Here is a 288,358-nt window from a genome sequence, read left to right as displayed (position 1 = left end):
TGCCTGTGTCTCGTGTCTGGGGATAGATAAGGGCTGATTTAGGAGCTCAGATGTAATCCGAGGAGCAGGGATAGCTAGTTTTTAGGGATAGAGAAGGAGCTTCCAGCCCTGGCTAACCCCTTAACATCCACTGACGGATATATCTGACATTGGACACCTCCCCCTGTTTGGTGCGGGTTCTGATGATGAGCCTGCACCTTTTCCAGAACATGCCAGCTGATCTGATCAGCTGTCATGCTCCCCTAACAGAAGCGGGTGGAATCGAAATCTACCCGCGGCTTTTAAGATGTTAAATGCAGCTGTCAAACTCTGACAGCGGCATTTAGCATCCACGCGCAGAAACCTCTTCTTCCCATTGGCGCCCGTGTCACATGGCCGTGGGTCGCCGATGGGTTGGCATGACAACCCGAGGTCAGCAGGATACCGCTGAGGTATTCATAGCTGGATAGCTATTAGCGCCGCCCGTCGGACGGCGCTCATAGCAAGTGAGCATTTCTGCTACATAGAGCAGGGCTGCAGCTTCTAGTCTCCCATGGAGACAAGTGAAGCAAGTAAAAAGTAAAAAAAAATGTTTTTAAATTATTGAAAAAATAAAAAATATACAAAAGTTTAAATCACCTGCCATTCGCCCCATTCAAAATAAAACAATAAAAAAATGAAATATACACATATTTGGTATTGCTATGTTCAATCAATATATAGAAAGAATTAGTCCAATCAGTAAACGACGTAGCGAGAAAAAAAATAGAAATGCCAGATTTACGTTTTTTTGGTCGCCGCAACATTGCAATTAAGGCTGGAGTCACACACAGCGAATAAAAAATTGGTCCCATTTTAACGGTACAAAATCGCACAAAGAATTCTTGTCCAGGGATCTGTCTGTCATCCCATTTTCCGGCGTGGAACCGATTTTATTCGCATCTGTGCATCAAATTGACATCCAATGCCAATGCCTGATGCTCTTTGCTGTTAACCTAGAGAAGTCTTGCGATTTAATCGCAAGTCACACATGTGGTGCGTTTTCAATGCGATTTTTAATCGCATCCATACACTTGCATTGTCAAATCCGTTCCGAAAATCGGTGACAATCGCAGCATGCTGCGATTGTCTCGATCAGACGATCGGATGCGATAAAAAAATCGCATGATGTGAGCTGCCCCATAGAATAACATGGGTTCGAATGCAATGCGATTTTTTTTGTCGCATTGCATTCGTCCGTTTTAATCGCCAGTGTGACTCCGGCCTAAATGCAATAACGAGTGATTAAAAGATCGTATACACACCAAAATAGTATCAATAAAAACACCAGATCAGCGCTCAAAAAATAAGACCTCTCCCGTTTCCAGATCCCGAAAATTGGAGACACTACAGGACCAGTTTGGTGTTTGTGAACTCATAATGACATGGAGAATCATATTGGCTGGTCAGTTTTGGCATTTAGTGAACATGATAAACAAAAATCTAAAAAACAATTGTGGAATTGCACTTTTTTTTTTTTCAATTTCACCGCATTTGGATTTTTCTTTCCTGTTTTCCAGTACACTATATGGTAAAATTAATGGTGCTATTCAAAAGTACAACTCGTCCCACAAAATCAAGCCCTCCCATGGACATATTGATGGAAAAATAAAAAAGTTATGGCCATGGGAAAAAGGGGAGCAAAAAATGGAAACGCAAAAACAGAAATACCCCTGGTCCTTAAGGGGTTAAGTTCCCCAGATTGGCCATTGGATTTGTATGAGTTTTATAAAAAATCTCACTGCTTTTATTTACGATGTGTATAATGACATACGGTGTGATTTTGAAATCTGCAACATGTAAATTACTTCTACCATAATATTGTATTTAAGGATTTTACCCATAGACTTGAATGAGATGAGGAAAATCTGCAGATAAAAAAAATGCTATTTTTCAGCAGTAGAAGCGCAATAAAAGCACATGTCACCTGCACATGACTTTATCAAAGAACTATTATCAAAGCTAAGCAACAGGAAGATGCTAAAATAAAGTAGTTTATTTAAAGAATAACGTAAAATGGATGTTTTCACACATCTACTAAAACCATTGATCTGATTGTGAGAATCGTGACACTGAGAGCCAGAGGTGTATTGGGGGGGGGCAGCTGATCAGATGTTGCACCATCAGCAGTAATGTTATATCTAATAAGAGAGGACACTGTAGTAAAGAAAAAAGTGCTGTGATTAACAAAAATAACAAGAAGGCAGTATGTACGGGATGATTCTATAAAGAAGTGTCAGGAACACCGCACTGAACTTGCTCACTGAGCCAGTGCGCGTGTCCTGAGTAAAGCGAACTGCGCTCAAAGATACCTGTGGAGCGGGCAGCAGCTGAGTAGGTGCGTACTTCAGAACAGCAGGACCTGAAGCACGTGACTGCTGGGGGAGTGGCCTAAGCTCCAGAGAGCTAGGAGCTGCAAGAGAACTCCTAGCAGGGAAAGTGCGAGACAAAGTTACCAAGGGGCATAGACAGGGAGGATAGTCAGGACGTAGCCAATGAGTCATACACAGAAATAGCTGCGAGGTATAAGAGGGGCGAGCAGAGAGTAGTCAGATAACAGGCAACGAGTCATACACAGAGAGGATAGCGCAGTACCAAATCAACAGGCAAACTCACAACGGGGAACAGAACCGGGTCAGAACCATATAAATAAGCTATAACAACAAACAGACACAGGCACACGGAGGTCACCACACTCGGCCAAAGGCAAAAGTATAACTGACAGGGATTGGAGCTTTCCAGGGATTTAAGAAGCTCTCCCAGAACCAAAAAGAGGCCACAATCATTAACCCGAGGTGTGCAGGTCAAAACCTGCACTGAGCTCCAGACATTAACCCCTGATGTGCAGCTCAAAATCCTGCACTGGGATCATGACAATTAGAAGACATAATACTTTGTGATAATGGGAAAAAACTGTTCATAAAAAGAGGACGCTACATCATAAGGGGCCGCCCCATGCATAAATAGAGACGATGGCACTTAATAAGGGATGCCCCTTCCTGGGATATTGTCCCCCATACTGGGACCATTCCTGGTATAATGTGCTCCTTCCTGGGATAATGTTTTCTGCTCACCAGTACATAAAAAAAATATACTACCCGTCTTCCCAAGCGCTGCATGGTGTTCACTTCTACAGCCGGTGCAGCTGACTTCAGCATCACCGCCGTGGTGCATGATGTCACTGCCACGTGTCCCTAGTCACGGGCACGCCGACGTCAGTTGCCAGCCTCTGATAGGCCACTGGCATGTATTGCAGCTCAGGAAGCCAGCAGGTCCCCTGTGCCACAAAACATTTCAGTAGAATTTGGCTCCAAGGACTTGCATCCAGCACTTCCATCCAGCTGATATAGTCGTTGGTGTTGGCATGCCCCCTCCACCTTTGGGCCCCTGGTGCAGTGAGTAGCTGGGATCGCTGACATCACAGTTGAGCCACGAGCACATACTATGTATATTACTAATGTGAGCAGTTAGGTGAGCAGTCCTTAATTATAACACAAGTTTTATCACATTATCTTTATCCAGCAATCAAGGTTTTTAATATTATATGCACAATACATGTGAACTGGCACAGAATAAAAATGAATTATTGCTATATGCATAATGACACATGAGGAGAATAATATTATTGCACTGTATACATGTGCAGGGCAAGTGTCAGGGCCCTGAGCAGGCTGGGGGGCCCACTCGCCATCAGGGACACCAGAACGCTATGGGAACTGGTGCCAATGCCTGCAAGTGGGCCCCCCACTTGCTCAGGGCCCCGGTACTTGCAATACTTACCTCTTCCTGTTCATCTGCTGTAGCGTCTTCCACGTCTTAGCACTCTGTGATGTTTCAGGTCAATGGTGCGATGACGTGACTAGTTTGCGCCCTCTGCTCTGAACAGTCACAGTGCAAAAACTCAAACGAATGCAATGCTGAGGATTCTTGAGCAGAGCAGCGGCCAGCGAGGAGAGGTGAGGATTTCAGGTTTTAAATGTTTTGAGCAATATATGTGGCCCATCATATAATGGAGTATCATATGGGGTCCATCATACACTGGAACATTATATGGGGAACATTATGTATGGAGCATCATATGGGGACCATTATACTGAAGCATAATATGGGACCATTATATACTGGCGCATCATATGGTTCCCATTATATATGGAGCATCATATGGGTGACATCATATAATGTAGCATCATGTGGGGTCCATTATATATGGAGCATCATATGGGGCCCATTATATATGGAGCATTATATGGGGCCCATTATATATGGAGCATCATATGGGACCCATTATATATGGAGCATCATATGGGGCCCATCATTTAATGGAGCATCATGTGGGGCCCATTACATACGGAGCATCATATGGGGCCCATCATTTAATGGAGCATCATGTGGGGCCCATTACATACGGAGCATCATATGGTGCCCATTATATATGGAGCATTATATGGGGCATATTATGTAAGGCGCAAAGTATGGGGTTCATTTTGTATAGATCAAGTTATGGGGCTCATTATACTGTATGGAGTATTATATGGGGCTCATTATACTGTATGGAGCACTATATGGTATTCATAATACTGTATGGAGTATTATATGGGGCTCATTATTCTGTATAGAGCAATATATGGGTCTCGTTATTCTGTCTGCAGCAATATATGGAGCACATTATACTGTATGGAGCACTATATGGTACCCATAATACTGTATGGAGCATTATATGGGGCTCATTATTCTTCATGGAGCATTATATGACTCTCATTATGTTTGGAGCATTATATGGGGTCCATCTTATTCAGTATAGAGCAATATACTGTCTGGTTTCTGACCTATTGTACAATAGTTATCACTCATGTAATTTTAGAAGTGAAATCTTTGGCATTGTATACCTGTATTTCTCTGCTGTATCTATGCATTACGAATTGTGGTACGTTTTAAAGGGGCCACTGAGACTCTTTCACCTGGGGCCCACAAAAACTTGGAGCCAGCTCTGTATTACTTGCACAGTACCACTTCTCCTGTCTTTTTGTCGAAGAGACGACATTGGACTTTGGGAGGGTCAATATTGGTTTAGTATTTTCAATAATACTATGGCCAAATAAAAATAAAATATTGGAAAAGCTGTTGAAATGGATTATCCCAAGTAATCCCCTCTCCTCTGAATAAGGGATAACTTTCCCATTGCTGGAGATCCGACTGTTGGGACCCCTAAGATCCTGAAAATCATAGCTCTGTAAAGCATCATGTAAATGCAGCTGTGGTCGATCATATACACTGTGGTGGCATTCACATGTGACTCTTCAAATATCTACTTTTAGGAGAGTGAGGGACACGACAAAGTAAAGTAAAATTCACTGATCGGGTTGAGGAGTGTTCTAGTTTGTGGGCTGGTGGGGTTTGTGTGGCAGGGCTACTTTATTATCCCAGTCCGGCCCTGCAAGAGTGTACTATTTCTTGACTAAATAATAATAATAATAATCTTTATTTTTATATAGCGCTAACATATTCCGCAGCGCTTTACAGTTTGCACATATTTTCAACACTGTCCCTGATGGGGCTCACAATCTAAATTCCCTATTAGTATGTCTTTGGAGTGTGGGAGGAAACCGGAGTGCCCGGAGGAAACCCACGCAAACACGGGGAGAACATACAAACTCCTTGCAGATGTTGTCCTTGGTGGGATTCGAACCCAGGACTCCAGCGCTGCAAGGCCACCGTGCTGCCCTATATGTGTAACTTTGCATGACCCTAATTGGATTCCCAGGGAGTCCTGCAAATCTTTTTATTCGCCTTTACAGTACACTGTATTAAATATTGATTCTGAGTTACACAATGACTATGGCCATGGCACAGGTTGTGCGGCATGAAATCATTGTAAGCTGCTGCTACATGACATAGCAGCAGAAATAAAGTGATTAGGATCACATTACAACCCCTGGGTACTGCGACAAGCAGATTAAAAAAAAAAAAAATCAGAACTTGTTACACCACTGCAGGGGTCGCAGTGTAACTCTCCTCACCTGTAACAGCTGCATGAACAGAAGTTTGGCAGCTTGATCTGTGTTGTGAACAAACATGATGTTGCCTCTCTATGATTAGCAGTATGTATTGCAGTGCAGGGACCCGGTCCGTCTCCGCACTGCAACACACTTTAGTTATTTATGCATCCTTGGACGCACATACAGCTGAAGTGGGGATCCCCCTCCAGTATGGACCCGATTGAACCCTCTGTGATTGCAATCATTACGCCCATGGGTAACAGAGGACATGTGACAGCTTGATCACCATTGTGGTGTGAGGTGTAGTGATCGGAGCTGCACTGCCACAGATGGAAGCACAGGATCACTGCTCAGTCAGTTCCAATGCTGGAATGAATTATAATATCTGCCCCAGCACTGATTTCTAATAGCCAATGATTGCGCAGTGGGTGGGCAGATGGCAGTGCTAGACACTTAGGCCAGGCAGTGCTAGCTCTGGTTGAGAATTTAGAAGAAAAAGCAGAAAAAGTTGCCTAGTGTGGAGAGCGGCATGTAATCAAACTCTGTGCAGGCAATGAAGAGAAATTCAGGGTGTCATAAATTCAATAGAGCACTAACTAGCTTTATTAAAACTTCATCATATTTATCTCAGGTGGTGGTATCAGCAACTCAGGTGGTGGTGGTATCAGCAGCTCTGGTGGTGTTGGTATCAGCAGCTCATGTGGTGGTGGTAGAATCAGGAGCTCAAGTAGTGGTGGTATCAGCAGCTCAGGTGGTGGTGGTATCAGCAGCTCTGAGGGTGGTGGTATCAGCAGCTCAGGTGGTGATGGTATCAGCAGCTCAGTTGGTGGTGATATCAGCAGCTCAGGTGGTGGTATCAGCAGCTCAGGTGTTGGTATCAGCAGCTCAGGTGGTGGTATCAGCAGCTGTGGTGGTGGTATCAGTAGCTGTGGTGGTGGTATCAGCAGCTGTGGTATTGGTATCAACATCTGTGGGGGTGGTATCAGCAGCTGTGGAGGTGGTATCAGCAGCTGAGGTGGTGGTGGTAGAATGAGCAGCTCAATTGGTTGTGGTATCAGCAGCTCAGGTGGTGGTATCAGCAGCTCAGGTGGTGGTAATAGCAGCTCACGTGGTGGTGGTATCAGCAGCTCACATGGTGGTGGTATCAGTACCAGCTGCTTAGGTAATGGTGGTATTAGCAGCTCAGGTGGTGGTGGTATGAGCAGTTCAGGTGGTGGTATTAGCAGCTGTGGTGGTGGTATCAGCAACTGTGGTGGTGGTATCAGCAACTGTGGTGGTGGTATCAGCAGCTCAGATGCTGGTGGAATCAGCAACTGTGGTGGTATCAGCAGCTCAGATGGTGGTGATATCAGTATCAGCAGCTCAGTTGGTGGTGGTATCAGCAGCTGTTGTGATGGTATCAACAGCTCAGGTGTTGGTATCAGCAGCTCATGTGGTGGTGGTAGAATCAGCAGCTCAAGTGGTGGTGGTATCAGCTGCTCAGGTGGTGGTATCAGCAGCTCAGGTGGTGGTGGTATCTGCAGCTCTGATGGTGGTGGTATCAGCAGCTCAGGTGGTGGTGGTATCAGCAGCTCTGGTGGCGGTGGTATCAGCAGCTCAGGTGGTGATGGTATCAGCAGCTCATTTGGTGTTGATATCAGCAGCTCACGTGGTGGTATGAGCAACTCAGGTGTTGGTATCAGCAACTCAGGTGGTGGCATCAGCAGCTGTGGTGGTGGTATCAGCAGCTGTGGTGGTGGTATCAGCAGCTGTTGTGTTGGTATCAACAGCTGAGGTGGTGGTGGTAGAATCAGCAGCTGAAGTGGTTGTGGTATCAGCAGCTCAGGTGGTGGTAAGAGCAGCTCAGGTGGTCGTGGTATCAGCAGCTCAGGTGGTGGTGGTATCAGTACCAGCTGCTCAGGTGATGGTGGTATTAGCAGCTCAGGTAGTGGTGGTGTCAGCAGCTCAGGTGCTGGTATCAGCAGCACAGGTGGTGGTATGAGCAGTTCAGGTCGTGGTATTAGCAGCTGTGGTGGTGGTATCAGCAACTGTGGTGGTGGAATCAGCAACTGTGGTGGTATCAGCAGCTCAGGTGTTGGTATCAGCAGCTCATGTGGTGGTGGAAGAATCAGCAGCTCAGGTGGTGGTATCAGCAGCTCAGGTGGTGGTGGCATCAGCAGCTCAGGTGATGGTGGTATCAGCAGCTCTGATGGTGGTGGTATCAGCAGCTCAGGTGGTGGTGGTATCAGCAACTCAGGTGGTGGTGATATCAGCAGCTCAGGTGGTGGTATCAGCAGCTGTGGTGGTATCAGCAGCTGTGGTTTTGGTATCAACAGCTGTGGTGGTGGTATCAGCAGCTCAGGTGGTGGTGGTATCAGTACCAGCTGCTCAGGTGATGTTGGTATTAGCAGCTCAGGTGGTGGTGGTATCAGCAGCTCAGGTGCTGGTATCAGCAGCTCAGGTTGTAGTATGAGCCGTTCAGGTGATGGTATTAGCAGCTGTGGTGGTGGTATCAACAACTGTGGGGGTGGTATCAGCAGCTCAGATGATGGTGGTATCAGCAACTGTGGTGGTATCAGCAGCTCAGTTGGTGGTGGTATCAGCTGCTCAGGTGGTGGTGGTATCAGCAGCTGAGATGGTGGTGGTGGTATCGGCAACTCAGGTGGTGGTGGTATCAGCAAATCAGGTTTTGGTATCAGCAAATCATTTGGTGATATCAGCAGCTGTGGTGGTGGCATCAGCAGCTCAGGTGGTGGTGGTATCAGCTGCTCAGGTGGTGATTTCACCAGCTCAGGTGGTGGTATCAGCAGCTCAGGTGGTGGTATCAGCAGCTCAGGTGGTGCTGGTGGTGGCATCAGCATCTCAGGTGGTGGTGGCATCAGCAGCTCAGGTGCTGATGGCCTCAGCAGCTCAGGTGGTGGTGGTCTCAGGAGCTCAGGTGGTGGCGGCCTCAGCAGCCCGGGTGGTGGCGGCCTCAGCAGCTCAGGTGGTGGCGGCTTTAGCAGCTCAGGTAGTTGCGACCTCAGCAGCTCAGGTGGTGGCGGCCTCAGCAGCTCAGGTGGTGGCGGCCTCAGCAGCTCAGGTGGTGGTGGCCTCAGCAGCTTAGGTGGTGGTGGTGACCTCAACAGCTCAGGTGATGGTGGCCTCAGCAGCTCAGGTGGTGGTGGCCTCAGCAGTTCAGGTGGTGGTGGCCTCAGCAGCTCAGGTGGTGGTGGCCTCAGCAGCTCAGGTGGTGGTGGCCTCAGCAGCTCAGATGGTGGTGGCCTCAGCAGCTCTGGTGGTGGCGGCCTCAGCATCTCAGGTGGTAGAGGCCTCAGCATCTCAGGTGGTGGAGGCCTCAGCAGCTCAGGTGGTGGTGGCCTCAGCAGCTCAGGTGGTGGTGGCCTCAGAAGCTCAGGTGATGGCAGCCTCATCCGCTCAGGTGGTGGCGGTCTCAGCAGCTCAGGTGGTGGTGGCCTCAGCAGCTCAGGTGGTGGAGGCTTCAGCAGCTCAGGTGGTGGTGGCTTCAGCAGCTCAGGTGGTGGAGGCCTCAGCAGCTCAGGTGGTGGCGGCCTCAGCAGCTCAGGTGGTGGCGGCCTCAGCATCCAAGGTGGTGGCGGCCTCAGTAGCCCAGGTGGTGGCGGCCTCAGCAGCTCAGGTGGTGGCGGCCTCCGCAGCTCAGGTGGTGGCGGCCTCAGCAGCTCATGTGATGGTGGTCTCAGCAGCTCAATGTCGCATTTGGAGAGCCCCTGAAAATAAAAAAAATCTAATTTTTCCCACAAATGTTATTTTATTTCCTATTTTTTTATTTTCACAAGGGTAACATGAAAAAACAGAACACAAAATGTGCAATTTCTCCTGAGAACACCAATACCCCATATGTGGTGGAGAAATACTTTTGAGGAATAGTGCACCACTCAGAGGAGACGAATTGCCATATGGGAGTTCAGGTTTTGCAAGACTGGTTTGAGGGTGCCATTTCACATTGGCAGAGTCCAGGAGGTGTCAGAACATCAGAACCCTCCATAAGGGACCTCATTTTACAGACTACACCTCTCATTGAATTCATCTAGGGGTGCAGTGATCATATTGACACCACAGGTGTGTCAAAGAATTTTATACCATTGGGTTGTGAGGAAAAAAATAATTACATTTTTACCATCAATATTTTGTTTTGGCCCCAGATTTTACATTTTCACACTGGGAAATGGGTAAAAGTGGCACCAAAATTTGTAATACAATTTCCACTGAAAGTAGATATACCCTACATATGGCTGTACAGTACTTGTTAGCCACATGGCGAGACTCAGGAGGAACGGATGGCTATTTGCCTCCAGGAGCACAGATTTTTCTAGAATAGTCTATGGACGCCATATACATAGCCCCTAGGTGCTAGACAAGCAGAATCCCCCCTCAAGTAACCTCGTTTCGGAAATTATAGCCCTTTGTCACTACATCTCTAGATAAATTGCCAATTTTGACTCCATGGGTGCTTTCCAGAAACAAGCAGCAGTGGATGTTGCTGAGTGAAAATTGTAAACTGCCATTGTAGTGCCCAGTACAATGTAGTACCCAGTACATTATGCTTTTGAAGATATACCAGTAAATTTGGCGGGCTCTCATCGCTACAGGAATGCTAAACAGGTGGACGGGAAATGTGGTTTAGGCACACTGGGCTCAGAAGGGAGGGGGGTGTTTGGATTTGGGAGCGTAGAATGTTCTGTATTTCTTTTGTGGGGGGGGCAGGAGCCATTTCCCTTTTCCAGAGCCTTTGTGCTACCAGTAACGTGGAAGCCCCCTATATTTCCATTGACAGATGACGGACCTGAGTGAGGACTTTTTTGGTGGATTGAGTTGTAGCTTTTCATGGGAACATTTTACACAACATTTGGGATCACAGTTCTCCTCTTCTCTACGCTGAGAACTTACTTTGGGGTTTCCATCTAAATCTCCAAGTGACATAATTCAGATAAAACCCCTGAGGGATCCATTCACTGTAATGAGGCAGCAGAGTTACCTGTGTTCAGCGATATCTTTTTTTCAGAAGTGCACAAGACTGTGGCGGACAGTGTTTTTATGCACGCCTAAAAAGACATACACCACCGGATCATAGGCCAGACAGAGTCCACAGTGCCTCCATCTGCCTCATTATAGGGAATCTTCCATCAGAGGTTCCATCTGAATCACATATTTCAGAGATTTACATGGAAACAACGGTGTAAGCGCTTAGCTTAGACTGCAGGATAAATGTGTGCCGAGCCTTACTGCGATCTTTGGGAGGCAGAATGAAAAAAATCAACAGCATGTGAAGGATTGGTTCAATGTATTTTTTACACCATTCCTCATGCGGTATAAATGATTAGGCGACTTTATTCTTCGAGTCGGTGCGATTACAACGATACCAGATTTATATCAGATTTTCATGTTTGGCTGCTGTCACACACACTAAAAGACGCTTTTTTAAAAAAAAATTAATTTTTGCATCACCAAATTTTGACGGCTATACTTTTTCGATATTTCAGCCGACAGAGTCACATGAAGGCTTGTTTTTTGCGGGACAAGTTGAAGACTTTATTGGTGCCATTTTTAGCCACATGACATTTTTTGATCGCTTTCTATTCCGATTTTTGGAAAGAAGAATGAACAAAAACCAGCAATTCATGAGTTGTTTTTTTTTAATGTCATTCCGCGTGTGGTAAAATTAAAGCAGCTTTTTTCTTTGGGTCAGTACCATTACAGCAATACCATATTTTTATTTTTTTTTAAGTTTGGCACTTTTACACAATAAAATCTATTTTCTAGAAAAAATAATTACATTTGCAATGCTTTATTCTGAGAACTAACTTTTTTATTTGTCTGCTGATGGTGCTGTATGGTGGCTTTTTTTGCGGGACAAGATGATGTTTTCAGCGGTACCATTTTATATACATTCATCTTTTTAGTCGTGTTTTATTCCACTTTTTGTTCTCAGGTATGATGATAACGCATTGTTCTTTTTTTTTGCAGTGCTCACTAAAGGGGTTACGTAGTGGGACAGGTTTATATGGTATATATACTATGGGACTTTCACTCTTTGCAGTCTGATCACTTGTAAAGTATAGAAATGCAAGAGCTTTGCCATGCTTTGCAGACTGTCAGCACTGCACTGGCAGACCAACTTGCTGCACCATGCTTGAAGTAGCTAGTTTGCTAGCTCTGATGACCTGATGTCGCCATGATGACATCAGATCACCATGGCAATGGGGCGCCGATCGAAGAGCAGATGAGGCTCCCTCCCTCTGCTTGCCTGCTACATACTGCGATCGATATAGGGTATAGTGGGATAAAGTGCTGGGAGGGGTGCGATCACCGCTCCTGCACTGAGTCCTGGGTGTCAGCTGTCAGAATCAGCTATCGCGCACTCACAGCCGCTGTGCTAAGGAGACTGCCATGATGTATCTGTACTTCAAATATCAGTAAGTACCAGCCGTCCACGGCATATGGATACTGCCAATGTTGGGAAGGAGTTAAGTAAATGCTTTAAAAAACCATTTATAACCTCGGCTTTTACTATACTAATGAGGGCTTTGACTTGTCTATAGGGCGTTAGTTTCCCAGACTATTCAGCCATCTTTCCATGTTATTATACCCTTGTGGGCGTGATAACATAATTTGCTTGAGCCAGCCACATTGCCGGTCTTCTGGTCATGCACAGTGGGCGTCTCTGAAGCCAGGAAGCGTACACACTGCCGGTGATGTGACCGACTTGTGCACATTATGCCATATTAGGGCGCAATCGCAGGGAGCCGCTCATTATGGCGCATGCGCAAGTCCATGATCGACACTGCATAAGCGCTGTCCTACGATAAACTGCGCAAGCATGGGATTTTTCAAAGTGGATTTGAATGACATCAGCAAAACTTCGGGAACATCATTCAAATTGCGTGGGCAGCGACAACCGTGACTGAATAAAATGAAGCACACCCCTGACTAAATGAGCTGGAGCGATCTAACTATATAAAGTGCTTTTTGGATATCATTACAGCGCCGTTTTTAATGAAAAAAGTGTTATTGATGCACACTGCATCACTAACAATGCACTGGGACAGTTTACATGCGAAAAAGACCATGACAGGTTCCCTTTAAGCGTGATGTGATCACAGGGAGCCGATTGGCTGCTATGACAGCCGGGGGGCCGGCTAAATGTCCCGCTGCCTGTTATGTGATCCCTCCTCTAAAGTCCAGCCTGTGGTTGGGAGTCATGAAAGACAGTCGTTGTTACTATATACCTCAATGCTTCTATATTGCTGTATACAGAACAAGCGATTGGATGACCTCAGATTCAAGTTCCATAAGAGAGATAACAAATAAAGTGAAAAATAAAGAAAAAGGTGTTTTAAAAAGGAAAAAAAATTAAAAATTCAAATCAATCCCCTTTCCTCCAGTCAGTTAATATTAAAGGAAGAAAAAAAAATACATATTTGGTATCAGAAAAGTCTAATCTATAAATATATAAAATTAATTGACCAAATCTATAGAAACTGTAAATCATTAAAAAATCAAAATGCCAAAATTGCAGGTTTTTTATTAGGTACAACTCCACCAAAAAAAAATATACATAACAACAATCAAAGCATCATAACTGCCCCAAAATAGTATCAATACAAACATCAGGTCACCAGGCAAAGAACGAGCCCTCGCACAGCTCCATCAACCAAAAAATAAAAATGTAACGGCTAAAAAATAACAACTCAGGTGAATTTTTGTTCTATTACGAATTTCTGAATTTGTTTTCACCACTTAAATAAAAAAAAAATGTGATTTTGCTATTGTTGTAATCATACCGATCTGATTGGTCCAGTCATTGCCTGTACATAAAGAACGGACATCAGGCAACAGAAATTCATTATTATATACACGTATAGAGACAGCATTACAGTCACTATTCTGAATTACATGACTTTTCTTATTCGGAACTTACATAGAGTGGTCTCTCGCTTTTGCTCGACATTTTTCTGGCATAAATAATCGCAGAATCCTGAAGAAGACAAATAGAGAGGTTTCCTTATAACTAGTCTAATCTCAAATGGCAATTTTATTAATAGTAAATATTGCTGTAACTAATTAACAAATATAAGGTTTTCTATTTAAAAATGTGTGGGACAACATGAGAATTAGGAAATAGGGGAAGCTTATCACAAGAAATCAGAAACTTATATGGCTAGGAAATGGGAAATAATAAGGACATTTACATGACTTTTCTTATTCGGAACTTACATAGAGTGGTCTCTCGCTTTTGCTCAACGTTTTTCTGGCATAAATAATCGCAGAATCCTGAAGAGGACAAATAGAGAGGTTTCCTTATAACTAGTCTAATCTTAAATGGCAATTTTATCAATGGTAAATATTGCTGTAACTAATTAACAAATATAAGGTTTTCTATTTAAAAATGTGTGGGACAACATGAGAATTAGGAAATAGGGGAAGCTTATCACAAGAAATCAGAAACTTATATAGCTAGGAAATGGGAAATAATAAGGACAGGACAGGAGCATAAGACACGCATACTCACTCTCATCGCCTACTATAACCCTCAAAGGAGTTCCGGTAGAGCGGCAGAGGTGACAATGCGCGGCTGTGATGTCACAACATTGTGGCTGTGATGTCACATTCTAGAATGTTCCCTGCAGCCAATGAGATCCAATATAATCATGTATAATAAAGTATAGGATGCTTAATAAATGTATGTAAATAATGTGATACAGCAAATAATAGAAAACAACACCACCGCGCCCCCCCCACACACACCCACATGAACACATATGCGAAAAAGTCTTATAATCCAATCTTTTTTTGATTGATATTATACATATACACCATATGGACATAAGTGTAGGGATACAGAATTTTATAACATCTCATTTTAAATTCATAGGCATTTTTGCCCCTTTATTCAGGATAGCATTTGTGACATCAGACACTGATGCTGGATGGGTGGTCCTGGCTAGCAATCCCCATCTCGTTCATCCCAAATGTCTTGGATGGGGTTGCAGTCAGGGCTCTGTCCGGCCTTAGTGGCTGCAGGTTCCTCACTGCTCCTTTACATAATGCTGCTCCTCTGTCCTGGAATTATTCATTGCACACTCAATTCAGTTCAAGCAAAAGTGATGATTTGTATTTATTTACATAGTTATAGGTCATCATGTATTCAAAAGGAAGAAATTGCTTCTTGATTGAGACAAGGGATTGATGTTTCGATTCAATGAATCTTTCTCAAATATGGTGCAGGGTATTCCAGAAGTCACAGTTATATAAGTTGTCCTGTAAGGACGCTATGCATCGTCATGGGTCATGACACACCACATACTATATAAATAAGCCACATACTATATACACACACCACATACTATATACACAAGCCACATGCTATATACACAAGCCACATGCTATATAAACACATCACATACTATATACACAAGCCACATACTATATACACACACAAGACACATACTACCTACACACACCATATACTATATACACATACACACACCACATGCTATATGCACGCTATACACATACACACCACATAGTATATACACATACACACATCGCATACTATATACATACACACAAAACATACTATACACACCGGGCCGTATTTGGTGTTCATGCTGCCTGAGGCAATGTAAGTTGTCATGCCCCTTACTGGTAAATTAGATTAAGGATGTGTGCACACTACACTTTTTTCAGGTGGATCCGATCCGTAACCCGCTTGAAAAAGTGTTAAATAAAATCTAAAAAGACTGAATACAGTTAAGTCCATATATATTTGGACAGAGACCACATTTTTCTTATTTTGGTTCTAGACATTACCACAATGAATTTTAAACAAAACAATTCAGATGCAGTTGAAATTCAGACTTTCAGCTTTCATTTGAGGGTATCCACATTAAAATTGGATGAAGGGTTTAGGAGTTTCAGCTCCTTAACATGTGCCACCCTGTTTTTAAAGGGACCAAAAGTAATTGGACAGATTAAATAATTGTAAATAAAATGTTCATTTCAAGTACTTGGTTGATAACCCTTTGTTGGCAATGACTGCCTAAAGTCTTGAACTCATGGACATCACCAGACGCTGTGTTTCCTCCTTTTTGATCCTCTGCCAGGCCTTCACTGCGGTAATTTTCAGTTGCTGTTTGTTTGTGGGCCTTTCTGTCTGAAGTTTAGTCATAAACAAGTGAAATGCATGCTCAATTGGGTTGAGATCAGGTGACTGACTTGGCCATTCACGAATATTCCACTTCTTTGCTTTAATAAACTCCTGGGTTGCTTTGGCTTTATGTTTTGGGTCATTGTCCATCTCTAGTATGAAATGATGACCAATCAGTTTGGCTGCATTTGGCTGGATCTGAGCACACAGTATGGCTCTGAGTACCTCAGAATTAATTCGGCTGCTTCTGTCCTGTGTCAGATCATCAATAAACACTAGTGACCCAGTGCCACTGGCAGCCATGCATGCCCAAGCCATTACACTGCCTCCGCCGTGTTTTACAGATGATGTGGTATGCTTTGGATCATGAGCTGTACCACGCTTTCGCCATACTTTTCTCTTTCCATCATTCTGGTAGAGGTTGATCTTGGTTTCATCTGTCCAAAGAATGTTCTTCAAGAACTGTGCTGGCTTTTTTAGATGTATTTTTAGCAAAGTCCAGTCTAGCCTTTTTATTCTTGATGCTTATGAGTGGCTTGCACCGTGCAGTGAACCCTCTGTATTTACTTTCATGCAGTTTTCTCTTTATGGTAGATTTGGATATTGATACGCCTACCTCCTGGAGAGTGTTGTTCAGTTGTTCACTTGGTTGGCTGTTGTGATGCCCAGGTCTTTTGGCATTGATGAAGTTCACCAGTGCTTTCTTTCTTCCTCAGGATGTACCAAACTGTAGATTTTGCCACTCCTAATGTTGTAGCAATTTCTCAGATGGGTTTTTTTCTGTTTTTTCAGCATAAGGATGGCTTATTTCACCTGGAGGCTATATGGGGCTAAAACTGTGTATAGACAGCTATGTGGAGCTAATACTGTATATAAGGAGCTATACAGTTGGGAAAATAAGTATTTGATACACTGTCAATTTTGCAAGTTTTCCCACCTATAAAGAATGCAGAGGTCTGTAATTTTTATTGCAGGTACAATTCAACTGTGAGAGACAGAATTTTTTTTTAAAAATCCAGAAAATCACATTTCTATGAATTTTACACAAATTAATTTGCACTTTATTGCATGAAAAGAGTATTTGATACAATTGGAAAACAGAATTTAATATTTAGTACAGAAATCTTTGTTTGCTTTTACAGAGGTCAGACGTTTCCTCTAGATCTTGACCAAGTTTGCACACACTGCAGCAGGGATTTTGGCCCACTCCTCCATACAGATCTTCTCCAGATCTTGCAGGTTTCAGGGCTGTCACTGGGCAACATTGAGTTTAAGCTCACTCCAATGATTTTTTTATTGGGTTCAGATCTGGAGACTGGCTAGGTCACTACAGGACCTTGAAATGCTTCTTACAGAGCCACTCACTAGTTGCTCTGGTTGTGTTTTCCGGGTCATCGTCATGGTGGATAACCCAGCCATGACCCACCTTCAATGCTCTTCTAAGGGAAAGATGTTGTTGGCCAAAATCTTGCGATACATCACTCCAACTTCAATACTGTGTAGTCGTCGGTATCCCCATGACAGACAGTGATAGCATAGCATGCCGTGCACATTTTTCCCTTATGTACGGCATTATACATAACATAGCGCTATACAAAATAGAGCAGGGGTGTGACGACTCCTGGAGTGCACCCTCTGGGTCGTGACACCAACCCTCTCAGGGCGAGCTGACCTAGTGAAGACCACCCCCTATACAGGGAGTGTCAGGGGCAAGCCCCAGGGGGTGAGGCACCACGACTGCTGGCACCAGGTGGCCGGCTCACAGGAGACACGAGTGGGTGAATGTGTCTGCAGGAACGTGTAAAGCGTGGACACGGCAACACGTGGTATACAGAGACTACGTTCGTCCGGGTGTGAGTGAAGCAGGATTTCTGCAAGGCGCACGACAGAGCACTGAGTCAGGCAGCAGGTGTGCCAGGAGGTGTAACAGAGTACAGGAGCAGGGTGTGTGCCAGAGGGCACAACAGAGCATAAGACAGAGTGCAGGCTTGGTACATGTGCCAGGAGGCACAACAGAGTAAGAGACTGAGTACAGGATCAGGGCATGTGCCCGGAGGCACAACTGAGTATAAGACAGAGAACGGAATCAGAGTGTGTGCCAGGAGGCACAACTGAGTATAAGACAGAGCACGGAATCAGATTGTGTGCCAGGAGGCACAACTGAGGATGAGACAGAGTACAGGGTAAGAGCGTGTGCCAGGAGGCACAACCGAGTATGAGACAGAGTACAGGGTCAGAGCATGTGCCAGGAGGCACAACCAAGTTCGAGACAGAGCACAGGGTCAGAGCGTGTGCCAGGAGGCACAACCAAGTACAAAGCAGAGGACCTGAATACAGCGCACAGCCAGGCAGGGACACGACAGACCAAGCCAGGAAGTACAACAATAATCAGGCACCTCCCCTAGGGGGAGGTCGTCTGATATAGCACATGACTACTACTGGTTCCGGGTCAGGACCTAGCCAGAAAGCACATGACCACTACAGGTTCCGGGTCAGGTCCTCCATTACCATAGAGAGGACCGAGCCCTATACAGCACTGACAGGAGCGCGCAAGCGCAAACGTGACATGTAGGAGGAGACCCGGGGACGAGAGCTGCGCGTGCGCACCCGACGGGACCCCCGGAGTGACCGCGGCTCCGGAAGAGATGACGTCGGGACCGTGGTCCCGCCCCCAGGTGAGCATGGCGTGACAAGGGGTGGGATATTAATTTTCCCAAGAGACCACATGAGAGACTGTGACAGTTGAAGAGGCATAACCAATAGTGTTGTGAATTCTTTGGATCTGAATTCTGAGTCGGGGATCGCTCTGGTGGTTACTGTGGGTAGTGGAGCTGGTTGGGTTGACAGAAGTCTGCCACCTGACGATGATTGGAAATCAGGGGTTACTGACTGTAAGGATATAAGTGAGCAAGCTTCCCTCAGTTGTTGCCGGTGATTAGTTTCTTCCTGTGCATTTTGAGGTCTGCTGTCTCCTGCCTGATCCTGCATTTGTCAGTTAAGTTGTTCTTTTGCTAATCCTTTGCATCTGATCTGGTTTTGCCTCTTTCTGCTTTTCTGTGAGGGTTCAGCGTGCTCCCTGCTGGGGCCATGCTGGACCCCGCTCCATGTTACAGCTTGTGTCAGTTTGTTCAGTCCCCTGTTATATACTCTTTTGCTTTGCTGCCAGTTCACACCAGAATGCTGATATAGCGGGGGAGAGTTTGTGTGACCTCATTGTTTTTGTACATCAGACGTGTTGGATTTTTTTTTAGAGTTTTTGCATGATTGCAGACATTGTCTTTCCTTTCCTATCCTATCTAGACAGTTTCGGCCCCACCATTTGCTCATTCTATTTTCTGGCTGTGTTTGTGCCTCATCTTGTCTCACTGACAGTATATGTTTGGGGGCTATCTATTAGTTTGGGGTTCTTCTCCGAGGCAGTTTAGATTTCACTTTTCTTGCTTTAGGCTTAATTAGTTCTCCGGCTGTGCCGAGGCGTCTAGGGCAACGTAGATGCGCTCCACAGCTACTGTTGTGTTGTTAGGATTAGGGGTCTGCAATCCGCCAAGTGACCAACCTTTCTGGTTTCCTGGCAGCTTGGTCTATTTTTGCCATCCTCCTCGGTGACCCTTTCATAACAGAATCACCGGCCCAAACTGTAGTTTCTAGGGTACTCAAAAGAAGGAAAGAATTGTAAAAAAAAAAAGAAAAAAAAAAAAAAGAAAAGAGTGTCAGAATTTTTTTTATATATTTTTTCCTCTTTTTCTTTGGGGCCGTAGTAGGAATTTTTTTTGTCTTTTTGTCTAATGGAGACTAAGCAATTGTCCGATCGTGTTGAGCAACTTGCTGTGGAAGTGCGGAGAATTTCTGCCTATCTCGCTCAATCATCTGCTGTAGAACCAAAGATCCCTACTCCTGATGTGTTTTCTGGGGATCGGTCTAATTTTTGAATTTTAAGAATAATTGTAAATTATTTTTCGCTTTGAAACCTAACTCATCGAGAAGCTCGGTGCAGCAGGTTAAAATTGTCATCTCCCTGCAACTCAGCAATCACCAGGACTGGGCTTTTTTCTGACATCTGGAGATCCTATTCTGTCTAATGTGGATGTGTTTTTTTTGTGTGGATGCCTCTTATACTATTTCTGTCTGTCCTAAACGAGGAAAACATTTTGCTCACTCATTTGCGGTAGGCAGTGTACAACCTAAGTTCCTTTTGGCGGTTACCTTGATCTGCTCCCCTTCTATATTTTCTGATAAGGCTTTTGTTGATTCAGGAGCAGCTTTGAATCTGATGGATTTTGACTTTGCCAAACATTGTGGTTTTCCTATGGTGCCCCTGCGGACCCCTATTCTTTTGAGGGGTATTGGTGCTACCCCTTTGGCAAAGAATAAACCCCACTTTTGGACCCAGGTGATAATGCGGGTCGCCCCAGACCACCAAGAGAATTGTAAATTTTTGGTGTTGCACAATTTACATGATATTATTGTACTGGGTTTTCCTTGGTTGCAAACCCATAATCCTGTTTTGAATTGGAAAACTGTGTCTGTGGTGAGTTGGGGTTGTCAATGTGTTCTTAGTGACACTCCTGTTTTCTCCACCTCTCCCCATTTTTATGATGTTCCTGACTATTTGGCTTATTTTTCCAATGTATTTAGTGAGAGTATGTCCACGTCTTTTCCCCCTCATAGGAGTTATGACTGCGCAATTGAGTTAATGCCCGGTTGTAAATTTGCCAAGGGTCGGTGTTTCAATTTATCGGTACCTGAGCATGATGCTATGCGATCTTATATCAAGGAGTCATTGGAGACGGGTCATATCAGACCATCCTCTTCACCGTTAGGTGCTGGGTTTTTTTTATGGCCAAGAATGATGGCTCATTAAGGCCATGTATTGACTATCGTTCCCTTAACAAAATCACTGCTAAATATCAGTACCCATCACCCCTGATTTCTGATTTATTTTCCAGAGTTAAAAGTGCTTGTTGGTTTACCAAACTTGACCTCATGGGGTCATATAATCTTATTCGCATCAAGCATGGGGATGAATGGAAGATGGCGTTTAATACTCCGGAGGGACATTTTGAGTACCTGGTGATACCTTTTGGGCTCACTAATGCCCCTTCCCTCTTCCAATCTTTTATGAATGATATTTTTGGGGACTTTGTGGATAAGTTTTTGATCATTTATCTGGATGATATTTTGATCTTTTCCAGTGATTGGGATTCTCATGTGGAACATGTCCGGACTCTGTTTTGAATTTTGAAGGAAAATACTCTGTATGTTAAGGAATTGAAATGTTTCTCTGGTGTACAGAGAATTTCATTTTTGGGATTCATTTTGTCCCCGCCTGCTATTGAAATGGACCCCGCCAAGGTGCAGGCCATTTATGATTGGGTTCAGCCCACTTCTCTGAAGGCTCTCCAGAAGTTTTTGGGTTTTGCTAATTTCTACCGTAAATTTCTAAGTAATTTTTCTGGTATTGTTAAACCACTGACTAATTTGACCAAAAAGGGTGTTGATGTGGTGAATTGGCCTCCAGAGGCTGTCTCAGCATTTCAGAAGCTTAAGCGGAGATTCAGTTCTGCTCCAGTTCTACGGCAACCTGATGTTTCACTTCCATTTCAGGTGGAGATAGATGCTTCTGAGATTGGTACACGAGCTGTTTTGTCTCAAAGAGATCCGGTAACCTCTAAGATGAATCCCTGTGCCTTCTTTTCTCGAAAATTTTCTCCATCTGAGCGTAACTGACAATCGGGAATTGTTGGCCATGAAGTGGGCATTTGAAGAGTGGACACATTGGTTGGAGGGAGCTAGACATCAAGTTGTGGTCCTCACCGACCACAAGAATTTGATTTATCTTGAATCAGCCAAACGCTTGTACCCTATACAGGCTAGGTGGGCCTTGTTTTTCACACGTTTTAATTTTGTGGTCTCCTTTCTTCCGGGCACTAAGAATGTTATGGCGGACGCTCTTTCTAGGAGTTTCTTTACTGATTCTCTTGATGTGACCGAGCCTACTACCATTCTAAATGAGGGTGTAGTTCATTCCGCCATCTCACCCGATTTGAGACGTGCCCTGGAGGAATTTCAGGAGGACAAACCTGAACGATGCCCTATGGGAAAATTGTATGTACCTGACCAGTGGAGGAGAAGAGTAATGTCTGAAATTCATTGCTCAGCGTTAGCTGGTCATCCAGGTATTTTTGGTACTAGAGATTTGGTGAGTCGGTCTTTTTGGTGGCCTGCCTTATCTCGTGATGTCAGGAATTTTGTGCAGTCCTGTGGAACTTGTTCTCGGTCCAAGCCCTGTTCTCGTTCTTGTGGTTTGTTGATGCCCCTGCCGGTACCCCGCAGGCCATGTACCCATATCTCAATGGATTTTATTTCTGATCTCCCTGTCTCTCAGAGAATGACTGTTATCTGGGTGATCTGTGATAGATTTTCTAAAATGGTCCATCTTGTACCACTCCCAAAGTTGCCATCTTCTTCTGAGTTGGTGCCCTTGTTTTTACAACAGGTGGTTCGTTTGCATGGGATTCCTGAGAACATTGTGTCTGACAGAGGAGTCCAGTTTGTTTCCAGATTGTGGAGAGCTTTTTGCTCCAAACTGGGAATTCAGTTATCTATCTCCTCTGCATTTCATCCTCAGACCAATGGGCAGACTGAGAGGACAAACCAGACTTTGGAATCCTATTTGAGATGCTTCATATCTGCTGATCAAGATGACTGAGTCTCATTTTTGCCCTTGGCCGAATTCGCGCTAAACAATAGGGCTAGTTCTGCCATTTTGATGTCTCCTTTTTTCTGTAATTTTGGGTTCCATCCTCGATTTTCTTCAGGACAGGTGGAAGCTTTGGCCTGCCCAAGTGTGGATTCTGTGGTAGAGAGAATGCAGCAGATTTGGGGCCAAATAGTGGATAAGTTGACCCACTCTCAGGAAAAGGCCCAACAGTTTTCCAACCGGCATAGGACCATTGGTCCCTGGTTTAAATTGGGTGATATGGTTTGGTTGTCCTCAAAAAATATTCCTATGAAGGTTGCCTCTCCAAAATTAAGGCCAAGGTTCATTGGACCTCATAAGATTTTGGAAATCCTTAACCCCGTTTCTTTCCGTTTGGCTCTTCCAGTTACGTTTAAGATTCATAACGTTTTCATAAATCTTTGTTGAAAAGGTTTGTGGAGCCAGAAGTTCCCATGGCGGCGCACCCTGACCCTGTATTAGTTAAGGGTAGTTTGGAGTATGAGGTAGAGAAGGTTTTGGATTCTCGTCTGGATAGACGGAGACTCCAGTACTTGGTCAAGTGGAAGGGTTATGGCCAGGAGGATAATTCTTGGGTCTCTGCTTCTGACATTCATGCCGAGAGATTGTTTTGTGTTTTTCACCTGGCCCATCCTGATTGGCCTGGTGGCGTGGATGAGGGTTCAGTGACCCCTCCTCAAGGTGGGGTGCTGTTGTGAATTCTCTGGATCTGACTTCTGAGTCGGGGCTCCCTCTGGTGGTTACTGTGGGTAATGGAGCTGGCCGGGTTGACAAAAGTCTGCCACCTGACGACTATGATTGGAAATCAGGGGTTACTGACTGGGAGGATATAAGTGAGCAAGCTTCCCTCAGTTGTTGCTGGTGATTAGTTTCTTCCTGTGCATTTTGAGGTCTGCTGTCTCCTGCCTGATCCTGCATTTTTCAGTTAAGTTGTTCTTTTACTAATCCTTTGCATCTGATCTGGTTTTGCCTCTTTCTGCTTTTCTGTGAGGGTTCAGCATGCTTCCTGCTGGGGCCATGCTGGACCCCGCTCCATATGTTACAGCTTGTGTCAGTTTGTTCAGTCCCCTGTTATATTAGTCTCTTTTGCTTTGCTTCCAATTCACACCAGAATGCTGATATAGCGGGGGAGAGGTCGTGTGACCTCATTATTTTTGTACATCAGAGGTGTTGGATTTTTTTAGGGTTTTTGCATGATTGCAGACAATGTCTTTCCTTTCCTATCCTATCTAGACAGTTTGGACCCCACCATTTGCTCAGTCTATTTTCTGCCTGTGTTTGTGCCTCATCTTGTCTCACTGACAATATATGTTTGGGGTCTATCTATTTCTTTGGGGTTCTACTCCGGGGCAGTTTAGATTTCACCTTTCTTGCTTTAGGCTTAATTAGTTCTCTGGCTGTGCCGAGGCGTCTAGGGCACAGCAGGTACGCTCCACGGCTACTGTTAGCTGTGCTGTTAGGATTAGGGGTCTGCAATCCGCTAAGTGACCAACCTTTCTGGTTTCCTGGCGGCTTGGTCTATTTTTCCCATCTTCCTCGGTGACCCTTTCAAAACACAGTAGTCTGAAATTAATTCTGCTCAATATTAATATTAACATATTAATTAGAATTTTTTTATTAATTGTATGACTTACTATTGAACAGAATTAATTATGCGGACATACCCCTTATATGCAGTATGAGCCCTACAGAACCGCCAACCTAAGACGCCCCCATTACTAATCCCAAAATCAAATTGAAAATAAAACAAACACCCTGAAAAAAGTCCTTTAATTGAAATAAAGACACAGATTCCTTTAATATTCTAAATTAAACCATACTTATGACCTAACCTAATTCCCCAAAGCCCTCGATCTCCTGTAATAAAAGTAAAATAATTAACCACCAATATACCATACCTGTCCATCGTTGTGTCCCACGCTGTAATCCATATCTGGTGTATATACAGTTTTCAACCAGGGCGGTGCGCCAAGATACAACCGCCCGGGCTGAAAACCCACTGGTGAAAGAGGAGATGCTGGAACCAGAGCTTCAGAGACTAGCGGTGACGTCACTGAAGCTGTGCTCCCTCACAGCTTGAACTGTGGTGACCTCTGGACCATGGGAAAATGCATTTCCCATGGTACAGAGGGCACCGCAGTTCAGGCTGTGAGGGAGTACAGCTTCAGTGACGGATGTCACCGCTAGTCTCTGAAATTCCCTATCCATCCCTCACTACACTATCTAACTACATATTTTTTTTTCCTTTTTTATGACGCTTTGTTTGCATGCTGGAATACTCAAATGAAACGTCATCAGGAGGCAGAGGCTGCGGTCACTGCCACAGCCTCTGCCCTCTCCCTGAAATGAAGCGTCATCAGAGACATCCATTATAGGGCTGGTCCCTGCTCTACTGGGATGATCGGTAGATTCCTGTCACTGTTCACTGTTTTTCTCACTGCACAATGACAGTGAAGCTTTGTCACCGACTCTGATAAGAAGAGACAAGCCAGCAGCAAAGTGCACAATGTAAGTAAAGAACGAGTGAGCAGAAACCAACCCTGCCCTTGCAAGTAATGATATTAATATTGATAACTAACGCATGCTCAGTACAGCAGGTACTATTTCTCTCCTACCCCCACCTTCAATTTGTTATAATGTTGTTTCTCCTACCTCCTACCCTCAATTCATTATTATAAAATGTACTCAATTAATTGTCATTTCTTATCTCTCTGCTAAACCCTCTATTCATTATATGTTCTTCTCTCCCACCCCCCATGTCATCCATTTTATAAAAAAAAATGTATTACTTACCTCTCCATACAATCTCCTGTGACTCCACTCCTTTTGGCTCTGGCTAAGACACATCACAGAAAAGGTGAACAAAGCGTTATAATGAGAGCAAGCTGGCCATGGGTCCCCCCTGAGTCTCGGGTCCTGGGCTGTAGCCCAGTTTGCCCTTATTATAATATGCCTATGAGTTCTACTGCCTGTGTCTCGGGACAGATAAGGGCTGATTTAGGAGCTCAGATGTAATTCGAGGAGCAGGGATAGCTAGTTTTTAGGGATAGAGAAGGAGCTTCCAGCCCTGGCTAACCCCTTAACATCCACTGATGGATATATCTGATATTGGACACCTCCCCCTGTTTGGTGCGGGCTCTGATGATGAGCCTGCACCTTTTCCAGAACATGCCAGCTGATCTGATCAGCTGTCATGTGCCCCTAACAGAAGCAGGTGGAATCGCGATCTACCCGCGGCTTTTAAGATGTTAAATGCAGCAGTCAAACTCTGACAGCGGCATTTAGCATCCACGCGCAGAAACCTCTTCTTCCCATTGGCGCCCGTGTCACATGGCCGTGGGTCGCCGATGGGTTGGCATGACAACCCGAGGTCAGCAGGATACCGCTGAGGTATTCATAGCTGGATAGCTATTAGCGCCGCCCATCGGACGGCGCTCATAGCAAGTGAGCATTTCTGCTACATAGAGCAGGGCTGCAGCTTCTAGTCTCCCATGGAGACAATTGAAGCAAGTAAAAAGTAAAAAGAAATGTTTTTAAAATATTGAAAAAATAAAAAATATACAAAAGTTTAAATCACCCGCCATTCGCCCCATTCAAAATAAAACAATAAAAAAATGAAATATACACATATTTGTTATTGCTATGTTCAGAATCGCCAGATCTATCAATATATAGAAAGAATTAGTCCAATCAGTAAACGATGTACCTAGAAAAAAAATAGAAATGCCAGATTTACGTTTTTTTGTTCGCCGCAACATAGCAATTAAGGCTGGAGTCACACACAGCGAATAAAAAATTGGTCCCATTTTAACGGTACGAAATCGCACAAAGAATTCTTGTCCAGGGATCCCTCTGTCATCCCATTTTCCGGCGTGTAACCGATTTTATTCGCATCTATGCATCAAATTGATATCCAATGCCAATGCCTGATGCTCTTTGCTGTTAACCTAGAGAAGTCTTGCGATTTAATCGCAAGTCACACATGTGGTGCGTTTTCAATGCGATTTTTAATTGCATCCATACACTTGCATTGTCGAATCCGATCCGAAAATCTGTGACAATCGCAGCATGCTGCGATTGTCTCGGTCCGACGATCGGATGCCATAAAAAAATCGCATGATGTGAGCTGCCCCATAGAATAACATGGGTTCGAATGCAATGCGATTTTTTATCGCATTGCATTCGTCCGTTTTAATCGCCAGTGTGACTCCGGCCTAAATGCAATAACGGGTGATTAAAAGATCGTATACACACCAAAATGGTATCAATAAAAACACCAGATCAGCGCTCAAAAAATAAGACCTCTCCCGTTTCCAGATCCCGAAAATTGGAGACACTACAGGACCTGTTTGGTGTTTGTGAACTCATAATGACATGGAGAATCATATTGGCTGGTCAGTTTTGGCATTTAGTGAACATGATAAACAAAAATCTAAAAAACAATTGTGGAATTGCACTTTTTTTTTGCAATTTCACCGCATTTGGATTTTTCTTTCCTGTTTTCCAGTACACTATATGGTAAAATTAATGGTGCTATTCAAAAGTACAACTCGTCCCACAAAATCAAGCCCTCCCATGGACATATTGATGGAAAAATAACAAAGTTATGGCCATGGGAAAAAGGGGAGCAAAAAATGGAAACGCAAAAACAGAAATACCCCTGGTCCTTAAGGGGTTAAGTTCCCCTGATTGGCCATTGGATTTGTATGAGTTTTATAAAAAATCTCACTGCTTTTATTTACGATGTGTATAATGACATACGGTGTGATTTTGAAATCTGCAACATGTAAATTTCTTCTACCATAATATTGTATTTAAGGATTTTACCCATAGACTTGAATGAGATGAGGAAAATCTGCAGATAAAAAAATGCTATTTTTCAGCAGTAGAAGCGCAATAAAAGCACATGTCACCTGCACATGACTTTATCAAAGAACTATTATGAAAGCTAAGCAACAGGAAGATGCTAAAATAAAGTAGTTTATTTAAAGAATAACGTAAAATGGATGTTTTCACACATCTACTAAAACCATTGATCTGATTGTGAGAATCGTGACACTCAGAGCCAGAGGTGTATCGGGGGGGGGGGGGGGGGGGGGGCAGCTGATCAGATGTTGCACCATCAGCAGTGATGTTATATCTAATGAGAGAGGACACTGTAGTAAAGAAAAAAGTGCTGTGATTAACAAAAATAACAAGAAGGCAGTATGTAAGGGATGATTCTATATAGAAGTGTCAGGAACACCGCACTGAACTTGCTCACTGAGCCAGTGCGCGTGTCCTGAGTAAAGCAAACTGCGCTCAAAGATACCTGTGGAGCGGGCAGCAGCTGAGTAGGTGCGTACTTCAGAACAGCAGGACCTGAAGCACGTGACTGCTGGGGGCGTGGCCTAAGCTCCAGAGAGCTAGGAGCTGCAAGAGAACTCCTAGCAGGGAAAGTGCGAGACAAAGTTACCAAGGGGCATAGACAGGGAGGATAGTCAGGACGTAGCCAATGAGTCATACACAGAGATAGCTGCGAGGTACAAGAGGGGCGAGCAGAGAGTAGTCAGATAACAGGCAACGAATCATACACAGAGAGGATAGCGCAGTACCAAGTCAACAGGCAAACTCACAACGGGGAACAGAACCGGGTCAGAACCATATAAACAAGCTATAACAACGAACAGGCACAGGCACACGGAGGTCACCACACTCGGCCAAAGGCAAAAGTATAACCGACAGGGATTGGAGCTTTCCAGGGATTTAAGAAGCTCTCCCAGAACCAAAAAGAGGCCACAATCATTAACCCGAGGTGTGCAGGTCAAAACCTGCACTGAGCTCCAGACATTAACCCCTGATGTGCAGCTCAAAATCCTGCACTGGGATCATGACAATTAGAAGACATAATACTTTGTGATAATGGGAAAAAACTGTTCATAAAAAGAGGACGCTACATCTTAAGGGGCCGCCCCATGCATAAATAGAGACGATGGCACTTAATAAGGGATACCCCTTCCTGGGATATTGTCCCCCATACTGGGACCATTCCTGGTATAATGTGCTCCTTCCTGGGATAATGTTTTCTGCTCACCAGTACATAAAAAAAATATACTACCCGTCTTCCCAAGCGCTGCATGGTGTTCACTTCTACAGCCGGTGCAGCTGACTTCAGCGTCACCGCCGTGGTGCATGATGTCACTGCCACGTGTTCCTAGTCACGGGCACGCCGACGTCAGTTGCCAGCCTCTGATAGGCCACTGGCATGTATTGCAGCTCAGGAAGCCAGCAGGTCCCCTGTGCCACAAAACATTTCAGTAGAATTTGGCTCCAAGGACTTGCATCCAGCACTTCCATCCAGCTGATGTAGTCGTTGGTGTTGGCATGCCCCCTCCACCTTTGGGCCCCTGGTGCAGTGAGTAGCTGGGATCGCTGACATCACAGTTGAGCCACGAGCACATACTATGTATATTACTAATGTGAGCAGTTAGGTGAGCAGTCCTTAATTATAACACAAGTTTTATCACATTATCTTTATCCAGCAATCAAGGTTTTTAATATTATATGCACAATACATGTGAGCTGGCACAGAATAAAAATGAATTATTGCTATATGCATAATGACACATGAGGAGAATAATATTATTGCACTGTATACATGTGCAGGGCAAGTGTCAGGGCCCTGAGCAGGCTGGGGGGCCCACTCGCCATCAGGGACACCAGAACGCTATGGGAACTGGTGCCAATGCCTGCAAGTGGGCCCCCCACTTGCTCAGGGCCCCGGTACTTGCAATACTTACCTCTTCCTGTTCATATGCTGTAGCGTCTTCCACGTCTTAGCACTCTGTGATGTTTCAGGTCAGATGGTGCGATGACGTGACTAGTTTGCGCCCTCTGCTCTGAACAGTCACAGTGCAAAAACTCAAACGAATGCAATGCTGAGGATTCTTGAGCAGAGCAGCGGCCAGCGAGGAGAGGTGAGGATTTCAGGTTTTAAATGTTTTGAGCAATATATGTGGCCCATCATATAATGGAGTATCATATGGGGTCCATTATACACTGGAACATTATATGGGGAACATTATGTATGGAGCATCATATGGGGACCATTATACTGAAGCATAATATGGGACCATTATATACTGCAGCATCATATGGTTCCCATTATATATGGAGCATCATATGGGTGACATATAATGGATCATTACATGGGGTCCATCATATAATGTAGCATCATGTGGGGTCCATTATATATGGAGCATCATATGGGGCCCATTATGTATGGAGCATCATATGGGGCCCATTTTGTATGGAAAACCATATGGGGCCCATTACATATGGAGTGTCATATGGAGCTTATTTTACATGGAGAATTATACGGGGTCCATTATATATGGAGCATCATATGGGACCCATTATATATGGAGCATCATATGGGGCCCATTATATATGGAGCATTATATGGGGCCCATTATATATGGAGCATCATATGGGACCCAATATATATGGAGCATCATATGGGGCCCATCATTTAATGGAGCATCATGTGGGGCCCATTACATACGGAGCATCATATGGGGCCCATCATTTAATGGAGCATCATGTGGGGCCCATTACATACGGAGCATCATATGGTGCCCATTATATATGGAGCATTATGTGGGGCATATTATGTAAGGAGCAAAGTATGGGGTTCATTTTGTATAGATCAAGTTATGGGGCTCATTATACTGTATGGATCACTATATGGTATTCATAATACTGTATGGAGTATTATATGGGGCTCATTATTCTGTATAGAGCAATATATGGGTCTCGTTATTCTGTCTGCAGCAATATATGGAGCACATTATACTGTATGGAGCACTATATGGTACCCATAATACTGTATGGAGCATTATATGGGGCTCGCTCATTATTCTTCATGGAGCATTATATGACTCTCATTATGTTTGGAGCATTATATGGGGTCCATCTTATTCAGTATGGAGCAATATACTGTCTGGTTTCTGACCTATTGTACAATAGTTATCACTCATGTAATTTTAGAAGTGAAATCTTTGGCATTGTATACCTGTATTTCTCTGCTGTATCTATGCATTACGAATTGTGGTACGTTTTAAAGGGGCCACTGAGACTCTTTCACCTGGGGCCCACAAAAACTTGGAGCCAGCCCTGTATTACTTGCACAGTACCACTTCTCCTGTCTTTTTGTCGAAGAGACGACATTGGACTTTGGGAGGGTCAATATTGGTTTAGTATTTTCAATAATACTATGGCCAAATAAAAATAAAATATTGGAAAAGCTGTTGAAATGGATTATCCCATGTAATCCCCTGTCCTCTGGATAGGGGATAACTTTCCCATTGCTGGAGATCCGACTGTTGGGACCCCTAAGATCCTGAAAATCATAGCTCTGTAAAGCACCATGTAAATGCAGCTGTGGTCGATCATATACACTGTGGTGGCATTCACATGTGGCTCTTCAAATATCTACTTTTAGGAGAGTGAGGGACACGACAAAGTAAAGTAAAATTCACTGATCGGGTTGAGGAGTGTTCTAGTTTGTGGGCTGGTGGGGTTTGTGTGGCAGGGCTACTTTATTATCCCAGTCCGGCCCTGCAAGAGTGTACTATTTCTTGACTAAATGTGTAACTTTGCATGACCCTAATTGGATTCCCAGGGAGTCCTGCAAATCTTTTTATTCGGCTTTACAGTACACTGTATTAAATATTGATTCTGAGTTACACAATGACTATGGCCATGGCACAGGTTGTGCGGCATGAAATCATTGTAAGCTGCTGCTACATGACATAGCAGCAGAAATAAAGTGATTAGGATCACATTACAACCCCTGGGTACTGCGACAAGCAGATTAAAAAAAAAAAAAATCAGAACTTGTCACACCACTGCAGGGGTCGCAGTGTAACTCTCCTCACCTGTAACAGCTGCATGAACAGAAATTTGGCAGCTTGATCTGTGTTGTGAACAAACATGATGTTGCCTCTCTATGATTAGCAGTATGTATTGCAGTGCAGGGACCCGGTCCGTCTCCGCACTGCAACACACTTTAGTTAATTATGCAGCCTTGGACGCACAGTATGGACCCGATTGCACCCTCTGTGATTGCAATCATTACGCCCATGGGTAACAGAGGACATGTGACAGCTTGATCACCATTGTGGTGTGAGGTGTAGTGATCGGAGCTGCATGCCACAGATGGAAGCACAGGATCACTGCTCAGTCAGTTCCAATGCTGGAATGAATGATAATATCTGCCCCAGCACTGATTTCTAATAGCCAATGATTGCGCAGTGGGTGGGCAGATGGCAGTGCTAGACACTTAGGCCAGGCAGTGCTAGCTCTGGTTGAGAATTTAGAAGAAAAAGCAGAAAAAGTTGCCTAGTGTGTAGAGCGGCATGTAATCAAACTCTGTGCAGGCAATGAAGAGAAATTCAGGGTGTCATAAATTCAATAGAGCACTAACTAGCTTTATTAAAACTTCATCATATTTATCTCAGGTGGTGGTATCAGCAGCTCAGGTGGTGGTGGTATCAGCAGCTCTGGTGGTGTTGGTATCAGCAGCTCATGTGGTGGTGGTAGAATCAGGAGCTGAAGTAGTGGTGGTATCAGCAGCTCAGGTGGTGGTGGTATCAGCAGCTCTGAGGGTGGTGGTATCAGCAGCTCAGGTGGTGATGGTATCAGCAGCTCAGTTGGTGGTGATATCAGCAGCTCAGGTGGTGGTATCAGCAGCTCAGGTGTTGGTATCAGCAGCTCAGGTGGTGGTATCAGCAGCTGTGGTGGTGGTATCAGTAGCTGTGGTGGTGGTATCAGCAGCTGTGGTATTGGTATCAACAGCTGTGAAGGTGGTATCAGCAGCTGTGGAGGTGGTATCAGCAGCTGAGGTGGTGGTGGTAGAATGAGCAGCTCAATTGGTTGTGGTATCAGCAGCTCAGGTGGTGGTATCAGCAGCTCAGGTGGTGGTGGTATCAGCAGCTCAGGTGGTGGTATGAGCAGTTCAGGTGGTCGTATTAGCAGCTGTGGTGGTGGTATCAGCAACTGTGGTGGTGGTATCAGCAACTGTGGTGGTGGTATCAGCAGCTCAGATGCTGGTGGAATCAGCAACTGTGGTGGTATCAGCAGCTCAGATGGTGGTGATATCAGTACCAGCTGCTTAGGTAATGGTGGTATTAGCAGCTCAGGTGGTGGTGGTATCAGCAGCTCAGGTGGTGGTATGAGCAGTTCAGGTGGTGGTATTAGCAGCTGTGGTGGTGGTATCAGCAACTGTGGTGGTGGTATCAGCAACTGTGGTGTTGGTATCAGCAGCTCAGATGCTGGTGGAATCAGCAACTGTGGTGGTATCAGCAGCTCAGATGGTGGTGATATCAGTATCAGCAGCTCAGTTGGTGGTGGTATCAGCAGCTGTTGTGGTGGTATCAACAGCTCAGGTGTTGGTATCAGCAGCTCACGTGGTGGTGATAGAATCAGCAGCTCAAGTGGTGGTGGTATCAGCTGCTCAGGTGGTGGTATCAGCAGCTCAGGTGGTGGTGGTACCAGCAGCTCTGATGGTGGTGGTATCAGCAGCTCAGGTGGTGGTGGTATCAGCAGCTCTGATGGTGGTGGTATCAGCAGCTCAGGTGGTGATGGTATCAGCAGCTCATTTGGTGGTGATATCAGCAGCTCACGTGGTGGTATATGCAACTCAGGTGTTGGTATCAGCAACTCAGGTGGTGGCATCAGCAGCTGTGGTGGTGGTATCAGCAGCTGTGGTGGTGGTATCAGCAGCTGTTGTGTTGGTATCAACAGCTGAGGTGGTGGTGGTAGAATCAGCAGCTGAAGTGGTTGTGGTATCAGCAGCTCAGATGGTGGTATCAGCAGCTCAGGTGGTGGTGGTATCAGTACCAGCTGCTCAGGTGATGGTGGTTTTAGCAGCTCAGGTAGTGGTGGTCTCAGCAGCTCAGGTGCTGGTATCAGCAGCACAGGTGGTGGTATGAGCAGTTCAGGTCGTGGTATTAGCAGCTGTGGTGGTGGTATCAGCAACTGTGGTGGTGGAATCAGCAACTGTGGTGGTATCAGCAGCTCAGGTGTTGGTATCAGCAGCTCATGTGGTGGTGGTAGAATCAGCAGCTCAGGTGGTGGTATCAGCAGCTCAGGTGGTGGTGGCATCAGCAGCTCAGGTGACGGTGGTATCAGCAGCTCTGATGGTGGTGGTATCAGCAGCTCAGGTGGTGGTGGTATCAGCAACTCAGGTGGTGGTGATATCAGCAGCTCAGGTGGTGGTATCAGCAGGTGTGGTGGTATCAGCAGCTGTGGTTTTGGTATCAACAGCTGTGGTGGTGGTATCAGCAGCTCAGGTGGTGGTGGTATCAGTACCAGCTGCTCAGGTGATGTTGGTATTAGCAGCTCAGGTGGTGGTGGTATCAGCAGCTCAGGTGCTGGTATCAGCAGCTCAGGTTGTAGTATGAGCCGTTCAGGTGATGGTATTAGCAGTTGTGGTGGTGGTGTCAACAACTGTGGTGGTGGTATCAGCAGCTCAGATGATGGTGGTATCAGCAACTGTGGTGGTATCAGCAGCTCAGTTGGTGGTGGTATCAGCTGCTCAGGTGGTGGTGGTATCAGCAGCTGAGATGATAGTGGTGGTATCGGCAACTCAGGTGGTGGTGGTATCAGCAAATCAGGTTTTGGTATCAGCTAATCATTTGGTGATATCAGCAGCTGTGGTGGTGGCATCAGCAGCTCAGGTGGTGGTGGTATCAGCTGCTCAGGTGGTGATTTCACCAGCTCAGGTGGTGGTATCAGCAGCTCAGGTGGTGGTATCAGCTGCTGTGGTGGTGGTATCAACAGCTGTGGTGGTGGCATTAGCAGTTCAGGTGGTGGTGGTGGTGGTATCAGCAGCTCAGGTTGTGGTGGTATCAGCAGCTCAGGTGGTGCTGGTGGTGGCATCAGCATCTCAGGTGGTGGTGGCATCAGCAGCTCAGGTGCTGATGGCCTCAGCAGCTCAGGTGGTGGCGGCGGCCTCAGCAGCTCAGGTGGTGGCGGCCTCAGCAGCTCAGGTGGTGGCGGCTTTAGCAGCTCAGGTGGTGGCGGCTTTAGCAGCTCAGGTGGTGGCGACCTCAGCAGCTCAGGTGGTGGTGGCCTCAGCAGCTCAGGTGGTGGCGGCCTCAGCAGCTCAGGTGGTGGTGGCCTCAGCAGCTTAGGTGGTGGTGGTCTGAGCAGATCAGGTGGTGGTGACCTCAACAGCTCAGGTGATGGTGGCCTCAGCAGCTCAGGTGGTGGTGGCCTCAGCAGCTCAGGTGGTGGTGGCCTCAGCAGCTCAGGTGGTGGTGGCCTCAGCAGCTCAGGTGGTGGTGGCCTCAGCAGCTCAGATGGTGGTGGCCTCAGCAGCTCTGGTGGTGGCGGCCTCAGCATCTCAGGTGGTGGAGGCCTCAGCATCTCAGGTGGTGGAGGCCTCAGCAGCTCAGGTGGTGGTGGCCTCAGCAGCTCAGGTGGTGGTGGCCTCAGAAGCTCAGGTGATGGCAGCCTCATCCGCTCAGGTGGTGGCGGTCTCAGCAGCTCAGGTGGTGGTGGCCTCAGCAGCTCAGGTGGTGGAGGCTTTAGCAGCTCAGGTGGTGGTGGCTTCAGCAGCTCAGGTGGTGGAGGCCTCAGCAGCTCAGGTGGTGGCGGCCTCAGCAGCCAAGGTGGTGACGGCCTCAGTAGCCCAGGTGGTGGCAGCCTCAGCAGCTCAGGTGGTGGCGGCCTCCGCAGCTCAGGTGGTGGCGGCCTCAGCAGCTCATGTGATGGTGGTCTCAGCAGCTCAATGTCGCATTTGGAGAGCCCCTGAAAATAAAAAAATCTAATTTTTCCCACAAATGTTATTTTATTTCCTATTTTTTTATTTTCACAAGGGTAACAGGAAAAAACAGAACACAAAATGTGCAATTTCTCCTGAGAACACCAATACCCCATATGTGGTGGAGAAATACTTTTGAGGAATAGTGCACCACTCAGAGGGGACGAATTGCCATATGGGAGTTCAGGTTTTGCAAGACTGGTTTGAGGGTGCCATTTCACATTGGCAGAGCCCAGGAGGTGTCAGAACATCAGAACCCTCCATAAGGGACCCCATTTTACAGACTACACCTCTCATTGAATTCATCTAGGGGTGCAGTGATCATATTGACACCACAGGTGTGTCAAAGAATTTTATACCATTGGGTTGTGAGGAAAAAAATAATTACATTTTTACCATCAATATTTTGTTTTGGCCCCAGATTTTACATTTTCACACTGGGAAATGGGTAAAAGTGGCACCAAAATTTGTAATACAATTTCCGCTGAAAGTAGATATACCCTACATATGGCTGTACAGTACTTGTTAGCCACATGGCGAGACTCAGGAGGAACGGATGGCTATTTGCCTCCAGGAGCACAGATTTTTCTAGAATAGTCTATGGACGCCATATACATAGCCCCTAGGTGCTAGACAAGCAGAATCCCCCCTCAAGTAACCTCGTTTCGGAAATTATAGCCCTTTGTCACTACATCTCTAGATAAATTGCCAATTTTGACTCCATGGGTGCTTTCCAGAAACAAGCAGCAGTGGATGTTGCTGAGTGAAAATTGTAAACTGCCATTGTAGTGCCCAGTACAATGTAGTGCCCAGTACATTATGCTTTTGAAGATATACCAGTAAATTTGGCGGGCTCTCATCGCTACAGGAATGCTAAACAGGTGGACGGGAAATGTGGTTTAGGCACACTGGGGCTCAGAAGGGAGGGGGGTGTTTGGATTTGGGAGCGGAGAATGTGCTGTATTTCTTTTGTGGGGGGGGCAGGAGCCATTTCCCTTTTCCAGAGCCTTTGTGCTACCAGTAACGTGGAAGCCCCCTATATTTCCATTGACAGATGACAGACCTGAGTGAGGACTTTTTTGGTGGATTGAGTTGTAGCTTTTCATGGGAACATTTTACACAACATTTGGGATCACAGTTCTCCTCTTCTCTACGCTGAGAACTTACTTTGGGGTTTCCATCTAAATCTCCAAGTGACATAATTCAGATAAAACCCCTGAGGGATCCATTCACTGTAATGAGGCAGCAGAGTTACCTGTGTTCAGCGATATCTTTTTTTCAGAAGTGCACAAGACTGTGGCGGACAGTGTTTTTATGCACGCCTAAAAAGACATACACCACCGGATCATAGGCCAGACAGAGTCCACAGTGCCTCCATCTGCCTCATTATAGGGAATCTTCCATCAGAGGTTCCATCTGAATCACATATTTCAGAGATTTACATGGAAACACCGGTGTAAGCGCTTAGCTTAGACTGCAGGATAAATGTGTGCCGAGCCTTACTGCGATCTTTGGGAGGCAGAATGAAAAAAATCAACAGCATGTGAAGGATTGGTTCCATTTATTTTTTACACCATTCCTCATGTGGTATAAATGATTAGGCGACTTTATTCTTCGAGTCGGTGCGATTACAACGATACCAGATTTATATCAGATTTTCATGTTTGGCTGCTGTCACACACACTAAAAGACGCTTTTTTTTACAAAAATTAATTTTTGCATCACCAAATTTTGACGGCTACACTTTTTCGATATTTCAGCCGACAGAGTCACATGAAGGCTTGTTTTTTGCGGGACAAGTTGAAGACTTTATTGGTGCCATTTTTAGCCACATGACATTTTTTGATCGCTTTCTATTCCGATTTTTGGAAAGAAGAATGAACAAAAACCAGCAATTCAGGAGTTGTTTTTTTTAATGTCATTCCGCGTGTGGTAAAATTAAAGCAGCTTTTTTCTTTGGGTCAGTACCATTACAGCAATACCATATTTTTATTTTTTTTTAAGTTTGGCACTTTTACGCAATAAAATCTATTTTATAGAAAAAATAATTACATTTGCATTGCTTTATTCTGAGAACTAACTTTTTTATTTGTCTGCTGATGGTGCTGTATGGTGGCTTTTTTTGCGGGACAAGATGATGTTTTCAGCGGTACCATTTTATATACATTCATCTTTTTAGTCGTGTTTTATTCCACTTTTTGTTCTCAGGTATGATGATAACGCATTGTTCTTTTTTTTTTTTGCAGTGCTCACTAAAGGGGTTACGTAGTGCGACAGGTTTATAGGTCAGGTCGTTCCGGACGCGCCAATGGCAAATGTATGTACTTTTTATTTATTTATTTTTTAATAAAAATATTTATTTATGGGTTCTCTATACATTGTGGCAGGGCTAAGGGTCGTGTAATTGATGGGAGATATGTGCCTCATAAATGGCTTGTCTCTATAATGTAAGGCATAAGTAAAGCGTACCAGATATTATTATTGTGGTTGTTTGAAGGACCTGTGGTGAGGTCACAGTCAGGTGACCAGTCAGCTGCTGGGTTTGTGGGTGTGGCTACAGCCTTATAATGTGGCCTGCTCCTGAACCAGGGAGTTGTGTGTGGGGAGGACTAAGCCTCCCATGTGTGCTGAGACTCCTGCTCTGAGTCTACAACTACGGACATTTTGTGTTATTTTGCCTAAGCTAAAAGGCTATTTGTTTGGTGTTACGTTGCCTTGTGCGTTTATGCCGTGAATAAACCGCAAGCACTGTTGAAGAACCTGTCTCATATTTGTCTCCCGCTGCACCTAAGCGAGCCACATCCCCACAATTGGTGGAGAATGCGGGCAGCGGTCCCAGCAGAGACTTGAGACAGTTGCTGCATGTCCTGGGTGAAGTTTGCAGCGGGGCAACAAGTACTGCCGGGAATCATGGAGGACCTGCTGAAACACCTGGTCCAGTCCCAGGCACTGCAGCAGGAAACCAACAAGCTGTTGTTACAGCAGATCCAGCAAGGACAGCAGGAGCAGCGGCAGCAGTTCCAGCAGAGCCAGCAGGAACAACGGCAGCAGATGCAGCTTCTGGCAACCGCCATCCAGGATGGCAGGACGAGCGCCCCAACCCCAGGTCGGGCTGATGCCACCGACGTCGAGAAGGCGGTAAGACGCGCATTACAGAAATTGACCCCTGAGGATGATGTTGAGGCCTCCCTGACGGTGTTTGAAAGGGTGGCTGAGATGGAAAAACTTCAGCCAGAGCGGTGGGCGGAGGTACTGGCCCCATACCTAACGGGGGAGCCCCAGAAGGCATACTTTGACCTGACGGTACAAGATGCCAGAGAGTATCCCAAATTAAAAGCGGAAATTCTCGCCCGCTTGGGGGTAACAATGACTACCAGGGCACAGAGAGTGCATCGTTGGGCCTATCACCGGGACAAACCCCCGCGCTCCCAAATGTTTGACCTGTTGCACCTGGTCCAGAAATGGCTGCAGCCAGAGTCGGCTTCCCCGGCACAGATGGTAGAGCGAGTTGTGATGGATCGGTTTGTGCATTCTCTGCCGAGACCTCTACAGACTTGGGTTGCCCAGGGTGATCCCCAAAATGCTGATGAACTGGTTGGGCTGGTCGAGAGATACCAGGGGATGGAAGGTTCCCTGGGGAAGCAGCCCATTCCGTATTGGGGGTCCCAGCAGGGGGCGGAGTCACAAAAAGGCATGGTGCGTCCAAGGTCAAAAGGGGTGGGGGAGGCGGTGCCCAAGGTCCTCTCGGGTGTTATTTGCTGGAAATGTCATGAGCCAGGACATATAGCGGCCCGTTGTCCCCAGACCACCGAGCAGATGGACTCAAGCATGGGACGCCGTAGTTCATACTACGCATATCCAGCTTGCAGTGTGAACTCGCTACCTAACAAGGGGCCACAAGCGTGTCCCGTGAAGGTGAACGGTCGAGCAGCAATGGCGCTTCTGGACTCCGGGAGCTTGGTGACCCTTGTGAGGGCCAGTTTTCCTCTAAACATACTCCCGGGTAAAAAGATTGGTGTTCGGTGCATACATGGCGATGCAAAGGACTACCCTATGGCTAGGGTGAAGATTGAAACGGCGCATGGCACCGAGTCGCATGAAGTTGGTGTTGTTCGAGACTTGTTGCATCCCATAATTATTGGCCGGGATTTCTGTCTGTTTTGGGATCTGTGGGGGAGGGGTTCTGAGTGTGCTAGCAAGAGCAGGGAACCAATCCAACCCACTGAGGTATCGCCACCACCAGAGGCAGACGACTTTCCTTTATGTGTCCTTGTTGGGGATGAAGAGGAAGGGTCCCCTGTACCTGACATCCCGGAGTTAGGGGTGGCCGGGGAGAATTTTGGGACTGCCCAACATAGGGACCCCACACTAAGGGAAGCCTTTAACAATGTCACCGTCATTAATGGGGTTGCACAAGAGCCAGGAGCAGACACAAGGTTTCCCCATTTTATGTTGAGTGGGGAATTGTTGTACCGGGTCACGAAAATAAGGGAGGAGGTGGCAGAGCAGTTAATAGTACCAGGCCCCTATAGACGAAAAGTGTTGGACATGGCCCATTCACACATCTTGGGGGGACACCTGGGGGTGGAAAAAACCCAGGAACGGGTTGTACAGAGGTTCTATTGGCCTGGGTGTCACCGGGAAATAGTAAACTATTGCAGGTCCTGCCCGACATGTCAGTTAACTGCCCCCACATCTCATTTTCGGAACCCTCTTGTGCCACTGCCCATTATTGAGGTGCCATTTGAGAGAATTGCCATGGACTTGGTCGGTCCCTTAGTTAAATCAGCTCGGGGGCATCAGTATATATTAGTCATCCTGGACTATGCCACACGCTATCCTGAGGCCATTCCCCTGAGAAACTCCTCTGCGAAGAGTATAGCCCGTGAGCTGGTCCATGTGTTTTCCCGGACGGGTTTGCCGAAGGAGATCCTGACCGACCAGGGGACACCTTTTATGAGCAAAGTGATGAGAGAATTGTGCAGAGTCTTGCAAATTTCCCAGTTAAGGACTTCAGTGTACCATCCCCAGTCAGATGGCCTTGTTGAGAGGTTTAACAAGACACTGAAGAGCATGCTGAGAAAAGTCATAGAGGAAGATGGTAGAGACTGGGATTGTCTCCTACCGTATTTACTGTTTTCTATCCGTGAAGTTCCCCAGGCCTCCACGGGGTTCTCCCCCTTCGAGCTTCTGTACGGCTGGCATCCACGAGGTCTCCTAGATATAGCCAAGGAAACCTGGGAAGCCGAAGTCACTCCCCACAGAAGCGTCATTGAGCATGTGGCACTGATGCAGCAGAGGGTTGCGAAGGTGATGCCCATTGTTAAAGAACATCTCCGCCAGGCACAAGAGGCTCAGGCCAGGGTCTACAACCGGTCAGCCAGAGTGAGGCAGTTCAATCCGGGAGACCGAGTTCTCGTGCTAATCCCGACGGTGGAAAGTAAGTTCTTGGCCAAGTGGCAAGGGCCATATGAGGTGGTGGAGAAGCTGGGAGACGTAAACTACAAGATCCACCAACCCGGAAGACGGAAGCCATACCAGGTTTACCATATTAACCTTATCAAGCCATGGCAAGATAGAGAGCCAGGGGTAACTCCGTGCTTGCTGGGCAACCTAGAAGGGGAGGTTGGAGCCGTTACCATAGCGGAGACTCTGTCGAAGGCCCAGAAACAGCAGTGCCGGGAGTTACTCCAGAAAAACCGCGACCTGTTCTCAGAGTTGCCGGGGAGCATGAAGGTGGTGGAGCACGAAATTCTGACCGAGCCACATGTGCGGGTGAACGTGAAACCCTATCGTATTCCTGAGGCCCGGCGAGAGGTAATCTCCAAGGAGGTGCAGCGTATGTTGAAGCTCGGGGTCATTGAGGAATCCAAGAGCGGCTGGTCGAGCCCGATTGTCCTGGTCCCAAAACCTGATGGTGAATGGAGGTTCTGCAACGATTACCGAAAGCTGAATGAGGTCTCCAAGTTCGACGCTTATCCCATGCCACGCGTTGATGAGCTCATCGAGAGACTTGGACCGGCCAGATACATAACCACTTTGGATCTGACAAAGGGATATTGGCAGATTCCCATGGCACAGGAAGCCAAGGAGAAGACGGCATTCTCCACACCAGACGGGTGCTTCCAGTATGTCCGGATGCCGTTTGGCCTACAGGGAGCTCCAGCAACCTTCCAGAGGGCGATGGATAAAATCCTTGCGCCTCATAAGCTATATGCTGCTGCATATCTAGATGATATCGTCATCTTTACCCCGGACTGGGAGACTCACCTGGAGAAGGTCCAAGCAGTGTTTGATGCTCTAAGAGAGGCGGGGTTTACAATAAACCCGAAGAAGTGTGCCTTGGGGAGAGAAGAAGCCAAGTACCTCGGATATGTAGTGGGGCGTGGCGAGATCAAACCCCAAATCAATAAAGTGGAAGCAATTCAGACATGGCCGAGACCTCTGTCAAAGAAGCAAGTTAAAGCTTTCCTGGGGATTGTGGGATATTACAGGAGGTTCATGCCAAACTTCGCCACAATGGCTGCACCTCTAACTGATCTGCTTAAGGGGACGAAGTCAGTGATGGTCAGCTGGTCCGAAGAAGCAGAGTCAGCCTTCCAAGAAATGAAGGGAGCTCTTTGCAAGCAACCCGTTTTGGTGGCCCCAGACTTTAAACGTGAATTTGTCCTCCAGACAGATGCCTCAGATGTCGGGATAGGAGCAGTCCTCTCCCAAGAGGTACGTGGGGAGGAGCATCCTGTTCTCTACTTGAGTAGGAAGTTGACTCCTTGTGAGAGAAATTACTCAGTTGTAGAGAAGGAGTGTTTGGCCATAAAATGGGCAGTGGACACATTACGGTACTACCTGGTGGGACGGAAGTTTAGATTAATATCCGACCATGCCCCACTCAGGTGGATGAGGGAAACAAAGGGCAAGAATGCTAGGGTCACCCGCTGGTTCTTAGCCCTACAAGACTTCAGCTTCCATGTAGAGCATAGGACCGGGAAGCTACATGGGAATGCCGATGCCCTCTCCAGAATCCCTTGCCTGGTAGGTGAAAGTGCCAAGCCCCATGGCTTTAGGCAGAGGGGGGAGGTATGTGGCAGGGCTAAGGGTCGTGTAATTGATGGGAGATATGTGCCTCATAAATGGCTTGTCTCTATAATGTAAGGCATAAGTAAAGCGTACCAGATATTATTATTGTGGTTGTTTGAAGGACCTGTGGTGAGGTCACAGTCAGGTGACCAGTCAGCTGCTGGGTTTGTGGGTGTGGCTACAGCCTTATAATGTGCTCCTGAACCAGGGAGTTGTGTGTGGGGAGGACTAAGCCTCCCATGTGTGCTGAGACTCCTGTTCTGAGTCTACAACTACGGACATTTTGTGTTATTTTGCCTGAGCTAAAAGGCTATTTGTTTGGTGTTACGTTGCCTTGTGCGTTTATGCCGTGAATAAACCGCAAGCACTGTTGAAGAACCTGTCTCATATTTGTCTCCCGCTGCACCTAAGCGAGCCACATCCCCACAATATATATATATATATAAATATATATATATATTTGTTTTTACATTATCCATTTTTTTTGTATTTTTACAAAAAAAAAATTCACTTTTTTTTACTTTGTCTTACTATGGGACTTTCACTCCTTGCAGTCTGATCACTTGTAAAGCATAGACATGCAAGAGCTTTGCCATGCTTTGCAAACTGTCAGCACTGCACTGGCAGACCAACTTGCTGCACCATGCTTGAAGTAGCTAGTTTGCTAGCTCTGATGACCTGATGTCGCCATGCTGACATCAGATCACCATGGCAATGGGGCGCCGATCGAAGAGCAGATGAGGCTCCCTCCCTCTGCTTGCCTGCTACATACTGCGATCGATATAGGGTATAGTGGGATAAAGTGCTGGGAGGGGTGCGATCACCGCTCCTGCACTGAGTGCTGGGTGTCAGCTGTCAGAATCAGCTATCGCGCACTCACAGCCGCTGTGCTGAGGAGACTGCCATGATGTATCTGTACTTCAAATATCAGTAAGTACCAGCCGTCCACGGCATATGGATACTGCCAATATTGGGAAGGAGTTAAGTAAATGCTTTAAAAAATCATTTATAACCTCCGCTTTTACTATACTAACGAGGGCCTTGACTTGTCTATAGGGCGTTAGTTTCCCAGACTATTCAGCCATCTTTCCATGTTATTATACCCTTGTGGGAATGATAACATAATTTGCTTGAGTCAGCCACATTGCCGGTCTTCTGGTCATGCACAGTGGGCGTCTCTGAAGCCAGGAAGCGTACACACTGCCGGTGATGTGACCGGCTTGTGCACATTATGCCTAATTAGGGCGCAATCGCAAGGAGCCGCTCATTATGGCGCATGCGCAAGTCCATGATCGACACTGCATAAGCGCTGTCCTACGATAAACTGCGCAAGCATGGGATTTTTCAAAGTGGATTTGAATGACATCAGCAAAACTTCGGGAACATCATTCAAATTGCGTGGGCAGCGACAACCGTGACTGAATAAAATGAAGCACACCCCTGACTAAATGAGCTGGAGCGATCTAACCATATAAAGTGCTTTTTGAACATCATTACAGCGCCGTTTTTAATGAAAAAAGTGTTATTGATGCACACTGCAATAACAATGCACTGGGACAGTTTACATGCGAAAAAGACCATGACAGGTTCCCTTTAAGCGTGATGTGATCACAGGGAGCCGATTGGCTGCTATGACAGCCGGGGGGCCGGCTAAATATCCCGCTGCCTGTTATGTGATCCCTCCTCTAAAGTCCAGCCTGTGGTTGGGAGTCATGAAAGACAGTCGTTGTTACTATATACCGCAATGCTTCTATATTGCTGTATACAGAACAAGCGATTGGATGACCTCAGATTCAAGTTCCATAAGAGAAATAACAAATAAAGTGAAAAATAAAGAAAAAGGTGTTTTAAAAAGGAAAAAAAATTAAAAATTCAAATCAATCCCCTTTCCTCCAGTCAGTTAATATTAAAGGAAGAAAAAAAATACACATATTTGGTATCAGAAAAGTCTAATCTATAAATATATAAAATTAATTGACCAAATCTATAGAAACTGTAAATCATTAAAAAATCAAAATGCCAAAATTGCATGTTTTTTATTAGGTACAACTCCACCAAAAAATATACATAACAACAATCAAAGCATCATAACTGCCCCAAAATAGTATCAATACAAACATCAGTTCACCAGGCAAAGAACGAGCCCTCGCACAGCTCCATCAACCAAAAAATAAAAATGTAACGGCTAAAAAATAACAACTCAAGTGAATTTTTGTTCTATTACGAATTTCTGAATTTGTTTTCACCACTTAAATAAAAAAAAATGTGATTTTGCTATTGTTGTAATCATACCGATCTGATTGGTCCAGTCATTGCCTGTACATAAAGAACGGACATCAGGCAACAGAAATTCATTATTATATACACGTATAGAGACAGCATTACAGTCACTATTCTGAATTACATGACTTTTCTTATTCGGAACTTACATAGAGTGGTCTCTCGCTTTTGCTCGACATTTTTCTGGCATAAATAATCGCAGAATCCTGAAGAAGACAAATAGAGAGGTTTCCTTATAACTAGTCTAATCTCAAATGGCAATTTTATTAATAGTAAATATTGCTGTAACTAATTAACAAATATAAGGTTTTCTATTTAAAAATGTGTGGGACAACATGAGAATTAGGAAATAGGGGAAGCTTATCACAAGAAATCAGAAACTTATATAGCTAGGAAATGGGAAATAATAAGGACAGGACAGGAGCATAAGACACACATACTCACTCTCATCGCCTACTATAACCCTCAAAGGAGTTCCGGTAGAGCGGCAGAGGTGACAATGCACGGCTGTGATGTCACAACATTGTGGCTGTGATGTCACATTCTAGAATGTTCCCTGCAGCCAATGAGATCCAATATAATCATGTATAATAAAGTATAGGATGCTTAATAAATGTATGCAAATAATGTGATACAGCAAATAATAGAAAACAACACCCCCGCGCCCCCCCCACACACACACACATGAACACATATGCGAAAAAGTCTTATAATCCAATCTTTTTTTGATTGATATTATACATATACACCATATGGACATAAGTGTAGGGATACAGAATTTTATAACATCTCATTTTAAATTCATAGGCATTTTTGCCCCTTTATTCAGGATAGCATTTGTGACATCAGACACTGATGCTGGATGGGTGGTCCTGGCTAGCAATCCCCATCTCGTTCATCCCAAATGTCTTGGATGGGGTTGCAGTCAGGGCTCTGTCCGGCCTTAGTGGCTGCAGGTTCCTCACTGCTCCTTTACATGATGCTGCTCCTCTGTCCTGGAATTATTCATTGCACACTCAATTCAGTTCAAGCAAAAGTGATGATTTGTATTTATTTACATAGGTATAGGTCATCATGTATTCAAAAGGAAGAAATTGCTTCTTGATTGAGACAAGGGATTGATGTTTCGATTCAATGAATCTTTCTCAAATATGGTGCAGGGTATTCCAGAAGTCACAGTTATATAAGTTGTCCTGTAAGGACGCTATGCATCGTCATGGGTCATGACACACCACATACTATATAAATAAGCCACATACTATATACACACACCACATACTATATACACAAGCCACATACTATATAAACACATCACATACTATATACACAAGCCACATACTATATACACACACACAAGACACATACTACCTACACACACACCATATACTATATACACATACACACACCACATGCTATATGCACGCTATACACATACACACCACATAGTATATACACATACACACATCGCATACTATATACATACACACAAAACATACTATACACACCGGGCCGTATTTGGTGTTCATGCTGCCTGAGGCACTTTAAGTTGTCATGCCCCTTACTGGTAAATCAGATTAAGGATGTGTGCACACTACACTTTTTTCAGGTGGATCCGATCCGTAACCCGCTTGAAAAAGTGTTAAATAAAATCTAAAAAGACTGAATACATTTAAGTCCATATATATTTGGACAGAGACCACATTTTTCTTATTTTGGTTCTAGACATTACCACAATGAATTTTAAACAAAACAATTCAGATGCAGTTGAAGTTCAGACTTTCAGCTTTCATTTGAGGGTATCCACATTAAAATTGGATGAAGGGTTTAGGAGTTTCAGCTCCTTGACATGTGCCACCCTGTTTTTAAAGGGACCAAAAGTAATTGGACAGATTAAATAATTGTAAATAAAATGTTCATTTCAAGTACTTGGTTGAAAACCCTTTGTTGGCAATGACTGCCTAAAGTCTTGAACTCATGGACATCACCAGACGCTGTGTTTCCTCCTTTTTGATGCTCTGCCAGGCCTTCACTGCGGTGGTTTTCAGTTGCTGTTTGTTTGTGGGCCTTTCTGTCTGAAGTTTAGTCATAAACAAGTGAAATGCATGCTCAATTGGGTTGAGATCAGGTGACTGACTTGGCCATTCACGAATATTCCACTTCTTTGCTTTAATAAACTCCTGGGTTGCTTTGGCTTTATGTTTTGGGTCATTGTCCATCTCTAGTATGAAATGATGACCAATCAGTTTGGCTGCATTTGGCTGAATCTGAGCACACAGTATGGCTCTGAGTACCTCAGAAGTAATTCGGCTGCTTCTGTCCTGTTTCACATCATCAATAAACACTAGTGACCCAGTGCCACTGGCAGCCATGCATGCCCAAGCCATCACACTGCCTCCGCCGTGTTTTACAGATGATGTGGTATGCTTTGGATCATGAGCTGTACCACGCTTTCGCCATACTTTTCTCTTTCCATCATTCTGGTAGAGGTTGATCTTGGTTTCATCTGTCCAAAGAATGTTCTTCCAGAACTGTGCTGGCTTTTTTAGATGTATTTTTAGCAAAGTCCAGTCTAGCCTTTTTATTCTTGATGCTTATGAGTGGCTTGCACCGTGCAGTGAACCCTCTGTATTTACTTTCATGCAGTTTTCTCTTTATGGTAGATTTGGATATTGATACGCCTACCTCCTGGAGAGTGTTGGTCAGTTGTTCACTTGGTTGGCTGTTGTGATGGGGTTTCTCTTCACCATGAAGATTATTCTGCGATCATCCACCACTGTTGTCTTAAGTCTGCCACCTGACGATGATTGGAAATCAGGGGTTACTGACTGTAAGGATATAAGTGAGCAAGCTTCCCTATGTTGTTGCCGGTGATTAGTTTCTTCCTGTGCATTTTGAGGTCTGCTGTCTCCTGCCTGATCCTGCATTTGTCAGTTAAGTTGTTCTTTTGCTAATCCTTTGCATCTGATCTGGTTTTGCCTCTTTCTGCTTTTCTGTGAGGGTTCAGCGTGCTCCCTGCTGGGGCCATGCTGGACCCCGCTCCATGTTACAGCTTGTGTCAGTTTGTTCAGTCCCCTGTTATATACTCTTTTGCTTTGCTGCCAGTTCACACCAGAATGCTGATATAGCAGGGGAGAGTTTGTGTGACCTCATTGTTTTTGTACATCAGACGTGTTGGATTTTTTTTAGAGTTTTTGCATGATTGCAGATAATGTGTCTTTCCTTTCCTATCCTATCTAGACAGTTTCGGCCCCACCATTTGCTCAGTCTATTTTCTGGCTGTGTTTGTGCCTCATCTTGTCTCACTGACAGTATATGTTTGGGGGCTATCTATTAGTTTGGGGTTCTTCTCCGAGGCAGTTTAGATTTCACTTTTCTTGCTTTAGGCTTAATTAGTTCTCCGGCTGTGCCGAGGCGTCTAGGGCAACGTAGATGCGCTCCACAGCTACTGTGTCACGTTTCCGCCAGACTTAGGGCCTGCTGTTCCGGTCGCGGCCTCTAGGAGGCGCCGGACCGCCACTTTATCGTCAGACTCAGGGACGGCTGTTCCTGCCTCGGCCACTGGACAGGGCCGTGGTTCTGTCACGTCAGGCTCAGAGCCTACTGTCCCGGCTTTAGCCTCTAGGAGGCGCCGGTCTGTCACGTCGCCGTTAAATTCTGGGTCTGCTGCTCCTGTCGTGGTCACTAGGAGGCGCCATGGCTCGCCCCGGAGTTATGGTGCTGACAGAGTAAGGGCACCTGCGCAGGCATCTGGTGGACGCAGGCTCCACCCCATCTGTCAGTCATCAAGAGGTTACTGCATCTCCATCTGGCCTGGTCCTGGGGGCGGTACTGATGACATCATCAGTCCAGGAACCTATGAGGGGTGACCTGATCCCTGAAATACCTTGGGACTGGTCTTGCAAGCCGCCGGATATATTCTTGGTTCCCCTGTGTGAATTGCTTTCTGACTGACTGACTTTGGCCTGGACTTCTGACTCTCCTTCTGCCTAACGATTCTGTACCTCTGCTACTCTCCTGGTTTATGACTCTCGGCCTGAATCTGACTCTGCTTCTGCCTAACGATTCTGTACCTCTGCTACTCTCCTGGTTTATGACTCTCGGCCTGAATCTGACTCTGCTTCTGTCTACCGTTTTTGTACCATTGCTGCCCGACTGGTTTAGACTCGCATATCTCCACGTTTGTGTCCTGTATTGGAACACCTTTCTGGCGACCGTCCTGCTCTGGTCACTGCTCCTATTCAGACAGCACCTCCTGGGCTCTGCTATAAATCCAGATCCCTGTATAGGGGTAAAGGGTATCAGTGTTTCTCGGGGTGTTGCCTGGCTGCAGCCCAGACCCGCAGGCGGACGTCACATTATATCCGGCCATATAAAAAAAAAACCTGCTTCTTGTGTATATAACCAGCATATACAAAAGCAGTCTCCCTGAACTTTTTTTTTTTCTCTCCCTTCTTCTGACTGAGCTGATTTCTGGCCTAAACACCTGGTTCAGTGCACAGCCTGAAGGAGCACTTTCATCTTCCTGCACCAGTATGCTGCAGTCTGGAGCCTTCAGAGAGAGAGCTGAGCGTCAGAGATCCATACTACTGAGACATCGGCCTCTGGGCAACTCTGGCTATGGTTGCCCAGGGGCACAGGTATTGCCCGCAGATGCGGCTAAAGTTTTATTGCCTATTGCCCTTTCTTTTGGTCAGAAATCTCAGTGTGTGAACGCATATGTGGATTGTGGATCTGAAGGGAATTTTATGGATTCTTTGGTTGCTAAAAGTCTCGGTGTACCCCTATTAAGACTTAATGCCCCTATAAAAACTACGGCTATTAATGGCACATCTATTGTCCAGGAGGGGGTTAAATTTGTTACTGACAAAATCACTATGTCGGTGGGAGCATTGCATACTGAGGTTATGTCATTTTTTGTGATGGATAATTTGTCTGCTGCAGTCATTTTGGGGATGCCATGGCTACGCCAGCATAATCCAGTCATCGACTGGCATCTAGGCGATGTTATACGCTGGAGTTCACACTGTCAGGAAAACTGCATGTCGCTAACAGTAAACCAAGTTAAAGTTAAACCCCTCCACATACCGTTTGCCTTCAGAGATTTTGAGGATGTCTTTTCTATTGCAAAATCTGAAAAGCTACCCCCTCACAGAAAGTATGATTGCCCTATAGATCTGATTCCAGATGCCCGTCTCCCAAAAGGGAGAATATTTAATCTCTCAGGTCCAGAGCGTCAGGCTATGAACGAGTACATAGCAGATAGCTTAAAAAAGGGGTTTATTAGACCGTCCATTTCACCAGTTGGAGCTGGGTTCTTCTTTGTAGAAAAGAAAGATGGTGGTCTCAGACCCTGCATTGACTACCGGGAATTGAATGCAATCACTATAAAGAACCAGTACCCGCTTCCACTCATCCCTGATCTTTTTAATCAGCTAACGGGAGCCCGTTGGTTTACTAAACTGGACCTCCGGGGGGCATACAATCTAGTCCGCATAAGAGACGGGGATGAGTGGAAAACAGCCTTTAATACCCCTCTTGGCCACTTTGAGTACCTGGTAATGCCCTTCGGACTCAGTAACGCACCTGCCGTGTTCCAGCACTTTGTAAATGACATTTTCAGGGACATTTGTGGGGTGTATGTCGTCGTGTATTTAGATGACATTTTGATTTATTCTGCTGACCCTGTGACACATGCTCAGCACGTTCGCTCTGTACTGCAGAGACTGCGAGAACACTCCCTGTTTGCTAAACTGGAGAAATGTGTTTTTTTTTTTGCGGAGGAGGTACAATTTTTAGGATATGTGGTTTCAAGCACAGGCTTCCGTATGGATCCTGCCAAGATCCAACCTATTAAAACTTGGGTGCAACCCAAGTCGCTAAAAGCGCTGCAGCGATTTTTAGGGTTTGCAAATTATTACCGAAAATTCATCAGGGGTTTCTCCGAAATTGCTAAACCACTCACGGATTTGACCCGAAAAGGGGCAGACGTGACCAATTGGAACCCTGAGGCAATTCAGGCTTTTGCTACGTTAAAAGAGTGCTTTGTAGCCAACCCAGTTTTGGTTCAGCCTGATCTGGACCGCCCGTTTATTGTAGAGGTGGACGCCTCTGAGGTCGGAGTTGGAGCAGTGCTGTCGCAAGGCACTGCATCACTCACTCAGCTTCGCCCATGTGCCTTTTTCTCCCGCAAATTCTCTGCCACTGAGAAGAATTACGATATAGGTAATCGGGAGTTATTGGCGATCAAATGGGCCTTCGAGGAATGGCGCCACTTCCTCGAAGGCGCCAAACATAAGATCACTGTGATTACAGATCACAAGAATCTGACTTACCTGGAGTCAGCTAAAAGATTAAATCCTAGACAAGCGAGGTGGGCCTTGTTCTTCTCTAGGTTTGATTTCTTAATAACCTTTCGTCCTGGTACCAAAAATGTGAGGGCTGATGCTCTCTCTCGAAGTTTCTGCCCCTCACAGGCTGAGGACTCGGAGCCAGTTCCAATACTGGCCAATGGTATTGTTGTGTCGGCTGTGTCTCTGGACCTTCTGGAGGAGATCCGTAGGTCCCCAGAACCAGCCCCTGACTCGACGCCCCCCCAGAAATTGTTTGTTCCAGCGCCGTTTCGCCTACAAGTTCTGAAGGAGTCGCACGACTCCGTCCTGGCAGGCCATCCTGGGGTCAATAATACCGCCAGGCTTGTGTCTAGGAGTTTTTGGTGGCCAACGGTAGTTAAGGACTGCAAGGATTATGTACTAGCTTGTGAAATCTGTGCTCGCGCCAAGTCCCCTCACAATCGGCCTGCCGGCTGGCTCCAGTCCTTGCCCGCTCCAGAGAGTCCATGGACCCACATCTACATGGACTTCATTACTGACCTACCACCCTCAGAGGGGAAGACATGTATCTGGGTGGTGGTGGACAGGTTCAGTAAGCAATGTCATTTCGTTCCCCTCTCTGGATTACCTAATTCAGAAACTCTGAGTAAGTTGTTTATTGTTCATGTAATAAGGCTGCATGGCGCTCCAGAGAATATCGTGTCCGACCGAGGTACCCAGTTTGTTTCCAAATTCTGGAGAGCATTCTGCAAACGTATTGGTATTGAATTATCCTTCTCCTCCGCTTACAACCCTGAGACCAATGGTCAAACGGAGCGTACCAACCAGGCTCTAGAGCAATATCTTCGCTGCTATGTCTCGGAACATCAGTCTGATTGGGCGGAACATCTCCCATTAGCTGAGTTCGCTCTAAATAACCAGTACCAGGAATCTATCAAAACCACCCCGTTCTTCTGCAATCATGGTTTGCACCCACGTTTTGGTTCATTTTCGGCCAAGATGTCGGAGCTTCCGGGAGTAGAGAATTCCATACGTCACTTAAGGACAATCTGGTCGGAGGTGAACACAAACTTGAAAGGGTCCCAGGTCAGGCAGGCTTCGGCCGCAAATAAACGGAGGTCCACGGGGCCGCACCTAGGAGTTGGGGACAAAGTTTGGCTGTCTACCAGAAACATTAAGCTTAAGGTGCCATCTGCCAAACTGGGGCCCAGGTTTATTGGTCCCTACGAGATATTAGAAGTAATTAACCCGGTAGCCTTTCGTTTAAGGCTCCCTCAGTCTTTTAAAATTCCTAATGTTTTCCACAAATCCCTTCTCAAGGTGTACCGCTCCCCAATTCATCCCGTCCAGTCCCCTCCTCCTCCAGTTTTGGTCAAGGGTGCCTTGGAGTACGAAGTCCAGGGCATCCTTGATTCCCGTTTAGTGAGAAAGTCTGTGCAATATTTAGTTCATTGGAAAGGCTATGGCCCAGAGGAGAGGTCCTGGGTCCCCGCTAGTGACATTCATGCCAAGGGGATGATTAGAAGGTTTCACCTCCTTCACCCTGATAAACCGGGTTTTGAGGGTCCGGAGGCCCCTCTTGGAGGAGGGGGTACTGTCACGTTTCCGCCAGACTTAGGGCCTGCTGTTCCGGTCGCGGCCTCTAGGAGGCGCCGGACCGCCACTTTATCGTCAGACTCAGGGACGGCTGTTCCTGCCTCGGCCACTGGACAGGGCCGTGGTTCTGTCACGTCAGGCTCAGAGCCTACTGTCCCGGCTTTAGCCTCTAGGAGGCGCCGGTCTGTCACGTCGCCGTTAAATTCTGGGTCTGCTGCTCCTGTCGCGGTCACTAGGAGGCGCCATGGCTCGCCCGGGAGTTATGGTGCTGACAGAGTAAGGGCACCTGCGCAGGCATCTGGTGGACGCAGGCTCCACCCCTCTGTCAGTCATCAAGAGGTTACTGCATCTCCATCTGGCCTGGTCCTGGGGGCGGTACTGATGACATCATCAGTCCAGGAACCTATGAGGGGTGACCTGATCCCTGAAATACCTTGGGACTGGTCTTGCAAGCCGCCGGATATATTCTTGGTTCCCCTGTGTGTTACTGTGTGAATTGCTTTCTGACTGACTGACTTTGGCCTGGACTTCTGACTCTCCTTCTGCCTAACGATTCTGTACCTCTGCTACTCTCCTGGTTTATGACTCTCGGCCTGAATCTGACTCTGCTTCTGTCTACCGTTTTTGTACCATTGCTGCCCGACTGGTTTAGACTCGCATATCTCCACGTTTGTGTCCTGTATTGGAACACCTTTCTGGCGACCGTCCTGCTCTGGTCACTGCTCCTATTCAGACAGCACCTCCTGGGCTCTGCTATAAATCCAGATCCCTGTATAGGGGTAAAGGGTATCAGTGTTTCTCGGGGTGTTGCCTGGCTGCAGCCCAGACCCGCAGGCGGACGTCACATACTGTTGTGTTGTTAGGATTAGGGGTCTGCAATCCGCCAAGTGACCAACCTTTCTGGTTTCCTGGCAGCTTGGTCTATTTTTGCCATCCTCCTCGGTGACCCTTTCATAACAGAATCACCGGCCCAAACTGTAGTTTCTAGGGTACTCAAAAGAAGGAAAGAATTGTAAAAAAAAAAAAAAGGAAAAAAGAAGAGTGTCAGAATTTTTTTTATATATTTTTTCCTCTTTTTCTTTGGGGCCGTAGTAGGAATTTTTTTTGTCTTTTTGTCTAATGGAGACTAAGCAATTGTCCGATCGTGTTGAGCAACTTGCTGTGGAAGTGCGGAGAATTTCTGCCTATCTCGCTCAATCATCTGCTGTAGAACCAAAGATCCCTACTCCTGATGTGTTTTCTGGGGATCGGTCTAATTTTTGAATTTTAAGAATAATTGTAAATTATTTTTCGCTTTGAAACCTAACTCATCGAGAAGCTCGGTGCAGCAGGTTAAAATTGTCATCTCCCTGCAACTCAGCAATCACCAGGACTGGGCTTTTCTGACATCTGGAGATCCTATTCTGGCTAATGTGGATGTGTTTTTTCAAGCCCTGGGGTTGTTGTATGATGAACCTAATGCTATTGATCAAGCTGAGAAAACCCTTATTGGCATTGAACCATGGTCTGGATTCTGCAGATTTATATTGTCAAAAATTCCAAAAATGGGCGGTCTTTACTAAATGGAATGACGATGCCCTAGCAGCTCTCTTTCGGAAAGGTTTGGCAGGAACCGTAAAGGATGATATGGTGGGATTTCCTGTCCCCTCTGGTCTTGTGGACTCTATGTCATTAGCCATTCAAATTGATCTGCGTTTACAAACAAACTTCTAACACATGCAATGTGATAGGGTTTTTTCTAGGGCGCAACATCAAGAGTTTAGAAAGCGTAATAAGTTGTGCTTCTTTTGTGTGGATGCCTCTTATACTATTTCTGTCTGCCCTAAACGAGGAAAACATTTTGCTCACTCATTTGCGGTAGGCAGTTTACAACCTAAGTTCCTTTTGGCGGTTACCTTGATCTGCTCCCCTTCTATATTTTCTGATAAGGCTTTTGTTGATTCAGGAGCAGCTTTGAATCTGATGGATTTTGACTTTGCCAAACATTGTGGTTTTCCTATGGTGCCCCTGCGGACCCCTATTCTTTTGAGGGGTATTGGTGCTACCCCTTTGGCGAAGAATAAACCCCACTTTTGGACCCAGGTAATAATGCGGGTCGCCCCAGACCACCAAGAGAATTGTAAATTTTTGGTGTTGCACAATTTACATGATATTATTGTACTGGGTTTTCCTTGGTTGCAAACCCATAATCCTGTTTTGAATTGGAAAACTGTCTGTGGTGAGTTGGGGTTGTCAATGTGTTCTTAGTGACACTCCTGTTTTCTCCACCTCTCCCCATTTTTATGATGTTCCTGACTATTTGGCTGATTTTTCTGATGTATTTAGTGAGAGTATGTCCACGTCTTTTCCCCCTCATAGGAGTTATGACTGCGCAATTGAGTTAATGCCCGGTTGTAAATTTGCCAAGGGTCAGTGTTTCAATTTATCGGTACCTGAGCATGATGCTATGCGATCTTATATCAAGGAGTCATTGGAGACGGGTCATATCAGACCATCCTCTTCACCGTTAGGTGCTGGGTTTTTTTATGGCCAAGAATGATGGCTCATTAAGGCCATGTATTGACTATCGTTCCCTTAACAAAATCACTGCTAAATATCAGTACCCATCACCCCTGATTTCTGATTTATTTTCCAGAGTTAAAAGTGCTTGTTGGTTTACCAAACTTGACCTCATGGGGTCATATAATCTTATTCGCTTCAAGCATGGGGATGAATGGAAGATGGCGTTTAATACTCCGGAGGGACATTTTGAGTACCTGGTGATACCTTTTGGGCTCACTAATGCCCCTTCCCTCTTCCAATCTTTTATGAATGATATTTTTGGGGACTTTGTGGATAAGTTTTTGATCATTTATCTGGATGATATTTTGATCTTTTCCAGTGATTGGGATTCTCATGTGGAACTTGTCCGGACTCTGTTTTGAATTTTGAAGGAAAATACTCTGTATGTTAAGGGATTGAAATGTTTCTTTGGTGTACAGAGAATTTCATTTTTTGGATTAATTTTGTCCCCGTCTGCTATTGAAATGGACCCCGCCAAGGTGCAGGCCATTTATGATTGGGTTCAGTCCACTTCTCTGAAGGCTCTCCAGAAGTTTTTGGGTTTTGCTAATTTCTACCGTAAATTTCTAAGTAATTTTTCTGGTATTGTTAAACCACTGACTGATTTGACCAAAAAGGGTGTTGATGTGGTGAATTGGCCTCCAGAGGCTGTCTCAGCATTTCAGAACATTTCAGAAGCTTAAGCGGAGATTCAGTTCTGCTCCAGTTCTACGGCAACCTGATGTTTCACTTCCATTTTAGGTGGAGATAGATGCTTCTGAGATTGGTACACGAGCTGTTTTGTCTCAAAGAGATCCGGTAACCTCTAAGATGAATCCCTGTGCCTTCTTTTCTCGAAAATTTTCTCCATCTGAACGTAACTATGACAATCGGGAATTGTTGGCCATGAAGTGGGCATTTGAAGAGTGGACACATTGGTTGGAGGGAGCTAGACATCAAGTTGTGGTCCTCACCGACCACAAGAATTTGATTTATCTTGAATCAGCCAAACGCTTGTACCCTATACAGGCTAGGTGGGCCTTGTTTTTCACACGTTTTAATTTTGTGGTCTCCTTTCTTCCGGGCACTAAGAATGTTATGGCGGACGCTCTTTCTAGGAGTTTCTTTGCTGATTCTCTTGATGTGACCGAGCCTACTACCATTCTAAATGAGGGTGTAGTTCATTCCGCCATCTCACCCGATTTGAGACGTGCCCTGGAGGAATTTCAGGAGGACAAACCTGAACGATGCCCTATGGGAAAATTGTATGTCCCTGACCAGTGGAGGAAAAGAGTAATGTCTGAAATTCATTGCTCAGCGTTAGCTGGTCATCCAGGTATTTTTGGTACTAGAGATTTGGTGAGTCGGTCTTTTTGGTGGCCTGCCTTATCTCGTGATGTCAGGAATTTTGTGCAGTCCTGTGGGACTTGTTCTCGGTCCAAGCCCTGTTCTCGTTCTAGTGGTTTGTTGATGCCCCTGCCGGTGCCCAGGAGGCCATGTACCCATATCTCAATGGATTTTATTTCTGATCTCCCTGTCTCTCAGAGAATGACTGTTATCTGGGTGATCTGTGATAGATTTTCTAAAATGGTCCATCTTGTACCACTCCCAAAGTTGCCATCTTCTTCTGAGTTGGTGCCCTTGTTTTTACAACAGGTGGTTCGTTTGCATGGGATTCCTGAGAACATTGTGTCTGACAGAGGAGTCCAGTTTGTTTCCAGATTGTGGAGAGCTTTTTGCTCCAAACTGGGAATTCAGTTATCTATCTCCTCTGCATTTCATCCTCAGACCAATGGGCAGACTGAGAGGACAAACCAGACTTGGGAATCCTATTTGAGATGCTTCATATCTGCTGATCAAGATGACTGAGTCTCATTTTTGCCCTTGGCCGAATTCGCGCTAAACAATAGGGCTAGTTCTGCCATTTTGATGTCTCCTTTTTTCTGTAATTTTGGGTTCCATCCTCGATTTTCTTCAGGACAGGTGGAAGCTTTGGCCTGCCCAAGTGTGGATTCTGTGGTAGAGAGAATGCAGCAGATTTGGGACCAAATAGTGGATAAGTTGTTCCACTCTCAGGAAAAGGCCCAACAGTTTTCCAACCGGCATAGGACCATTGGTCCCTGGTTTAAATTGGGTGATATGGTTTGGTTGTCCTCAAAAAATATTCCTATGAAGGTTGCCTCTCCAAAATTAAGGCCACGGTTCATTGGACCTCATAAGATTTTGGAAATCCTTAACCCCGTTTCTTTCCGTTTGGCTCTTCCAGTTACGTTTAAGATTCATAACGTTTTCATAAATCTTTGTTGAAAAGGTTTGTGGAGCCAGAAGTTCCCATGGCGGTGCACCCTGACCCTGTATTAGTTAAGGGTAGTTTGGAGTATGAGGTAGAAAAGGTTTTGGATTCTCATCTGGATAGACGGAGACTCCAGTACTTGGTCAAGTGGAAGGGTTATGGCCAGGAGGATAATTCTTGGGTCTCTGCTTCTGACATTCATGTCGAGAGATTGTTTCGTGCTTTTCACCTGGCCCATCCTGATTGGCCTGGTGGCGTGGATGAGGGTTCAGTGACCCCTCCTCAAGGTGGGGTGCTGTTGTGAATTCTCTGGATCTGACTTCTGAGTCGGGGCTCCCTCTGGTGGTTACTGTGGGTAATGGAGCTGGCCGGGTTGACAAAAGTCTGCCACCTGACGACTATGATTGGAAATCAGGGGTTACTGACTGGGAGGATATAAGTGAGCAAGCTTCCCTCAGTTGTTGCTGGTGATTAGTTTCTTCCTGTGCATTTTGAGGTCTGCTGTCTCCTGCCTGATCCTGCATTTTTCAGTTAAGTTGTTCTTTTACTAATCCTTTGCATCTGATCTGGTTTTGCCTCTTTCTGCTTTTCTGTGAGGGTTCAGCATGCTTCCTGCTGGGGCCATGCTGGACCCCGCTCCATATGTTACAGCTTGTGTCAGTTTGTTCAGTCCCCTGTTATATTAGTCTCTTTTGCTTTGCTTCCAGTTCACACCAGAATGCTGATATAGCGGGGGAGAGGTCGTGTGACCTCATTATTTTTGTACATCAGACGTGTTGGATTTTTTTAGGGTTTTTGCATGATTGCAGACAATGTCTTTCCTTTCCTATCCTATTTAGACAGTTTGGACCCCACCATTTGCTCAGTCTATTTTCTGCCTGTGTTTGTGCCTCATCTTGTCTCACTGACAATATATGTTTGGGGTCTATCTATTTCTCTGGGGTTCTACTCCGGGGCAGTTTAGATTTCACCTTTCTTGCTTTAGGCTTAATTAGTTCTCCGGCTGTGCCGAGGCGTCTAGTGCACAGCAGGTACGCTCCACGGCTACTGTTAGCTGTGCTGTTAGGATTAGGGGTCTGCAATCCGCTAAGTGACCAACCTTTCTGGTTTCCTGGCGGCTTAGTCTATTTTTCCCATCTTCCTCGGTGACCCTTTCAAAACACAGTAGTCTGAAATTAATTCTGCTCAATATTAATATTAACATATTAATTATAATTTTTTTTATTAATTGTATGACTTACTATTGAACAGAATTAATTATGCGGACATACCCCTTATATGCAGTATGAGCCCTACAGAACCGCCAACCTAAGACGCCCCCATTACTAATCCCAAAATCAAATTGAAAATAAAACAAACACCCTGAAAAAAGTCCTTTAATTGAAATAAAGACACAGATTCCTTTAATATTCTAAATTAAACCATACTTATGACCTAACCTAATTCCCCAAAGCCCTCGATCTCCTGTAATAAAAGTAAAATAATTAACCACCAATATACCATACCTGTCCATCGTTGTGTCCCACGCTGTAATCCATATCTGGTGTATATACAGTTTTCAACCAGGGCGGTGCGCCAAGATGCAACCGCCCGGGCTGAAAACCCACTGGTGAAAGAGGAGATGCTGGAACCAGAGCTTCAGAGACTAGCGGTGACGTCACTGAAGCTGTGCTCCCTCACAGCTTGAACTGTGGTGACCTCTGGACCATGGGAAAATGCATTTCCCATGGTACAGAGGGCACCGCAGTTCAGGCTGTGAGGGAGTACAGCTTCAGTGACGGATATCACCGCTAGACTCTGAAATTCCCTATCCATCCCTCACTACACTATCTAACTACATTTTTTTTTTTCCTTTTTTATGACGCTTTGTTTGCATGCTGGAATACTCAAATGAAACGTCATCAGGGGGCAGAGGCTGCGGTCACTGCCACAGCCTCTGCCCTCTCCCTGAAATGAAGCGTCATCAGAGACATCCATTATAGGGCTGGTCCCTGCTCTACTGGGATGATCGGTAGATTCCGGTCACTGTTCACTGTTTTTCTCACTGCACAATGACAGTTATGCTTTGTCACCGACTCTGATAAGAAGAGACAAGCCAGCAGCAAAGTGCACAATGTAAGTAAAGAACGAGTGAGCAGAAACCAACCCTGCCCTTGCAAGTAATGATATTAATATTGATAACTAACGCATGCTCAGTACAGCAGGTACTATTTCTCTCCTACCCCCACCTTCAATTTGTTATAATGTTGTTTCTCCTACCCTCAACTCATTATTATAAAATGTACTCAATTAATTGTAATTTCTTATCTCTCTGCTAAACCCTCTATTCATAATATTTTCTTCTCTCCCACCCCCCATGTCATCCATTTTATAAAAAAAAATGTATTACTTACTTCTCCATACAAGCTCCTGTGACTCCACTCCTTTTGGCTCTGGCTAAGACACATCACAGAAAAGGTGAACAAAGCGTTATAATGAGAGCAAGCTGGCCATGGGTCCCCCCTGAGTCTCGGGTCCTGGGCTGTAGCCCAGTTTGCCCTTATTATAATATGCCTATGAGTTCTACTGCCTGTGTCTCGTGTCTGGGGACAGATAAGGGCTGATTTAGGAGCTCAGATGTAATCCGAGGAGCAGGGATAGCTAGTTTTTAGGGATAGAGAAGGAGCTTCCAGCCCTGGCTAACCCCTTAACATCCACTGACGGATATATCTGACATTGGACACCTCCCCCTGTTTGGTGCGGGCTCTGATGATGAGCCTGCACCTTTTCCAGAACATGCCAGCTGATCTGATCAGCTGTCATGCTCCCCTAACAGAAGCGGGTGGAATCGCGATCTACCCGCGGCTTTTAAGATGTTAAATGCAGCTGTCAAACTCTGACAGCGGCATTTAGCATCCACGCGCCGAAACCTCTTCTTCCCATTGGCGCCCGTGTCACATGGCCGTGGGTCGCCGATGGGTTGGCATGACAACCCGAGGTCAGCAGGATACCGCTGAGGTATTCATAGCTAGATAGCTATTAGCGCCGCCCATCGGACGGCGCTCATAGCAAGTGAGCATTTCTGCTACATAGAGCAGGGCTGCAGCTTCTACTCTCCCATGGAGACAAGTGAAGCAAGTAAAAAGTAAAAAAAAATGTTTTTAAAATATTGAAAAAATATACAAAAGTTTAAATCACCCGCCATTCGCCCCATTCAAAATAAAACAATAAAAAAATGAAATATACACATATTTGTTATTGCTATGTTCAGAATCGCCAGATCTATCAATATATAGAAAGAATTAGTCCAATCAGTAAACGACGTAGCGAGAAAAAAAATAGAAATGCCAGATTTACGTTTTTTGGGTCGCCGCAACATTGCAATTAAGGCTGGAGTCACACACAGCGAATAAAAAATTGGTCCCATTTTAACGGTACGAAATCGCACAAAGAATTCTTGTCCAGGGATCCGTCTGTCATCCCATTTTCCGGCGTGGAACCGATTTTATTCGCATCTATGCATCAAATTGACATCCAATGCCAATGCCTGATGCTCTTTGCTGTTAACCTAGAGAAGTCTTGCGATTTAATCGCAAGTCACACATGTGGTGCGTTTTCAATGCGATTTTTAATCGCATCCATACACTTGCATTGTCGAATCCGATCCGAAAATCGGTGACAATCCCAGCATGCTGCGATTGTCTCGGTCCGACGATCGGATGCGATAAAAAATCGCATGATGTGAGCTGCCCCATAGAATAACATGGGTTCGAATGCAATGCGATTGTTTATCGCATTGCATTCGTCCGTTTTAATCGCCAGTGTGACTCCGGCCTAAATGCAATAACGGGTGATTAAAAGATCGTATACACACCAAAATGGTATCAATAAAAACACCAGATCAGCGCTCAAAAAATAAGACCTCTCCCGTTTCCAGATCCCGAAAATTGGAGACACTACATGACCTGTTTGGTGTTTGTGAACTCATAATGACATGGAGAATCATATTGGCTGGTCAGTTTTGGCATTTAGTGAACATGATAAACAAAAATCTAAAAAACAATTGTGGAATTGCACTTTTTTTTTTGCAATTTCACCGCATTTGGATTTTTCTTTCCTGTTTTCCAGTACACTATATGGTAAAATTAATGGTGCTATTCAAAAGTACAACTTGTCCCACAAAATCAAGCCCTCCCATGGACATATTGATGGAAAAATAACAAAGTTATGGCCATGGGAAAAAGGGGAGCAAAAAATGGAAACGCAAAAACAGAAATACCCCTGGTCCTTAAGGGGTTAAGTTCCCCAGATTGGCCATTGGATTTGTATGAGTTTTATAAAAAATCTCACTGCTTTTATTTACGAGGTGTATAATGACATACGGTGTGATTTTGAAATCTGCAACATGTAAATTTCTTCTACCATAATATTGTATTTAAGGATTTTACCCATAGACTTGAATGAGATGAGGAAAATCTGCAGATAAAAAAATGCTATTTTTCAGCAGTAGAAGCGCAATAAAAGCACATGTCACCTGCACATGACTTTATCAAAGAACTATTATCAAAGCTAAGCAACAGGAAGATGCTAAAATAAAGTGGTTTATTTAAAGAATAACGTAAAATGGATGTTTTCACACATCTACTAAAACCATTGATCTGATTGTGAGAATCGTGACACTCAGAGCCAGAGGTGTATCGGGGGGGGGGGGGGGGGCAGCTGATCAGATGTTGCACCATCAGCAGTGATGTTATATCTAATGAGAGAGGACACTGTAGTAAAGAAAAAAGTGCTGTGATTAACAAAAATAACAAGAAGGCAGTATGTAAGGGATGATTCTATATAGAAGTGTCAGGAACACCGCACTGAACTTGCTCACTGAACCAGTGCGCGTGTCCTGAGTAAAGCGAACTGCGCTCAAAGATACCTGTGGAGCGGGCAGCAGCTGAGTAGGTGCGTACTTCAGAACAGCAGGACCTGAAGCACGTGACTGCTGGGGGCGTGGCCTAAGCTCCAGAGAGCTAGGAGCTGCAAGAGAACTCCTAGCAGGGAAAATGCAAGACAAAGTTACCAAGGGGCATAGACAGGGAGGATAGTCAGGACGTAGCCAATGAGTCATACACAGAGATAGCTGCGAGGTATAAGAGGGGCGAGCAGAGAGTAGTCAGATAACAGGCAACGAGTCATACACAGAGAGGATAGCGCAGTACAAAATCAACAGGCAAACTCACAACGGGGAACAGAACCGGGTCAGAACCATATAAATAAGCTATAACAACAAACAGACACAGGCACACGGAGGTCACCACACTCGGCCAAAGGCAAAAGTATAACTGACAGGGATTGGAGCTTTCCAGGGATTTAAGAAGCTCTCCCAGAACCAAAAAGAGGCCACAATCATTAACCCGAGGTGTGCAGGTCAAACCTGCACTGAGCTCCAGACATTAACCCCTGATGTGCAGCTCAAAATCCTGCACTGGGATCATGACAATTAGAAGACATAATACTTTGTGATAATGGGAAAAAACTGTTCATAAAAAGAGGACGCTACATCATAAGGGGCCGCCCCATGCATAAATAGAGACGAAGGCACTTAATAAGGGATGCCCCTTCCTGGGATATTGTCCCCCATACTGGGACCATTCCTGGTATAATGTGCTCCTTCCTGGGATAATGTTTTCTGCTCACCAGTACATAAAAAAAATATACTACCCGTCTTCCCAAGCGCTGCATGGTGTTCACTTCTACAGCCGGTGCAGCTGACTTCAGCATCACCGCCGTGGTACATGATGTCACTGCCACGTGTCCCTAGTCACGGGCACGCCGACGTCAGTTGCCAGCCTCTGATAGGCCACTGGCATGTATTGCAGCTCAGGAAGCCAGCAGGTCCCCTGTGCCACAAAACATTTCAGTAGAATCTGGCTCCAAGGACTTGCATCCAGCACTTCCATCCAGCTGATATAGTCGTTGGGGTTGGCATGCCCCCTCCACCTTTGGGCCCCTGGTGCAGTGAGTAGCTGGGATCGCTGACATCACAGTTGAGCCACGAGCACATACTATGTATATTACTAATGTGAGCAGTTAGGTGAGCAGTCCTTAGTTTTAACACAAGTTTTATCACATTATCTTTGTCAAGAAATCAAGGTTTTTAATATTATATGCACAATACATGTGAACTGGCACAGAATAAAAATGAATTATTGCTATATGCATAATGACACATGAGGAGAATAATATTATTGCACTGTATACATGTGCAGGGCAAGTGTCAGGGCCCTGAGCAGGCTGGGGGGCCCACTCGCCATCAGGGACACCAGAACGCTATGGGAACTGGTGCCAATGCCTGCAAGTGGGCCCCCCACTTGCTCAGGGCCCCGGTACTTGCAATACTTACCTCTTCCTGTTCATCTGCTGTAGCGTCTTCCACGTCTTAGCACTCTGTGATGTTTCAGGTCAGATGGTGCGATGACGTGACTAGTTTGCGCCCTCTGCTCTGAACAGTCACAGTGCAAAAACTCAAACGAATGCAATGCTGAGGATTCTTGAGCAGAGCAGCGGCCAGCGAGGAGAGGTGAGGATTTCAGGTTTTAAATGTTTTGAGCAATATATGTGGCCCATCATATAATGGAGTATCATATGGGGTCCATCATACACTGGAACATTATATGGGGAACATTATGTATGGAGCATCATATGGGGACCATTATACTGAAGCATAATATGGGACCATTATTTACTGGAGCATCATATGGTTCCCATTATATATGGAGCATCATATGGGTGACATCATATAATGGATCATTACATGGGGTCCATCATATAATGTAGCATCATGTGGGGTCCATTATGTATGGAGCATCATATGGGGCCCATTTTGTATGAAAAACCATATGGGGCCCATTATATATGGAGTGTCATATGGAACTTATTTTACATGGAGAATTATATGGGGTCCATTATATATGGAGCATCATGTGGGACCCATTATATATGGAGTATCATATGGGGCCCATTATATATGGAGTATCATATGGGACCCATTATATATGGAGCATCATATGGGGCCCATCATTTAATGGAGCATCATGTGGGGCCCATTACATACGGAGCATCATATGGGGCCCATCATTTAATGGAGCATCATGTGGGGCCCATTACATACGGAGCATCATATGGTGCCCATTATATATGGAGCATTATATGGGGCATATTATGTAAGGAGCAAAGTATGGGGTTCATTTTGTATAGATCAAGTTATGGGGCTCATTATACTGTATGGAGTATTATATGGGGCTCATTATACTGTATGGAGTATTATATGGGGTTCATTATTCTGTATAGAGCAATATATGGGTCTCGTTATTCTGTCTGCAGCAATATATGGAGCACATTATACTGTATGGAGCACTATATGGTACCCATAATACTGTATGGAGCATTATATGGGGCTCATTATTCTTCATGGAGCATTGTATGACTCTCATTATGTTTGGAGCATTATATGGGGTCCATCTTATTCAGTATGGAGCAATATACTGTCTGGTTTCTGACCTATTGTACAATAGTTATCACTCATGTAATTTTCGAAGTGAAATCTTTGGCATTGTATCCCTGTATTTCTCTGCTGTATCTATGCATTACGAATTGTGGTACGTTTTAAAGGGGCCACTGAGACTCTTTCACCTGGGGCCCACAAAAACTTGGAGCCAGCCCTGTATTACTTGCACAGTACCACTTCTCCTGTCTTTTTGTCGAAGAGACGACATTGGACTTTGGGAGGGTCAATATTGGTTTAGTATTTTCAATAATACTATGGCCAAATAAAAATAAAATATTGGAAAAGCTGTTGAAATGGATTATCCCAAGTAATCCCCTCTCATCTGGATAAGGGATAACTTTCCCATTGCTGGAGATCCGACTGTTGGGACCCCTAAGATCCTGAAAATCATAGCTCTGTAAAGCACCATGTAAATGCAGCTGTGGTCGATCATACACACTGTGGTGGCATTCACATGTGGCTCTTCAAATATCTACTTTTAGGAGAGTGAGGGACACGACAAAGTAAAGTAAAATTCACTGATCGGGTTGAGGAGTGTTCTAGTTTGTGGACTGGTGGGGTTTGTGTGGCAGGGCTACTTTATTATCCCAGTCCGGCCCTGCAAGAGTGTACTATTTCTTGACTAAATGTGTAACTTTGCATGACCCTAATTGGATTCCCAGGGAGTCCTGCAAATCTTTTTATTCGGCTTTACTGTACACTGTATTAAATATTGATTCTGAGTTACAAAATGACTATGGCCATGGCACAGGTTGTGCGGCATGAAATCATTGTAAGCTGCTGCTACATGACATAGCAGCAGAAATAAAGTGATTAGGATCACATTACAACCCCTGGGTACTGCGACAAGCAGATTAAAAAAAAAAAAAATCGGAACTTGTCACACCACTGCAGGGGTCGCAGTGTAACTCTCCTCACCTGTAACAGCTGCATGAACAGAAGTTTGGCAGCTTGATCTGTGTTGTGAACAAACATGATGTTGCCTCTCTATGATTAGCAGTATGTATTGCAGTGCAGGGACCCGGTCCGTCTCCGCACTGCAACACACTTTAGTTCATTGTGCATCCTTGGACGCACATACAGCTGAAGTGGGGATCCCCCTCCAGTATGGACCCGATTGCACACTCTGTGATTGCAATCATTACGCCCATGGGTAACAGAGGACATGTGACAGCTTGATCACCATTGTGGTGTGAGGCATAGTGATCGGAGCTGCACTGCCACAGATGGAAGCACAGGATCACTGCTCAGTCAGTTCCAATGCTGGAATGAATTATAATATCTGCCCCAGCACTGATTTCTAATAGCCAATGATTGCGCAGTGGGTGGGCAGATGGCAGTGCTAGACACTTAGGCCAGGCAGTGCTAGCTCTGGTTGAGAATTTAGAAGAAAAAGCAGAAAAAGTTGCCTAGTGTGGAGAGCGGCATGTAATCAAACTCTGTGCAGGCAATGAAGAGAAATTCAGGGTGTCATAAATTCAATAGAGCACTAACTAGCTTTATTAAAACTTCATCATATTTATCTCAGGTGGTGGTATCAGCAGCTCTGGTGGTGGTGGTATCAGCAGCTCTGGTGGTGTTGGTATCAGCAGCTCATGTGGTGGTGGTAGAATCAGGAGCTCAAGTAGTGGTGGTATCAGCAGCTCAGGTGGTGGTGGTGGTATCAGCAGCTCTGAGGGTGGTGGTATCAGCATCTCAGGTGGTGATGGTATCAGCAGCTCAGTTGGTGATGGTATCAGCAGCTCAGTTGGTGATGGTATCAGCAGCTCAGTTGGTGGTGGTATCAGCAGCTCAGTTGGTGGTGGTATCAGCAGCTCAGTTGGTGGTGGTATCAGCAGCTCAGTTGGTGGTGGTATCAGCAGCTCAGTTGGTGGTGGTATCAGCAGCTCAGGTGGTGGTATCAGCAGCTCAGGTGGTGGTATCAGCAGCTGTGGTGGTGGGATCAGTAGCTGTGGTGGTGGCATCAGCAGCTGTGGTATTGGTATCAACAGCTGTGGAGGTGGTATCAGCAGCTGTGGAGGTGGTATCAGCAGCTGAGGTGGTGGTGGTAGAATGAGCAGCTCAATTGGTTGTGGTATCAGCAGCTCAGGTGGTGGTGGTATCAGCAGCTCAGGTGGTGGTATGAGCAGTTCAGGTGGTGGTATTAGCAGCTGTGGTGGTGGTATCAGCAACTGTGGTGGTGGTATCAGCAGCTCAGATACTGGTGGAATCAGCAACTGTGGTGGTATCAGCAACTCAGATGGTGGTGTTATCAGTATCAGCAGCTCAGTTGGTGGTGGTATCAGCAGCTGTTGTGTTGGTATCAGCAGCTCATGTTGTGGTGGTAGAATCAGCAGCTCAAGTTGTGGTGGTATCAGCAGCTCAGGTGGTGGTGGTATCAGCAGCTCAGGTGGTGGTGGTATCAGCAGCTCAGGTGGTGGTGGTATCAGCAGCTCTGCTGGTGGTGGTATCAGCAGCTCTGCTGGTGGTGGTATCAGCAGCTCTGCTGGTGGTGGTATCAGCAGCTCTGCTGGTGGTGGTATCAGCAGCTCTGCTGGTGGTGGTATCAGCAGCTCTGCTGGTGGTGGTATCAGCAGCTCTGCTGGTGGTGGTATCAGCAGCTCAGCTGGTGGTGGTATCAGCAGCTCAGCTGGTGGTGGTATCAGCAGCTCTGATGGTGGTGGTATCAGCAGCTCTGATGGTGGTGGTATCAGCAGCTCTGATGGTGGTGGTATCAGCAGCTCAGCTGGTGGTGGTATCAGCAGCTCAGCTGGTGGTGGTATGAGCAACTCAGGTGTTGGTATCAGCAACTCAGGTGGTGGCATCAGCAGCTGTGGTGGTGGTATCAGCAGCTGTTGTGTTGGTATCAACAGCTGAGGTGGTGGTGGTAGAATCAGCAGCTGAAGTGGTTGTGGTATCAGCAGCTCAGGTGGTGGTGGTATCAGTACCAGCTGATCAGGTGATGTTGGTATTAGCAGCTCAGGTAGTGGTGGTGTCAGCAGCTCAGGTGCTGGTATCAGCAGCACAGGTGGTGGTATGAGCAGTTCAGGTCGTGGTATTAGCAGCTGTGGTGGTGGTATCAGCAACTGTGGTGGTATCAGCAACTGTGGTGGTATCAGCAGCTCAGGTGTTGGTATCAGCAGCTCATGTGGTGGTGGTAGAATCAGCAGCTCAGGTGGTGGTGGTATCAGCAGCTCAGGTGGTGGTGGCATCAGCAGCTCAGGTGATGGTGGAATCAGCAGCTCTGATGGTGGTGGTATCAGCAGCTCAGGTGGTGGTGGTATCAGCAACTCAGGTAGTGGTGATATCAGCAGCTCAGGTGGTGGTATCAGCAGCTGTGGTTTTGGTATCAACAGCTGTGGTGGTGGTATCAGTACCAGCTGCTCAGGTGATGTTGGTATTAGCAGCTCAGGTGGTGGTGGTATCAGCAGCTCAGGTGCTGGTATCAGCAGCTCAGGTTGTAGTATGAGCCGTTCAGGTGATGGTATTAGCAGCTGTGCTGGTGGTATCAGCAACTGTGGTGGTATCAGCAGCTCAGTTGGTGGTGGTATCAGCTGCTCAGGTGGTGGTGGTATCAGCAGCTGAGATGGTGGTGGTGGTATCGGCAACTCAGGTGGTGGTGGTATCAGCAAATCAGGTTTTGGTATCAGCAAATCATTTGGTGATATCAGCAGCTGTGGTGGTGGCATCAGCAGCTCAGGTGGTGGTGGTATCAGCTGCTCAGGTGGTGATTTCACCGGCTCAGGTGGTGGTATCAGCAGCTCAGGTGGTGGTATCAGCTCCTGTGGTGGTGGTGGTATCAACAGCTGTAGTGGTGGCATTAGCAGTTCAGGTGGTGGTGGTGGTATCAGCAGCTCAGGTAGTGGTGGTATCAGCAGCTCAGGTGGTGCTGGTGGTGGCATCAGCATCTCAGGTGGTGGTGGCATCAGCAGCTCAGGTGGTGGTGGTCTCAGGAGCTCAGGTGTTGGTGGCCTCAGCAGCTCAGGTGGTGGCAGCGGCCTCAGCAGCTCAGGTGGTGGCAGCGGCCTCAGCAGCTCAGGTGGTGGCGGCCTCAGCAGCTCAGGTGGTGGCGGCTTTAGCAGCTCAGGTGGTGGCGGCTTTAGCAGCTCAGGTGGTGGCGGCCTCAGCAGCTCAGGTGGTGGCGGCCTCAGCAGCTCAGGTGGTGGCGGCCTCAGCAGCTCAGGTGGTGGTGGCCTCAGCAGCTTAGGTGGTGGTGGTGGTCTGAGCAGCTCAGGTGGTGGTGGCCTCAGCAGCTCAGGTGGTGGTGGCCTCAGCAGCTCAGGTGGTGGTGGCCTCAGCAGCTCAGGTGGTGGTGGCCTCAGCAGCTCAGGTGGTGGTGGCCTCAGCAGCTCAGGTGGTGGTGGCCTCAGCAGCTCAGGTGGTGGTGGCTTCAGCAGCTCAGGTGGTGGAGGCCTCAGCAGCTCAGGTGGTGGCGGCCTCAGCAGCCAACGTGGTGGCGGCCTCAGCAGCTCAGGTGGTGGCGGCCTCAGCAGCTCAGGTGGTGGCGGCCTCAGCAGCTCATGTGATGGTGGTCTCAGCAGCTCAATGTCGCATTTGGAGAGCCCCTGAAAATAAAAAAAATCTAATTTTTCCCACAAATGTTATTTTATTTCCTATTTTTTTATTTTCACAAGGGTAACAGGAAAAAACAGAACACAAAATGTGCAATTTCTCCTGAGAACACCAATACCCCATATGTGGTGGAGAAATACTTTTGAGGAATAGTGCACCACTCAGAGGGCACGAATTGCCATATGGGAGTTCAGGTTTTGCAAGACTGGTTTGAGGGTGCCATTTCACATTGGCAGAGCCCAGGAGGTGTCAGAACATCAGAACCCTCCATAAGGGACCCCATTTTACAGACTACACCTCTCATTGAATTCATCTAGGGGTGCAGTGATCATATTGACACCACAGGTGTGTCAAAGAATTTTATACCATTGGGTTGTGAGGAAAAAAATAATTACATTTTTACCATCAATATTTTGTTTTGGTCCCAGATTTTACATTTTCACACTGGGAAATGGGTAAAAGTGGCACCAAAATTTGTAATACAATTTCCACTGAAAGTAGATATACCCTACATATGGCTGTACAGTACTTGTTAGCCACATGGCGAGACTCAGGAGGAACGGATGGCTATTTGCCTCCAGGAGCACAGATTTTTCTAGAATAGTCTATGGACGCCATATACATAGCCCCTAGGTGCTAGACAAGCAGAATCCCCCCTCAAGTTACCTCGTTTCGGAAATTATAGCCCTTTGTCACTACATCTCTAGATAATTTGCCAATTTTGACTCCATGGGTGCTTTCCAGAAACAAGCAGCAGTGGATGTTGCAGCAGTGGATGTTGCTGAGTGAAAATTGTAAACTGCCATTGTAGTGCCCAGTACAATGTAGTGCCCAGTACATTATGCTTTTGAAGATATACCAGTAAATTTGGCGGGCTCTCATCGCTACAGGAATGCTAAACAGGTGGACGGGAAATGTGGTTTAGGCACACTGGGGCTCAGAAGGGAGGGGGGTGTTTGGATTTGGGAGCGGAGAATGTGCTGTATTTCTTTTGTGGGGGGGGGCAGGAGCCATTTCCCTTTTCCAGAGCCTTTGTGCTACCAGTAACGTGGAAGCCCCCTATATTTCCATTGACAGATGACGGACCTGAGTGAGGACTTTTTTGGTGGATTGAGTTGTAGCTTTTCATGGGAACATTTTACACAACATTTGGGATCACAGTTCTCCTCTTCTCTACGCTGAGAACTTACTTTGGGGTTTCCATCTAAATCTCCAAGTGAAATAAAACCCCTGAGGGATCCATTCACTGTAATGAGGCAGCAGAGTTACCTGTGTTCAGCGATATCTTTTTTTCAGAAGTGCACAAGACTGTGGCGGACAGTGTTTTTATGCACGCCTAAAAAGACATACACCACCGGATCATAGGCCAGACAGAGTCCACAGTGCCTCCATCTGCCTCATTATAGGGAATCTTCCATCAGAGGTTCCATCTGAATCACATATTTCAGAGATTTACATGGAAACACCGGTGTAAGCGCTTAGCTTAGACTGCAGGATAAATGTGTGCCGAGCCTTACTGCGATCTTTGGGAGGCAGAATGAAAAAAATCAACAGCATGTGAAGGATTGGTTCAATTTATTTTTTACACCATTCCTCATGCGGTATAAATGATTAGGCGACTTTATTCTTCGAGTCGGTGCGATTACAACGATACCAGATTTATATCAGATTTTCATGTTTGGCTGCTGTCACACACACTAAAAGACGCTTTTTTTTGCAAAAACTAATTTTTGCATCACCAAATTTTGACGGCTATACTTTTTCAATATTTCAGCCGACAGAGTCACATGAAGGCTTGTTTTTTGCGGGACAAGTTGAAGACTTTATTAGTGCTATTTTTAGCCACATGACATTTTTTGATCGCTTTCTATTCCGATTTTTGGAAAGAAGAATAAACAAAAACCAGCAATTCAGGAGTTGTTTTTTTTAATGTCATTCCGCGTGTGGTAAAATTAAAGCCGCTTTTTTCTTTGGGTCAGTACCATTACAGCAATACCATATTTTTATTTTTTTTTAAGTTTGGCACTTTTACACAATAAAATCTATTTTATAGAAAAAATAATTACATTTGCATTGCTTTATTCTGAGAACTAACTTTTTTATTTGTCTGCTGATGGTGCTGTATGGTGGCTTTTTTTGCGGGACAAGATGATGTTTTCAGCGGTACCATTTTATATACATTCATCTTTTTAGTCGTGTTTTATTCCACTTTTTTTTCTCAGGTATGATGATAACGCATTGTTCTTTTTTTTGCAGTGCTCACTAAAGGGGTTACGTAGTGGGACAGTTTTATAGGTCAGGTCGTTCCGGACGCGCCAATGGCAAATGTATGTACTTTTTATTTATTTATTTTTTAATAAAAATATTTATTTATGGGATATATATATATATATATATATATATATATATATATATATATATATATATATATATATATATATATATATTGTTTTTACATTATTCATTTTTTTTGTATTTTTGCAAAAAAAAATTCACTTTTTTTTACTTTGTCTTACTATGGGACTTTCACTCCTTGCAGTCTGATCACTTGTAAAGCATAGACATGCAAGAGCTTTGCCATGCTTTGCAAACTGTCAGCACTGCACTGGCAGACCAACTTGCTGCACCATGCTTGAAGTAGCTAGTTTGCTAGCTCTGATGACCTGATGTCGCCATGATGACATCAGATCACCATGGCAATGGGGCGCCGATCGAAGAGCAGATGAGGCTCCCTCCCTCTGCTTGCCTGCTACATACTGCGATCGATATAGGGTATAGTGGGATAAAGTGCTGGGAGGGGTGCGATCACCGCTCCTGCACTTTGTGCTGGGTTTCAGCTGTCAGAATCAGCTATCGCGCACTCACAGCCGCTGTGCTGAGGAGACTGCCATGATGTATCTGTACTTCAAATATCAGTAAGTACCAGCCGTCCACGGCATAGGATACTGCCAATGTTGGGAAGGAGTTAAGTAAATGCTTTAAAAAATCATTTATAACCTCCGCTTTTACTATACTAATGAGGGCTTTGACTTGTCTATAGGGCGTTAGTTTCCCATGCTATTCAGCCATCTTTCCATGTTATTATACCCTTGTGGGCGTGATAACATAATTTGCTTGAGCCAGCCACATTGCCGGTCTTCTGGTCATGCACAGTGGGCGTCTCTGAAGCCAGGAAGCGTACACACTGCCGGTGATGTGACCGGCTAGTGCACATTATGCCATATTAGGGCGCAATCGCAAGGAGCCGCTCATTATGGCGCATGCGCAAGTCCATGATCGACACTGCATAAGCGCTGTCCTACGATAAACTGCGCAAGCATGGGATTTTTCAAAGTGGATTTGAATGACATCAGCAAAACTTCGGAAACATCATTCAAATTGCGTGGGCAGCGACAACCGTGACTGAATAAAATGAAGCACACCCCTGACTAAATGAGCTGGAGCGATCTAACCATATAAAGTGCTTTTTGAACATCATTACAGCGCCGTTTTTAATGAAAAAAGTGTTATTGATGCACACTGCATCACTAACAATGCACTGGGACAGTTTACATGCGAAAAAGACCATGACAGGTTCCCTTTAAGCGTGATGTGATCACAGGGAGCCGATTGGCTGCTATGACAGCCGGGGGGCCGGCTAAATGTCCCGCTGCCTGTTATGTGATCCCTCCTCTAAAGTCCAGCCTGTGGTTGGGAGTCATGAAAGACAGTCGTTGTTACTATATACCTCAATGCTTCTATATTGCTGTATACAGAACAAGCGATTGGATGACCTCAGATTCAAGTTCCATAAGAGAGATAACAAATAAAGTGAAAAATAAAGAAAAAAGGTATTTTAAAAAGGAAAAAAAATTAAAAATTCAAATCAATCCCCTTTCCTCCAGTCAGTTAATATTAAAGGAAGAAAAAAAAATGCACATATTTGGTATCAGAAAAGTCTAATCTATAAATATATAAAATTAATTGACCAAATCTATAGAAACTGTAAATCATTAAAAAATCAAAATGCCAAAATTGCATGTTTTTTATTATTGTTTTTTAGGTACAACTCCACCAAAAAATATACATAACAGCAATCAAAGCATCATAACTGCCCCAAAATAGTATCAATACAAACATCAGGTCACCAGGCAAAGAACGAGCCCTCGCACAGCTCCATCAACCAAAAAATAAAAATGTAACGGCTAAAAAATAACGACTCAAGTGAATTTTTGTTCTATTACGAATTTCTGAATTTGTTTTCACCACTTAAATAAAAAAAAAATGTGATTTTGCTATTGTTGTAATCATACCGATCTGATTGGTCCAGTCATTGCCTGTACATAAAGAACGGACATCAGGCAACAGAAATTCATTATTATATACACGTATAGAGACAGCATTACAGTCACTATTCTGAATTACATGACTTTTCTTATTTGGAACTTACATAGAGTGGTCTCTCGCTTTTGCTCGACATTTTTCTGGCATAAATAATCGCAGAATCCTGAAGAAGACAAATAGAGAGGTTTCCTTATAACTAGTCTAATCTCAAATGGCAATTTTATTAATAGTAAATATTGCTATAACTAATTAACAAATATAAGGTTTTCTATTTAAAAATTTGTGGGACAACATGAGAATTAGGAAATAGGGGAAGCTTATCACAAGAAATCAGAAACTTATATAGCTAGGAAATGGGAAATAATAAGGACATTTACATGACTTTTCTTATTCGGAACTTACATAGAGTGGTCTCTCGCTTTTGCTCGACGTTTTTCTGGCATAAATAATCGCAGAATCCTGAAGAGGACAAATAGAGAGGTTTCCTTATAACTAGTCTAATCTCAAATGGCAATTTTATTAATAGTAAATATTGCTGTAACTAATTAACAAATATAAGGTTTTCTATTTAAAAATGTGTGGGACAACATGAGAATTAGGAAATAGGGGAAGCTTATCACAAGAAATCAGAAACTTATATAGCTAGGAAATGGGAAATAATAAGGACAGGACAGGAGCATAAGACACACATACTCACTCTCATCGCCTACTATAACCCTCAAAGGAGTTCCGGTAGAGCGGCAGAGGTGACAATGCACGGCTGTAATGTCACAACATTGTGGCTGTGATGTCACATTCTAGAATGTTCCCTGCAGCCAATGAGATCCAATATAATCATGTATAATAAAGTATAGGATGCTTAATAAATGTATGTAAATAATGTGATACAGCAAATAATAGAAAACAACACCCCCGCTCCCCCCACACACACACACATGAACACATATGCGAAAAAGTCTTATAATCCAATCTTTTTTTGATTGATATTATACATATACACCATATGGACATAAGTGTAGGGATACAGAATTTTATAACATCTCATTTTAAATTCATAGGCATTTTTGCCCCTTTATTCAGGATAGCATTTGTGACATCAGACACTGATGCTGGATGGGTGGTCCTGGCTAGCAATCCCCATCTCGTTCATCCCAAATGTCTTGGATGGGGTTGCAGTCAGGGCTCTGTCCGGCCTTAGTGGCTGCAGGTTCCTCACTGCTCCTTTACATGATGCTGCTCCTCTGTCCTGGAATTATTCATTGCACACTCAATTCAGTTCAAGCAAAAGTGATGATTTGTATTTATTTACATAGGTATAGGTCATCATGTATTCAAAAGGAAGAAATTGCTTCTTGATTGAGACAAGGGATTGATGTTTCGATTCAATGAATCTTTCTCAAATATGGTGCAGGGTATTCCAGAAGTCACAGTTATATAAGTTGTCCTGTAAGGACGCTATGCATCGTCATGGGTCATGACACACCACATACTATATACACACACCACATACTATATAAATAAGCCACATACTATATACACACACCACATACTATATACACAAGCCACATACTATATACACTCACAAGACACATACTACCTACACACACACCATATACTATATACACATACACACACCACATGCTATATGCACGCTATACACATACACACCACATAGTATATACACATACACACATCGCATACTATATACACTCACTGGCCACTTTATTAGGTACACCTGTCCAACTGTGTGTTAAGACTTAATTTCTAATCAGCCAATCACATGGCGGCAACTCAGTGCATTTAGGGATGTAGACATGGTCAAGACAATCTCCTGCAGTTCAAACCGAGCATCAGTATGGGGAAGAAAGGTGATTTGAGTGCCTTTGAACGTGGCATGATTGTTGGTGCCAGAAGGGCTGGTCTGAGAATTTCAGAAACTGCTGATCTACTGGGATTTTCACGCACAACCATCTCTAGGGTTTACAGAGAATGGTCCGAAAAAGAAAAAAAATCCAGTGAGCGGCAGTTCTGTGGCCGGAAATGCCATGTTGATGCCAGAGGTCAGAGGAGAATGGGCAGACTGGTTCGAGCTGATAGAAAGGCAACAGTGACTCAAATTGCCACCCGTTACAACCAAGGTAGGCAGAAGAGCATCTCTGAACGCACAGTGCGTCGAACTTTGAGGCAGATGGGCTACAGCAGCAGAAGACCACACTGGGTACCACTCCTCTCAGCTAAGAACAGGAAACTGAGGCTACAATTTGCACAAGCTCATCGAAATTGGACAGTAGAAGATTGGAAAAACGTTGCCTGGTCTGATGAGTCTCGATTTCTGCTGCGACATTCGGATGGTAGGGTCAGAATTTGGCGTAAACAACATGAAAGCATGGATCCATCCTGCCTTGTATCAACGGTTCAGGCTGGTGGTGGTGGTGTCATGGTGTGGGGAATTTTTTCTGGGCACTCTATGGGCCCCTTGGTACCAATTGAGCATCGTTGCAACGCCACAGCCTACCTGAGTATTGTTGCTGACCATGTCCATCCCTTTATGACCACAATGTACCCAACATCTGATGGCTACTTTCAGCAGGATAATGCGCCATGTCATAAAGCTCAAATCATCTCAGATTGGTTTCTTGAACATGACAATGAGTTTACTGTACTCAAATGGCCTCCTCAGTCACCAGATCTCAATCCAATAGAGCATCTTTGGGATGTGGTGGAACGGGAGATTCGCATCAGGGATGTGCAGCCGACAAATCTGCGCCAACTGTGTGATGCCATCATGTCAATATGGTCCAAAATCTCTGAGGAATGCTTCCAGCACCTTGTTGAATCTCTGCCACGAAGAATTGAGGCAGTTCTGAAGGCAAAAGGGGGTCCAACCCCTTACTAGCATGGTGTACCTAATAAAGTGGCCAGTGAGTGTAAATACACACAAAACATACTATACACACCGGGCCGTATTTGGTGTTCATGCTGCCTGAGGCACTTTAAGTTGTCATGCCCCTTACTGGTAAATCAGATTAAGGATGTGTGCACACTACACTTTTTTCAGGTGGATCCGATCCGTAACCCGCTTGAAAAAGTGTTAAATAAAATCTAAAAAGACTGAATACAGTTAAGTCCATATATATTTGGACAGAGACCACATTTTTCTTATTTTGGTTCTAGACATTACCACAATGAATTTTAAACAAAACAATTCAAATGCAGTTGAAGTTCAGACATTCAGCTTTCATTTGAGGGTATCCACATTAAAATTGGATGAAGGGTTTAGGAGTTTCAGCTCCTTAACATGTGCCACCCTGTTTTTAAAGGGACCAAAAGTAATTGGACAGATTAAATAATTGTAAATAAAATGTTCATTTCAAGTACTTGGTTGAAAACCCTTTGTTGGCAATGACTGCCTAAAGTCTTGAACTCATGGACATCACCAGACGCTGTGTTTCCTCCTTTTTGATGCTCTGCCAGGCCGTCACTGCGGTGGTTTTCAGTTGCTGTTTGTTTGTGGGCCTTTCTGTCTGAAGTTTAGTCATAAACAAGTGAAATGCATGCTCAATTGGGTTGAGATCAGGTGACTGACTTGGCCATTCACGAATATTCCACTTCTTTGCTTTAATAAACTCCTGGGTTGCTTTGGCTTTATGTTTTGGGTCATTGTCCATCTCTAGTATGAAATGATGACCAATCAGTTTGGCTGCATTTGGCTGGATCTGAGCACACAGTATGGCTCTGAGTACCTCAGAATTAATTCAGCTGCTTCTGTCCTGTGTCACATCATCAATAAACACTAGTGACCCAGTGCTACTGGCAGCCATGCATGCCCAAGCCATCACACTGCCTCCGCCGTGTTTTACAGATGATGTGGTATGCTTTGGATCATGAGCTGTACCACGCTTTCGCCATACTTTTCTCTTTCCATCATTCTGGTAGAGGTTGATCTTGGTTTCATCTGTCCAAAGAATGTTCTTCCAGAACTGTGCTGGCTTTTTTAGATGTATTTTTAGCAAAGTCCAGTCTAGCCTTTTTATTCTTGATGCTTATGAGTGGCTTGCACCATGCAGTGAACCCTCTGTATTTACTTTCATGCAGTTTTCTCTTTATGGTAGATTTGGATATTGATACGCCTACCTCCTGGAGAGTGTTGGTCAGTTGTTCACTTGGTTGGCTGTTGTGATGGGGTTTCTCTTCACCATGAAGATTATTCTGCGATCATCCACCACTGTTGTCTTAAGTGGGCGCCCAGGTCTTTTGGCATTGATGAAGTTCACCAGTGCTTTCTTTCTTCCTCAGGATGTACCAAACTGTAGATTTTGCCACTCCTAATGTTGTAGCAATTTCTCAGATGGGTTTTTTTCTGTTTTTGCAGCATAAGGATGGCTTATTTCACCTGGAGGCTATATGGGGCTAAAACTGTGTATAGACAGCTATGTGGAGCTCATACTGTATATAAGGAGCTATACAGTTGGGAAAATAAGTATTTGATACATTGTCAATTTTGCAAGTTTTCCCACCTATAAAGAATGCAGAGGTCTGTAATTTTTATTGCAGGTACAATTCAGCTGTGAGAGACAGAATTTTTTTTTAAAAATCCAGAAAATCACATTTCTATGAAGTTTACACAAATTAATTTGCACTTTATTGCATGAAAAGAGTATTTGATACAATTGGAAAACAGAATTTAATATTTAGTACAGAAATCTTTGTTTGCTTTTACAGAGGTCAGACGTTTCCTCTAGATCTTGACCAAGTTTGCACACACTGCAGCAGGGATTTTGGCCCACTCCTCCATACAGATCTTCTCCAGATCTTGCAGGTTTCAGGGCTGTCACTGGGCAACATTGAGTTTAAGCTCACTCCAATGATTTTTTTATTGGGTTCAGATCTGGAGACTGGCTAGGTCACTACAGGACCTTGAAATGCTTCTTACGGAGCCACTCACTAGTTGCTCTGGTTGTGTTTTCCGGGTCATCGTCATGCTGGAAAACCCAGCCATGACCCATCTTCAATGCTCTTCTAAGGGAAAGATGTTGTTGGCCAAAATCTTGCGATACATCACTCCAACTTCAATACTGTGTAGTCGTCGGTATCCCCATGACAGACAGTGATAGCATAGCATCCCGTGCACATTTTTCCCTTATGTACAGCATTATACATAACATAGCGCTATACATAATAGAGCAGGGGTGTGACGACTCCTGGAGTGGACCCTCTGGGTCGTGACACCAACCCTCCCAGGGCGAGCTGACCTAGTGAAGACCACCCCCTATACAGGGAGTGTCAGGGGCAAGCCCCAGGGGGTGAGGCACCACGACTGCTGGCACCAGGCGGCCGGCTCACAGGAGACACGAGTGGGTGAGTGTGTCTGCAGGAACGTGTAAAGCGTGGACACGGCAACACGTGGTATACAGAGACTACGTTCGCCCGGGTGTGAGTGAAGCAGGATTTGTGCAAGGCGCATGTCAGAGCACTGAGTCAGGCAGCAGGTGTGCCAGGAGGTGTAACAGAGTACAGGAGCAGGGTGTGTGCCAGAGGGCACAACAGAGCATAAGACAGAGTGCAGGCTTGGTACATGTGCCAGGAGGCACAACAGAGTAAGAGACTGAGTACAGGGTAAGAGTGTGTGCCAGGAGGCACAACCAAGTACGAGACAGAGCACAGGGTCAGAGCGTGTGCCAGGAGGCACAACCAAGTACAAAGCAGAGGACCTGAATACAGCGCACAGCCAGGCAGGGACACGGCAGACCAAGCCAGGAAGCACAACAATAATCAGGCACCTCCCCTAGGGGGAGGTCGTCTGATATAGCACATGACTACTACTGGTTCCGGGTCAGGACCTAGCCAGAAAGCACATGACCACTACAGGTTCCGGGTCAGGTCCTCCATTACCATAGAGAGGACCGAGCCCTATACAGCACTGACAGGAGCGCGCAAGCGCAAACGTGACATGTAGGAGGAGACCCGGGGACGAGAGCTGCGTGTGCACACCCGACGGGACCCCCGGAGTGACCGCGGCTCCGGAAGAGATGACGTCGGGACCGAGGCCCCACCCCCAGGTGAGCATGGCGTGACAGTACCCCCCCCTTTACGCCCCCTCTTTCTAAAACTGGAGAGGAACTTAGACAAAATCTGGGGTGCGTGGATATTCTCCCTGGGTTCCCATGACCTCTCCTCGGGGCCAAAACCCTTCCAATCGACCAAGAACATGGTTCTCCCTCTTACCTTCTTCATGGCCAAAATGTCATTCACCTCAAACTCATCCCCCAAGCCAACAGGCTGGGGTGTGTGGCCTGGAGAAGGATGAAATCGGTTAAGAACCACAGGTTTTAGGAGAGATACATGAAAAGAATTGGGAATACGGAGTGAAGGAGGCAGCTTCAATTTGTAAGCAACATCATTAATCCGCCTGAGGACCTCAAAAGGACCAATGTAACGGGGACCCAGTTTGTAAGATGGTACCTTAAGGCTGACGTATTTGGTGGAGAGCCACACCTTGTCACCAGGGAGAAATGGAGGAACGTCCAGACGCCTCTTGTCAGCGTGTAATTTCATTCTGTCCCGTGCTTTCTCGAGAGCGGTTTTGGTCTCCTGTCATACCCTGGAGAACTCCAAAGACAGAGAATCCGCAACAGGTACTCCCGAGACAGGAAGTACCGGTAGAGGCACATTGGGATGCTGTCCAAAGACGATGAAGAAAGGAGACTTGGTAGACGATTCACTGGAGTGATTATTATAGGCGAACTCAGCCCAAGGAAGTAGACTGACCCAGTCATTCTGATGAGCATTAGAAAAATGCCGGAGGTAGGATGTAAGGATCTGGTTGGTACGTTCCACCTGCCCGTTGGTTTGGGGGTGATAGGCGGAAGAGAAATCCAATGACACTTTCATGAGTCCGCATAGAGCTCTCCAGAATCGGGAGGTGAATTGGACCCCTCTGTCAGACACGATGTGCTTGGGGAAGCCGTGAATCCTGAAGATATGGGAAATGAAGATCTTCGCCAAGTCAGGAGCAGAGGGTAGTCCGGGAAGAGGAATAAAGTGGGCCATCTTTGAAAATCGGTCTACAACCACCAAAACCACAGTACAACCGGAAGAACAAGGCAGATCAGTAATGAAATCCATGGCTATGTGCTGCCATGGAGCCGACGGAACGAGAAGCGGGAACAGAAGACCGGAGGGTGGTTGTCTGGGTATCTTGTTCTGGGCACAGGACGGGCAAGATGCCACAAAGTCTTTAACATCCTGGGAGAGTGAAGGCCACCAATAATGGCGAGAGATTAAGTCCAACGTCTTTTTGACACCAACGTGGCCGGCAATCTTGGACGAATGTCCCCAATTTAGCACTCGTTTTCGGTTATTCCCAGCCACAAAGGTTCTTCCCGGAGGTAACGTGGTTAACTTGACAGGGGCCACAGTAATCACTTTGGATATATCAATGATATGAGAGGGTTCTTCCTCTGCATTAGACGACAGGAATGATCTTGACAACGCATCCGCTCTAACGTTCTTATCGCCGGGCCGAAAATGTAGCTCAAAGTCAAAGCGGGCGAAGAATAGGGACCACCTGACTTGCCGAGGATTGAGCCTCTGTGCGGACTGGATGTACGCCAGGTTCTTATGGTCCGTGAAGATCTTGAATGGATGTATGGCACCTTCCAGTAAGTACCTCCACTCCTCCAAGGCCAACTTAATGGCCAATAGCTTTGTCGCCAATGGAGTAGTTCTGCTCAGTGGAGGAAAATACTTTAGAAAAGAAGCCACAGGTGACAAAACGTCCAGAAGAGGATTTCTGCAGAAGGACTGCGCCAGCCCCAGTAGAGGATGCGTCCACCTTGAGAGTGAAAGATCTACTAACCTCAGGTCGGTGAAGCGCCGGAGCAGCGGCGAATGCTTGTTTCCACGACTGGAATGCCTCTTCAGCCTCAGAGGGCCAAGCCTTTGGGTTAGGTCCCTTGCAGATAAGGGACGAGATGGGGTGAACCAACGAGGAGAAATGAGGAACAAACTGTCGGTAGTAGTTCGCAAAACCAAGGAAGCGTTGGATTGCCTTCACCCCATGGGGCTGTGGCCAATCGAGGACGGCGGACACCTTTGCCGGATCCATGCGTAGACCTGATTCTGAGATAATGTACCCCATGAATGACAGGGACGTTTGCTCGAAGGCACATTTCTCGAGCTTGGCATAAAGGCGGTTCTCCCTCAGGCGCTGGAGGACTTGACCAACGTTCTTTCTGTGGGCGGAGAGGTCTGGAGAAAAAACGAGGATGTCATCCAGATAGACTACCACGCAGGAGTACAGCATATCCCAGAAGACGTCATTCACGAACTCCTGGAACACCGCTGGGGCATTGCAGAGGCCGAAGGGCATGACCAAGTACTCATAGTGACCGTCTCTGGTGTTAAAGGCGGTCTTCCACTCATCCGCGGAACGAATGCGGATCAAGTTGTAGGCCCCACGAAGATCCAGTTTGGTGAAAATTCGAGCTCCTCTAAGTCGGTCAAAGAGCTCCGGGATCAATGGCAATGGGTACTTGTTCTTGACCGTGATATGGTTCAGGCCTCGGTAGTCTATGCAAGGACGGAGGGAGCCGTCCTTCTTTTCTACAAAGAAAAATCCCGCTCCCGCGGGCGAGGAGGACTTACGGATAAAACCTCTTGCAAGGTTCTCCTGGATATAGTCAGACATATCTTGGGTCTCAGCAGGGGATAGCGGGTATATCCTACCCCTGGGTGGTGTAGAACCAGGAATGAGGTCAATCGGACAGTCATATGTCCGATGGAGGGGCAGAGTCTCGGCCTCCTTCTTTTCGAAGACATCTGCAAAGGACCATTAAGCCGACGGCAGACCTGTAGGTGCCGGGGATGGACCGGCAGAGTTCATCGGACGGACGGGCAACAGGCACTTCTCCTGACAGAACGGTCCCCACCGGAGTATCTCGCCCGACCGCCAGTCCAGGGTTGGTTCATGAGTCCGTAGCCAAGGGAGGCCTAGAAGAAGTGTGTAAGACATGGTAGACAAGACGAGGAAGGAGATCTTCTCCCGGTGCAGGGATCCAATCTGCAGCTCGATCTCTTCGGTGGCCTGGGTAACGGTCTCCTGCACGGACGTACCATTGACCGAAACAATCGATCGAGGAGTCTCCAGGGATCTGACAGGAATCTGGTATTTTTTAACCGCCTTGAGTGTGATAAAATTCCCCTCTGCGCCAGAATCCAGAAAAGCCTCCTCAGAATAACGCTTGGCACCGAGATTCAATAATACGGACACGAGCAGGGGAGGAGAGGAATCACGTACACCTAGGGAGGCCTCTCCTATCAACCCTAGGCGGAGAAGTTTCCCGGCTTCTTGGAGGAGGTGAGAGGAGCTCCTCTCTCTGGCTAATTCACGGGGGCGTTCCTGAAACCGCTGGTCAATGCGTGTCGCCAGAGAGATCAGATCCTCTAAAGAGGTGGGGGTATCCCGACCTGCCAGTACGTCTTTGATCCGACCAAACAGGCCACGCCAAAAGATCCCTACGAGAGCCTCGTTGTTCCAACCGAGTTCGGAGGCCAAGGTACGAAAACGGATTGCATGCTGTCCCACCGGTAGCGTACCCTGATGGAGGTTAAAGAGGGCCTCGGTGATAGAGGCCAGCCGACCTGGCTCGTCGAACACCTTGCGGAAGGTGTCCAAAAAGGTGGAAAGCTGAGAGACGAGTGGGTCATTGCGCTCCCAGAGGGGGTTCACCCATGCTAACGCCTCCCCCTCTAAGTGTGAAACAATAAAGACAATTTGGGCGCGCTCAGTGGGATAGTGCTGCGGCAAAAGCTCCAAATGTAACCGGCATTGGTTCAGAAATCCTCGACAAAACTTGGGGTCCCCGCTATATCGGGGTGGCTTGCCGAGGTGCGGCATCGGGTGCGGGGCCGAGGACTGGGCAGAAACGGATTGTATGGCCGACAAACGGGACTCCATGGATTTCAAAAGGGCCATAATCCTGGTCTGACTCTCCCGTAGGAACACCAGTTCCTTTTGGATGGAGGTGGTGGTACCAGCGGGGTCCATGGCCTGATTATACTGTGACGACTCCTGGAGTGGACCCTCTGGGTCGTGACACCAACCCTCCCAGGGCGAGCTGACCTAGTGAAGACCACCCCCTATACAGGGAATGTCAGGGGCAAGCCCCAGGGGGTGAGGCACCACGACTGCTGGCACCAGGCGGCCGGCTCACAGGAGACACGAGTGGGTGAGTGTGTCTGCAGGAACGTGTAAAGCGTGGACACGGCAACACGTGGTATACAGAGACTACGTTCGTCCAGGTGTGAGTGAAGCAGGATTTGTGCAAGGCGCACGTCAGAGCACTGAGTCAGGCAGCAGGTGTGCCAGGAGGTGTAGCAGAGTACAGGAGCAGGGTGTGTGCCAGAGGGCACAACAGAGCATAAGACAGAGTGCAGGCTTGGTACATGTGCCAGGAGGCACAACAGAGTAAGAGACTGAGTACAGGATCAGGGCATGTGCCCGGAGGCACAACTGAGTATAAGACAGAGCACGGAATCAGAGTGTGTGCCAGGAGGCACAACTGAGGATGAGACAGAGCACAGGGTCAGAGCGTGTGCCAGGAGGCTCAACCGAGTATGAGACAGAGCACAGGGTCAGAGCGTGTGCCAGGAGGCACAACCAAGTACAAAGCAGAGGACCTGAGTACAGCGCACAGCCAGGCAGGGACACGGAAGACCAAGCCAGGAAGCACAACAATAATCAGGCACCTCCCCTAGGGGGAGGTCATCTGATATAGCACATGACTACTACTGGTTCCGGGTCAGGACCTAGCCAGAAAGCACATGACCACTACAGGTTCCGGGTCAGGTCCTCCATTACCATAGAGAGGACCGAGCCCTATACAGCACTGACAGGAGCGCACAAGCGCAAACGTGACATGTAGCAGGAGACCCGGGGACGAGAGCTGCGCGTGCGCACCCGACGGGACCCCCGCAGTGACCGCGGCTCCGGAAGAGATGACGTCAGGACCGTGGTCCCGCCCCCAGGTGAGCATGGCGTGACAAGGGGTGGGATATTAATTTTCCCAAGAGACCACATGAGAGACTGTGACAGTTGAAGAGGCATAACCAATAGTGTTGTGAATTCTTTGGATCTGAATTCTGAGTCGGGGATCCTTCTGGTGGTTACTGTGGGTAGTGGAGCTGGTTGGGTTGACAGAAGTCTGCCACCTGACGATGATTGGAAATCAGGGGTTACTGACTGTAAGGATATAAGTGAGCAAGCTTCCCTGAGTTGTTGCCGGTGATTAGTTTCTTCCTGTGCATTTTGAGGTCTGCTGTCTCCTGCCTGATCCTGCATTTGTCAGTTAAGTTGTTCTTTTGTAGTAGGAATTTTTTTTGTCTTTTTGTCTAATGGAGGCTAAGCAATTGTCCGATCGTGTTGAGCAACTTGCTGTGGAAGTGCGGAGAATTTCTGCCTATCTCGCTCAATCATCTGCTGTAGAACCAAAGATCGCTACTCCTGATGTGTTTTCTGGGGATCGGTCTAATTTTTGAATTTTAAGAATAATTGTAAATTATTTTTCGCTTTGAAACCTAACTCATCGAGAAGCTCGGTGCAGCAGGTTAAAATTGTCATCTCCCTGCAACTCAGCAATCACCAGGACTGGGCTTTTCTGACATCTGGAGATCCTATTCTGGCTAATGTGGATGTGTTTTTTCAAGCCCTGGGGTTGTTGTATGATGAACCTAATGCTATTGATCAAGCTGAGAAAACCCTTATTGGCATTGAACCATGGTCTGGATTCTGCAGATTTATATTGTCAAAAATTCCAAAAATGGGCGGTCTTTACTAAATGGAATGATGATGCCCTAGCAGCTCTCTTTCGGAAAGGTTTGGCAGGAACCGTAAAGGATGATATGGTGGGATTTCCTGTCCCCTCTGGTCTTGTGGACTCTATGTCATTAGCCATTCAAATTGATCGGCGTTTACAAACAAACTTCTAACCCATGCAATGTGATAGGGTTTTTTCTAGGGCGCAACGTCAAGAGTTTAGAAAGCGTAATAAGTTGTGCTTCTTTTGTGTGGATGCCTCTTATACTATTTCTGTCTGCCCTAAACGAGGAAAACATTTTGCTCACTCATTTGCGGTAAGCAGTTTACAACCTAAGTTCCTTTTGGCGGTTACCTTGATCTGCTCCCCTTCTATATTTTCTGATAAGGCTTTTGTTGATTCAGGAGCAGCTTTGAATCTGATGGATTTTGACTTTGCCAAACATTGTGGTTTTCCTATGGTGCCCCTGCGGACCCCTATTCTTTTGAGGGGTATTGTTGCTACCCCTTTGGCGAAGAATAAACCCCACTTTTGGACCCAGGTAATAATGCGGGTCGCCCCAGACCACCAAGAGAATTGTAAATTTTTGGTGTTGCACAATTTACATGATATTATTGTACTGGGTTTTCCTTGGTTGCAAACCCATAATCCTGTTTTGAATTGGAAAACTGTGTCTGTGGTGAGTTGGGGTTGTCAATGTGTTCTTAGTGACACTCCTGTTTTCTCCACCTCTCCCCATTTTTATGATGTTCCTGACTATTTGGCTGATTTTTCTGATGTATTTAGTGAGAGTATGTCCACGTCTTTTCCCCCTCATAGGAGTTATGACTGCGCAATTGAGTTAATGCCCGGTTGTAAATTTGCCAAGGGTCGGTGTTTCAATTTATCGGTACCTGAGCATGATGCTATGCGATCTTATATCAAGGAGTCATTGGAGACGGGTCATATCAGACCATCCTCTTCACCGTTAGGTGCTGGGGTTTTTTATGGCCAAGAATGATGGCTCATTAAGGCCATGTATTGACTATCGTTCCCTTAACAAAATCACTGCTAAATATCAGTACCCATCACCCCTGATTTCTGATTTATTTTCCAGAGTTAAAAGTGCTTGTTGGTTTACCAAACTTGACCTCATTGGGTCATATTATCTTATTCGCATCAAGCATGGGGATGAATGGAAGATGGCGTTTAATACTCCGGAGGGACATTTTGAGTACCTGGTGATACCTTTTGGGCTCACTAATGCCCCTTCCCTCTTCCAATCTTTTATGAATGATATTTTTGGGGACTTTGTGGATAAGTTTTTGATCATTTATCTGGATGATATTTTGATCTTTTCCAGTGATTGGGATTCTCATGTGGAACTTGTCCGGACTCTGTTTTGAATTTTGAAGGAAAATACTCTGTATGTTAAGGGATTGAAATGTTTCTTTGGTGTACAGAGAATTTCATTTTTGGGATTCATTTTGTCCCCGTCTGCTATTGAAATGGACCCCGCCAAGGTGCAGGCCATTTATGATTGGGTTCAGCCCACTTCTCTGAAGGCTCTCCAGAAGTTTTTGGGTTTTGCTAATTTCTACCGTAAATTTCTAAGTAATTTTTCTGGTATTGTTAAACCACTGACTGATTTGACCAAAAAGGGTGTTGATGTGGTGAATTGGCCTCCAGAGGCTGTCTCAGCATTTCATAAGCTTAAGCGGAGATTCAGTTCTGCTCCAGTTCTACGGCAACCTGATGTTTCACTTCCATTTTAGGTGGAGATACATGCTTCTGAGATTGGTACACGAGCCGTTTTGTCTCAAAGAGATCCGGTAACCTCTAAGATGAATCCCTGTGCCTTCATTTCTCGAAAATTTTCTCCATCTGAACGTAACTATGACAATCGGGAATTGTTGGCCATGAAGTGGGCATTTGAAGAGTGGACACATTGGTTGGAGGGAGCTAGACATCATGTTGTGGTCCTCACCGACCACAAGAATTTGATTTATCTTGAATCAGCCAAACGCTTGTACCCTATACAGGCTAGGTGGGCCTTGTTTTTCACACGTTTTAATTTTGTGGTCTCCTTTCTTCCGGGCACTAAGAATGTTATGGCGGATGCTCTTTCTAGGAGTTTCTTTGCTGATTCTCTTGATGTGACCGAGCCTACTGCCATTCTAAATGAGGGTGTAGTTTATTCCGTCATCTCACCCGATTTGAGACGTGCCCTGGAGGAATTTCAGGAGGACAAACCTGAACGATGCCCTATGGGAAAATCGTATGTCCCTGACCAGTGGAGGAGAAGAGTAATGTCTGAAATTCATTGCTCAGCGTTAGCTGGTCATCCAGGTATTTTTGGTACTAGAGATTTCGTGAGTCGGTCTTTTTGGTGGCCTGCCTTATCTCGTGATGTCAGGAATTTTGTGCAGTCCTGTGGGACTTGTTCTCGGTCCAAGCCCTGTTCTCGTTCTAGTGGTTTGTTGATGCCCCTGCCGGTACCCAGCAGGCCATGTACCCATATCTCAATGGATTTTATTTCTGATCTCCCTGTCTCTCAGAGAATTACTGTTATCTGGGTGATCTGTGATAGATTTTCTAAAATGGTCCATCTTGTACCACTCCCAAAGTTGCCATCTTCTTCTGAGTTGGTGCCCTTGTTTTTACAACAGGTGGTTCGTTTGCATGGGATTCCTGAGAACATTGTGTCTGACAGAGGAGTCCAGTTTGTTTCCAGATTGTGGAGAGCTTTTTGCTCCAAACTGGGAATTCAGTTATCTATCTCCTCTGCATTTCATCCTCAGACCAATGGGCAGACTGAGAGGACAAACCAGACTTGGGAATCCTATTTGAGATGCTTCATATCTGCTGATCAAGATGACTGAGTCTCATTTTTGCCCTTGGCCGAATTCGCGCTAAACAATAGGGCTAGTTCTGCCATTTTGATGTCTCCTTTTTTCTGTAATTTTGGGTTCCAGCCTCGATTTTCTTCAGGACAGGTGGAAGCTTTGGCCTGCCCAAGTGTGGATTCTGTGGTAGAGAGAATGCAGCAGATTTGGGACAAAATAGTGGATAAGTTGTCCCACTCTCAGGAAAAGGCCCAACAGTTTTCCAACCGGCATAGGACCATTGGTCCCTGGTTTAAATTGGGTGATATGGTTTGGTTGTCCTCAAAAAATATTCCTATGAAGGTTGCCTCTCCAAAATTAAGGCCAAGGTTCATTGGACCTCATAAGATTTTGGAAATCCTTAACCCCGTTTCTTTCCGTTTGGCTCTTCCAGTTACGTTTAAGATTCATAACGTTTTCATAAATCTTTGTTGAAAAGGTTTGTGGAGCCAGAAGTTCCCATGGCGGCGCACCCTGACCCTGTATTAGTTAAGGGTAGTTTGGAGTATGAGGTAGAGAAGGTTTTGGATTCTCGTCTGGATAGACGGAGACTCCAGTACTTGGTCAAGTGGAAGGGTTATGGCCAGGAGGATAATTCTTGGGTCTCTGCTTCTGACATTCATGCCGAGAGATTGTTTCGTGCTTTTCACCTGGCCCATCCTGGTTGGCCTGGTGGCGTGGATGAGGGTTCAGTGACCCCTCCTCAAGGTGGGGTGCTGTTGTGAATTCTCTGGATCTGACTTCTGAGTCGGGGCTCCCTCTGGTGGTTACTGTGGGTAATGGAGCTGGCCGGGTTGACAAAAGTCTGCCACCTGACGACTATGATTGGAAATCAGGGGTTACTGACTGGGAGGATATAAGTGAGCAAGCTTCCCTCAGTTGTTGCTGGTGATTAGTTTCTTCCTGTGCATTTTGAGGTCTGCTGTCTCCTGCCTGATCCTGCATTTTTCAGTTAAGTTGTTCTTTTACTAATCCTTTGCATCTGATCTGGTTTTGCCTCTTTCTGCTTTTCTGTGAGGGTTCAGCATGCTTCCTGCTGGGGCCATGCTGGACCCCGCTCCATATGTTACAGCTTGTGTCAGTTTGTTCAGTCCCCTGTTATATTAGTCTCTTTTGCTTTGCTTCCAGTTCACACCAGAATGCTGATATAGCGGGGGAGAGGTCGTGTGACCTCATTATTTTTGTACATCAGACGTGTTGGATTTTTTTAGGGTTTTTGCATGATTGCAGACAATGTCTTTCCTTTCCTATCCTATTTAGACAGTTTGGACCCCACCATTTGCTCAGTCTATTTTCTGCCTGTGTTTGTGCCTCATCTTGTCTCACTGACAATATATGTTTGGGGTCTATCTATTTCTTTGGGGTTCTACTCCGGGGCAGTTTAGATTTCACCTTTCTTGCTTTAGGCTTAATTAGTTCTCTGGCTGTGCCGAGGCGTCTAGGGCACAGCAGGTACGCTCCACGGCTACTGTTAGCTGTGCTGTTAGGATTAGGGGTCTGCAATCCGCTATGTGACCAACCTTTCTGGTTTCCTGGTGGCTTGGTCTATTTTTCCCATCTTCCTCGGTGACCCTTTCAAAACACAGTAGTCTGAAATTAATTCTGCTCAATATTAATTTTAACATATTAATTATAATTTTTTTATTAATTGTATGACTTACTATTGAACAGAATTAATTATGCGGACATACCCCTTATATGCAGTATGAGCCCTACAGAACCGCCAACCTAAGACGCCCCCATTACTAATCCCAAAATCAAATTGAAAATAAAACAAACACCCTGAAAAAAGTCCTTTTAATTGAAATAAAGACACAGATTCCTTTAATATTCTAAATTAAACCATACCTATGACCTAACCTAATTCCCTAAAGCCCTCGATCTCCTGTAATAAAAGTAAAATAATTAACCACCAATATACCATACCTGTCCATCGTTGTGTCCCACGCTGTAATCCATATCTGGTGTATATACAGTTTTCAACCAGGGCGGTGCGCCGCTAGTCTCTGAAATTCCCTATCCATCCCTCACGACACTATCTAACTACATATTTTTTTTTCCCTTTTTTATGACGCTTTGTTTGCATGCTGGAATACTCAAATGAAACGTAATCAGGAGGCAGAGGCTGCGGTCACTGCCACAGCCTCTGCCCTCTCCCTGAAATGAAGCGTCATCAGAGACATCCATTATAGGGCTGGTCCCTGCTCTACTGGGATGATCGGTAGATTCCTGTCACTGTTCACTGTTTTTCTCACTGCACAATGACAGTTAAGCTTTGTCACCGACTCTGATAAGAAGAGACAAGCCAGCAGCAAAGTGCACAATGTAAGTAAAGAACGAGTGAGCAGAAACCAACCCTGCCCTTGCAAGTAATGATATTAATATTGATAACTAACGCATGCTCAGTACAGCAGGTACTATTTCTCTCCTACCCCCACCTTCAATTTGTTATAATATTGTTTCTCCTTCCTCCTACCCTCAATTCATTATTATAAAATGTACTCAATTAATTGTAATTTCTTATCTCTCTGCTAAACCCTCTATTCATAATATTTTCTTCTCTCCCACCCCCCATGTCATCCATTTTATAAAAAAAAATGTATTACTTACTTCTCCATACAAGCTCCTGTGACTCCACTCCTTTTGGCTCTGGCTAAGACACATCACAGAAAAGGTGAACAAAGCGTTATAATGAGAGCAAGCTGGCCATGGGTCCCCCCTGAGTCTCGGGTCCTGGGCTGTAGCCCAGTTTGCCCTTGTTATAATATGCCTATGAGTTCTACTACCTGTGTCTCGTGTCTGGGGACAGATAAGGGCTGATTTAGGAGCTCAGATGTAATCCGAGGAGCAGGGATAGCTAGTTTTTAGGGATAGAGAAGGAGCTTCCAGCCCTGGCTAACCCCTTAACATCCACTGACGGATATATCTGACATTGGACACCTCCCCCTGTTTGGTGCGGGCTCTGATGAGCCTGCACCTTTTCCAGAACATGCCAGCTGATCTGATCAGCTGTCATGCTCCCCTAACAGAAGCGGGTGGAATCGCGATCTACCCGCGGCATTTAAGATGTTAAATGCAGCTGTCAAACTCTGACAGCGGCATTTAGCATCCACGCGCAGAAACCTCTTCTTCCCATTGGCGCCCGTGTCACATGGCCGTGGGTCGTCGATGGGTTGGCATGACAACCCGAGGTCAGCAGGATACCGCTGAGGTATTCATAGCTGGATAGCTATTAGCGCCGCCCATCGGACGGCGCTCATAGCAAGTGAGCATTTCTGCTACATAGAGCAGGGCTGCAGCTTCTAGTCTCCCATGGAGACAATTGAAGCAAGTAAAAAAAAAAGTTTTTAAAATATTGAAAAAATAAAAAATATACAAAAGTTTAAATCACCCGCCATTCGCCCCATTGAAAATAAAACAATAAAAAAATGAAATATACACATATTTGTTATTGCTATGTTCAGAATCGCCAGATCTATCAATATATAGAAAGAATTAGTCCAATCAGTAAACGACGTAGCGAGAAAAAAAATAGAAATGCCAGATTTACGTTTTTTGGGTCGCCGCAACATTGCAATTAAGGCTGGAGTCACACACAGCGAATAAAAAATTGGTCCCATTTTAACGGTACGAAATCGCACAAAGAATTCTTGTCCAGGGATCCGTCTGTCATCCCATTTTCCGGCGTGGAACCGATTTTATTCGCATCTATGCATCAAATTGACATCCAATGCCAATGCCTGATGCTCTTTGCTGTTAACCTAGAGAAGTCTTGCGATTTAATCGCAAGTCACACATGTGGTGCGTTTTCAATGCGATTTTTAATCGCATCCATACACTTGCATTGTCGAATCCGATCCGAAAATCGGTGACAATCGCAGCATGCTGCGATTGTCTCGGTCCGACGATCGGATGCGATAAAAAATCGCATGATGTGAGCTGCCCCATAGAATAACATGGGTTCGAATGCAATGCGATTTTTTTATCGCATTGCATTCGTCCGTTTTAATCGCCAGCGTGACTCTGGCCTAAATGCAATAACGGGTAATTAAAAGATCGTATACACACCAAAATGGTACCAATATAAACACCAGATCAGCGCTCAAAAAATAAGACCTCTCCCGTTTCCAGATCCCGAAAATTGGAGACACTACAGGACCTGTTTGGTGTTTGTGAACTCATAATGACATGGAGAATCATATTGGCTGGTCAGTTTTGGCATTTAGTGAACATGATAAACAAAAATCTAAAAAACAATTGTGGAATTGCACTTTTTTTTTGCAATTTCACCGCATTTGGATTTTTCTTTCCTGTTTTCCAGTACACTATATGGTAAAATTAATGGTGCTATTCAAAAGTACAACTCGTCCCACAAAATCAAGCCCTCCCATGGACATATTGATGGAAAAATAAAAAAGTTATGGCCATGGGAAAAAGGGGAGCAAAAAATGTAAACGCAAAAACAGAAATACCCCTGGTCCTTAAGGGGTTTAGTTCCCCAGATTGGCCATTGGATTTGTATGAGTTTTATAAAAAATCTCACTGCTTTTATTTACGATGTGTATAATGACATACGGTGTGATTTTGAAATCTGCAACATGTAAATTTCTTCTACCATAATATTGTATTTAAGGATTTTACCCATAGACTTGAATGAGATGAGGAAAATCTGCAGATAAAAAAACTGTTCATAAAAAGAGGACGCTACATCATAAGGGGCCGCCCCATGCATAAATAGAGACGATGGCACTTAATAAGGGATGCCCCTTCCTGGGATATTGTCCCCCATACTGGGACCATTCCTGGTATAATGTGCTCCTTCCTGGGATAATGTTTTCTGCTCACCAGTACATTAAAAAAATATACTACCCGTCTTCCCAAGCGCTGCATGGTGTTCACTTCTACAGCCGGTGCAGCTGACTTCAGCATCACCGCCGTGGTGCATGATGTCACTGCCACGTGTCCCTAGTCACGGGCACGCCGACGTCAGTTGCCAGCCTCTGATAGGCCACTGGCATGTATTGCAGCTCAGGAAGCCAGCAGGTCCCCTGTGCCACAAAACATTTCAGTAGAATCTGGCTCCAAGGACTTGCATCCAGCACTTCCATCCAGCTGATATAGTCGTTGGTGTTGGCATGCCCCCTCCACCTTTGGGCCCCTGGTGCAGTGAGTAGCTGGGATCGCTGACATCACAGTTGAGCCACGAGCACATACTATGTATATTACTAATGTGAGCAGTTAGGTGAGCAGTCCTTAATTATAACACAAGTTTTATCACATTATCTTTATCAAGCAATCAAGGTTTTTAATATTATATGCACAATACATGTGAACTGGCACATAATAAAAATGAATTATTGCTATATGCATAATGACACATGAGGAGAATAATATTATTGCACTGTATGCATGTGCAGGGCAAGTGTCAGGGCCCTGAGCAGGCTGGGGGGCCCACTCGCCATCAGGGACACCAGAACGCTATGGGAACTGGTGCCAATGCCTGCAAGTGGGCCCCCCACTTGCTCAGGGCCCCGGTACTTGCAATACTTACCTCTTCCTGTTCATCTGCTGTAGCGTCTTCCACGTCTTAGCACTCTGTGATGTTTCAGGTCAGATGGTGCGATGACGTGACTAGTTTACGCCCTCTGCTCTGAACAGTCACAGTGCAAAAACTCAAACGAATGCAATGCTGAGGATTCTTGAGCAGAGCAGCGGCCAGCGAGGAGAGGTGAGGATTTCAGGTTTTAAATGTTTTGAGCAATATATGTGGCCCATCATATAATGGAGTATCATATGGGGTCCATCATACACTGGAACACTATATGGGGAACATTATGTATGGAGCATCATATGGGGACCATTATACTGAAGCATAATATGGGTCCATTATATACTGGAGCATCATATGGTTCCCATTATATATGGAGCATCATATGGGTGACATCATATAATGGATCATTACATGGGGCCCATCATATAATGTAGCATCATGTGGGGTCCATTATATATGGAGCATCATATGGGGCCCATTATGTATGGAGCATCATATGGGGCCCATTTTGTATGGAAAACCATATGGGGCCCATTATATATGGAGTGTCATATGGAGCTTAGTTTACATGGAGAATTATATGGGGTCCATTATATATGGAGCATCATATGGGACCCATCATATAATGGAGCATCATGTGGGACCCATTATATATGGAGCATCATATGGGGCCCATTATATATGGAGCATTATATGGGGCCCATTATATATGGAGCATTATATGGGGCCCATTATATATGGAGCATCATATGGGACCCATTATATATGGAGCATCATATGGGGCCCATCATTTAATGGAGCATCATGTGGGGCCCATTACATACAGAGCATCATATGGGGCCCATCATTTAATGGAGCATCATGTGGGGCCCATTACATACGGAGCATCATATGGTGCCCATTATATATGGAGCATTATATGGGGCATATTATGTAAGGAGCAAAGTATGGGGTTCATTTTGTATAGATCAAGTTATGGGGCTCATTATACTGTATGGACTATTATATGGGGCTCATTATACTGTATGGAGCACTATATGGTATTCATAATACTGTATGGAGTATTATATGGGGCTCATTATTCTGTATAGAGCAATATATGGGTCTCGTTATTCTGTCTGCAGCAATATATGGAGCACATTATACTGTATGGAGCACTATATGGTACCCATAATACAGTATGGAGCATTATATGGGGCTCATTATTCTTCATGGAGCATTGTATGACTCTCATTATGTTTGGAGCATTATATGGGGTCCATCTTATTCAGTATGGAGCAATATACTGTCTGGTTTCTGACCTATTGTACAATAGTTATCACTCATGTAATTTTAGAAGTGAAATCTTTGGCATTGTATACCTGTATTTCTCTGCTGTATCTATGCATTACGAATTGTGGTAAGTTTTAAAGGGGCCACTGAGACTCTTTCACCTGGGGCCCACAAAAACTTGGAGCCAGCCCTGTATTACTTGCACAGTACCACTTCTCCTGTCTTTTTGTCGAAGAGACGACATTGGACTTTGGGAGGGTCAATATTGGTTTAGTATTTTCAATAATACTATGGCCAAATAAAAATAAAATATTGGAAAAGCTGTTGAAATGGATTATCCCATGTAATCCCCTGTCCTCTGGATAGAGGATAACTTTCCCATTGCTGGAGATCCGACTGTTGGGACCCCTAAGATCCTGAAAATCATAGCTCTGTAAAGCACCATGTAAATGCAGCTGTGGTCGATCATATACACTGTGGTGGCATTCACATGTGGCTCTTCAAATATCTACTTTTAGGAGAGTGAGGGACACGACAAAGTAAAGTAAAATTCACTGATCGGGTTGAGGAGTGTTCTAGTTTGTGGGCTGGTGGGGTTTGTGTGGCAGGGCTACTTTATTATCCCAGTCCGGCCCTGCAAGAGTGTACTATTTCTTGACTAAATGTGTAACTTTGCATGACCCTAATTGGATTCCAAGGGAGTCCTGCAAATCTTTTTATTCGGCTTTACAGTACACTGTATTAAATATTGATTCTGAGTTACACAATGACTATGGCCATGGCACAGGTTGTGCGGCATGAAATCATTGTAAGCTGCTGCTACATGACATAGCAGAAATAAAGTGATTAGGATCACATTACAACCCCTGGGTACTGCGACAAGCAGATTAAAAAAAAAAAAATCAGAACTTATCACACCACTGCAGGGGTCGCAGTGTAACTCTCCTCACCTGTAACAGCTGCATGAACAGAAGTTTGGCAGCTTGATCTGTGTTGTGAACAAACATGATGTTGCCTCTCTATGATTAGCAGTATGTATTGCAGTGCAGGGACCCGCACTTTAGTTCATTATGCATCCTTGGACGCACATACAGCTGAAGTGGGGATCCCCCTCCAGTATGGACCCGATTGCACCCTCTGTGATTGCAATCATTACGCCCATGGGTAACAGAGGAAATGTGACAGCTTGATCACCATTGTGGTGTGAGGCATAGTGATCGGAGCTGCACTGCCACAGATGGAAGCACTGGATCACTGCTCAGTCAGTTCCAATGCTGGAATGAATGATAATATCTGCCCCAGCACTGATTTCTAATAGCCAATGATTGCGCAGTGGGTGGGCAGATGGCAGTGCTAGACACTTAGGCCAGGCAGTGCTAGCTCTGGTTGAGAATTTAGAAGAAAAAGCAGAAAAAGTTGCCTAGTGTGGAGAGCGGCATGTAATCAAACTCTGAGCAGGCAATGAAGAGAAATTCAGGGTGTCATAAATTCAATAGAGCACTAACTAGCTTTATTAAAACTTCATCATATTTATCTCAGGTGGTGGTATCAGCAGCTCAGGTGGTGGTGGTATCAGCAGCTCTGGTGGTGTTGGTATCAGCAGCTCATGTGGTGGTGGTAGAATCAGGAGCTCAAGTAGTGGTGGTATCAGCAGCTCAGGTGGTGGAGGTATCAGCAGCTCTGAGGGTGGTGGTATCAGCATCTCAGTTGGTGTTGATATCAGCAGCTCAGGTGTTGGTATCAGCAGCTCAGGTGGTGGTATCAGCAGCTGTGGTGGTGGTATCAGTAGCTGTGGTGGTGGTAGCAGCTGTGGTATTGGTATCAACAGCTGTGGAGGTGGTATCAGCAGCTGTGGAGGTGGTATCAGCAGCTGAGGTGGTGGTGGTAGAATGAGCAGCTCAATTGGTTGTGGTATCAGCAGCTCAGGTGGTGGTATCAGCAGCTCAGGTGGTGGTATCAGCAGCTCAGGTGGTGGTAATAGCAGCTCAGGTGGTGGTGGTATCAGCAGCTCACGTGGTGGTATCAGTACCAGCTGCTTAGGTAATGGTGGTATGAGCAGTTCAGGTGGTGGTATGAGCAGTTCAGGTGGTGGTATGAGCAGTTCAGGTGGTGGTATTAGCAGCTGTGGTGGTGGTATCAGCAACTGTGGTGGTATCAGCAGCTCAGATGCTGGTGGAATCAGCAACTGTGGTGGCATCAGCAGCTCAGATGGTGGTGATATCAGTATCAGCAGCTCAGTTGGTGGTGGTATCAGCAGCTGTTGTGGTGGTGGTAGAATCAGCAGCTCAAGTGGTGGTGGTATCAGCTGCTCAGGTGGTGGTATCAGCAGCTCAGGTGGTGTTGGTATCAGCAGCTCAGGTGGTGTTGGTATCAGCAGCTCTGATGGTGGTGGTATCAGCAGCTCAGGTGGTGGTAATAGCAGCTCAGGTGGTGGTGGTATCAGCAGCTCACGTGGTGGTATGAGCAACTCAGGTGTTGGTATCAGCAACTCAGGTGGTGGCATCAGCAGCTGTGGTGGTGGTATCAGCAGCTGTGGTGGTGGTATCAGCAGCTGTGGTGGTGGTATCAGCAGCTGTTGTGTTGGTATCAACAGCTGAGGTGGTGGTGGTAGAATCAGCAGCTGAAGTGGTTGTGGTATCAGCAGCTCAGGTGGTGGTAATAGCAGCTCAGGTGGTCGTGGTATCAGCAGCTCAGGTGGTGGTGGTATCAGTACCAGCTGCTCAGGTGATGGTGGTATTAGCAGCTCAGGTAGTGGTGGTGTCAGCAGCTCAGGTGCTGGTATCAGCAGCACAGGTGGTGGTATGAGCAGTTCAGGTCGTGGCATTAGCAGCTGTGGTGGTGGTATCAGCAACTGTGGTGGTGGAATTTGCAACTGTGGTGGTATCAGCAGCTCATGTGGTGGTGGTAGAATCAGCAGCTCAGGTGGTGGTGGCATCAGCAGCTCAGGTGATGGTGGTATCAGCAGCTCAGGTGGTGTTGGTATCAGCAACTCAGGTGGTGGTATCAGCAGGTGTGGTGGTATCAGCAGCTGTGGTTTTGGTATCAACAGCTGTGGTGGTAGTATCAGCAGCTCAGGTGGTGGTGGTATCAGTACCAGCTGCTCAGGTGATGTTGGTATTAGCAGCTCAGGTGGTGGTGGTATCAGCAGCTCAGGTGCTGGTATCAGCAGCTCAGGTTGTAGTATGAGCCGTTCAGGTGATGGTATTAGCAGTTGTGGTGGTGGTATCAACAACTGTGGTGGTGGTATCAGCAGCTCAGATGATGGTGGTATCAGCAACTGTGGTGGTATCAGCTGCTCAGGTGGTGGTGGTATCAGCAGCTGAGATGGTGGTGGTGGTGGTATCGGCAACTCAGGTGGTGGTGGTATCAGCAAATCAGGTTTTGGTATCAGCAAATCATTTGGTGATATCAGCAGCTGTGGTGGTGGCATCAGCAGCTCAGGTGGTGGTGGTATCAGCTGCTCAGGTGGTGATTTCACCAGCTCAGGTGGTGGTATCAGCAGCTCAGGTGGTGGTATCAGCTCCTGTGGTGGTGGCATTAGCAGTTCAGGTGGTGGTGGTGGTGGTATCAGCAGCTCAGGTGGTGCTGGTGGTGGCATCAGCATCTCAGGTGGTGGTGGTATCAGCAGCTCAGGTTCTGATGGCCTCAGCAGCTCAGGTGGTGGTGGTCTCAGGAGCTCAGGTGTTGGTGGCCTCAGCAGCTCAGGTGGTGGCAGCGGCCTCAGCAGCTCAGGTGGTGGCGGCTTTAGCAGCTCAGGTGGTGGCGGCTTTAGCAGCTCAGGTGGTGGCGGCTTTAGCAGCTCAGGTGGTGGCGGCTTTAGCAGCTCAGGTGGTGGCGGCTTTAGCAGCTCAGGTGGTGGCGGCTTTAGCAGCTCAGGTGGTGGCGGCTTTAGCAGCTCAGGTGGTGGCGGCTTTAGCAGCTCAGGTGGTGGCGGCCTCAGCAGCTCAGGTGGTGGCGGCCTCAGCAGCTCAGGTGGTGGTGGTCTGAGCAGATCAGGTGGTGGTGACCTCAACAGCTCAGGTGATGGTGGCCACAGCAGCTCAGGTGGTGGTGGCCTCAGCAGCTCAGGTGGTGGTGGCCTCAGCAGCTCTGGTGGTGGTGGCCTCAGCAGCTCTGGTGGTGGCGGCCTCAGCATCTCAGGTGGTGGCGGCCTCAGCATCTCAGGTGGTGGCGGCCTCAGCATCTCAGGTGGTGGAGGCTTCAGCAGCTCAGGTGGTGGTGGCTTCAGCAGCTCAGGTGGTGGAGGCTTCAGCAGCTCAGGTGGTGGTGGCTTCAGCAGCTCAGGTGGTGGAGGCCTCAGCAGCCAAGGTGGTGGCGGCCTCAGTAGCCCAGGTGGTGGCGGCCTCAGTAGCCCAGGTGGTGGCGGCCTCAGCAGCTCAGGTGGTGGCGGCCTCAGCAGCTCATGTGATGGTGGTCTCAGCAGCTCAATGTCGCATTTGGAGAGCCCCTGAAAATAAAAAAAAATCAAATTTTTCCCACAAATGTTATTTTATTTCCTATTTTTTTATTTTCACAAGGGTAACAGGAAAAAACAGAACACAAAATGTGCAATTTCTCCTGAGAACACCAATACCCCATATGTGGTGGAGAAATACTTTTGAGGAATAGTGCACCACTCAGAGGGGACGAATTGCCATATGGGAGTTTAGGTTTTGCAAGACTGGTTTGAGGGTGCCATTTCACATTGGCAGAGCCCAGGAGGTGTCAGAACATCAGAACCCTCCATAAGGGACCCCATTTTACAGACTACACCTCTCATTGAATTCATCTAGGGGTGCAGTGATCATATTGACACCACAGGTGTGTCAAAGAATTTTATACCATTGGGTTGTGAGGAAAAAAATAATTACATTTTTACCATCAATATTTTGTTTTGGCCCCAGATTTTACATTTTCACACTGGGAAATGGGTAAAAGTGGCACCAAAATTTGTAATACAATTTCCACTGAAAGTAGATATACCCTACATATGGCTGTACAGTACTTGTTAGCCACATGGCGAGACTCAGGAGGAACGGATGGCTATTTGCCTCCAGGAGCACAGATTTTTCTAGAATAGTCTATGGACGCCATATACATAGCCCCTAGGTGCTAGACAAGCAGAATCCCCCCTCAAGTAACCTCGTTTCGGAAATTATAGCCCTTTGTCACTACATCTCTAGATAAATTGCCAATTTTGACTCCATGGGTGCTCTCCAGAAACAATCAGCAGTGGATGTTGCAGCAGTGGATGTTGCTGAGTGAAAATTGTAAACTGCCATTGTAGTGCCCAGTACAATGTAGTGCCCAGTACATTATGCTTTTGAAGATATACCAGTAAATTTGGCGGGCTCTCATCGCTACAGGAATGCTAAACAGGTGGACGGGAAATGTGGTTTAGGCACACTGGGGCTCAGAAGGGAGGGGGGTGTTTGGATTTGGGAGCGGAGAATGTGCTGTATTTCTTTTGTGGGGGGAGGCAGGAGCCATTTCCCTTTTCCAGAGCCTTTGTGCTACCAGTAACGTGGAAGCCCCCTATATTTCCATTGACAGATGACAGACCTGAGTGAGGACTTTTTTGGTGGATTGAGTTGTAGCTTTTCATGGGAACATTTTACACAACATTTGGGATCACAGTTCTCCTCTTCTCTACGCTGAGAACTTACTTTGGGGTTTCCATCTAAATCTCCAAGTGACATAATTCAGATAAAACCCCTGAGGCATCCATTCACTGTAATGAGGCAGCAGAGTTACCTGTGTTCAGCGATATCTTTTTTTCAGAAGTGCACAAGACTGTGGCGGACAGTGTTTTTATGCACGCCTAAAAAGACATACACCACCGGATCATAGGCCAGACAGAGTCCACAGTGCCTCCATCTGCCTCATTATAGGGAATCTTCCATCATAGGTTCCATCTGAATCACATATTTCAGAGATTTACATGGAAACACCGGTGTAAGCGCTTAGCTTAGACTGCCGGATAAATGTGTGCCGAGCCTTACTGCGATCTTTGGGAGGCAGAATGAAAAAAATCAACAGCATGTGAAGGATTGGTTCAATGTATTTTTTACACCATTCCTCATGCGGTATAAATGATTAGGCGACTTTATTCTTCGAGTCGGTGCGATTACAACAATACCAGATTTATATCAGATTTTCATGTTTGGCTGCTGTCACACACACTAAAAGACGCTTTTTTTTACAAAAATTAATTTTTGCATCACCAAATTTTGACGGCTATACTTTTTCGATATTTCAGCCGACAGAGTCACATGAAGGCTTGTTTTTTGCGGGACAAGTTGAAGACTTTATTGGTGCCATTTTTAGCCACATGACATTTTTTGATCGCTTTCTATTCCGATTTTTGGAAAGAAGAATGAACAAAAACCAGCAATTCAGGAGTTGTTTTTTTTAATGTCATTCCGCGTGTGGTAAAATTAAAGCAGCTTTTTCCTTTGGGTCAGTACCATTACAGCAATACCATATTTTTTTTTTTTTTTTAAGTTTGTCACTTTTACACAATAAAATCTATTTTATAGAAAAAATAATTACATTTGCATTGCTTTATTCTGAGAACTAACTTTTTTATTTGTCTGCTGATGGTGCTGTATGGTGGCTTTTTTTGCGGGACAAGATGTTTTCAGCGGTACCATTTTATTTACATTCATCTTTTTAGTCGTGTTTTATTCCACTTTTTGTTCTCAGGTATGATGATAACGCATTGTTCTTTTTTTTTTTTTTTTGCAGTACTCACTAAAGGGGTTACGTAGTGGGACAGGTTTATAGGTAAGGTCATTCCGGACGCACCAATGGCAAATGTATGTACTTTTTATTTATTTATTTTTTAATAAAAATATTTATTTATGGGTTCTATATATATATATATATATATATATTTGTTTTTACATTATTCTTTTTTTTGTATTTTTGCAAAAAAAAATTCAATTTTTTTTTACTTTGTCTTACTATGGGACTTTCACTCTTTGCAGTCTGATCACTTGTAAAGCATAGAAATGCAAGAGCTTTGCCATGCTTTGCAAACTGTCAGCACTGCACTGGCAGACCAACTTGCTGCACCATGCTTGAAGTAGCTAGTTTGCTAGCTCTGATGACCTGATGTCGCCATGATGACATCAGATCACCATGGCAATGGGGCGCCGATCGAAGAGCAGATGAGGCTCCCTCCCTCTGCTTGCCTGCTACATACTGCGATCGATATAGGGTATAGTGGGATAAAGTGCTGGGAGGGGTGCGATCACCGCTCCTGCACTGAGTGCTGGGAGTCAGCTGTCAGAATCAGCTATCGCGCACTCACAGCCGCTGTGCTGAGGAGACTGCCATGATGTATCTGTACTTCAAATATCAGTAAGTACCAGCCGTCCACGGCATATGGATACTGCCAATGTTGGGAAGGAGTTAAGTAAATGCTTTAAAAAATCATTTATAACCTCCGCTTTTACTATACTAATGAGGGCTTTGACTTGTCTATAGGGCGTTAGTTTCCCAGACTATTCAGCCATCTTTCCATGTTATTATACCCTTGTGGGCGTGATAACATAATTTGCTTGAGCCAGCCACATTGCCGGTCTTCTGGTCATGCACAGTGGGCGTCTCTGAAGCCAGGAAGCGTACACACTGCCGGTGATGTGACCGACTTGTGCACATTATGCCATATTAGGGCGCAATCGCAGGGAGCCGCTCATTATGGCGCATGCGCAAGTCCATGATCGACACTGCATAAGCGCTGTCCTACGATAAACTGCGCAAGCATGGGATTTTTCAAAGTGGATTTGAATGACATCAGCAAAACTTCGGGAACATCATTCAAATTGCGTGGGCAGCGACAACCGTGACTGAATAAAATGAAGCACACCCCTGACTAAATGAGCTGGAGCGATCTAACTATATAAAGTGCTTTTTGGACATCATTACAGCGCCGTTTTTAATGAAAAAAGTGTTATTGATGCACACTGCATCACTAACAATGCACTGGGACAGTTTACATGCGAAAAAGACCATGACAGGTTCCCTTTAAGCGTGATGTGATCACAGGGAGCCGATTGGCTGCTATGACAGCCGGGGGGCCGGCTAAATGTCCCGCTGCCTGTTATGTGATCCCTCCTCTAAAGTCCAGCCTGTGGTTGGGAGTCATGAAAGACAGTCGTTGTTACTATATACCTCAATGCTTCTATATTGCTGTATACAGAACAAGCGATTGGATGACCTCAGATTCAAGTTCCATAAGAGAGAACAAATAAAGTGAAAAATAAAGAAAAAGGTATTTTAAAAAGGAAAAAAAATTAAAAATTCAAATCAATCCCCTTTCCTCCAGTCAGTTAATATTAAAGGAAGAAAAAAAAATACACATATTTGGTATCAAAAAAGTCTAATCTATAAATATATAAAATTTATTGACCAAATCTATAGAAACTTTAAATCATTAAAATATCAAAATGCCAAAATTGCATGTTTTTTATTAGGTACAACTCCACCAAAAAATATAAATAACAACAATCAAAGCATCATAACTGCCCCAAAATAGTATCAATACAAACATCAGGTCACCAGGCAAAGAACGAGCCCTCGCACAGCTCCATCAACCAAAAAATAAAAATGTAACGGCTAAAAAATAACGACTCAAGTGAATTTTTGTTCTATTACGAATTTCTGAATTTGTTTTCACCACTTAAATAAAAAAAAAATGTGATTTTGCTATTGTTGTAATCATACCGATCTGATTGGTCCAGTCATTGCCTGTACATAAAGAACGGACATCAGGCAACAGAAATTCATTATTATATACACGTATAGAGACAGCATTACTGTCACTATTCTGAATTACATGACTTTTCTTATTCGGAACTTACATAGAGTGGTCTCTCGCTTTTGCTCGATGTTTTTCTGGCATAAATAATCGCAGAATCCTGAAGAGGACAAATAGAGAGGTTTCCTTATAACTGGTCTAATCTTAAATGGCAATTTTATCAATAGTAAATATTGCTGTAACTAATTAACAAATATAAGGTTTTCTATTTAAAAATGTGTGGGACAACATGAGAATTAGGAAATAGGGGAAGCTTATCACAAGAAATCAGAAACTTATACAGCTAGGAAATGGGAAATAATAAGGACATTTACATGACTTTTCTTATTCGGAACTTACATAGATTGGTCTCTCACTTTTGATCGACATTTTCCTAGCATAAATAATCGCAGAATCCTGAAGAAGACAAATAGAGAGGTTTCCTTATAACTAGTCTAATCTCAAATGGCAATTTTATCAATAGTAAATATTGCTGTAACTAATTAACAAACATAAGGTTTTCTATTTAAAAATGTGTGGGACAACATGAGAATTAGGAAATAGGGGATGCTTATCACAAGAAATCAGAAACTTATATAGCTAGGAAATGGGAAATAATAAGGACAGGACAGGAGCATAAGACACGCATACTCACTCTCATCGCCTACTATAACCCTCAAAGGAGTTCCGGTAGAGCGACAGAGGTGACAATGCGCGGCTGTGATGTCACAACATTGTGGCTGTGATGTCACATTCTAGAATGTTCCCTGCAGCCAATGAGATCCAATATAATCATGTATAATAAAGTATAGGATGCTTAATAAATGTATGTAAATAATGTGATACAGCAAATAATAGAAAACAACAGCCCCGCGCCCCCCCACACACACACACATGAACACATATGCGAAAAAGTCTTATAATCCAATCTTTTTTTGATTGATATTATACATATACACCATATGGACATAAGTGTAGGGATACAGAATTTTATAACCTCATTTTAAATTCATAGGCATTTTTGCCCCTTTATTCAGGATAGCATTTGTGACATCAGACACTGATGCTGGATGGGTGGTCCTGGCTAGCAATCCCCATCTCGTTCATCCCAAATGTCTTGGATGGGGTTGCAGTCAGGGCTCTGTCCGGCCTTAGTGGCTGCAGGTTCCTCACTGCTCCTTTACATAATGCTGCTCCTCTGTCCTGGAATTATTCATTGCACCCTCAATTCAGTTCAAGCAAAAGTGATGATTTGTATTTATTTACATAGGTATAGGTCATCATGTATTCAAAAGGAAGAAATTGCTTCTTGATTGAGACAAGGGATTGATGTTTCGATTCAATGAATCTTTCTCAAATATGGTGCAGGGTATTCCAGAAGTCACAGTTATATAAGTTGTCCTGTAAGGACGCTATGCATCGTCATGGGTCATGACACACCACATACTATATAAATAAGCCACATACTATATACACACACCACATACTATATACACAAGCCACATACTATATAAACACATCACATACTATATACACAAGCCACATACTATATACACACACACAAGACACATACTACCTACACACACACCATATACTATATACACATACACACACCACATGCTATATGCACGCAATACACATACACACCACATAGTATATACACATACACACATCGCATACTATATACATACACACAAAACATACTATACACACCGGGCCGTATTTGGTGTTCATGCTGCCTGAGGCACTTTAAGTTGTCATGCCCCTTACTGGTAAATCAGATTAAGGATGTGTGCACACTACACTTTTTTCAGGTGGATGCGATCCGTAACCCGCTTGAAAAAGTGTTAACTGTATTCAGTCTTTTTAGATTTTATTTAAGTCCATATATATTTGGACAGAGACCACATTTTTCTTATTTTGGTTCTAGACATTACCACAATGAATTTTAAACAAAACAATTCAAATGCAGTTGAAGTTCAGACTTTCAGCTTTCATTTGAGGGTATCCACATTAAAATTGGATGAAGGGTTTAGGAGTTTCAGCTCCTTAACATGTGCCACCCTGTTTTTAAAGGGACCAAAAGTAATTAGACAGATTAAATAATTGTAAATAAAATGTTCATTTCAAGTACTTGGTTGAAAACCCTTTGTTGGCAATGACTGCCTAAAGTCTTGAACTCATGGACATCACCAGACGCTGTGTTTCCTCCTTTTTGATGCTCTGCCAGGCCTTCACTGCGGTGGTTTTCAGTTGCTGTTTGTTTGTGGGCCTTTCTGTCTGAAGTTTAGTCATAAACAAGTGAAATGCATGCTCAATTGGGTTGAGATCAGGTGACTGACTTGGCCATTCACGAATATTCCACTTCTTTGCTTTAATAAACTCCTGGGTTGCTTTGGCTTTATGTTTTGGGTCATTGTCCATCTCTAGTATGAAATGATGACCAATCAGTTTGGCTGCATTTGGCTGGATCTGAGCACACAGTATGGCTCTGAGTACCTCAGAATTCATTCGGCTGCTTCTGTCCTGTGTCACATCATCAATAAACACTAGTGACCCAGACCCATTATTCTTGATGTTTATGAGTGGCTTGCACCGTGCAGTGAACCCTCTGTATTTACTTTTATGCAGTTTTCTCGTTATGGTAGATTTGGATATTGATACGCCTTCCTCCTGGAGAGTGTTGGTCAGTTGTTCACTTGGTTGGCTGTTGTGATGGGGTTTCTTTTCACCATGAAGATTATTCTGCGATCATCCACCACTTTTGTCTTAAGTGGGCGCCCAGGTCTTTTGGCATTGATGAAGTTCACCAGTGCTTTTTTTTCTTCCTCAGGATGTACCAAACTGTAGATTTTGCCACTCCCAATGTTGTAGCAATTTCTCAGATGGGTTTTTTTCTGTTTTTGCAGCATAAGGATGGCTTATTTCACCTGGAGGCTATATGGGGCTAAAACTGTGTATAGACAGCTATGTGGAGCTCATACTGTATATAAGGAGCTATACAGTTGGGAAAATAAGTATTTGATACACTGTCAATTTTGCAAGTTTTCCCACCTACAAAGAATGCAGAGGTCTGTAATTTTTATTGCAGGTACAATTCAACTGTGAGACAGAATTTTTTTTTTAAAAATCCAGAAAATCACATTTCTATGAATTTTACACAAATTAATTTGCACTTTATTGCATGAAAAGAGTATTTGATACAATTGGAAATCAGAATTTAATATTTAGTACAGAAATCTTTGTTTGCTTTTACAGAGGTCAGACGTTTCCTCTAGATCTTGACCAAGTTTGCACACACTGCAGCAGGGATTTTGGCCCACTCCTCCATACAGATCTTCTCCAGATCTTGCAGGTTTCAGGGCTGTCACTGGGCAACATTGAGTTTAAGCTCACTCCAATGATTTTTTTATTGGGTTCAGAACTGGAGACTGGCTAGGTCACTACAGGACCTTGAAATGCTTCTTACGGAGCCACTCACTAGTTGCTCTGGTTGTGTTTTCCGGGTCATCGTCATGCTGGAAAACCCAGCCATGACCCATCTTCAATGCTCTTCTAAGGGAAAGATGTTGTTGGCCAAAATCTTGCGATACATCACTCCAACTTCAATACTGTGTAGTCGTCAGTATCCCCATAACAGACAGTGATAGCATAGCATCCCGTGCACATTTTTCCCTTATGTACAGCATTATACATAACATAGCGCTATACATAATAGAGCAGGGGTGTGACGACTCCTGGAGTGGACCCTCTGGGTCGTGACACCAACCCTCCCAGGGCGAGCTGACCTAGTGAAGACCACCCCCTATACAGGGAGTGTCAGGGGCAAGCCCCAGGGGGTGAGGCACCACGACTGCTGGCACCAGGCGGCCGGCTCACAGGAGACACGATTGGGTGAGTGTGTCTGCAGGAACGTGTAAAGCGTGGACACGGCAACACGTGGTATACAGAGACTACGTTCGTCCGGGTGTGAGTGAAGCAGGATTTGTGCAAGGCACACGTCAGAGCACTGAGTCAGGCAGCAGGTATGCCAGGAGGTGTAGCAGAGTACAGGAGCAGGGTGTGTGCCAGAGGGCACAACAGAGCATAAGACAGAGTGCAGGCTTGGTACATGTGCCAGGAGGCACAACAGAGTAAGAGACTGAGTACAGGATCAGGGCATGTGCCCGGAGGCACAACTGAGTATAAGACAGAGCATGGAATCAGAGTGTGTGCCAGGAGGCACAACTGAGTATAAGACAGAGCACGGAATCAGAGTGTGTGCCAGGAGGCACAACTGAGTATGAGACAGAGTACAGGGTCAGAGTGTGTGCCAGGAGGCACAACCAAGTACAAAGCAGAGGACCTGAATACAGCGCACAGCCAGGCAGGGACACGGCAGACCAAGCCAGGAAGCACAACAATAATCAGGCACCTCCCCTAGGGGGAGGTCGTCTGATATAGCACATGACTACTACTGGTTCCGGGTCAGGACCTAGCCAGAAAGCACATGACCACTACAGGTTCCGAGTCAGGTCCTCCATTACCATAGAGAGGACCGAGCCCTATACAGCACTGACAGGAGCGCGCAAGCGCAAACGTGACATGTAGGAGGAGACCCGGGGACGAGAGCTGCGCGTGCGCACCCGACGGGACCCCCGGAATGACCGCGGCTCCGGAAGAGATGACGTCGGGACCGAGGTCCCGCCCCCAGGTGAGCATGGCGTGACAGTACCCCCCCCTTTACGCCCCCTCTTTCTAAAACTGGAGAGGAACTTAGACAAAATCTGGGGTGCGTGGATATTCTCCCTGGGTTCCCATGACCTCTCCTCGGGGCCAAAACCCTTCCAATCGACCAAGAACATGGTTCTCCCTCTTACCTTCTTCATGGCCAAAATGTCATTCACCTCAAACTCATCCCCCAAGCCAACAGGCTGGGGTGTGTGGCCTGGAGAAGGATGAAATCGGTTAAGAACCACAGGTTTTAGGAGAGATACATGAAAAGAATTGGGAATACGGAGTGAAGGAGGCAGCTTCAATTTGTAAGCAACATCATTAATCCACCTGAGGACCTCAAAAGGACCAATGTAACGGGGACCCAGTTTGTAAGATGGTACCTTAAGGCGGACGTATATTGGTGGAGAGCCACACCTTGTCACCAGTGAGAAATGGAGGAACGTCCAGACGCCTCTTGTCAGCGTGTAATTTCATTCTGTCCCGTGCTTTCTCGAGAGCGGTTTTGGTCTCCTGCCATACCCTGGAGAACTCCAAAGACAGAGAATCGGCAGCAGGTACCCCCAATACAGGAAGTACCGGTAGAGGCACATTGGGATGCTGTCCAAAGACGATGAAGAAAGGAGACTTGGTAGACGATTCACTGGAGTGATTATTATAGGCGAACTCAGCCCAAGGAAATAGACTGACCCAGTCATTCTGATGAGCATTAGAAAAATGCCGGAGGTAGGATGTAAGGATCTGGTTGGTACGTTCCACCTGCCCGTTGGTTTTGGGGGTGATAGGCGGAAGAGAAATCCAATGACACTTTCATGAGTCCGCATAGAGCTCTCCAGAATCGGGAGGTGAATTGGACCCCTCTGTCAGACACGATGTGCTGGGGGAAGCCGTGAATCCTGAAGATATGGGAAATGAAGATCTTCGCCAAGTCAGGAGCAGAGGGTAGTCCGGGAAGAGGAATAAAGTGGGCCATCTTTGAAAATCGGTCTACAACCACCAAAACCACAGTACAACCGGAAGAACAAGGCAGATCAGTAATGAAATCCATGGCTATGTGCTGCCATGGAGCCGACAGAACGAGAAACGGGAACAGAAGACCGGAGAGTGGTTGTCTGGGTATCTTGTTCTGGGCACAGGACGGGCAAGATGCCACAAAGTCTTTAACATCCTGGGAGAGTGAAGGCCACCAATAATGGCGAGAGATTAAGTCCAACGTCTTTTTGACACCAACGTGGCCGGCAATCTTGGACGAATGTCCCCAATTTAGCACTCGTTTTCGGTTATTCTCAGCCACAAAGGTTCTTCCCGGAGGTAACGTGGTTAACTTGACAGGGGCCACAGTAATCACTTTGGATATATCAATGATATGAGAGGGTTCTTCCTCTGCATTAGACGACAGGAATGATCTTGACAACGCATCCGCTCTAACGTTCTTATCGCCGGGCCGAAAATGTAGCTCAAAGTCAAAGCGGGCGAAGAATAGGCACCACCTGACTTGCCGAGGATTGAGCCTCTGTGCGGACTGGATGTACGCCAGGTTCTTATGGTCCGTGAAGATCTTGAATGGATGTATGGCACCTTCCAGTAAGTACCTCCACTCCTCCAAGGCCAACTTAATGGCCAATAGCTCTTTGTCGCCAATGGAGTAGTTCTGCTCAGTGGAGGAAAATACTTTAGAAAAGAAGCCACAGGTTACAAAACGTCCAGAAGAGGATTTCTGCAGAAGGACTGCGCCAGCCCCAGTAGAGGATGCGTCCACCTCGAGAGTGAAAGGTCTACTAACCTCAGGTCGGTGAAGCGCCGGAGCTGCGGCGAAGGCTTGTTTCAACGACTGGAATGCCTCTTCAGCCTCAGAGGGCCAAGCCTTTGGGTTAGCTCCCTTGCAGATAAGGGACGAGATGGGGCGAACTAACGAGGAGAAATGAGGAACAAACTGTCGGAAGATGTTCGCAAAACCAAGGAAGCGTTGGATTGCCTTCACCCCATGGGGCTGTGGCCAATCGAGGACGGCGGACACCTTTGCCGGATCCATGCGTAGACCTGATTCTGAGATAATGTACCCCAAGAATGACAGGGACGTTTGCTCGAAGGCACATTTCTCGAGCTTGGCATAAAGGCGGTTCTCCCTCAGGCGCTGGAGGACTTGACCAACGTTCTTTCTGTGGGCGGAGAGGTCTGGAGAAAAAACGAGGATGTCATCCAGATAGACTACCACGCAGGAGTACAGCATATCCCAGAAGATGTCATTCACGAACTCCTGGAACACCGCTGGGGCATTGCAGAGGCCGAAGGGCATGACCAAGTACTCATAGTGACCGTCTCTGGTGTTAAAGGCGGTCTTCCACTCATCCGCGGAACGAATGCGGATCAAGTTGTAGGCCCCACGAAGATCCAGTTTGGTGAAAATTCGAGCTCCTCTAAGTCGGTCAAAGAGCTCCGGGATCAATGGCAATGGGTACTTGTTCTTGACCGTGATATCGTTCAGGCCTCGGTAGTCTATGCAAGGACGGAGGGAGCCGTCCTTCTTTTCTACAAAGAAAAATCCCGCTCCCGCGGGCGAGGAGGACTTACGGATAAAACCTCTTGCAAGGTTCTCCTGGATATAGTCAGACATATCTTGGGTCTCAGCAGGGGATAGCGGGTATATCCTACCCCTGGGTGGTGTAGAACCAGGAATGAGGTCAATCGGACAGTCATATGTCCGATGGAGGGGCAGAGTCTCGGCCTCCTTCTTTTCGAAGACATCTGCAAAGGACCAGTAAGCCGACGGCAGACCTGTAGGTGCCGGGGATGGACCGGCAGAGTTCATCGGACGGATGGGCAACAGGCACTTCTCCTGACAGAACGGTCCCCACCGGAGTATCTCGCCCGACCGCCAGTCCAGGGTTGGTTCATGAGTCCGTAGCCAAGGGAGGCCTAGAAGAAGTGTGTAAGACATGGTAGACAAGACGAGGAAGGAGATCTTCTCCCGATGCAGGGCTCCAATCTGCAGCTCGATCTCTTCGGTGGCCTGGGTAACGGTCTCCTGCACGGACATACCATTGACCGAAACAATCGATCGAGGAGTCTCCAGGGATCTGACAGGAATCTGGTATTTTTTAACCGCCTTGAGTGTGATAAAATTCCCCTCTGCGCCAGAATCCAGAAAAGCCTCCTCAGAATAACGCTTGGCACCGAGATTCAATAATACGGACAAGAGCAGGGGAGGAGAGGAATCACGTACACCTAGGGAGGCCTCTCCTATCAACCCTAGGCGGAGAAGTTTCCCAGCTTCTTGGAGCAGGAGTGGAGGAGGTGAGAGGAGCTCCTCTCTCTGGCTAATTCACGGGCGCGTTCCTGAAACAGCTGGTCAATGCGTGTCGCCAGGGACATTAGATCCTCTAAAGAAGTGGGGGTATCCCGACCTGCCAGTACGTCTTTGATCCGACTAAACAGGCCACGCCAAAAGATCCCTACGAGAGCCTCGTTGTTCCAACCGAGTTCGGAGGCCAAGGTACGAAAACGGATGGCATACTGTCCCACCGGTAGCGTACCCTGATGGAGGTTAAAGAGGGACTCGGTGATAGAGGCCAGCCGACCCGGCTCGTCGAACACCTTGCGGAAGGTGTCCAAAAAGGTGGAAAGCTGAGAGACGAGTGGGTCATTGCGCTCCCAGAGGGGGTTCACCCATGCTAACGCCTCCCCCTCTAAGTGTGAAACAATAAAGGCAATTTGGGAGCGCTCAGTAGGATAGTGCTGCGGCAAAAGCTCCAAATGTAACCGGCATTGGTTCAGAAATCCTCGACAAAACTTGGGGTCCCCGCTATATCGGGGTGGCTTGCCGAGGCGCGGCATCGGGTGCGGGGCCGAGGACTGGGCAGAAACTGATTGTATGGCCGACAAACGGGACTCCATGGATTTCAAAAGGGCCATATTCCTGGTCTGACTCTCCCGTAGGAACACCAGTTCCTTTTGGATGGAGGTGGTGGTACCAGCGGGGTCCATGGCCTGATTATACTTTGACGACTCCTGGAGTGGACCCTCTGGGTCGTGACAACAACCCTTCCAGGGCGAGCTGACCTAGTGAAGACCACCCCCTATACAGGGAATGTCAGGGGCAAGCCCCAGGGGGTGAGGCACCACGACTGCTGGCACCAGGCGGCCGGCTCACAGGAGACACGAGTGGGTGAGTGTGTCTGCAGGAACGTGTAAAGCGTGGACACGGCAACACGTGGTATACAGAGACTACGTTCGTCCGGGTGTGAGTGAAGCAGGATTTGTGCAAGGCACACGTCAGAGCACTGAGTCAGGCAGCAGGTGTGCCAGGAGGTGTAACAGAGTACAGGAGCAGGGTGTGTGCCAGAGGGCACAACAGAGCATAAGACAGAGTGCAGGCTTGGTACATGTGCCAGGAGGCACAACAGAGTAAGAGACTGAGTACAGGATCAGGGCATGTGCCCGGAGGCACAACTGAGTATAAGACAGAGCACGGAATCAGAGTGTGTGCCAGGAGGCACAACTGAGTATAAGACAGAGCACGGAATCAGAGTGTGTGCCAGGAGGCACAACTGAGTATGAGACAGAGCACAGGGTCAGAGCGTGTGCCAGGAGGCACAACCAAGTACAAAGCAGAGGACCTGAATACAGCGCACAGCCAGGCAGGGACACGGAAGACCAAGCCAGGAAGCACAACAATAATCAGGCACCTCCCCTAGGGGGAGGTCGTCTGATATAGCACATGACTACTACTGGTTCCGGGTCAGGACCTAGCCAGAAAGCACATGACCACTACAGGTTCCGGGTCAGGTCCTCCATTACCATAGAGAGGACCGAGCCCTATACAGCACTGACAGTAGCGCGCAAGCGCAAACGTGACATGTAGGAGGAGACCCGGGGACGAGAGCTGCGCGAGCGCACCCGACAGGACCCCCGGAGTGACCGTGGCTCCGGAAGAGATGACATCGGGACCGTGGTCCCGCCCCCAGGTGAGCATGGCGTGACAAGGGGTGGGATATTAATTTTCCCAAGAGACCACATGAGAGACTGTGACAGTTGAAGAGGCATAACCAATAGTGTTGTGAATTCTTTGGATCTGTATTCTGAGTCGGGGATCGCTCTGGTGGTTACTGTGCGTAGTGGAGCTGGTTGGGTTGACAGAAGTCTGCCACCTGACGATGATTGGAAATCAGGGGTTACTGACTGTAAGGATATAAGTGAGCAAGCTTCCCTCAGTTGTTGCCGGTGATTAGTTTCTTCCTGTGCATTTTAAGTTCTGCTGTCTCCTGCTTGATCCTGCATTTGTCAGTTAAGTTGTTCTTTTGCTAATCCTTTGCATCTGATCTGGTTTTGCCTCTTTCTGCTTTTCTGTGAGAGTTCAGCGTGCTCCCTGCTGGGGCCATGCTGGACCCCGCTCCATGTTACAGCTTATGTCAGTTTGTTCAGTCCCCTGTTTTATACTCTTTTGCTTTGCTGCCAGTTCACACCAGAATGCTGATATAGCGGGGGAGAGTTTGTGTGACCTCATTGTTTTTGTACATCAGACGTGTTGGATTTTTTTTTAGAGTTTTTGCATGATTGCAGACATTGTCTATCCTTTCCTATCCTATCTAGACAGTTTGGGCCCCACCATTTGCTCAGTCTATTTTCTGGCTGTGTTTGTGCCTCATCTTGTCTCACTGACAGTATATGTTTGGGGGTTATCTATTAGTTTGGGGTTCTTCTCCGAGGCAGTTTAGATTTCACTTTTCTTGCTTTAGGCTTAATTAGTTCTCCGGCTGTGCCGAGGCGTCTAGGGCAACGTAGATGCGCTCCACAGCTACTGTTGTGTTGTTAGGATTAGGGGTCTGCAATCCGCCAAGTGACCAACCTTTCTGGTTTCCTGGCAGCTTGGTCTATTTTTGCCATCCTCCTCGGTGACCCTTTCATAACAGAATCACCGGCCCAAACTGTAGTTTCTAGGGTACTCAAAAGAAGGAAAGAATTGTAAAAAAAAAAAAGAAAAAAAGAAAAAAGAAAAGAGTGTCAGAATTTTTTTTATATATTTTTTCCTCTTTTTCTTTGGGGCCGTAGTAGGAATTTTTTTTGTCTAATGGAGACTAAGCAATTGTCCGATCGTGTTGAGCAACTTGCTGTGGAAGTGCGGAGAATTTCTGCCTATCTCGCTCAATCATCTGCTGTAGAACCAAAGATCCCTACTCCTGATGTGTTTTCTGGGGATCGGTCTAATTTTTGAATTTTAAGAATAATTGTAAATTATTTTTCGCTTTGAAACCTAACTCATCGAGAAGCTCGATGCAGCAGGTTAAAATTGTCATCTCCCTGCAACTCAGCAATCACCAGGACTGGGCTTTTTTCTGACATCTGGAGATCCTATTCTGTCTAATGTGTATGTGTTTTTTTTGTGTGGATGCCTCTTATACTATTTCTGTCTGCCCTAAACGAGGAAAACATTTTGCTCACTCATTTGCGGTAGGCAGTGTACAACCTAAGTTCCTTTTGGCGGTTACCTTGATCTGCTCCCCTTCTATATTTTCTGATAAGGCTTTTGTTGATTCAGGAGCAGCTTTGAATCTGATGGATTTTGACTTTGCCAAACATTGTGGTTTTCCTATGGTGCCCCTGCGGACCCCTATTCTTTTGAGGGGTATTGGTGCTACCCCTTTGTCGAAGAATAAACCCCACTTTTGGACCCAGGTGATAATGCGGGTCGCCCCAGACCACCAAGAGAATTGTAAATTTTTGGTGTTGCACAATTTACATGATATTATTGTACTGGGTTTTCCTTGGTTGCAAACCCATAATCCTGTTTTGAATTGGAAAACTGTGTCTGTGGTGAGTTGGGGTTGTCAATGTGTTCTTAGTGACACTCATGTTTTCTCCACCTCTCCCCATTTTTATGATGTTCCTGACTATTTGGCTGATTTTTCTGATGTATTTAGTGAGAGTATGTCCACGTCTTTTCCCCCTCATAGGAGTTATGACTGCGCAATTGAGTTAATGCCCGGTTGTAAATTTGCCAAGGGTCGGTGTTTCAATTTATCGGTACCTGAGCATGATGCTATGCGATCTTATATCAAGGAGTCATTGGAGACGGGTCATATCAGACAATCCTCTTCACCGTTAGGTGCTGGGTTTTTTTTATGGCCAAGAATGATGGCTCATTAAGGCCATGTATTGACTATCGTTCCCTTAACAAAATCACTGCTAAATATCAGTACCCATCACCCCTGATTTCTGATTTATTTTCCAGGGTTAAAAGTGCTTGTTGGTTTACCAAACTTGACCTCATGGGGTCATATAATCTTATTCGCATCAAGCATGGGGATGAATGGAAGATGGCGTTTAATACTCCGGAGGGACATTTTGAGTACCTGGTGATACCTTTTGGGCTCACTAATGCCCTTTCCCTCTTCCAATCTTTTATGAATATTTTTGGGGACTTTGTGGATAAGTTTTTGATCATTTATCTGGATGATATTTTGATCTTTTCCAGTGATTGGGATTCTCATGTGGAACATGTCCGGACTCTGTTTTGAATTTTGAAGGAAAATACTCTGTATGTTAAGGGATTGAAATGTTTCTTTGGTGTACAGAGAATTTCATTTTTGGGATTCATTTTGTCCCCGTCTGCTATTGAAATGGACCCCGCCAAGGTGCAGGCCATTTATGATTGGGTTCAGCCCACTTCTCTGAAGGCTCTCCAGAAGTTTTTGGGTTTTGCTAATTTCTACCGTAAATTTCTAAGTAATTTTTCTGGTATTGTTAAACCACTGACTGATTTGACCAAAAAGGGTGTTGATGTGGTGAATTGGCCTCCAGAGGATGTCTCAGAATTTCAGAAGCTTAAGCGGAGATTCAGTTCTGCTCCAGTTCTACGGCAACCTGATGTTTCACTTCCATTTTAGTTGGAGATAGATGCTTCTGAGATTGGTACACGAGCCGTTTTGTCTCAAAGAGATCCGGTAACCTCTAAGATGAATCCCTGTGCCTTCTTTTCTCGAAAATTTTCTCCATCTGAACGTAACTATGACAATCGGGAATTGTTGGCCATGAAGTGGGCATTTGAAGAGTGGACACATTGGTTGGAGGGAGCTAGACATCAAGTTGTGGTCCTCACCGACCACAAGAATTTGATTTATCTTGAATCAGCCAAACGCTTGTACCCTATACAGGCTAGGTGGGCCTTGTTTTTCACACGTTTTAATTTTGTGGTCTCCTTTCTTCCGGGCACTAAGAATGTTATGGCGGACGCTCTTTCTAGGAGTTTCTTTGCTGATTCTCTTGATGTGACCGAGCCTACTACCATTCTAAATGAGGGTGTAGTTCATTCCGCCATCTCACCCGATTTGAGACGTGCCCTGGAGGAATTTCAGGAGGACAAACCTGAACGATGCCCTATGGGAAAATTGTATGTCCCTGACCAGTGGAGGAAAAGAGTAATGTCTGAAATTCATTGCTCAGCGTTAGCTGGTCATCCAGGTATTTTTGGTACTAGAGATTTGGTGAGTCGGTCTTTTTGGTGGCCTGCCTTATCTCGTGATGTCAGGAATTTTGTGCAGTCCTGTGGGACTTGTTCTCGGTCCAAGCCCTGTTCTCGTTCTAGTGGTTTGTTGATGCCCCTGCCGGTACCCAGCAGGCCATGTACCCATATCTCAATGGATTTTATTTCTGATCTCCCTGTCTCTCAGAGAATTACTGTTATCTGGGTGATCTGTGATAGATTTTCTAAAATGGTCCATCTTGTACCACTCCCAAAGTTGCCATCTTCTTCTGAGTTGGTGCCCTTGTTTTTACAACAGGTGGTTCGTTTGCATGGGATTCCTGAGAACATTGTGTCTGACAGAGGAGTCCAGTTTGTTTCCAGATTGTGGAGAACTTTTTGCTCCAAACTGGGAATTCAGTTATCTATCTCCTCTGCATTTCATCCTAAGACCAATGGGCAGACTGAGAGGACAAACCAGACTTTGGAATCCTATTTGAGATGCTTCATATCTGCTGATCAAGATGACTGAGTCTCATTTTTGCCCTTGGCCGAATTCGCGCTAAACAATAGGGCTAGTTCTGCCATTTTGATGTCTCCTTTTTTCTGTAATTTTGGGTTCCATCCTCGATTTTCTTCAGGACAGGTGGAAGCTTTGGCCTGCCCAAGTGTGGATTCTGTGGTAGAGAGAATGCAGCAGATTTGGGACCAAATAGTGGATAAGTTGTCCCACTCTCAGGAAAAGGCCCAACAGTTTTCCAACCGGCATAGGACCATTGGTCCCTGGTTTAAATTGGGTGATATGGTTTGGTTGTCCTCAAAAAATATTCCTATGAAGGTTGCCTCTCCAAAATTAAGGCCAAGGTTCATTGGACCTCATAAGATTTTGGAAATCCTTAACCCCGTTTCTTTCCGTTTGGCTCTTCCAGTTACGTTTAAGATTCATAACGTTTTCATAAATCTTTGTTGAAAAGGTTTGTGGAGCCAGAAGTTCCCATGGCGGCGCACCCTGACCCTGTATTAGTTAAGGGTAGTTTGGAGTATGAGGTAGAGAAGGTTTTGGATTCTCGTCTGGATAGACGGAGACTCCAGTACTTGGTCAAGTGGAAGGGTTATGGCCAGGCCAGGAGGATAATTCTTGGGTCTCTGCTTCTGACATTCATGCCGAGAGATTGTTTCGTGCTTTTCACCTGGCCCATCCTGATTGGCCTGGTGGCGTGGATGAGGGTTCAGTGACACCTCCTCAAGGTGGGGTGCTGTTGTGAATTCTCTGGATCTGACTTCTGAGTCGGGGCTCCCTCTGGTGGTTACTGTGGGTAATGGAGCTGGCCGGGTTGACAAAAGTCTGCCACCTGACGACTATGATTGGAAATCAGGGGTTACTGACTGGGAGGATATAAGTGAGCAAGCTTCCCTCAGTTGTTGCTGGTGATTAGTTTCTTCCTGTGCATTTTGAGGTCTGCTGTCTCCTGCCTGATCCTGCATTTTTCAGTTAAGTTGTTCTTTTACTAATCCTTTGCATCTGATCTGGTTTTGCCTCTTTCTGCTTTTCTGTGAGGGTTCAGCATGCTTCCTGCTGGGGCCATGCTGGACCCCGCTCCATATGTTACAGCTTGTGTCAGTTTGTTCAGTTCCCTGTTATATTAGTCTCTTTTGCTTTGCTTCCAATTCACACCAGAATGCTGATATAGCGGGGGAGAGGTCGTGTGACCTCATTATTTTTGTACATCAGACGTGTTGGATTTTTTTAGGGTTTTTGCATGATTGCAGACAATGTCTTTCCTTTCCTATCCTATCTAGACAGTTTGGACCCCACCATTTGCTCAGTCTATTTTCTGCCTGTGTTTGTGCCTCATCTTGTCTCACTGACAATATATGTTTGGGGTCTATCTATTTCTTTGGGGTTCTACTCCGGGGCAGTTTAGATTTCACCTTCTTTCTTGCTTTAGGCTTAATTAGTTCTCCGGCTGTGCCGAGGCATCTAGGGCACAGCAGGTACGCTCCACGGCTACTGTTAGCTGTGCTGTTAGGATTAGGGGTCTGCAATCCGCTAAGTGACCAACCTTTCTGGTTTCCTGGCGGCTTGGTCTATTTTTCCCATCTTCCTCGGTGACCCTTTCAAAACACAGTAGTCTGAAATTAATTCTGCTCAATATTAATATTAACATATTAATTATAATTTTTTTTTATTAATTGTATGACTTACTATTGAACAGAATTAATTATGCGGACATACCCCTTATATGCAGTATGAGCCCTACAGAACCGCCAACCTAAGACGCCCCCATTACTAATCCCAAAATCAAATTGAAAATAAAACAAACACCCTGAAAAAAGTCCTTTAATTGAAATAAAGACACAGATTCCTTTAATATTCTAAATTAAACCATACTTATGACCTAACCTAATTCCCCAAAGCCCTCGATCTCCTGTAATAAAAGTAAAATAATTAACCACCAATATACCATACCTGTCCATCGTTGTGTCCCACTCTGTAATCCATATCTGGTGTATATACAGTTTTCAACCAGGGCGGTGCGCCAAGATGCAACCGCCCGGGCTGAAAACCCACTGGTGAAAGAGGAGATGGTGGAACCAGAGCTTCAGAGACTAGCGGTGACGTCACTGAAGCTGTGCTCCCTCACAGCTTGAACTGTGGTGACCTCTGGACCATGGGAAAATGCATTTCCCATGGTACAGAGGGCACCGCAGTTCAGGCTGTGAGGTAGTACAGCTTCAGTGACGGATGTCACCGCTAGTCTCTGAAATTCCCTATCCATCCCTCACTACACTATCTAACTACATTTTTTTTTTTTCATTTTTTTTTTTTTTAATTCTTTATTTTCAGATTTAACTCACACCATAAGACAGAACACCATTTTACAAACACAGATGGCTAATTATTGCTTAGGCGTCAGTCCAAGGTGAAAAGCGGGGGGGGAAAAAAAGGGGTGGGGGGAGATGGGTTGGAAATAGGAAAAGGAAGAAGGGAAGGGTAAAGAGGGATACATAATATTAAACAACAACAATAACATCAACATAAAGTAGCCGTCGTCATCGACACTAGCAGTTGATGAGTGTATTTATGAAAATAGAGTAGGTGGACAGTTCTGTAAGTAACCATGGAACCAGCTACCCCAAAATAAAGGCCATCAGGTCTAAGTAAGACTTCAGGTATTATCCAATTTCTCACCCCGAGGATTATCCCCCAGATATCTAGTCCACGGGGTCCAGGTCGACACATAAGATTTGTGATTGAAGATTTCCCAGCTAGACAGCTCCTCCAGACGAGAAATCTGATTTATCTTAACATGCCACTCCTCCAATGTGGGGGGGGCAACATCTTTCCAATGTACAGCTATCAGCTGTTTTGCAGCACTTAGCATCAATGGGAGTAGGCCATGTTTTTTTGGTAAGAAATCCTTTGACGGGCACGAAAGAAGAACCGCTGTAGCCCTGAGATTAGTCTTTATTAGTTGCAATTTCTTGAGAACTAACTCGACACCGTCCCAAAAATGTCTCAGTTTGGGACAATCCCAGAATATGTGTGTATGATGTCCTCCAGAGTTGAGGCATCTCCAACAAGCATCATTATCAGCAAGACCCATCTGAAAGAGCTTCGCGGGAGTCCAATGCCACCTGGTCAATATTTTATAAGAATTTTTTTGCAAAAGAACACACCTAGAGAATCCCCGTGCACTAGATAGCATTCTAGATACTTGTTTCTCTGTGATCGTAGTATTAAGTTCCATTTCCCAGGAATAAATAAATGAGGGCTTAAAGTGTACTCCCGGAGAGATCAGATGTGAGTAAATACGAGACAAGATTTTTAGCTGTGGAAGCGGAAGTTTAATCATAATATCTAACCAGGACCAGTTTGATTTGGTCGGGAATTTCTTCTTAAATTGCAGAAGCGTACGTCGAATGTGTTGGCTCTGAAGAAAATTAGTTGGTTGAGTCATTGCATTCGGTGGCCAAACTCCTCCCTGTAATATTTTATTACCATAAAAGCTATTCTATGTATCTCTAGGGAGGGTAGACCATAGATTATAAGGATCTTGAAAATCAAAATCTAATAGATACGGTATTGAGCCAATCGGCGTTAACGTCGAGGGAAAAGTGTCCTCCGGTAATTCCCCCAACATCAATCTTTTGATACGTAATGTAGTAGAAGTTATCTCATCTAGTCTAAAGGTACTGTCACACTTAGCGATGTACCAGCGATCCCGACCAGCGATATGACACGGTCAGGATCGCTGGTACATCGCTAAGTGGTCGCTAGTGAGCTGCCACATAGGCAGATCTCACTAGCGACATCGCTGGGGACGGGGATCGCTACTTACCTGTCACACACGACGATCCTGCGTCCTCCCGCCCGGCTCGACGCGTCGCTCGTCGTCACAGCAGGAAGCGCCGCAGGAAGCTGATGACGAGAAACGGTCCTGGACGTTCTCGCGCGATCAGCGATAACTAGCGGGGGAGCCGGTCGTAGGTAAGTATCAGACACAGAGAGATCGCTAGCAATATCGCTATAACGTCACTAGTTATAGCGATATTGCTAGCGATATCTCTTAGTGTGACATGCCCTTAAGAGTAACCGGTGGTTTAGCCCTAGTCCAAAGATAAGATAAACCCCTCGGGCCCAGTAAAGCCAAGTCGACACAAGTTCCCTCCCCACCTTCAGCTCAAGACACCACCTTTAACCATCTGCCAAGGTGGATTGCTTTATAATATAATAGGGGGTCTGGGACTCCCAATCCACCAGAGGAGACTGGGTAAGTAAGAAGCCTATAAGGCAACCTAGCCGGTTTAGATTTCCAGATAAATTTTCCTATTAGTGACTATAATGACCCGAAAAAGGTCAGGGGTATCTGAATCGGTACCATATTCATGGTATACAAAATGATAGACATGATATATGCCTTAAACTTTTTTTTCCTTTTTTATGACGCTTAGTTTGCATGCTGGAATACTCAAATGAAACGTCATCAGGAGGCAGAGGCTGCGGTCACTGCCACAGCCTCTGCCCTCTCCCTGAAATGAAGGGTCATCATAAACATCCATTATAGGGCTGGTCCCTGCTCTACTGGGATGATCGGTAGATTCCTGTCACTGTTCACTGTTTTTCTCACTGCACAATGACAGTGAAGCTTTGTCACCGACTCTGATAAGAAGAGACAAGCCAGCAGCAAAGTGCACAATGTAAGTAAAGAACGAGTGAGCAGAAACCAACCCTGCCCTTGCAAGTAATGATATTAATATTGATAACTAACGCATGCTCAGTGCAGCAGGTACTATTTCTCTCCTACCCCCACCTTCAATTTGTTATAATGTTGTTTCTCCTACCTCCTACCCTCAATTCATTATTATAAAATGTACTCAATTAATTGTAATTTCTTATCTCTCTGCTAAACCCTCTATTCATTATATTTTCTTCTCTCCCACCCCCCATGTCATCCATTTTATAAAAAAAAATGTATTACTTACCTCTCCATACAATCTCCTGTGACTCCACTCCTTTTGGCTCTGGCTAAGACACATCACAGAAAAGGTGAACAAAGCGTTATAATGAGAGCAAGCTGGCCATGGGTCCCCCCTGAGTCTCGGGTCCTGGGCTGTAGCCCAGTTTGCCCTTATTATAATATGCCTATGAGTTATACTGCCTGTGACTCGTGTCTGGGGACAGATAAGGGCTGATTTAGGAGCTCAGATGTAATCCGAGGAGCAGGGATAGCTAGTTTTTAGGGATAGAGAAGGAGCTTCCAGCCCTGGCTAACCCCTTAACATCCACTGACGGATATATCTGACATTGGACACCTCCCCCTGTTTGGTGCGGGCTCTGATGATGAGCCTGCACCTTTTCAAGAACATGCCAGCTGATCTGATCAGCTGTCATGTGCCCCTAACAGAAGCGGGTGGAATCGAGATCTACCCGCGGCTTTTAAGAGACAAGTGAAGCAAGTAAAAATTTAAAAAAAATGTTTTTAAAATATTGAAAAAAAAAAAAATATACAAAAGTTTAAATCACCCGCCATTCGCCCCATTCAAAATAAAACAATAAAAAAATGAAATATACACATATTTGTTATTGCTATGTTCAGAATCGCCACATCTATCAATATATAGAAAGAATTAGTCCAATCAGTAAACGACGAGAAAAAAAATAGAAATGCCAGATTTACGTTTTTTTTGGTCGCCGCAACATTGCAATTAAATGCAATAACGGGTGATTAAAAGATCGTATACACACCAAAATGGTATCAATAAAAACACCAGATCAGCGCTCAAAAAATAAGACCTCTCCCGTTTCCAGATCCCGAAAATTGGAGACACTACAGGACATGTTTGGTGTTTGTGAACTCATAATGACATGGAGAATCTTATTGGCTGGTCAGTTTTGGCATTTAGTAAACATGATAAACAAAAATCTAAAAAACAATTGTGGAATTGCACTTTTTTTTTTGCAATTTCACCGCATTTGGATTTTTCTTTACTGTTTTCCAGTACACTATATGGTAAAATTAATGGTGCTATTCAAAAGTACAACTCGTCCCACAAAATCAAGCCCTCCCATGGACATATTGATGGAAAAATAACAAAGTTATGGCCATGGGAAAAAGGGGAGCAAAAAATGGAGACGCAAAAACAGAAATACCCCTGGTCCTTAAGGGGTTAAGTTCCCCAGATTGGCCATTGGATTTGTATGAGTTTTATAAAAAATCTCACTGCTTTTATTTACGATGTGTATAATGACATACGGTGCGATTTTGAAATCTGCAACATGTAAATTTCTAATACCATAATATTGTATTTAAGGATTTTACCCATAGACTTGAATGAGATGAGGAAAATCTGCAGATAAAAAAATGCTATTTTTCAGCAGCAGAAGCGCAATAAAAGCACATGTCACCTGCACATTACTTTATCAAAGAACTATTATCAAAGCTAAGCAACAGGAAGATGCTAAAATAAAGTACTTTATTTAAAGAATAACGTAAAATGGATGTTTTCACACATCTACTAAAACCTTTGATCTGATTGTGAGAATCGTGACACTCAGAGCCAGAGGTGTATCGGGGGGGGGGGGCAGCTGATCAGATGTTGCACCATCAGCAGTGATGTTATATCTAATGAGAGAGGACACTGTAGTAAAGAAAAAAGTGCTGTGATTAACAAAAATAACAAGAAGGCAGTATGTAAGGGATGGTTCTATATAGTAGTGTCAGGAACACCGCACTGAACTTGCTCACTGAGCCAGTGCGCGTGTCCTGAGTAAAGCGAACTGCGCTCAAAGATACCTGTGGAGCGGGCAGCAGCTGAGTAGGTGCGTACTTCAGAACAGCAGGACCTGAAGCACGTGACTGCTGGGGGCGTGGCCTATGCTCCAGAGGGCTAGGAGCTGCAATAGAACTCCTAGCAGGGAAAGTGCGAGACAAAGTTACCAAGGGGCATAGACAGGGAGGATAGTCAGGACGTAGCCAATGAGTCATACACAGAGATAGCTGCGAGGTACAAGAGGGGCGAGCAGAGAGTAGTCAGATAACAGGCAACGAGTCATACACAGAGAGGATAGCGCAGTACCAAATCAACAGGCAAACTCACAACGGGGAACAGAACCGGGTCAGAACCATATAAACAAGCTATAACAACGAACAGGCACAGGCACACGGAGGTCACCACACTCGGCCAAAGGCAAAAGTATAACTGACAGGGATTGGAGCTTTCCAGGGATTTAAGAAGCTCTCCCAGAACCAAAAAGAGGCCACAATCATTAACCCGAGGTGTGCAGGTCAAAACCTGCACTGAGCTCCAGACATTAACCCCTGATGTGCAGCTCAAAATCCTGCACTGGGATCATGACAATAAGAAGACATAATACTTTGTAATAATGGGAAAAAACTGTTCATAAAAAGAGGACGCTACATCATAAGGGGCCGCACCATGCATAAATAGAGACGATGGCACTTAATAAGGGATGCCCCTTCCTGGGATATTGTCCCCCATACTGGGACCATTCCTGGTATAATGTGCTCCTTCCTGGGATAATGTTTTCTGCTCACCAGTACATAAAAAAAATATACTACCCGTCTTCCCAAGCGCTGCATGGTGTTCACTTCTACAGCCGGTGCAGCTGACTTCAGCATCACCGCCGTGGTGCATGATGTCACTGCCACGTGTCCCTAGTCACGGGCACGCCGACGTCAGTTGCCAGCCTCTGATAGGCCACTGGCATGTATTGCAGCTCAGGAAGCCAGCAGGTCCCCTGTGCCACAAAACATTTCAGTAGAATCTGGCTCCAAGGACTTGCATCCAGCACTTATAGTCGTTGGTGTTGGCATGCCCCCTCCACCTTTGGGCCCCTGGTGCAGTGAATAGCTGGGATCGCTGACATCACAGTTGAGCCACGAGCACATACTATGTATATTACTAATGTGAGCAGTTAGGTGAGCAGTCCTTAATTATAACACAAGTTTTATCACATTATCTTTATCCAGCAATCAAGGTTTTTAATATTATATGCACAATACATGTGAACTGGCACAGAATAAAAATGAATTATTGCTATATGCATAATGACACATGAGGAGAATAATATTATTGCACTGTATACATGTGCAAGGCAAGTGTCAGGGCCCTGAGCAGGCTGGGGGCCCACTCGCCATCAGGGACACCAGAACGCTATGGGAACTGGTGCCAATGCCTGCAAGTGGGCCCCCCACTTGCTCAGGGCCCCGGTACTTGCAATACTTGCCTCTTCCTGTTCATCTGCTGTAGCGTCTTCCGCGTCTTAGCACTCTGTGATGTTTCAGGTCAGATGGTGCGATGACGTGACTAGTTTGCGCCCTCTGCTCTGAACAGTCACAGTGCAAAAACTCAAACGAATGCAATGCTGAGGATTCTTGAGCAGAGCAGCGGCCAGCGAGGAGAGGTGAGGATTTCAGGTTTTAAATGTTTTGAGCAATATATGTGGCCCATCATATAATGGAGTATCATATGGGCTCCATCATACACTGGAACATTATATGGGGAGCATTATGTATGGAGCATCATATGGGGACCATTATACTGAAGCATAATATGGGACCATTATATACTGGAGCATCATATGGTTCCCATTATATATGGAGCATCATATGGGTGACATCATATAATGGATCATTACATGGGGTCCATCATATAATGTAGCATCATGTGGGGTCCATTATATATGGAGCATCATATGGGGCCCATTATGTATGGAGCATCATATGCGGCCCATTTTGTATGGAAAACCATATGGGGCCCATTATATATGGCGTGTCATATGGAGCTTATTTTACATGGAGAATTAAATGGGGTCCATTATATATGGAGCATCATATGGGACCCATCATATAATGGAGCATCATGTGGGGCCCATCATATAATGGAGCATGATGTGGGACCCATTATATATGGAGCATCATATGGGGCCCATTATATATGGAGCATTATATGGGGCCCATTATATATGGAGCATCATATATGACCCATTATATATGGAGCATCATATGGGGCCCATCATTTAATGGAGCATCATGTGGGGCCCATTACATACGGAGCATCATATGGGGCCCATCATTTAATGGAGCATCATGTGGGGCCCATTACATATGGAGCATGATATGGTGCCCATTATATATGGAGCATTATATGGGGCATATTATGTAAGGAGCAAAGTATGGGGTTCATTTTGTATAGATCAAGTTATGGGGCTCATTATACTGTATGGAGTATTATATGGGGCTCATTATACTGTATGGAGCACTATATGTTATCCATAATACTGTATGGAGTATTATATGGGGCTCATTATTCTGTATAGAGCAATATATTGGGCTCGTTATTCTGTCTGCAGCAATATATGGAGCACATTATACTGTATGGAGCACTATATGGTACCCATAATACTGTATGGAGCATTATATTGGGCTCATTATTCTTCATGGAGCATTATATGACTCTCATTATGTTTGGAGCATTATATGGGGTCCATCTTATTCAGTATGGAGCAATATACTGTCTGGTTTCTGACCTATTGTACAATAGTTATCACTCATGTAATTTTAGAAGTGAAATCTTTGGCATTGTATACCTGTATTTCTCTGCTGAATCTATGCATTACGAATTGTGGTACGTTTTAAAGGGGCCACTGAGACTCTTTCACCTGGGGCCCACAAAAACTTGGAGCCAACCCTGTATTACTTGCACAGTACGACTTCTCCTGTCTTTTTGTCGAAGAGACGACATTGGACTTTGGGAGGGTCAATATTGGTTTAGTATTTTCAATAATACTATGGCCAAATAAAAATAAAATATTGGAAAAGCTGTTGAAATGGATTATCCCAAGTAATCCCCTCTCTTCTGGATAAGGGATAACTTTCCCATTGCTGGAGATCCGATTGTTGGGACCCCTAAGATCCTGAAAATCATAGCTCTGTAAAGCACCATGTAAATGCAGCTGTGGTCGATCATATACACTGTGGTGGCATTCACATGTGGCTCTTCAAATATCTACTTTTAGGAGAGTGAGGGACACGACAAAGTAAAGTAAAATTCACTGATCGGGTTGAGGAGTGTTCTAGTTTGTGGGCTGGTGGGGTTTGTGTGGCAGGGCTACTTTATTATCCCAGTCCGGCCCTGCAAGAGTGTACTATTTCTTGACTAAATGTGTAACTTTGCATGACCCTAATTGGATTCCCAGGGAGTCCTGCAAATCTTTTTATTCGGCTTTACAGTACACTGTATTAAATATTGATTCTGAGTTACACAATGACTATGGCCATGGCACAGATTGTGCGGCATGAAATCATTGTAAGCTGCTGCTACATGACATAGCAGCAGAAATAAAGTGATTAGGATCACATTACAACCCCTGGGTACTGCGACAAGCAGATTAAAAAAAAAAAAATCAGAACTTGTCACACCACTGCAGGGGTCGCAGTGTAACTCTCCTCACCTGTAACAGCTGCATGAACAGAAGTTTGGCAGCTTGATCTGTGTTGTGAACAAACATGATGTTGCCTCTCTATGATTAGCAGTATGTATTGCAGTGCAGGGACCCGGTCCGTCTCCGCACTGCAACACACTTTAGTTCATTATGCATCCTTGGACGCACATACAGCTGAAGTGGGGATCCCCCTCCAGTATGGACCCGATTGCACCCTCTGTGATTGCAATCATTACGCCCATGGGTAACAGAGGACATGTGACAGCTTGATCACCATTATGGTGTGAGGTGTAGTGATCGGAGCTGCATGCCACAGATGGAAGCACAGGATCACTGCTCAGTCAGTTCCAATGCTGGAATGAATGATAATATCTGCCCCAGCACTGATTTCTAATAGCCAATGATTGCGCAGTGGGTGGGCAGATGGCAGTGCTAGACACTTAGGCCAGGCAGTGCTAGCTCTGGTTGAGAATTTAGAAGAAAAAGCAGAAAAAGTTGCCTAGTGTGGAGAGCGGCATGTAATCAAACTCTGTGCAGGCAATGAAGAGAAATTCAGGGTGTCATAAATTCAATAGAGCACTAACTAGCTTTATTAAAACTTCATCATATGTATCTCAGGTGGTGGTGGTATCAGCAGCTCAGGTGGTGGTGGTATCAGCAGCTCATGTGGTGGTGGTAGAATCAGGAGCTCAAGTAGTGGTGGTATCAGCAGCTCATGTGGTGGTGGTATCAGCAGCTCAGGTGGTGGTGGTATCAGCAACTCTGAGGGTGGTGGTATCAGCAGCTCAGGTGGTGATGGTATCAGCAGCTCAGTTGGTGGTGATATCAGCAGCTCAGGTGTTGGTATCAGCAGCTGTGGTATTGGTATCAACAGCTGTGGAGGTGGAATCAGCAGCTGTGGAGGTGGTATCAGCAGCTGAGGTGGTGGTGGTAGAATGAGCAGCTCAATTGGTTGTGGTATCAGCAGCTCAGGTGGTGGTATCAGCAGCTCACGTGGTGGTGGTATCAGTACCAGCTGCTTAGGTAATGGTGGTATTAGCAGCTCAGGTGGTGGTATGAGCAGTTCAGGTGGTGGTATCAGCAACTGTGGTGGTGGTATCAGCAGCTCAGATGCTGGTGGAATCAGCAACTGTGGTGGTATCAGCAGCTCAGATGGTGGTGATATCAGTATCAGCAGCTCAGGTGGTGGTGGTATCAGCAGCTGTTGTGGTGGTATCAACAGCTCAGGTGTTGGTATCAGCAGCTCATGTGGTGGTGGTAGAATCAGCAGCTCAAGTGGTGGTGGTATCAGCAGCTCAGGTGGTGGTATCAGCAGCTCAGGTGGTGGTATCAGCAGCTCAGGTGGTGGTATCAGCAGCTCTGATGGTGGTGGTATCAGCAGCTCAGGTGGTGGTGGTGGTGGTATCAGCAGCTCAGGTGGTGGTGGTGGTATCAGCAGCTCTGGTGGTGGTGGTATCAGCAGCTCTGATGGTGGTGGTATCAGCAGCTCAGGTGGTGATGGTATCAGCAGCTCATTTGGTGGTGATATCAGCAGCTCACGTGGTGGTATGAGCAACTCAGGTGGTGGTATCAGCTGCTGTGGTGGTGGTATCAGCAGCTGTGGTGGTGGTATCAGCAGCTGTGGTGGTGGTATCAACAGCTGAGGTGGTGGTGGTAGAATCAGCAGCTCAAGTGGTTGTGGTATCAGCAGCTCAGGTGGTGGTAATAGCAGCTCAGGTGGTCGTGGTATCAGCAGCTCAGGTGGTGGTGGTATCCGTACCAGCTGCTCAGGTGATGGTGGTATTAGCAGCTCAGGTAGTGGTGGTGTCAGCAGCTCAGGTGCTGGTATAAGCAGCACATGTGGTGGTATGAGCAGTTCAGGTCGTGGTATTAGCAGCTGTGGTGGAGATATCAGCAACTGTGGTGGTGGAATCAGCAACTGTGGTGGTATCAGCAGCTCAGATGGTGGTGATATCAGTATCAGCAGCTCATGTGGTGGTAGAATCAGCAGCTCAGGTGGTGGTGGCATCAGCAGCTCAGGTGGTGGTGGCATCAGCAGCTCAGGTGGTGGTGGTATCAGCAACTCAGGTGATGGTGATATCAGCAGCTCAGGTGGTGGTATCAGCAGCTGTGGTGGTATCAGCAGCTGTGGTTTTGGTATCAACAGCTGTGGTGGTGGTATCAGCAGCTCAGGTGGTGGTGGTATCAGTACCAGCTGCTCAGGTGATGTTGGTATTAGCAGCTCAGGTGGTGGTGGTATCAGCAGCTCAGGTGCTGGTATCAGCAGCTCAGGTTGTAGTATGAGCCGTTCAGGTGATGGTATTAGCAGCTGTGGTGGTAGTATCAGCAACTGTGGTGGTGGTATCAGCAGCTCAGATGATAGTGGTATCACCAACTGTGGTGGAATCAGCAGCTCAGTTGGTGGTGGTATCAGCTGCTCAGGTGGTGGTGGTATCAGCAGCTGAGATGGTGGTGGTGGTATCGGCAACTCAGGTGGTGGTGGTATCAGCAAATCAGGTTTTGGTATCAGCAAATCATTTGGTGATATCAGCAGCTGTGGTGGTGGCATCAGCAGCTTAGGTGGTGGTGGTATCAGCTGCTCAGGTGGTGATTTCTCCAGCTCAGGTGGTGGTATCAGCAGCTCAGGTGGTGGTATCAGCTGCTGTGGTGGTGGTATCAACAGCTGTGGTGGTGGCATTAGCAGTTCAAGTGGTGGTGGTATCAGCAGCTCAGGTAGTGGTGGTATCAGCAGCTCAGGTGGTGCTGGTGGTGGCATCAGCAGCTCAGGTGGTGGTGACATCAGCAGCTCAGGTGGTGGTAGCATCAGCATCTCAGGTGGTGGTGGCATCAGCAGCTCAGGTGCTGATGGCCTCAGCAGCTCAGGTGGTGGTGGTCTCAGGAGCTCAGGTGATGGTGGCCTCAGCCCCTGGTGGTGGCGGCCTCAGCAGCTCAGGTGGTGGCGGCGGCCTCAGTAGCTCAGGTGGTGGCGGCCTCAGCAGCTCAGGTGGTGGCGGCTTTAGCAGCTCAGGTGGTGGCGACCTCAGCAGCTCAGGTGGTGGCGGCCTCAGCAGCTCAGGTGGTGGCGGCCTCAGCAGCTTAGGTGGTGGTGGTATCAGCAGCTCAGGTGGTGGTGGTATCAGCAACTCAGGTGATGGTGATATCAGCAGCTCAGGTGGTGGTATCAGCAGCTGTGGTGGTATCAGCAGCTGTGGTTTTGGTATCAACAGCTGTAGTGGTGGTATCAGCAGCTCAGGTGGTGGTGGTATCAGTACCAGCTGCTCAGGTGATGTTGGTATTAGCAGCTCAGGTGGTGGTGGTATCAGCAGCTCAGGTGCTGGTATCAGCAGCTCAGGTTGTAGTATGAGCCGTTCAGGTGATGGTATTAGCAGCTGTGGTGGTAGTATCAGCAACTGTGGTGGTGGTATCAGCAGCTCAGTTGGTGGTGGTATCAGCTGCTCAGGTGGTGGAGGCCTCAGCAGCTCAGGTGGTGGAGGCCTCAGCAGCTCAGGTGGTGGTGGCCTCAGAAGCTCAGGTGATGGCAGCCTCATCCGCTCAGGTGGTGGCGGTCTCAGCAGCTCAGGTGGTGGAGGACTCAGCAGCTCAGATGGTGGCAGCCTCAGCAGCCAAGGTGGTGGCGGCCTCAGTAGCTCAGGTGGTGGCGGCCTCAGCAGCTCATGTGATGGTGGTCTCAGCAGCTCAATGTCGCATTTGGAGAGCCCCTGAAAATAAAAAAAATCTAATTTTTCCCACCAATGTTATTTTATTTCCTATTTTTTTATTTTCACAAGGGTAACAGGAAAAAACAGAACACAAAATGTGCAATTTCTCCTGAGAACACCAATACCCCATATGTGGTGGAGAAATACTTTTGAGGAATAGTACACCACTCAGAGGGGACGAATTACCATATGGGAGTTCAGGTTTTGCAAGACTGGTTTGAGGGTGCCATTTCACATTGGCAGAGCCCAGGAGGTGTCAGAACATCAGAACCCTCCATAAGGGACCCCATTTTACAGACTACACCTCTCATTGAATTCATCTATGGGTGCAGTGATCATATTGACACCACAGGTGTGTCAAAGAATTTTATACCATTGGGTTGTGAGGAAAAAAATAATTACATTTTTACCATCAATATTTTGTTTTGGCCCCAGATTTTACATTTTCACACTGGGAAATGGGTAAAAGTGGCACCAAAATTTGTAATACAATTTCCACTGAAAGTAGATATACCCTACATATGGCTGTACAGTACTTGTTAGCCACATGGCGAGACTCAGGAGGGACGGATGGCTATTTGCCTCCAGGAGCACAGATTTTTCTAGAATAGTCTATGGATACCATATACATAGCCTCTAGGTGCTAGACAAGCAGAATCCCCCCTCAAGTAACCTCGTTTCGGAAATTATAGCCCTTTGTCACTACATCTCTAGATAAATTGCCAATTTTGACTCCATGGGTGCTTTCCAGAAACAAGCAGCAGTGGATGTTGCTGAGTGAAAATTGTAAACTGCCATTGTAGTGCCCAGTACATTATGCTTTTGAAGATATATCAGTAAATTTGGCGGTCTCTCATCGCTACAGGAATGCTAAACAGGTGGACGGGAAATGTGGTTTAGGCACACTGGGGCTCAGAAGGGAGGGGGGTGTTTGGATTTGGGAGCGGAGAATGTGCTGTATTTCTTTTGTGGGGGGGACAGGAGCCATTTCCCTTTTCCAGAGCCTTTGTGCTACCAGTAACGTGGAAGCCCCCTATATTTCCATTGACAGATGACGGACCTGAGTGAGGACTTTTTTGGTGGATTGAGTTGTAGCTTTTCATGGGAACATTTTACACAACATTTGGGATCACATTTCTCCTCTTCTCTACGCTGAGAACTTACTTTGGGGTTTCCATCTAAATCTCCAAGTGACATAATTCAGATAAAACCCCTGAGGGATCCATTCACTGTAATGAGGCAGCAGAGTTACCTGTGTTCAGCGATATCTTTTTTTCAGAAGTGCACAAGACTGTGGCGGACAGTGTTTTTATGCACGCCTAAAAAGACATACACCACCGGATCATAGGCCAGACAGTCCACAGTGCCTCCATCTGCCTCATTATAGGGAATCTTCCATCAGAGGTTCCATCTGCATCACATATTTCAGAGATTTACATGGAAACACCGGTGTAAGCGCTTAGCTTAGGCTGCAGGATAAATGTGTGCCGAGCCTTACTGCGATCTTTGGGAGGCAGAATGAAAAAAATCAACAGCATGTGAAGGATTGGTTCAATTTATTTTTTACACCATTCCTCATGCGGTATAAATGATTAGGCGACTTTATTCTTCGAGTCGGTGCGATTACAACGATACCAGATTTATATCAGATTTTCATGTTTGGCTGCTGTCACACACACTAAAAGACGCTTTTTTTTACAAAAACTAATTTTTGCATCACCAAATTTTGACGGCTATACTTTTTCGATATTTCAGCCGACAGAGTCACATGAAGGCTTGTTTTTTGCGGGACAAGTTGAAGACTTTTATTGGTGCTATTTTTAGCCACATGACATTTTTTGATCGCTTTCTATTCCGATTTTTGGAAAGAAGAATAAACAAAAACCAGCAATTCAGGAGTTGTTTTTTTTAATGTCATTCCGCGTGTGGTAAAATTAAAGAAGCTTTTTTCTTTGGGTCAGTACCATTACAGCAATACCATATTTTTTTTTTTAAGTTTGGCACTTTTACACAATAAAATCTATTTTATAGAAAAAATAATTACATTTGCATTGCTTTATTCTGAGAACTAACTTTTTTTATTTGTCTGCTGATGGTGCTGTATGGTGGCTTTTTTTGCGGGACAAGATGATGTTTTCAGCGGTACCATTTTATATACATTCATCTTTTTAGTCGTGTTTTATTCCACTTTTTGTTCTCAGGTATGATGATAACGCATTGTTCTTTTTTTTGCAGTGCTCACTAAAGGGGTTACGTAGTGGGACAGGTTTATAGATCAGGTCGTTCCGGACGCGCCAATGGCAAATGTATGTACATTTTATTTATTTATTTTATAATAAAAATATTTATTTATGGGATATATATATATATATATATATATATATATATATATATATATATATATATATATATATTAAAAAAAATTTGTTTTTACATTATTCATTTTTTTTGTATTGCAAAAAAAAATTCACTTTTTTTTACTTTGTCTTACTATGGGACTTTCACTCTTTGCAGTCTGATCACTTGTAAAGCATAGAAATGCAAGAGCTTTGCCATGCTTTGCAAACTGTCAGCACTGCACTGGCAGACCAACTTGCTGCACCATGCTTGAAGTAGCTAGTTTGCTAGCTCTGATGACCTGATGTCGCCATGATGACATCAGATCACCATGGCAATGGGGCGCCGATCGAAGAGCAGATGAGGCTCCCTCCCTCTGCTTGCCTGCTACATACTGCGATCGATATAGGGTATAGTGGGATAAAGTGCTGGGAGGGGTGCGATCACCGCTCCTGCACTGAGTGCTGGGTGTTAGCTGTCAGAATCAGCTATCGCGCACTCACAGCCGCTGTGCTCAGGAGACTGCCATGATGTATCTGTACTTCAAATATCAGTAAGTACCAGCCGTCCACGGCATATGGATACTGCCAATGTTGGGAAGGAGTTAAGTAAATGCTTTAAAAAATCATTTATAACCTCCGCTTTTACTATACTAATGAGGGCTTTGACTTGTCTTTAGGGCGTTAGTTTCCCAAACTATTCAGCCATCTTTCCCTGTTATTATACCCTTGTGGGCGTGATAACTTAATTTGCTTGAGCCAGCCACATTGCCGGTCTTCTGGTCATGCACAGTGGGCGTCTCTGAAGCCAGGAAGCGTACACACTGCCGGTGATGTGACCGGCTTGTTGACATTGTGCCATATTAGGGCGCAATCGCAGGGAGCCGCTCATTATAGCGCATGCGCAAGTCCATGATCGACACTGCATAAGCGCTGTTCTACGATAATCTGCGCAAATATGGGATTTTTCAAAGTGGATTTGAATGACATCAGCAAAACTTCGGGAACATCATTCAAATTGCGTGGGCAGCGACAACCGTGACTGAATAAAATGAAGCGCACCCCTGACTAAATGAGCTGGAGCGATCTAACTATATAAAGTGCTTTTTGGACATCATTACAGCGCCGTTTTTAATGAAAAAAGTGTTATTGATGCACACTGCAATAACAATGCACTGGGACAGTTTACATGCGAAAAAGACCATGACAGGTTCCCTTTAAGCGTGATGTGATCACAGGGAGCCGATTGGCTGCTATGACAGCCGGGGGGCCGGCTAAATATCCCGCTGCCTGTTATGTGATCCCTCCTCTAAAGTCCAGCCTGTGGTTGGGAGTCATGAAAGACAGTCGTTGTTACTATATACCTCAATGCTTCTATATTGCTGTATACAGAACAAGTGATTGGATGACCTCAGGTTCAAGTTCCATAAGAGAGATAACAAATAAAGTGAAAAATAAAGAAAAAGGTATTTTAAAAAGGAAAAAAAATTAAAAATTCAAATCAATCCCCTTTCCTCCAGTCAGTTAATATTAAAGGAAGAAAAAAAAATACACATTTGGTATCAGAAAAGTCTAATCTATAAATATATAAAATTAATTGACCAAATCTATAGAAACTGTAAATCATTAAAAAATCAAAATGCCAAAATTGCATGTTTTTTATTAGGTACAACTCCACCAAAAAATATACATAACAGCAATCAAAGCATCATAACTGCCCCAAAATAGTATCAATACAAACATCAGGTCACCAGGCAAAGAACGAGCCCTCGCACAGCTCCATCAACCAAAAAATAAACATGTAACGGCTAAAAAATAACGACTCAAGTGAATTTTTGTTCTATTACGAATTTCTGAATTTGTTTAAATAAAAAAAAAATGTGATTTTGCTATTGTTGTAATCATACCGATCTGATTGGTCCAGTCATTGCCTGTACATAAAGAACGGACATCAGGCAACAGAAATTCATTATTATATACACGTATAGAGACAGCATTACAGTCACTATTCTGAATTACATGACTTTTCTTATTCGGAACTTACATAGAGTGGTCTCTCGCTTTTGCTCGACATTTTTCTGGCATAAATAATCGCAGAATCCTGAAGAGGACAAATAGAGAGGTTTCCTTATAACTAGTCTAATCTCAAATGGCAATTTTATTAATAGTAAATATTGCTGTAACTAATTAACAAATATAAGGTTTTCTATTTAAAAATGTGTGGGACAACATGAGAATTAGGAAATAGGGGAAGCTTATCACAAGAAATCAGAAACTTATATAGCTAGGAAATGGGAAATAATAAGGACAGGACAGGAGCATAAGACACGCATACTCACTCTCATCGCCTACTATAACCCTCAAAGGAGTTCCGGTAGAGCGGCAGAGGTGACAATGCGCGGCTGTGATGTCACAACATTGTGGCTGTGATGTCACATTCTAGAATGTTCCCTGCAGCCAATGAGATCCAATATAATCATGTATAATAAAGTATAGGATGCTTAATAAATGTATGTAAATAATGTGATACAGCAAATAATAGAAAACAACACCCCCGCTCCCCCCCACACACACACACACGAACACATATGCGAAAAAGTCTTATAATCCAATCTTTTTTTGATTGATATTATACATATACACCATATGGACATAAGTGTAGGGATACAGAATTTTATAACATCTCATTTTAAATTCATAGGCATTTTTGCCCCTTTATTCAGGATAGCATTTGTGACATCAGACACTGATGCTGGATGGGTGGTCCTGGCTAGCAATCCCCATCTCGTTCATCCCAAATGTCTTGGATGGGGTTGCAGTCAGGGCTCTGTCCGGCCTTAGTGGCTGCAGGTTCCTCAATGCTCCTTTACATGATGCTGCTCCTCTGTCCTGGAATTATTCATTGCACACTCAATTCAGTTCAAGCAAAAGTGATGATTTGTATTTTCTTTACATAGGTATAGGTCATCATGTATTCAAAAGGAAGAAATTGCTTCTTGATTGAGACAAGGGATTGATGTTTCGATTCAATGAATCTTTCTCAAATATGGTGCAGGGTATTCCAGAAGTCACAGTTATATACAGTTGTCCTGTAAGGACGCTATGCATCGTCATGGGTCATGACACACCACATACTACAGTATATACACACACCACATACTATATAAACACATCACATACTATATACACAAGCCACATACTATATACACACACAAGACACATACTACCTACACACACACCACATACTATATATATAAGCCACATACTATATACACAAGCCACATACTATATAAACACATCGCATACTATATACACAAGCCACATACTATATACACACACAAGACACATACTACCTACACACACACCATATACTATATACACATACACAGACCACATGCTATATGCACGCTATACACATACACACCCCATACTATATACACATACACACATCGCATACTATATACATACACACAAAACATACTATATACACACCGGGCCGTATTTGGTGTTCATGCTGCCCTAGGCACTTTAAATTGTCATGCCCCTTACTGGTAAATCAGATTAAGGATGTGTGCACACTACACTTTTTCAGGTGGATCCGATCCGTAACCCGCTTGAAAAAGTGTTAAATAAAATCTAAAAAGAATACAGTTAGGTCCATATATATTTGGACAGAGACAACATTTTTCTTATTTTGGTTCTAGACATTACCACAATGAATTTTAAACAAAACAATTCAGATGCAGTTGAAGTTCAGACTTTCAGCTTTCATTTGAGGGTATCCACATTAAAATTGTAAATAAAATGTTCATTTCAAGTACTTAGTTGAAAACACTTTGTTGGCAATGACTGCCTGAAGTCTTGAACTCATGGACATCACCAGACGCTGTGTTTCCTCCTTTTTGATGCTCTGCCAGGCCTTCAATGCCGTGGTTTTCAGTTGCTGTTTGTTTGTGGGCCTTTCTGTCTGAAGTTTAGTCATAAACAAGTGAAATGCTTGCTCAATTGGGTTGAGATCAGGTGACTGACTTGGCCATTCACGAATATTCCACTTCTTTGCTTTAATAAACTCCGGGGTTGCTTTGGCTTTATGTTTTGGGTCATTGTCCATCTCTAGTATGAAACGACGACCAATCAGTTTGGCTGCATTTGGCTGGATCTGAGCACACAGTATGGCTCTGAGTACCTCAGAATTCATTCGGCTGCTTCTGTCCTGTGTCACATCATCAATAAACACTAGTGACCCAGTGCCACTGGCAGCCATGCATGCCCAAGCCATCACACTGCCTCCGCCGTGTTTTACAGATGATGTGGTATGCTTTGGATCATGAGCTGTACCACGCTTTCGCCATACTTTTCTCTTTCCATCATTCTGGTAGAGGTTGATCTTGGTTTCATCTGTCCAAAGAATGTTCTTCCAGAACTGTGCTGGCTTTTTTAGATATATTTTTAGCAAAGTCCAGTCTAGCCTTTTTATTCTTGATGCTTATGAGTGGCTTGCACCGTGCAGTGAACCCTCTGTATTTACTTTCATGCAGTTTTCTCTTTATGGTAGATTTGGATATTGATACGCCTACCTCCTGGAGAGTGTTGTTCAGTTGTTCACTTGGTTGGCTGTTGTGATGGGGTTTCTCTTCACCATGAAGATTATTCTGCGATCATCCACCACTGTTGTCTTCCGTGGGCTCCTCGGTCTTTTGGCATTGATGAAGTTCACCAGTGCTTTCTTTCTTCCTCAGGATGTACCAAACTGTAGATTTTGCCACTCCTAATGTTGTAGCAATTTCTCAGATGGGTTTTTTCTGTTTTCGCAGCATAAGGATGGCTTGTTTCACCTGCATGGAGAGCGCCTTTGACCGCAGGTTTCCTTCACAGTAAAACCTTCCAAATGCAAGCACCACACCTCAAATCAACTCCAGGCTTTTTATCTGCTTAATTGAGAATGACATAATGAGGGTATTTTTCCACACCTGTCCATGAAATAGCCTTAGAGTCAATTGTCCAATTACTTTTGGTCCCTTTAAAAATAACTTGCCGATCATGTTCATTCTTTTGACCTTTTTTAACCGCTTCAGGTTTCCAAAGATGCAAAGTGGTTAAACGAAATGACCCAACCATAGATGGATTATAATGAGGGAAATCTAGGCTACCTACTAGGACTTGAGGCTCCAGGGGACCCATGGCCTGATTGCCCTCATTGCAATGTTTTGTGCGCCGCCGAGGACTTTCCATGAACTCCTCTGCCGACTATACAGAATAGCAGCACAGCTCCAGGGGAACTCCGATGCCTCTGCTGTGATGTGCAGCGCTATGAGATCCAGGACAAGTGGAGTCTCTGGGACCGCCAGGGGAATGGGAGCAAGATGACTGTGTGTTGCTTTATTTATTAATATGTGTATCTAATGTGTGCCTGTATATATGAGCTTTGTGAGGGCTCATACTGTATATAGCAGGCTATGTGGGGCTCATACTGCTTATAGGAGGCTATGTATGGTCTCATGCTGTATATAGGTATGTTATATGGGAACTCAATCTTTATATAGGCAGCTATGTGTGGGCTCATACTGTATATAAGCAGCTATGAGGGAGTTCATACTGTATATAGGCAGCTATGTGTGGGTTCACACTGTATATAGGAGACTGTATTGGGGCCCAAACTGTATAGGTGGCTATATGTGGCTCATACTGTACATAGGCAGCTATGAGCAGGCTCATTCTGTATATAGGAGGCTATATGGGGCTAAAACTGTGTATAGACAGCTATGTGGAGCTCATACTGTATATAAGGTGCTATACAGTTGGGAAAATAAGTATTTGATACACTGTCAATTTTGCAAGTTTTCCCACCTACAAAGAATGCAGAGGTCTGTAATTTTTATTGCAGGTACAATTCAACTGTGAGAGACAGAATTTTTTTTTAAAAATCCAGAAAATCATATTTCTATGAATTTTACACAAATTAATTTGCATTTTATTGCATGAAAAGAGTATTTGATACAATTGGAAAGCAGAATTTAATATTTAGTACAGAAATCTTTGTTTCCTTTTACAGAGGTCAGACGTTTCCGCTACATCTTGACCAAGTTTGCACACACTGCAGCAGGGATTTTGGCCCACTCCTCCATACAGATCTTCTCCAGATCTTGCAGGTTTCAGGGCTGTCACTGGGCAACATTGAGTTTAAGCTCACTCCAATGATTTTTTTTATTGGGTTCAGGTCTGGAGAATGACTAGGTCACTACAGGACCTTGAAATGCTTCTTACGGAGCCACTCACTAGTTGCTCTGGTTGTATTTTCTGGGTCATCGTCATGCTGGAAAACCCAGCCATGACCCATCTTCAATGCTCTTCTAAGGGAAAGATGTTGTTGGCCAAAATCTTACGATACATCACTCCAACTTCAATACTGTGTAGTCGTCGGTATCCCCATGACAGACAGTGATAGCATAGCATGCCGTGCACATTTTTCCCTTATGTACAGCATTATACATAACATAACGCTATACATAATAGAGCAGGGGTGGGAGATTAATTTTCCCAAGAGACCACATGAGAGACTGTGACAGTTGAAGAGGCATAACCAATAGTGTTGTGAATTCTTTGGATCTGAATTCTGAGTCGGGGCTCCCTCTGGTGGTTACTCTGGGTAGTGGAGCTGGTCGGGTTGACAGAAGTCTGCCACCTGACAACGATGATTGGAAATCAGGGGTTACTGACTGTAAGGATATAAGTGAGCAAGCTTCCCTCAGTTGTTGCCGGTGATTAGTTTCTTCCTGTGCATTTTGAGGTCTGCTGTCTCCTGCCTGATCCTGCATTTGTCAGTTAAGTTGTTCTTTTGCTAATCCTTTGCATCTGATCTGTTTTTGCCTCTTTCTACTTTTCTGTGAGGGTTCAGCGTGCTCCCTGCTGGGGCTATGCTGGACCCCGCTCCATATGTTACAGCTTGTGTCAGTTTGTTCAGTCCCCTGTTATATTAGTCTCTTTTGCTTTGCTGCCAGTTCACACCAGAATGCTGATATAGCGGGGGAGAGTTTGTGTGACCTCATTGTTTTTGTACATCAGACGTGTTGGATTTTTTTTTAGAGTTTTTGCATGATTGCAGACAGTGTCTTTCCTTTCCTATCCTATCTAGACAGTTTGGGCCCCACCATTTGCTCAGTCTATTTTCTGCCTGTGTTTGTGCCTCATCTTGTCTCACTAACAGTATATGTTTGGGGGCTATCTATTAGTTTGGGGTTCTTCTCCGAGGCAGTTTAGATTTCACTTTTCTTGCTTTAGGCTTAATTAGTTCTCTGGCTGTGCCGAGGCATCTAGGGCAACGTAGATGCGCTCCACAGCTACTGTTGTGTTGTTAGGATTAGGGGTCTGCATTCCGCCAAGTGACCGACCTTTCTGGTTTCCTGGCAGCTTGGTCTTTTTTTGCCATCCTCCTCGGTGACCCTTTCATAACAGAATCACCGGCCCAAACTGTAGTTTCTAGGGTACTCAAAAGAAGGAAAGAATTGTAAAAAAAAAATATAAAAAGAAGAGAGTGTCAGAATTTTTTTTAATATATTTTTCCTCTTTTTCTTTGGCGCCGTAGTAGGAATTTTTTTTGTCTTTTTGTCTAATGGAGACTAAGCAATTGTCCGATCATGTTGAGCAACTTGCTGTGGAAATGCGGAGAATTTCTGCCTATCTCGCTCAATCATCTGCTGTAGAACCAAAGATCCCTCCTCCTGATGTGTTTTCTGGGCATCGGTCTAATTTTTGAATTTTAAGAATAATTGTAAATTATTTTTCGCTTTGAAACCTAACTCATCGAGAAGCTCGGTGCAGCAGGTTAAAATTGTCATCTCCCTGCAGCTCAGCGATCACCAGGACTGGGCTTTTTTCTGACATCTGGAGATCCTATTCTGGCTAATGTGGATGTGTTTTTTCAAGCCCTGGGGTTGTTGTATGATGAACCTAATGCTATTGATCAAGCTGAGAAAACCCTTATTAGCATTGAACCATGGTCTGGATTCTGCAGATTTATATTGTCAAAAATTCCAAAAATGGGCGGTCTTTACTAAATGGAATGATGATGCCCTAGCAGCTCTCTTTCAGAAATGTTTGGCAGGTACCGTAAAGGATGATATGGTGGGATTTCCCGTCCCCTCTGGTCTTGTGGACTCTGTCATTAGCCATTCAAATTGATCGGCGTTTACAAACAAACTTCTGAACCCATGCAATGTGATAGGGTTTTGTCTAGGGCGCAACGTCAAGAGTTTAGAAAGCGTAATAAGTTGTGCTTCTTTTGTGTGGACGCCTCTTATACTATTTCTGTCTGCCCTAAATGAGGAAAACATTTTGCTCACTCATTTGCGGTAGGCAGTGTACAACCTAAGTTCCTTTTGGCGGTTACCTTGATCTGCTCCTTGTCTATATTTTCTGATAAGGCTTTTGTTGATTCAGGAGCAGCTTTGAATCTGATGGATTTTGACTTTGCCAAACATTGTGGTTTTCCTATGGTACCCCTGCGGACCCCTATTCTTTTGAGGGGTATTGGTGCTACCCCTTTGGTGGAGAATAAACCCCACTTTTGGACCCAGGTGATAATGCGGGTCGCCCCAGACCACCAAGAGAATTGTAAATTTTTGGTGTTGCACAATTTACATGATATTATTGTACTGGGTTTTCCTTGGTTGCAAACCCATAATCCTGTTTTGAATTGGAAAACTGTGTCTGTGGTGAGTTGGGGTTGTCTATGTGTTCTTAGAGACACTCCTGTTTTCTCCACCTCTTCCCATTTTTATGATGTTCCTGACTATTTGGCTGATTTTTCTGATGTATTTAGTGAGAGTAAGTCCACGTCTTTTCCCCCTCAAACGAGTTATGGCTGCGCAATTGTGTTAATGCCCGGTTGTAAATTTGCCAAGGGTCGGCGTTTCAATTTATCGGTACCTGAACTTGATGCTCTGCGATCTTATATCAAGGAGTCATTGGAGACCATCCTCTTCACCGTTAGGTGCTGGGTATTTTTATGGCCAAGAAAGATGGCTCATTAAGGCCATGTATTGACTATCGTTCCCTTAACAAAATCACTGCTAAATATCAGTACCCATCACCCCTGATTTCTGATTTATTTTCCAGAGTTAAAAGTGCTTGTTGGTTTACCAAACTTGACCTCAGGGGGTCATATAATCTTATTCGCATCAAGCATGGGGATGAATAGAAGATTGCGTTTAATACTCCGGAGGGACATTTTGAGTACCTGGTGATACCTTTTGGGCTCACTAATGCCCCTTCCCTTTTCCAATCTTTTATGAATTATATGTTCGGGGACTTTGTGGATAAGTTTTTGATCATTTATTTGGATGATGTTTTGATCTTTTCCAGTGATTGGGATTCTCATGTGGAACATGTCCGGACTGTGTTCTGGATTTTGAAGGAAAATACTCTGTATGTTAAGGGATTGAAATGTTTCTTTGGTGTACAGAGAATTTCATTTTTGGGATTCATTTTGTCCCCGTCTGCTATTGAAATGGACCCCGCCAAGGTGCAGGCCATTTATGATTGGGTTCAGCCCACTTCTCTGAAGGCTCTCCAGAAGTTTTTGGGTTTTGCTAATTTCTACCGTAAATTTCTAAGTAATTTTTCTGGTATTGTTAAACCACTGACTGATTTGACCAAAAAGGGTGTTGATGTGGTGAATTGGCCTCCAGAGGCTGTCTCAGCATTTCAGGCGCTTAAGCGGAGATTCACTTCTCCAGTTCTACTGCAACCTGATGTTTCACTTCCATTTCAGGTGGAGATAGATGCTTCTGAGATTGGTGCAGGAGCCGTTTTGTCTCAAAGAGATCCGGTAACCTCTAAGATGAATCCCTGTGCCTTCTTTTCTCGAAAATTTTCTCCATCTGAACGTAACTATGACATGGGGAATTGGGAATTGTTGGCCATGAAGAGGGCATTTGAAGAGTGGACACATTGGTTGGAGGGAGCTAGACATCAAGTTATGGTCCTCACCGACCACAAGAATTTGATTTATCTTGAATCAGCCAAACGCTTGTACCCTAGACAGGCTAGGTGGGCCTTGTTTTTCACATGTTTTAATTTTGTGGTCTCCTTTCTTCCGGGCACTAAGAATGTTATGGCGGACGCTCATTCTAGGAGTTTCTTTGCTGATTCTCTTGATGTGACCGAGCCTACTACCATTCTAAATGAGGGTGTAGTTCATTCCGCCATCTCACCAGATTTGAGACGTGCCCTGGAGGAATTTCAGGAGGACAAACCTGAACGATGCCCTATGTTAAAATTGTATGTCACTGACCAGTTGAGGAGAATAGTAATGTCTGAAATTCATTGCTCAGCGTTAGCTGGTCATCCAGGTATTTTTGGTACCAGAGATTTGGTGAGTCGGTCTTTTTGGTGGCCTGCCTTATCTCGTGATGTCAGGAATTTTGTGCAGTCCTGTGGGACTTGTTCTCGGTCCAAGCCCTGTTCTCATTCTAGTGGTTTGTTGATGCCCCTGCCGGTGCCCAGGAGGCCATGTACCCATATCTCAATCGATTTTATTTCTGATCTCCCTGTCTCTCAGAGAATGACTGTTATCTGGGTGATCTGTGATAGATTTTCTAAAATGGTCCATCTTGTACCACTCCCAAAGTTACCATCTTCTTCTGAGTTGGTGCCCTTGTTTTTACAACAGGTGGTTCGTGTGCACGGGATTCCTGAGAACATTGGGTCAGACAGAGGAGTCCAGTTTGTCTCCAGATTGTGGAGAGCTTTTTGCTCCAAACTGGGAATTCAGTTATCTATCTCCTCTGCATTTCATCCTCAGACCAATGGTCAGACTGAGAGGACAAACCAGACTTTGGAATCCTAGTTGAGATGCTTCATATCTGCTGATCAAGATGACTGGGTCTCATTTTTGCCCTTGGCCGAATTCACGCTAAACAATAGGGCTAGTTCTGCCATTTTGATGTCTCCTTTTTTCTGTAATTTTGGGTTCCATCCTCTATTTTCTTCAGGACAGGTGGAAGCTTTGGCCTGCCCAAGTGTGGATTCTGTGGTAGAGAGAATGCAGCAGATTTGGGACCAAGTAGTGGATAAGTAGTCCCACTCTCAGAAAAAGGCCCAACAGTTTTCCAACCGGCATTGGACCATTGGTCCTTGGTTTAACGTGGGTGATATGGTTTGGTTGTCCTCAAAGAATATTCCTATGAAGGTTGCCTCTCCAAAATTAAGGCCAAGGTTCGTTGGACCTTACAAGATTTTGGAAATCCTTAACCCCATTTCTTTCCGTTTGGCTCTTCCAGTTACGTTTAAGATTCATAACGTTTTTCATAAATCTTTGTTGAAAAGGTTTGTGGAGCCAGAAGTTCCTATGGCGGCGCACCCTGACCCTGTATTAGTTAAGGGTAATTTGCAGTATGAGGTAGAGAAGGTTTTGGATTCTCGTCTGGCTAGACGGAGACTCCAGTACTTGGTCAAGTGGGAGAGTTATCGCCAGGAGGATAATTCTTGGGTCTCTGCTTCTGACATTCATGCCGAGAGATTGTTTCGGGCTTTTCACCAGGCCCAACCTGATTGGCCTGGTGGCGTGGATGAGGGTTCAGTGACCCCTCCTCAGGGGGACTACTGTTGTGAATTCTCTGGATCTTACTTCTGAGTCGGGGCTCCCTCTGGTGGTTACTGTGGGTAGTGGAGCTGGCCGGGTTGACAAAAGTCTGCCACCTGATGACGATGATTGGAAATCAGAGGTTACTGACTGGAAGGATATAAGTGAGCAAGCTTCCCTCAGTTGTTGCCGGTGATTAGTTTCTTCCTGTGCATTTTGAGGTCTGCTGTCTCCTGCCTGATCCTGCATTTGTCAGTTTTGTTGTTCTTTTGCTAATCCTTTGCATCTGATCTGGTTTTGCCTCTTTCTGCTTTTCTGTGAGGGTTCAGCGTGCTTCCTGCTGGGGCCATGCTGGACCCTGCTCCATATGTTACAGCTTTGTGTCAGTTTGTTCAGTCCTCTGTTATATTAGTCTCTTTTGCTTTGCTGCCAGTTCACACCAGAATGCTGATATAGCGGGGGAGAGGTTGTGTGACCTCATTATTTTTGTACATCAGACGTGTTGGATTTTTTTTAGGGTTTTTGCATGATTGCAATGTCTTTCCTTTCCTATCCTATCTAGACAGTTTGGACCCCACAATATGCTCAGTCTATTTTCTGCCTGTGTTTGTGCCTCATCTTGTCTCACTGACAATATATGTTTGGGGTCTATCTATTTTTTTGGGGTTCTACTCCGGGGCAGTTTAGATTTCACCTTTCTTGCTTTAGGCTTAGTTAGTTCTCCGGCTGTGCCGAGGCGTCTAGGGCAACGTAGGTATGCTCCACGGCTACTGTTAGCTGTGCTGTTAGGATTAGGGGTCTGCAATCCGCTAATTGACCAATCTTTCTGGTTTCCTTGCGGCTTGGACTATTTTTCCCATCTTCATCGGTGACCCTTTCAAAACACAATAGTCTGAAATGAATTCTGCTCAATATTAATATTAACATATTAATTATAATTTTTTATATTAATTGTATGACTTACTATTGAACAGAATTAATTATGCGGACATACCCCTTATATGCAGTATGAGCCCTACAGAACCGCCAACCTAAGACGCCCCCATTACTAATCCCAAAATCAAATTGAAAATAAAACATACACCCTGAAAAAAGTCCTTTAATTGAAATAAAGACACAGATTCCTTTAATATTCTAAATTAAACCATACTTATGACCTAACCTAATTCCCCAAAGCCCTCGATCTCCTGTAATAAAAGTAAAATAATTAACCACCAATATACCATACCTGTCCATCGTTGTGTCCCACGCTGTAATCCATATCTGGAGTATATACAGTTTTCAACCAGGGCGGTGCGCCAAGATGCAACCGCCTGGGCTGAAAACCCACTGGTGAAGGAGGAGATGCTGGAACCAGAGCTTCAGAGACTAGCGGTGACGTCACTGAAGCTGTGCTCCCTCACAGCTTGAACTGTGGTGACCTCTGGACCATGGTAAAATGCATTTCCCACGGTACAGAGGGCACCGCAGTTCAGGCTGTGAGGGAGTACAGCTTCAGTAACGGATGTCACCGCTAGTCTTTGAAATTCCCTATCCATCCCTCACTACACTATCTAACTGCATATTTTTTTTTCCTTTTTTATGACGCTTTGTTTGCATGCTGGGATACTCAAATGAAGCGTCATCAGGAGGCAGAGGCTGCGGTCACTGTCACAGCCTCTGCCCTCTCCCTGAAATGAAGCGTCATCAGAGACATCCGTTACAGGGCTGGTCCCTGCTCTACTGGGATGATCGGTAGGTTCCTGTCACTGTTCACTGTTTTTCTCACTGCACAATGACAGTGAAGCTCTGTCACTGACTCTGATAAGAAGAGACCAGCCAGCAGCAAAGTGCACAATGTAAGTAAAGAACGAGTGAGCAGAAACCAACCCTGCCCTTGCAAGTAATGATATTAATATTGATAACTAACAAAGCAAACAAGTACTCGCGTTAAAAAAGGCAGACAGCATAAATATTGCTGATCAAACATGCACATAAATCCCTTGGTATTTTTCAAAGAGATATATAATTCTGGGTGAAAATGGGATAGACGTCTTCAGACACAATAAACGTACTAAAATAAAAATAATGATATACTAATCCTAAAAAAGATATTATCTTTCTAGCAATATTATTTACGTAAATGAATGCAATGTACCGTGCTACAGATGAATTGCTATATTGCTGAGTTGGACATTAGATGGAAATAAATCTAAAGCTGCATAAAAATCAGCTTATAAGAAAACTTATTAGCTTGCAATAGACTAATCTGTGTAATGAAAAGCCACAATCAGAAAAGAGGGAAAAAATTGCTAGTTAATAATATGAAAAAAGTGTCAGGATATAAACTTCCCCAGAGAACCGGGAGCCGTTTAGTAGGCAGGGGTCAGAAAACTGCTAAAAAATGCAGAAAAAAGATGTTCATATTAAGATACCTTCATTTCTCTGAAGCTTGAATAAAACTCCGTGAAGCTTGAATGAACCTCTGTGAGTCTTGAATGGACCACCGTAGGTCCGCTTGTAAACGCTCTTAGCCTACAATTAAGCTGAAGAAACATCCTGGAGTAAAGGTAGATCCCGGAGCTCCGTCCTGGCCGGTGACGAGCTTCTCGGGTAATTCAATCCAAAGCGCGGTTTACCAATCTCATTTGCACACCGTAGTTTGTTTGCTGAAGCATCACGCAACTCTGTCAGTCATGGGACTTGAACCACGTCAGACAGGTCCTGTGCTCATGAGTTTCATGAGCATCTAACGCGGTAAACCGCGCTTTGGCTTGAAGCTCGTCACCGGCCAGGACGAAGCTCCAGGATCTACCTCTACTCCAGGACGTTTCTTCAGCTAATTTATAGGCTAAGAGCGTTTACAAGCGGACCTACGGCGGTCCACTCAAGACTCACAGAGGTTCATTCAAGCTTCATGGAGTTTTATTCAAGCTTCAGAGAAATGAAGGTATCTTAATATGAACATCTTTTTTTCTGCATTTTTTAGCAGTTTTCTGACCCATTTCTACTAAACGGCTCCCGGTTCTCTGGTGAAGTTTATATCCTGACACTTTTTTAATATTATTAACTAGCAATTTTTTCCCCCTTTTCTGATTGTGGCTTTTCATTACACAGATTAGTCTATTGCAAGCTAACAAGTTTTCTATTTGAGCTGATTTTTATGCAGCTCTAGATTTATTTGCATCTAATGTCCAACTGAGCAATATAGCAATTCATCTGTAGCACGGTACATTACATTCATTTACGTAAATAATATTGCTAGAAAGATAATATCTTTTTTAGGATTAGTATATCATTATTTTTATTTTATTTTAGTACGTTTATTGTGTCTGAAGACGTCTATCCCATTTTCACCCAGAATTATATATCTCTTTGAAAAATACCAAGGGATTTATTATGTGCATATTTGATCAGTAATATTTATGCTGTCTGCCTTTTTTAGCGTGAGTACTTGTTTGCTTTGTTTATTTAATATTTTTTTACTCCATTATGGTAGGAGTTTTTGTAGTACTTGCAGCAGAGGCAGCCTTCCATACTAGCGCCGCTGATAAACGATTTATTTAATATTGATAACTAACGCATGCTCAGTACAGCAGGTACTATTTCTCTCGTACCCCCACCTTCAATTTGGTATAATGTTGTTTCTCCTACCTCCTACCCTCAATTCATTATTATAAAATGTACTCAATTAATTGTAATTTCTTCTCTCTCGCCTAAACCCTCTATTCATTATATTTTCTTCTCTCCCACCCCCATGTCATCCATTTTATAAAAAAAAAATGTATTACGTACCTCTCCATACAATCTCCTGTGACTCCACTCCTTTTGGCTCTGGCTAAGACACATCACAGAAAAGGTGAACAAAACGCTGGCCATGGGTCCCCCCTGAGTCTCGGGTCCTGGGCTGTAGCCCAGTTTGCCCTTATTATAATATGCCTATGAGTTCTACTGCCTGTGTCTCGTGTCTGGGGACAGATAAGGGCTGATTTAGGAGCTCAGATGTAATCCGAGGAGCAGGGATAGCTAGTTTTTAGGGATAGAGAAGGAGCTTCCAGCCCTGGCTAACCCCTTAACATCCAATGACTGATATATCTGACATTGGACACCTCCCCCTGTTTGGTGCAGGCTCTGCTGATGAGCCTGCACCTTTTCCAGAACATGCCAGCTGATCTGATCAGCTGTCATGTGCCCCTAACAGAAGCGGGTGGAATCGCGATCTACCCGCGGCTGTTAAGATGTTAAATGCAGCTGTCAAACTCTGACAGCGGCATTTAGCATCTACGCGCAGGAACCTCTTCTTCCCATTGGCGCCCGTGTCACATGGCCGTGGGTCGCCGATGGGTTGGCATGACAACCCGAGGTCAGCAGGATACCTCTGAGGTATTCATAGCTGGATAGCTATTAGCGCCGCCCATCCGACGGCGCTCATAGCAAGTGAGCATTTCTGCTACATAGAGCAGGGCTGCAGCTTCTAGTCTCCCATGGAGACTATTGAAGCAAGTGAAAAGTTAAAAAAAATGTTTTTAAAATATTGAAAAAATAAAAAATATACAAAAGTTCAAATCACCCGCCAATCGCCCCATTCAAAATAAAACAATTAAAAAAACAAATATACACATGTTTGTTATTGCTGTTCAGAATCGCCAGATCTATCAATATATGGAAAGAATTAGTCCAATCAGTAAACGACGTAGCGAGAAAAAAAAATAGAAATGCCAAATTTACATTTTTATGGTCGCCGCAACATTGCAATAAAATGCGATAACGGATGATTAAAAGATCGTATACACACCAAAATGGTATCAATAAAAACAACATATCAGCGCTTAAAAAATAAGACCCCTCCCGTTTCCAGATCCCGAAAATTGGAGACACTACAGGACATGTTTGGTGTTTGTGAACTCGTAATGACATGGAGAATCATATTGGCTGGTCAGTTTTGGCATTTAGTGAACATGGTAAGCAAAAATCTAAAATACAATTGTGGAATTGCACTTTTTTTTTGCAATTTCACCGCATTTGGATTTTTCTTTCCTGTTTTCCAGTACACTATATGGTAAAATTAATTGCGCTATTCAAAAGTACAACTCGTCCCACGAAAATCAAGCCCTCCCATGGACATATTGATGGAAAAATAAAGTTATGGCCATGGGAAAAAGGGGAGCAAAAAATGGAAATGCAAAAACAGGAATACCCCTGGTCCTTAAGGGGTTAAGTTCCCCAGATTGGCCATTGGATTTGTATGAGTTTTATAAAAAATGTCACTGCTTTTATTTACGATGTGTATAATGACATACGGTGCGATTTTTAAATCTGCAACATGTAAATTTCTTCTACCATAATATTGTATTTAAGGATTTTACCAATAGACTTGAATGAGATGAGGAAAATCTGCAGACAAAAAATGCTATTTTTCAGCAGCAGATGCACAATAAAAGCACATGTCACCTGCACATGACTTTATCAAAGAACTATTATCAAAGCTAAGCAACAGGAAGATGCTAAAATAGTTTATTTAAAGAATAGCGTAAAATAGATGTTTTCACACATCTACTAAAACCATTGATCTGATTGTGAGAATCGTGACACTCAGAGCCAGAGTTGTATCGGGGGGGGGGGGGCTGATCAGATATTGCTCCATCAGCAGTGATGCTATATCTAATGAGAGAGGACACTGTAGTAAAGAGAGAGTGCTGTGATTAACAAAAATAACAAGAAGGCAGTATGTAAGGGATGGTTCTATATAGAAATGTCAGGAACACCGCACTGAACTTGCTCACTGAGCCAATGCGCGTGTCCTGAGTAAAGCGAACTGTGCTCAAAGATACCTGTGGAGCGGGCAGCAGCCGAGTAGGTGCGTACTTCAGAACAGCAGGACCTAAAGCACGTGACTGATGGGGGCGTGGCCTAAGCTCCAGAGAGCTAGGAGCTGCAAGAGAACTCCTAGCAGGGTACCTGCGAGACAAAGTTACCAAGGGGCATAGACAGGGAGGATAGTCAGGACGTAGCCAATGAGTCATACACAGAGATAGCTGCGAGGTACAAGAGGGGCGAGCAGAGAGTAGTCAGATAACAGGCAACAAGTCATACACAGAGAGGATAGCGCAGTACCGAATCAAAAGGCAAACTCACAACGGGGAACAGAACTGGGTCAGAACCATAGAAACAAGCTATAACAGCGAACTGGCACAGGCACACGGAGGTCACCACACTCGGCCAAAGGCAAAAGTATAACTGACAGGGATTGGAGCTTCCCAGGGGTTTAAGAAGCTCTCCCAGAACCAAAAAGAGGACACAATCATTAACCCGAGGTGTGCAGGTCAAAACCTGCACTGAGCTCCAGACATTAACCCCTGACGTGCAGCTCAAAAACCTGCACTGGGATCATGACAGTACCCCCCTCTCAACGGGGGGCCTCTGGACCCCCAGGCTTCCCCGGGTACTTGGCATGGAAAGCCCGAACCAGGCGATCTGCTTGTACAGAGCGAGCAGGGACCCATGAGCGCTCCTCTGGTCCATATCCCTTCCAGTGGACCAGATACTGCAAAGAGCGGCGCACCCGCCGAAAGCCCACAATATGTCCGACCTCATACTCCAATTGACCCTCCACCAGCACTGGAGGAACAACAGGCCAGGAGTCCTCTTTGACAGAACCTACGGATTTCAACAGAGATAAGTGGAACACATTGGATATTTTTAAGGAGGCGGGGAGACGCAACCTATATGCCACTGGGTTGACTATCTCCATAATCTCGTACGGACCAATGAACTTTGGTCCCAACTTAACTGATGGTACCTTTTAAGTTGATGTTACATGTGGAAAGCCAAACTTTCTCTCCCATCTGAAACATGTCTCCCGAGGCTCTCTTTTTGTCAGCAAAATATTTGTACCTCCCCTGGGCCCGAGAGATATTACGCTGGACTTCAGCCCAGAGGTTTTTTAACCATTGAACGGACCCCTCTACCCCTGGACAGCCGGAATCCACCCGTGAAAACTCCCCAAAATGCGGATTAAACCCATAGTTAATCAGGAATGGGGACATCTTGGTGGACTGACTCACCCGGTTGTTAAAAGCGAATTCCGCCAACGGTAACGCATCACACCAATCCTCCTGTCTGGCGGAGGTCAGACACCTGAGAATTTGTTCCAGGGATTGATTGGTGCGTTCTATCTGACCATTACTCTCCGGGTGATATGCCGACGAGAAGGAGAGTGAGATGCCCAATTTCATACAGAACGCCCTCCAAAATTTGGCCACAAACTGCACACCTCTGTCAGACACCACATTCAGGGGTACCTCATGCAATCGGACCACATGCTGCACAAACAACCTTAACAATGTTTCTGCTGAGGGTACTGCTGCCAAGGGAATGAAATGAGCCTGTTTAGAAAACCTATCCACCACCACCCAGATCACGGTATTGCCCCTGGAACGCGCAAGGCCGGTAATAAAATCCATGGAAAGATGAGTCCATGGCCTATCAGGAACCGGTAAAGGTATGAGTTCCCCAGCCAGCCGGTTATGCGAGCTTTTGGAAAGGGCGCACACACCACAAGCAGAAACAAATTTCTAGACATCGGACCTTATTGAAGGCCACCAAAAACCCCTGGCTACTGCCTCTCTAGTGGCTGTTATACCTGGATGAGCACTCAGCGTAGACTCATGAAACTCCTGCAGAAGTCTAGGCCACAATAACTTTGGAACAAACAATTTATCCCCTGGTCTGGTTGCCGGAGCTAGGGCCTGAGCCCATTAGAATTTCTTGTTCCAACTCAGATGAGACCCCCGCCACTACCACCCCTGGGGGAATAATGGAGGATGGCTGCTCGGGAGGAGACATCGGGTCAAAACTTCTGGACAAGGCATCCGCTTTAACATTTTTGGACCCCGGTCGAAAAGTAATGGAGAACTAAAATCGTGAAAAAAAAAGTGACCAACGGGCTTGTCTAGGAGTAAGCCTCTTAGCAGATTCAAGGTATGCCAAATTTTTGCGATCCGTAACAACCGTGATAGAGTGAGCCGCCCCTTCCAAAAAGTGCCTACATTCCTCAAACGCCAGCTTGACCGTAAGAAGTTCTCTATTGCCTACATCATAGTTTCTCTCGGCTGAAGAGAATTTCTTGGAGAAGAAGGCACAGGGTCTGAGATTGGTAAGGGTGGCTGGACCCTGGGACAGCACAGCCCCCACCCCCACTTCAGAAGCATCCACCTCCACAATGAATAGTTTGGATGGGTCTGGTTGGACCAACACCGGGGCGGACATTAAACATTTCATAATAGCTGAGAAGGACTCCTTAGCGAGTACAGACCAATTTTTTACATCAGCGCACTTCCGGGTAAGATCCGTGAGTGGTTTAACCACTTGTGAGAAACCTTTAATGAATCTCCGATAATAGTTCGCAAATCCTAAGAAGCGCTGGAGCCCCTTGATATCTCGAGGCTGAACCCAGTCAGCGATCGCCAGCACCTTCTTAGGATCCATACGAAACCCCTCACAGGACACAATCAACCCCAAAAAAGATAGTTCCTGTACAAAAAATGAACATTTTTCCAATTTAGCGAACAATTGGTTTTACCTGAGTCTCTGGAGAACTGTCTGTAGATGTTGCAAGTGAGATTGGCTGTCCGAGGAATACACCAAAATGTCATCCAAATAAATAATACAAAACTGCCTATCAGGTCAGAAAACACCACATTGATGAAATTCTGGAAAATATCGGGTGCATTAGTTAACCCAAACGGAATTACTAGGTTTTCAAAGAGTCCTTCTGATGTGAAGAACGCAGTTTTCCACTCATCCCCTTCCCAAACCCTTATGAGATTATAGGCCCCCTGGAGATCTAACTTGGAGAACCATTGGGTCCCAGATAACTGGTTGTATACTATGAGTTATTTTTAATGGTTTCAACACTTAATTAATTAATACCAACTATTGATATAGTTTCAATCAGCTCTTTGAACCTTCCAAGAAGGTCATTGAAACTTGTTTCAATCAGATGGTCAAATTGTCCAAGCAGAACAAATAACTGGCTTACACTTATCTACCAACAAAGGACCTTCGTTGCCATAATTAGATTGGGTGTGATAACTTTGCCCGTGGATTGTCAACTGGTGAAATCTCATCTATTTGGCCTCGGGGTCGTCTCACTGGCATCCAAGGATAGATACTGTTTAAGTCTCACATTTACTTTGGGACATCAAAGGCTTTAGAGAAGTTTTTACATATAAAAGGAGGGTACTGATGAGCAGAGAGGAGGAGAGACACAGAGAAAGAGATGTGACAGACCAGAGAGGACATGAGGACATGAGACTATCTGAATAATGTAATGTATGAATAATGCCTGTTTCTGATTAATGCATATGTATTTATAGTTTTATATTGTTTATTATTTGATCTTATCACTTTATATAGTAAATCAATTTAGTAAATTCAATTCTTGTGTGAGCATTTTCTTATTCATCACAATCCATTGGAACCCTTACAATACAAATTGGTGTCAGAAACGGGATTGTTTTGAATAAAAATGTTTGCAAAATTGAATAAGTTTGTGAAGAGTAGGAAAGCAGTTGAGAGTAGTGTCAGATCTTTGCCAGAATGGGTGTTACCAGGAAAGTGGACAGAAATGGCACAGGAATGTAACAAGTATATGGAGGGACAGCGGTTATCAAATCCCCAGGAAGTGGCTGCAAAATTTGATCTCTCAAGGTATGATGCAAAGGAGCAGAAAGCTGCAGCAGCTGTTGGATGGATTTTTGTGCAAGTGTCTCAAAGCTTACAGATGGAGATAGAAGATTTGCGTTTAGAGCTGCATACAGCTATAGAGCAAAGGATTAGCTTGCAATCAGCCTTGAGAGACCAAATGAAACAGCATGACAATATGCAAAGGAATTTTGAAGCTTATGTAATGAAAAATGTGAATAAGAATAGGCGCAGGAGGAGACAGCGGCCAGTGTCAGATATTTGTACTGCACAGATTAGAACCATGATTGCACATGAGAAATGGTCAGACCTGCTAGAATCTGATTTCTGTAACAGTGAGACAGATGAGGAAGAAAAGCAAGCCAGACCGATTGTGACTATTAAAACTAGGAGAGAAGTCACACAGCGTAGTGGAGATGGGATGGATGCAGGAAACGCAGCTACAGGAGCAGAAGCTTCAATGACCGAGGAAACTAGGAATTATACCGCCGGAGAATTAACAGAATTAGCTACCAGGTACAGGCAGCAAGCAGGAGAACCTTTGTTACCATGGATTCTCAGATTATGGGATCAGGGAGCCGATACTATAATTTTGAACCGTCTTGAGGCAATAGGACTTTGTAGTATTTGTACTGATCCTATGGTACGTCTAAAAATGAGACGTGCAAGGGACACTACAGAGAATTTCTCTTTGTTGCATTTGGTGAGGGATTCTGTGGCACAAGTGTATGACTCTCCCATGGAAATAATACCAACTATTGATATAGTTTCAATCAGCTCTTTGAACCTTCCAAGAAGGTCATTGAAACTTGTTTCAATCAGATGGTCAAATTGTCCAAGCAGAACAAATAACTGGCTTACACTTATCTACCAACAAAGGACCTTCGTAGCCATAATTAGATTGGGTGTGTTAACTTTGCCCATGGATTGTCAACTGGTGAAATCTCATCTATTTGGCCTCAGGGGGTCGTCTCACTGGCATCCAAGGATAGATACTGTTTAAGTCTCACATTTACTTTGGGACATCAAAGGCTTTAGAGAAGTTTTTACATATAAAAGGAGGGTACTGATGAGCAGAGAGGAGGAGAGACACAGAGAAAGAGATGTGACAGACCAGAGAGGACATGAGACTATCTGAATAATGTAATGTATGAATAATGCCTGTTTCTGATTAATGCATATGTATTTATAGTTTTATATTGTTTATTATTTGATCTTATCACTTTATATAGTAAATCAATTTAGTAAATTCAATTCTTGTGTGAGCATTTTCTTATTTATCACAATCCATTGGAACCCTTAAAATACACTGGTTACATAAGTCTGGGATGAGGGGAAGCGGGTAAGTGTTCCTAACCGTTATCTTGTTCAGTTCCCGAAAGTTGAGGCACGGCCGCAAACCACTATCTATCTTCTTCACAAAGAAGAATCCTGCTGCCACAGGTGACACAGAAGGCCTGATATGCCCTTTGCGGAGACTCTCAGCTATGTACTCCTTCATGGCTTGGCGCTCAGGTCCAGACAAATTGAACAATCGAGCCCTAGGTAACTTGGCTCCGGGTACTAAATCAATGGCACAATCGTAGGGTCTATGTGTTGGTAGCGCCTCAGCCTCACTTTCAGAAAAAACGTCTTCGAAATCCTTCAGGTACTCCGGAATACCTTCCAGACCGACAGACGACACAGATACGGATTTAACAGCGTTAACGAGGTGTCCCAGGTTACCGCATTTATCCTTGCATCCCCATTGAGTGATCTCCCCTGTAACCCAATCAATGGTAGGATTATGGCGTTGAAGTCAAGGCATCCCCAGTACCAGTCCTGCAGGCAAGTTCTCTAGCACAAGACAACTTAGTTTTTCCACATGAGTGGAACCCACTTTTAGAGAAAAAAGTTCAGACCTGCCACAGATACCGTTCTGGGTAAGAGGGGACGAGTCAATTGCCACAAGTTTAACAGGATCCTGAAGCCTGACTGTCCCTATCTTCTTAAGAGTCATAATTTTGGTATCAATCAGGTTCACAGCAGAACCAGTCAACAAAAGCAGTAGTCTGAACCGGACCATGACCAAGTTCCAGTTCCACCTGCAGCACCATTTTTGCACATGAGGAAAATTGTACCTGAAGGTCTGGTAGCCTCCTCGACTACTACCCAGACCTAGTCATTTCCCGCCATCTTGGAGGATGACGGACAGGAGGGGCAGTCCTTCGTCCAGTGTCCATATTCCCCACAATAGAAGCACAACTGCTTCTCCCGGCGGCGTCTTCTTTCCTTCTCACAGGTGAAAGCGCTCACCTCCATAGCCACAGGAAGAGTCCGGGTCTCATCTCCACTGAAGAATAATGGTGTTTCCTGTTGCATAACGCCTCTAGCCCGTAGTCTGCAATCCATGCGAACCGCTTGGGTCATGGCATCCTCCAGGGAGTCAGGTGGAGGATGGAGTGCCAAGGCATCTTTCAGACATTCACACAGGCCTCTACGGAACAGCCCCCGAAGGGCGGCATCACTCCAAGAAATCTCGGCTGCCCAACGTCTGAATTCCGTACAGAACCATTCGGCCGAGTGCTGCCCCTGACAGACACTCATCACCTTGTCCTCAGCCAAATGCACTCTATCAGGCTCATCATAAATAAGCCCTAAGGCTTCAAAAAACGCATCCACAGACATTCTCTCCGGGGCAGAAGAGGAAAGCGAAAATTCCCAGGCTTGTGGGGACCCCCTAAGCAGGGACATAACCACCCCCACCCTCTGTTTCTCATCCCCAGAGGAGCGGGGTCTCAAAGAGAAAAAAAGCTTACAGCCCTCCTTAAATGCTCTGAATTCGTCTTTGTTACCAGCAAACGTATCTGGCAATTTAACCGGGGATTCTGGTGGGACTAAAATGACATCGCTATTCCCCACCTGCTGAAAGCCTGCGGAAAGCACCCTCTGAACTGAGTCCTCAACCCGCCATTGGGACTGAGCCAGAGCTTGGTGTTCCAAACTAAGCTTCTGCAGCGACTGAGTCAAGCATTTCACCTGCTCAAATGAAGCACACTGTTAGCACCGCTCCACGGTTCCCGCTGCTGTACTCACCGCCTCCTCTCCCGGTCCGGCTTCTCCTCTGACACTGCCTTGACGCGTGCCCCCGCTCCTCTCGCTTTCCAGCAGCCGGCTTCCCGACGCGCTCCTCCACTTCCCTCGGCCGCGCGTATGGTACCTCTGTGCACGCGCTGGAGGGTTAGATCGCGCGCCTCTGCCATCAGCCCCCTGCCTGCATGACCTGACCCGGACCCTTCTCCTAACCTATCAGAGCCTACCACCAGGTATTTCAGGCCGCCCTCCCTTAGTGGAGGCGCCTGACTATTGAGTTATTTTCTCGTTTGTCTAGGCCGTGCTCGCTGCTGCTTGCAGCTGGCTCTCTGTTAAACCTCTGTGTCTTCCGCCTGTGCTCTCTGTTAAACCTCTGTGTCTCCTTCCCTTTTTAGTTCACCTCCATCCCTGCCTCCTGCTGGTTCCCGCTGTCCTAACTCCGTCTCCAACTCCTTCCGCCTCTGGACCCTGGTTACCCCGTCTCCTCTCCGGATCTCCTACCATTCCTCTTTATCTGCTCACCCTCTTTAGCCAACCCCTGGTCCTTGCTGCCGTGGTGCTTGAACTCCCCGAGTCTGTTCCCTAACGGTCACTGTGTAGGGGTCGGTCCACTTGGTGGGCTCGCTCGGGGAGGGTTCGGCGTCACGGTCCAGTGGGTCCACTCTTGCTTCCGGCATCCGGAGTGTAACAGAATAGTCAGGCCATGGACCCCGCCGGGGCCGCCGCCCAAAAAGAGTTGGTGTTCCTAAGGGAAAACCAGACCCATATAATGTCTTTTATGAAGACCATTGATTCCCGCTTGTCGGCCTTGCAGGCCGCTGACCCTGACAACGCCTCCCAACTGGCCAGCCTCCAGCAGGAGCTGGTTCAACAACGGGACACCCAACCCCATATTCTCTCTTATATGGCTTCGGTCGACGATCGGTTGCTTTCCCTTCAGTCGGCTGCCGTACGCGATCCGTCCCGCAGTTCCGATCCCGTACCTGACCCGTCACCCAGGCTTGGTAAACCGCCTCGGTATGGCGGCGACCCAAATCAGTGCAGATTGCATTTCGAACTCTTGCCCCATCAGTATCCCACTGACCGGGTCAAAACAAAATTCAAGGTCAGTTATAATGTCAGGAACATCGCACTGAACTTGCTCACTGAGCCAGTGCGCGTGTCCTGAGTAAAGCGAACTGTGTGCTCAAAGATACCTGTGGAGCGGGCAGCAGCCGAGTAGGTGCGTACTTCAGAACAGCAGGACATGAAGCACGTGACTGCTGGGGGCGTGGCCTAAGCTCCACAGAGCTAGGATCTGCAAGAGAACTCCTAGCAGGGAAAATGCGAGACAAAGTTACCAAGGGGCATAGACAGGGAGGATAGTCAGGATGTAGCCAATGAGTCATACACAGAGATAGCTGCGAGGTACAAGAGGGGCGAGCAGAGAGTAGTCAGATAACAGGCAACGAGTCATACACAGAGAGGATAGCGCAGTACCGATTCAACAGGCAAACTCACAACGGGGAACAGAACCGGGTCAGAACCATGTAAACAAGCTATAACAACGAACAGGCACACGAAGGTCACCACACTCGGCCAAAGGCAAAAGTATAACTGACAGGGATTGGAGCTTCCCAGGGGTTTAAGAAGCTCTCCCAGAACCAAAAAGAGGCCACAATCATTAACCCGAGGTGTGCAGGTCAAAACCTGCGCTGAGCTCCAGACATTAACCCCTGACGTGCATCTCAAAAACCTGCACTGGGATCATGACAATAAGAAGACATAATACTTTGTAATAATGGGAAAAAACTGTTCATAAAAAGAGGACGCTACATCATAAGGGGCCGCCCCATGCATAAATAGAGACGATGGCACTTAATAAGGGATGCCCCTTCCTGGGATATTGTCCCCCATACTGGGACCATTCCTGGTATAATGTGCTCCTTCCTGGGATAATGTTTTCTGTTCCCCAGTACATAAAAAAAATATACTACCCATCTTCCCAAGCGCTGCATAGTGTTCACTTCTACAGCCGATACAGCTGACTTCAGCATACCCGTCCGGGGTGCATGATGATGTCACTGCCACGTGTCCCTAGTCATGGGCATGCCGACGTCAGTTGCCAGCCTCTGATAGGCCACTGGCATGTATTGCAGCTCAGGAAGCCAGCGGGTCCCCTGTGCCACAAAACATTTCAGTAGAATCTGGCTCGTAGGACTTGCATCCAGCACTTCCATCCAGCTGATTTAGTCGTTGGTGTTGGCATGCCCCCTCCACCTTTGGGCCCCTGGTGCAGTGAGTAGCTGGTATCGCTGACATCACAATTGAGCCACGAGCATATACTATGTATATTACTAATGTCAGCAGTTAGGTGAGCAGTCTTTAATTATAACACAAGTTTTATCACATTAACTTTATCCAGCAATCAAGGCTTTTAATATTCTATGCACAATACATGTGAACTGGCACAGAATAAAAATGAATTATTGCTATATGCATAATGACACATGAGGAGAATGATATTATTGCACTGTATACATATGCAGGGCACGTGTCAGGGCCCTGAGCAGGCTGGGGGGCCCACTCGCCTTCAGGGACGCCAGAACGCTATGGGAACTGGTGCCAATGCCTGTAAGTGGGCCCCCCACTTGCTCAGGGCCCCGGTACTTGCAATACTTACCTCTCCCTGTTCATCTGCTGTAGCATCTTCCACGTCTTAGCACTCTGTGATGTTTCAGGTCAGATGGTGCGATGACGTGACTTGTGTGCGCCCTCAGTGCAAAAAGTCATATGAATGCAACGCTGAGGAGTCTGGAGCAGAGCAGCGGCCAGGGAGGAGAGGTGAGGATTTCAGGTTTTAAATGTTTTGAGCAATATATGTGGCCCATCATATAATGGAGTATCATATGGGGTCCATCATACACTGGAACATTATATGGGGAACATTATGTATGGAGCATCATATGGGGCCCATTATATACTGGAGCATTATATGGGGCCCATTATATATGGAGCATCATATGGGGCCCATTATGTATGGAGCATCATATGGGGTCCATTTTGTATGGAGAACCATATGGGGCCCATTATATATGGAGCTTATTTTACATGGAGAATTATATGGGGTCCATTATATATGGAGCATCATATGGGGCCCATCATATAATGGAGCATCATGTGGGGCCCATCATATAATGGAGCATCATGTGGGGCCCATCATATAATGGAGCATCATGTGGGACCCATTATATATGGAGCATCATATGGTGCTCATTATATTGAGCATCATATTGGGCCCATTATATATGGAGCATTATATGGGACCTATTATATATGGAACATCATATGGGGCCCATCATAAAATGAAGCATTATGTGGGGCCCATTATATATGGAGTATCATATGGTGCCCATTATATATGGAGCATTATATGGGGCACATTATGTAAGGAGCAAGGTATGGGGTTCATTTTGCATGAATCAAGGTATGGGGCTCATTATACTGTATGGAGTATTATATGGGGCTCATTATACTGTATGGAGCACTCTATGGTGTATCCATAATACTGTATGGAGTATTATATGGGGCTCATTATTCTGTATAGAGCCATATATGGGGCTCATTCTGTCTGGAGCAATATATGGAGCTCATTATACTGTATGGAGCACTATATGGTACCCATAATACTGTATGAGCATTATATGGGGCTTATTATTCTTCATGGAGCATTATAATGCTCTCATTATGATTGGAGCTTTATACAGTGTCCATCTTATTCAGTATGGAGCAATATACTGTCTGGTTTCTGACCTATTGTACAATAGTTATCACTCATGTAATTTTAGCAGTGAAATATTTGGCATTGTATACCTATATTTCTCTGCTGTGTCTATGCATTACGAATTGTGGTACGTTTTAGAGGGGCCACTGAGACTCTTGTACCTGGGGCCCACAAAAATTTGGAACCAGCCCTGTATGACTTGCACAGTACCACTTCTCCTGTCTTTTTGTCGAAGAGATGACATTGGACTTTGGGAGGGTCAATATTGGTTTAGTATTTTTAATAAAACTATGGCCAAATAAAAATAAAATATTGGAAAAGCTGTTGAAATGGATTATCCCAAGTAATCCCCTCTCCTCTGGATAAGGGATAACTTTCCCATTGCTGGAGATCCGACTGTTGGGACCCCTACGATCCTGAAAATCAGAGCTCTGTAAAGCACCATGTAAATGCAGCTGTGGTCGATCATATGCTCTGTGGTGGCATTCACATGTGGCTCTTCAAATATCTCCTTTTAGGATAGTGAGGGACATGACAAAGTAAAGTGAAATTCACTGATCGGGTTGAGGAGTGTTCTAGTTTGTGGGCTGGTGGGGTTTGTGTGGCAGGGCTACTTTATTATCCCAGTCCGGCCCTGCAAGAGTGTACTATTTCTTGACTAAATGTATAACTTTGCGTGACCCTTATTGGATTCCCAGGGAGTCCTGCAAATCTTTTTATTCGGCTTTACAGTACACTGTATTAAATATTGATTCTGAGTTACACAATGACTATGGCCATGGCACAGGTTGTGCGGCATGAAATCATTGTAAGCTGCTGCTACATGACAGCGGCAGAAATAAAGTGATTAGGATCACATTACAACCCCTGGGTACTGCGACAAGCAGATTTAAAAAAAAAAAAAATCAGAACTTGTCATACCACTGCAGGGGTCGCAATGTAACTCTCCTCACCTGTAACAGCTGCATGAACAGAAGTTTGGCAGCTTGATCTGTGTTGTGAACAAACATCATGTTGCCTCTCTACGATTAGCAGTATGTATTGCAGTGCAGGGACCCGGTCCGCCTCCGCGCTGCAACACACTTTAGTTCATTGTGCATCCTTGGACGCACATACAGCTGAAGTGGGGATCCCCCACCAGTATGGACCCGATTGCACCCTCTGTGATTGAAATCATTGCGCCCATGGGTAACAGAGGACATGTGACAGTTTGATCACCATTGTGGTGTGAGGTGTAGTGATCGGAGCTGCACTGCCACAGATGGAAGCACAGGATCACTGCTCAGTCACTTCCAGTGCTGGAATGAATGATAGTATCTGACCCAGCACTGATTTCTAATAGCCAATGATTGCGCAGTGGGTGGGCAGATGGCAGTGCTAGACACTTAGGCCAGGCCGTGCTAGCTCTGGTTGAGAATTTAGAAGAAAAAGCAGAAAACGTTGCCTAGTGTGGAGAGCGGCATGTAATCAAACTCTGTGCAGGCAATGAAGAGAAATTCAGGGTGTCATAAATTCAATAGAGCACTAACTAGCTTTATTAAAACTTCATCATATGTATCTCATGTGGTGGTATCAGCAGCTCAGGTGGTGGTGGTATCAGCAGCTCTGGTGGTGGTATCAGCAGCTCAGGTGGTGGTGATATCAGTATCAGCAGCTCAGGTGGTGGTGGTATCAGCAGCTGTTGTGGTATCAACAGCTAAGGTGTTGGTATCAGCAGCTCATGTGGTGGTGGTATCAGCAGCTCATGTGGTGGTGGTAGAATCAGCAGCTCATGTGGTGGTGGTAGAATCAGCAGCTCAAGTGGTGGTGGTATCAGCAGCTCTGATGGTGGTGGTATCAGCAGCTCAGGTGGTGATGGTATCAGCAGCTCAGGTGGTGGTGATATCAGCAGCTCAGGTGGTGGTATTAGTAGCTCAGGTGTTGGTATCAGCAACTCAGGTGGTGATATTAGCAGCTGTGGTGGTGGTATCAGCAGCTGTGGTATTGGTATCAACAGCTGTGGAGGTGGTATCAGCAGCTGTTGTGGTATCAACAGCTGAGGTGGTGGTGGTAGAATCAGCAGCTCAATTGGTTGTGGTATCAGCAGCTCAATTGGTTGTGGTATCAGCAGCTCAGGTGGTGGTGTCAGCAGCTCAGGTGGTGGTAATAGCTCAGGTGGTGTGGTATCAGCAGCTCATGTGGTGGTGGTATCAGTACCAGCTGCTCAAGTGATGGTGGTATTAGCAGCTCAGGTGGTGGTGGTATCAGCATCAGAGGAGGTGGTATGAGCAGTTCAGGTTGTGGTATTAGCAGCTGTGGTGGTGGTATCAGCCACTGTTGTGGTGGTGGTATCAGCAGCTCACATGGTGATATCAGTATCAGCATCTCAGGTGGTGGTGGTATCAGCATCTCAGGTGGTGGTGGTATCAGCAGCTGTTGTGGTGGTGGTATCAGCAGCTCAGGTGGTGGTGGTATCAGCAGCTCAGGTGGTGGTGGTATCAGCAGCTCAGGTGGTGGTGGTATCAGCAGCTCAGGTGGTGGTGGTATCAGCAGCTCAGGTGGTGGTGGTATCAGCAGCTCAGGTGGTGGTGGTATCAGCAGCTCAGGTGGTGGTGGTATCAGCAGCTCAGGTGGTGGTGGTATCAGCAGCTCAGGGGGTGGTGGTATCAGCAGCTCTGAGGGTGGTGGTATCAGCAGCTCTGAGGGTGGTGGTATCAGCAGCTCTGAGGGTGGTGGTATCAGCAGCTCTGAGGGTGGTGGTATCAGCAGCTCTGAGGGTGGTGGTATCAGCAGCTCAGATGGTGGTGGTATCAGCAGCTCAGGTGGTGGTGGTATCAGCAGCTCTGGTGGTGGTGGTTTCAGCAGCTCAGGTGGTGATGGTATCAGCAGCTCATTTGGTGGTGATATATGCAGCTCAGGTGTTGGTATCATCAGGTCAGGTGTTGGTATCAGCAACTCAGGTGGTATCAGCAGCTGTGGTGGTATCAGCAGCTGTGGTGTGGGTATCAGCAGCTGCGGTATTGGTATCAACAGCTGTGGAGGTGGTATCAGCAGCTCAGGTGGTGGTGGTATCAGTACCAGCTGCTCAGGTGATGGTGGTATCAGCAGCTCAGGTGCTGGTATCAGCAGCACAGGTGGTGGTATGAGCAGTTCAGTTGGTGGTATTAGCAATTGTGGTGGTGGTATCAGCAACTGTAGTGATATCAGCAGCTCAGATGGTGGTGGAATCAGCAACTGTGGTGGTATCAGCAGCTCAGATGGTGGTGATATCAGCATCAGCAGCTCAGGTGGTGGTGGTATCAGCAGCTGTTGTGGTGGTATCAGCAGCTCACATGGTGGTGGTAGAATCAGCAGCTCAAGTGGTGGAGGTATCAGCAGCTCAGGTGGTGTATCAGCAGCTCAGGTGGTGGTATCAGCAGCTCAGGTGGTGGTATCAGCAGCTCTGGTGGTGGTGGTATCAGCAGCTCTGATGGTGGTGGTATCAGCAGCTCTGATGGTGGTGGTATCAGCAGCTCTGATGGTGGTGGTATCAGCAGCTCAGGTGGTGGTGGTATCAGCCGCTCAGGTGGTGGTGGTATCAGCCGCTCAGGTGGTGGTATCAGCCGCTCAGGTGGTGGTATCAGCCGCTCAGGTGGTGGTATCAGCCGCTCAGGTGGTGGTATCAGCCGCTCAGGTGGTGGTATCAGCCGCTCAGGTGGTGGTATCAGCCGCTCAGGTGGTGGTATCAGCCGCTCAGGTGGTGGTATCAGCCGCTCATGTGGTGGTATCAGCCACTCAGGTGGTGGTATCAGCCGCTCAGGTGGTGGTATCAGCCGCTCAGGTGGTGGTATCAGCCGCTCATGTGGTGGTATCAGCCACTCAGGTGGTGGTATCAGCAGCTGTGGTGGTATCAGCAGCTGTGGTATTGGTATCAACAGCTGTGGTATTGGTATCAACAGCTGTGGTGGTGGTATCAGCAGCTTAGGTGGTAGTATGAGCCGTTCAGGTGATGGTATCAGCAACTGTGGTGGTGGTATCAGCAGCTCAGTTGGTGGTGGTATTAGCAGCTCAGATGGTGGAATCAGCTGCTCAGGTGGTGGTGATATCAGCAGTTCAGGTGGTAGTATCAGCAACCCAGGTGGTGGTATCAGCAGATGTGGTGGTATCAGCAGCTCAGGTGTTGGTGGTATCAGCAGCAGAGATGGTGGTGGTGGCATTAGCAGCTGTTTTGGTATCAGAAGCTCAGATATTGTTATCAGCAGCTCAGGTGGTGGTGGTGGTATCGGCAGCTCAGGTGGTGGTGGTATCAGCAAATCAGGTTTTGGTATCAGCAAATAAGGTGGTGGTATCAGCAGCTGTGGTGGTGGTATCAGCAGCTCAGGTGGTGGTGGTATCAGCAGCTCAGGTGGTGGTGATTTCAGCAGCTCAGGTGGTGGTGATTTCAGCAGCTCAGGTGGTGGCATTAGCAGTTCAGGTGGTGGTGACATCAGCAGCTCAGGTGGTGGTGGCCTCAGTAGCTCAGGTGGTGGCGGCCTCAGTAGCTCAGGTGGTGGCGGCGGCGGCCTCTGCAACTCAGGTGGTGGCGGCCTCAGAAACTCAGGTGGCGGCAGCCTCAGCAGCTCAGGTGGTGGTGGCCTCAGCAGCTCAGGTGGTGGCGGCCTCAGCAGCTCAGGTGGTGGCGGCTTTAGCAGCTCAGGTGGTGGTGGCCTCAGCAGCTTAGGTGTTGGTGGTCTCAGCAGTTCAGGTGGTGGTGACCTCAACAGCTCATGTGGCGGCCTCAGCAGCTCAGGTGGTGGCGGCCTCAGCAGCTCAGGTGGTGGCGGCCTCAGCAGCTCAGGTGGTGGCGGCCTCAGCAGCTCATGTGGTGGCGGCCTCAGCAGCTCATGTGGTGGCGGCCTCAGCAGCTCAGGTGGTGGCGGCCTCAGCAGCTCAGGTGGTGGCGGCCTCAGCAGCTCAGGTGGTGGCGGCCTCAGCAGCTCAGGTGGTGGCGGCCTCAGCAGCTCAGGTGGTGGTGACCTCAACATCTCAGGTGGTGGTGGCCTCAGCAGCTCAGGTGGTGGCGGCCTCAGCATCTCAGGTGGTGGCGGCCTCAGCATCTCAGGTGGTGGCGGCCTCAGCATCTCAGGTGGTGGCGGCCTCAGCATCTCAGGTGGTGGCGGCCTCAGCAGCTCAGGTGGTGGCGGCCTCAGCAGCTCAGGTGGTGGCGGCCTCATCCGCTTAGGTGGTGGCGGCCTCATCCGCTTAGGTGGTGGTGGCCTCAGCAGCTCAGGTGGTGGAGGCTTCAGCATCTCAGGTGGTAGTGGCTTCAGCAGTTCAGGTGGTGGCGGCCTCAGAAGCTCAGGTGGTGGCGGCCTCAGCAGCTCAGGTGGTGGCGGCCTCAGCAGCCAAGGTGGTGGCGGCCTCAGCAGCCCAAGTGGTGGCGTCCTCAGCAGCTCAGGTGGTTGCGGCCTCAGCAGCTCAGGTGGTGGCGGCCTCCGCAGCTCAGGTGGTGGCGGCCTCCGCAGCTCAGGTGGTGGCGGCCTCCGCAGCTCAGGTGGTGGTGGCCTCCGCAGCTCAGGTGGTGGTGGCCTCCGCAGCTCATGTGGTGGCGGCCTCAGCAGCTCATTTGATGGTGGTCTCAGCAGCTCTGGTGGTGGCGCCTTCAGCAGCTCATGTGATGGTGGTCTCAGCAGCTCAGTGTCGCATTTGGAGAGCCCCTGAAATTAAAAAAAAACTAATTTTTCCCATAAATGTTATTTTATTTCCATTTTTTTTATTTTGACAAGGGTAACAGGAAAAAACAGAACACAAAATGTGGAATTTCTCCTGAGAACACCAATACCCCATATGTGGTGGAAAAATACTTTTGAGGAATAGTCTACCGCTCATAGGGGACGAATTGCCATATGGGAGTTCAGGTTTTGCAAGACTGGTTTGAGGGTGCCATTTCACATTGGCAGAGCCCATGAGGTGTCAGAACATCAGAACCCTCCATAAGGGACCCCATTTTACAGACTACGCCTCTCATTGAATTCATCTAGGGGTGCAGTGATCATATTGACACCACAGGTGGGTCACAGAATTTTATACCATTGTGTTGTGAGGAAAAAAATAATTACATTTTTACCATCAATATTTTGTTTAGGCCCTAGATTTTACATTTTCACACTGGAAATGGGTAAAAGTGGCACCAAAATTTGTAATACAATTTCCGCTGAAAGTAGATATACCCTACATATGGCTGTACAGTACTCATTAGCCACATGGCGAGACTCAGGTTGGACGGATGGCTATTTGCCTCCTGGAGCACAGATTTTCCTAGAATAGTCTATGGACGCCATATACATAGCCCCTAGGTGCTAGACAAGCAGAATCCCCCCTCAAGTAACCTCATTTCAGAAATTATAGCCCTTTGTCACTACATATCTAGATAAATTGCCAATTTTGACTCCATGGGTGTTTTCCAGAAACAAGCAGCAGTGGATGTTGCTGAGTGAAAATTGTAAACTGCCATTGTAGTGCCCAGTACAATGTAGTGCCCAGTACATTATGCTTTTGGAGACACACCAGTAAATTTGGCGGGCTCTCATCGCTACAGAAATGCCAAACAGGTGGACGCTAAATGTGGTTTAGGCACACTGGGGCTCAGAAGGGACGGGGGTGTTTGGATTTGGGAGCGGAGAATGTGCTGTATTTCTTTTGTGGAGGGGCAGGAGCTATTTCCCTTTTCCAGAGCCTTTGTGCTACCAGTAACGTGGAAGCCCCCTATATTTCCATTGACAGATGACAGACCTGAGTGAGGACTTTTTTGGTGGATTGAGTTGTAGCTTTTTCATGGGAACATTTTACACAACGTTTGGGATCACAGTTCTCCTCTTCTCTACGCTGAGAACTTACTTTGGGGTTTCCATCTAAATCTCCAAGTGACATAATTCAGATAAAACCCCCGAGGGATCCAATCACTGTAATGAGGCAGCAGAGTTACCTGTGTTCAGCGATGTCGTATTTTTCAGAAGTGCACAAGACTGTGGCAGACAGTGTTTTTGTGCATGCCTAAAAAGACATATACCACCGGATCATAGGCCAGACAGAGTCCACAGTGCCTCAATCTGCCTCATTATAGGGAATCTTCCATCAGAGGTTCCATCTGAATCACGTATTTCAGAGATTTACCTGGAAACACCGGTGTAAGCTCTTAGCTTAGACTGAAGGATAAATGTGTGCCGAGCCTTACTGCGATCTTTGGGAGGCAGAATGAAAAAAATCAACAGCATGTGAAGGATTGGTTCAATTTATTTTTTACACCATTCCTCATGCGGTATAAATGATTAGGCGACTTTATTCTTCGGGTCAGTGCGATTACAACGATACCAGATTTATATCGGATTTTCATGTTTGGCTGCTGTCACACACACTAAAAGACGCTTTTTTTATACAAAAACTAATTTTTACATCACCAAATTTTGACGGCTATACTTTTTCGATATTTCAGCCGACAGAGTCACATGAAGGCTTGTTTTTTGTGGGACAAGTTGAAGATTTTATTGGTGCCATTTTTAGCCACATGACATTTTTTGATCGCTTTCTATTCCGATTTTTGGAAAGAAGAATGAACAAAAAACAGCAATTCAGGAGTTGTTTTTTTTTTTTTATGTCATTCCGCGTCTGGTAAAATTAAAGCAGCTTTTTTCTTTAGGTCAGTACCATTACAGCAATACCACATTTTTATTGTTTTTAAGTTTTGGCGCTTTTACACAATAAAAACTATTTTATAGAAAAAATAATTACATTTGCATTACTTTATTCTGAGAATTAACTTTTTTATTTGTCTGCTGATGGTGCTGTATGGTGGCTTTTTTTGCGGGACAAGATGATGTTTTCAGCGGTACCATTTTATTTACATTCTTCTTTTTAGTCGTGTTTTATTCCACTTTTTGTCCTCAGGTATGATGATAACGCATTGTTCTTTATTTGCGGTGCTCACTAAAGGGGTTACGTAGTGGGACAGTTTTATAGGTCAGGTCGTTCCGGACGCGCCAATGGCAAATGTATGTACTTTTTATTTATTTATTTTTTAATAAAAATATTTATTTATGGGTTCAATATATATATATATTTGTTTTTACATTATTCATTTTTTATGTATTTTTGCAAGAAAAAATTCACTTTTTTTTTTACTTTGTCTTACTATGGGACTTTCACTCTTTGCAGTCTGATCACTTGTAAAGCATAGAAATGCAAGAACTTTGCCATGCTTTGCAAACTGTCAGCACTGCACTGGCAGACCAACTTGCTGCACCATGCTTGAAGTTGCTAGTTTGCTAGCCCTGATGACCTGATGTCATCATGATGACATCAGATCACCATGGGAATGGGGCGCCGATCGAAGAGCAGAGGAGGCTCCCTCCGTCTGCTTGCCTGCTAAATACTGCGATCGATATAGGGTATAGTGGGATAAAGTGCTGGGAGGGGTGCGATCACCGCTCCTGCACTGAGTGCTGGGTGTCAGCTGTCAGAATCAGCTATCGCGCACTCACAGCCGCTGTGCTGAGGAGACTGCCATGATGTATCTGTACTTCAAATATCAGTAAGTACCAGCCATCCACGGCATATGGATACTGCCAATGTTGGGAAGGAGTTAAGTAAATGCTTTAAAAAATCATTTGTAACCTCCGCTATTACTATACTAATGAGGGCTTTGACCTGTCTATAGGGCGTTAGTTTCCCAGACTGTTCAGCCATCTTTCCATGTTATTACACCCCTGAGGGCGTGATAACATAATTTGCATGAGCCAGCCACATTGCCCGTCTTCTGGTCATGCACAGTGGGCGTCTCTGAAGCCAGGAAGCGTACACACTGCATAAGCGCTGTTCTACGATAAACTGCGCAAGCATGGGATTTTTCAAAGTGGATTTGAATGACATCAACAAAACTTCAGGAACATCATTCAAATTGCGTGGGTAGCGACAACCGTGACTGAATAAAATGAAGCACACCCCTGACTAAATGAGCTGGAGCGATCTAACTATATAAAGTGCTTTTTGGACATCATTACAGCGCCGTTTTTAATGAAAAAAGTGTTATTGATGCACACTGCATCACTAACAATGCACTGGGACAGTTTACATGCTAAAAAGAACATGACAGGTTCCCTTTAAGCGTGATGTGATCACAGGGAGCCGATTGGCTGCTATGACAGCCGGGGGCCGGCTAAATGTCCCACTGTCTGTTATGTGATCTCTCCTCTAATGTCCAACCTGAGTCATGAAAGACAGTCGTTGTTACTATATACCTCAATGCTTCTATATTGCTGTATACAGAACAAGCGATTGGATGACCTCAGATTCAAGTTCCATAAGAGAAATAACAAATAAAGTGAAAAATAAAGAAAAAGGTATTTTAAAAAGGAAAAAAATTAAAAATTCAAATCAATCCCCTTTCCTCCATCCAGTTAATATTAAAGGAAGAAAAAAAAAATACATATTTGGTATCAGAAAAGTCTAATCTATAAATATATAAAATTAATTGACCAAATCTATAGAAACTGTAAATCACTAAAAAATCAAAATGCCAAAATTGCAGGTTTTTTATTAGGTACAGCTCCACCAAAAAAAAATATATAACAACAATCAAAGCATCATAACTGCCCCAAAATAGTATCAATACAAACATCAGGTCACCAGGCAAAGAACGAGCCCTCGCACAGCTCCATCAACCAAAAAATAAACATGTAACGGCTAAAAAATAACGACTCAAGTGAATTTTTGTTCCATTACGAATTTCTGAATTTGTTTTCACCACTTAAATAAAAAAAAATGTGATTTTGCTATTGTTGTAATCATACCGATCTGATTGGTCCAGTAATTGCCTGTACATAAAGAAAGGACATCAGGCAACAGAAATTCATTATTATATACACGTATAGAGACAGCATTACAGTCACTATTCTGAATTACATGACTTTTCTTATTCGGAACTTACATAGATTGGTCTCTCGCTTTTGCTCGACATTTTTCTGGCATAAATAATCGCAGAATCCTGAAGAGGACAAATAGAGAGGTTTCCTTATAACTAGTCTAATCTCAAATGGCAATTTTATCAATAGTAAATATTGCTGTAACTAATTAACAAATATAAGGTTTTCTATTTAAAAATGTGTGGGACAACATGAGAATTAGGAAATAGGGGAAGCTTATCACAAGAAATCAGAAACTTATATGGCTAGGAAATGGGAAATAATAAGGATATTTACATGACTTTTCTTATTCGGAACTTAGATAGATTGGTCTCTCACTTTTGATTGACATTTTTCTGGCATAAATAATCGCAGAATCCTGAAGAGGACAAATAGAGAGGTTTCCTTATAACTAGTCTAATCTCAAATGGCAATTTTATCAATAGTAAATATTGCTGTAACTAATTAACAAATATAAGGTTTTCGTTTTAAAAATGTGTGGGACAACATGAGAATTAGGAAATAGGGGAAGCTTATCACAAGAAATCAGAAACTTATATAGCTAGGAAATGGGAAATAATAAGGACAGGACAGGAGCATAAGACACGCATACTCACTCTCATCGCCTACTATAACCCTCAAAGGAGTTCCGGTAGAGCGGCAGAGGTGACCATGCGCAGCTGTGATGTCACAACATTGTGGCTGTGATGTCACATTCTAGAATGTTCCCTGCAGCCAATGAGATCCAATATAATCATGTATAATAAAGTATAGGATGCTTAATAAATGTATGTAAGTAATGTGATACAGCAAATAATATAAAACAACACCCCCACGCCCCCCCCCCCACACACACACACACACACACACACACACACACACACATGAACACATATGCGAAGAAGTCTTATAATCCAATCTTTTTTTAGATTGTTATTATACAGTGGGGCAAAAAAGTATTTAGTCAGTCAGCAATAGTGCAAGTTCCACCACTTAAAAAGATGAGAGGCGTCTGTAATTTACATCATAGGTAGACCTCAACTATGGGAGACAAACTGAGAAAAAAAAATCCAGAAAATCACATTGTCTGTTTTTTTTTCATTTTATTTGCATATTATGGTGGAAAATAAGTATTTGGTCAGAAACAAAATTTCATCTCAATACTTTGTGATATATCCTTTGTTGGCAATGACAGAGGTCAAACGTTTTCTGTAAGTCTTCACAAGGTTGCCACACACTGTTGTTGGTATGTTGGCCCATTCCTCCATGCAGATCTCCTCTAGAGCAGTGATGTTTTTGGCTTTTCGCTTGGCAACACGGACTTTCAACTCCCTCCAAAGGTTTTCTATAGGGTTGAGATCTGGAGACTGGCTAGGCCACTCCAGGACCTTGAAATGCTTCTTACGAAGCCACTCCTTCGTTGCCCTGGCGGTGTGCTTTGGATCATTGTCATGTTGAAAGACCCAGCCACGTTTCATCTTCAATGCCCTTGCTGATGGAAGGAGGTTTGCACTCAAAATCTCACGATACATGGCCCCATTCATTCTTTCATGTACCCGGATCAGTCGTCCTGGCCCCTTTGCAGAGAAACAGCCCCAAAGCATGATGTTTCCACCACCATGCTTTACAGTAGGTATGGTGTTTGATGGATGCAACTCAGTATTCTTTTTCCTCCAAACACGACAAGTTGTGTTTCTACCAAACAGTTCCAGTTTGGTTTCATCAGACCATAGGACATTCTCCCAAAACTCCTCTGGATCATCCAAATGCTCTCTAGCAAACTTCAGACGGGCCCGGACATGTACAGGCTTAAGCAGTGGGACACGTCTGGCACTGCAGGATCTGAGTCCATGGTGGCGTAGTGTGTTACTTATGGTAGGCCTTGTTACATTGGTCCCAGCTCTCTGCAGTTCATTCACTAGGTCCCCCGCGTGGTCCTGGGATTTTTTCTCACCGTTCTTGTGATCATTCTGACCCCACGGGGTGGGATTTTGCGTGGAGCACCAGATCGAGGGAGATTATCAGTGGTCTTGTATGTCTTCCATTTTCTAATTATTGCTCCCACAGTTGATTTCTTCACTCCAAGCTGGTTGGCTATTGCAGATTCAGTCTTCCCAGCCTGGTGCAGGGCTACAATTTTGTTTCTGGTGTCCTTTGACAGCTCTTTGGTCTTCACCATAGTGGAGTTTGGAGTCAGACTGTTTGAGGGTGTGCACAGGTGTCTTTTTATACTGATAACAAGTTTAAACAGGTGCCATTACTACAGGTAATGAGTGGAGGAAAGAGGAGACTCTTAAAGAAGAAGTTACAGGTCTGTGAGAGCCAGAAATCTTGATTGCTTGTTTCTGACCAAATACTTATTTTCCACCATAATATGCAAATAAAATGAAAAGAAAACAGACAATGTGATTTTCTGGATTTTTTTTTCTCAGTTTGTCTCCCATAGTTGAGGTCTACCTATGATGTAAATTACAGACGCCTCTCATCTTTTTAAGTGGTGGAACTTGCACTATTGCTGACTGACTAAATACTTTTTTGCCCCACTGTACATATACACCATATGGACATAAGTGTAGGGATACAGAATTTTATAACATCTCATTTTAAATTCTTAGGGATTTTTGCCCCTTTATTCAGGATAGCATTTGTGACATCAGACACTGATGCTAGATGGGTGGTCCTGGCTAGCAAACCCCATCTCGTTCATCCCAAATGTGTTGGATGGGGTTGCAGTCAGGGCTCTGTCCGGCCTTCGTGGCTGCAGGTTCCTCACTGCTCCTTTACATGATGCTGCTCCTCTGTCTTGGAATTATTCACTGCACACTCAATTCGGTTCAAGCAAAAGTGATGATTTGTATTTATTTACATAGGTATAGGTCATCATGTATTCAAAAGGAAGAAATTGCTTCTTGATTGAGACAAGGGATTGATGTTTCGATTCAATGAATCTTTCTCAAATATGGTGCAGGGTATTCCAGAAGTCACAGTTATATAAGTTGTCCTGTAACGACGCTATGCATCGTCATGGGTCATGACACACCACATACTATATACACACACCACATACTATATAAATAAGCCACATACTATATACACACCACATACTATATACACAAGCCACATACTATATAAACACATCACATACTATATACACAAGCCACATACTATATACACACACAAGACACATACTACCTACACACACCATATACTATATACACATACACACACAACATGCTATATGCACGCTATACACATACACACCACATACTATATACACATACACACATCACATACTATATACAGTCATATGTAAAAGTTTGGGCACCCCTATTAATGTTAACCTTTTTTCTTTATAACAATTTTGGTTTTTGCAACAGCTATTTCAGTTTCATATATCTAATAACTGATGGACTCAGTTATATTTCTGGATTCAAATGAGGTTTATTGTACTAACAGAAAATGTGCAATCTGCATTTAAACAAAATTTGACCGGTGCAAAAGTATGGGCACCCTTATCATTTTCTTGATTTGAACACTCCTAACTACTTTTTACTGACTTCCTGAAGCACTAAATTGGTTTTGAAACCTCATTGAGCTTTGATCTTCATAGTCAGGTGTATCAAATCATGAGAAAAGGTATTTAAAGTGGCCACTTGCAAGTAGTTCTCCTATTTGATTCTCCTATGAAGAGTGGCATCATGGGCTCCTCAAAACAACTCTCAAATGATCTGAAAACAAAGATTATTCAACATAGCTTTTCAGGGGAAGGATACAAAAAGTTGTCTCAGAGATTTAACCTGTCAGTTTCCACTGTGAGGAACATAGTAAGGAAATGGAAGAACACAGGTACAGTTCTTGTTAAGCCCAGAAGTGGCAGGCCAAGAAAAATATCAGAAAGGCAGAGAAGAAGAATGGTGAGAACAGTCAAGGACAATCCACAGACCACCTCAAAAGACCTGCAGCATCATCTTGCTGCAGATGGTGTCACTGTGCATCGGTCAACAATACAGCGCATGCATAACGCCTTTTTGTATGACCAAACAACTCAATGTTTGTTTCATCAGTCCACAGGACCTTCTTCCAAAATGTAACTGGCTTGTCCAAATGTGCTTTTGCATACCTCAGGCGACTCTGTTTGTGGCGTGCTTGCAGAAACGGCTTCTTTCGCATCACTCTCCGATACAGCTTCTCCTTGTGCAAAGTGCGCTGTATTGTTGACCGATGCACAGTGACACCATCTGCAGCAAGATGATGCTGCAGGTCTTTGGAGGTGGTCTGTGGATTGTCCTTGACTGTTCTCACCATTCTTCTTCTCTGCTTTTCTGATATTTTTCTTGGCCTGCCACTTCTGGGCTTAACAAGAACTGTACCTGTGTTCTTCCATTTCCTTACTATGTTCCTCACAGTGGAAACTGACAGGTTAAATCTCTGAGACAACTTTTTGTATCCTTCCCCTGAAAAGCTATGTTGAATAATCTTTGTTTTCAGATCATTTGAGAGTTGTTTTGAGGAGCCCATGATGCCACTCTTCATAGGAGAATCAAATAGGAGAACTACTTGCAAGTGGCCACTTTAAATACCTTTTCTCATGATTTGATACACCTGGCTATGAAGATCAAAGCTCAATGAGGTTACAAAACCAATTTAGTGCTTCAGGAAGTCAGTAAAAAGTAGTTAGGAGTGTTCAAATCAAGAAAATGATAAGGGTGCCCATACTTTTGCACCGGTGAAATTTTGTTTAAATGCAGATTGCACATTTTCTGTTAGTACAATAAACCTCATTTGAATCCAGAAATATAACGGAGTCCATCAGTTATTAGATATATGAAACTGAAATACCTGTTGCAAAAACCAAAATTGTTATAAAGAAAAAAGGTTAACATTAATAGGGGTGCCCAAACTTTTACATATGACTGTACATACACACAAAACATACTATACACACACAACATACTGTATAAACACACAGGGCCGTATTTGGTGTTCATGCTGCCTGAGGCACTTTAAGTTGTCATGCCCCTTACTGGTAAATCAGATTAAGGATGTGTGCACACTACACTTTTTTCAGGTGGTTCTGATCCGTAACCCACCTGAAAAAGTGTTAAATAAAATCTAAAAAGACTGAATACAGTTAGGTCCATATATATTTGGACAGAGACAACATTTTTCTAATTTTGGTTCTAGACATTACCACAATGAATTTTAAACAAAACAATTCAGATGCAGTTGAAGTTCAGACTTTCAGCTTTCATTTGAAGGTATTCACATTAAAATTGGATGAAGGGTTTAGGAGTTTTAGCTCCTTAACATGTGCCACCCTGTTTTTAAAGGGACCAAAAGTAATTGGACAGATTAAATAAATGTAAATAAAATTGTCACGATACTAGTGGAGACAACTGGACACCAGTGGCTAGGTCAAAGAGACTGCAGACACAATGGGTTGCGCAAGCAATATTGTATTAGTAATCTGATAGCATATAAGTCCAGATAAATGTTCAGTCAATCTGATAAATGGTTATAGCAGAGTTGATACTCTGCGACACAGCATTCAAAGTCACTGAGCAATGCGGGCACAAGACACAGACTCTTGCAGAGCGGAGGAACACACTAGCTGGCTGGAGTTCTTACTTCACCGCAGGTGTAGTCAGGCAGAGGTTTCTGAAGTCAGGTGTTCAGCAATCACTCGATCAGCAGGCAGGGATCCAGACGTGCAGGTTGACGGAGGACTCCGCCGTTAAGAGAGGACCAACAGGGATAGTAAGTCCAGGCTTGGGACTGCAGAGGCACAAAGTCCAAAACATAATACTCAAGCAATGAAACAGAACAGGTGCTGGCATTATATACAGCTTTGGCAGGAAGCAAGATGGCCGACTTGTGAAACATCAAGATCCATGTTAACTAAGGGCAAGAAAAAACAGATTCTAGGACTAGATACTGACATTACTCCCACCTCAAGGACGGCCTCCGGACGACCCTAAACCAGGCTTACCAGGTTACCTTTGAAGGAACTGCTCAATCAGTCGGGAGGCGTTAATATTATCCACGGGTTCCCAGGAATTCTCCTCTGAGGAATAGCCTTGCCATTTAATCAAATACTGCAGTCGATTTCTGTAGATTCTTGAATCCAGAATCCTCTCAACGATGAACTGCTCTTGACCATCCACAAGAACGGGATCAGGAGGAGGAGATGAACGTCCTGGAAAAGGATTTGGTACTACAGTCTTTTAGTAGAGAAGTATGAAAGACAGGATGTATCTTCAGTGTTCTTGGGAGTTTTAAGCGACATGCAACAGCACCTACCAGGCCACTGATCCTATAAGGACCGATGTACTTCTGTCCCAACTTAGGGGAAGGGATCTTCATCTTTAAATTTTTTGTAGATAACCAGACTAAATCTCCTACCTTAAATGTTGGTGTTGGTTTGCGAAATCTGTCAGCTGCATTCTTGTACCTCTCTTGTGCGGAACCCAAAGTCTCTTTCAGAAGTTCAAGGTTCTGTTGAAGTGAAGAGATCCTGTTGGCAACTGCTGGTAAAGATGTATCTACCGGTAATCTGGGAAGAATGCTAGGGTGATATCCCAGGTTAGCGTAGAATGGAGACTGTTTGGTGGAGGCACTCTGGGAGTTGTTATAAGAGAATTCGGCCAAGGGGAGTAGCCTTGCCCAATAATCTTGCAAATGGCAAACGTAGCAGCGAAGGTATTGCTCTAGTGTTTGGTTGGTACGTTCTGTCTGCCCGTTGGACTGTGGGTGGAAAGCAGAAGATAAGTTAACTTCTATGCCTAATGCTGAACAAAAGCTTCGCCAAAACTTTGAAGTAAATTGAACTCCACGGTCAGAAACAACTTCATCCGGAACCCCGTGCAGGCGAAAGATGTTCTGGATAATTAGGTCAGCAGTGTCCTTCGCAGAGGGTAAACCGGAACAAGGGATGAAATGGGCCGCCTTGGTCAGGCAATCGACCACCACCAAAATCGTACTCTTTCCCTCAGAAAGGGGCAGTTCTACAATAAAGTCCATAGAAATGGATCCCCACGGGCGAGACGGCACTGGCAAAGGCTGTAACAGACCAGTAGGGGAGGCACGTGGAACCTTGAATTTGGCACATACCTCACAAGATGAAACATACTTCTGGACATCCTTCCGAAAACCTGGCCACCAGAAGAAGCGAGATAAGAATTCTTGAGTCTTCTGAATTCCTCTGTGCCCTGCAACCTTGGAATCATGAACCAATCTCAACACTCTTAACCTCACGGCTTCAGGAATGTAGAGGCGCCGTTCCCGGGTCCAAACTCCATTCCTAAAAAGAAGGCTTACCTCATCAGATGGCTGAGACAGGAAAAGATCAGAGTTGTAAGCTTCTTTGATGACCTGCAGCAAATCTTGATTCTGAATGACTCCTACAAAATTGCAATCAGAAAGTATGGTCTTAGGTGGAGCATCTGGAACAGCGTCAGTGGAGAACATCCGGGATAGAGCATCTGCTTTTCCATTGCGAGAACCTGGTCTATAAGAGATTGTAAAATTGAATTGATTAAGGAAAAGACTCCAGCGGGCCTGCCGTGGGGTCAGGCATCTTGCTGACCTGATGAACTCAAGGTTGCGGTGATCCGTGAGGACCACGATCGGCTGTGAGGCTCCTTGCAAAAGATGTCTCCACTCCTTGAAGGCAGCTATGATAGCCAGTAATTCTTTATTTCCTACATCGTAGTTCTTTTCGGCAGGAGACAGTCGCTTTGAAAGAAAAGCACAAGGATGAAGTAAATTCTTCTCACCTGTTCTTTGGGACAGTATAGCCCCGGTGGCAGTTTGAGGCATCCACTTCAATAATGAAGGCGAGTTCCGGGTCAGGGTGGATCAGTACTGGTGCTGACGTGAACTCGGTCTTGAGCCGAGAGAATGCTTCTTGGGCATGAAGGGACCAAATAAATGCTGTCTTCTTCTGTGTCAACCGGGTGATGGGCGAGACGATGTCAGAGAAGTTCTTGATGAAACTTCTGTAGAAGTTAGCAAACCCGATGAAACGTTGGACCTCTTTGACGTTCTTGGGGATTGGCCACTCCTGAATCGCCTTGATCTTGCTGTTATCCATACTCAGACCCTGTGGAGAAATTACATAACCTAAGAATTGGATCTCCAACTTGTGAAATTCGCATTTCCCCAGCTTGATGTACAGCTGGTGTTCCCTCAACCGCTGCAAGACAGTCTTGACATGTTGCTGATGTTCCTCCATGGAGCTAGAAAAAATCAGAATGTCATCCAAATAGATTACGACAAAAATATCAAGAATGTCTCTGAAAATATCATTTACGAGATGTTGAAACGTTGCTGGGGCATTGCAAAGTCCAAATGGCATGACCAAATACTCAAAGTGTCCATATCGAGACCTAAATGCTGTTTTCCATTCGTCTCCAGGTCTAATACGGACTAGATTGTATGCCCCGCGTAGGTCCAATTTTGAAAAGACCTTGGCCTGACGAACTCTCTCGAGAAGCTCCGGAATTAATGGCAGAGGGTAACGGTTCTTGATGGTTACCTTGTTAATTTCCCGGTAATCAACACAGGGTCTGAGGGATCCATCCTTCTTTTTAACGAAAAAGATGGGTGCACCGGCTGGAGAGGATGAGGGGCGTATAAACCCCTTAGACAGGTTCTCGTCGATATATTCTTTGAGAGTCTTGAGCTCAGGACCGGACAATGGATAAATATTACCAAAAGGAATGGTAGCAGCAGGCAGAAGCTCGATTGGGCAGTCATAAGAGCGGTGTGGTGGTAATTTATCTGCATTCTTTTTATCGCACACATCTGAAAATTCTTTATAAACTGCCGGTAACTCTAGGTCCGATGATGGGTTGGCCGGAGATGGATCAGTCGATTTCTCAGAAGTTACCTCTTTAGCTGTGAAGCGCAATCTCTTATTCTCCCAGTCAATGATGGGATTTTGATCCTGCAGCCAGGGTAAACCCAAGATAATAGGGAAATGTGGAGAGGAAATCAGAAGGAGGGGCAATTTCTCCTGGTGATCATCTCCCATGAGGACCTTCAGTGGTTCAGTCTGCTGGTCTACGGGCCCCGAGGTCAAAGGGGACCCATCCACAGTCTCCATCAGAATTGAAGACACTCTTCTTTGTGATCGGATTCCATATTCCTTAGCAAAAGAAGTGTCCATGAAGTTACCGCTAGCCCCAGAGTCTATCATGGCGGAACTGTTCACCCAACGGGAGTCAATCCAGATCTTGATAGGAAGGTAACAATGTGAATCTTTTTTCTTATTGCAAGGGTATGAAACTGCAGAAGATAGAATAACAGCATTAATGGGTAGTATCGTTTCGGATGTAACAGAGTTCATATCTTTAAAGTCATAATCAGGAGCGGTTGCTGCAATTTCGGGTGGCCCTGATTCGGAAGTCATGGAGTATGATTCGGAGAAGTCGCGTTCTACCACGGCTGCGGTTGTTCTGCGAGAACGATTGGGGCAGTTGATAATAAAATGTCCTGACTTCCCACAGTAAAAACATAAATTCTCCTTGAAGCGAAATTCCTTCCGTTCGTCACTTACTCGACTTCGTAGGGAATTTACCTGCATCGGCTCAGGTGTGGACTCCTGGGGACTTGGGTCCGGACTCTCCTTAGGAAGGAAAGGAAGAAGCGATTTATTGCTGCGGTTCATCTCAGACCACCTTTCTAGTTTTCGTTCGGAGATGCGAGCGTCTAGGCGAATACAGTGATTGATGAAATCACCTAGAGCAGTGGGAGCCTCCGCACGTGCAAGCTCGTCCTTGATAGAACTGGACAACCCCTTCTTAAATATTGAGTACTTCGCTGCACTATTCCAGGTGGTGTCCTGAGCCCACCTTCTAAAATCCATAGCATACTCAGTCACTGGGCATTTACCTTGACGCAAATTCAGCAGGGCCGTCTCAGCTGTAAGGCCACGGTTCGGATCGTCAAACATCTGCCCCATGGCGGCGATAAACATATTGAAGTCATTCAGGCATGCATCCTGTGATTCTATCAGAGGGTTTGCCCAGGCAAGGGCCTTATTTGTCAGCAACATGATGATAGTCAATACTTTGGATCGGTCTGTAGGAAACTGGGTGACATGTGCAGCAAAGTATAAACGACACTGGTTCAGAAACCCACGGTACTTGTCTCGGTCGCCACCAAACCTAAATGGCGGTAGTTTGGGGATGGTAGGAACAGAAGCCTGAGATTGTGCCTCCAGAGCCGCAACTCGGCCACGCAATTCCTGAAGGGTCTGACTGAGCACTTGTATATCATATTTAGTCTGCCCCTCTAGGCCTTCTATTCTGCTCTTCCATGTCTGCACTTCAGCGTGTACAGTGGCAGTGATATTATTTAGCTTCTTAACACGCACTTCTAAAGTCTCTGACCCAGCGGCATCCATTTTTTTTAAGGCTTGAGTATCCTGTCACGATACTAGTGGAGACAACTGGACACCAGTGGCTAGGTCAAAGAGACTGCAGACACAATGGGTTGCGCAAGCAATATTGTATTAGTAATCTGATAGCATATAAGTCCAAATAAATGTTCAGTCAATCTGATAAATGGTTATAGCAGAGTTGATACTCTGCGACACAGCATTCAAAGTCACTGAGCAATGCGGGCACAAGACACAGACTCTTGCAGAGCGGAGGAACACACTAGCTGGCTGGAGTTCTTACTTCACCGCAGGTGTAGTCAGGCAGAGGTTTCTGAAGTCAGGTGTTCAGCAATCACTCGATCAGCAGGCAGGGATCCAGACGTGCAGGTTGACGGAGGACTCCGCCTTTAAGAGAGGACCAACAGGGATAGTAAGTCCAGGCTTGGGACTGCAGAGGCACAAAGTCCAAAACATAATACTCAAGCAATGAAACAGAACAGGTGCTGGCTTTATATACAGCTTTGGCAGGAAGCAAGATGGCCGACTTGTGAAACATCAAGATCCATGTTAACTAAGGGCAAGAAAAAACAGATTCTAGGACTAGATACTGACAAAAATGTTAATTTCTAGTACTTGGTTGAAAACCCTTTGTTGGCAATGACTGCCTGAAGTCTTGAACTCATGGACATCACCAGACGCTATGTTTCCTCCTTTTTGATGCTCTGCCAGGCCTTCACTGCGGTGGTTTTCAGTTGCTGTTTGTTTCTGGGCCTTTCTGTCTGAAGTTTAGTCTTTAAAAGTGAAATGCATTCTCAGTTGGGTTGAGATCAGGTGACTGACTTAGCTATTCAAGAATATTCCACTTCTTTGCTTTAATAAACTCCTGGGTTGCTTTGGCTTTATGTTTTGGGTCATTGTCCATCTGTAGTATGAAATGATGACCAATCAGTTTGGCTGCATGTGGCTGGATCTGAGCACACAGTATGGCTCTGAATACCTCAGAATTCATTCGGCTGCTTCTGTCCTGTGTCACATCATCAATAAACACTAGTGACCCAGTGCCACTGGAAGCCATGCATGCCCAAGCCATCACAATGCCTCTACCGTGTTTTACAGATGATGTTGTATGCTTTGGATCATGAGCTGTACCACGCTTTCGCCATACTTTTCTCTTTCCATCATTCTGGTAGAGGTTGATCTTGGTTTCATCTGTCCAAAGAATGTTCTTCCAGAACTGTGCTGGCTTTTTTAGATGTTTTTTAGCAAAGTCCAGTCTAGCCTTTTTATTCTTGATGCTTATGAGTGGCTTGCACCCTGCAGTGAACCCTCTGTATTTACTTTCATGCAGTTTTCTCTTTATGGTAGATTTGGATATTGATACGCCTACCTCCTGGAGAGTGTTGTTCACTTGGTTGGCTGTTGTGAAGGGGTTTCTCTTCACCATGTAGATTATTCTGCGATCATCCACTACTGTTGTCTTCCGTGGGCGCCCAGGTCTTTTGGCATTGATGAGTTCACCAGTGCGTTCTTTCTTCCTCAGGATGTACCAAACTGTAGATTTTGCCACTCCTAATGTTGTAGCAATTTCTCAGATGAGTTTTTTCTGTTTTTGCAGCTTAAGGATGGCTTGTTTCACCTGCATGGAGAGCTCCTTTGACCGCATGTTTCCTTCACAGCAAAACCTTCCAAATGCAAGAACCACACCTCAAATAAACTCCAGGCCTTTTATCTGCTTAATTGAGAATGACATAACGAAGGGATTTTTCCATACCTGTCCATGAAATAGCCTTGGAGTCAATTGTCCAATTACTTTTGGTCCCTTTAAAAATAACTTGCCGATCATGTTCATTCTTTTGAGCTTTTTTAACCGCTTCAGGTTTCCAAAGATGCAAAGTGGTTAAACGAAATGACCCAACCATAGATGGATTCTAATGAGGGCAATCTAGGCTACCTACTAGGACTTGAGGCTCCAGGGGACCCATGGCCAGTTTGCCCTCATTACGATGTTTTGTGCGCCGACGACGAGGACTTTCCTTGAACTCCTCTGCCGACGATACAGAATAGGAGCACAGCTCCAGGGGAACTCCGATGCCTCTGCTGTGATGTGCAGCGCTATGAGATCCAGGACAAGTGGAGTCTCTGGGACCGCCAGGGGAATGGGAGCAAGAAGACTGTGTGTTGCTTCATTTATTAATATGTGTATGGAATGTGTGCCTGTAAATATGATCTTTGTGAAGGCTCATACTGTATACAGCATGCTATGTGGGGGCTCATACTGCTTATAGGAGGCTATGTATGGTCTCATGCTGTATATAGGTATGTTATATGGGGACTCAATCTGTATATAAGCAGCTATGTGTGGGTTCACACTGTATATAGGCAGCTATGAGGGAGTTCATACTGTATATAGGCAGCTATGTGTGGGTTTACACTGTATATAGGAGGCTGTATTGGGGCCCAAACTATATAGGTGGCTATATGTGGCTCATACTGTACATAGGCAGCTATGAGCAGGCTCATACTGTATATAGAAGGTTATGTGGGGGCTCATGCTGTATATAGGAGGCTATATGGGGCTAATACTGTGTATAGACAGCTATGTGGGGCTCATACTGTATATAAGGAGCTATACAGTTTGGAAAATAAGTATTTGATACACTGTCAATTTTGCAAGTTTTGCCACCTACAAAGAATGCAGAGGTCTGTAATTTTTATTGCAGGTACAATTCAACTGTGAAAGACAGAATTTAAAAAAAAAAATCCAGAAAATCACATTTCTATGAATTTTACACAAATTAATTTGCATTTTATTGCATGAAAAGAGTATTTGATACTATTGGAAAACAGAATTTAATTTTTAGTACAGAAATCTTTGTTTGCTTTTACAGAGGCCAGACGTTTCCTCTAGATCTTGACCAAGTTTGCACACACTGCAGCAGGGATTTTGGTCCACTCCTCCATACAGATCTTCTCCAGATCTTGCAGGTTTCAAGGCTGTCACTGGGCAACATTGAGTTTAAGCTCACTCCAACGATTTTTTTTATTGCATGCCGTGCACATTTTTCCCTTATGTACAGCATTATACATAACATAACCCTATACATAATAGAGCAGGGGTGGGAGATTAATTTTCCCAAGAGACCACATGAGAAACTGTGACAGTTGAAGAGGCATAACCAATAGTGTTGTGAATTCTTTGGATCTGAATTCTGAGTCGGGGCTTCCTCTGGTGGTTACTGTGGGTAGTGGAGCTGGTCGGGTTGACAGAAGTCTGCCACCTGACGACGATGATTGGAAATCAGGGGTTACTGACTGTAAGGATATAAGTGAGCAAGCTTCCCTCAGTTGTTGCCGGTGATTAGTTTCTTTCTGTGCATTTTGAGGTCTGCTGTCTCCTACCTGATCCTGAATTTGTCAGTTAAGTTGTTCTTTTGCTAATCCTTTGCATCTGATCTGGTTTTGCCTCTTTCTGCTTTTCTGTGAGGGTTCAGCGTGCTCCCTGCTGGGGCCAAGCTGCTACCCTGCTCCATTTGTTACAGCTTATGTCAGTTTTTTCAGTAACCTGTTATATTAGTCTCTTTTGCGTTGCTGCCAGTTCACACCAGAATGCTGATATAGCGGGGGAGAGGTCATGTGACCTCATTGTTTTTGTACATCAGACATGTTGGATTTTTTTAGGGTTTTTGCATGATTTGCACACAGTGTCTTTCCTTTCCTATCCTATCTAGACAGTTTGGGCCCCACCATTTGCTCAGTCTATTTTCTGCCTGTGTTTGTGCCTCTTCTTGTCTCACTGACAGTATATGGTTAGGGGCTATCTATTAGTTTGGGGTTCTTCTCCGAGGCAGTTTAGATTTCACTTTTCTTGCTTTAGGCTTAATTAGTTCTGCAGCTGTGCCAAGGCGTCTAGGGCAACGTAGATACGCTCCACAGCTACTGTTGTGTTGTTAGGATCAGGGGTCTGCAATCCACCAAGTGACCAACCTTTCTGGTTTCCTGGCAGCTTGGTCTATTTTTGCCATCCTCCTCGGTGACCCTTTCATAACAGAATCACCGGCCCAAACTGTAGACTCTAGGGTACTCAAAAGAAGGAAAGAATTGTAAAAAAAAAAAAAAAAAGTGTCAGAATCGTGTTGAGCAACTTGCTGTAATTATAAATTATTTTTCGCTTTGAAACCTTCCTCATCAAGGAGCTCAGTGCAGCAGGTTAAAATTGTCATCTCCCTGCAGCTCAGCGATCACCAGGACTGGGCTTTTTTTCTGACATCTGGAGATCCTATTCTGGCTAATGTGGATGTGTTTTTTCAAGCCCTGGGGTTGTTGTATGATGAACCTAATGCTATTGATCAAGCTGAGAGAACCCTTATTGGCATTGAACCAGGGTCTGGATTCTGCACATTTGTATTGTCAAAAATTCCAAAAATGGGCGGTCTTTACTAAATGGAATGACGATGCCCTAGCAGCTCTCTTTCGGAAAGGTTTGGCAGGAACCGTAAAGGATGATGTGGTGGGATTTCCTGTCCCCTCTGGTCTTGTGGGCTCTATGTCATTAGCCATTCAAATTGATCGGCGTTTACAAACAAACTTCTAACCCATGCAATGTGATAGGGTTTTGTCTAGGGCGCAACATCAAGAGTTTAGAAAGCGTAATAAGTTGTGCTTCTTTTGTGTGGACGCCTCTTATACTATTTCTGTCTGCCCTAAACGAGGAAAACATTTTGCTCACTCATTTGCGGTAGGCAGTGTACGACCTAAGATCCTTTTGGCGGTTACCTTGATCTGCTCCCCTTCTATATTTTCTGATAAGGCTTTTGTTGATTCAGGAGCAGCTTTGAATCTGATGGATTTTGACTTTGCCAAACATTGTGGTTTTCCTATGGTGCCCCTGCGGACCCCTATTCTTTTGAGGGGTATTGGTGCTACCCGTTTGGCGGAGAATAAACCCCACTTTTGGACCCAGGTGATAATGCGGGTCGCCCCAGACCACCAAGAGAATTGTAAATTTTTGGTGTTGCACAATTTACATGATATTATTGTACTGGGTTTTCCTTGGTTGCAAACCCATAATCCTGTTTTGAATTGGAAAACGGTGTCTGTAGTGAGTTGGGGTTGTCAATGTGTTCTTAGTGACAATCCTGTTTTCTCCACCTCTCCCCATTTTTATGATGTTCTTGACTATTTGGCTGATTTTTCTGATGTATTTAGTGGGAGTTTGTCCACATCTTTTCCCCCTCATAGGAGTTATGACTGCGCAATTGAGTTAATGCCCGGTTGTAAATTTGCCAAGGGTCGGTGTTTCAATTTATCAGTACCTGAACATGATGCTATGCGATCTTATATCAAGGAATCATTGGAGACGGGTCATATCAGACCATCCTCTTCACCGTTAGGTGCTGGGTTTTTTTATGGCCAAGAATGATGGCTCATTAAGGCCATGTATTGACTATCATTCCCTTAACAAAATCATTGCTAAATATCAGTACCCATCACCCCTGATTTCTGATTTATTTTCCAGAGTTAAAAGTGCTTGTTGGTTTACCAAACTTGACCTCAGGGGGTCATATGATCTTATTCGCATCAAGCATGGGGATGAATGGAAGATGGCGTTTAATACTCCGGAGGGACATTTTGAGTACCTGGTGATACCTTTTGGGCTAACTAATGCCCCTTCCCTCTTCCAATCTTTTATGAATGATATTTTCGGGGACTTTGTGGATAAGTTTTTGATCATTTATCTGGATGATATTTTGATCTTTTCCAGTGATTGGGATTCTCATGTGGAACATGTCCGGACTCTGTTTTGGATTTTGAAGGAAAATACTCTGTATGTTAAGGGATCGAAATGTTTCTTTGGTGTACAGAGAATTTCATTTTTGGGATTCATTTTGTCCCCGTCTGCTATTGTAATGGACCCCGCCAAGGTGCAGGCCATTTATGATTGGGTTCAGCCCACTTCTCTGAAGGCTCTCCAGAAGTTTTTGGGTTTTGCTAATTTCTACCGTAAATTTCTAAGTAATTTTTCTGGTATTGTTAAACCACTGACTGATTTGACCAAAAAGGGTGTTGATGTGGTGAATTGGCCTCCAGAGGCTGTCTCAGCATTTCAGGAGCTTAAGCGGAGATTCACTTCTGCTCCAGTTCTACGGCAACCTGATGTTTCACTTCCATTTCAGGTGGAGATAGATGCTTCTGAGATTGGTACACGAGCTGTTTTGTCTCAAAGAGATCCGGTAACCTCTAAGATGAATCCCTGTGCCTTCTTTTCTCGAAAATGTTCTCCATCTGAGCGTAACTATGACAATCGGGAATTGTTGGCCATGAAGTGGGCATTTGAAGAGTGGACACATTGGTTGGAGGGAGCTAGACATCATGTTGTGGTCCTCACCGACCACAAGAATTTGATTTATCTTGAATCAGCCAAACGCTTGTACCCTATACAGGCTAGGTGGGCCTTGTTTTTCACACGTTTTAATTTTGTGGTCTCCTTTCTTCCGGGCACTAAGAATGTTATGGCGGACGCTCTTTCTAGGAGTTTCTTTGCTGATTCTCTTGATGTGACCGAGCCTACTACCATTCTAAATGAGGGTGTAGTTCATTCCGCCATCTCACCCGATTTGAGACGTGCCCTGGAGGAATTTCAGGAGGGCAAACCTGAACGATGCCCTATGGGAAAATTGTATGTCCCTGACCAGTGGAGGAGAAGAGTAATGTCTGAAATTCATTGCTCAGTGTTAGCTGGTCATCCAGGTATTTTTGGTACTAGAGATTTGGTGAGTCGGTCTTTTTGGTGGCCTGCCTTATCTCGTGATGTCAGGAATTTTGTGCAGTCCTGTGGGACTTGTTCTCAGTCCAAGCCCTGTTCTCGTTCTAGTGGTTTGTTGATGCCCCTGCCGGTACCCAGCAGGCCATGTACCCATACCTCAATGGATTTTATTTCTGATCTCCCTGTCTCTCAGAAAATGACTGTTATCTGGGTGATCTGTGATAGATTTTCTAAAATGGTCCATCTTGTACCACTCCCAAAGTTGCCATCTTCTTCTGAGTTGGTGCCCTTGTTTTTTGAACAGGTGGTTCGTTTGCACGGGATTCCTGAGAACATTGTGTCGGACAGACGAGTCCAGTTTGTTTCCAGATTGTGGAGAGCTTTTTGCTCCAAACTGGGAATTCAGTTATCTATCTCCTCTGCATTTCATCCTCAGACCAATGGGCAGACTGAGAGGACAAACCAGACTTTGGAATCCTATTTGAGATGCTTCATATCTGCTGATCAAGATGACTGAGTCTCATTTTTGCCCTTGGCCGAATTCGCGCTAAACAATAGGGCTAGTTCTGCCATTTTGATGTCTCCTTTTTTCTGTAATTTTGGTTTCCATCCCCGATTTTCTTCAGGACAGGTGGAAGCTTTGGCCTGCCCAAGTGTGGATTCTGTGGTAGAGAGAATGCAGCAGATTTGGGACCAAGTAGTGGATAAGTAGTCCCACTCTCAGGAAAAGGCCCAACAGTTTTACAACCGGCATAGTACCATTGGTCCCTGGTTTAAAGCGGGTGATATGGTTTGGTTGTCCTCAAAGAATATTCCTATGAAGGTTGTCTCTCCAAAATTAAGGCCAAGGTTCATTGGACCTTATAAGATTTTGGAAATCCTTAACCCCGTTTCTTCCGTTTGGCTCTTCCAGTTACGTTTAAGATTCATAACGTTTTTCATAAATCTTTGTTGAAAAGGTTTGTGGAGTCAGAAGTTCCCATGGCGGCGCACCCTGACCCTGTATTAGTTAAGGGTAATTTGGAGTATGAGGTAGAGAAGGTTTTGGATTCTCGTCTGGCTAGACGGAGACTCCAGTACTTGGTCAAGTGGAAGGGTTATGGCCAGGAGGATAATTCTTGGGTCTCTGCTTCTGACATTCATGCCGAGAGATTGTTTCGTGCTTTTCACCTGGCCCATCCTGATCGGCCTGGTGGCGTGGATGAGGGTTCAGTGACCCCTCCTCAAGGGGGGGTACTGTTGTGAATTCTCTGGATCTGACTTCTGAGTCGGGGCTCCCTCTGGTGGTTACTGTGGGTAATGGAACTGGCCGGGTTGACAAGTCTGCCACCTGAGGACGATGATTGAAAATTAGGGGTTACTGACTGGGTGGATATAAGTGAGCAAGCTTCCCTCAGTTGTTGCCGGTGATTAGTTTCTTTCTGTGCATTTTGAGGTCTGCTGTCTCCTGCCTGATCCTGCATTTGTCAGTTAAGTTGTTCTTTTGCTAATCCTTTGCATCTGATCTGGTTTTGCCTCTTTCTGCTTTTCTGTGAGGGTTCAGCGTGCTTCCTGCTGGGGCCATGCTGGACCCCGCTCCATATGTTACAGCTTGTGTCAGTTTGTACAGTCCTCTGTTATATTAGTCTCTTTTGCTTTGCTGCCTGTTCACACCAGAATGCTGATATAGCGGGGGAGAGGTTGAGTGACCTCATTATTTTTGTACATCAGACGTGTTGGATTTTTTTTAGGGTTTTTGCATGATTGCAGACAATGTCTTTACTTTCCTATCCTATCTAGACAGTTTGGACCCCACAATATGCTCAGTCTATTTTCTGCCTGTGTTTGTGCCTCATCTTGTCTCACTGACAATATATGTTTGGGGTCTATCTATTTCTTTGGGGTTCTACTCTGGGGCAGTTTAGATTTCACCTTTCTTGCTTTAGGCTTAATTAGTTCTCCGGCTGTGCCGAGGCGTCTAGGGCAATGTGGGTACGCTCCATGGCTCCTGTTAGCTGTGCTGTTAGGATTAGGGGTCTGCAATCCGCCAAGTGACCAACCTTTCTGGTTTCCTGGCGGCTTGATCTATTTTTCCCATCTTCCTCGGTGACCCTTTCAAAACACAGTAGTCTGAAATGAATTCTGCTCAATATTAATATTAACATATTATTTATAATTTTTTTTTATAAATTGTATGACTTTGATATGGAAAAGTTAATGGTTTGCCTTTATATCCCTTTAATTGCCTTTAAGACTTCAATTGCCTTTTGCCTATTATTGCTATGTATTATTCTTATGTAGACTACTAGTCTCTGTCTTCAAGGAAACTATACTTGTTATCATATGTGCTCTCAACAACGTGTTCTGGGTACATTGTAAACAAGGTACGACCCTGAGGTGATGGTGGGGGCCAAATGAGCTCCATAGAGTCACATATTGCTGTAAATGGTATAAAAACATTCCTTGTATTTCATTACGTCAGATAAAGTGATTTGACCACGGCTTGTGTGTTGAAGTCTCTTTGTCTCCAAGCGCTTGCAACAGAAAGGGTGAAAAACCTGGTAATTCGGACTCACTGGTGATCTGGCACAGCTGACGCTTGGTCAGAACAAAAGCAGCTACGACAGTTTTTGACGCCCAATGGGGACCGTGGAACCCAGCCTATTCGTAATCCGTATGTGGGAGCTTCCTGGGAGGTTGAAAATGCAGAATCCAAGCTGCAGCAGGTGAGAACATTTATTCTTACATTGATTCTGCATCTGCAACCTTTCTAAGGATGTCTACATATCTCTGGGTAAGGCTGTACAAACCCGGTTCAAAAGAACCCACATCACCAGTGAGCGGTGAGTATGTCTGTATGAGAGTTGAATAATAGAGTAATAAGATAATAATTTTCATCTGTATTATCTGTTAAACTGTTCTGGCAATATACTAATATACTAACTGCTTGTGTACTGGTGTACTGTGTAGCACAAAGTCTGGGATATACTCTGTGCAGAGGTTATTTTGGATTGGCAGTAAATTTGTATAGGGCTGTAGTTTTTGGTTGCTCTGGTTTTCAATGTTTCTTGTTGTTTAAGAAGTTGGCTTTGGTGTTCTCGGAGTGTCAGTGGACACTGCTGTAGGTTAAAGTGTCAATCAAATCCAAAGTGCAAGATAGTCAGGCTGTGTGAATCCTTGTATATATGTCTATGAGAACCTCTGAATAAGATGAGAGATGAGTAATTGAGTATAAAAAAATCCCTGAATGAGCACGTATGAATGAATCATCACACATCATTTTTTGTGTCAAGAGATTTGTTACCTTTCTAGTTGTGGTGGAATCCCGGACAGATGCGTTATAGATATTTCAAATCTACATCTGAGACTGAATGAATTGAGTAATGATATAGCTCGTGTTATATGTGGCATTACATTGTAAAGTTTCCTGAATGCATTTGGCCAGAAAAAGGGCAAGACTCAGTTAATCTCATTATACAGTTATCTGCTCTTACAGTGAAATCCCGTGATTTTGAGTTTCTTTGTAGAAATTGATTTTGATAAGTCTAAAGAACTACGGAATTCTGTGAAGGACGCTGCATTCTGATGGAGGGGGGAATGATGCCGCTGCGCAGTTTTTCTTCTCCCTTCGCTCTTATCTCTGCTGAGTGTGAGCTGTGCTCAAAATTCTCTGTAATTCTATCCGTAAGGTACGCGCTGAAAGATTTGTGCATTTTAAAGCAACAGTACTTAATTGAAGTGGAATGAAATTTTGTTAGTTGGAAGATTGAAAGTAAAATATGGTGCCTAATTTAGAAGGAAATTGTAAGTGATTGTTTGGTCATTGTAAGTGATTGTTTGGTCATTAATGTGTTTTGAACCTGCTTCTAGTTGTGTGATTGATTTGTATAGCAAATTGTGGATCAACAAAGGAGGTAGCCGACTGTATGGCTGATAAAGTAGGTCAGAGGCCTATCACACCTGGGCCTTCTTACTTTAGTCAGCGGGTTTTTTTGTTGTGGGTGAGAGGCGAGGGCAAGGAGCCCTCTGGATATACCTTGGCAGGCTCGCTCTGACTTGCTACGTGTGGCCGCTCGTAGATATGGTTAGGCACACTAGAGGGGCATTTCAGAATAAAGGTGAGCTGTCGGTAGAAAAAGGTTGAAGCCATGGCAACTTTTTCTGTGTACAGTCGGTGCCCCCAATGGGATCCAAGACAGCTATGCAAATTGTAAAAGACAGAGAAGAAAGGAAGCAGTGAAAACAAGTGGGACCAATATTGAAAAAGGCAAAAATACCAGTGTGAATGTTTGGATGTACAAAAAGGCACAGACAAGGGAAGAAAATAGCAAGTGAATGAATGATGTTTGAGAATGTGCAGCAGTATGGAAGGTGTATTATGAATGTTTTGATTGACAAAGTGTAACCAGAGACCCAGTCAAAACAGATGGACTTGTAAACACTGTGATCAGACTCAGACAAACCCAGACTGAATTGCTACTTGTGTGACCTGTGCTACTGACCTAAGCGAATTGCACTAAATCCTATCCAGACAAGATCATAAGAAGCTGACATAATAGTGTGGTTGGTGGGTAGTGGGGACATTGACCTTCAAGGAGTAAGCTGACAGTAGACATCAGACGACCAACCCCATCAGGACCTAGAAGTGCGACTAGAATAAGAAAGATGCAGGTGTATTATCCCTGGAGCCCCTCTGACCATCTAGCTTTTTTGAAGCAGTTGCCTGACCCTGAGGACCAATCATTCCCGTTTTACAGACACATAAAGGAAATACAGCAGACATATAAGTGTAGCTGGGCAGACCTAGAGAGGTTGGTGAGTTTAAAGGCAGGTGACGCACTAAGACATATAATTAAGACACACAGATGTGGCAAAGAATCAGGCTTGGGGCATGGATGATAAATCTGCACGGTCTGGGGAGACGTACTGTGAGTCACTAAAACAGCGGGCTACAGTAGAACAATCAGAGCAGTCCGTACTCCTGACTAACGTGACACAGCAAAGAGGAGAGAGGGTAGAGATGTACTTTGGACGGTTACAGCTGAAATGGGCAGACATGGGGTACATTTGCATAAACCCACTTGATGTTAGAATACTGGGGAATGCATTCATTGACGGTATGAACAAAGACTTACGAGACGCCAGACCTGAATGGAGATATTGAATGGAGATATGTAGATCTGAAAAGACCTCCTTAAAGTAGCTAAAGAAGTTGAGCAAACAAGGACAATAAGACGACCTGTCATGTATGCTGGAGCACAAGGAAAAAAGTGGAGACGTAATAAGGGACCTAAGGACATAGAAACAGTGAGGTGCTGGAATTGTGGTACTTACAAAACTTATTGTTAGTGACAATACCCCTGTGAATTTACTGGGAGCAGATGTGCTGAGTGCGATCCCGGCCATCATACAGTACTCTCCTGAGGGTATTACCGTCACAAGTCCCCTCTCAGATAAACATTTGTGTAAGATTGCGGCAATGGTGTTTATGACAAAAGCGGTGAAACTAACACCTGACACCAAAATGCCTGAGGATGAAGAAATGGGATAGGTGCCAGACACTGTTTGGGCAAGGGGGGAAAAATGATGTGGGTCGGTTGCCCATTCCCCCTGTCATGATTAAATTGAAAAAAAAAAAGGAAACACTCCTTGTTTAAAGCAATACCTCTTGAGCGTACCTTCTTTTGAGGTCCATGCCATCAGACTCTACACCCCCCTCCCCATGCGAGTGGCGGTGGTATATCGTCCTCCCGGCCCCTCCCATCAGTTCCTGGATCATTTTGTCACTTGGCTTCCACATTTTCTCTCCTGTGACATCCCTACCCTCATCATGGGAGATTTCAACATCCCCATTGCTCTTCCCCTCTCACCATCTGCTACTCACCTTTTATCTCTAACCTCCTCATTTGGCCTTTCGCAGCTTACTAATTCTCCAACGCATGAAGACGGAAACTCCCTCGACTTGGTCTTCTCTCGGCTTTGTGCAGTGGATGATTTTGCAAACTCCCCTCTCCTGCTCTCTGACCACAATCTTCTTTCATTCTCTATCAAGAACTGCCAGGCTGCTCAGGTCACCCCCACTATCCAGACTTATAGAAACATACAGGCCATTAACACCCAGAAACTTATGAAGAACTTGCAGTCTTCATTGGCCCCTATCTCCTCCCTCTCATGTCCTGATTCTGCATTGAAGCATTACAATGAAACTGTCACGTCGCCGTCAGACTCGGGGCCGGCTGTTCCGCCCTCAGCCACTAGGAGGCGACGGACTGTCACGCCGCCCTCGGGCTCGGGGCCTGCTGTCCAGGCCTCGGCCACCAGGAGATGCCGGACTGACATGTCGTCGTCGATCTCGGGGCCTGCTGTTCCGCCCTCAACCACTAGGAGGCGCCGTGGCTCGCGCCCGAGTGAGGGCAGCAACAATGAAAGGGCTTCTGCGCAGGCGTCTACTGGACGCAGACTCCGCTCCTCTGTCAGTCATGAAGGGGCTGGTGCATCATCATCAGGTCTGGTCCTGGGGGCGGTCCTGATGACATCACCAGCCCGGGAGCCTGTGAGGGACGACCTGATCCCTCAAATACCTTGGGACTGGGCTTGCAAGCCGCCGGATATATTCTTGGTTCCCCTACGTGTTACTTGTGATTGCCTATCGTTAACTCCGACCTCAGCCTGAACTTCTGACTACTCTGTTGCCTGCCGTTTTTGTACCTTGCATTTCTCGCCTGGTTTCCGACTCCATTTTTGGCTCCCTTCCTGCTTTTCTATTGCGACCGTTCTGCTCTGGCACTCTGCTCCTGTTCAGACAGCGCTTTCTGGGCTCTGCAGTAAATCCAGATCCCTGTATAGGGGTAAAGGGTGTCGGTGCTACTCGGGGCGCTGTCTGCCTGCAGCCCAGACTTGCAGACGGACGCAACAGAAACACTTCAAAGTGCCCTGGATGAATTTGCACCCCCTATAAATAGAACACCACAACGCAGACGGCGACAACCCTGGCACACGGTGCAAACACGTTTCCTGCAGCGGTGCTCCAGGTGCGCCGAACGTCTGTGGAGAAAATCCAATCTACAAGAAGATTTCATACATTTTAAGTTTATGCTTAGAACATATAACACTGCCCTTCACCTCTCCAAACAAACCTATTTCAACACCCTCATCACCTCACTGTCAAATAACCCAAAACGTCTCTTTGACACTTTTCATTCTCTACTCAATCCAAGAGTACAGGCCCCAACCACAGAGCTCAGAGCTGACGATCTGGCCAATTACTTCAAAGAAAAAATTGACCAGATTCGACAGGAAATTATCTCCCAATCACCTCATACCACGCACTGTCCTCCCTCCCCCACTGTATCTAGCTCACTCTCTGATTTTGAACCAGTCACAGAAGAAGAAGTAAGCAGGCTCCTTGCATCTTCTCGCCCAACTACTTGCACCAGTGACCCATTTCCATCACATCTCCTCCAGTCCCTTTCCCCTACTGTCACCCCTCACCTAACTAAAATATTTAACCTCTCTCTCTCTTCTGGTATTTTTCCCTCCTCATTTAAGCATGCCATCATACATCCACTACTTAAAAAACCATCCCTCGACCAAAACTGTGCCGCTAACTATAGACCTGTCTCTAATCTTCCCTTCATCTCTAAACTCCTGGAACGCCTGGTCCACTCCCGTCTTATCCGTTATCTCTCAGAAAACTCTGTTCTCGACCCTCTCCAATCCGGTTTCCGCTCTTTACACTCCACTGAAACTGCCCTCACTAAAGTCTCTAATGATCTGCTAACAGCTAAATCAAATGGTCATTATTACTCCATGCTAATTCTCTTGGATCTCTCTGCAGCATTCGACACTGTGGATCATCAGCTTCTCCTCACTATGCTCCGTTCCATTGGCCTCAAGGACACCGTTCTCTCCTGGTTCTCCTCCTATCTCTCTGATCGCTCCTTTACTGTATCTTTTGCCGGTTCCTCCTCCTCTCACCTTCCCCTTACTGTTGGGGTCCCCCAAGGATCGGTTCTAGGCCCCCTCCTCTTCTCCTTGTACACTGCCCCTATTGGTCAAACAATCAGTAGATTTGGGTTCCAGTACCATCTCTATGCTGATGACACCCAATTATACGCTTCTTCTCCTGACATCACGCCAGCCTTTCTAGAAAACACCGGCGATTGTCTAAACGCTGTGTCTAATATCATGTCCTCACTATATCTGAAACTGAACCTGTCAAAAACTGAACTCCTGGTGTTTCCTCCCTCTACTAATGTACCTATACCGATATTGCTATTTCTGTGGGTGGCTCCACTATTACTCCCCAGCAACAGGCCCGCTGTCTTGGGGTCATACTTGATTCCGAGCTTTCCTTTGCCCCCCCCACATTCGATCACTGGCTCGCTCTTGTCATCTGCACCTCAAAAACATTTCTAGAATTCGACCTTTTCTTACTTTGGACTCTGCAAAAACTCTTACTGTTTCTCTTATTCATTCTCGTCTCGACTATTGTAACTCTCTTCTAATCGGTCTCCCTCTTAGCAAACTCTCCCCTCTCCAATCTGTCTTGAATGCTGCAGCCAGGATCATATTCCTCACCAATCGTTACACCGATGCCTCTACCTTGTGCCAGTCATTACACTGGCTACCCATCCACTCCAGAATTCAGTATAAACTTATTACCCTCACCCACAAAGCCCTCCATAGCTCAGCACCACCCTACATCTCCCTTGTTTCAGTATACCACCCTACCCGCGCCCTCCGTTCTGCTGATGACCTGAGGTTAGTATCCTCAATAGTCAGAACCTCCCACTCCCGTCTCCAAACTTTACATGTGCCGCGCCAATTCTTTGGAATGCACTTCCCAGGTCAATACGATTAGTCCCCAATCCCCACAATTTTAAGCGTGCCCTGAAAACGCATTTATTCAGACTGGCCTATCGCCTCAACACATTAACCTAATCTATCCCTGTGTGGCACAGCCAAAAGTTTTACCATAACCAGATTTCCCGCATCATGTTCCCACATGCTTTATGCATCCATTAGCCCTCTGTCTGTACTGTCACACACTTAACATTATGGCTGGTCCATACAATCAGGGCAACTGTTACCACCCACCTTTCGTGTCTACCTCTTTCCTCATAGACTGTAAGCTTGCGAGCAGCGCCCTCATTCCTCTTGGTATTTGTTATAATCTACTGTATGTGATTATTGTTATGCTGTAATGTCTATTGTCTGTACAAATCCCCTCTGAAATGTAAAGTGCTGCGGAATATGTCGGCGCTATAGAAATAAAATTTATTATTATTATTATTGAGCGTAGCCAAATCAATGGCCCTGAGCAGAGATATTGAAGAATATGTTAAGGCAGGGGTTCTGGTGCAAAGATCTTCCCCCTGCAACACCCCTTTGTACCCCATTAAGAAATAAGGACCAAAGGGTTCCCCTGACACTCACCGGATGGTTCATGACTTAAGGGCTATTAATGATGTTACAGAAAGTGTGACGTCCATTGTCCCTAACCCACACACAATATTGTCACAGATCCCAGTAATGTCAAAATGTTTCACAGTCACTGATTTAGCAGGTGCATTCTTCTCTGTACCCCTGCACCCTGGCTGTCAGTATCTTTCTCCTTTACTCATAAAGGTGAACAATATTGTTGGACAGTCCTCCCACAAGGAGGAAAGAACTCCCCTGCCATCTATTCAGCAGCGATGGCAGGGATTCTTGAGTAGTGGCAATCACCTCATCCGCTGATTGTACTATTACAGTGCGTGGATGACCGTGTGCTGTTCTGCCTGGGCCAAAGGTCCTGCAGGGAAGCTACAGTTTCCTTGCTATGTTTTTTTTTTTTCAGGAAAGGGTTGCAGGGTCTCACATGACAAATTACAGTATTACAAACAAAATGTGACATTTGTTGGGACATTGTATTGCCGAAGGTACCAGACACCTGACAGGAAACAGGCAATTCAAAATCTTCCTCTACCCAGGTCACATCAGCATCTATGCACTTTCCTAGGTTTAGTGACCTACAGTAGGCCTTGGATAAGGTCCGCTTCACAAATATTCCAACCACTTTATGACTGCTTGTCATCAGACCCGGGACCTCACACAAAATTGATTGTGTCTGTGCGGTAGGAGCAGCTGCACTACTACTAGGAAAGGCATGTGAGATCACACTGACGTTTCTTTTGACAATCTATTCCCCACATGACATCCATGCCATACTTGTACAAGTTCAACCAAAACATCTGTCTATGGCCAGACAGCTCCGACTTGAGTGTGCTCTACTAATTCCTGAGTATGTCACCCTCAAAAGATGTAACGTTCTGAATCCCGCCACCCTCCTGCCTGTGGATTCAGAAAAGGGGGAATTGGTGACCGTATTAGCGAGTGAGGAAGGATACTTAGACATGACGCATGAACATGACTGCATAGAATTGATGAGTCAGGAGACAGTTGGGTTTGCACACGTTCATGAAAAACCTGTTCCTAATGCAGACTTTGAGTTTCTTTTTTGAAGATGGCTCCAGATACCACCAGGATGGACGATTCTACACTGGATATGCAGTAGTATCCTCACATGAGGTAATCCGAGCGGAACCACTCTCTCCTCACATGTCAGCGCAGGAGGCAGAGTTGAAGGCACTCACTGAGGCGTGTAGAGCCGCTGCAGGTAAAGTCGCTAATATTTTCACAGATTCGAAGCCCATTAAAAATGCAGGGCTGGTGAAACAATTGATGGAGGCATTGATGTTACCAGTCCAGGTTGGCATTGTCAAGGTAAAAGCACACACAAAGGTGACTCCGTGGAGGTAGAGGGCAATAGAAGGGCGAACGAGGCTGCTAAAATAGCACAAGGCGGCCTAGAGAGAGCAGTGGACGGTGGCGGGGAGTCAGCGTATTCCAGCCACATTGGGTCTAGATGTCCTGAAATCCCTCCGGCAAAAGGCTGCCCAAACAGAGAAGGTACACCGGGGGAGACTGGGAGCTGAGCTGAACTCAAATGGAGTATGGAAGAATAAGGATAAATTGTGCCCACCAAAGTCCCTGTTCCCAATCATGGTGCAAGCAGCACATGGCCCCACTCACACCTCAAAAAGTCACATGTGTGCCATGGTAGATGCCTTCTGGATCGCTCCTGGTTTCAGTTACGCAGCCGCGAAACTTGTACAATCATGCCTCATCTGTGCACAGCACAACCCAGGTAAAACAGTAAAAGTCACTAAGAAAGCGACACCTAGGCCTCTCTACCCGTTTCAGAGACTGCAGATTGACGACATACAGCTACCAAGGTAGGAGTGTATGCAAATATCCTAGTATGTGTAGATCTCTTCTCTGGTTGGCTGGAAGCCTATCCGGTAAAATGTGCAAATGCTAAAATGACTACAAACTGATGAAAGAACTGATCTGCAGGTATGGTGTCCCAGAAGCCACAGAAACAGATAGGGGTACACACTTCATGGGAGAAATAATGAGGGAAGTTATGCAGGCCCTGGGTGTACAGCAAGCATTTCATACACCATATAGGCCACAAAGTAGTGGGAAAGTGGAAAGACTAAATGGGACACTTAAATTGAAAATTCAAAAGGCCATGGCGGACACAGGAAAGAGCTGGGTAGAGTGCTTGCCTCTTGCACTCTTTTCAGTCAGACACACTCCAAATAGAAAGACAGGCTTGTCTCCCTTTGAAGTCCTGTTTGGTAGTGCACCAAAGACTGGTCTGTACTTCCCACAGGTGCTACAAATGCAACACGGTGCTATGACAGCCTACGTCCAGGCCTTGCAGGAAAGACTTAATGTGGTGCATAAACATGTGTTCTCATCTATTCCAGATCCTAATGCCAGTGCAGATGTGCATCAGCTGAATCCAGGTGATTGGGTGGTTATATGCAGACACGTGAGAAGGAGCCTGGACCCACGATTTGACGGCCCCTTCCAAGTCCAGCTGACCACATCCACCTCAGTAAAACTTGAGGGAAAGTCCACCTGGATCCACGCCAGTCACTGCAAGAAGGTCCTGTCAACAGCAGAATGACTGTTCTCCTCATCACCTTACTGGCAGTGACAGGATTACTGCACTCTACAGAGACACAGGACAACCTCTTAAATGCTGATTGGGACAACAAACTTATTCGGCATCATGCTCTTCTTTTAAAGGACATGGAAGGACAGAAACCGAAGGACTGTTGGATCTGTACACACAGCCCTGTATCTGCGAGGACTATGCCGTACTTAGCCTTACCTCTGGAGCCATGGGAGGTATTAACCCCGCACTGCATACACAATGAGACTTGAACTCAATCTAGGTGTGCCCCATGATATATCTGCCTCATTGGCTATAGTCGAATGGGCCGCTAATCCCTGGTTTCAGTTTAATATAACGCGGCCTAAAGGTACAAATGTGGTGGCGGGAATATGACTCAGATGTCGGAAATATGGTCGCCAGGAGGAGGACTGAAATCCCTCACTCAGACCCTATTCCCAATGATGTACTGAGGTTCAGTCTTCAACACACTGGAGCAGACACCTGTGGTGAGGACAATAATTGCTTCCGCATATACACTCGCGATCAAACACAGGTTAATGATATGGTGTACCAGGATGGTGTTAAAGGCTGTAAATCATCTACGGGTAAAATAATAAGGAAAGAAAGGGGTAAATGTACATCTGGTGTAAGGGAAAACCAATGAATAATACTTGGTGCGCCCATAAGCCTTCAGTAGGTCAGGACTTTTGAGTTTATACCAATGTATACAGACCCCTGGTCACGTTTGTGTTCTCCCTGACGGAGTATTCTTGGTTTGCGGACATCGTGCCTACAGGTGGGTGAGCCTGGACATAAGAGGGGTTTGCACTCTTGCTAAACTGACACCAGCCACTTTCATAGTTCCTCATAGTAAAATAGACACAGCAGCAGTTCCAATTCATACCTTGTATAGAAGGGCTGCGGACAATAAGCCAAATGGTACGCCGCATCTAGTAGAAATGGGGATAACTAATAAAATATTCAGTAGTATGCTAATATACCCCTTCATAACACAACTGTGGGATAAATTAGTGGAAGCTACCGACTACCTGGACGATCATATTTTCCAGATTCTTGAAGTTCTTAATGAAACTAATACAATACAGAGACAATTAATCATAGTTACTAACCAGCATACTATAGTACTAGATTACCTGACCGCAAAAGAAGGAGGAATGTGTCAGATAATGGGTCCCACCTGTTGTAATTATATTGACCATGCTGGCAATCTCCAGATCAGGGCCAGTATGGACAAAATAGGTGAACTTAGAGACCAATGGTTAAAACAACACAGTGCAACCAGAGACTCCTGGTGGGGTAACACATTCTCTTTTCTAAATCCAGCAAGTTGGTTTAATGGCCTTGCAGGATGGATTTTTTTTTTGGCATTATATAGACTTGTATGCAAAGTTTGTTGTTTTGCTTATTGTTTTATGTAGCCGTAAAAGCGCTAATATATGTATTACTTAAGCTACTGAATAATGTACGCGTAAAAAAAGGAATCTAAGGCTGAACCTTCTGTAGTGTATCATAGACCCCAGGTGGCCATTGCTGATGGGAAAGTGAGTTTCCACACTGAGGGTGGATGGGCGAAGCAGGTAGGAAGCCCCCTTATGGGTACTAGACTCATGAGACAGTAGCTCCTTTGTGGACATCAGCTGACCCTGTGGCAAAGGTTATACCATTTACAAAAGGGGGAAATTGATATAGAAGAGTTAATGGTTTGCTTTTATATCCCTTTAATTGCCTTTAAGACTTCAATTGCCTTTTGCCTATTATTGCTATGTATTATTCTTATGTAGACTACTAGTCTCTGTCTTCAAGGAAACTATACTTGTTATCATATGTGCTCTCAACAACGTGTTCTGGGTACATTGTAAACAAGGTACGACCCTGAGGTGATGGTGGGGGCCAAATGAGCTCCATAGAGTCACATATTGCTGAAAATGGTATAAAAACATTCCTTGTATTTCATTACGTCAGATAAAGTGATTTGACCAAGGCTTGTGTGTTGAAGTCTCTGTCTCCAAGCGCTTGCAACAGAAAGGGTGAAAAACCTGGTAATTCGGACTCACTGGTGATCTGGCACAGCTGACACTTGGTCAGAACAAAAGCAGTTACGACAACTTACTATTGAGCAGAATTAATTATGCGGACATACCCCTTATATGCAGTATGAGCCCTACAGAACCGCCAACCTAAGACGTCCCTATTACTAATCCCAAAATCAAATTGAAAATAAAACACAAACACCCCGAAAAAAGTCCTGAAATAAAGACACAGATTCCTTTAATATTCTAAATTAAACCATACTTATGACCTAACCTAATTCCCCAAAGCCCTCGATCTCCTATAATGAAAGTAAAATAATTAACCACCAATATATACCATACCTGTCCAACGCTGTAATCCATATCTGGAGTATATACAGTTTTCAACCAGGGTGGTGCGCCAAGCTGCAACCGCCCGGGCTGAAAACCCACTGGTGAAGTAGGAGATGCTGGAACCAGAGCTTCAGAGACTAGCAGTGACGTCACTGAAGCTGTGCTCCCTCACAGCTTGAACTGTGGTGACCTCTGGACCATGGGAAAATGCATTTCCCACGGTACAGAGGGCACCGCAGTTCAGGCTGTGAGGGAGTACAGCTTCAGTGACGGATGTCACCGCTAGTCTCTGAAAATCCCTATCCATCTCTCACTACACTAACTACATATTTTTTTTTCCTTTTTTATGACGCTTTGTTTGCATGCTGGGATACTCAAATGAAGCGTCATCAGGAGGCAGAGGCTGCGGTCACTGCCACAGCCTCTGCCCTCTCCCTGAAATGAAGCGTCATCAGAGACATCCGTTATAGGGCTGGTCCCTGCTCTACTGGGATGATCGGTAGATTCTTGTCACTGTTCACTGTTTTTCTCACTGCACAATGACAGTGACGCTCTGTCACCGACTCTGATAGGAAGAGACGAGCCAGCAGCAAAGTGCACAATGTAAGTAAAGAACGAGTGAGCAGAAACCAACCCTGCCCTTGCAAGTAATGATATTAATATTGATAACTAACGCATGCTCAGTACAGCAGGTACTATTTCTCTCCTACCCCCACCTTCAATTAGTTATAATGTTGTTTCTCCTACCTCCTACCCTCAATTCATTATTATAAAATGTACTCAATTAATTGTAATTTCTTCTCTCTCGCCTAAACCCTCTATTCATTATATTTTCTTCTCTCCCACCCCCCATGTCATCCATTTTATAAAAAAAAATGTATTACTTACCTCTCCATACAATCTCCTGTGACTCCACTCCTTTTGGCTCTGGCTAAGACACATCACAGAAAAAGTGAACAAAACGTTATAATGAGAGCAAGCTGGCCATGGGTCCCCCCTGAGTCTCGGGTCCTGGGCTGTAGCCCAGTTTGCCCTTATTATAATATGCCTATGAGTTCTACTGCCTGTGTCTCGTGTCTGGGGACAGATAAGGGCTGATTTAGGAGCTCAGATGTAATCCGAGGGGCAGGGATAGCTAGTTTTTAGGGATAGAGAAGGAGCTTCCAGCCCTGGCTAACCCTTTAACATCCAATGATGGATATATCTGACATTGGACACCTCCCCCTGTTTGGTGCGGGCTCTGATGATGAGCCTGCACTTTTTCCAGAACATGCCAGATGATCTGATCAGCTGTCATGTGCCACTAACAGAAGCGGGTGGAATCGCGATCTACCCGCGGCTGTTAAGATGTTAAATGCAGCTGTCAAACACTGACAGCGGCATTTAGCATCCACGCGCAGGAACATCTTCCCATTGGCGCCCGTGTCACATGGCCGTGGGTCACCGATGGGTTGGCATGACAACCCGAGGTCAGCAGGATACCTCTGAGGTATTCATAGCTAGATAGCTATTAGCGCCGCCCATCGGACGGCGCTCATAGCAAGTGAGCATTTCTGCTACATAGAGCAGGGCTGCAGCTTCTAGTCTCCCATGGAGACTATTGAAGCAAGTAAAAAGTTAAAAAAAAATGTTTTTAAAATATTTAAAAAATAAAAAATATACAAAAGTTCAAATCACCCGCCATTCGCCCCATTCAAAATAAAACAAATTAAAAAATCAAATATACACATATTTGTTATTGCTATGTTCAGAATCGCCAGATCTATCAATATAAATGTATAGAAAGAATTAGTCCAATCAGTAAACGACGTAGCGAGAAAAAAATAGAAATGCCAGATTTACGTTTTTATGGTCGCCGCAACATTGCAATAAAATGCAATAACGGGTGATTAAAAGATTGTATACACACCAAAATGGTATCAATAAAAACAACACATCAGCGCTCAAAAAATAAGACCTCTCCCGTTTCCAGATCCCGAAAATTGGAGACACTACAGGACATGTTTGGTGTTTGTGAACTCATAATGACATGGAGAATCATATTGGCTGGTCAGTTTTGGCATTTAGTGAACGTGGTAAACAAAAATCTAAAAAACAATTGTGGAATTGCACTTTTTTTTGCAATTTCACAGCATTTGGATTTTTCTTTCCTGTTTTCCAGTACACTATATGGTAAAATTAATGGTGCTATTCAAAAGTACAACTCGTCCCACAAAAATCAAGCCCTCCCATGGACATATTGATGGAAAAGTAAAAAAGTTATGGCCATGGGAAAAAGGGGAGCAAAAAATGGAAACGCAAAAACAGAAATACCCCTGGTCCTTAAGGGGTTAAGTTCCCCAGATTGGCCATTGGATTTGTATGAGTTTTATAAAAAATCTCACTGCTTTTATTTACGATGTGTATAATGACATACAGTGCGATTTTGAAATCTGCAACATGTAAATTTCTTCTACCATAATATTGTATTTAAGGATTTTACCCATAGACTTGAATGAGATGAGGAAAATCTGCAGATAAAAAATGCTTTTTTTCTGCAGCAGAAGCGCAATAAAAGCACATGTCACCTGCACATTACTTTATCAAAGAACTATTATCAAAGCTAAGCAACAGGAAGATGCTAAAATAAAGTAGTTTATTTAAAGAATAACGTAAAATGGATGTTTTCACATATCTACTAAAACCATTGATCTGATTGTGAGAATCGTGACACTCAGAGCCAGAGGTGTATCGGGGGGGGGGGGAGGGCAGCTGATCAGATGTTGCACCATCAGCAGTGATGTTATATCTAATGAGAGAGGACACTGTAGTAAAGAAAAAAGTACTGTGATTAACAAAAATAACAGGAAGGCAGTATGTAAGGGATGGTTCTATATAGAAGTGTCAGGAACATCGCACTGAACTTGCTCACTGAGCCAGTGCGCGTGTCCTGAGTAAAGCGAACTGTGCTCAAAGATACCTGTGGAGCGGGCAGCAGCTGAGTAGGTGCTTACCTCAAAACAGCAGGACCTGAAGCATGTGACTGCTGGGGCATGGCCTAAGCTCCAGAGAGCTAGGAGGTGCAAGAGAACTCCTAGCAGGGTAACTGCGAGACAAAGTTACCAAGGGGCATAGACAGGGAGGATAGTCAAGACGTAGCCAATGAGTCATACACAGAGATAGCTGCGAGGTACAAGAGGGGTGAGCATAGAGTAGTCAGATAACAGGCAACGAGTCATACACAGAGAGGATAGCGCAGTACCAAATCAACAGGCAAACTCACAACAGGGAACAGAACCATATAAACAAGCTATAACAACGAACAGTCACAGCCACACTGAGGTCACCACACTCGGCCAAAGGCAAAAGTGTAACTGACAGGGATTGGAGCTTCCCAGGGGTTTAAGAAGCTCTCCCAGAACCAAAAAGAGGCCACAATCATTATCCCGAGATGTGCAGGTCAAAACCTGTACTGAGCTCCAGACATTAACCCCTGACGTGCAGCTCAAAAACCTGCACTGGGATCATGACAGTACCCCCCCCTCTCAACGGGCTTCCTTGGGTACTTGGCATGTAAAGCCCGAACCAGGCGATCTGCATGTGCAGAGCGAGCAGGGACCCATGAGCGCTCCTCTGGTCCATATCCCTTCCAGTGGACCAGATACTGCAAAGAGCGGCGCACCCGCCGAGAGTCCACAATATGTTCGACCTCATACTCCAATTGTCCCTCCACCAGCACTGGAGGAACAACAGGCTCGGAGTCCTCTTTGACAGAACCTACAGATTTCAACAGAGATTAATGGAATACATTGGATATTTTTAAGGAGGCGGGGAGACGCAACCTATATGCCACTATATGCCATAATCTCGTACGGACCAATGAACTTTGGTCCCAACTTAACTGATGGTACCTTTAAGTTGATGTTACATGTGGAAAGCCAAAATTTCTCTCCCACCTGAAACATGTCTCCCGAGGCTCTCTTTGTCAGTAAAATATTTGTACCTCCCCTGGGCCCGAGAGATATTACGCTGGACTTCAGCCCAGAGGTTTTCTAACCATTGAACGGACCCCTCTACCCCTGGACATCCGGAATCCACCAGTGAAAACTCCCCAAAATGCGGATTAAACCCATAGTTAATCAGGAATGGGGACATCTTGGTGGACTGACTCACCCGGTTGTTAAAAGCGAATTCCGCCAACGGTAACGCATCACACCAATCCTCCTGTCTGGCGGAGGTCAGACACCTGAGAATTTGTTCCAGGGATTGATTGGTGCGTTCTACCTGACCATTACTCTCCGGGTGATATGCCGACGAGAAGGAGAGTGAGATGCCCAATTTCATACAGAACACCCTCCAAAATTTGGCCACAAACTGCACACCTCTGTCAGACACCACATTCAGGGGTACCTCATGCAATCGGACCACATGCTGCACAAACAACCTTGACAATGTTTCTGCTGAGGGTAATGCTGCCAAGGGAATGAAAGGGCCTGTTTAGAAAACCTATCCACGACCACCCAGATCACGGTATTGCCCCTGGAAGGTGGAAGGCTGGTAATAAAATCCATGGAAAGATGAGTCCATGGCCTATCAGGAACGGGTAAAGGTATGAGTTCCCCAGCCGGCCGGTTATGTGAGCTTTTGGAAAGGGCACACACACCACAAGCAGAAACAAATTTCTTGACATCCAACCTTAGTGAAGGCCACCAAAAACCCCTGACTACTGCCTCTCTAGTGGCCGTGATACCTGGATGAGCACTCAGCCTAGACTCATGAAACTCCTGCAGAAGTCTAGGCCACAATAACTCTGGAACAAACAATTTATCCCCTGGCCTGGTTGCCGGAGCTAGGGCCTGAGCCCTTAGAATTTCTTGTTCCAACTCAGATGAGACCCTGGCCACTACCACCCCTGGGGGAAGAATGGAGGATGGCTTCTCGGGAGGAGACACCGGGTCAAAACTTCTGGACAGGGCATCCGCTTTAACATTTTTGGACTCGAAAAGTAATGGAGAACTGAAATCGTTGAAAAAAAGTGACCAACGGGCTTGTCTCGGAGTAAGCCTCTTAGCAGATTCAAGGTATGCCAAATTTTTGTGATCCGTGACAACCGTGATAGAGTGAGCCGCCCCTTCCAAAAAGTGCATCCATTCCTCAAACGCCAGCTTGACCGCAAGAAGTTCTCTATTGCCTACATCATAGTTTCTCTCGACTGAAGAGAACTTCTTGGAGAAGAAGGCACAGGGTCTCATTGGTAAGGGTGGCTGGACCCTGAGACAGCACAGCCCCCCCCCCACTTCAGAAGCATCCACCTCCACAATGAATAGTTTGGATGGGTCTGGTTGGACCAACACCGGGGCGGACATTAAACATTTCTTAATAGCTGAGAAGGACTCCTTAGCGTGTACAGACCAATTTTTTACATCAGCTCCCTTCCGGGTAAGATCCGTGAGTGGTTTAACCACTTGTGAGAAACCTTTAATGAATCTCTGATAATAGTTCACAAATCCTAAGAAGCGCTGGAGCCCCTTGAGATCTCGAGGCTGAACCCAGTCAGCGATCGCCAGCACCTTCTTAGGATCCATACGAAACCCCTCACAGGACACAATCAACCCCAAAAAAGACAGTTCCTGTATAAAAAATGAACATTTTTCCAATTTAGCGAACAATTGGTTCTCCCTGAGTCTCTGGAGAACTGTCTGTAGATGTTGCAAGTGAGATTGGCTGTCCGGGGAATACACCAAAATGTCATCCAAATAAATAATAACAAAACTGCCTATCAGGTCAGAAAACACCACATTGATGAAATTCTGGAAAATCGCGGGTGCATTAGTTAACCCAAACGGCATTACCAGGTTTTCAAAGAGTCCTTCTGATGTGAGGAACGCAGTTTTCCACTCATCCCCTTCCCGAACCCTTATCAGATTTTAGGCCCCCCGGAGATCTAACTTGGAGAACCATTGGGCCCCAGATAACTGGTTACATAAGTCTGGGATGAGGGGAAGCGGGTAAGTGTTCCTAACCATTATCTTGTTCAGTTAGCGAAAGTTGAGGCACGGCCACAAACCACTATCTTTCTTCTTCACAAAGAAGAATCCTGCTGCCACAGGTGACACAGAAGGCCTGATATGCCCTTTGCGGAGACTCTCAGCTATGTACTCCTTCATGGTTTGGCGCTCAGGCCCAGACAAATTGAACAATCGAGCCTTAGGTAACGTGGCTCCGGGTACTAAATCAATGGCACAATCGTAGGGTCTATGTGGTGGCAGCGCCTCAGCCTCACTTCCGGAAAAAACGTCTTTGCAATCCTTCAGGTACTCCGGAATACCTTCCAGACCGACAGACAACACAGATACGGATTTAACAGCGTTAACAAGGTGTCCCAGATTACCGCATTTATCCTTGCATCCCCATTGAGTGATCTCCCCTGTAACCCAATCAATGGTAGGATTATGGCGTTGAAGCCAAGGCATCCCCAGTACCAGTCCTGCAGGCAAGTTATCTAGCACAAGACAACTTAGTTTTTCCACATGAGTGGAACCCACTTTTAGAGAAAAAAGTTCAGACCTGCAACAGATACCGTCCTGGGTAAGAGGGAACGAGTCAATTGCCACAAGATTAACAGGATCCTGAAGCCTGACTGTCCCTATCTTATTAAGAGTCATAATTTTGGTATCAATCAGGTTCACAGCAGAACCAGTCAACAAAAGCAGTAGTCTGAACCGGACCATTACCAAGTTCCAGTTCCACCTGCAGCACCATTTTTGCACGTGAGGAAAATTGTACCTGAAGGTCTGGGTAGCCTCCTCGACTACTACCCAGACCTAGTCGTTTCCCGCCATCTTGGAGGATGACGGACAGGAGGGGCAGTCCTTCCAGTGTCCAGATTCCCCACAATAGAAGCACAAATGCTTCTCCCGGCGGCGTCTTCTTTCCTTCTCACAGGTGACAGCGCTCACCTCCATAGCCACAGGAAAAGTCCGGGTCTCATCTCCACTGTAGAATAATGGTGTTTCCTGTTGCATAACGCCTCTAGCCCGTAGTCTGCAATCCATGCGAACCGCTTGGGTCATGGCATCCTACAGGGAGTCAGGTGGAGGATGGAGTGCCAAGGCATCTTTCAGACGTTCACACAGGCCTCTACGGAACAGCCCCCGAAGGGCGGTATCACTCCAAGAAATCTCGGCTGCCCAACGTCTGAATTTCGTACAGGACCATTCGGCCGAGTGCTCCCCCTGATAGACACTCATCACCTTGTCCACAGCCAAATGCACTCTATCAGGCTCATCATAAATAAGCCCTAAGGCTTCAAAAAACGCATCCACAGACATTCTCTCCGGGGCAGAAGAGGAAAGCGAAAATGCCCAGGCTTGTGGGGACCCCCTAAGCAGGGACATAACCACCCCCACCCTCTGTTTTTCATCCCCAGAGAAGCGGGGTCTCAAAGAGAAAAAGAGCTTACAGTCCTTCTTAAATGCTCTGAATTTATCTTTGTTACCAGCAAACGTATCTGGCAATTTAACCGGGGATTCGGGTGGGACTAAAATGACATCTCTTTTCCCCACCTGCTGAAAGCCTGCGGAAAGCACCCCCTGAACTGAGTCCTCAACCCGCCATTGGGACTGAGCCAGATCTTGGTGTTCCAAACTAAGCTTCTGCAGCGACTGAGTCAAGCATTTCACCTGCTCAGATAAAGCACACTGTTAGCACCGTTCCACGGTTCCCGCTGCAGTACTCACGCCTCCTCTCCCGGTCCGGCTTCCTCCTCTGACACTGCCTTGACGCGCGCCCCCGCTCCTCTCGTTTTCCGGCAGCCGGCTTCCCGACGTGTTCCTCCACTTCCCTCGGCCGCGCACATGGTACTTCTGCGCACGCGCCGGAGGGTTAGATCGCGCGCCTCTGCCATCGGCCCCCTGCCTGCATGACCTGACCCGGACCCTTCTCCTAACCTATCAGAGCCTACCACCATGTATTTCAGGCCGCCCTCCCTTAGTGGAGGCACCTGACTATTGAGTTATTTTCTCGTTTGTCTAGGCCGTGCACGCTGCTGCTTGCAGCTGGCTCTCTGTTAAACCTCTGTGTCTCCTGCCTGTGCCCTCTGTTAAACCTCTGTGTCTCCTTCCCTTTTTAGTTCACCTCCATCCCTGCCTCCTGTTGTTTCCTGCTGTCCTACCTCCATCTCCAACTCCTTCCGCCTCTGGACCCTGGTTACCCCGTCTCCTTTCCGAATCTCCTACCACTCCTCATCATCTGCTCACCCTCTTGAGCCAACCCCTGGTCCTGGCTGCCGTGGTGCTTGAACTCCCCGAGTCTGTTCCCTAACGGTCCCTGTATAGAGGTCGGTCCACTTGGTGTGCTCGCTCTGGGAGGGTTCGGCGTCACGGTCCAGTGGGTCCACTCTCGCTTCCGGCATCCGGAGTGTAACAGAATAGTCAGGCCATGGACACCGCCGGGGCCGCCGCCCAAAAAGAGTTGGTGTTCCTAAGGGAAAACCAGACCCGTATAATGTCTGTTATGAAGACCATGGATTCCCGCTTGTCGGCCTTGCAGGCCGCCAACCCTGGCAACGCCTCCCAACTGGCCAGCCTCCAGCAAGAGCTGGTTCAACAATGGGACACCCAAGCCCATATTCTCTCTTATATGGCTTCGGTCGACGATCGGTTGCTTTCCCTTCAGTCGACTGCCGGACGCGATCCGTCCCGCAGTTCCGATCCCGTACCTGACCCGTCACCCAGGCTTGGTAAACTGCCTCGGTATGGCGGTGACCCAAATCAGTGCAGGTTGCATTTCGACCTCTTGCCCCAACAGTATCCCACTGACCGGGCCAAGGTGGCCTTCATTGTGTCCCATCTGGAGGGAGAGGCACTCTCCTGGGTGAATCCCCTGTGGGAGCGGGACGATCCCGTAGTCTCTAGTGTCCAGACCTTCACAGACACTTTCCGTTAAGTCTTTGACGAGCCCGGACGGTTGGCTTCCGCTACGGAGTCCCTTTTCTGCCTCACTCAGGGTACCCTTACGGTCGGACAATATGCCATCCGGTTCCATACCCATAACTAGGCTTTGGTTGGGGCCTTCTGGCGTGGTCTCTATAGCAAAATCAAAGACGAAGTGGCATGGCGAGATACCCCGACCACCTTGTAGGATCTTATTTCTCTGGCCACACGAATTGACCTCCGGTTCCTGGAACGCGCTCGAGAGGCTGCTAGAGAGTGGAGACCGCTCAGACCGTCTGCTTCTTTTCACAGGCCGTCCAGTCCACGTCCTCCTGGGCCGTCCTCCAGTCTGGCGCCAGAGCCGATGCAGGTGGATCGAGTCAAGTTGGCAGAACAGCGCCGTAAGGAGAGACTGATGGAGGGTTTGTGCCTGTATTGTGGCAGTTTGTCCCACTTCCTGCGTTCCTGCCCTGAGAGGCCGGGAAACTCCTCCACCTAGGGCAGGTAAGAGAGGGCGTCCTAGGTGTGTCACACTCCTCTCACCCCCTTACCCTTTCGGTTCAGCTGGTTTTTGGTTGGAGACATGGCTCGGAGATGGCATATGTGGACTCGGGCACGGCGGGGAACTTCATAAGATTGAAGGAGGTGAAGAAGTACCGGATTCCCGTGATTACCCTGAAAACTCCACGTGTTATCGCCTCTGTAGATGGAAGACCCCTACAGGAATCCGTGTCCGTGGTTACGGAGGAGGTGTGTCTGCAAATCGGGGCCTTGCACCAGGAGTGGATCGCATTCTACGTTCTCCCCAACCTATCCCATGCTTTGCTGCTTGGTCTGCCCTGGCTTAGAACACATGAACCCGTCCTGAATTGGCCTTCCGGTGAGGTCCTCCGCTGGGGACATCCTTGCCAAGAAAGGGGCCTGGGGTCTGTGCGCCCGGCCAATTCTCCAGTCTCCTCGGGTCCTGGGGGCTTACCAGCCGCATACTGGTCATTCTCTGACGTGTTTGATAAGAAGGAGGCTGAGACCCTTCCCCCGCATCGCCCGTATGACTGCCCTATCGATCTGCGACCCGGGACCACTCCACCCCGTGGGCGAATTTATCCCTTGTCTCCAGCTGAGACTACGGCCATGTCCGAGTACATTCGTGAGAATTTAGCCAGAGGTTTCATACGGAAGTCCTCTTCTCCTGCCGGAGCCGGGTTTTTCTTTGTGAAAAAGAAAGACGGTTCTCTCCGTCCTTGCATTGATTTCCGGGGTCTGATCGACATTACTGTAAAAAACAAGTATCCCTTGCCTCTCATCCCTGAACTCTTTGACCGGCTACGTGGAGCCCGCATCTTCTCGAAGTTTGATTTACGCGGAGCCTACAATCTCGTCCGCATCCGCCCTGGTGACGAATGGAAGACTGCCTTTAACACCCGGGACGGGCATTATGAATATCGAATTGCTGATCTGTCACAGTGATCTGTGATGTGACAGATCAGCGATCTGTCACAGAACAGTGATGTCCCACCTGGGACTATTTAATAAAGTAAAAAAAAAATAAAAATAAAGTGTTTATCGCCAAATAAATTACAAAAAAAAAAAAAAATATTCCCCCAAATAAATCAATTTTTTGAAAATAAAAAAAAAACAATAAAAGTACACATATTAGGTATCGCCGCGTCCGTAGCGACCCACCCTATAAAACTGTCCCATTAGTTAACCCCTTTAGCGAACCCCTTAAAACTTCTGTGAAGCCCTTGGGGGTTCAAAGTGCTCACCTCACATCTAGATAAGTTCCTTAGGGGGTCTAGTTTTCAAAATGGGGTCATTTGTGGGGGGTTTCCACTGTTTAGGTACATTAGGGGCTCTCCAAAGGCAACATGACACCCGCAGACCATTCCATCAAAGTCTGCATTCCAAAACGTCACTACTTCCCTTCCGAGCCCCGACGTGTGCCCATACAGTAGTTTTCTCCCACATATGGGGTATCAGCATACTCAGGACAAATTGGACAACAACGTTTGGGGTCCAATTTCTCCTGGTACCCTTGGGAAAATAAAAAAATGGTGACTAAAAGATCATGTTTGTGGAAAAAATACGAATTTTTTATTTTCACGCCCGGGCATTATAACCTTCTGTGAAGCACTGGGGGGTTCAAAGTTTTCACGACACATCTAGATAAGTTACTTGGGGGGTCTAGTTTACAAAATGGTGTCATTTGTGGGGGGTTTCCACTGTTTAGCTACATCAGGGGTTTTCCAATCACGACATGGTGTCCGATCTCAATTCCAGCCAAAAACGTCAAATGGCGCTGCTTCCCTTCCGAGCTCTGCCATGCGCCCAAATAGTGGTTTACCCCCACATGTGGGGTATCAGCGTACTCAGAACAAATTGCACAATAACTTTTAGGGTCCTGTTACCCTTGGAAAAATAAGAATTGAGGGTGAAAAGATCATTTTTGTGGAAAAAATATGATTTTTTAATTGTATGGCTTTATGTTATAAACTTCTGTGAAGCCCTTGGGGGTTCAAAGTTCTCACCACACATCTAGATAAGTTCCTTAGGGGGTCTAGTTTCCAAAATGGTGTCATTTGTGGGGGGTTTCCACTGTTTTGGTACATCAGGGTTTTTCCAATCGCGACATGGTGTCCGATCTCAATTCCAGCCAAAAACGTCAAATGGTGCTGCTTCCCTTCCGAGCTCTGCCATGCGCCCAAATAGTGGTTTACCCCCACATGTGGGGTATCAGCGTACTCAGGATAAATTGCACAATAACTTTTAGGGTCCTATTACCTTTGGGAAAATAAAAATTGGGGTGAAAAGATCATTTTTGTGGAAAAAATATGATTTTTTAATTGTACTGCTGTACGTTATAAACTTCTGTAAAGCCCTTGTGGGTTCAAAGTTCTCACCACATATCTAGATAAGTTCCTTGGGGGGTCTAGTTTCCAAAATGGGGTCACTTGTAGGGGGTTTCCACTGTTTAGGTACATCAGGGACTCTCCAAACGTGACATGGCGTCCGATCTGAATTCCAGACAATTTTGCATTGAAAAAGTCAAACGGCGCTCCTTCCATTCTGAGCTCTGCCATGCGCCGAAACAGTCGTTCCCCCCCACATATCAGGTATCAGCGTACTCAGGACAAATTGCACAATAACTTTTGCAGTCCAATTTCTCCTGTTACCCTTGGTAAAATAAAAAAAATTGAACCTGAAGTACTTTTTTTGTGAAAAAAGTTAGATGTTCATTTTTTTTATATATTCAAAAAAATTCCTGTGACGCACCTAAAGGGTTAATAAACTTCTTGAATGTGGTTTTGAGCACCTTAAGGGGTGCAGTTTTTAGAATGGTGTCACTTTTGGGTATTTTCTATCATATAGACCCCTCAAAGTGGCTTCAAATGTGATGTGGTCCGTAAAAATAAAATGGTGTTGTAAAAATGAGAAATCGCTGGTCAACTTTTAACCCTTATAACTTCCTAACAAAAAAAAATTAAACATGTGGGAAATGTTAGTTATCAAGTTTTTTGGGTGCCATATCTCTGTGATTTAAGGGCATAAAAATTCAAAGTTGGAAAATTGCGAAATTTTCAAAATTTTCGCCAAATTTCCGTTTTTCTCACAAATAAACGCAAGTTATTTGAATGAAATGTTACCACTAACATGAAGTACAATATGTCACGAGAAAACAATGTCAGAATCACCGGGATCCATGGAAGCGTTCCAGAGTTATGACCTCATAAAGGTACAGTGGTCAGAATTGTAAAAATTGGCCCGGTCATGAACGTGCAAACCACCCTTGGGGGTGAAGGGGTTAATCAGGTGCTAGCGACATATTTACGGCAGTTCTCTAACGCTCATCAAGATAACTGGGCCCATCTTCTCCCCTGGGCAGAATTCTCCTACAATAATCATCCCAGCGAGTCTTCGGCCAAGTCTCCATTCTTTGTGGTGTTTGGGATGCATCCTGGTATTCCTCTACCTATATCCACTACCTCCGGTGTGCCTGCAGCAGATTACCTGACCCTGGAATTCTCTAAGATCTGGTCCGAGACTAAGGAGGCTCTCAGAAAGTCTGGGGAGCGCATGAAGAGGCACGCTGACAAGAGACGCTTGGATTCTCCGACTTACCTCCCGGGTCAACAAGATTGGCTTTCGGCCAAGTACACTAGGCTAAAGCTCCCTTCTTTCAAACTGGGACCTCGCTACATTGGGCCTTTCAAGATTCTCAAACGCATTAACAATGTGTCTTACAAACTGGAGTTACCTGTCTCGCTTCGGGTCCCCAACTCCTTCCACGTCTCTCTCCTTAAGCCAGTTGTCTTGAATCGGTTCCACCCGGCCCCAAACCCTTCTCCTCTACCTGTCACTTCTGATGATGTCTTTGAAGTGAGAGACATTTTGGCCTCGAAAAGGGTTAGGGGTAAAACATTTTTTATAATCGATTGCAAGGGTTTCGGTCCCGAGGAGAGATCTTGGGAGCCGCGGGAGAACATCAATGCTCCAGGCATTCTTAAGAAGTTTTTAGCCAGACGCAGTGGAGGGGAGGGTAAGAGAGGGGGTACTGTTAGCACCGCTCCCCATTCCACGGTTCCCGCTGCTGTACTCACCGCCTCTGCTCCCGGTCCGGCTTCCCGACGCGCTCCTCCACTTCCCTCGGCCGTGCGCATGGTACCTCTGCGCACGTGCCGGAGGGTTAGATCGCGCACCTCTGCCATCAGCCACCTGCCTGCATGACCTGACCCGGACCGTTCTCCTAACCTATCAGAGCCTACCACCAGGTATTTCAGGCCGCCCTCCCTTAGTGGAGGCGCCTGACTATTGAGTTATTTTCTCGTTTGTCTAGGCCGTGCTCGCTGCTGCTTGCAGCTGGCTCTCTGTTAAACCTCTGTGTCTCCCGTCTGTGCCCTCTGTTAAACATCTGTGTCTCCTTCCCTTTTTAGTTCGCCTCCATCCCTGCTTCCTGCTGGTTCCCGCTGTCCTACCTCCATCTCCAACTCCTTCCGCCTCTGGACCCTGGTTACCCCATCTCCTCTCCGGATCTCCTACCACTCCTCAACATCTGCTCACCCTCTTGAGCCGACCCCTGGTCCTGGCTGCCGTGGCGCTTGAACTCCCCGAATCTGTTCCCTAACAGTCCCTGTATAGGGGTCGGTCCACTTGGTGCGCTCGCTCGGGGAGGGTTCGGCGTCACGGTCCAGTGGGTCCACTCTCGCTTCTGGCATCCGGAGTGTAACACACACATTGGGTCCATGCTGCAGAAGTGAGGAGAGAAAAAAAAAATTCAAGGTCAGTTATAATGTCAGGAACACCGCACTGAACTTGCTCACTGAGCCAGTGCCCGCGTCCTGAGTAAAGCGAACTGTGCTCAAAGATACCTTTGGAGCGGGCAGCAGCCGAGTAGATGCGTACTTCAGAACAGCAGGACCTGAAGCACGTGACTGCTGGGGGCGTGGCCTAAGCTCCAGAGAGCTAGGAGCTGCAAGAGAACTCCTAGCAGGGTGACTGCGAGACAAAATTAACAAGGGGCATAGACAGGGAGGATAGTCAGGACGTAGCCAATGAGTCATACACAGAGATAGCTGCGAGGTAAAGAGGGGCAAGTAGAGAGTAGTCAGATAACAGGCAACGAGACATACACAGAGAGGATAGCGCAGTACCAAATCAACAGGCAAACTCACAACGGGGAACAGAACCGGGTCAGAACCATATAAACAAGCTATAACAACGAACAGGCACAGGCACACGGAGGTCACCACACTCGGCCAAAGTATAACTGACAGGGATTGGAGCTTCCCAGGGGTTCAAGAAGCTCTCCCAGAACCAAAAAGAGGCCACAATCATTAGCCCGATGTGTGCAGGTCAAAACCTGCACTGAGCTCCAGACATTAACCCCTGACGTGCAGCTCAAAAACCTGCACTGGGATCATGACAATAAGAAGACATAATACTTTGTAATAATGGGAAAAAACTGTTCATAAAAAGAGGATGCTACATCATAAGGGGCCGCCCCATGCATAAATAGAGACGATGGCACTTAATAATGATGCCCCTTCATGGGATATTGTCCCCCATACTGGGACCATTCCTGGTATAATGTGCTCCTTCCTGGGATAATGTTTTCTGTTCCCCAGTACATAAAAAAAATATACTACCCGTCTTCCCAAGCGCTGCATGGTGTTCTCTTCTACAGCCAGTGCAGCTGACTTCAGCATCCCCGCCGTGGTGCATGATGTCACTGTCACGTGTCCCTAGTCACGGGCACGCCGACGTCAGTTGCCAGCCTTTGATAGGCCACTGGCATGTATTGCAGTTTAGGAAGCCAGCGGGTCTCCAGTGCCACAAAACATTTCAGTAGAATCTGGCTCTAAGGACTTGCATCCAGCACTTCCATCCAGCTGATATAGTCGTTGGTGTTGGCATGCCCCCTCCACCTTTGTCCCCCTGGTGCAGTGAGTAGCTGGGATCGCTGACGTCACAGTTGAGCCACGAGCACATACTATGTATATTACTAATGTCAGCAGTTAGTTGAACAGTCCTTAATTGTAACACAAGTTTTATCACATTATCTTTATCCAGCAATCAAGGCTTTTAATATTATATGCACAATACATGTGAACTGGCACAGAATAAAAATGAATTATTGCTATATGCATAATGACACATGAGGAGAATTATATTATTGCACTGTATACATATGCAGGGCAAGTGTCAGGACCCTGAGCAGGCTGGGGGGCCCACTCGCCATCAGGGACACCAGAACACTATGGGAACTGGTGCCAATGCCTGCAAGTGGGCCCCCCACTTGCTCAGGGCCCCGGTACTTGCAATACTTACCTCTCCCTGTTCATCTGCTGTAGCATCTTCCACGTCTTAGCACTCTGTGATGTTTCAGGTCAGATGGTGCGATGACGTGACTAGTGTGCGCCCTCTGCTCTGAACAGTCACAGTGCAAAAAGTCAAATGAATGCAACGCTGAGGAGTCTGGAGCAGAGCAGCGGCCAGCGAGGAGAGGTGAGGATTTCAGGTTTTAAATGTTTTGAGCAATATATGGGGTCCATCATACACTGGAACATTATATGGGGAACATTATGTATGGAGCATCACATGGGGACCATTATACTGAAGCATAATATGGGACCACTATATACTGGAGCATCATATGGTGAACATTATATATGGAGCATCATATGGGTGACATCGTATAATGGATCATTATATGGGGTCCATCATATAATGGAGCATTATTTGGGGCCCATCATATAATGGAGCATTATATGGGGTCCATCATATAATGTAGCATCATGTGGGGCCCATTATATATGGAACATCATTTGGGGCCCATTATGTATGGAGCATCATATGGGGCCCATTTTGAATGGAGAACCATATGGGGCCCATTATATATGGAGCATCATGTGGAGCTTATTTTACATGGAAAATTATATGGGGTCCATTATATATGGAGCATCATATGGGGTCCATCTTATAATGGAGCATCATGTAGGGCCCATCATATAATGGAGCATCATGTGGGACCCATTATATATGGAGCATCATATGGGGCCCATTATATATGGAGCATCAAATGGGGCCATTATATATGGAGCATTATATGGGGCACTGTTACGCTGCGGACGCAGGTGGCGAGAGTGGACCCACTGGGCCGTGACGCCGAGCCCTCCCCGAGCGAGCGCACCAAGTGGACCGACACCTATACAGGGACCGTTAAGGAACAGACTCGGGAAGTTCAAGCGCCACGGCAGCCAGGACCAGGGGTCGGCTCAGGAGGGTGAACAGATGATGAGGAACAGAGGAAGATCCGGAGAGGAACCAGGATCACCAGGGTCCAGAGGCCGAGGAAGAAGGAGAAGGACGGAGGAGGATGGCGGGGGCCCAGGAAGAGGCAAACTGAAAAGGGAAGGAGACACAGGGGTTAGCAGGAGGCACAGGCCGGAGTATCAGAGGAACACTGGGGACACAGACGGGAGACACAGGGGTTAGCAGGAGGCATAAGACACAAGGGGTTAACTAGCGCGCAGCTTGCAAGGGGTTAGCAGCAGAGAGCGCGGCCTAGACAACAGAGAGGTAACTCAATAGTCAGGCGCCTCCACTAAGGGAGGGCGGCCTGAAATACCTGGTGGTGACCTCTGATAGGTCGGGAGGCCGGTCCGGGTCAGGTCACGCCAGGCAGGTGGCTGACGGCAGAGGCGTGCGGCTTATCCCTCCGGCGCGCGCGCAGAGGCACAGTGCGCGCGGCCGAGGGAAGTGGAGGAGAGCGTCGGGACGCCGGACGCCGGAAAGCGAGGGGAGCGGAGGCGAGCGTCCAGGACGCGTCAGAGGAGCGAGTCGGGCCAGAAGCGGAAGCGGTGAGTATGGCAGCGGGAGCGGCGAAACGGGGAGCGGTGCTAACAGTACCCCCTCTCTTACACTCCCCTCCACTGCGTCTGGCTAAAAACCTCTTAAGAATGCGTGGGGCATTGATATTCTCCTGCGGCTCCCAAGATCTCTCCTCGGGACCAAAACCTTTCCAGTCGACCAAAAAAAAAGTTTTACCCCTAACTTTTTTCGAGGCCAGAATGTCTTTTACTTCAAAGACGTCATCAGACGTGACAGGAAGAGGAGTAAGGTTCGGGGCCGGGTGAAACCGATTCAGGACAACTGGTTTAAGGAGAGAGACGTGGAAGGAGTTGGGAACCCGAAGCGACGCAGGCAACTCCAGTTTGTAAGATACGTTGTTAAGACGTTTGAGAATCTTGAAAGGCCCAATGTAGCGCGGTCCCAGCTTGTAAGAAGGGAGCTTTAGCCTAATGTACTTGGCCGAAAGCCAAACTTGTTGACCTGGGAGGTAGGTTAGAGCATCCAAGCGTTTTTTGTCAGCGTGCCTCTTCATGCGCTCCCCAGACTTCCGGAGGGCCTCCTTAGTTTCGGACCAGATCCTAGAGAACTCTTGGGTCAGGGAATCGGCTGCAGGCACACCAGAGGAACCGGACAAAGGTAGAGGGACACCAGGGTGCATGCCAAAGACCACGAAAAATGGAGACTTGGCTGATGACTCGCTGGGATGGTTATTGTAGGAGAATTCTGCCCAGGGAAGTAGATGGACCCAGTTGTCTTGATGAGCGTTAGAGAACTGCCGTAAGTAGAACGCTAGTACCTGATTAACGCGTTCAACATGACCATTGGACTGGGGATGGTACGCAGATGAAAAGTCCAGTCTTATCTCCAGAAGTTTACACAAGGCCCTCCAAAATCGAGAGGTGAACTGTACACCTCGATCGGAAACAATATGCTGTGGAAAGCCGTGGAGGCGGAAGATGTGCTGGATAAAAATCTTCGCCAACTCTGGAGCGGAGGGCAGCGCAGGAAGAGGAACAAAATGGGCCATCTTGGAGAAGCGGTCGACCGCTACCAGGATAGTCGTAGATCCGGAAGAGTTAGGCAGATCCGTGATGAAATCCAAACCTATATGTTGCCATGGAACCGAGGGAATCGGGAGAGGAAGCAGAAGGCCGGCGGGTGGTCGCCTAGGAATCTTGACCTTGGCGCAAGAGGGACAGGAGGCCGTGAAGTCTGTTACATCCTGGCGGAGTGAGGGCCACCAATAAAAACGAGCGATGAGCTCACATGTCTTCTTGACTCCAACATGTCCGGAAATTTTAGAGGAATGTCCCCAATCCAGTACCTTTTTTCTTTCTGAGTCAGGGACGTAGGTCTTGCCGGGAGGAGGAGTAATCAGTCTCACCGGGGCCACAGTGATGATCTTAGCGGGATCGATAATGTGAGTTGGTTCCTCCATCAGATCAGGAGACTGCAGAGACCGGGACAATGCGTCCGCCTTGATGTTCTTTGGCCCGGGACGGAAACGCAATTCAAAATCGAACCGTCCAAAGAAGAGGGACCATCTGGCCTGCCGAGGGTTAAGTCTCTGGGTTGACTGGAGATATGCAAGGTTTTTGTGGTCGGTAAAGATGGTAAACGGATGGACCGACCCTTCAAGAAGGTAACGCCACTCCTCCAGTGCCAACTTTATGGCCAACAGCTCGCAATCCCCGATGGCGTAGTTACACTCAGCCGGCGAGAAGGCCTTTGAAAAGAACCCGCAGGTAATCAGTCGGCCGGACGGGGACCTCTGTGAGAGCACTGCACCTGCTCCGGTGGAAGAGGTGTCTACCTCCAGGATGAATGGCTTATTAGCCTCGGGTCGGTGTAGGACAGGTGCAGTCGCGAAGGCTTGCTTCAAGCAGGAAAAGGCCTCTTCAGCCTCCGGGGGCCAGGACGAGGAGTTGACGCTCTTGCGAGTGAGACTGGAGATGGGTTTGATGACGGACGAAAAATGTGGCACAAATTGACGGTAATAGTTGGCGAAGCCGAGGAACCTTTGAATCGCCTTGACCCCCACTGGGCGGGGCCATCGAAGAATAGCCGACAGTTGCTCAGGATCCATCTCCAGCCCAGAATCTGAAACGATGTAGCCCAAGAAGGGCAAGGAAGACTGCTCAAAGAGACACTTCTCAAGCTTCGCGTAGAGGCGATTCTCCCGCAGACGTTGTAGGACCAGACGAACACTCCTCCTATGGGACGCCAGATCCGGGGAAAAAATAAGGATGTCGTCCAGATACACTACCACGCAGGAGTATAACAAGTCTCGGAAGATATCATTGACGAACTCCTGAAAGACCGCGGGAGCGTTGCAGAGACCGAATGGCATAACCAGGTATTCGTAATGCCCGTCCCGGGGATTAAAGGTGGTCTTCCATTCGTCTCCAGGGCGAATGCGGATGAGGTTGTAAGCCCCGCGTAGATCCAACTTCGAGAAGATGCGGGCTCCCCGCAGCCGGTCAAAGAGTTCAGGAATGAGAGGCAACGGATACTTGTTCTTCACAGTAATGTCGTTCAGGCCCCGGAAATCAATACAAGGACGGAGAGAACCGTCTTTCTTCTTTACAAAGAAAAACCCGGCTCCGGCCGGGGAGGAAGATTTCCGTATGAACCCTCGAGCTAAATTCTCACGAATATACTCGGACATGGCCGTAGTCTCTGCAGGGGACAAGGGATAAATTCGCCCTCGGGGTGGGGTGGTCCCGGGTCGCAGGTCAATAGGGCAGTCATACGGGCGATGCGGGGGAAGAACCTCTGCCTCCTTCTTATCAAACACGTCAGAGAATGCCCAGTATGCGGCTGGTAGAGCCTCGGGAGCCGAGGAGGCTGGTGGGGGTTTGGCCGGGCGGACAGACCCCAGGCACTTCTCTTGGCAGGGATGCCCCCAGCGGAGGACCTCACCGGAACGCCAATCCAAGACAGGTTCATGTGTCCTAAGCCATGGAAGACCTAGCAGCACAGCATGGGAAAGGTTGGGAAGAACGTAGAAAGCGATCCGCTCCTGGTGCAAGACCCCAATTTGCAGACACACCTCCTCCGTAACCAGGAACACAGATTCTCGTAGGGGTCTTCCATCTACTGAGGCGATGACACGTGGAGTCTTCAGGGAGATCACGGGAATCTGATACTTCTTCACCTCCTTCAACCTAATGAAGTTCCCTACCGCGCCCGAGTCCACATAGGCCACCTCCGAACCACGTCTCTGACCCAAAACCAACTGAACCGAAAGGGTAAGGGGGTGAGAGGAGTGAGACACACCTAGATCGGCCTCTCTTACCTGCCCTAGGTGGAGGAGTTTCCCGGTCTCTCAGAACAGGAGCGTAGGAAGTGAGACGCGCTGCCGCAATACAGGCACAGACCCTCCATCAGTCTCTCCTTACGGTGCTGTTCTGCCAACTTGACCCGATCCACCTGCATCGGCTCTGGCGCCGGACTGGAGGATGCCTCAGGGGGACGTGGGCTGGATGGCCTGTGAAAAGAAGCAGATAGTCTAAGCGGTCTCCTATCCCTAGCAGTCTCCCTAGTGCGTTCCTGGAAGCGGAGATCGATGCGTGTGGCCAACGAAATTAAATCCTCCAAGGAGGTTGGGGTATCTCGCCCTGCCAGCTCATCTTTAATTTTGCCAGAGAGACCACGCCAGAAGGCCCCAACCAAAGCCTCGTTATTCCACCCCACCTCAGAGGCCAAGGTACGGAACCGGATGGCGTATTGTCCGACCGTAAGAGTGCCGTGCCCTGGGTGAGGCAAAAAAGAGACTCCGTGGCGGAAGCCAACCGTCCGGGCTCATCAAAGACCCTACGGAAAGTGTCAGTGAAGGTCTGGAGACTGGAGACTACGGGATCGTCCCGCTCCCACAGGGGGTTTACCCAGGAGAGTGCCTCTCCCTCCAAATGGGAGACAATGAAGGCAACTTTGGCCCGGTCGGTGGGGTACAGTTGGGGCAGGAGTTCGAAGTGCAACCTGCACTGATTCAAGAAGCCTCTGCACAACTTGGGGTCGCCGCCATACCGAGGCGGCCTACCAAGCCTGGGAGGCGGAGAGGGTCCGGGATCAGAACTGCGGGACGAATCGCGTCCGGCAGCCGACTGAAGGGAAAGCAGCCGATCGTCGACCAAAGCCATGTACGAAAGAATATGGGATTGGGTGTCCCGTTGTTGAACCAGCTCCTGCTGGAGGCTGGCCAGTTGGGAGGCGTTACCAGGGTCAGCGGCCTGCAAGGCAGACAAGCGGGAATCCATGGTCTTCATGAAAGACATAATACGGGTCTGGTTCTCCCTTAGGAAAACCAACTCCTTTTGGGCAGCGGCCCCGGCGGGGTCCATGGCCTGACTATACTGATATGCTGCGGACGCAGGTGGCGAGAGTGGACCCACTGGGCCGTGACGCCGAGCTCTCCCCGAGCGAGCGCACCAAGTGGACCGACCCCTATACAGGGACCGTTAGGGAACAGACTCGGGAAGTTCAAGCGCAACGGCAGCCAGGACCAGGGGTTGGCACAGGAGGGTGAACAGATGATGAGGAACAGAGGAAGATCTGGAGAGGAACCAGGATGACCAGGGTCCAGAGGCCGAGGAAGAAGGAGAAGGACGGAGGAGGATGGCGGGGGCCCAGGAAGAGGCGAACTGAAAAGGGAAGGAGACACAGGGGTTAGCAGGAGGCACAGGCCGGAGTATCAGAGGAACACTGGGGACACAGGCGGGAGACACAGGGGTTAGCAGGAGGCACAAGACACAAGGGGTTAACTAGCGCGCAGCTTGCAAGGGGCTAGCAGCAGAGAGCGCGGCCTAGACAACAGAGAGGTAACTCAATAGTCAGGCGCCTCCACTAAGGGAAGGCGGCCTGAAATACCTGGTGGTGACCTCTAATAGGTCGGGAGGCCGGTCCAGGTCAGGTCACGCCAGGCAGGTGGCTGACGGCAGAGGCGTGCGGCTTACCGCTCCGGCGTGTGCGCAGAGGCACAGTGCGCGCGGCCGAGGGAAGTGGAGAAGAGTGTCGGGACGCCGGCCGCCGGAAAGCGAGGGGAGCGGAGGTGCGCGTCCAGGACGCGTCAGAGGAGCGAGTCGGGCCAGAAGCGGAAGCGGTGAGTATGGCAGCGGGAGCGGCGAAACCGGGAGCGGTGCTAACAGGCACATTATGTAAGGAGCAAGGTATGGGGTTCATTTTGTATGGATCAAGGTATGGGGCTCATTATACTGTATGGAGTATTATATGGGCTCATTATACTGTATGGAGCACTATATGGTATCCATAATACTGTATGAAGTATTATATTGGGCTCATTATTCTGTATAGAGCAATATATGGGGCTCATTATTCTGTCTGGAGCAATATATGGAGCTCATTATACTGTATGGAGCACTATATGGTACCCATAATACTGTATGGAGCATTATATGGGGCTCATTATTCTTTATGGAGCATTATATGACTCTCATTATGTTTGGAGCATTATATGGGGTCCATCTTTTTCAGTATGGAGCAATATACTGTCTGGTTTCTGACCTATTGTACAATAGTTATCACTCATGTAATTTTAGAAGTGAAATCTTTGGCATTGTAAACCTATATTTCTCTACTGTATCTGTGCATTACGAATTGTGGTACGTTTTAAAGGGGCCACTGAGACTCTTTCACCTGGGGCCCACAAAAACTTGGAGCCAGCCCTGTATGACTTGCACAGTACCACTTCTCCTGTCTTTTTGTCGAAGAGACGACATTGGAAATTGGGAGGGTCAATATTGGTTTAGTATTTTCAATAATACTCTGGCCAAATAAAAATAAAATATTGGAAAAGCTGTTGAAATGGATTATCCCAAGTAATCCCCTCTCCTCTGGATAAGGGATAACTTTCCCATTGCTGGAGATCCGACTGCTGGGACCCTATGATCCTGAAAATCAGAGCTGTGTAAAGCACCATGTAAATGCAGCTGTGGTCGATCATGTGCACTGTGGTGGCATTCACATGTGGCTCTTCAAATATCTCCTTTTAGAAGAGTGAGGGACACGACAAAGTAAAGTAAAATTCACTGATCAGGGTGAGGAGTGTTCTAGTTTGTGGGCTGGTGGGGTTTGTGTGGCAGGGCTACTTTATTATCCCAGTCCGGCCCTGCAAGAGAGTACTATTTCTTGACTAAATGTGTAACTTTGCATGACCCTAATTGGATTCTCAGGGAGTCCTGCAAATCTTTTTATTCGGCTTTACAGTACACTGTATGAATTATTGATTATGAGTTACACAATGACTATGGCCATGGCACAGATTGTGCGGCATGAAACCATTGTAAGCTGCTGCTACATGACATAGCAGCAGAAATAAAGTGATTAGGATCACATTACAACCCCTGGGTACTGTGACAAGCAGATTTAAAAAAAAAAAATCAGAACTTGTCACACCACCGCAGGGGTCGCAATGTAACTCTCCTCAACTGTAACAGCTGCATGAACAGAAGTTTGGCAGCTTGATCTGTGTTGTGAACAAACATCATGTTGCCTCTCTATGATTAGCAGTATGTATTGCAGTGCAGGGACCCGGTCCGTCTCCGCACTGCAACACACTTTAGTTCATTGTGCATCCTTGGACGCACATACAGCTGTAGTGGGGATTCCCCTCCAGTATGGACCCGATTGCACCCTCTGTGACTGCAATCATTACGCCCATGGGTAACAGAGGACATGTGACAGCTTGATCACCATTGTGGTGTGAGGTGTAGTGATCGAAGCTGCACTGCCACAGATGGAAGCACAGGATCACTGCTCAGTCAGTTCCAATGCTGGAATGAATGATAGTATCTGCCCCAGCACTGATTTCTAATAGCCAATGATTGCGTAGTGGGTGGGCAGATGGCAGTGCTAGACACTTAGGCCAGGCAGTGCTAGCTCTGGTTGAGAATTTAGAGGAAAAAGCAGAAAAAGTTGCCTAGTGTGGAGAGTGGCATGTAATCAAACTCTGTGCAGGCAATGAAGAGAAATTCAGGGTGTCAAATTCAATAGAGCACTAACTAGCTTTATTAAAACTTCATCATATGTATCTCAGGTGGTTGTATCAGCAGCTCAGGTGGTGGTGGTATCAGCAGCTCTGGTGGTGGTGGTATCAGCAGCTCAGGTGGTGGTGATATCAGTATCAGCAGCTCAAGTGGTGGTAGTATCAGCAGCTGTTGTGTTGGTATCAACAGCTCAGGTGTTGGTATCAGCAGCTCATGTGGTGGTGGTAGAATCAGCAGCTCAAGTGGTGGTGGTATCAGCAGCTCAGGTGGTGGTATCAGCAGCTCAGATGGTGGTGGTATCAGCAGCTCAGGTGGTGGTATCAGCAGCTCTGATGGTGGTGGTATCAGCAGCTCAGGACGTAATGGTATCAGCAGCTCAGTTGGTGGTGATAGTAGCTCAGGTGGTGGTATCAGCAGCTCAGGTGTTGGTATCAGCAACTCAGGTGGTGGCATCAGCAGCTGTGGTGGTGGTATCAGCAGCTGTGGCGGTGGTATCAGCAGCTGTGGTATAGGTATCAACAGCGGTGGAGGTGGTATCAGCAGCTGTTGTGGTGGTATCAACAGCTGAGGTGGTGGTGGTAGAATCAGCAGCTCAAGTGGTTGTGGTATCAGCAGCTCAGGTGGTGCTATCAGCAGCTCAGGTGGTGGTAATAGTAGCTCACGTGGTGGTGGTATCAGCAGCTCAGGTGGTGGTGGTATCAGTACCAGCTGCTCAGGTGATGGTGGTATCAGCAGCTCAGGTGCTGGTATCAGCAGCACAGGTGGTGGTATTAGCAGCTGTGGTGGTGGTATCAGCAACTGTGGTGGTGGTATCAGCAGCTCAGATGGTGGTGGAATCAGCAACTGTGGTGGTATCAGCAGCTCAGATGGTGGTGATATCAGTATCAGCAGCTCAAGTGGTGGTGGTATCAGCAGCTGTTGTGGTGGTATCAGCAGCTCAGATGGTGGTGGTATCAGCAGCTCAGGTGGTGGTGGTATCAGCAGCTCAGGTGGTGGTGGTATCAGCAGCTCTGATGGTGGTGGTATCAGCAGCTCAGGTGGTGATGGTATCAGCAGCTCAGTTGGTGGTGATATCAGCAGCTCAGGTGTTGGTATCAGCAACTCAGGTGGTGGTATCAGCAGCTGTGGTGGTGGTATCAGCAGCTGTGGTGGTGGTATCAGCAGCTGTGGTGGTGGTATCAGCAGCTGTGGTATTGGTATCAACAGCTGTGGAGGTGGTATCAGCAGCTGTTGTGGTATCAACAGCTGAGGTGGTGGTGGTAGAATCAGCAGCTCAAGTGGTTGTGGTATCAGCAGCTCAGGTGGTGGTATCAGCAGCTCAGGTGGTGGTAATCGCAGCTCAGGTGGTGGTGGTATCAGCAGCTCAGGTGGTGGTGGTATCAGTACCAGCTGCTCAGGTGATAGTGGTATTAGCAGCTCAGGTGGTGGTGGTATCAGCAGCTCAGGTGCTGGTATCAGCAGCACAGGTGGTGGTATGAGCAGTTCAGGTGGTGGTATTAGCAGCTGTGGTGGTGGTATCAGCAACTCAGATAGTGGTGGAATCAGCAACTGTGGTCGTATCAGCAGCTCAGATGGTGGTGATATCAGTATCAGCAGCTCAGGTGGTGGTGGTATCGGCAGCTGTTGTGGTGGTATCAACAGCTCAGCTGTTGGTATCAGCAGCTCATGTGGTGGTGGTAGAATCAGCAGCTCAAGTGGTGGAGGTATCAGCAGCTCAGGTGGTGGTATCAGAAGCTCAGGTGGTGGTGGTATCAGAAGCTCAGGTAGTGGTGGTATCAGCAGCTCAGGTGGTGCTGGTGGTGACATAGCAGCTCAGGTGGTCGTGACATCAGCAGCTCAGGTGGTGGTAGCATCAGCATCTCAGGTGGTGGCATCAGCAGGTCAGGTGCTGATGGCCTCAGCAGCTCAGGTGGTGGTGGCCTCAGCAGCTCAGATGGTGGTGGCCTCAGCAGCTCAGGTAGTGGCGGCCTCAGCAGCTCAGGTGGTGGTGGCCTCAGCAGCTCTAGTGGTGGCGGCCTCAGCATCTCAGGTGGTGGCGGCCTCAGCAGCTCAGTTGTTGGTGGCCTCATCCGCTCAGATGGTGGCAGCCTCTTCCGCTCAGGTGGTGGCGGTCTCAGCAGCTCAGGTGGTGGTGGCTTCAGCAGCTCAGGTGGTGGAGGCCTCAGCAGCTCAGGTGGTGGCGGCCTCACCAGCCAAGGTGGTGGCGGCCTCAGCAGCTCAGGTGGTGGCGGCCTCTGCAGCTCATGTGGTGGCGGCCTCAGCAGCTCATGTGATGGTGGTCTCAGCAGCTCATTGTCGCATTTGGAGAGCCCCTGAAAATAAAAAATTTTTTCCCACAAATGTTATTTTATTTCCAATTTTTTATTTTTTTTATTTTCACAAGGGTAACAGGAAAAAACAGAACACAAAATGTGCAATTTCTCCTGAGAACACCAATACCCCATATGTGGTGGTAAAATACTTTTGAGGAATAGTGCACCGCTCAGAGGGAACGAATTGCCATATGGGAGTTCAGATTTTCAGACTGGTTTGAGGGTGCCATTTCACATTGGCAGAGCTCATGAAGTGTCAGAACATCAGAACCCTCCATAAGGGACCCCATTTTACAGACTACTCCTCTCATTGAATTCATCTAGGGGTGCAGTGATCATATTGACACCACAGGTGGGTCACAGAATTTTATACCATTGGGTTGTGAGGAAAAAAATAATTACATTTTTACCATCAATATTTTGGTTTGGCCCCAGATTTTACATTTTCACACTGGGAAATGGGTTAAAGTGGCACCAAAATTTGTAATACAATTTCCACTGAAAGTAGATATACCCTACATATGGCTGTACAGTACTCGTTAGCCACATGGCGAGACTCAGGAGGGACGGATGGCTATTTGCCTCCTGGAGCACAGATTTTCCTAGAATAGTCTATGGACGCCATATACATAGCCCCTAGGTGCTAGACAAGCAGAATCCCCCCTCAAGTAACCTCATTTCAGAAATTATAGCCCTTTGTCACTACATCTCTAGATAAATTGCCAATTTTGACTCCATGGGTGTTTTCCAGAAACAAGCAGCAGTGGATGTTGCTGAGTGAAAATTGTAAACTGCCATTGTAGTGCCCAGTACAATGTAGTGCCCAGTACATTATGCTTTTGAAGATATACCAGTAATTTTGGCGGGATCTCATCGCTACAGAAATGCCAAACAGATGGATGGGAAATGTGGTTTGGGCACACTGAGGCTCAGAAGGGAGGGGGGTGTTTGGATTTGGGAGCGGAGAATGTGCTGTATTTCTTTTGTGGGGGGGGGCAGGAGCCATTTCCCTTTTCCAGAGCCTTTGTGCTACCAGTAACGTGGAAGCCCCCTATATTTCCATTGACAGATGACAGACCTGAGTGAGGACTTTTTTGGTGGATTGAGTTGTAGCTTTTCATGGGAACATTTTACACAACATTTGGGATCACAGTTCTCCTCTTCTCTACGCTGAGAACTTACTTTGGGGTTTCCATCTAAATCTCCAAGTGACATAATTCAGATAAAACCCCTGAGGGATCCATTCACTGTAATGAGGCAGCAGAGTTACCTGTGTTCAGCGATATCTTTTTTTCAGAAGTGCACAAGACTGTGGCGGACAGTGTTTTTATGCATGCCTAAAAAGACATACACCACCGGATCATAGGCCAGACAGAGTCCACAGTGCCTCCATCTGCCTCATTATAGGGAATCTTCCATCAGAGGTTCCATCTGAATCACATATTTCAGAGATTTACATGGAAACACCGGTGTAAGCGCTTAGCTTAGACTGCAGGATAAATGTGTGCCGAGCCTTACTGCGATCTTTGGGAGGCAGAATGAAAAAAATCAACAGCATGTGAAGGATTGGTTCAAATTAAAGCAGCTTTTTTCTTTGGGTCAGTACCATTACAGCAATACCACATTTTTATTTTTTTTAAGTTTTGGCGCTTTTACACAATAAAAACTATTTTATAGAAAAAATAATTACATTTGCATTGCTTTATTCTGAGAACTAACTTTTTTATTTGTCTGCTGATGGTGCTGTATGGTGGCTTTTTTTGCGGGACAAGATGATGTTTTCAGCGGTACCATTTTATTTACATTCATCTTTTTAGTCGTGTTTTATTCCACTTTTTGTTCTCAGGTATGATGATAACGCATTGTTCTTTTTTTTGCAGTGCTCACTAAAGGGGTTACGTAGTGGGACAGTTTTATAGGTCAGGTCGTTCCGGACGCGCCAATGGCAAATGTATGTACTTTTTATTTATTTATTTTTTATTAAAAATATTTATTTATGGGTTCAATATATATATATATTTGTTTTTACATTATTCATTTTTTATGTATGTTTGCCAAAAAAAATTCACTTTTTTACTTTGTCTTACTATGGGACTTTCACTCTTTGCAGTCTGATCACTTGTAAAGCATAGAAATGCAAGAGCTTTGCCATGCTTTGCAAACTGTCAGCACTGCACTGGCAGACCAACTTGCTGCACCATGCTTGAAGTAGCTAGTTTGCTAGCCCTGATGACCTGATGTCGCCATGATGACATCAGATCACCATGGCAATGGGGCGCCGATCGAAGAGCAGATGAGGCTCCCTCCCTCTGCTTGCCTGCTACATACTGCGATCGATATAGGGTATAGTGGGATAAAGTGCTGGGAGGGGTGCGATCACCGCTCCTGCACTGAGTGCTGGGTGTCAGCTGTCAGAATCAGCTATCGCGCACTCACAGCCGCTGTGCTGAGGAGACTGCCATGATGTATCTGTACTTCAAATATCAGTAAGTACCAGCCGTCCACGGCATATGGATACTGCCAATGTTGGGAAGGAGTTAAGTAAATGCTTTAAAAAATCATTTATAACCTCCGCTTTTACTATACTAATGAGGGCTTTGACTTGTCTATAGGGTGTTAGTTTCCCAGACTATTCAGCCATCTTTCCATGTTATTACACCCCTGTGGGCTTGACAACATAATTTGCATGAGCCAGCCACATTGCCGGTCTTCTGGTCATGCACAGTGGGCGTCTCTGAAGCCAGGAAGCGTACACACTGCCGGTGATGTGACCGGCTTGTGCACATTATGCCATATTAGGGCGCAATCGCAAGGAGCCGCTCATTATGGCGCATGCGCAAGTCCATGATCGACACTGCATAAGCGCTGTCCTACGATAAACTGCGCAAGCATGGGATTTTTCAAAGTGGATTTGAATGACATCAGCAAAACTTCGGGAACATCATTCAAATTACGTGGGCACCGACAACCGTGACTGAATAAAATGAAGCACACCCCTGACTAAATGAGCAGAAGCGATCTAACTATATAAAGTGCTTTTTGGACATCATTACAGCGCCGTTTTTAATGAAAAAAGTGTTATTAATGCACACTGCATCACTAACAATGCACTGGGACAGTTTACATGCTAAAAAGAACATGACAGGTTCCCTTTAGGCGTGATGTGATCACAGGGAGCCGATTGGCTGCTATGACAGCCGGGGGGCCGGCTAAATGTCCCGCTGTCTGTTATGTGATCCCTCCTCTAAAGTCCAGCCTGTGGTTGGGAGTCATGAAAGACAGTCGTTGTTACTATATACCTCAATGCTTCTATATTGCTGTATACAGAACAAGTGATTGGATGACCTCAGATTCAAGTTCTATAAGAGAACTAACAAATAAAGTGAAAAATAAAGAGAAAGGTATTTTAAAAAGGAAAAAAAATAAAAAATTCAAATCATTCCCCTTTCCTCCATCCAGTTAATATAAAAGGAAGAAAAAAAATACACATATTTGGTATCAGAAAAGTCTAATCTATGAATATATAAAATTAATTGACCCAATCTATAGAAACTGTAAATCATTAAAAAATCAAAATGCCAAATTTGCAGGTTTTTTATTAAGTACAACTCCACCAAAAAAAATACATAACAACAATCAAAGCATCATAACTGCCCCAAAATAGTATCAATACAAACATCAGGTCACCAGGCAAAGAACGAGCCCTCGCACAGCTCCATCAACCAAAAAATAAAAATGTAACGGCTAAAAAATAACAACTCAAGTGAATTTTTGTTCTATTACGAATTTCTGAATTTGTTTTCACCACTTAAATAAAAAAAAATGTGATTTTGCTATTGTTGTAATCATACCGATCTGATTGGTCCAGTCATTGCCTGTACATAAAGAACGGACATCAGGCAACAGAAATTCATTATTATATACACGTATAGAGACAGCATTACAGTCACTATTCTGAATTACATGACTTTTCTTATTCGGAACTTACATAGAGTGGTCTCTCGCTTTTGCTTGACATTTTTCTGGCATAAATAATCGCAGAATCCTGAAGAGGACAAATAGAGAGGTTTCCTTATAACTAGTCTAATCTCAAATGGCAATTTTATTAATAGTAAATATTGCTGTAACTAATTAACAAATATAAGGTTTTCTATTTAAAAATGTGTGGGACAACATGAGAATTAGGAAATAGGGGAAGCTTATCACAAGAAATCAGAAACTTATATAGCTAGGAAATGGGAAATAATAAGGACATTTACATGACTTTTCTTATTCGGAACTTACATAGATTGGTCTCTCACTTTTGATCGACATTTTTCTGGCATAAATAATCGCAGAATCCTGAAGAAGACAAATAGAGAGGTTTCCTTATAACTAGTCTAATCTTAAATGGCAATTTTATCAATAGTAAATATTGCTATAACTAATTAACAAATATAAGGTTTTCTATTTAAAAATGTGTGGGACAACATGAGAATTAGGAAATAGGGGAAGCTTATCACAAGAAATCAGAAACTTATATAGCTAGGAAATGGGAAATAATAAGGACAGGACAGGAGCATAAGACACGCATACTCACTCTCATCGCCTACTATAACCCTCAAAGGAGTTCCGGTAGAGCGGCAGAGGTGACAATGCGCGGCAGTGATGTCACAACATTGTGGCTGTGATGTCACATTCTAGAATGTTCCCTGCAGCCAATGAGATCCAATATACTCATGTATAATAAAGTATAGGATGCTTAATAAATGTACTGTATGTAAATAATGTGATACAGCAAATAATAGAAAACAACACCCCCACGCCCCCCCCACACACACACACACATGAACACATATGCGAAGAAGTCTTATAATCCAATCTTTTTTTTGATTGATATTATACATATACACCATATGGACATAAGTGTAGGGATACAGAATTTTATAACCTCTCATTTTAAATTCATAGGCATTTTTGCCCCTTTATTCAGGATAGCATTTGTGACATCAGACACTGATGCTGGATGGGTGGTCCTGGCTAGCAATCCCCATCTCGTTCATCCCAAATGTCTTGGATGGGGTTGCAGTCAGGGCTCTGTCCGGCCTTAGTGGCTGCAGGTTCCTCACTGCTCCTTTACATGATGCTGCTCCTCTGTCCTGGAATTATTCATTGCACACTCAATTCAGTTCAAGCAAAAGTGATGATTTGTATTTATTTACATAGGTATAGGTCATCATGTATTCAAAAGGAAGAAATTGCTTCTTGAATGAGACAAGGGATTGATGTTTCGATTCAATGAATCTTTCTCAAATATGGTGCAGGGTATTCCAGAAGTCACAGTTATATAAGTTGTCCTGTAAGGACGCTATGCATCGTCATGTGTCATGACACACCACATACTATATAAATAAGCCACATACTATATACACACACCACATACTATATACACAAGCCACATACTATATAAACACATCACATACTATATACACAAGCCACATACTATATACACAAGCCACATACTATATACACACACACAAGACACATACTACCTACACACACCATATACTATATACACATACACAGACCACATGCTATATGCACGCTATACACATACACACCACATAGTATATACACATACACACATCGCATACTATATACATACACACAAAACATACTATACACACCGGGCCGTATTTGGTGTTCATGCTGCCTGAGGCACTTTAAGTTGTCATGCCCCTTACTGGTAAATCAGATTAAGGATGTGTGCACACTACACTTTTTTTCAGGTGGATCCGATCCGTAACCCGCCTGAAAAAGTATTAAATTAAATCTAAAAAGACTGAATACAGTTAGGTCCATATATATTTGGACAGAGACAACATTTTTCTAATTTTGATTCTAGACATTACCACAATGAATTTTAAACAAAACAATTCAGATGCAGTTGAAGTTCAGACTTTCAGCTTTCATTTGGGGGTATCCACATTAAAATTGGATGAAGGGTTTAGGAGTTTCAGCTCCTTAACATGTGCCACCCTGTTTTTAAAGGGACCAAAAGTAATTGGACAGATTAAATAATTGTAAATAAAATGTTCATTTCAAGTACTTGGTTGAAAACCCTTTGTTGGCAATGACTGCCTGAAGTCTTGAACTCATGGACATCACCAGACGCTGTGTTTCCTCCTTTTTGATGCTCTGCCAGGCCTTCACTGCCGTGGTTTTCAGTTGCTGTTTGTTTGTGGGCCTTTCTGTCTGAAGTTTAGTTTTTAACAAGTGAAATGCATGCTCAATTGGGTTGAGATCAGGTGACTGACTTGGCCATTCAAGAATATTCCACTTCTTTGCTTTAATAAACTCCTGGGTTGCTTTGGCTTTATGTTTTGGGTCATTGTCCATCTGTAGTATGAAACGACGACCAATCAGTTTGGCTGCATCTGGCTGGATCTGAGCACACAGTATGGCTCTGAATACCTCAGAATTCATTTGGCTGCTTCTGTCCTGTGTCACATCATCAATAAACACTAGTGACCCAGTGCCACTGGCAGCCATGCATGCCCAAGCCATCACCCTGCCTCCACCGTGTTTTACAGATGATGTGGTATGCTTTGGATCATGAGCTGTACCACGCTTTCGCCATACTTTTCTCTTTCCATCATTCTGGTAGAGGTTGATCTTGGTTTCATCTGTCCAAAGAGTGTTCTTCCAGAACTATGCTGGCTTTTTTAGATTTTTTTTAGCAAAGTCCAGTCTAGCCTTTTTATTCTTGATGCTTATGAGTGGCTTGCACCGTGCAGTGAACCCTCTGTATTTACTTTCATGCAGTTTTCTCTTTATGGTAGATTTGGATATTGATACGCCTACCTCCTGGAGAGTGTTGTTCACTTGGTTGTCTGTTGTGAAGGGGTTTCTCTTCATCATGGAGATTATTCTGCGATCATCCACCACTGTTGTCTTCCGTGGGCGCCCAGGTCTTTTGGCATTGATGAGTTCACCAGTGCTTTCTTTCTTCCTCAGGATGTACCTAACTGTAGATTTTGCCACTCCTAATGTTGTAGCAATTTCTCAGATGGGCTTTTTCTGTTTTTGCAGTTTAAGGATGGCTTGTTTCACCTGCATGGAGAGCTCCTTTGACCGCATGTTTCCTTCACATCAAAACCTTCCAAATGCAAGAACCACACCTCAAATCAACTCCAGGCCTTTTATCTGCTTAATTGAGAATGACATAACGAAGGGATTTTTCCACACCTGTCCATGAAATAGCCTTGTAGTCAATTGTCCGGTTACTTTTGGTCCCTTTAAAAATAACTTGCCGATCATGTTCATTCTTTTGAGCTTTTTTAACCGCTTCAGGTTTTCAAAGATGCAAAGTGGTTAAACGGAATGACCCTACCATAGATGGATTCTAATGAGGGCAATCTAGGCTACCTACTAGGACTTGAGGCTCCAGGGGACCCATGGCCAGATTGCCCTCATTACGATGTTTTGTGCGCCACCGACGAGGACTTTCCTTGAACTCCACTGCCGACGATACAGAATAGCAGCACAGCTCCAGGGGAACTCCGATGCCTCTGCTGTGATGTGCAGCGCTATGAGATCCAGGACAAGTGGAGTCTCTGGGACCGCCAGGGGAATGGGAGCAAGATAACTATGTGTTGCTTTATTTATTAATATGTGTATGGAATGTGTGCCTGTAAATATGAGCTTTGTGAGGGCTCATACTGTATATAGCAGGCTATGTGGGGGCTCATACTGCTTATAGGAGGCTATGTATGGTCTCATGCAGTATATACGTATGTTATATGGGGACTCAATCTGTATATAAGAAGCTATGTGTGGGCTCATACTGTATATAGGCAGCTATGAGGGAGTTCATACTGTATATAGGCAGCTATGTGTGGGTTCACACTGTATATAGGAGGCTGTATTGGGGCCCAGACTATATAGGTGGCTATATGTGGCTCATACTGTACATAGGCAGCTATGAGCAGGCTCATACTGTATATAGAAGGTTATGTGGGGGCTCATACTGTATATTGGAGGCTATATGGGGCTAATACTGTGTATATGCTATACAGTTGGGAAAATAAGTATTTGATACACTGTCAATTTTGTAAGTTTTCCCACCTACAAAGAATGCAGAGGTCTATAATTTTTATTGCAGGTACAATTCAACTGTGAGAGACAGAATTAAAAAAAAAATCCAGAAAATCACATTTCTATGAATTTTTCACTAATTAATTTGCATTTTATTGCATGAAAAGAGTATTTGATACAATTGGAAAACAGAATTTAATATTTAGTACAGAAATCTTTGTTTGCTTTTACAGAGGCCAGACGTTTCCTCTAGATCTTGACCAAGTTTGCACACACTGCAGCAGCGATTTTGGCCCACTCCTCCATACAGATCTCCAGATCTTGCAGGTTTCAGGGCTGTCACCGGGCAACATTGAATTTAAGCTCACTCCAACGATTTTTTATTGGATTCAGGTCTGGAGACTGGCTAGGCCACTACAGGACCTTGAAATGCTTCTTTCGGAGCCACTCCTTAGTTGCTCTGGTTGTGTTTTCCGGGTCATCGTCATACTGAAAAACCCAGCCATGACCCATCTTCAATGCTCTTACTTCTAAGGGAAAGATGTTGTTGGCCAAAATCTTGCGATACATCACTCCAACTTCAATACTGTGTAGTCGTCAGTATCCCCATGACAGATAGTGATAGCATAGCATGCCGTGCACATTTTTCCCTTATGTACAGCATTATACATAACATAACGCTATACATAATAGAGCAGGGGTGGGAGATTAATTTTCCCAAGAGGCCACATGAGAGACTGTGACAGTTGAAGAGGCATAACCAATAGTGTTGTGAATTCTTTGGATCTGAATTCTGACTCAGGGCTCCCTCTGGTGGTTACTGTGGGTAGTGGAGCTGGTCGGGTTGACAGAAGTCTGCCACCTGACTATGATGATTGGAAATCAGGGGTTACTGACTGTAAGGATATAAGTGAGCATACTTCCCTCAGTTGTTGCCGGTGATTAGTTTCTTCCTGTGCATTTTGAGGTCAGCTGTCTCCTGCCTGACTCTGCATTTGTCAGTTAAGTTGTTCTTTTGCTAATCCTTTGCATCTGATCTGGTTTTGCCTCTTTCTGCTTTTCTGTGAGGGTTCAGCGTGCTCCCTGCTGGGGCCATGCTGGACCCCGCTCCACATGTTACAGCTTGTGTCAGTTTGTTCAGTCCCCTGTTATATTAGTCTCTTTTGCTTTGCTGCCAGTTCACACCAGAATGCTGATATAGCGGGGGAGAGGTCGTGTGACCTCATTGTTTTTGTACATCAGACGTGTTGGATTTTTTTAGGGTTTTTGTATGATTGCAGACAGTGTCTTTCCTTTCCTATCCTATCTAGACAGTTTGGGCCCCACCATTTGCTCAGTCTATTTTCTGCCTGTGTTTGTGCCTCATCTTGTCTCACTAACAGTATATGTTTGGGGGCTATCTATTAGTTTGGGGTTCTACTCCAAGGCAGTTTAGATTTCACTTTTCTTGATTTAGGCTTAATTAGTTCTCCGGCTCTGCCGAGGCGTCTAGGGCAACGTAGATACGCTCCACAGCTACTGTTGTGTTGTTAGGATTAGGGGTCTGCAATCCGCCAAGTGACCAACCTTTCTGGTTTCCTTGCAGCTTGGTCTATTTTTGCCATCCTCCTCAGTGACCCTTTCATAACAGAATCACCAGCCCAAACTGTAGGCTCTAGGGTACTCAAAAGAAGGAAAGAATTGTAAAAAAAAAATTTAAAAATTTAAAAAAAAAGAGTCAGAATATTTTTTTATATATGTTTTCCTCTTTTTCTTTGGGGCCGTAGTAGGAATTTTTTTTGTCTAATGGAGACTAAGCAATTGTCCGATTGTGTTGAGCAACTTGCTGTGGAAGTGCGGAGAAGTCTCGCTCAATCATCTGCTGTAGAACCAAAGATCCCTACTCCTGATGTGTTTTCTGGGGATCGGTCTAATTTTTGAATTTCAAGAATAATTGTAAATTATTTTTCGCTTTGAAACCTAACTCATCGAGGAGCTCGATGCAGCAGGTTAAAACTGCCATCTCCCTGCAGCTCGGCGATCACCAGGATTGGGCTTTTTCTCTGACATCTGGAGATCCTATTCTGGCTAATGTGGATGCGTTTTTTCAAGCCCTGGGGTTGTTGTATGATGAACCTAATGCTATTGATCAAGCTGAGAAAACCCTTATTGGCATTGAACCAGGGTCAGGATTCTGCAGAGTTATATTGTCAAAAATTCTGAAAATGGGCAGTCCTTACTAAATGGAATGATGATGCCCTAGCAGCTCTCTTTCAGAAAGGTTTGGCAGAAACCGTAAAGGATGATATGGTGGGATTTTCTGTCCCCTCTGGTCGTGTGGACTCTATGTCATTAGCCATTCAAATTGATCGGCGTTTACGTGAACGTAAAACTAAACGCGAGGCAGTGCTGCCTTTCAAACAAACTTCTGAATCCATGATGCAATGTGATAGGGTTTTGTCTAGGGCGCAACGTCAAGAGTTTAGAAAGCGTAATAAGTTGTGCTTCTTTTGTGGGGACGCCTCTTATACTATTTCTGTCTGCCCTAAACGAGGAAAACATTTTGCTCACTCATTTGCGGTGGGCAGTGTACAACCTAAGTTCCTTTTGGCAGTTACCTTGATCTGCTCCTTGTCTATATTTTCTGATAAGGCTTTTGTTGATTCAGGAGCAGCTTTGAATCTGATGGATTTTGACTTTGCCAAACATTGTGGTTTTCCTATGGTGCCCCTGCGGACCCCTATTCTTTTGAGGGGTGTTGGTGCTACCCCTTTGGTGGAGAATAAACCCCACTTTTGGACACAGGTGATAATGCGGGTCGCCCCTGACCACAAAGAGAATTGTAAATTTTTGGTGTTGCACAATTTACATTATATTATTGTACTGGGTTTTCCTTGGTTGCAATCCCATAATCCTGTTTTGAATTGGAAAACTGTGTCTGTGGTGAGTTGGGGTTGTCAATGTGTTCTTAGTGACACTCCTGTTTTCTCCACCTCTCCCCATTTTTATGATGTTCCTGACTATTTGGCTGATTTTTCTGATGTATTTAGTGAGAGTATGTCCACGTCTTTTCCCCCTCATAGGAGTTATGACTGCGCAATTGAGTTAATGCCCGGTTGTAAATTTGCCAAGGGTCGATGTTTCTATTTATTGGTACCTGAACATGATGCTATGTGATCTTATATCAAGGAGTCATTGGAGAAGGGTCATATCAGACCATCCTCTTCACCGTCAGGGTGAGTGCACACGCTGCGGATTCTGCTGCGGGTTTTTTCCCGCGGAAACGCAGGTAAAACCGCAGGTAAAGTGACCTGCGGTTTTGCTGCGGTTTGGCCTGCAGTATTGCCCTGCGGTTTCAAACCTCTACTATGTTAAAGGTGTGAAACCGCAGAAACAATTGACATGCTGCAGAAAAAAAAACGCAGCTTTTCCGCAGGTAAAAAACCGCAGCGTGAGCTCTGCGGTTTTGAAAACCCATAGGCTAACATGGTAAAGTACCATGTCTGCGGAACTGCTATAAGTTTTGCAGGGCCAAAACCACAGCAAAACCGCAGCAAAACCGCAGCGTGTGCACATACCCTCAGGTGCTGGGTTTTTTTATGGCCAAGAAAGATGGCTCATTAAGGCCATGTATTGACTATCATTCCCTTAACAAAATCACTGCTAAATATCAGTACCCATCACCCCTGATTTCTGATTTATTTTCCAGAGTTAAAAGTGCTTGTTGGTTTACCAAACTTGACCTCAGGGGATCATATAATCTTATTCGCATCAAGCATGGAGATGAATGGAAGATGGCGTTTAATACTCCGGAGGGACATTTTGAGTACCTGGTGATACCTTTTGGGCTCACTAATGCCCCTTCCCTCTTCCAATCTATTATGAATGATATTTTCGGAGACTTTGTGGATAAGTTTTTGATCATTTATCTGGATGATATTTTGATCTTTTCCAGTGATTTGGATTCTCATATGGAACATGTCCGGACTGTGTTCCGGATTTTGAAGGAAAATACTCTGTATGTTAAGGGATCGAAATGTTTCTTTGGTATACAGAGAATTTCATTTTTCGGATTCATTTTGTCCCTGTCTGCTATTGAAATGGACCCCGCCAAGGTGCAGGCCATTTATGATTGGGTTCAGCCCACTTCTCTGAAGGCTCACCAGAAGTTTTTGGGTTTTGCTAATTTCTACCGTAAATTTCTAAGTAATTTTTCTGGTATTGTTAAACCACTGACGGATTTGACCAAAAAGGGCGTTGATGTGATGAATTGGCCTCCAGAGGTTGTCTCAGCATTTCAGGAGCTTAAGCGGAGATTCACTTCTGCTCCGGTTCTACGGCAACCTGATGTTTCACTTCCATTTCAGGTGGAGATAGATGCTTCTGAGATTGGTGCAGGAGCCGTTTTGTCTCAAACAGATCTGGTAACCTCTAAGATGAATCCCTGTGCCTTCTGTTCTCGAAAATTTTCTCCATCTGAATGTAACTATGACATGGGGAATTGGGAATTGTTGGCCATGAAGTGGGCATTTGAAGAGTGGACACATTGGTTGGAGGGAGCTAGACATCAAGTTGTGGTCCTCACCGACCACAAGAATTTGATTTATCTTGAATCAGCCAAACGCTCGAACCCTAGACAGTCTAGGTGGGCCTTGTTTTTCACACATTTTAATTTTGTGGTCTCCTTCCGGGCACTAAGAATGTTATGGTGGACGCTCTTTCTAGGAGTTTCTTTGCTGATTCTCTTGATGTGACCGAGCCTACTACCATTCTAAATGAGGGTGTAGTTCTTTCCGCCATCTCACCCGATTTGAGACGTGCCCTGGAGGAATTTCAGGAGGACAAACCTGAACGATGCCTTATGGGAAAATTGTATGTCCCTGACCAGTGGAGGAGAAGATTAATGTCTGAAATTCATTGCTCTGCGCTAGCTGGTCATCCAGGCATTTTTGGTGCCAGAGATTTGGTGAGTCAGTCTTTTTTGTGGCCTGCCTTATCTCGTAATGTCAGGAATTTTGTGCAGTCCTGTGGGACTTGTTCTCGGTCCAAACCCTGTTCTCGTTCTAGTGGTTTGTTGATGCCCCTGCCGGTGCCCAGGAGGCCATGTACCCATATCTCAATGGATTTTATTTCTGATCTCCCTGTCTCTCAGAGAATGACTGTTATCTGGATGATCTGTAATAGATTTTCTAAAATGGTCCATCTTGTACCACTCCCAAAGTTGCCATCTTCTTCTGAGTTGGTACCCTTGTTTTTACAACAGGTGGTTCGTTTGCACGGGATTCCTGAGAACATTGTGTCGGACAGAGGAGTCCAGTTTGTTTCCAGATTGTGGAGAGCTTTTTTCTCCAAACTGGGAATTCAGTTATCTATCTCCTCTGCATTGCATCCTCAGACCAATGGGCAGACTGAGAGGACACACCAAACTTTGGAATCCTATTTGAGATGCTTCATATCTGCTGATCAAGATGACTGTGTCTCATTTTTGCCCTTGGCCGAATTCACGCTAAACAATAGGGCTAGCTCTGCCATTTTGATGTCTCCTTTTTTCTGTAATTTTGGGTTCCATCCTCGATTTTCTTCAGGACAGGTGGAAGCTTTGGCCTGCCCAAGTGTGGATTCTGTGGTAGAGAGAATGCAGCAGATTTGGGACAAAGTAGTGGATAAGTTGTCCCACTCTCAGGAAAAGGCCCAACAGTTTTCCACCCGGCATAGGGCCATTGGTCCCTGGTTTAAAGTGGGTGGTATGGTTTGGTTGTCCTCAAAGAATATTCTAATGAAGGTTGCCTCTCCAAAATTAAGGCCAAGGTTCATTGGACTTTATAAGATTTTGGAAATCCTTAACCCCGTTTCTTTCCGTTTGGCTCTTCCAGTTACGTTTACGATTCATAACGTTTTTCATAAATCTTTGTTGAAAAGGTTTGTGGAGCCAGAAGTTCCCATGGCGGCACACCCTGACCCTGTATTAGTTAAGGGTAATTTGGAGTATGAGGTAGAGAAGGTTTTGGATTCTCGTCTGGCTAGACGGAGACTCCAGTACTTGGTCAAGTGGAAGGGTTATGGCCAGGAGGATAACTCTTGGGTCTCTGCTTCTGACATTCATGCCGAGAGATTGTTTCATGCTTTTCACCTGGCCCATCCTGATCGGCCTGGTGGTGTGAATGAGGGTTCAGTGACCCCTCCTCAAGGGGGGTACTGTTGTGAATTCTCTGGATCTGACTTCTGACTCAGGGCTCCCTCTGGTGGTTACTGTGGGTAATGGAGCTGGCCGGGTTGACAAAAGTCTGCCACCTGACGACGATGATTGGAAATCAGGGGTTACCTACTGGGAGGATATAAGTGAGCAAGCTTCCTTCAGTTGTTGCCGGTGATTAGTTTCTTCCTGTGCATTTTGAGGTCTGCTGTCTCCTGCCTGATCCTGCATTTGTCAGTTAAGTTGTTCTTTTGCTAATCCTTTGCATCTGATCTGGTTTTGCCTCTTTCTGCTTTTCTGTGAGGGTTCAGCGTGCTTCCTGCTGGGGCCATGCTGGACCCCGCTCCATATGTTACAGCTTGTGTCAGTTTGTTCAGTCCCCTGTTATATTAGTCTCTTTTGCTTTGCTGCCAGTTCACATCAGAATGCTGATATAGCGGGCGAGAGGTCGTGTGACCTCATTATTTTTGTACATCAGACGTGTTGGATTTTTTTAGGGTTTTTGCATGATTGCAGACAATGTCTTTCCTTTCCTATCCTATCTAGACAGTTTGGACCCCACCATTTGCTGAGTCTATTTTCTGCCTGTGTTTGTGCCTCATCTTGTCTCACAGACAATATATGTTTGGGCTCTATCTATTTCTTTGGGGTTCTACTCCGGGGCAGTTTAGATTTCACCTTTCTTGCTTTAGGCTTAATTAGTTCTCCGGCTGTGCCGAGGCGTCTAGGGCAACGTAGGTACGCTCCATGGCTACTGTTAGCTGTGCTGTTAGGATTAGGGGTCTGCAATCCGCTAAGTGACCAACCTTTCTGGTTTCCTGGCGGCTTGGTCTATTTTTCCCATCTTCCTCGGTGACCCTTTCAAAACACAGTAGTCTGAAATGAATTCTGCTCAATATTAATATTAACTTTAATTTTTGTATTAATTGTATGACTTACTATTGAACAGAATTAATTATGCGAACATACCCCTTATATGCAATATGAGCCCTACAGAACCGCCAAGCTAAGACGCCCCTATTACTAATCCCAAAATCAGATTGAAAATAAAATACAAACACCCTGAAAAAAGTCCTTTATTTGAAATAAAGACTCAGATTCCTTTAATATTCAAAATTAAACCATACTTATGACCTAACCTAATTCCCCAAAGCCCTCGATCTCCTGTAATAAAAGTAAAATAATTAACCACCAATATACCATACCTGTCCATCGTTGTGTCCCACGCTGTAATCCATATCTGGAGTATATACAGTCTTCAACCAGGGCGGTGCGCCAAGATGCAACCGCCCGGGCTGAAACCCCACTGGTGAAGGAGGAGATGCTGGAACCAGAGCTTCAGAGACTAGCGGTGACGTCACTGAAGCTGTGCTCCCTCACAGCTTGAACTGTGGTGACCTCTGGACCATGGGAAAATGCATTTCCCATGGTACAGAAGGCACCGCAGTTCAGGCTGTGAGGGAGTACAGCTTTAGTGATGGATGTCATCGCTAGTCTCTGAAATTCCCTTTCCATCCCTCACTACACTAACTACATATTATTTTTTCCTTTTTTATGACGCTTTGTTTGCATGCTGGGATACTCAAATGAAGCATCATCAGGAGGCAGAGGCTGCGTTATATTGCTGGTCCCTGCTCTACTGGGATGATCGGTAGATTCCTGTCACTGTTCACTGTTTTTCTCACTACACAATGACAGTGAAGCTCTGTCACCAACTCTGATAAGAAGAGACGAGCCAGCAGCAAAGTGCACAATGTAAGTAAAGAACGAGTGAGCAGAAACCAACCCTGCCCTTGCAAGTAATCATATTAATATTGATAACTAACGCATGCTCAGTACAGCAGGTACTATTTCTCTCCTACCCCCACCTTCAATTTGTTATAATATTGTTTCTCCTACCTCCTACCCTCAATTCATTATTATAAAATGTACTCAATTAATTGTAATTTCTTCTCTCTTACCTAAACCCTCTATTCATAATATTTTCTTCTCTCCCATCCCCCCATGTCATCCATTTTATTAAAAAAAATGTATTACTTACCTCTCCATACAATCTCCTGTGACTCCACTCCTTTTGGCTCTGGCTAAGACACATCACAGAAAAGGTGAACAAAACGTTATAATGAGAGCAAGCTGGCCATGGGTCCCCCCTGAGTCTCGGGTCCTGGGCTGTAGCCCAGTTTGCCCTTATTATAATATGCCTATGAGTTCTACTGCCTGTGTCTCGTGTCTGGGGACAGATAAGGGCTGATTTAGGAGCTCAGATGTAATCCGAGGAGCAGGGATAGCTAGTTTTTAGGGATAGAGAAGGAGCTTCCAGCCCTGGCTAACCCCTTAACATCCAATGACGGATATATCTGACATTGGACACCTCCCCCTGTTTGGTGCGGGCTCTGATGATGAGGCAACTTTTCCAGAACATGCCAGCTGATCTGATCAGCTGTCATGTGCCCCTAACAGAAGCGGGTGGAATCGCGATCTACCGGGGGCTGTTAAGATGTTAAATGCATTTAGCATCCACGCACAGGAACCTCTTCTTCCCATTGGCGCCCGTGTCACATGGCCGTGGGTCGCCGATGGGTTGGCATGACAACCCGAGGTCAGCAGGATAACTCTGAGGTATTCATAGCTTGATAGCTATTAGCGCCGCCCATCGGACGGCGCTCATAGCAAGTGAGCATTTCTGCTACATAGAACAGGGCTGCAGCTTCTAGTCTCCCATGGAGACTATTGAAGCAAGTAAAAAGTTAAAAAAAAATGTTTTTAAAATATTGAAAAAATAAAAAATATACAAAAGTTCAAATCACCCGCCATTCGCCCCATTCAAAATAAAACAATAAAAAAATCAAATACACACATATTTGTTATTGCTATGTTCAGAATCGCCAGATCTATCAATATATGGAAAGAATTAGTCCAATCAGTAAACGACGTAGCGAGAAAAAAAATAGAAATGCCAGATTTACGTTTTTATGGTCGCCGCAACATTGCAATAAAATGCAATAACGGGCTATTAAAAGATCGTATACACACCAAAATGGTATCAATAAAAACATCAGATCAGCGCTCAAAAAATAAGACCTCTCCCGTTTCCAGATCCCGAAAATTGGAGACACTACAGGACCTGTTTGGTGTTTGTGAACTCAAAATGACATGGAGAATCATATTGGCTGGTCTAAAAAACAATTGTGGAATTGCACTTTTTTTTGCAATTTCACCGCATTTGGATTTTTCTTTCCCATTTTCCAGTACACTATATGGTAAAATTAATGGTGCCATTCAAAAGTGCAACTTGTCCTGCAAAAATCAAGCCCTCTCATGGACATATTGATGGAAAAATAAAAAAGTTATGGCCATGAGAAAAAGGGGAGCAAAAAATGGAAACGCAAAAACAGAAATACCCCTGGTCCTTAAGGGGTTAAGTTCCCCAGATTGGCCATTGGATTTGTATGAGTTTTATAAAAATCTCACTGCTTTTATTTGCGATGTGTATAATGACATACGGTGCGATTTTGAAATCTGCAACATGTAAATTTCTTCTACCATAATATTTTATTTAACACCCTTTCTGTCATGTGACGTACTATCCCGTCCATGTGCCTTGGGACTTAATGTCCAGGGACGGGATAGTACGTCACAGCGATCAGCGGCGCCCACGTGGTGAGCGCCGCTGATCGCGGCCGGGTGTCAGCTGATTATCACAGCTGACACCCGGCACAATGTGTCAGGGGTGGTCACGGAACGCCCCCGACGCGTTAACCCCTTGCACACCGTGATCAAACAAGGTCGCGGTGTACCGGGGGTTAAAGGGAAGCATCGGCAGGGAAGGGGCTCCCTCCGTGCTTCCCTGAGCCCCCCACAGCAGCGCAATGTGCAGCGCAATGTGGGGGGCTCTTTCCCTGCAGGTCCCCGGATCCAAGATGGCGACGGGGACCTTCGGGGGCCTGCAGGGAGCTGACTTCCTCAGTGCCTGCAAAGCGCAGGCAAGGAGGAAACCTGCAAACTGCCTGTGACAGATTGCTGATCTGTCACAGTGATCTGTGATGTGACAGATCAGCGATCTGTCACAGGACAGTGATGTCCCACCTGGGACAATGTAATAAAGTTTAAAAAAAAAGTGTAAAAATAATTAAAAAAAAAAAAAAAATTCCCTAATAAATTCATTTTTTGGAAATAAAAAAAAACCAAACAATAAAAGTACACATATTTGGTATTGCCGCTTCCGTAACGACCCGCCTTATAAAACTGTCCCATTAGTTAACCCCTTTAGCGAACCGCTTAAAAAATAAAAATAAAAAACGAAGCAAAAAATAATGATTTATTATCATACCGCCGAACAAAAAGTGCAATAACGCGATCAAAAAGACGCATATAAATATGAATGGTACCACTGAAAACGTCATCTTGTACCGCAAAAAAACGAGCCGCCATACAGTGTCATAAGTGAAACATAAAAAAAGACCTAAATGAGGTATCTCTGTAACCATACTGACCCGAAGAATAAAACCGCTTTTTCAATTTTACCGTAGGCGGAACGATGTAAACGCACCCCCCAAAAGAAATTCATGAAACGCTGGCTTTTGTTCATTCTGCGTCCCAAAAATCGGAATAAAAAGCTATTGAGCCACGTGGCACAGTTGAGCCACAAGCACATACCATGTACACTCACTGGCCACTTTATTAGGTACACCTGTCCAACTGTGTGTTAAGACTTAATTTCTAATCAGCCAATCACATGGCGGCAACTCAGTGCATTTAGGCATGTAGACATGGTCAAGACAATCTCCTGCAGTTCAAACCGAGCATCAGTATGGGGAAGAAAGGTGATTTGAGTGCCTTTGAACGTGGCATGATTGTTGGTGCCAGAAGGGCTGGTCTGAGTATTTCAGAAACTGCTGATCTACTGGGATTTTCACGCACAACCATCTCTAGGGTTTACAGAGAATGGTCCGAAAAAGAAAAAAAATCCAGTGAGCGGCAGTTCTGTGGCCGGAAATGCCTTGTTGATGCCAGAGGTCAGAGGAGAATGGGCATACTGGTTCGAGCTGATAGAAAGGCAACAGTGACTCAAATTGCCACCCGTTACAACCAAGGTAGGCAGAAGAGCATCTCTGAACGCACAGTGCGTCGAACTTTGAGGCAGATGGGCTACAGCAGCAGAAGACCACACTGGGTACCACTCCTCTCAGCTAAGAACAGGCATCTGATGGCTACTTTCAGCAGGATAATGCGCCATGTCATAAAGCTCGATTCATCTCAGATTGGTTTCTTGAACATGACAATGAGTTCACTGTACTCAAATGGCCTCCTCAGTCACCAGATCTCAATCCAATAGAGCATCTTTGGGATGTGGTGGAACGGGAGATTCGCATCAGGGATGTGCAGCCGACAAATCTGCGCCAACTGTGTGATGCCATCATGTCAATATGGTCCAAAATCTCTGAGGAATGCTTCCAGCACCTTGTTGAATCTCTGCCACGAAGAATTGAGGCAGTTCTGAAGGCAAAAGGGGGTCCAACCCGTTACTAGCATGGTGTACCTAATAAAGTGGCCAGTGAGTGTATATTACTAATGTCAGCAGTTATGTGAGCAGTCTTTAATTATAACACAAGTGTTATCACATTATCTTTATCCAGCAATCAAGGCTTTTAATATTATATGCACAATACATGTGAACTGGCACAGAATAAAAATGAATTATTGCTATATGCATAATGACACATGAGGAGAATGATATTATTGCACTGTATACATGTGCAGGGCAAGTGTCAGGGCCCTGAGCAGGCTGGGGGGCCCACTCACCATCAGGGACACCAGAACGCTATGGGAACTGGTGCCAATGCCTGCAAGTGGGCCCCCCACTTGCTCAGGGTCCCGGTACTTGCAATACTTACCTCTCCCTGTTCATCTGCTGTAGCGTCTTCCAAGTCTTCGCACTCTGTGATGTTTCAGTCAGATGGCGCAATGACGTGACTAGTGTGCGCCCTCTGCTCTGAACAGTCACAGTGCAAAAAAGTCAAACGACTGCAACGCTGAGGAGTCTGGAGCAGAGCAGCGGCCAGCAAGGAGAGGTGAGGATTTCAGGTTTTAAATGTTTTGAGCAATATATGGGGCCCATCACATACTGGAGCATCATATGGGGTTCATCATACACTGGAACATTATATGGGGCCCATTGTAATGAAGCATAATATGGGCCCATTATATACTGGAGCATCATATGGTGCCCATTATACATGGAGCATCATATGGGGCCATCATATAATGGAGCATTATAGGGGGTCCATCACATAATGGAGCATTATATGGGGCCCATCATATAATGGAGCATTATATGGGGTCCATCATATAATGGAGCATCATGTGGGGCCCATTATATTTGGAGCATCATATGGGGCCCATTTTGTATTGAGAACCATATGGGGCCCAATATATATGGAGCATCATGTGGGGCTCATTATATATGGAAAATTATATGGGGCCCATTATATATGGAGCATCATATGGGGGCCATCATATAATGGAGCATCATGTGGGGCCCATCATATAATAGAGCATCATGTGGGACCCATTATATATGGAGCATCATATGGGGCCCATTATATATGGAGCATAATATGTGGCCCATTCTGTAAGGAGCAAGATATTGGGTTAATTTTGCATGGAGCAAGGTATAGGACTCATTATACTGTATGGAGTATTATATGGGGCTCATTACACTGTATGGAGCACTATATGGTATCCATAATACAGCATGGAGGATTATATAGGGCTTATTATTCTGTATGGAACAATATATAGTGCCCATCATATTCTGTATGGAGCATTATATGGAACCTATTCAGTATGGAGCATTATATGGGGATCATTATTTTGTATGGAGCATTATATGGGGCTCATTATTCTGTATGGAGTATTATATGGGGCTCATTATTCTGAATGGAGCAATATATGGGGCTCATTATTCTGTATGGAGCAATATATGGGGCTCATTATTCTGTATAGAGCAATATATGGGGCTCATTATCCTGTATAGAGCAATATATGGGGCTCATTATACTATATGGAGCACTATATGGTACCCATAATACTGTATGGAGCAATATATGGAGCTCATTACACTGTATGGAGCACTATATGGTATCCATAATACTGTATGGAGTATTATATGGGGATCATTATTCAGTACGGAGCATATATTGGGATCATTATTCTGTATGGAGCAATATATGGTGCTCATTATACTATATGGAGCACTGTATGGTACCCATAATACTGTATGGAGCATTATATGGGGCTCATTATTCTTTATGGAGCATTATATGACTCTCATTATGTTTGGAGCATTATATGGGGTCCATCTTATTCTGTTTGGAACAATATACTGTCTGGTTTCTGACCTATTGTACAATAGTTATCACTCATGTAATGTTAGAAGTAAAATCTTTGGTATTGTGTACCTATATTTCTCTGCTGTATCTGTGCATTACGAATTGTGTTACATGTTAAAGGGGCCACTGAGACTCTTTTACCCAGGGCCCACAAAAACTTGGAGCCAGCCCTATATGACTTGCACAGTACCACTTCTCCTGTCTTTTTGTCGAAGAGACGACATTGGACTTTGGGAGGGTCAATATTGGTGTAGTATTTTCAATAATACTATGGCCAAATAAAAATAAAATATTGGAAAAGCTGTTGAAATGGATTATCCCAAGTAATCCCCTCTCCTCTGGATAAGGGATAACTTTCCCATTGCTGGAGATCCAACTGCTGGGACCCATACGATCCTGAAAATCAGAGCTCTGTAAAGCAGCATGTAAATGCAGCTGTGGTCGATCATATGCACTGTGGTGGCATTCACATGTGGCTCTTCAAATATCTCTTTTTAGGACAGTGAGGGACACGACAAAGTAAAGTAAAATTCTAGTTTGTGAGCTGGTGGGGTTTGTGTGGCAGGGCTGCTTTATTATCCCAGTCCGGCCCTTCAAGAGTGTACTATTTCTTGACTAAATGTTTAACTTTGCATGACCCTAATTGGATTCCCAGGGAGTCCTGCAAATCTTTTTATTCGGCTTTACAGTACAGTGTATTAAATATTGATTCTGAGTTACACAATGACTTTGGCCATGGCACAGGTTGTGCGGCATGAAATCATTGTAAGCTGCTGCTACATGACATAGCAGCAGAAATAAAGTGATTAGGATCACATTACAACTAGTGTTGAGCTTTCCGATACCGCAAGTATCGGGTATCGGCCGATATTAGCTGTATCGGAATTCCGATACTGACTTCCGATACTTTTTTCATATCGGATACCGGAATTGGAAGTTCCCATAATGCTATCAGCCCGCTCGCTTTGATTCAGCCAATGGGAATCCTCAGAAGTGTGGACACATCCTGTTAGGCATGTAGGCATGTTAACTATTGGCATGGCTGTGATTGGCTGCTGAAATGATGTCATGATGCACTATAAAAACCGCTGCAGCCGCCATTTCTGGTCACTCTGCTGTGAATTCAGTTAGGGACAGGCTGCTGTTGAAGACTGTGAGGGACAGTTAGAAATAGCGATTCTCAAAACAATATTGTGCTTTACCCAGGCTACATAAACTACCACTGTAGCTTTCTTTTCCCTAGCAGCAGTGTTCACAGCTGTCTGCAAGGGCTGTGTGAGTGCAGCTCACGCTGTGGAGTGGGTCCTGCAGCCACGTCTGGTTGTAGGCCGCCCAGCGTGCCTCACTGCTGCCTCATACATATTTTTCTTTTTGAGCTGCTTATTTTTAAAAAATTCTATCTAGTGTGCTTCCATCCGTATCCATATATGTTGGTTGCAAACACTAGTAGTAGACAGCGGAGCCTTTCTGCAGCCTTTCAGTGCTAGTGCCCACTTAGCTGCACTGTTCACGTCTTTCTGAGAGGTCTCTGTGTGTGAGTGCAGCTCACGCTCAGTAGTGTGTCCTGCAGCTACGTCTGGTTGTAGGCAGCCCAACGTGCCTTACTGCTGCCTCATACATATTTTTCTTTTTGAGCTGCTTATTTTTAAAAAATTCTATCTAGTTTGCTTCCATCCGTATCCATATACGTTGGTTGCAAACACTAGTAGTAGACAGTGGAGCCTTTCTGCAGCCTTTCAGTGCTAGTGCCCACTTAGCTGCACTGTTCACGGCTGTCTGAGAGGTCTCTGACTGTGTGTGAGTGCAGCTCACACTGAGTAGTGTGTCCTGCAGCTACGTCTGGTTGTAGGCCGCTCAGTGTGTCACTGCCTCACACATTTTTCTTTTATTGCAGCTCATTTTTTCTCCTATTAGTGTGCATCCATCCGTATCCATATACGGTGGTTGCAAACACTCTAGGAGCACACAGCGGAGCCTTTCTGCAGCCTGTCAGTGCTAGTGCCCACTTAGCTGCATTGTTCACGGCTGTCTGAGAGGTCTCTGACTGTGTGTGAGTGCAGCTCACGCTGAGTAGTGTGTCCTGCAGCTACGTCTGGTTGTAGGCTGCTCAGCATGCGTCACTGCCTCACACATATTTTTCATTAATTGCAGCTCATTTTTTCTTCTCCTATTAGTGTGCATCCATCCATATCCATCTACATTGGTTGGTTGCAAACACTATATAGGAGTAGATAGAGGAGCGTTTTTTCTGGCTTGTGCCCTTCAGCTGAAGCCAGATTAGTATTACCCAATTTTTTGGCATTGTAGGTTACCTGCCTGCATTGTAATAGCTCCAGAAAGTTGGTGATACTCTCACTTTCAAATCTTTGGTCACATCCTTTTAGTTTCCCCCCCCCCAAAAAAAGCAACAAAGTTCACCAAACACTACATCTGAAAGTTGTGTAGGTCACATTAGCTCCCATTAAAGTGTAGTCGACACACACACTTCTGTTATGATGAGTCACCGAAGGAGGAAAAAACAAAATACCAGCTAAGTCCAGAAAAACCAGAGAGGTTGGCAGCTATCGGATTGCAGACCCCTGAACCTATCCACAACAACTAGCAGTAGCCGTGGGGGGCTCCTACGGTGCCCTAGACCCCTCGATCACAGCCGGAGAGCTACATAGCCTAAAGACAGAAAGGGGGAAAAACTAAACTACCCCAGAGCAGACCCCAAAGCAATAGGCAGCCCCCAACATATAATGACGGTGAAGTAAGATGAAAACACTAACACAGATAGAAAGATAGGTTGAGCAAATGATGGAGACCAAGCTATCTACATAGGACAGGATAGGAAAGCTGCTGTCTGCCATCCGCAAAAACCCTATCAAAATGAGCCAACCGACTGATAGGAAAAACAGGCCCTGAAGTCGCTAGGCTTCAAAAGACTATATCAGCACTCAGGTATATTCTGAAGACAGAGCAAAAGATCAACAGATCAGAGACAAAAATGGAATTCAGCTCACCCCCGGCCGGGGATGGCAGAACTCCCAAAAAACAAGGCAAAACAAAAACAAAACTGAAGAGTACAAAGCAGAGCAGAAAAACTTAGCTTTGAGATGCAGGAATCAGACTGGTCTCCAAGAATCCAGCAGGAAAATCACCAGCCAGGAAGAAGGGCGTGCGCATCCTTATATCCAGTCCTCAATTCCAGCCACCCAGTTATCATCTAGCTGCCCAGGTGTTTGGTAATCAGTCTCACTACCTTCCTTCACCAGAGGAGGGAGTTCATCAGACCTCAATGGTGAAGGGAAAAATGAACTCACAACAGTACCTCCCCCTTGAGGAGGGGTCACCGAACCCTCATCCATGCCACCAGGGCGATCCGGGTGAGCCCGATGAAAGGCACGCACCAATCTTTCGGCATGAATATCAGAGGCAGAGACCCAGGAATTATCCTCCTGACCATAACCCTTCCACTTAACCAAATACTGGAGTCTCCGTCTAGCCAGACAGGAATCCAGTATCTTCTCTACCTCATATTCCATGTTACCTTCAACCAATATAGGGTCAGGAGGTGCCACCACAGGAACTACTGGTTCAACAAACCTCTTCAACAAGGACTTATGAAACACATTATGAATTTTAAATGTGACAGGAAGAGCCAACCGAAAAGAGACCAGATTAATAATCTCCAAAATCTTGTAAGGTCCAATAAATCTAGGCTTAAACTTAGGAGAAGCCACCTTCATAGCGATATTTTTTGATGACAACCAAACCATATCACCCACCTTAAACTGGGGACCAATGGTCCTACGCCGGTTGGAAAACCGCTGGGCCTTTTCCTGGGAGAGAGACAACTTATCCACTACTTGGTCCCAGATCTGGTGCATTCTCTCCACCACAGTGTCAACACCTGGGCAGGCAGAAGGCTCCACCTGCCCTGAAGAAAATCAAGGGTGAAAACCAAAGTTACAAAAGAAAGGTGACATCACAGTGGCAGAACGAGCTCTATTATTTAAAGCTAATTCGGCCAAGGGCAAAAATGAAACCCAATCATCCTGAACGGCAGAAATAAAACATCTCAAATATGACTCCAAAGTCTGGTTTGTTCTCTCCGTCTGCCCATTGGTCTGAGGGTGAAACGCAGAGGAGAAGGACAACTGAATTCCCAGCTTGGAACAGAAAGTCCTCCAAAATCTAGACACAAACTGAACTCCTCTGTCAGATACAATGTTCTCAGGAATCCCGTGCAAGCGAACCACCTGTTGCAAAAACAAGGGCACCAACTCAGAGGAAGATGGCAACTTAGGGAGTGGTACAAGATGGACCATCTTAGAGAATCTATCACAAATCACCCAAATAACAGTCATTCTCTGAGAGACAGGCATATCAGAGATAAAATCCATTGAAATATGGGTCCATGGCTTCCTGGGCACCGGCAAAGGCATCAACAAGCCACTAGAGCGAGAACAAGGTTTAGACCGGGAGCAAGTCCCACAGGACTGCACAAAATTCCTGACATCACGAGACAAGGCGGGCCACCAAAAAGACCGACTCACCAGATCTCTAGTACCAAAAATACCTGGATGACCAGCCAATGCAGACCAATGAACTTCAGACATCACTCTCTTCCTCCACTGGTCAGGAACATACAACTTTCCACTGGGACAACGCTCAGGTTTGTCCTCCTGAGACTCTTCCAGAGCACGTCTCAAATCGGGCGAGATGGCAGAAAGAACTACCCCCTCGCCTAAGATGGTAGCAGGCTTAGTCACAACAGGAGAATCAGCAAGGAAACTCCTAGAGAGGGCGTCTGCCTTGACATTCTTAGTGCCCGGAAGAAAAGAGACCACAAAATCAAAACGTGTGAAAAACAAGGCCCACCTAGCCTGTCTAGGATTCAAGCGCTTGGCCGACTCCAGGTAAATCAAATTCTTGTGGTCAGTAAGGACCACGACTTGGTGTTTGGCTCCCTCCAACCAATGTCTCCACTCCTCAAATGCCCATTTCATGGCCAACAGTTCCCGATTCCCCACATCATAGTTACGTTCGGATGGGGAGAACTTTCGGGAAAAGAAAGCACAAGGATTCATTTTAGATGTCACAGGATCTTTTTGGGACAACACCGCTCCTGCACCAATCTCAGAAGCGTCCACCTCCACCTGAAACGGGAGTGAGACATCAGGTTGCCGCAAAACCGGAGCAGAAGTGAATCTTCGCTTCAGCTCCTGAAAGGAAGAAACAGCCTCCGGAGACCAATTCAGCACATCAGCACCCTTCCTAGTCAAATCCGTCAATGGCTTGGCAATACCAGAAAAATTAGCTATAAATTTCCGATAAAAATTAGCAAAACCCAAAAACTTCTGGAGGGCCTTCAAAGAAGTGGGCTGAACCCAATCATAAATGGCCTGTACCTTGGCCGGGTCCATTTCAATAGTTGACGGAGACAAAATAAATCCCAACTGACCATAAGAGCTTACATTTTAGAAAAAGGATGCTGTGTGAAGAGAAACTTTGTAGACCAGGATGTCATCAGAACTTGTCCAAGAAATCAGTGGACTATTGTGAGTTCATTTTTCCCTTCACCATTGAGGTCTGGTGAACTCTCTCCTCTGGTGAAGGAAGGTAGTGAGACTGATTACCAAACACCTGGGCAGCTAGATGATAACTGGGTGGCTGGAATTGAGGACTGGATATAAGGCTGCCGACGCCCTTCTTCCTGGCTGGTGATTCTGTTATGATGAGTCACCGAAGGAGGAAAAAACAAAATACCAGCTAAGTCCAGAAAAACCAGAGAGGTTGGCAGCTATCGGATTGCAGACCCCTGAACCTATCCACAACAACTAGCAGTAGCCGTGGGGGGTTCCTACGGTGCCCTAGACCCCTCGCTCACAGCCAGAGAGCTACATAGCCTAAAGACAGAAAGGGGGAAAAACTAAACTGCCCCAGAGCAGACCCCAAAGCAATAGGCAGCCCCCAACATATAATGACGGTGAAGTAAGATGAAAACACTAACACAGATAGAAAGATAGGTTGAGCAAATGATGGGGCCCAAGCTAACTACATAGGACAGGATAGGAAAGCTGCTGTCTGCCATCCGCAAAAATCCTATCAAAATGAGCCAACCGACTGATAGGAAAAACAGGCCCTGAAGTCGCTAGGCTTAAAAATACTATATCAGCACTCAGGTATATTCTGAAGACAGAGCAAAAGATCAACAGATCAGAGACAAAAATGGAATTCAGCTCACCCCCGGCCGGGGATGGCAGAAATCGCAAAAAACAAGGCAAAACAAAAACAAAACTGAAGAGTACAAAGCAGAGCAGAAAAACTTAGCTTTGAGACGCAGGAATCAGACTGGTCTCCAAGAATCCAGCAGGAAAATCACCAGCCAGGAAGAAGGGCGTGCGCATCCTTATATCCAGTCCTCAATTCCAGCCACCCAGTTATCATCTAGCTGCCCAGGTGTTTGGTAATCAGTCTCACTACCTTCCTTCACCAGAGGAGGGAGTTCATCAGACCTCAATGGTGAAGGGAAAAATGAACTCACAACACACTTCATAAAATTAGTGTTTCTTATACCTGTAACCAGCTGTTCAGGAATAAGCACACTAAGGCCCCCCTTTGTACTTTTCTGCCTATCTTTCTCAGTCTAGGAAGATGAAGAAGGCAGGGAGTAAGGCACGTGGGCGTGGGCGTGGAGTTTCAGCAGGGAGAGGACGTGGGGATTCTGCAGGGAGAGGACGTGGGGATTCTGCAGGGAGAGGACGTGGGGATTCTGTGCCTGCTGTTGGCACCAGTGAGTCAGCATCCCCCAGTTTTAGCAGGCAACAGTCCTTTATGCGCAGCTTTGTAGGACCTCACCGTACCCCACTGCTGCGGGAGGAACAAATTGAAGCCGTTGTGGGATGGATGGCAGCTAACGCATCGACTTCAATTACTTCCACATCCTCTCAGGGCCAGAGCACTGAAGAGCAACCATCTGTCTCTTCACCACCTGCCAAAGTGCCCAGGGAGTCAGAGAGCACTGGACAGGAGCCATCACAGTCTCTACTTCTGTTCTCGGAATCTGTTTGGAAAGAGGGGGCCAGCCAAGCTGCATTCCAGAATGTGAAGAAGAGGGAGTATGCAGTGATGCGCAACTTCTTTGTCCCTCTGAATCTGAAGAGGCGGGTGGGCCAGTGCCTATGGTCAGCACACCTCAGTACGCATCAGATGATGACGAGACACAGTTGCCACTTTCTGTTGCGTACGGTGCTGGCGAGACATCCCAGGAGAAGCAGGTGTTTGAAGAGGGGAGTGTAGATGATGAGGTCCTTGACCCATCATGGCGTGAGGAACAGGAAGGTGGTGGGAGCAGCTCTGAGGAAGAGATTCCCCGAACGGCCCAAACCGGAGGGAGAGGGAGGGGGCAGACTTGGTTGCCTGTAGCCTCCACTTCGGCACCTGTTAGGAGCATTCCACTTTCAAAAGGCAAAACGGGCGCTCCCAAGGCTTGCAGTGCGTGGTCCTTTTTTGACACAGTTGCAGATGATATTTGCTTTGTAAAATGCAAGCTGTGTCATCAGAGAGTCAAAAGAGGGAAAAATGTCAGCAACCTCAATACCACTAATATGTGGAAACATGTGCGGACCAAGCACGAGGTGGAGTTACACAGACACACTGAAGACGTAGGTCAACGTACAGCACCACCTACCACCTCTTCAGCTCGTGTTGGGGCCTCTTCCTCCAGCTCGCACACAGCTGGTTCGGCTTCCTTACAGGATCGCCAAGGAAGAACCTCTGGCACTGTTGTCCGGAGACCCTGTGACATTCCACCCACAGCACCACGTTCCAAGTCATCCTCACACTCCCAGGCCACTCGACAGCCATCAGTAGCACAGGCATGGGAGAAAAGGCGGCCATACTCGGCAAACCATCCCCGAGCACAGGCTCTGAATGCTGACATTGCCAAACTACTGGCACTTGAAATGCTGTCATTCAGGCTGGTGGAGACTGACACCTTCCAGGACTTCATGGCATTGGCAGTCCCACAATACACCGTGCCCAGCCGCTTTTATTTCAGCAGGCGAGCCGTCCCTGCCTTGCAGAAACATGTGGAGGCAAACATAAAACATGCGCTACTAAACGCCGTCAGTAGCAAGGTCCACCTGACCACCGATGCGTTGACCAGTAACCATGGACAGGGACGATACCTTTCCCTCACTGCCCATTGGGTCAATGTTGTGGAGCCGGGTACAGATCTGGAGAAGGGCACTCTATGTGTTCTGCCAACTCCACGGATTGCAGGAATCCAGTCTGTACATATTGACTCCTCCTCCTACTCAAGTTCCTCTGAAACAGCGCAGCAGGAGCCTGTTACGACCGATATGAGCACAGCCGTGGCCAAACGTCAACAGGCCGTACTGAAATTAATTTCTTTGGGGAATCGAAGCCACACAGCGCAGGAGCTCTGGAATGCCATCAAGCAGGAGAGCGACGTGTGGTTTCTGCCAGCGAATCTCCAGCCGGGCTTGGTAGTGTGTGACAATGGCCGAAATCTGGTGGCAGCTCTTGGCCTTGGCAACCTCACTCACATCCCATGTCTGGCACATGTGCTCAACTTGGTCGTGCAGAACTTTCTGAGGGACTATCCGGATCTTGATGCACTGCTGCACAAGGTCCGCATAGAGTGCGCTCACTTGCGGCGTTCCAGCATGGCAAGATCGCGCCTTGCTGCTCTGCAGCGCCGATTACGCCTTCCGAAACATCGCGTCATATGTGACCTACCCACCAGGTGAAATTCTACGTTACATATGTTGGAGCGGTTGTGTGAGCAGCAGGCAGCAGTCATGGAGTACCAGCTGCATCAGGCGCAAACAATTCGCACTGTGCGCCTGTCACACTTCAGCACCACTGAGTGGGCCTCTATGAAGGACATCTGCTTCGTTTTTGCGTGCCTTCGATGATTCCACGCGGATGGCGAGTGCAGATGATGCACTAGTCAGCATGATTGTCGCCCTTATCTGCCTGCTTCAAAAAACACTGCAAGCACTAAGGGATGAGGTTTTGGAAGAGGTGGAGGATGAGGAGTCCCAAATGCCATCTGCTTCTGGACATTCTGTGCTACGTGCTTCCTCACAAAGGCCTAGGCAGGGGACACTTTGTGAGGAGGATGAGGAGGAGTCGATGGAGGAGGAAGACATCTCTCCAGAGGAGGGAGGTACACAAAACTCTAGTCAGTATGTACAGTGAGGGTGGGGTGATGCAGAGCAGGCAGAGATCACGCCTCAAGCAGGGGACAGCGGTTCTTTGGCAGTTGAGAGTCTGCAGCACATGGTTGACTTCATGCTGCAGTGCCTGAGAAACGACCGCCGCATCGCCCACATTCTCTATATGGCTGATTATTGGGTGTACACCCTCCTAGATCCTCGCTACCGGGACAACTTGCAAACCCTCATACCAACGTTGAACCGGGAGCGTAAACTGCGGGAGTACCAAGACACACTGGTGCAGTCCATCATGTTTTCCATTCCACCCGACAGCAGTGGTGCTAGTGCTTTACAAAGCACCTGTGTGCGTCGAGCCAGTGGAGGAAACTCGGCACAAAGAGGGAGCAGAGGCAGCGCCTCAGCACAAGGCAAGACCAGTATGGCCCAAATGTGGCAAAGTTTTGTGTGTCCGCCACAATTGTCTACACCATCACTGACGGCTCCAGTCAGCAGGAGGCAACGTTTCCGTCAGATGGTGACAGACTACATGTCTTGCCCTGTGACTGTACTCCCAGATGGCTCTTCCCCCTTCAAGTTTTGGGTCTCTAAGCTGGATACATGGCCAGTGCTTAGCCAGTATGCATTGGAGGTGCTGGCTTGCCCTGCTGCCAGTGTATTATCGGAACGCGTCTTTAGTGCCGCAGGTGGTGTACTAACAGACCGTCGCACGCGACTTTCTTCCGATAACGTTGACCGGCTTACTTTTCTGAAAATGAACAAGGCCTGGATCTCTCCAGAATTTGCCAGTCCTCTTCCCGACTAAATAATTGGATGGCAACTGTATCCAGGTCTCCTGTTGTGTTCATGTTTCTACCACCTGAACTATAATCCCTGGGCTTCAACACAGACAGTTGTCACTCAGATGTGTCGTCTGCACAGAGAAAAGCACTAGCTCCTGTGTTATTGGGGCTCAGTAATGCCAGCTGCTCCCCTGCTGTGTGGACTGCAAAGTCTCCTGCTCCATCCACATTCAAACTACTACTGATTTTTAACCGTGCTCCACTTAGGCCTCTGGCTCCACTGTCTCTAGTATTTCCCCTGGCCTCCAACCCCGCCAGTTGCTGCTCTGAAGTGGCGTCTGCACAATCCACACTTGTTCCTGAGTTACTGGGGCTCAGTCGCGTCAGTTGATCCCCTGATGTGTGTCCGGCAAGGTCTCCTGGTCTGTCCACATTCCCATTACTAGTAGTGTGAATGAGGACAGAGCAGGAGACCTTGCCGGACACACATCAGGGGATCAACTGACGGGACTGAGCCCAAGTAACACAGGAACAAGTGTGGATTGTGCTGACGCCACTTCAGAGCTGTCACTGGCGGGGTTGGAGGCCAGGGGAAATACTAGAGACAGTGGAGCCTGAGGCCTAAGTGGAGCATGGTTACAATCAGTAGTAGTCTACAACCTCTATAAAACGTGCTGCAAGTTGGCCTCAGCCTGCTCCATGCTTCATCCTGGGCTCCAACAATGCCAGTTGGTGTTCTTGAGTGCCGTCTTCACAGAGCAAAACACACTAGCTCCTGTGTTAGTGCTGTTCAGTAATGCCAGCTGTTCCCCTGCTGTGTAGACGGCAAAGTCTCCTGCTCCATCCACATGCCAACAACATCAGACCTCAGCCTGCGCCATGCCTCAACCTGGGCTCCAACAACGCTAGTTGGTGTTCAGAAGTGCCATCTTCACAGAGCAAAACACACTAGCTCCTGTGTTAGTGGGGTTCAGTAATGCCAGCTGTTCCCCTGCTGTGTAGACGGCAAAGTCTCCTGCTCCATCCACATGCAAACTACATCAGACCTCAGCCTGCTCCATGCCTCAACCTGGGCTCCAACAACGCCAGTTGGTGTTCAGAAGTGCCGTCTTCACAGAGCAAAACACACTAGCTCCTGTGTTAGTGGGGTTCAGTAATGCCAGCTGTTCCCCTGCTGTGTAGACGGCAATGTCTCCTGCTGCCTCCACATGCAAACTACTACTGATTTTTAACCGTGCTCCACTTAGGCCTCCGGCTCCACTGTCTCTAGTTTTTCCCCTGGCCTCCAACCACGCCAGTTGCTGCTCTGTAGTGGCGTCTGCACAATCCACACTTGTTCCTGAGTTACTGGGGTTCAGTCACGTCAGTTGATCCCCTGATGTGTGTCCGGCAAGGTCTCCTGCTCTGTCCACATTCCCATTACTAGTAGTGTGAATGAGGACAGAGCAGGAGACCTTGCCAGACACACATCAGGGGATCAACTGACGTGACTGAGCCACAGTTACACAGGAACAAGTGTGGATTGTGCACACGCCACTTCAGAGCAGCAACTGGCGGGGTTGGAGGCCAGGGGAAATACTAGAGACTGTGGAGCCGGAGGCCATAGTGGAGCACGGTTACAATCAGTAGTAATCTACAACCTCTATAAAACCAGCTGCAAGTTGGCCTCCGCCTGTTGCATGCTTCATCCTGGGCTAGAACACAGCCAGTTGTAGCCTGGAAGTGCCGTCCGCACAGATTGAAACACTCGCTCCGGTGTCTGTTGGGTTCAGTAACGCCAGCTGTTCCCCTGCTGTGTGGATGGCAAAGTCTCCTGCTGCTTCCAAACTCACACTACATCGTATTTTCTCCTCACTCCAAGTAGACCTCAGCCTGCTCGGAGCATTGATCCTGGGCTACAAGACAGCCAGTTGTAGCCTGGAAGTGCCGTCCGCACAGATTGAAACACTCGCTCCGGTGTCTGTGGGGTTCAGTAACGCCAGCTGTTCCCCTGCTGTGTGGATGGCAAAGTCTCCTGCTGCCTCCAAACTCACACTACATCGTATTTTCTCCTCGCTCCAAGTAGGCCTCAGCCTGCTCGGAGCATTGATCCTGGGCTACAACACAGCCAGTTGTAGCCTGGAAGTGCCGTCCGCACAGATTGAAACACTCACTCCGGTGTCTGTGGGGTTCAGTAACGCCAGCTGTTCCCCTGCTGTGTGGATGGCAAAGTCTCATGCTGCCTCCAAACTCACACTACATCGTATTTTCTCCTCGCTCCAAGTAGGCCTCAGCCTGCTCGGAGCATTGATCCTGGGCTACAACACAGCCAGTTGTAACCTGGAAGTGCCATCCGCACAGATTGAAACACTTGCTCCGGTGTCTGTGGGGTTCAGCAATGCCAGCTGTTCCCCTGCTGTGTGGATGGCAAAGTCTCCTGCTGCCTTTAAACTCACACTACTACTGATTTTCAACCGTGCTCCACTTAGGCCTCTGGCTCCACTGTCTCTAGTTTTTCCCCTGGCCTCCAACCCCACCAGTTGCTGCTCTGAAGTGGCGTCTGCACAATCCACACTTGTTCCTGAGTTACTGTGGCTCAGTCACGTCAGTTGATTCCCTGATGTGTGTCCGGCAAGGTCTCCCATTCCCATTACTAGTAGTGGGAATGTGGACAGAGCAGGAGACCTTGCCGGACACACATCAGTGGATCAACTGACGTAAATGAGCCCCAGTCACACAGGAACAAGTGTGGATTGTGCACACGCCACTTCAGAGCAGCGACTGGCGGGGTTGGAGGCCAGAGGAAATACTAGAGACAGTAGAGCCAGAGGCCTAAGTGGAGCCCGGTTAAAATCAGTAGTTGTGTACAACCAATATAAAACTCGCTCCAAGTAGGCCTCAGCCTGCTGCATGATTGACCCCTGGGCTCCAACATCGCCAGTTGCAGCTCAGAAGTGTCTTTGGCACGGGCACTCCCTCCTGCCCAGCCTGGTTCCAGCACGCCTGCTGTTTCCGGGTAGTGTCAACGTCACTTTGCCACCGATACGTTGTCCTGTCGTGTTGCGGTCGGGTTAGCCGAGTCTATGGTGCCTGCAGTTTTGGTGCTTCCTATGTGGGCTGCGGGTTCTGGTAATAAAGGCTGGTTCCATAGTGCCAATAGGACAAGCACACCCTGTAGGACTGTGGGTTTCAGTAACTGCGGCCGGCTCACGGCCTTGCAACTTTGTTTTTTTCCTGGGTACCTTGTGCTACCCATCCGGGTTCCAGCACCGTCAGCTGGTTCTCGGCAGAGCCTTTGGCCTAGGTGCCTCCTTCTCGGTATCCGAGTTCCAGCAACGTCTGCTAGTCCTTGGTAGTGCTTTGTAGCACATGTACCTCCTGCTTGGTAACCGTGTTCCAGCACCGTCAGCTGGTCCACGGTTGTGCCATTGGCTGCTGTTCCTTCTGCTGCCACTCTGGGTTCCAGCACCTTCAGCTGGTTCTCGGTAGTTCCATTGATTCTTGTAGCTAATGCAACCCATCCGGGTTCCAGCACCGTCAGCTGGTTCTCGGAAGTGTCTTTGGCACGGGCACTCCCTCCTGCCCAGCCTGGTTCCAGCACGCCTGCTGTTTCCAGGTAGTGTCAACGTCACTTTGCCACCAATATGATGTCCTGTCGTGTTGCGGTCGGGTTAGCCGAGTCTATGGTGCCTGCAGTTTTGGTGCTTCCTATGTGGGCTGCGGGTTCTGGTAATAAAGGCTGGTTCCATAGTGCCAATAGGACAAGCACACCCTGTAGGACTGTGGGTTTCGGTAACTGCGGCCGGCTCACGGCCTTGCAACTTTGTTTTTTTCCTGGGTACCTTGTGCTACCCATCCGGGTTCCAGCACCGTCAGCTGGTTCTCGGCAGTGCCTTTGGCCTAGGTGCCTCCTTCTCGGTATCCGAGTTCCAGCAACGTCTGCTAGTCCTTGGTAGTGCTTTGTAGCACAGGTACCTCCTGCTTAGTAACCGTGTTCCAGCACCGTCAGCTGGTCCACGGTTGTGCCATTGGCTGTTGTTCCTTCTGCTGCCACTCTGGGTTCCAGCACCTTCAGCTGGTTCTCGGTAGTTCCATTGACTCTTGTAGCTAATGCTACCCATCCGGGTTCCAGCACCGTCAGCTGGTTCTTGGAAGTGTCTTTGGCACGGGCACTCCCTCCTGCCCAGCCTGGTTCCAGCATGCCTGCTGTTTCCGGGTAGTGTCAACGTCACTTTGCCACCAATACGATGTCCTGTCATGTTGCGGTCGGGTTAGCCGAGTCTATGGTGCCTGCAGTTTCGGTGCTTCCTATGAGGGCTGCGGGTTCTGGTAATAAAGGCTGGTTCCGTAGTGCCAATAGGACAAGCACCCCCTGTAGGACTGTGGGTTTTGGTAACTGCAGCCGGCTCACGGCCTTGCAACTTTGCTTTTTACCTGGGTACCTTCTGCTACCCATCTGGGTTCCAGCACCGTCAGCTGGTTCTCGGCAGTGCCTTTGGCCTAGGTGCCTCCTTCTTGATATCCGAGTTCCAGCAACGTCTGCTGGTCCTTGGTAGTGCTTTGGAGCACAGGTACCTCCTGCTTAGTAACCGTGTTCCAGCAACGTCAGCTGGTCCACGGTTGTGCCATTGGCTCTTGTTCATTCTGCTGCCCCTCCGGGTTCCAGTACCATCAGCTGGTTCTCGGCAGTTCCTCAGCCTTCTTGTACCTTCTGCTACTTTTCCAAGTTCAAGCTTGTGGAAATGGTTTTTGATTCTCACTCTGGATCTCCCTGACAATGACCCTGAAGACGACGACCCTGAAGACCACACAGAAGAATACCTAAAAGATGACCCTGAAGAAGAAGACCAAGAGGACAAAGAACAGGAAGACAACCACCAAGATGCAGAACAACAAGAGACAGAAGACCAAAAAGCATAAAAACCAAAAGCAGAAGAACATTAAGCATAAGACTAAAAATCAGAGCAAATGATATTATCTAATTTATAAGCAGAAGAAGACTAAGCGGTGTATGGGGGTGAGTCCGTTCCTCCTCGTGGTGCCCCTGGAAAAGGCCTGCTGCTGCAGGCCAAACTGAACGCGGACAAATCCTGTTGTAAATCTGTTGTCACAGGCTGAACGGAAGGTGTAATCTTCAAACTTTTATAGATTACAACTACAGGAATGCCTGACACAAATAAGAATATGATAAAGAAGAAGAATAGGAAGAAGATGAAGAAGTAGAAAATGAAGAAGAATAATAGTTGAATAAGAAAAATATGAAGAATGTAAAAAAAAAAAAAAGAAGGTGAAGAAGAAGAAGGAGAAGATGAATAAGGTGAAGAAGAAGTTGATGAAAAAGATGCTGCTGAGGATGATGAAGGAGAAAGTGTGGGAGAAGTAAAAAAGGTGAAGAGCATGGAAGTAGTGAAACATACATATCTGACAAAATATAAAAGAGGTTAACATAGTAAATACTGTATCTTTGTAACTCCAAACGTCTTTAAAAAAAAAAAATTAATTCTGCCATTCCATTTGATTGGGCTAAACCTCTATGGCTTTAATGTGTCCTACACCTCCCACAATACATTCTACATTATTATTAGTTGTGTTTCTTCATGTAGAATTAACCTACAGGGAAAGAAAGGGTTTTTTTTAATTCCGATATTTCAGTTCCATTGACTTGAATGGGACTTCCGGGATCGGAATTGGCGATACCCGATACTTTTTTAGATTGGCCGATCCATTCCGATACGATATTTTTCAGTATCGGGTGGTATCGCTCAACACTAATTACAACCCCTGGGTACTGCGACAAGCAGATTTAAAAAAAAAAAATCAGAACTTGTCACACCACTGCAGGGGTCGCAATGTAACTCTCCTCACCTGTAACAGCTGCATGAACAGAAGTTTGGCAGCTTGATCTGTGTTGTGAACAAACATCATGTTGCCTCTCTATGATTAGCAGTATGTATTGCAGTACAGGGACCCGGTCCGTCTCCGCACTGCAACATACTTTAGTTCATTGTGCATCCTTGGATGCACATACAGCTGAAGTGGGGATCCCCCTCCAGTATGGACCCGATTGCACCCTCTGTGATTGCAATCATTACGCCCATGGGTAACAGAGGACATGTGACAGCTTGCTCACCATTGTGGTGTGAGGTGTAGTGATCGGAGCTGCACTGCCACAGATGGAAGCACATAATCACTGCTCAGTCAGTTCCAATGCTGGAATGAATGATAGTATCTGCCCCAGCACTGATTTCTAATAGCAAATGATTGCGCAGTGGGTGGGCAGATGGCAGTGCTAGACACTTAGGCCAGGCAGTGCTAGCTCTGGTTGAGAATTTAGAAGAAAAAGCATAGGGAGTTGCCTAGTGTGGAGAGCGGCATATAATCAAACTCTGTGCGGGCAATGAAGTGAAATTCAGGGTGTCATAAATTCAATAGAGCACTAACTAGCTTTACTAACACATCATCATATGTATCTCAGGTGGTGGTATCAGCAGCTCAGGTGGTGGTGGTATCAGCAGCTCTGGTGGTGGTGGTATCAGCAGATCTGGTGGTGATGATGGTATCAGCAGCTCTGGTGGTGGTGATATCAGCATCAGCAGCTCAGGTGGTGGTGGTATCTGCAGCTCAGGTGGTGGTGGTGGTATCAGCAGCTCAGGTGGTGGTGATATCAGTATCAGCAGCTCAGGTGGTGGTGGTATCAGCAGCTGTTGTGGTGGTATCAACAGCTCAGGTGTGGTCTCAGCAGCTCATTTGGTGGTAGAATCAGCAGCTCAAGTGGTCGTTGTATCAGCAGCTCAGGTGGTGGTATCTGCAGCTCAGGTGGTGGTGATATCAGCAGCTCAGGTGGTGGTCGTATCAGTAGCTCATGTGGTGGTGGTATCAGTACCAGCTGCTCAGGTGATGGTGATATTAGCAGCTCAGGTGGTGGTGGTGGTATCAGCAGCTCAGGTGCTGGTATCAGCAGCTCAGGTGGTGGTATGAGCAGTTCAGGTGATGATATTAGCAGTTGTGGTGGTGGTATCAGCAACTGTGGTGGTGGTATCAGCAGCTCAGATGGTGGTGGTATCAGCAGCTGTGGTGGTATTAGCAGCTCGGATGGTTGTATCAGCTGCTCAGGTGGTGGTGGTATCAGCAGCTGAGATGGTGGTGGTGGTGGTATCAGAAGCTCAGGTGGTAGTATCAGCAACTCAGGTGGTGGAATCAGAAGCTCAGGTGGTGGTATCAGCAGATGTGGTGGTATCTGCAGCTCAGGTGGTGGTATCAGCGGCTCAGGTGGTGGTGTATCAGCAGCTGAGATGGTGGTGGTGGTATCAGCAGCTCAGGTGGTGGTATCAGCAGCTGAGGTGGTATTAGCAGCTGTGGTTGTATCAACAGCTGAGGTGGTGGTATCAGCAGCTCAGATAGTGGCATCAGCAGCTCAGGTGGTGGTGGTGCTATCAGCAGCTCAGGTGGTGGTGGTGGTATCAGCAGCTCAGGTGGTGGTGGTATCAGCAAATCAGGTGGTGGTATCAGCAGCTGTGGTGGTGGTATCAGCAGCTCAGTTGGTGGTGGTATCAGCAGCTCAGGTGGTGGTGGTGGTTTCAACAGCTCAGGTGGAGGTATCAGCAGCTCAGATGGTGGTATCAGCAGCTGTGGTGGTGGCATTAGCAGTTCCGGTGGTGGTGTTGGTATCAGCAGCTCAGGTGGTGGTAATATCAGTATCAGCAGCACAGGTGGTGGTGGTATCTGCAGCTCAGGTGGTGGTGGTGGCATCAGCAGCTCTGGTGGTGGTGATATCAGTATCAGCAGCTCGTGTGGTGGTGGTAGAATCAGCAGCTCAAGTGGTGGTGGTATTATCAGCTCAGGTGGTGGTAGCAGCAGCTCAGGTGGTGGTGGTATCAGCAGCTCAGGTGGTGGTGGTATCAGCAGCTGTGTTGGTGGTATCAGCAGCTCAGTTGGTGGTGGTATTAGCAGCTCAGGTGGTGGTAGCAGCAGCTCAGGTGGTGGTGGTATCAGCAGTTCAGGTGGTGGTGGTATCAGTACCAACTGCTCAGGTGATGGTGGTATTAGCAGCTCAGGTGGTGGTATGAGCAGTTCAGATGGTGGTATTAGCAGATGTGGTGGTGGTATCAGCAACTGTGGTGATGGTATCAGCAGCTCAGATGGTGGTGGCATCAGCAACTGTGGTGGTATCAGCAGCTCAGGTGGTGGTGGTATTAGCAACCTAGGTGGTGGAATCAGGAGCTCAGGTGGTGGTATCAGCAGATGTGGTGGTATCAGCAGCTCAGGTGGTGGTATCAGCAGCTCAGGTGGTGGTGGTATCAGCAGCTGAGATGGTGGTGGTGGTGGTATCAGCAGCTCAGGTGGTGGTATCAGCAACTCAGGTGGTGGTATCAGCAACTCATGTGGTGGTATCAGCAGCTGTGGTGGTATCAGCAGCTGTGGTGGTATTAGCAGCTGTGGTTGTATCAACAGCTGAGGTGGTGGTATCAGCAGCTCAGATAGAGGTATCAGCAGCTCAGGTGGTGGTGGTATCAGCAGCTCAGGTGGTGGTGGTATCAGCAACTCAGGTGGTGGTTGTATCAGCAGCTCAGGTGGTGGTGGTATCAGCAAATCAGTTGGTGGTGTCAGCCAATCAGGAGGTGGTATCAGCAGCTCAGGTGGTGGTGGTATCAGCATCTCAGGTGGTGGTGGTTTCAGCAGCTCAGTTGGTGGTGGTTTCAGCAGCTCAGGTGGTGGTATCAGCAGCACAGGTGGTGGTATCAGCAGCACAGGTGGTAGCATTAGCAGTTCAGGTGGTGGTGGTGGTATCAGCAGCTCAGGTGGTGCTGGTGGTGGCATCAGCAGCTCAGGTGGTGGTGACATCAGCAGCTCAGTTGGTGGTAGCATCAGCATCTCAGGTGGTGGTGGCATCAGCAGCTCAGGTGGTGATGGCCTCAGCAGTTCAGGTGGTGGTGGCCTCAGCAGCACATTTGGTGGCAGCCTCAGCAACTCAGGTGGTGGCGGCCTCAGCAACTCAGGTGTTGGCAGCTTCAGCAGCTCAGGTGGTGGCGGCTTCAGCAGCTCAGGTGGTGGCGACCTCAGCAGCTCAGGTGGTGGCGGCCTCAGCAGCTCGCATGGTGGCCTCAGCAGCTCAGGTGGTGGCGGCCTCAGCAGTTCAGGTGGTGGTGACCTCAGCAGCTCAGGTGGTGGAGGCCTCAGCAGCTCAGGTGGTGGTGGCCTCAGCAGCTCTGGTGGTGGCGGCCTCAGCAGCTCAGGTGGTGGTGGCCTCAGCAGCTCAGGTGGTGGCGGCCTCAGCAGCTCAGGTGGTGGCGGCCTCAGCAGCTCATGTGATGGTCGTCTCAGCAGCTCAATGTCACGTTTGGAGAGCCCCTGAAAATAAAAAAAATCTAATTTTTCCCACAAATGTTATTTTATTTCCAATTTTTTTATTTTCACAAGGGTAACAGGAAAAAATGGAACAAAAAATGTGCAATTTCTCCTGAGCACACCAATACCCCATATGTGGTGGAAAATTAATTTTGAGGAATAGTGCACCACTCAGAGGGGACGAATTGCCATATGGGAGTTCAGATTTTGCAAGACTGGTTTGAGGGTGCCATTTCACATCGGCAGAGCCCATGAAGTGTCAGAACAGCAGTACCCTCCATAAGGGACCCCATTTTACAGACTACACCTCTCATTGAATTCATCTAGGGGTGCAGTGATCATATTGACACCACAGGTGGGTCACAGGATTTTATACCATTGGGTTGTGAGGAAAAAAATAATTACATTTTTACCATCAATATTTTGTTTTGGCCCCAGATTTTACATTTTCACATTGGGAAATGGGTAAAAGTGGCACCAAAATATGTAATAATATTTCTGCTGAAAGTAGATATACCCTACATATGGCTGTACAGCACTCGTTAGCCACATGGCGAGACTCAGGAGGGACGGATGGCTATTTGCCTCCTGGAGCACAGATTTTCCTAGAAAAGTTTATGGACGCCATATACATAGCCCCTAGGTGCTAGACAAGCAGAATCCCCCCTTAAGTAACCCCATTTTAGAAATTATAGCCCTTTGGGAATTTATCTAGAGATGTAGTGACAATTTTGACTCCATGGGTGTTTTCCAGAAACAAGCAGCAGTGGATGTTGCTGAGTGAAAATTGTAAACTGCCATTGTAGTGCCCAGTACAATGTAGTGCCCAGTACATTATGCTTTTGGAGATATACCTGTAAATTTGGCGGGCTCTCATCGCTACAGAAATGCCAAACAGGTGGACGCTAAATGTGGTTTAGGCACACTGGTGATGCCTACCTTTCGGCATCTAATCCAAGAAATATAGAGTATTAATAAACAGACACTAGGGTACTGCAATAATGGCAGATCCTAAAGTTAGTCCCTAATGGGGGTTGTCTTTGCTGGCATGAGTCAGATTTTCAGACCTAAGGTTCCCAAAGGGGGACATGAGTTTTAAATCAAGTCATAAAATATAGCCTAATTTTATTATAATATGCATTTTCAACTAAATATCATCCTGAAGTACCATATGAACCAAATCTTTCCATATGATAAAATATCGTAAAATCAGGTGATTCATGTTAATTGAATCTGACTGAATGCTTAAAGAGAAAAACATCTGTGAACTGTGTAAGGTGCCTGAGCGAGGTAGTCGTTGGCGCGCTGCTGCTTCTGCTCGCTCCGGCACCGTACAGACAAAAAGAGTCCCAGTTCCTGTGTGCTGCTATGGGTGGGGTGCATCACACTTAGGGCCCTATCACACACAGCGAGATCGCTGATTTTGTGACGCATCAACAATCTCTCCAGCGATATCACTCTGTGTGAGGGGATTAGCGACCGGCCCCCCTGCCGGGTATCGCTGATCGTGCAGGATCGTCCAGGGCCATTTTTTGATAGCTTGTCTCCCGCTGGCCAGCACGCATCGCTGCGTGTGGCAGCGAGAGACCAGCGATCAGCGACGCTGGTTTCCAGCGTAAACATTGGGTAACTAAGAACCGTGCGGCTCTTGGATACCCACTGTTTACACTAGATACCAGCGCACGCTGGTTTCCAACGTAAACAGCGGATATCCAAGAGCTGCGCGGTTCTTAGTTACCCGATGTTTACGTTGGAAACCAGCGTGCACGCTGGTATCTAGGGTAAACAGCGGGTATCCAAGAGCCACGCGGCTCTTAGATACCCATTTACATTGGAAACCAGCTTGCTTGCTGGTCCTGATCGCTGGAGGGGCTGTCTATGTGACAGCTCACCAGCGTTACTTGTGGCCCATAGGTCTTTATCTGGCTCCAAGCTTTCAGAACCTTTGCAGCTGTGGTGCAGTGACCACTATGTCCGCTAGGGGGCGCTGTGTTGGTGTCCCAGGACGGGCCTACAGTCATATTCATTGTGGTAATGGGTATATGATGCTGAAGGATCGTTACGTATCACAAGGTAGGTGGCCTTGAGATGAAGGCTTGCTTATGTGCTGATCAGCAGAGGCACTGCTGAGCTGTTGTTACACTGTGTCAGCGAGACCTATCTACAAATCCACCCAGGGGTGTGTTTAAGAGTGTCATAATAAAGTATATGTGTATGAATGCTTGAAGGACCTGTGATGAGGTCATAGCCATGTGACCCACTGGGCGTGGCTACGGACCATATAAGGTAACCAGAGTAGGTCACATGAGAGAGAGCGCATGGATCTGATTGAGCCATGTGGAAGGTTCCGGCTGGCCTATGTGGAAGAAGGTGTGCTACCTTCCTGAAGACCACGTGCTGAGGCTGCTGACCCGGGGAGGCCTATGTATATTGTCTGTATGTGAGGAGGGATAAGCCTCCTGTGTTTTGCTGAGGCTCCAGGACTGAGCCTGAAATAATGGACATTTATGCTTGTTTTTGCCTGTGCTAAAGGCTATTCCTTGTGTTATGTGCTGCTTTATGGGTTATGAAGCAATAAGCCCTATGAACTTTTAAAGGAACGTGCCTCCTGATTGACTCCAGTGGCTCCTGAGCGAGTTGAATCCCTACACAGCAAACAATTCAGGGGACATTGAATTTGTTAAAAGAGTTGAACTTTTACTTGGCAGCTTATGGTCATTACAATAATGCATATAGGATAAGGCCTAACGGGTTACAGTCTTTCCCACAGGTACCGGACTTACAGCCCCAATTCACTGTATAGGTAGAGCATCCCTATTGCCAACTCCTCTAGCACTAAGAATTCTTCTCCACCACAAGCAGTGCACCCAGATTCCATCACTTCTTGCCTCTGAGAGTTTGAGTCCATCTTTCCCTGCACCTTCACAGGCTTAGTGCGCCCAAAGGCCCCGATGTCCAACTCAAGGTTCCCAGGACGATAGACGGTCTTACATGGAAGGATTATTTGGCAATCCACTGCCCCAAGTAACAGGTTTACGCTGTCCCTAGCAACCTATAACCTGTGACAGCTGATGTCACTTCATCACATTTCATTTCACTGCCCCTGATACTTCCTGAATTTGACACTAACTCCCAATTTCCCCCCTCCCTAATCTGAGCTGTTACAGTTAACCTTGTCTGGGCTAAACTACAGCCCCAGAAGGGTTTTACTCTCAGATAGCATACATAAATATAAAATACATTTAACCACTTGAGATGTTAAGTAGAACATCAGCTCCACCACTCCTACAACTGCATTTTCCACTAGGGAAGACAAAGATTATTTCAGGACTTCAGATAATTAATTAATTCCTCTATCATCCAGGTGCATCACCGTCATTTTTCCTGTCCAATGAACGCCTTCTTTGATGTGCTGGTGTTCTCTGTGGCAAAGGTGGAGCAAGTGACTAGTGTGATATCTGAATTCTGGGTATGTCCAGAGTGTCACAAAATGGCCTCAAGTCACTTGCATCTCTCAGAGTATGTAGCATTCCATTTTTTCGGACCTGTAGCTAAAATGGATAACACCAGGAGTACATTAGTCCCCTTTCCCTAGATGTTTCAGGTAGTGGTTTCAGCACCTTTCTTTAAGTAAGAGTCATTCGAGATAATCCGTAAGCAGTTGTATGTGTCACCCATTAAAGTTGACAGTGCCCATTTCTCTTTCCTCATAATCGCTTCTTTCACATTAAAGAAATGAATGGGGCAGTTAAAGGGAACCTGTCACCCCCCCAGGCATTTTTAAGTAAAAGAGCCACCTTGTGCAGCACTAATGCTGCATTCTGTCAAGGTGGCTCTTTTATTTAGGGTACCTTCCACCGCAGAAATAATTGTTTTTAAAATTGGTCAGACATACCTGATATTTGACGGGGGCAGGTCTTTCCCCATCTGACTGAGATGCCTCACATCCATCACTCATGTCTTCCTTCATTGTTTCTCCACCTCCACGGGGCTGGGAATCTCAGGCATGTGCAGTCTCTCTCCTCCTTTTCCAGACCGCGGTAGTGTGAATAAACCATAAGCGACTGCGGGGCAGGATCTCTGGCTGCGCGTCGACGAAGGCGCGATAGGAAGGCCAGGAAGTCATGAGAGAGGGCGGGCAGCGGTAACCAAGAATACATAGTACAGCGCAGGCGCCAGGATTTAAAACGAACGATGTGGAGGCGGAGAAACAATGCAGGAAGACATGAGTGATGGATGTGAGGCATCTCAGTCAGATGGGGAAAGACCTGCCGCGTCAAATATCAGGTATGTCTGACCAATTTTAAAAACGCTTATTTCTGCGGTGGAAGGTACCCTAAATAAAAGAGCCACCTTGACAGAATGCACAAGGTGGCTCTTTTACTTAAAAACGCCTGCGGAGGGGTGACAGGTTCCCTTTAATGTCCCTTAGACGATCAGGATCTGCACCTTTAGGACTCAGTGTGCTACGACCTGTCAACTTACAAACTTACAGCTCCTTTCATGTGACATCGGTATGGCATCCGTTCGGCAAGATTTTGTCACCGGCTTGCAAAATGGACATATAATGGGTCCATAGCCTCAAATATTTGTGAAAACATATATACAGTCTATATATATATACATATATATATATCAGTGAGACACACACACACGCATATATATATATACAGTATATATTTATATTTCATTCAGAGATAGATAGCAGAATAGTCGATAATTCCATTGCCGGCTTCTGTAAAATCATGACAGAACCCAACAGGAAAGGAGACATGGTTTACATATAGTATATAGTAAACCATTGCATAGCCGTTAGACTTATATATGTCCCTCACTAATAATGTTAGTTGTGTATGTGTGTAAAGTTTTAGAGCTGTAGGTGTTAAATTAAAGGATTAATTCACAGAAGGCAAGCCAGTGACTGAGGGCAGATTATATTAATAGCCTAGAGAGGGACCATTGTTTTTGGGCCACCCCCAGCTATAAAAACCTGCCCCCAACCACTCCAGAAAAGCCGCATCTGTAAGAAGCATCAATTCCTGCACTTACCCTCTCTCTTCCCATTTCCCTGTAGAGGGTGACATATGGAGTAATAATGGGTTAATGTCACCTTGCTATTGGAAGGTGACATTAAGCCTGGTTAATAATGGAGAGGTGTCAATAAGACACCTATCCATTCTTAATCCAATACTATGAAAGGGTTAAAAAACACACACACACATTAAGAATAAAGACTTTTAATATAATAAACACATTTTTTATTTTTTCCATCTTTATTTAACACCCAATCCAATGGAAGCCATCGTTCTCCTGTAAAAAATCCAAAATAAAAAAGCAACAATATCCCATACTTGTCCGCGCCATACAGTCAAGTTCCACACTGCAATCCATCTGAAGGGGTTAAATAGTTTACTACTGGGAGAGGCACTAATGCGACCGGCTATAAACCACGGTGGAATGAAGGAAAATCTGCCTACCCAGCCTCCCCGCCTGACCGGAGATGAACTGATTAGCATGGGAAAGTTTCTGAACATTTTCCCACGCTGTCAGGTCACCGCGTGGAGTCAGCTGCAAAAATGAGCGTTTTGCCGTATTTCTGAAGCATTTTTACCTGCTGCAGCTTACTTTCTGCACCAAATCTGCAAGACAAAAATACCATGTGCATGACGCTTCAGCTTTCTCAGGGTCTAAGAGGTAAGGTTTCTCCTTGGAGGACTTTTACTCTACAGCGCCACCTATTGGTAGTAGCGATCCTACAGAGATTGAGATTCTGATTTGGCTTGTATCCTAAGGCCTCTTTCACACTTCCGTTTTTTACAATCAGTCACAATCCGCCAGGTTTTGAAAAAAACGGATCCTCAAATTTTTTTTGAGGATCCGTTTTTTTCCCCATTGACTTGCATTAATGGCGGATTGTGACGGATTGCTGTCCGTTGCATCCGTTTTTTTTTGAGGATCCGCCAAAAATTGCTGTCCGTCACCATCCTCAAAGATTTCAAAACGGAGCTTGCAACGTTTTTTTCTCTGGCGGATCCTCCAGACACTGATTTAACCCGAAATTCTTTCTGGGTGCCGGACAAAAAAAAAAAATTCTCTCTCTCCCCCCCGGCCAGCATTTCCTTTAAATTTCCGCATTTTCAGGATCCGTCTAAAAACGGATCCTGTGCCATCCGTTCACATCAGTTAACAACGGATCCGCTTGTATGACTTTTTGGCGGATTTGAACTGATGCAAAAAACTGAAGTGTGAAAGAGGCTTAAGTCATATTACAAGACTCGTTAAAGGGTTGATTGTGACTTGTAGGCTGTGTGCACACGCTGCGGATTAGGTGCGGATTCATCCGCGCGGATTTTGTAAAATCCACAGGTGAAACCGCAGGTTAAAAGACCTGCGGTTTTACCTGCGGATTGCTCTGCGGTTTTTCATCTCCTCAATGGAGGAGATGGCAAACCGCAGGAGAATCCGCAGAAAGAATTGACATGTCAATTCTTTCTGCGGATTGAAAACCGCAGATAATCCGCGCGGAAAATTCGTCACCGTCTGCACTGCGGTTTTTGATTCCCATAGGGAATAATGGTACTGTACGCCGCAGCGAAAAATGCTGCGGGTCCGCAGCGGCCAAAACCGCAGCAAAATCCGCAGCGTGTGCACACAGCCGTAGGATCGCTACTACCAATAGGTGGCGCTGTAGAGTAAAAGTCCTCTTTCTTTCTGAAGAGGCAATTTGCATATCAGCTTTCTCATTCACTTTGCTGACATCAGGTTTTACTCCAGGCTTTGACACAAATCTGCGCAGAAAAAAACAGAGAAAATGCACCAAATCTGCAACGTGTGCACACAGCCTTACCGACCATGGGAACCCCAATCTCTCTTATACCCTAACACATGCCACTTCTACATAAACACCATGAATCCCATTATTGGGAATGCTCTTCCATACATAGACTCCTGCAGTAAGCATCAGTACAGCCCCGTACACACCACAGCCTCAGCACTCAGGGGAGCAATACTCAGCGGCAAGGACCAATCACAACTCCCGACCACGTGTGCCCCCGGCAGGTAACTCCTCCCCTCATTAACAATAAACGAGGCCGAATTAGGGATTGGATAAACGGTAACTGGACGGCGGCACTGGGGACACAGGTGTGACGTCATTGCAATGCTGTCTTTGGGCTAAAACCCTTCCGATTGGCTGTATGAGAGCGTTCCTTTACCAGCTGGAATCCTTATTGGCTGTGTGGAGGCGGCGGGATGCGGATGATTGACAGCAGTGAGGAAGCGGTCGGCGTGTCTTGTGTATTTAGGCTGGAGTTGGGGGCGGGCTGGCGCTCCTGGCGGCGGAGTGGTGGCTACATGTAACGGTTGGTTGTAGTTGGCGGGCGCTCTTGGTGGCGGTGTTGGCACGTCATGTGTGTAACTGGTGGGGGCCATTCCCTTACATCTGGTGCAATAAAGCGTGAAGGGGCATTCATGTGTTAGTAACCAATGGCCCGCAGCTGCAGCCAAGCCTGCGCCTTCCTCACTGTCCCCGGGTCCAGCACGGTTTCTATTGATGCTCCTGGGGTGAGCCGCCCGCGGTCAGTCGGTGCCGCCCCTGGGGTGAGCCGCCCGCGGTCAGTCGGTGCCGCCCCTGGGGTGAGCCGCCCGCGGTCAGTCGGTGCCGCCCCTGGGGTGAGCCGCCCGCGGTCAGTCGGTGCCGCCCCTGGGGTGAGCCGCCCGCGGTCAGTCGGTGCCGCCCCTGGGGTGAGCCGCCCGCGGTCAGTCGGTGCCGCCCCTGGGGTGAGCCGCCCGCGGTCAGTCGGTGCCGCCCCTGGGGTGAGCCGCCCGCGGTCAGTCGGTGCCGCCCCTGGGGTGAGCCGCCCGCGGTCAGTCGGTGCCGCCCCTGGGGTGAGCCGCCCGCGGTCAGTCGGTGCCGCCCCTGGGGTGAGCCGCCCGCGGTCAGTCGGTGCCGCCCCTGGGGTGAGCCGCCCGCGGTCAGTCGGTGAGCCTGTGGGTTGAGTGCGCTGATTGGCTGCAGTGCTGGGATGTCGGTGCTGCAGACAATGATGGATGCCAGGAGTAGAGATGGACACTGTTTCCAGTCTAAACCTTGGGGTCTGAGACCTTCCGAAGCTGGAAATCGCCTTAAGGCTGTGCCCACCCTAGCGTTTATAAACGCTCAGGAATCGCATCCCCTTTCCCAGAAAGCGAGCGGTTTTTGTCGAAAAGTGGTTTTTTGACACGCGTTTTCTGGGAACATTGGGGAAGGCTAAAAACGCTCAGCTATGCGGAAATTAATGAGCATGCTGCGTGTTTAGCCGCTAAGCGATTCCTGAGCTGTTAAAAAATGCATGCATTGGCACAAAAAGCCAAAAATGCATGCAAATTAATTGGAAGCATCTTGTAAGTGTTTCTGCAGCGTCTGATCCGGCACAAATGCTGCAGAAACGCTTACAAAAACGCAACGTGGGCACACAGCCTAAAGGGTATTTCCATGAGATCTCGCTTTCCTGGTGATGAAAGTCCAGTATATACTATAAGTGTCAGTGCTGGTTCTGTGGTTTCAGAACCCCCTCCTTCACTGGTTAGTGGGCACCTTCATCCCATCATCTTCTCCTTCAGTACCCACTGTGCCAGTGCACGGAGGGGGCTGATGTGAGCCCTCGGGCGACCGGTGTTCCCAAATGTCTCTAAATTCCCATGCAAGTCTGTAAAAATTGGTCCCTTTTTTGCCATAATCATAAAAGCCCATTTGACATGTGATTTTTTTTGGAAGCTGATGACACTTGTCCAGCTTTGACTGTAATTCTCCTCGGTTCAGTGACCGCAGCTGATGTCTTCATGTCAGGACGGTGGGCTGTGGACATGTAGGCCTGACGGTCATTATACAATGGTTCTAATGTGACCATATCAAATATTAGATCCCTGAGGCTTTTTTTTTCAGATGAGCTGTCAAGAAAGAGTCAAGTTGGCAACTCTACTGGTGGCTGATCCGGTGGGCTTGGCTTCACTTTAGAGTTTTTTCTCCTCATCATTGGGGGGCTGCAACTGTGGATTTTCAGGTGATGGAATCGTATGAGCTTGTTTTTGGAGGTGCAAATGTCAAATTCACGATTACATCTTGGGCTCCAATCTTAGGGTAGGTTCCCACGGTCAGTAATCGCTGCGGGTTGGACGCTGTGTACTTGCGCAGCGTCCAGATGTTACAGCATAGTGGATGGTACTTCAAGAAATCCCATTCCCACTATGTGTCCAGACACCGGCGGAGATGGCCATGCGGCACGTTTTCAGACAGCAGCGTGTCTATTTCTCTTGTAGAGACACAAGCCTCCCCACAAGAGAAATTTCACCCATGCATTGTATTGGATGCGGTGAATCTGCACGGATCAGGGCACACATGCGGAATCACCGGCGTTCAATAGCCGGCAGCGCTTTGGATTGAGCGGACGTGCTGCGTCCAAAGCGCTGCCAATTCCTGACTGTCTGCACATACCCTTAAAGGGAATCTGTCACCCCATTTTTGTGCTATGAGATGCGGCCACCTCCATCAGGAGCTTATCTACAGCATTCTGTAATGCTGTAGATAAGCCCCGATGTAACCTGAAAGATAAGAGTTAGATTATACTCACCCCAGTGTTCGGTCCGGTCTGATGGGTGTCGCGATCCAGTCCGGCTCCTCCCATCTTCATACGATGCCATCCTCTTCCCTTCCTGTCGTGGCTCTGGCGCAGGCGCACTGCTCTGCCCTGTTGAGGGTAGAGCAGAGTCCTGCAGTGCGCAGGTGCCGGGAGAGGTCCGGCGCCTGCGCACTGCCGTATTCTGCTCTGCCCTCAACAGGGCAGAGCAGTGCGCCTGCGCCGAAGCCACGACAGGCAGCAAAGAAGAGAACTGCATCGTATGAAGATGGGAGGAGCCGGACCGCAACACCCATTGGACCAGACCGAACTCCGGGGTGAGTGTAATCGATCTTTTTTTTTTTTTCTTATGTTTCAAGTTACCGTATTTTTCGCTTTGTAAGACGCACTTTTTTTCCCCCCAAATTTGGGGGGAAAATAGGTGTGCGTCTTACAATGCAAACATACATTTTTTTGGGCTGCTGCTGCGGGTGTCCGTTACTTACCGCCACCGCGCTGGGTCCTCCGGGTGCTGCTGCCGCCGCCACGCTGGGTCCCTCGGGTGCTGCTGCCGCGCTGTGTCTCCCGGTGCCTGCCGCCGCCACCGGGCTCTGTCCCGTGCTGCGTGGGGGGCTCTGCCGTTCCATCCAAGCCTGCGCGGTGGCTTGCTTCCTGGAAAATAGACGCCGCGCAAGCGCAGATGGATTCCCAGCGCTGAAATCTCATCTCCCGAGATTTCAGTGCCAAGATCTCCATCTGCACTTGCGCGGCGACCATTTTACAGGAAGCAAGCCACTGCGCAGGCATGGATGGAACGGCAGAGCCCCCCACGCAGCACGGGACAGAGTCCGGTGGCGGCGGTAGGCTTCGGGGGACCCAGCGAGATGGCGACAGCACCCCAGGGACAGACCGGTAAGCAATAAGACGCCTGGATTATAAGAAGCACCACCATTTTATTAAAAAACGAATTTTTCATATTTTTCTCCTGAAAATTTGGGGTGCGTCTTATAATCCGGAGCGTCTTATAAAGCGAAAAATACATCGGAGGCTTATCTATAGCATTACAGAATGCTGTAGATAAGCCCCTGATGTCGATGCCGGCAGCTCATAGTCCAAAAAAAGTGACAGTTTCCCTTTAAGCTACGTGCCCAAGATCCAGAGTTTCTGCAGGTTTGACATTATGCAGCGTCAAACTCTCAGCGACCAGATGTGCCCAAACTACAGTTGGCCGCCATATGTATGGCATAGTTGTAGGGCAGACCTGTGTAAGTGCGGCTCGGGGGTATGGCTTACTTCTCGATTTGTCTGTGTATGCATCTCCAACACATACAGCAGCACTCTGTAACCACTAAGATGTGTTCAAACACTGAAAATATGACGTTTGAGATGCATTACTGCTATATGGGATATAGTTGTATATCATTTGGAAATACCTTTATTTTTTTTATTGGCAGGGAATCTGTTTGTAAGCTACCAGTGACATGGAAACTCCTATATTTCAGCTGATAGATGAAGAACCTGAGTCGAGGCTTTTTTTTAACTTATGAGTTTTTTTTTGTTTTGTTTTTTTTGTTTTTTTATTGCATATAAGGTCAGACTTACATTTATTCTGTGCTATAGACTCGGCACTTTGGTACTTCTGTCTAAATTATGAATCAGAACCCCCTGACATTCATTCAATGTAAGACATCACTTGCACTGTTGTATAATGTGGCCATGTGCTATCCCATCTTTTATCAGATAGTATTCTGCCCAATGTTATATGGGACAGTGCAGATCAGCCATTATTTTCTCATGCAGAGTTCTCAGGATTGTCAGCGAGACTCTGTTCACACACACCCATACAAGTCTATGGGTGCATGTGAAACATCGGACTGCATTTTGGTGTCATCCCAGTACAGTCCGATATACGCTGAGATGGGCAATGGAGGAGATGGAGAAATTACTTTCTCGGTCTCCTCTGCACCTGTGCTGCGAGTCTCTCATGCGAGACAAGTGGCGCACTGAATTGACACCCGGCTAGAGCATGCGGCAGAGCTGGAGCTGAGGGTCAATAGCATATTATAGCCAATGCTATGTGCTTGTGTGACTGCAGCCTAAGGCCCGGCTCAGATTGTGTTAGGGCTAACGCAACTGCTTTTTTTTGATCGCGTTATGCGATCACGCTAGAGCAAAATGCTCCTTCTGCGCTAGCAGTGACAGACCCATGAACGCTGAAGACCACGCCGATTAGGACATTCGTTGGTGATGCGCCATGTTATGGCAGCATTAACGGATGCGTTAAACCGCTTTAATGCCGCCGTGTAACGTAATCCGTTACAGACTGCCATAACACAATTTGAACCAGGCCTAAGAAAGCAGATGGTGACACTTTGGACTCCATATTACATCTGTTCTGGTTGCGTCCATCTCTATTACCCCTTTACCCCAAGAGTGGTTTGCATGTTAATGACCGGGCCAATTTTTACAATTCTGACCACGGTCCCTTTGAGTTAATAACTCTGGAGCGCTGCAACGGATCTTGGCGATTCTAAGAATGTTTTCTCGTGACATATTTTACTTCATGTTAGTGGTAAAGTTTCTTCGATATAACTTGCGTTGATTTGTGTAAAAAAACAAAAAAAAAAACAAAAACAAACTGAAATTTGGCGAAAATTTTGCAAGTTTTAAACTTTGAACTTTTATTCCATTAAAACAAAGAAATGTCACGCAAAATAGTTAATAAATAACATTTCCCATATGTCTACTTTACATGAGCACAATTTTGGATGCAATTTTTTTTGTTAGGAAGTTATAAGGGTTAAAAGTTGACCAGCGACTTCTCATTTTTACAACAAAATTTACAAAACCATTTTTTTAGGGACCACATCACATTTGAAGTGAATTTGGGGAGTCAATATATCGGAAAATACCCAAAAGTGACACCATTCTAAAAACTGTACCCCTCAAGGTGCACAAAACCACATTGAAGAAGTTTATTAACCCTTCAAGTGTTTCACAGGAGCAGAAGCAACTTGCAAGGAAAGAATGAACATTTAACTTTTTAGTCACAAAAATGATCTTTTAGCCACAATTTTCGCAAGGGTAACAGGAGAAATTGGACCCCAAAAGTTGTTCTCCAATTTGTCCTGAGTATGCTGATACCCCATATGTGGGGGGGGCGACCACTGTTTGGGCACATGGCAGAGCTCAGAAGGGAAGGAGCGCCGTTTGACATTTTCAAACCAAAATTGGCTGGAATTGAGATTGTGAGAAAATGGAAATTTGGTGAAAATTTCACAAATTTTTCAATTTTCATGCCCTTAAAACAGAGAAATGTCACCCAAAATAGTCAATAAATAACATTTATTCGATCGTCCATGACAGCACCACCTGAGGGAAACGGGAAACTTGCCCTTCAGGAACAGGAAACCTACAGATACAAAAGGGCGGCACCTCTCCCACGCATCAGTTGGTTTCCTGTTCCTGAAGGACAGGGTTCCCTACAGATCGTCCATCATGGATCGTCAGGAAATTCCCAGGCCGGCTGACCGACCCAGGTAGCGGGGGGGTCTCCTTCCTCGGTCAGTGCGGGGTCCCTGGAAGCGCCACGGTGGGGCTGGGTAGGTCTCCATGGCAGTGTGCAGAGTAGGTGGAGCAAGGGTCCGGAGGACAGCCGTCTCAGGAGTGCCAGCACCGGAGGTAAGTATCACCGGGCCCTTCCTGGTGCATCCCCCCCCTGGTGTCCGGTCTCCGATGCGGCCCTGGTCCTGCGTTTAGGGCCCAGTCAGCGGTGCATGGCGGCGGGTGGGGGGCTGGAGGCATGCCGGGCCGGGGGCACCGTGCTAGCTCCCTATCGTGCGTTCCCGCGGTCTCATTTGAACGGCGGAAGTGATGTGGCGAAGGGGGCGGGGCCGGGAGCGCCGATACCGGAAGTCGTGTGCCGTCCGGCTTTTTTATATGCGCCATGGGAGCGCAGCTGTTCTGGGTCGTGTGAAGCGGCCGGGGGGATGGGGGGGCCAGAGCGCAGGGTGGGGAGGTCACAGGAGGGTCCCAGGTGGGAAGTGCCCTTGGCCAGAACCCTGCTGACCCGGATATCTGGGGAGGCAATATAAGACAATAATGAAAAAAGTTTCCAGCTTTCAAATATACAAAAATGTATTCAAGGCATAAGAACAAGGATAAACTGACATGCCCCATCATAGCGGAAAGACAACAGCAATGCGTATCGAACAATGTTCTTTTTCAAGCTTCTTTGGGGTGAACATAATGGGAGATATATACTACCACCCACCAATCAAATTACAGCACACATGGTGTATAATCACAATAATATTACATAACAAAAAACAGACAATAGTTAAAAACCATCTAATACAAGATGTATTACCAGGTATGGCAAAGTATATACATAAACAGTTCCAATATGTAACAGAAGAAAAAAAAATTTTTTGTACATATCAATACTGAAACATAATCTATTTGCGTGCATTCAATCCATTTGGGACACAGGTTTTAAGCTGAAACATCCAGAAAGCTTCTCTTATCATAAGGCGTCTTTTAACCCCTTAATGTCCAATGACGGACACAGTCCGTCATCGGACATCTCCCCTGCTTTGATGAGGGCTCCGGCGCTGAGCCCGCATCAAAGCCGGGACATGTCAGCTGTTATGAACAGCTGACATGTGCCCGCAATAGGCGCGAGCGGAATCGCCGTCCGCCCGCGCCTATTTACTAGTTAAATGCCGCTGTCAAAGCTGACAGCGGGCGTTTAAATAGCATTTCCGGCTGCCGGGCCGGAAATGACGTCATCGCCGACCCCCGTCACGTGATCGGGGGTCGGCGTCACGTTGCCTGGACAACCAGAGATCTCTGAGACCTCTATGGTTGTTCCAGGCATAAGGCTTTCAGCGCCACCCGGTGGTCGGCGCTGAAAGCACAGCAGTAAATCTGCTACATATGGGCGATCTGCTCATCGCCCATATGTAGCAGACACGATTGGGTTGCGCAAGCTTCTAGCCTCCTATGGAGGCTATTGAAGCATGCCAAAAGTAAAAAAAAAAAAAAGTTTAAAAATAAAAAAAATTAAAAAAACATAAGTTCAAATCACCCCCCTTTCGCCCCAATCAAAATAAAACAGTAAAAAAAAAATCCCACATACACATATTAGGCATCGCCGCGTTCAGAATCGCCCGATCTATCAATAAAAAAAAAAAAGCATTAACCCGATCGCTAAACGGCATAGCGAGGAAAAAAAATTCAAAACGCCAGAATTACGTTTTTTTTGGTCACCAAGACATTGCATTAAAATGCAATCGCGGGCGATCAAAAGAACGTATCTGCACAAAAGTGGTATCATTAAAAACGACAGTCCGGCACGGAAAAAATAAGCCCTCACCCGACCCCAGATCATGAAAAATGGAGACGCTATGGGTCTCGGAAAATTGCGCAAATTTTTTTTTTTTTTTTTTTAGCAAACTTTGGAATTTTTTTTCACCACTTAGATAAGAGGACATAGACATGTTTGGTGTCTATGAACTCGTAATGACCTGGAGAATCATAATGGCAGGTCAGATTTAGCATCTAGTGAACCTAACAAAAAAGCCAAGCAAAAAGCAAGTGTGGGATTGCACTTTTTTGGCAATTTCACCGCACTTGGAATTTTTTTCCCGTTTTCGAGTATACGACATGCTAAAACCAATGGTGTCATTTAAAAGTACAACTCGTCCCGCAAAAAATAAGCCCTCACATGGCCATATAAACGGAAAAATAAAAGTTATGGCTCTGGAAAGAAGGGGAGGGAAAGATGAAAATGTAAAACCAAAAATACCCCTGGTCGTTAAGGGGTTAAGATCACCGCCTCTCGACGGAACACATACTTTCTCAATTTCCATCACTTGAAATGAAGATATATTTCTTTGATGTTGGGAAATAACATGTTTGGAGGCAAAAGATATATTCCAATTGGAGCTGCCAAGAGAAATTATGTCAGTTATGTGTTCAGAAATTCTTATTTTTAACTTTCTCGTGCTATAACCCACATAATTCAGTTTGCAATCTGTGCACATGATCATATATACAACATTCTTAGTATTGCAGTTAATGAACTGCCGAATTTTAAATTGCTGCACATTTTTACTATCTGAAAAAAATGTTATTACCTGAGAATATGTACAGGTCCTGCTTCTGGCTTCACCACATCGGTAAAATCCTTCATGTTGTAGCCAGGTGCGTTTATTGCTTTGAACATCTGAAAAACTAGGAGAAATTATATTACCTAATGTGGCTGCTTTTTTAGCCACTATATGGCAACCCTCTGACAAAATAGCTGACAGAGTATCATCCTCATGTAAAATTCCTATATTTTTATGAATAACTCGTTTAATGGCGTTAAATTGTGGACTAAAATTAATGGAACACACCAATTTTTTATTTTTGTCTTATCCATACTATTATGACCACATATTTTTTGCGAATTCAATAAATCCTCTCTATTTTTATTCACAATTTTTTTTAGCTCTATCCAATGCCCAATGAGGATAACCTCTTTTTGAGTCTATTACAACAAGAATGAATTTCTTGTGTCAGCATCAGTTTGTCACTACAGTTTCTGGTAATTCTGGTGAGTTCCCCCGCCGGAATTGCTTTTATAGTATGCTGGGGATGACTACTCCTGGCATGTAAGATATTATTCCCCGCAAGAATCCAACTGATAAGTAAAGCGCAAGTTGCAATCATTATTGTTTAGATACCAGACAAATTCCGGTATGGCAGACACATCGCCCCCCAAATAAAGAGGGCGTCATCAGTGTATCTGCCATACCAGAAAATGTCGGGCACAAACACATTCTGTACAGTATATAAAAATCTTTCTTCCCAATATGCCATAACCAAATTGGCGATGGAAGGTGAGTGTTTTCCCCCCATTGATACTCCCTTACACTGGAGATAATAATGATGGTTGAACAAAAAATAATTGTGCTTTGAAATAAAACAAATTGCCAAAATGATAGTCACTTAAATCCTTGGAATAATCACTATATTTATCCAGATGGAATTGAAC

The sequence above is a fragment of the Dendrobates tinctorius genome, unplaced genomic scaffold, assembly GCF_039654945.1.
Source record: "Dendrobates tinctorius isolate UK_male_01 unplaced genomic scaffold, ASM3965494v1 ptg000144l, whole genome shotgun sequence".
NCBI lineage: Eukaryota > Metazoa > Chordata > Amphibia > Anura > Dendrobatidae > Dendrobates > Dendrobates tinctorius.
Note: the sequence above shows the minus strand (reverse complement) of the source record.